The 286,671-nt window shown below is 41.8% G+C and overlaps 20 protein-coding genes across 35 annotated transcripts; 9 read left to right on the top strand and 11 right to left on the bottom strand.

Moving 5' to 3' along the window:
- Window positions 1-8,740: 8,740 nt before the first annotated feature.
- Window positions 8,741-50,667, bottom strand: rai14 (retinoic acid induced 14). 2 transcript variants are annotated; one of them, XM_079289675.1, is made up of 22 exons: window positions 50,461-50,667; window positions 48,932-49,005; window positions 25,915-26,045; window positions 24,428-24,516; window positions 24,174-24,238; window positions 23,616-23,673; window positions 23,075-23,145; window positions 22,938-22,958; window positions 19,249-19,355; window positions 18,514-18,698; window positions 18,062-18,087; window positions 17,557-17,643; window positions 16,632-16,721; window positions 15,441-15,578; window positions 14,814-14,915; window positions 13,351-14,046; window positions 12,558-13,027; window positions 11,822-11,990; window positions 11,557-11,724; window positions 11,181-11,351; window positions 10,982-11,047; window positions 8,741-10,587 (listed from the first exon to the last, which is right to left on the bottom strand). In XM_079289675.1, exons 2-22 carry the CDS (start codon window positions 48,965-48,967, stop codon window positions 10,501-10,503), a joined length of 3,033 nt encoding a protein of 1,010 aa, XP_079145801.1. In that variant the 5' UTR covers window positions 48,968-49,005; window positions 50,461-50,667; the 3' UTR covers window positions 8,741-10,500. The 2 variants fall into 2 exon arrangements, with proteins under 2 accessions (XP_079145801.1, XP_079145802.1); XM_079289676.1 differs by lacking the exon at window positions 22,938-22,958.
- Window positions 50,668-52,079: 1,412 nt separating this feature from the next.
- Window positions 52,080-60,849, top strand: scarb2c (scavenger receptor class B, member 2c). Of its 2 annotated transcripts, XM_079289756.1 has the most exons (13): window positions 52,080-52,336; window positions 53,061-53,218; window positions 54,401-54,545; window positions 55,211-55,402; window positions 55,535-55,626; window positions 56,285-56,404; window positions 56,825-57,003; window positions 57,173-57,291; window positions 58,086-58,159; window positions 58,629-58,680; window positions 58,814-58,966; window positions 59,508-59,559; window positions 59,714-60,849. In XM_079289756.1, the coding sequence occupies exons 1-12, from the start codon at window positions 52,214-52,216 to the stop codon at window positions 59,544-59,546; spliced, it is 1,446 nt and encodes a 481-aa protein (XP_079145882.1). In that variant the 5' UTR covers window positions 52,080-52,213; the 3' UTR covers window positions 59,547-59,559; window positions 59,714-60,849. The 2 variants fall into 2 exon arrangements, with proteins under 2 accessions (XP_079145882.1, XP_079145881.1); XM_079289755.1 differs by having other exon boundaries at window positions 59,508-60,849.
- A 7,352-nt stretch (window positions 60,850-68,201) lies between these two features.
- On the top strand, window positions 68,202-74,658 carry LOC306791961 (AP-4 complex accessory subunit RUSC2; the record flags this gene model as incomplete). The annotated part of the gene is made up of 9 exons (XM_079288893.1): window positions 68,202-69,545; window positions 69,856-70,135; window positions 70,243-71,256; window positions 72,346-72,422; window positions 72,571-72,745; window positions 72,877-72,982; window positions 73,090-73,136; window positions 73,741-74,404; window positions 74,550-74,658. 9 exons carry the CDS (start codon window positions 68,202-68,204, stop codon window positions 74,656-74,658), a joined length of 3,816 nt encoding a protein of 1,271 aa, XP_079145019.1.
- A 2,175-nt stretch (window positions 74,659-76,833) lies between these two features.
- Window positions 76,834-79,836, bottom strand: cimip2b (ciliary microtubule inner protein 2B; the record flags this gene model as incomplete). The annotated part of the gene is given in 6 exon segments (XM_079289402.1): window positions 76,834-76,923; window positions 77,038-77,255; window positions 77,959-78,085; window positions 78,344-78,498; window positions 79,095-79,300; window positions 79,772-79,836. Coding segments are annotated over 6 exon segments (861 nt in total).
- A 2,174-nt stretch (window positions 79,837-82,010) lies between these two features.
- On the top strand, window positions 82,011-86,145 carry LOC306792630 (uncharacterized protein). Of its 2 annotated transcripts, none has more exons than XM_079289882.1 (6): window positions 82,011-82,692; window positions 84,145-84,297; window positions 84,470-84,647; window positions 84,814-84,899; window positions 85,069-85,163; window positions 85,451-86,145. In XM_079289882.1, exons 1-6 carry the CDS (start codon window positions 82,042-82,044, stop codon window positions 85,533-85,535), a joined length of 1,248 nt encoding a protein of 415 aa, XP_079146008.1. In that variant the 5' UTR covers window positions 82,011-82,041; the 3' UTR covers window positions 85,536-86,145. The 2 variants fall into 2 exon arrangements, with proteins under 2 accessions (XP_079146008.1, XP_079146007.1); XM_079289881.1 differs by having other exon boundaries at window positions 84,145-84,306.
- A 524-nt stretch (window positions 86,146-86,669) lies between these two features.
- On the bottom strand, window positions 86,670-94,325 carry rnf208 (ring finger protein 208). Its single transcript, XM_079289926.1, has 2 exons — window positions 93,770-94,325; window positions 86,670-88,655 (listed from the first exon to the last, which is right to left on the bottom strand). The coding sequence occupies exon 2, from the start codon at window positions 87,626-87,628 to the stop codon at window positions 86,852-86,854; it is 777 nt and encodes a 258-aa protein (XP_079146052.1). The 5' UTR covers window positions 87,629-88,655; window positions 93,770-94,325; the 3' UTR covers window positions 86,670-86,851.
- Window positions 94,326-99,264: 4,939 nt separating this feature from the next.
- Window positions 99,265-105,561, bottom strand: slc5a1 (solute carrier family 5 member 1; the record flags this gene model as incomplete). 2 transcript variants are annotated; one of them, XM_079290012.1, is made up of 15 exons in its annotated part: window positions 99,265-99,479; window positions 99,552-99,675; window positions 99,795-100,010; window positions 101,554-101,722; window positions 101,814-101,964; window positions 102,058-102,165; window positions 102,305-102,440; window positions 102,981-103,189; window positions 103,308-103,388; window positions 103,836-103,941; window positions 104,044-104,148; window positions 104,252-104,311; window positions 104,552-104,656; window positions 104,850-104,921; window positions 105,424-105,561. In XM_079290012.1, 15 exons carry the CDS (start codon window positions 105,559-105,561, stop codon window positions 99,265-99,267), a joined length of 1,995 nt encoding a protein of 664 aa, XP_079146138.1. The 2 variants fall into 2 exon arrangements, with proteins under 2 accessions (XP_079146138.1, XP_079146139.1); XM_079290013.1 differs by having other exon boundaries at window positions 99,570-99,675.
- Window positions 105,562-118,608: 13,047 nt separating this feature from the next.
- On the bottom strand, window positions 118,609-143,392 carry gnaz (guanine nucleotide binding protein (G protein), alpha z polypeptide). Its single transcript, XM_079289814.1, has 3 exons — window positions 143,181-143,392; window positions 128,031-129,371; window positions 118,609-120,059 (listed from the first exon to the last, which is right to left on the bottom strand). Exons 2-3 carry the CDS (start codon window positions 128,751-128,753, stop codon window positions 119,715-119,717), a joined length of 1,068 nt encoding a protein of 355 aa, XP_079145940.1. The 5' UTR covers window positions 128,754-129,371; window positions 143,181-143,392; the 3' UTR covers window positions 118,609-119,714.
- A 7,756-nt stretch (window positions 143,393-151,148) lies between these two features.
- sppl3 (signal peptide peptidase 3) lies at window positions 151,149-172,574 on the top strand. Of its 5 annotated transcripts, none has more exons than XM_079289249.1 (12): window positions 151,149-151,614; window positions 162,013-162,090; window positions 162,861-162,943; window positions 163,045-163,164; window positions 163,391-163,469; window positions 163,629-163,741; window positions 165,370-165,476; window positions 166,761-166,924; window positions 167,120-167,298; window positions 167,442-167,551; window positions 168,043-168,108; window positions 172,535-172,574. In XM_079289249.1, exons 1-12 carry the CDS (start codon window positions 151,589-151,591, stop codon window positions 172,550-172,552), a joined length of 1,143 nt encoding a protein of 380 aa, XP_079145375.1. In that variant the 5' UTR covers window positions 151,149-151,588; the 3' UTR covers window positions 172,553-172,574. The 5 variants fall into 5 exon arrangements, with proteins under 5 accessions (XP_079145375.1, XP_079145374.1, XP_079145378.1 ...); XM_079289248.1 differs by having other exon boundaries at window positions 162,861-162,949; XM_079289252.1 differs by lacking the exon at window positions 163,045-163,164.
- A 12,147-nt stretch (window positions 172,575-184,721) lies between these two features.
- On the bottom strand, window positions 184,722-190,299 carry nt5c2l1 (5'-nucleotidase, cytosolic II, like 1). The gene is made up of 18 exons (XM_079288839.1): window positions 190,136-190,299; window positions 189,227-189,300; window positions 188,923-189,040; window positions 188,295-188,390; window positions 187,897-187,988; window positions 187,625-187,682; window positions 187,401-187,494; window positions 187,247-187,300; window positions 187,081-187,164; window positions 186,945-186,980; window positions 186,755-186,862; window positions 186,600-186,666; window positions 186,282-186,452; window positions 186,149-186,200; window positions 185,619-185,679; window positions 185,176-185,352; window positions 184,975-185,068; window positions 184,722-184,891 (listed from the first exon to the last, which is right to left on the bottom strand). The coding sequence occupies exons 1-17, from the start codon at window positions 190,195-190,197 to the stop codon at window positions 184,976-184,978; spliced, it is 1,497 nt and encodes a 498-aa protein (XP_079144965.1). The 5' UTR covers window positions 190,198-190,299; the 3' UTR covers window positions 184,722-184,891; window position 184,975.
- A 1,368-nt stretch (window positions 190,300-191,667) lies between these two features.
- Window positions 191,668-196,855, bottom strand: slc2a11l (solute carrier family 2 member 11, like; the record flags this gene model as incomplete). Its single annotated transcript, XM_079289401.1, has 12 exons — window positions 191,668-191,847; window positions 191,979-192,106; window positions 192,216-192,291; window positions 192,420-192,521; window positions 192,759-192,869; window positions 192,962-192,969; window positions 193,562-193,683; window positions 194,334-194,463; window positions 194,558-194,678; window positions 194,781-194,962; window positions 195,070-195,172; window positions 196,802-196,855. The coding sequence occupies 12 exons, from the start codon at window positions 196,853-196,855 to the stop codon at window positions 191,668-191,670; spliced, it is 1,317 nt and encodes a 438-aa protein (XP_079145527.1).
- Window positions 196,856-203,870: 7,015 nt separating this feature from the next.
- kcnn2 (potassium calcium-activated channel subfamily N member 2) lies at window positions 203,871-223,019 on the top strand (the record flags this gene model as incomplete). 2 transcript variants are annotated; one of them, XM_079289730.1, is made up of 8 exons in its annotated part: window positions 203,871-204,656; window positions 204,954-205,049; window positions 213,666-214,084; window positions 214,382-214,523; window positions 214,707-214,817; window positions 214,925-215,052; window positions 219,968-220,037; window positions 222,744-223,019. In XM_079289730.1, 8 exons carry the CDS (start codon window positions 203,886-203,888, stop codon window positions 223,017-223,019), a joined length of 2,013 nt encoding a protein of 670 aa, XP_079145856.1. The 2 variants fall into 2 exon arrangements, with proteins under 2 accessions (XP_079145856.1, XP_079145855.1); XM_079289729.1 differs by having other exon boundaries at window positions 204,270-204,656; window positions 204,957-205,049.
- A 2,575-nt stretch (window positions 223,020-225,594) lies between these two features.
- drg1 (developmentally regulated GTP binding protein 1) lies at window positions 225,595-231,566 on the top strand. The gene is made up of 9 exons (XM_079289916.1): window positions 225,595-225,768; window positions 226,799-226,922; window positions 227,591-227,766; window positions 227,853-227,922; window positions 228,345-228,514; window positions 228,833-228,963; window positions 229,809-229,976; window positions 230,135-230,257; window positions 231,234-231,566. The coding sequence occupies exons 1-9, from the start codon at window positions 225,730-225,732 to the stop codon at window positions 231,331-231,333; spliced, it is 1,101 nt and encodes a 366-aa protein (XP_079146042.1). The 5' UTR covers window positions 225,595-225,729; the 3' UTR covers window positions 231,334-231,566.
- Window positions 231,567-236,434: 4,868 nt separating this feature from the next.
- Window positions 236,435-241,647, bottom strand: stard7 (StAR related lipid transfer domain containing 7). Its single transcript, XM_079288798.1, has 8 exons — window positions 240,746-241,647; window positions 240,343-240,506; window positions 240,194-240,243; window positions 239,794-239,904; window positions 239,110-239,192; window positions 238,926-239,025; window positions 238,749-238,833; window positions 236,435-238,508 (listed from the first exon to the last, which is right to left on the bottom strand). Exons 1-8 carry the CDS (start codon window positions 241,201-241,203, stop codon window positions 238,330-238,332), a joined length of 1,230 nt encoding a protein of 409 aa, XP_079144924.1. The 5' UTR covers window positions 241,204-241,647; the 3' UTR covers window positions 236,435-238,329.
- A 3,315-nt stretch (window positions 241,648-244,962) lies between these two features.
- Window positions 244,963-256,557, top strand: slc20a1b (solute carrier family 20 member 1b). Its single transcript, XM_079289081.1, has 11 exons — window positions 244,963-245,215; window positions 246,354-247,021; window positions 247,132-247,272; window positions 248,110-248,195; window positions 248,445-248,541; window positions 251,858-251,977; window positions 253,191-253,472; window positions 253,599-254,208; window positions 254,342-254,527; window positions 254,659-254,743; window positions 254,963-256,557. The coding sequence occupies exons 2-11, from the start codon at window positions 246,670-246,672 to the stop codon at window positions 255,116-255,118; spliced, it is 2,115 nt and encodes a 704-aa protein (XP_079145207.1). The 5' UTR covers window positions 244,963-245,215; window positions 246,354-246,669; the 3' UTR covers window positions 255,119-256,557.
- A 149-nt stretch (window positions 256,558-256,706) lies between these two features.
- On the bottom strand, window positions 256,707-259,718 carry LOC306792082 (uncharacterized protein). Of its 7 annotated transcripts, none has more exons than XM_079289083.1 (13): window positions 259,642-259,718; window positions 259,349-259,402; window positions 259,236-259,262; window positions 258,913-258,963; window positions 258,754-258,789; window positions 258,647-258,667; window positions 258,532-258,567; window positions 258,401-258,439; window positions 258,232-258,264; window positions 258,101-258,115; window positions 257,894-257,932; window positions 257,762-257,797; window positions 256,707-256,813 (listed from the first exon to the last, which is right to left on the bottom strand). In XM_079289083.1, exons 1-13 carry the CDS (start codon window positions 259,694-259,696, stop codon window positions 256,800-256,802), a joined length of 456 nt encoding a protein of 151 aa, XP_079145209.1. In that variant the 5' UTR covers window positions 259,697-259,718; the 3' UTR covers window positions 256,707-256,799. The 7 variants fall into 7 exon arrangements, with proteins under 7 accessions (XP_079145209.1, XP_079145212.1, XP_079145213.1 ...); XM_079289086.1 differs by having other exon boundaries at window positions 258,401-258,436; XM_079289087.1 differs by having other exon boundaries at window positions 258,647-258,664.
- A 662-nt stretch (window positions 259,719-260,380) lies between these two features.
- pcyox1 (prenylcysteine oxidase 1) lies at window positions 260,381-264,278 on the bottom strand. Its single transcript, XM_079289453.1, has 7 exons — window positions 264,123-264,278; window positions 263,753-263,900; window positions 263,157-263,363; window positions 262,901-263,075; window positions 262,572-262,783; window positions 262,316-262,468; window positions 260,381-262,201 (listed from the first exon to the last, which is right to left on the bottom strand). Exons 2-7 carry the CDS (start codon window positions 263,862-263,864, stop codon window positions 261,531-261,533), a joined length of 1,530 nt encoding a protein of 509 aa, XP_079145579.1. The 5' UTR covers window positions 263,865-263,900; window positions 264,123-264,278; the 3' UTR covers window positions 260,381-261,530.
- Window positions 264,279-264,926: 648 nt separating this feature from the next.
- On the top strand, window positions 264,927-267,026 carry fam136a (family with sequence similarity 136 member A). The gene is made up of 3 exons (XM_079288989.1): window positions 264,927-265,171; window positions 265,298-265,438; window positions 266,188-267,026. Exons 1-3 carry the CDS (start codon window positions 265,085-265,087, stop codon window positions 266,374-266,376), a joined length of 417 nt encoding a protein of 138 aa, XP_079145115.1. The 5' UTR covers window positions 264,927-265,084; the 3' UTR covers window positions 266,377-267,026.
- Window positions 267,027-272,337: 5,311 nt separating this feature from the next.
- gmcl1 (germ cell-less, spermatogenesis associated) lies at window positions 272,338-277,744 on the bottom strand. Its single transcript, XM_079289904.1, has 15 exons — window positions 277,462-277,744; window positions 276,859-277,058; window positions 276,613-276,732; window positions 276,407-276,503; window positions 276,226-276,323; window positions 275,997-276,109; window positions 275,824-275,889; window positions 275,484-275,568; window positions 275,302-275,392; window positions 275,051-275,191; window positions 274,688-274,757; window positions 274,489-274,564; window positions 274,259-274,404; window positions 273,978-274,065; window positions 272,338-273,892 (listed from the first exon to the last, which is right to left on the bottom strand). The coding sequence occupies exons 2-15, from the start codon at window positions 277,036-277,038 to the stop codon at window positions 273,752-273,754; spliced, it is 1,512 nt and encodes a 503-aa protein (XP_079146030.1). The 5' UTR covers window positions 277,039-277,058; window positions 277,462-277,744; the 3' UTR covers window positions 272,338-273,751.
- Window positions 277,745-278,977: 1,233 nt separating this feature from the next.
- On the top strand, window positions 278,978-284,313 carry ggcx (gamma-glutamyl carboxylase). Its single transcript, XM_079289310.1, has 15 exons — window positions 278,978-279,113; window positions 279,376-279,558; window positions 279,695-279,853; window positions 280,742-280,907; window positions 281,011-281,089; window positions 281,206-281,312; window positions 281,394-281,557; window positions 281,662-281,963; window positions 282,376-282,507; window positions 282,792-282,943; window positions 283,058-283,227; window positions 283,337-283,467; window positions 283,552-283,699; window positions 283,842-284,046; window positions 284,152-284,313. The coding sequence occupies exons 1-15, from the start codon at window positions 279,089-279,091 to the stop codon at window positions 284,309-284,311; spliced, it is 2,283 nt and encodes a 760-aa protein (XP_079145436.1). The 5' UTR covers window positions 278,978-279,088; the 3' UTR covers window positions 284,312-284,313.
- The last annotated feature ends 2,358 nt before the right edge of the window (window positions 284,314-286,671 follow it).

Raw genomic sequence — 286,671 nt, 5'->3', positions numbered from 1 at the left:
TCATTAATAATATGATATTGTCCCATCTGTCGGGGGAGCCAGCGTGGACCACGTGTTTCCAGTTAGGCTCATCAGAACCTGATGTGGGGAGGCCGGAGTGAACGCGAGGGACGGAGACTGGGAAACCTGGCCTAGAGTGGGAACAGCGGCACAGGGCGGGGTAATTAAATCACAGGGTCTCCACTATTTCAATTGCTCAGGTACACTTCAGTGATATATGAAAACTCGGAAAGTCTGCTTGCAATAAGAGGGACTCTTGGGAAAGATAGTGTGTGCTGCAAACTGCTATTATCCAGCTTGAATAACAAATAGTCTCATCATTGTTCCTGAAACTCTTTCACATGATCAAACATTGACACACTTGACAAACCCGTTTCCCTCCCAGATGCTTTATTTCATGGCTGCCTGTCAAATGTTTACGTGCACGTGTTTTTTTCACAACATACAAGTGATCATATCATAAAATTATCTCATATGATTTGTTTACAAAGTAAAGTGTGGGTGCCCTGGGACACAAGTACGTTGACATCCCTATTAACATATTTGTAAGATGCCATAATGTAAAACACAAACAAGAAAATAGCGTGATCAAAGAGCTTGTTCTGCCCACTGCTATTACCCCACCTCCAGACAATATTGCTGCAATCATGCTGTGCTAAACCAGATGCAGAAATAAATATCTCTGGGGTTTTGGAGCTGTAGCCAAAACTCTCTCAGATCAGGGATCGCATCCAACTATCCCACATCTAGACAGAGGGAAAGAGCACTTCTGATCTGGGATGCAGCACATGCATGTATGTATAATGTCATGAATACACATGCAACCGTTGGAGGTTTGTAGACTCTGAGGAAAGAAGACAGCGGGTTGTAAAAACTGTTGTCCTGAATCATGTTTAAAAAACGAGAAGAACAGTGTAAAGACTTTAGTGATCATAACCATGGCTCTTCCTGCTATTCACAATGCTCCACTTGCGGTGTTTGTGGGCTTTCCCGGTGAACCTCTCTGTGGTTCGCTGTGTTGTGGTCTTCCACAGTTGTGAGTGTAACTGTATCTCAGTGACCTGGGTTACTGCTGCCAGCAGATCTGCAGTCAGCTCGGTGATGTCAGGGAATGCACCAGCATGCCCGGAGATGGTGCAGTGGTCGTATAGGGAATACCACTCAATTTAGGAAATCAGCCGGCATCTGCCGTCATCACGTTGTAGCGCCGGCAAATCAATTTTGTTTTAGGGGAACCCAATGGCGAGAAACCGGAGAGCCGAGGCTTTAATCTGTGATGTCATCCTGGTGTGCCGCCCGGAGCAAGAATCAAGATGAGATCGAATTAGTTTTGCGAACTTTCGCCGATGTTAGATTTGAGTCATAAAATGTAAGTTTTCCCAGGAAATGTCCCAGCGTACTGTTACAGTCACCTTTGCCAACTTTTCCAATTGATTCTCTCTGAACCTGTGCACTGGTCACAGATTCTTTTGGTTTCTGACTGCATTAACTGTTCCCACAGTATATGGATCCAGCCATCTTAGAAATATTATATTGTAATGGCGTAATTCAGAGGAGCTCCCTTTGTGGCTTCAGCTCCTCATGTATGAGATCATATCAGGCCAGAGCTTCTTTCCTGTCGCTCCACTTTCTGACACCTCTCATCATTCCTATTCAGTAATGCTTCATGGATTCTACAAAGAGCCAAATATAGATTACTCAGAAAAGCATCTTTGCATTAATATCATCTTTTATCCATTAGACTTTGGTTCAAAGACCGTCTTCAAATGCCTGAAGGAAACCCGTAGATTCTCAATCATTTCGATTTGGTTTGATTCCATTTGGTTTGCTTCAGAAAGAAATACTTTTGATTGTTCTCCGTCAGAGGATACTCTCGTACTTGTTTTTCACCAGCGAACAAAAAAAAGTGTGTCTGAGAAGTTTGGGCCCGTGACGCGAAGAAACAAATCCAACCACGTTGTAATTTAGTCAAACACTTCAAGCTATTTGTGTTTTCTTTACTGCATATACTATGTGTACACATGTTTGATGGTGGTGCGAGCTTTTTTGTGTTTGTATGCGCATAATGTGTGCGAGTGTGTTTGTAGGCCGCAGTAGGCTGCAGGCGAGGTTACATCTTGCAGCAATTAAGCTGCATGCGTCTCTTACGCCCCTCCATTCGTCTACTGCAGGGTCTTGTTTCAAGGCCAGTCTGCATTCGACAAACTGAGAGCATTTGACGGCTTGGTGGCTGGTGGCTTCATGGTTGAACACAGCAACAGCATGTTGCACACATCAGTTAATTACTTGACAATAAAATGTGCTCGTATTAGATGGAATGGAAGCATGTTGACAAACCATAGAGATGTGCAGCCGAAGGACGAGATGAAAAGAAATAAGAAGAGGAGGAGGAGGAAGAAGGAAGGCCAAAGAACCAGTGAAGGAGATTAAAAAAAAAGAAGTGAGATATTATGTGATGGCTGTAATGTGTCGACAGTTGCCGTAAAAATAGTTACCAGGAATGAAAATGGGAATTTGGAAATGTGTCAAACCTGTTTTATTTCTCGGATTCAATACCGTCAGACCTCCCATAACAAATACATATGTAAACACACAATGTTCTGCCAAGGAGAGAGCCGTGGATCAGTGATACTTAAAAGTTCCCCGATGACAACATGACTGCAACCACGCAAGTACTTATCATGGCAGGGATTACTGACATACCGAAACCTCCCCATGTTTAGAGCCTGGATGCCAAAAGCCAATTGTCCCCAGCGTGGCTAAGAGGCACTTAGCACAGCTAAATGTCACAGTATAATTATTTTGCACCGTAGTTCAACAGATTGTCTACAAACAAATAATCTCTTGTAAGATGTAGACGCACATAAATGTCGTTTATGTCAACAATTAGTTTACGGAAAAGGCCTGTGCCACCTCTATGTGGCTTTGTAGTTAGATCCACACTGCCCCATGAAGGCAGTTGCAAGAGATTATATTTGAATATATTCATTATACATTTTATGTTTGACGTTCTTTGATGCGAGTGGTTATTGATTAGCAGATTCTTTACACTCATTGATGCATCATGAACTTCATTACATGGCCAAAACTATTCTGACACCTGAAGATTACGCACTGATGTGATTGTTACGATTAGGCCCACTAATTGTTTCAGCAAGAACAAAATCTCTGGCGCCTATGGAGCATGTCCTCATTGCCCAACATCAGTGCCTAACCTCACAATCTTGTGGAAAGCCTTCCCAGAAAAGCAGAAAAGTGGAGCGTGTTTAGCAGCACATTGTTTTCACCAACACCCAAATGCCACTACAACACTTAAACATGACAAACAAATATCCAGCATTCGGATCGGAGATGGGACTCAGGTGGTGACAGAGAGCAGAATAATGCACAAACAGACAACAGCCAACTTTGGAAAGTTAATGAACAGTTTACTCTTTAAATACATCTTTGCATGCCGTATTGTGAGCAACATGAACTCTCCCAGCTGATCCGACTGCAGGTTATTAGAGCAATTGGGAGGCGCGATTGCAATTTTAGAATTCCCGCCAAAGGTGTTTGATGTTGTTGAGGTCTAGGCTGCTTATAGTCCAGTCCAGTTCTTCAGAAAACCAGCGCCAGACCAAAAGCACATAAAATACAGAAAGGGGTGTCCGTATACTTTTGGCCATACAGGTCCGGTCTTGTTTAAATGCCTGAGCATGCTAATCTTTGTGAATCTGAATACATTACACATTACCAGTCGGTCTGTTGACATCGTCCATGATGTGTACAATGATATGCTGTGCACACTTAATCATAATGTCAGATTCATTCACTGGAAAATCTTTTGAGTCCTGTAAAATCACAAAACAGTTTAGCAGTGTGACACGTGTTGGTGTGTGCACATCTATGTATGCACAGATGACTATTAGTATATTTACCTCGGTGGGTGGAAAATGTAAACCACAGTGGCGCGATGCTCTTTAGCAATCTGTTTGATACTTTTGTTTTTTACAAACCAACCACAGTTTGATCAGAGATGTGTAGCAGAGCGAGATCAGATATGCTGCAGCCCAGATATGTCGACGGTTGTCACCAGGCAGAGGAACCTCTTGGCTTTGAAGGCTTCACATGTTGTTACAGCAGCTGGTTATTCATCAACTCTGTCTCACAAATTGTAACAGACTCATTAAAAATGTGCGTTAATAACAATTTCTGCGTCATAGTTAGCTGAACGAGTCTTGGTTCAGATGTCTTTAATAGCAGCCAAATAATGTGGAAACACTTCATTAAAGAAACGGCAGAAGCAACACATAGTGGCAGATACAAGTACCAGCACTTCAGCAGATAAGGCAGACCTGCTTACTGAGACCAAGCATACGGCCTATGACGCACATTGGTGAGAAGCCATTCAACAGTATTTACTAAGCCCACAACCCTTGATTAATAGGAAACACGCTGTGTAAACAAATTGTTAGCGAAGACACGGATATAAATTAAAAAAATGGCAACTTGGCAGCTGAAACCGCGCTACTTTATTGCCGCCGTGCTTAATCACTAGTGAGTCATGGTTGTCGAAGTAGAAAACTTACCTCTTCATCAGCAGCTTCCTCTTCCCCTCAAGTTTTTTGGCATCTTTATACAGGTTTGTACGCCACTTCAGAGGAGTCTCTTAGTGGCCGATTAGTCATCCTTCCAGTGATTCAATATATACACTTGTCCCTCTCTCCTGATCTGCTGCTCTTGCCTCTCCATGTTTTTCCCCTGGATGGGCTCCTTCTTCCTCCCCAAGGCTTTGACCTTCCTGACATTATCTGAACTCTCAACTCTTCATTTCTCAACACACAATTACCCCAAATCAATGAACTTACTTTTTTTTGCATTAACATATCGTAAATTGTCTTTTTTAAATCCTTTTTGGAAAGTGTGTCCGTCACAAAATACTGTATCTGTGCTCTGGGGTTCCTCAGGGTTCATCTCTGGGTACCCTAAGCATTTGCTGTCATTTGGCATTCTCGCTGTCTTTTGACGGTCTGTGTGTTAAATCTATCGTCTCCTTGAACTTCACTGCCTCATCATTACAAAGGCTCTATTTTAAATTGTAGTCCAGGTCAGTTCAAACAACATGCTGGATTACAGGGAAATGTCAAATTACATGCAACATTTTTACAATTCAACAATTGTGCATTCATACTAATCACAACATCTGACTTGATTATTTAAATCAAATATTGCTTCACAGATTCATCTGCAAGATCTCATGTAGACAGAAGTTTTATGACATTTTCCCAGAGCCAACAATAACTTATATTGCTTGTTTTGTCTGACCAACTGTCCAAAACACAAATATATTAAATTTACAATTGTAGTTTCAACCAATAATGGCCAATCAATAATTGGTTGATTGGCTAATTGTTTTAGCTTTACTTTAGAACAAGAACAAATGTGCGATATAAAAAGAAAAACTTTAGCTTTATCTAACTTCAAATTTAATATTTTTAGTTTGGCCAAGCAAAGTTCATCCTGCCACTCGGAGACTGGGACGCTTGACAAATATGGGTCCTACAGCTGAATTATGATCACAGCACTAGATCTCCCTCCACTAACCCCCGAGGCCTGAGGGCAGAATGTGTGGGGAAGCAGGATTGACAGGAAGTTGTTGTGTAAAGGCGGAGGTGTGTGTGTTTGTATGAATGTGTGTAGTTTATTGCGTGTATATATGCGTATGTGTGTGTTTGCCTAGCGGGCAGAACACAGGGCCAGGGCCGGAAACAAAGTGGTTGTGCCACCGGTTAGAGGAAGCAGAACGACAGATAAATTACCCGGAGTCAGGCTGGCAGGACTTCTGAGGGCAAAAGCTGAGTGGACATTTAGGGAGGACAGAGTGTTGACATGGAGGATGGTGTGCCAAACCCAACAGGAAGATTTGTCAAATTTGTTTTTAATTTACCCAGTATTTTAAACTCAGTCTATATTTGTTACTCTGATTCTGGAGGAGGTTAGAGTAAATGCATGCGCTGAGAGAACAAGAACAGGATATGCACATTAGGTACCATTTGTCTGTAGGTAAAGTATGTAGGCTATATGGGAATGGATTAAAGTAAACAATTAAAACACGACTTAGTAAGGCATTGGACCACCACGAGCCACTAGAACAGCTTCAAATGCTTCCTTTGCATTAATCCACATGTCTCTGTAACTCTACTTGATGGATAAAACACCATTAGAATAAAAGATATTTCCTCATTTGGCATTTGATGATGGTGGTGGTGGTGAGTCTGTCTAATGTGTCCGTCTTAAATATCTCATACTTCAGGTGAGATCTGGTGAATATGAAGGCCCCATTCACATCATTTTCATACTCAAATCATTTAATTTCATGTCGTTTATTCAGCTTTTTCCTACAATTTGTCACCCACTGAAGTGTGTGAGGCTATCTAGTTTATGTGTGTGTGTGTGTGTGTGTGTGTGTGTGTATATGTATATGTATATATATGTATATATGTATATATATGTATATATATATATGTGTATATATGTATATATATGTATATATATGTATATATATGTATATATATGTATATATATATATGTATATGTATATATATATGTATATATACATATATGTATATATATATGTGTGTATATATACATATATATATATACGTGTGTATATATACATGTGTATATATATATATGTGTGTATATATACATGTGTGTATGTATATATGTGTGTATATATATGTGTATATGTATATATATGTATATATATGTGTGTGTATGTGTGTATATATATGTATATGTATGTATGTATATATATATATATATGTATATATATGTGTATATATAAATATATACATATTGTATTCACACTTGTGTGATTTAATTTTTATATACAATGAGCATTGTTGAAGGGAGCCTGTTATCTCAGATTTCCAGTGGCAACACCTTCTCTGATATTGTGACAATAAATAAGAGATAAGCGATCCAAGTTTGGCAAAGGCTGCCATCTAGTGGTCATATACCACCTGTTCAGTGTCCTTGCACTTCACCAAACACTTGTCACATATAAGTTTCTGATTTGACTCTATGATGAACAAGGAAACATTGTGGCTCATTTCGGGCTAATTGAGTAACAGCTTCTGTCTTTGTTGGCAAAGGTTTAGTGAAACCGAACATGTAATGGGCCCAACATCTCCATCTGAAGCACTGAATCATTTGTTGTATCTCTTTATCTAGAAGCCAAAGGTCTTTATAGTTGCCGAGCTGAGAACTGATGTTGGGCCTGTGGTCATTGAGTGTGGCATATTAAAACATATTCAGGAAGAAATAGGTTGTGTGAGCTGTGTGATTTGGGAGAAGTGTGTCCCATTTTATTTTGTGTTAGACGCACATACATTTATGATATAAGAGTAACCGCTGCTTAGTTTGGATCTGTTTCAATTGGCTGACTTTGTGTCAGAAGCTTGGAAAAGAAGGCATTGTGCGTTGTTTGAAAATGTATCCAAAAGTCTTTGTCCCCTTCCTGATTTCTTCTATTTTTGCATATGTGACACACTGAACTGTTTCAGATTTTTCCACAGAATTGATTATCATACAAAGACAACCTGAGTAAACACAAAATACAGTTTCTAAAAGTAATCCAACACCTCCTGTAAGAAAGTAATTGTCCTCTTCGTTACTCATTCAACCAACGGATTAAATTAAATTGAAAACACGCTTATACTGCCGACCTTGTTGCATCTAAACATCACCAATGTAGAACCTATCCAGCAGTGGGAAGCTAGCTAAAAGATCCAAGCGTGCAGCACACTATGACACGATCAAAAGAAATATATCGGTCTGGAAAGGGTTACAAAGCAATTTCCAAGGCTGCGGGACTCCAGTGAACCACAATGAGTCATTATCTAGAAATGGAGAAAAATTAGAACAGTGGTGAATCTTCCCAGGAGTGGCCGGCCCACAAAACAAAATTCTCTCGGAGTACAATTGACGACAGGAAGTCACAAAAGAATCCAGGCAAAACAATTTAGGAGCTGCAGGCCTTGGTGTGGGGATGCTTTGCTGCCTCAGGACCTGGTCAACCTGCCATAATTGACGGAAACACAAGCGCAAGTCCACCTCCATGGCTCAAAAGAAACAAAGTGAAGGTTGGAGTGGCCTTATCAAAACTTGAAACCAGCTGAGATGCTGTGGCAGGACCTTAAACGGGCGCTTCATGCATGAAAACCCTCTAATGGGGCTGAATTAAAGCAATTTGGCAAAGAAACGTTTGCCAAAATTCCTCCACAGCCATGTGAAAGACGGATCTCTGGTTAATGGAAGAGTTTGGTTGCAGTTGTTGCTGCTTAAGGTGGTACAAGTTATTAAGTTTAGGGGGGCAATTACTTTTTCACATGGGTGAGATAGGTGCTGGGTTACTTTTCTTCCTTTTAAGAATTGAAATCTTTTAAAAACAATATTTTGTGTTTATTCAGGTTGTCTGTCTTATATTCAATCTTTGAAGATCTAAAACAGTTTATGCAAAGAGAAGGAATCAGGAAGGCGTGTGTGGCATTCTGAATCGGATTTGTTAATCTGTGGTGGCTCGTTAACGCATGTGTGCTGGACGGACTGTAGTTGTATGCATGACAATGACGGAAAGTTTTCATTTCAACCAGGGTATGATAAAATGCTATAAATGTTTTAAATTAGTTATTTCTCACACGTCTTGATATATAAGCGATGGGAAACAAAACAGACACACACACACACACACTGGTACAGGTTCTTGCAAATGTATTAAAGTGGACAACAAAGCAATTTGTCAATGTCAATTCAAAAACAACCAACAAAGAAGTTTATTTCTTTTCCCTTTTAAGGCCGAGAGAGTTACGTTGTTTATATTCTACAACCTACGAAATGAAGCAAAAGCTCTACTTGGATGTAAATCACCTCCAGTAAAAAACAAAAAAAGTTCCTGAGTGAGAAACGAGGCTGGGAGTTTCAGTCAAACACAACACAAAAGAATTGAATGTGACTAAAGTTTACCAGCGTTAGTGTCGAGTGTGTTCTCAATCGTCTTAAACACTGTTCAGAAGAAGGATGATCTCTAAGTGCGTATGGCTCTAAGTGCAGTACTGAGTGATGTGAAAACAGCTCAGAAGCCCCCAAAGAAATGCATTCCGTACAGTGCAAATCCGTACCTACAAAGAAACACTGAAAGAGATGGGAGTCTCACAAATAGAAAGACTGAGAACACATTCCTGGTAAATGTTAATAAATTAATAAGGAAGCCTGGTGAAATTGGCATCTAGCACAATTGAGAATTACTGATATTTAAGGTAATTGTCAGTTGAAATTACTGCAGAGCCAGAAAAATGCTTGTCTGATTTCAGGCACGTGACAGCTGACTCAACCATTTTGCACGCTTTCCAAGAAAGGAATTGCTGAACAAAAGGCCAAAGTGTAAGATTAGACAAGAGAGGAACTCTCTCTTTCAGTCAAAAAGACAAAAATATGTTGCCCCTACTGTTGGGCATTTGTTACTAAATGTTTTCTGATTACAGTTGACAATCATGTTCAACCCGTTATATGTAAAATATGAATGAAAACTGGAAAATAGACTAATTCAGGTGTCACGAGACAAAATAGTGCGCTGTTATACTCAGGGAAAATTTAAAACAAAGGCCATCAAAAATACAGCTGTCGAACCTCAATACAGTACAGTATTTTAGAAAACATGGCATGTAATACAATTCAGTAAAGTACATTTTTATAAATTTTCTGCTAATACGAAAATAGCAATACAAACGGTATCATGCTTTTTCTTCATCGAAGTGCGGCCAAAAAAATAACATTTCTTTGTGGTTTTTGGGCTGGCGTTGAGCAAAGTCACATGCATTAAGAGGGCACAAATAATTTACACTGAATCAGGAAAATGTTGACAACCATGAAACCTTTTAGACAACAAGTCAAATAATACGAACACTGTTGTATCATAAAACGGATACTACCAACAGCAGTGCCAAGTGAGTCTTTTATTCCTCGAAGCGCACATTGTAACAAAAACAAACCACATGAAACTTACTGATTAGTACGCACATACACGGTATATGTATGTTTATGTCAGAGTACACACATGTTTGCATTATCGCGCTTATCCAACTGCATGTGACTCAAGGTTACTGCACATGGACAGTGTAGTGTTAACATGCACATACTGAGATTAAACGTTTGTCTGGAACCACTTGGTTCTCTCATTCATTTGAATGGTGAATAGGCTGATGTACAGTATCTTTATGCTGGGCTGGGGTTTCCCCATCATAAGATTGATGATATTAGTCGGTCAAAAAAGACATTTGCGAAGGCAATGAACATGGTTGTAAACCTGTTCCCCAGTAACAAATACTCAAGGTTTATCCAGAGGCACCATGTGTTGGCCTGGCTTGCATTCGGACGGGAGGACATGTGGTGACGGTATAGCAGTTCACTTCGCTTTCGTCCACAACGTTTCTTTCGGGAAGCCAGGCCCAGCGTGTCTTAGCAGGCCTCCTTGGCTTGGCTTGGCATCTTGCACATCATCAGGATCTGCTTCAAGGCTTTCTGGACATCCTCGTCCATCTGACCCTGAAAGCACACAGCACCGGTTCAGTTAGCCAACTAATGAACTCAAATTACGCAGGGATTTAGTACAAAAAAATATGTTTCAGTGGAACTACTTTCTATCACATGTGCTGTAAAATGTTATAAAACTAATTTCTCTCTCTTGTGAGTGTAGTCATCGTATTGGGATGGAGGCAGACGTTTTATTTCAAAACCATGGTTAATTAAACCAAAACTATGTCCATGGCTAGATACAACTGGTAAGTGAGAAATAATATATATATATTCATACTCCACATAACCATGTGGTGATCTCCAATGTGACACAAGAGGATGGAAATGACGTGTTGCATATGAGCTTATAGAAAGGTGAACAATTCCTTCAAAATTTGAGTTAAAAACTGACTGATGGATATACCTGGACAGCATAGAGGAGGTGCATCCTGTAGACTGACACGATATCATTGTGCTGCTTCTTTGACTCCTGCAAAGAAAAACATCAGGTAAATACACACATTTGTCACCAGTACATTGAAGAATTCAAACGTACAGTGCGCTCTTTCAAAAATGGTGATTACTGTGTGTTCTGTCTAGACTATATGTTGACCAAATCTTACAGCTAGCTGGTACTGTAGTTGTTTGATCTGTTGCTGCGTCGTCTCCAGCTGCTGGCTTAGCTGCTGGTTTTGCTGCTGTCTCTTGGAGGGAGAACAGGCGCTGTAGGAGAGCTGCGATAGGCTGTTTAAGGCGTCCTTCAGCTTCCCCACCTCCCGTGACAAGTCATCTATCTGATAGGGAAAAACACAAGACATGCGGTTAACGAAACAATGAACTTTGTAGAATGTTTGTGGTCACGGGGGAAAAAAAACAAGGTTCTGAGAAGACTGTCTCAAGTTTAGGTCGACTCACCTGTTTCTATAGTACAGTGCTGGACAGACGCTACTGAAATGTCAAGTGGTGCAATAGTGATGGTACCTCTGCAGCAGCACCTACCCTCTTGTTTTTTTCTCTCTCTGAAGCAACGTGGTTCTCCACCAGCTGTTTGAGCTGACACACGGCATCCTGGGACTCAGCCAGCCTGGTGGTCAGCGACTGGTTCTCCTTCTCCCTCGACATCACCAGCTCCTGCAGAGCCTCCCACTCTGCACGATTATCCCGCGCCTGATGGGTACGAGTGTGGATAGATATGTTTTAAGAAATACATAGTATGGAAAGATAATAATCCATCCACGGTTTTTTTTTTTTTTTTACTTCTCACCTTCTGCCATGCATCAGCAGCCTCCAGAGCCATCTCGTCCTGCTTTCTGAGGGCCCCCTGGAGGAGCTGCGTCAGGTGGTTCACCTTGCCCTCCAGCTGCTCTTGAGTGTTCTCGTGCTCAGCGCGGGAGACCGAATCATCGGGGGTAACATCTTTCTCTGCTGTCAGCCTTTTGTGAAACAGACACGAGTAAGTCATGGTGACCCTGATCACTCCAGTAGGAGAGACAATCTTCAAATAAATCACCTTTTAGCCCCCACACACTGGATTGTGAACTAGTTACGGAGTATAAAGTACAATATTTTCCTCTGAAATGTAGTGGAGAGGTATAATGTAGCATAAAGTAAACCCATGTCCTAGACCTGCTCTTAAAATATGTTTTACATTTTTATTTTATTTTTTATTATTTTTACTTTTCTCTGTGTATATAATTTATTGACCCTAGGGTCACATTATGTTTTTTATGCTTTTAAATGTCTGCTTGCTCGGTTAAGCACTTTGTGATATTATTGTCTGTGAAAAGCGCTATATAAATAAATTGAATTCATTCATAAAATGCAAATACTGAAGTACCTCAAAATTGTAGTGTTAAAGTAAATGTACTTAGTTACATCCCTCCACTTCTTTTTTGATTGCTCATATACCATTTCATAAGCCCCACCTCCACTTTAAGCTGTCGTCTCAAGTATAAGCGTAAAAAGATCTATCAACATGTGACGTAAGTTTTCTTCCTCACCTGTTCTGAAGAGCCTCCACCTGCAAGGTTTTCTGATGTAGCTGCTCTTTCAGAGTCTCCGACTGGCTTTCCAACTCTTTGATGGCGTTTCCCAGCGATGACATCACCTGCGTGTGGTCGGCGAGGGCCACGGAGCTCTGTGCCTGAGCTTCTGCTTCCTGCTTCAGCAGTGAAATCTCCTCCTGAGCGGCCGAGTGCTTCTTCCCCGTCTCAGCGAGCAACGTGTGCAGCTCCTCCACCTTGCTGCTCAGCACCTGGACCTGCTGTTGTTCCGAGGAGGGAGGTGAGGCTGCGCTGCTCTCAGCCAGCTGTTTCTGTGCAGCACTTAGCTGACTTTTGGTTTCGCTGAAGGAGTGCGAGAGTTCCAGCAAGCGGCGCTGCAGCCCAGCGATGACCTCATTTAGCTCGGCCTTCAGTTCTTCAAAGTCTTTGGCTGCTGCTTCAACTGGCACTGTGCCCCTCAGAGCCTCCTACGGAACAAAAGGAAACATGTTATTGATTTCAAAAAGTAAGTGATGCACAGCAAGTAGAATACAAGAAATAATCGAAAGATAATGAATAGAGATAAATCAATGTTTCAGCAATATCATCTGGGCTTTTTTATACATTCAAAGGGTACTCTAGTAATTTAGTGTTGCACTCACAATGGACAGTATGGACTTTGTAAAACTTTATTGCTACTTTTTCAGTAGTATTCCCCGAGATCCGTAAACAGACTTTGAGGTATAAAAGCAATGGAGTTCCCCTTTTCAGTAAGACAGAAGTTCAGAGAGAAAAAGAGGTCCATATTCACCTGGAGCATCCTAATCTCCTCTTGTGCCTCCTCGTACAGCTCCTCAATCTGAGCAGCCCTATGTTCTTTCTCCTTTGCACTCCATCTTTCCTCCTCCACCCTCCTCAGGGCCTCCTCCAGCTGTCGGATGCGTTGAGCTGCGTCCTCCTGCTCAGATCCCGATTGGACGAGCAGGGCCCTCAGCTGTTTTACTTCATGGTCAAGTGTGGATGATCGACGTCTCTGGACCTCCTGGTTCTCCACTGGCTCACCTCCTCCCCTTCCCATCTGCACCCTCAAATCCTCCACCTCCTCCACAGCTTGGTGGTATCTCTCTTGAGCGTCAGTCAGCTTTGCCTGAAGCTCCGCGAGACTCTCCATCAACCCTTTCTCCGTCACGCTTTCATCCTCTTCTCTTTCTCTGCCTCGCTCAGGCTTCAGCTGGGCATGAAGCGAGCGGTTCTCCTTCCTGGTTTCTAGTAGTTTCACTTGAATGCTCTCGAGCGCCAGTCTCAACAGTCTGATCTCCTCTTTGCTCCCTCCTCTCTCTTCTTCCTCCTCTCGTCTGACAGAAACACCGCCTGAGCCGTCTTCCCGTTCCACTTGTGGCAGTAGATCAAACTCATCCTGAGTGGAGTGGAAGGAGGAGTTGGAAGCCATGCTGTTTGGACGACTGTCGTCCTTCAGGTCTTCGCTTACTTGGACGGACGGATGTTTCTGTGAGGTGAGGGATTGAAAACATTTAAATCTCACAAATAAAGCGCAGTATGAGTTACAGTTGTATGCCTGTCATTACATGGAGGGGAACCGAGACCAAGAAAAGCAGCAAATGCTCACAATCAGTTCGGCATTTCTGCCCAAATGAATGATTTGAATCATTAATCGATAATCAAAATAGGACTATTAAAAAGTAATTTCCTGTATTTAAAATATAAATGAGAAAAGGATATGATATAAAACAAGCAATCTGAATAGATCCCTTTGGGTTGTGGGAAATATTTAACTTTTTCCACTATTTTCTGACGTTTTATAGGTGATTAATCAAGAAAATAAAGAGTACGTTTTGTACCCCATCAATGTGGCTAACTCATACTACTGAAGCCTCATTAACTTCAGTTTATATTTTAAACTTTACTTATGATTTTCTCCCTCATCACTTACATTGGAATAGCATTAGAAAAAGATCTCCTCAAAGCCAGTGTGGACATGAGGGATAACCAATAAGTCTGTAAATGTACATATGAACATGCGAGTATTGTTCTAAGTGAGAGAGACTTGAAAATATGCGTACCTAATTTGTTTTGCTTGTATTTTTTTTTTTTTTACATTGCCCTGTTATATTCCAGATAAAACAGAACTGTTTGAGTTGTGTGAACGGTTTGCTATAGTTTAGGTTCTTATATACAGCGTACTGCCTTTACCTCGAGTGTGTTCATTCGTTGGTTTATGGTCAAGTCATGAGCGTGACTGAAGAAGTTACATACCTTAAGTTTGCCTGCAAGTTGCTGATTCTCCACAGTTAGAGCAGTAATCTTGGCTTGCAGAGCACAAACCAGAGCTGCAGATGCTGTAAAACCCTGCTCGACCTGTCAACACGTACACACATACATTCACATGTAGAGGCACACAGAGACGGAAAAGCAACGTGAAGGACCACGAGCTACCTACTGAAAAACAAAAACGAGTTTTGACACGTCTAAAGCTTAGGTTAGACCTCCTCCAAGAATGCCCAAAGTGAAAAGGTTCAGCAGTACACAGCTGTCTGTTGTCAGAGTATAGTATTACACTCACAAAAGCAATGTTGATTCAAGGTTTAACTATCAGAAAGACTTTTAGTGGACAAAAAGCTAAGAATGTATCAAAATAGCCACTAAGAAAAATATCTATATCTAGCCCAAAAGTTTTTTCAATTCTCTTAATCAAAATAAGACATTTTAGTTGGTTCAGGTAAAAGATTCATCTACAAAATGTTTATTCACCAATAATTATACTCAACGCATGTGCTCTACTTTTCAAACTAAAAGTCTGACATCATTTACTTGTAGACTGTTCAAGTCACAAGATCCGTTTTTTTTTTTAAATCTGCTCATCTGTAATATAAATATAGTCACCTTTGTTTCCAGTGCGGGACCCGTCACCGTCTGCTCCACGGACTGCTTCAGGTCTTCGATTGTCTCCAGCAACATGTTTCTCTCCTCATGGAGCTTTTTGACCTCCTCTCTCATTGTCGCTCCTTTAACCTCATCTTCCTTTTGAAATGAGGAAAAAGGAGGAGTGGCGGGAAAGAGGAGTGGGAGGAGACAAAAGGAAAAAGTAAAAGGTGAGAGGAGGAGGGAAAAGGGGATGAAGGTTGAAGGCAAGTATTTAACTCATTGGCACATGAGCTTCAACTGTAATATAAATCACAAGATAATTATCAACTAAATGTCACCCTCTGGAGTTGATATTTAAGAATGTTGCATATTTGTCATCTTTGCATGTTTTCAATCAACATTTACACCTGAGGACATATTGCACAAACCTATTTTTATTTACCTAAAATATATAGATTTTTATATAAATTGTATTTTTATGTAAATTATATTTTTATATAAATTATAAATTATATTTTAGGGTTAACCTATTCATTTGTCAGATTATTTTGTCTAACTATATTGAGATTCAACCAACTTATAAATGTATCATACCCTATATTGTATTCAAGCCTTTCGAATATATATATTTTTCTTTTGATATAAATTTAAGTTACTAGAGAATATGCTGTATTTTTCCGATGGATACTGCGAGTCTCCTTGTTCCTACTACACACACACACACACACACGCACGCACGCACGCACGCACACACACACACACACATATACACATACATATATATATACGTATATATATACGTATATATATACACATACATATATATATATATATATATATACGTATATACGTATATATATATATATATACGTATATATATACACATACATATATATATATATATATATATATATATACGTATATACGTATATATATATACATACATATATATATATATATATATATATATATATATACGTATATACGTATATATATATATATATATATATATATATATATATATATACGTATATATATATATATATATACGTATATATATATACGTATATATATATATACGTATATACGTATATATATATACGGTGGTAAAGTACTATTTGTGAGTCTTTTATGTTAAGTATTTTTTTTCTTCTAATTTATATATATATATATATATATATATATATACACATATACACTTTGTTTTACCTTGTAGTTGAATCTTTTTGGAGTGTCACTTTTGTTGGATCCAGGGGTCCCAGCGGAGGTAAGGACTGATGGAGAAGAGGGTCCAGAGCTCTGAAGAGGAGTGAGGTTGATTAGTTTTTGGAAAATTTTGTTCTTGAGCAGCATTGAAAACAAATGAGCGCAATGTGTTTGTAATCCGTTAGTCCAGAAACCCAAGGGATACGATTCAAATGTTAGTGTCCCATTAAAACAATTAGGTGCCCTAGATGTTTGTATGAAGAACAGTTTTAAATCCAAAAATTTGATTAGTACATAAATGAAATTAACATCATGTTGTAAAAACTGTGTTATCCTTTGGCAAACCATAAACTAATGAGAGACTGACTGAACAGTAACATAACAGATACTATGATAGACGAGTAGGCCGGTCACTGGAACTCTTTTTGGATATATTGTCCCAGAAATAATTGCAGTAAAATATATTTTTGTAATTTTAAGATAATTGTATGCTATTAATATAATAAATATATAGCATAATAATGCATGTACAAATTAAAAAATGTCCTAAATAAATAAAACATTAAAAATAAAACCACACAACCAAAACCAAAAATAATTTGGACTCTCGGGCTCTGTCCACAAAAAATGTGCAATGTCTGCGTTATGCCCAAATCTTATAATGGAAGGGGAAAACCCTGCAGAATATTCTGGCATCACGTTTGCTAAAATGTTTGTGACATTCTTTTGTAAAAAAACAACATTCATGCAAAAACAACCTGCAATAATATCGTACAATAAGCCAGTGAGCTAATAATTGTGACGGGTCTACAGACCAGACACATACAGGTCTGACTACTCATTCTGTGAATATACTGCAGACATGCATAAATATAAAGAGTGGCATACCGGTACAAGCAGACAGATACAAAGAGAGACATGCTTTTACCTGCAGTGGGCTAATAGGAGGTGGAGGTGCTTTTCGTTTTTTGGGAGTTGTGATCCGTTCGTCACTTAGTTTAGCTACTTGATCATGCTGAGGAGCCAACAAAGAGAAAAGAGAAGAAAGGAAAGAGAAAGGTGAGGGATTCAGTGCTGGTTAGTAAGAGGAGGGTCAATCGACGAGAGCTACAGTAAAACTTCAGTTTTGTTTTCTCGAAATAGCAAGTAAGAGATTTTCTACAAGCTGAGAAATAAGTAATATCGACACATAAGAAAAGCTGATACTAAGAAAAGCTGATACTAAACTACAATCTATGAGTTGTAGCTACACAACAGAAATTAGATACAATTTGGCTTCAGCTCTTTTTCATTATGAATCACATAATAGCACTAAAACCTCATTTAGACGATTGCTAGTTGATGGATGTTTTAAATTCAGATGTTTTAGTAACTGCGATTGCCTGTTTGTGAGAAGCTCTAAAGAAAAGTATTTTTAATAAAGTGTGCGTTACCTGAGGACTTCTAGGAGACTTTGTATCTGTTAAACAAATGACAAGAACATAAAAAAAGCGGAATCAAATAGAAGTGATAATCATAGCTTTTTCTTTGGATACATTTTCTAATACAAAAAAAAAGTGCATTACTGAGAGATCTCCTCCAGATGGCAGTGTTGGCTTTGAAACCAGAGCAGCACAAATCTCTACAACCCAGACCTGATGCATGTTTTGGTCCTCACAAGATCAACCATTAAATGTCTGATAAGAGAAGTCCCTCCCTGATTTCACCAGACACCTTCATTTACTGTTTCATAACCACATGGTACGGCTGTTACCTGGTGTTCTTTTCCTCAACCTGAAGACAATAACTCCAAAAGTGTGTGTGTGTGTGTGTGTATAAGGCAAAAGATTGTCACAATAATGTAAATACGCATCAATATTTGCTTCTGCTGCCTCCACGCTCTTACCAGAGGCCGGTTGTCTGTTTACGGCAGCATTGAGGGCGGTTTTGACCTCAGAGTTGCTCAGCAGCTTGGTGTAGTGTTCGACATCATGGCCTTGTGAATCTACAGCTGACAGATCTGCCCCTCGCTGAACCAAGACTTCAACAACAGAAACGGCGTTTGACTCGCTAGCCAGCATCAAGGCTGTCCTGCAACACAGAATACATCCAAAACGTGTCTTTAAAGTGCTAAATTCAAAATTCAGAGCATATCTATGATCGAGGGATCGCTTCCACACGGCTCTCAATTTTAAGCTGAGCCGGCGGCTAGCAGCTAACAGTGCGAACAGCACGGACAGTGCAAACAAAGAAAACAGTGCCGACAGAGTAAACCAGAGGAAGAACCCGAGGGTGGGTGATATGCTTCCGGGACAATGGCGTGGGTCGTGGTTATCAGCGGTAACCACCGTATAAGCTCAGTGCAGAGCAGCTGCAATTAGCTAGCCAGTGGTTCACACACGCTGGGGCTCAAAATGCACGAGTGGCTGGACCGGCTACTTTAACAATGCACAGAAGCTCTGATTACAACACACAAAGGAAGAGTGACTTCATTCTCTGATTAGGTGGACATTACTCCACCGTATCTTTACTTTGCAAGTAGCTATTTGCTGCTATATTAATGCTCTGAATGTCAACTTGAATTAGTCATCACTACTGTCACACATCATTTCTGAATTCTCCGTGTGTCTTGACTTTGTACCTGCCACTGTTGTCAGAAGTGTTGATTTCAGCACCGCTGTCCAGCAAAGCGCTGCACACCTCAGCATGAGCGTGTTTGGCTGACAACAGCAAAGGGGTGAGTCCGTCCTTTGGAACAAACAGACAGTATACATATTAGATAAGACTGAAATCATCCTGTGGCGGGACCACAAACCACCATAACACACACACACACACACACACCTACATAACTTATCTCTTGTGACATCAGGTCGTGGGCCTGGACATGAAGTATGGCAAGTGTCTCTGTGGGGTGAGATAAATCTCAGATCCACGTGAAAAGGGAGTGGATGTTTCCCAAAGGAATTTCCCAGCAGATAAACAAAGCCAAAGTTGTTCCAGTTTCTGGAGAAGGCGTCGATTTATTTTTGGGAAAATCCCGAAGATTATATATTTACAGTTCTAACTGAAGGGGCTGACTCAGCAGAGTTTATTACCTTGCGGCGGGAAACTGAGGCAGTATTTTATGCAACGTAATCCCATATTTGTCACCAGGATTGACGGGTCCTAAACCCCCAAGCATGACATTTAAGCCAACCTTAACCATCTATGACCTAAATCTAACCGAAACATTTGATTGGCTGGGTTTGTGGAGGGCAGAGTACAGCCTGGAAGGAGCTGCTGCCACATCATCTTCACTAAGATGACATTAGAACTCAATGTTTAACTGTATGAACAGAAATTCCCACAGTCTATTTATATTAAACGAAGGGGAAAAAATCCGAAGTCGTGTCCAACTGGAAAAAAGCAGAAGACTTTTGAACAAATGGTAAAGTGTGTCAGCCTAGCTTTGTGTTTTATATTACAAGGCTGCTGCTTCGACACACCACAGAGAACAAAACTATGTTGTGGGTTCCTCTGAGCTCTGCTAAAGACTTTAACAGCCCCGCGTCTGCTCTGCTCAGTCGGTTTCTTTTTTTTGGAATCGAAAACACAGAAATATGTTTTTCGCCGCAGGGTAATAGATTCAGGGTCTGTGTGGATGAATGTGAGAACACAGGTGTGTGAATGTTTGTCTACACTTCAGTTATGTTTACAACTTGTTGCCATCTTGTCAGTGTAAAGCCAGGATACCAAATATGGGCAACAAGGTAAAGACTTGGTGGAGCTGACGTAGAGCTGCAGCCGTGGCTAAGTGTGATAATTTGAGAGGCCTGTCAACCAAAGAAAAAGGTACACAGACATGCCCCTGTTTAAAGCTTAATACACGCCTTCATAATAAACAACTCTCTGTGGTGAATGCCACTTAATGTGGACAGAGATACTGCACATACACTAGCACATGTCTGTGTTTTAACAGCCTTGTGAATTAATATTTCATAAGTGCAACATGTGACAGACTACTTTAGAAAGGGCATTTCTTTTCATACCACCTCATGAAAAAGGACGCAAGAGTGGAAATGAAAGTGGTCGTTGTGCTCGCCCCGTCACTTCGTGTGCTGCCGAATGAGGGGTACTATGAACCCAACCTTTTTAGCATGCAACCCTGCAAATAGAAGCAATGTCTATTTGTGACCCCTCCTCATGTTGCTCATGTCCGTGAGCTGTGGAAACAAAAAGTGATCAGATTCATTTCGATAATTACAGAGGCCTGAAGCGACAATACTATCCATAAAAAACGAAAGATTGGGAAAAAAAAAAACATAATTTTGCGTATAATTTCCTATCCTGTCTCGCAACGCTGTACAAGGTCCTCGCTCCTAGGTTGGGAATCATTGCTAAAAGTTCTATCCGAATAAACTTGTATTTCAGTACTGGGGGAAAGTAATGAATCACTCACCAAACTACTTCCTGGTATGTGGATGTCCACATACAACCTAGAATATACAAGCAGACTGTCATTTTGTCTTAAGGCTATGATTCACAATCTGACTACAGAACACTGCAAACTGTTATTAACATAAACAATGAAAGAAACTCCCACTGAGCTTTACTTTTACTACGATGTTCTGTCTGATGCTACATGACATGAACTGCTGCGCTAACATGATCGCTAACATTTTGATTCGTGCTTTCACTGTACACTAAAATATGATGACTGTATATCAGATGGTTTCATATTCGGACTTCTTCAATTCGGTCATATCTATTCAACACTCTTTAGTCGAGCTACACGGATATTATCCCGGCCAATATTAGTTTATTGCAGATATGAACATGCTTATGTTGTTTATACATTTAACAGACATTACTATTGGGAGACATCTTTATGGGATTTTGTAAACTCCCAAATATCGATATCAGTATCAGCCTCAAACATCAAGTATTGTGATGACTATACATTCTGCTGTAGCGAAAATCTTTTCATGGTCTTCCAAGATTCTTTGACCCACTCAAACCAAACGCATCGATGCCAAACAATTACCAGGCCACGTCTGTGACTTGTGTCAAGGCCGACTTTCTTTAAAAGTAAGAGAGAAATATATTTCTTTCCAACTGAAAACATGAGGAAGCATTTACACTACATCGTACCACTGTCTCAGAACAGAATTTAAGTTTACATTTCCTTGATTTTCTATAAACATTCTATGTCCGACATATGCGAGACCTGGCAGATGTTGCTCCGTTTCTTTCCATATCTTGCTTGTTTATTTAAATCAAATATAGATCAGGTAAAGGCGTTCGTTACAGCCATGACGTATGCCCGAAGCTAGCTGGCATGTTCTGCTCAGAACAGAAACAGCAATATGTTCCAGACGACTTTGTGGTTCCGTCTTCATGTCCTAACGGCAAACAGAGCCGCTCACATCTCAGATGTTGATGGCTGGAGAAGTAAATGATCACATTTTGTCTCCTCGTCATCGGAAAACCGCTCTAAAGCACCGTCTTACAAAACGTGGTTTGTCGTCTGCGTAAGAACACGTAAATGTACGCTTTGATGACACATTTTGAGTGAAATGCGTCATTTGATCATGCAGGTTAGGGTTTCCTAATGGTACACGCAATGCAGCATTTTGCTTAACAAGTAATATTTAAAGCGCTCTAATTGTAACAGGATTTCATAAACACTACACTTTAAAACCGTTACAGCCAGGGGTACAAAGTGGGAGCATGAACAATGTTTAAAAGTCACAACATACAACTTGAGGAAATACATGGGAAATGAATTAATGAGAAATAAACATAAGGTCTTTTAGTCAGCTCAGAGACCACTCTGTGCGTGTTTATGTCCAACAGGCCAGCTGTGGCATGATAATAAAAAAAGGGAAATAAATGGGCAACACATTCTGTTCTCTATTTATTTTCCCTCTTTTTCTATAACACACACACGCAAAATATTACACAACAGTTGGGTAAAAACCACAGGCATGGAGCGTCACTGCAATGGAGACCACATGTCTGCGGCTTGAGAGCAGAGTTCCCACAGTAAACTGACCCCCTACCTCACACACAGCCAGACATGCGCACGCAATGTGCATCAATCAATCATTAAACGGAGACGGACAAACGAGAGGAAATGTCAGTCAATGAGGATCCTTCATATTAGAGATGAACAGCTGTGAGAGACGGCTGAAGCCAATTCAAAACAATATTGTTTTACCTCTGCTCTCTTGACACACATTAATAAGCACATAAAGGGATGTTTGGACAGAAAATAAAAAGCATCCTATTGCAAACACAGGACCAATAGACGGGTAAATATTTACGAAAATCCAAACAGTGATCAACCTTCCGAGAGCAAATTCCTCTCTGGAAATTACACAGAAGAAAATGATATGAATGAGACTGAATGGCCCCTTACTACCCTGCCAGGAACACAAATTGTGAGAAAGAAAGAAAGTGGAAGTAATAATCAAAGTACATACGGCATCTTTCAGGTTGATGGGACTTTTGAGTTCACACAGCAGTTGGACGGTCTGGATGTTCCCACTGGCAGCTGAAGATTAAATTAAAAGAGTCAGAAATTAAGAAGCACTTTCTTTTAAGTTTACATTTTTATATATCTTTTAATGTTATTTATTTACAAATTAAAAAAAAAAAGTTGATCACAAAAAAATGACAAAGGTGTTCAGAGATAGCAGTGTGGTCTGGATTAGTTAGGTCTAGGATTTAGTTTAGGGAGAAATGTATCTCATCTGCTCCCCTCTCTGATTTCCAAAAGAACAAACATGATTGGTTCATGGTCGTTGTACTGTTGCAACACATGACACTCGTACGCCATTTGAAAGTGCAACATTGACAAACCAATCCAATTATTTATTTTAACAACTATCTGTAAACTGAACTGAAAAGAAGCTCAAAAGAGCTTAATCTCACAAGACATTTTCCCACGTCCTTGTCTAAGCAGACTAATCTTCAATAAAAGCTCTTCTGTTTGATTAACCCTTGGGGCACTGAGACACTTACCAGCGTGATGCAGAGCAGCCTTTCCTGAACCGTCTACAGCATCGATAGGACATTTACTCTGGAGGGCAAACAGAAAGATGTTATTGGACGTGCAAATGCACATGACATATGAATGACTGTGAAAGAAAAGTTTGATTATTAAATGCATATTGGACTACAGATGAAAAATAGCCTTTTGGCTAACTCTGGCACATTTGCAGAAATGTTTTTATTCATGTGCACTGTCCCATTCAAATAAACCAACAAAATAAATACAGTTTCCCTGAATGACTTTCTAAAACATGAAATCTGTCCAAGTAATTCCCAACACTCAAAATGTCACGTGGCTGCATTTCATACTGTATTTACATGTTTTTGTTCTTTCTTTCTCCATTGTAAAGAAATAGCATTATTTATTGTAAGTGGTAAATATATTAAATAAAAAAAAACCATAGTATCGCATCACTGTGGAAGCATTTTGTGTGTAAAATATAATGGCTTGATAGATGGCAGCAAATTGTCGCATTATTTTCAGGGCACTCATTATGACATTGCAATTGGAAGCCTCCTTCACCTTACCTGAATGAGCTTTTTGCAGCACTCGGTGTGATTGTTTTTGGCAGCCAGGTGTAACGGATTGAAACCTGACCAGAAATCAAGAAAGACCAAAGTTAAAGAACTTCTTTAGGCCAAAGACTTTTGTGACAAATTGGATGAAATTAAAAAGAAGACTGCCTCAAGAAAGAATCTTAGGAGTGACGCTAAAAAGTATGTGGACACAACTTTTCTATTCACAGGATTTATTGAACACTGAATAAAACTACAGGACATACCTGCAGCGTCAGTGATTGACAGGTCAGCTCCATGGGCCAGGATGACAGACAGGCAGTCTGTCTGTCCTCGTCCAGCTGCCACATGAAGACTGGAGACAAACCCCAAACAGAGAACAACTTGGAATCGCAGTAACTACCAGTCATAACATTTACGACAGCAGAGATTTTTATACACGACAGCCATTTTACAGATTTGCAAGCTTTCAGAGTCACATTAAATATCTCATGACGTGGGAACTTTAACTTGAAAATTGCTCCCTTGCAAAATGGTCACATGCTCATACAGCAGACTGTAAAACCACAACTCTTAATTCTTACACCTTATTGTCTGTACGTTTGTGCTTTTGTGTGCAGTAGGCAATCAATACAAGCCCTTTCCAGCTCAGCGAGCAGAATGAAAAAAACACCACACAAGCCCAGCTTTCCTTTTGGTGTTTGTGTGTATACTTGATACACACTCACAACTACACCCACATGCCTTTCTATCAGATGTTATCACTGTTGAGATACTGTAGACTCCTCCTTTGTGCGTCCTGATAAGATCGGAGCGTTGAGATCCCAAACTACCGCATTCATCGTGATTTGCAAAGGCTGTGAGGATGCATCTGTATGTGTGTTTCTGCGTTCTCGTCTCACACACACACAAACAGAGAAAAGGTCAAGGATGTGAACTCCTGAGTGTGTTTCAGCGTGTAAGAATCTGCACATTCGGTTCTCCTTGCATTTGTTCTCGTGTGGTGGTGTTCCTGGCTCCGCATGAGTAACTCAACACATTGAGGTCAGCGGGTGTTGTGTTTCAGAAAAAGAAAAGAGGTAAAATATTAACGCTGAGCCACTGTGGTTATCAACAATCTCGACTGGTGAGGCAACGAGCTTCACGGCCTCGGCAGAAATGAACTGGCTCGCAGAAACACTGAATTAATGTTTGAAAATGTCAACCTTTCAGGAAGTAAGAAAAAACGCTGTATTTTTCGATTGGCCATTCATTTTTAACATAGTGCTGTGAAACGGAAAAGTAGTTACATAAGCCCAAGACTTGAGATTTTCAGCATCGGCTGGAGCCATATGAAATCCGAAAACTTAAAAGGAAAACACAGAAATCACCAAGACTGGTAGTGTTTGCCTAAAATTGAATACGCCCATTTTTATTTGACCACAATCACACTATTTCTTATCCCACATTTGTTATTAAAGCGAGAGCTAAGTCCCAGATTGCACCTGGAAACCTGCACTTGTCAGATATTACTAAACCAGGCTGTAGGCTGGAGAGACTGGACATTTCATTCTACACTGATTTTTGTGTCAGATCTGAATCAAATTGCCTTTCAATTTTGATTGAAGCTGCTTTCCCCATGCTCGTACAGACCGCGTCCTATAAAAGCCACAGCACACTGTGGTCTCTGTGCTAACAAAGTTCATTTCCTTGATTGCTACATCTGTACCACAGTTTCCTTTGTTCTTTTGTCGATAATAGGAAGAATGCTTACGCTGCTTTGCCCTCGCCGTCCAGTTTCACAGCGCTGGCACCTTTCTTGGCAAGAAGCGATGCCACCTTCTCCACCTCGCCGTGCTCCACCGCAGCAAGCAGGCGCTCGTCGTTTTTGTTCCACTCATTGACCTAAAAAGGGACGATTTGTAAAAAAGGGAGAGAGAGACAAAAAAATCATCATCATCACGATATTCGATATTGGTGTTATGCATGTATCCGTGGTTTTAATTCTAAGAAAGAATGTTAGTCATTTCATTTATAACAAATAATAATAATGTATACCTTCCCAACAATGATCACTGCCAGACATGAACACATTTTACTCTGCAGCCAAAATGCCCACGATGACCTTAATATGAGTAATGATTCTCAGAGGGAGAGAATGTTTTTTTGCCTCTGCTATAGCCCACACAAAAGAAAGCATTTGTCTCCATATGTGAGAACACACACACACACACACACAATCCAGTGTAGACAGGCTCACTGACACACACATGACACAAACCAAATGGTCCCACATTTGTATCACTGACAGGCTGTTCCGATCGAGAGATATCAGCTATTGGAAAGCTTCAATTGTTATCCTCAGACAGAGAGAGATTCCACAAAACAGTCTCATGGCACCAAACACCAACAGTAAGCGTTGAGAGCTGTCCACAACAGCATTTACCGCAGAGAGAAAAAAAAAACGTACATTATTAAAACACATTTACAATAACCATGTAAAAAGGACAGTGGACGCGAATTATATTAAACCACAATCAGGAATATCAAATTAGGAAAGAAGTAGCTACTCATTTGAAGGAAAATGTGTTGAATAAATGATTGTTAAGAGCATGTTGTAAATGAATTTCCTTAACTTGGTAACGGAGTAAGGGGGCAGAACAAAACCTGTGCATCCCCCAAACAGTTTGGCAGCACAATCATTCAGTCAGCTCTCCCTGCAACCATCTGTGCATATTAGGATGCAGCACAGTATTAGATTTGACCCGATAGCCTACTGACCCAACCGTGACAAGAGCGGTGAACTCTCTGACTCCAGAAAGACTTGTGGTGGCAAACTGTACTCTATTTTCAGAGAGAGCAATACGCCGACATCGCGATACATGGTGTAAATAGCCTCTGTGGCAAACACCCAAATGCAATCACTGCAATACATTTTGCACAGCTGGTGGAAAGTTGCTGGGCTATAAAAATCCCTTCTGTCATTGAAACAGCTAGGATGACCACTGAGCTCTGCCGCCTGAGCCACAGATGCCAAACTGTGGACCAGTGAGTCAATTAATAAGACTAAATTGTTGGTGGTTTTTTTAACATAACATTTTATAAAAAATGTTGACTGAGAGCAGAGAAATATTATTGCTTTTTTGGCAAGGAGCACAGGAAAATTGTTGTAAACCTACACACACACTCTTTGTGATCCAACGCTTCAAAGCACTAAAGCGGGAGGTGATACTATTTAGGAGGTCGTGTAAGACGAGAAAGTTCTCCGACAGACTGGAAATAACAGATTGGATATAAAAAAAACACCCAGAACACTGACACAGACATGTGAAAAAGATATATGAATCGGCCAGGTGCCTCTCCGTGTCTGTGATGAGCATACTTCACCAAGTATTTCCAAAAATATCCAATACCAGTTTAGAGTTACTACAAAATAAATGCAAGATCATGGAAAACGTTGCTGTGGAGCAAATGCACAGTGGTAAGAATGTTAGCAACACACTGGGAGATTTGAGTTAATGTGTGAATTTTAACAGTCTGATTGCATAATTCCTGTTTTATTGAAGATACTGGAAATACACCTAGCAGTAGCCCTTCACTTTTTACTTGCATGCGCGACAGTACACCCCAGAAACTGTTGGCTTACAGCATTTGCTCAGGTTTTGTCGATTTGCTGATGTTTCGTTAGGAAGCAGGCCTATACCCTGTGGAGTTTTTGACCACAAGCAGCGCTGTGGAACAAGGTGTTCCCTAGTGAGTCTCAGTTTTGTTTGTATCATGCACACGCACAAAGGAGGCATGCACATGTGCAGCAGGCAATGTAATACACACTCATGCAGCCGGCGTAGCAATGCGCCAACAAAGGCAACTAAGAAGAAGCCAGCACGCAAACATATAAATATTTAAAAAAATTGGCTTTGCAAAAGTTGTATGGAGGAAAAATATGCATTTAACACGTTTAAGGTTCAAGGATACACAAACGTTTTGGTGAGAAACACTAAATGTTTGTTTACAAGGAAACTCCACAGCGCACCTTTCAGACAATGTACATTTATTCTTAAATAAAATAAACACAAAAAATGTGCATACAGGCATGTCTCTCCGCCTCTGCTGAACTATTATTAATGGGAAAACCTTGTGGTGCGGAGCAAATCCTGTAATAAAAAGGTACTATGGGAGTAAGTCAAAGTGGAACAGAGAAGTCAGAGAACACGGCTCTTTCTGTAGCTATGATTGATGTGAGGTGGAACATGACACAGCGGGAGATAACTAAAGCCATAAAGAGGACATATCCCACATGGTGTAGTGTTTAGGATTCCTCGTTTTCACAGAGGTGAGCTGCTTTTCCTCCCAGCATGCTGGTTTCAAAAGTCTCATGATTTTCACACAGCCAAATACTAAAATAAAAATAGGTATACTTTAGAGATGGAGAAAGATGCAAATACAAAACTGAGGCATAACTGAAGAAAATGGAAAGAAATATGTATCTACATATGAATGTACTCCTTTTTCTGCTGTCCGAGTTTGAACAAAATCCTCCAAGAAAATGTAAAAGGACCTTGAGGAGTTGTTTGTTAATATAATCCAACAAGTTACTGTGTAGTTCTCTTCTTATCATGTTGTGTGGACATGAGGAAGGGCGGAACCTGCTGCTGTAATTGAGTGCCTTTATGATCCGGAAACAGCAGCCAAACAAACCCACTCCCACACAGGACAGATTGAATAACGGGAGGCGTTACTTACGTCTGATCAAACCAGGCTCTGTACCTTTTCTTAAAAATCTATTTGTACATTTGAATGTATTGCAACCTCCAGGCTGTATTGTGCGGTCTGTAGGAAGAACTGATCATGCTGATCTCTGGGAGGTTTTTAACACAAGAATTAGTACTGCTTTCTGCAGTCATTAAAAACACTGCCAGTAACACTAGACAGCCAGTTCTCTGTATATTCGCCTCAGTAAAGATTTGTTCATGCTGTTCTTGGTTGTCAGTTGCTTTGAATCAAGAAACTGCAGCCCACTACTCTTTGTCTTCCAACGACTACCTTATAGGAAAAAGTTTCTCAGCTATTAGAAAGCTTCAAGCATAATCTCACACACAAACGGTCTTCACAAAACCTAATCTGAACCTCCACTCGAGTCAACACACAGAAATACCATTTATTATTTCCCGAAAGGGTTTATGTGACAGAGGAACCAGTTTTACGACATCGTTTACTTTAAATGCTTCACACATCTGTGTCTCAGAAGTGCACGGTCTCCTGTGTTCATGATTAAGTTCAGTTGTTTCATATTGAGCAGGGCTTCCTCTTTGTACCCTGAAGCATACCGCTGGTCACGCTCAAATACATTTTCTGTGATCGACTTAAAATATTCATTCTGTAATTCAGCTGTAAATGGTTTGTGGGTCGCTCTTATTTTCATTCTTAATCACTAGATTACTGTAAAAGAAACACCTCTATCCAAAAACTGACATGTATACTGCTGATATTTGCTGTGAATGCTCCCATCGTGGTTTCTTTAAGAAGAACTGCATGTGTGAGGAACAACTGGAATGGTCTTTGACCCCCTACCAACCAGCACTAATTTAAAGAATGACAGGGGAAACACTGATGTACTGCATCACATGATCCTTGCCTAATGGCTTCTGTGATTTTAAAAGCCTGAACAAAAAAGTGAAGGGCTGCCACCACGACAGAGCAGCATGACATCGATAGCATTCGACTACAGGACATCGTAATGGACAGGTTTAAGTGGAGCGGAATGCACTGCTCCAGTTCGGTCCCATACACACAAGTAGCGTCATCGCAGGGAGGCTGATGAAATAATCATGTGCTGGCAGAGAGGGTGCAAAATCAGCACGGGCCTCGGCTCCAACAAAAAGTGACTGAACAAAGTGCATTCAAGGGTTTTCTTAACCGAAAAGCTGCTTAATGCAGTGTGGCAGCCGGAGGGGCAACCTCAGAGGAGAAGTGGTAGAGGGACGATATTGCCTGACATGGAGGCGGAGCCCCCATGTCAGGGAGTGGAAAAGAGCGCCAAACCACCATCAGCCCAACAAGCAACACCTGAGGAGGAGAGACGAGGGAGCGACCACACCCTATCAGAGGAGGAGGAGGGGACTATAAAAGGGCCCCGGACACAGGAAACTAAGAGAGAGTAGGAGTGGAAGGAGACGGAGAAAAAGCAAACCCATTGGAGACAACTGCCTTACCCCTTGATCACCCTGGAACGTCTGACTACCCGCCCGGCTCCCGACCCCTGCCTGTACGACTACCCTGCTCCTGCCCGCGCCCTGGACCGTATGAGGAATACCCGTTGTGCACCGAACCGTGGAAGTGAACACCGACCATCCCTCTGGAAAGCGGACAGTGTATTGTTGAGTGTCTATCCTACCTCTATCCACTCTCTATATTCAGTAAAAACCTCACTTGCACCATTTATCTACCGACTGGTTGTGTTTATTGGTCCGTGTTGTCGTGAAACCCCCTTGCCACCCCGGGGGCTGTCACAATTTGGTGGAGAATGTGGGAACAGTCCGGTTCTGGCAACACTGACCGATAGACCGACCGACCCAGTAAGCATGGCCACCCCGGTGCCATTTCAAGAGCTGCTAGCGGGGCTAATCGCTAGCAACCAGGAAACCCAAAAACGCCACGAACAAGCCATGCAAGTACAAATGCAAATCCTCCAAGCACAGCAGCAACAACAATACCAACAGCAAGTACACATGGAGAAGTATATGGAGGTACAAACCGAACGCGCGGAGGCGATGCAAAGCGAAATCAAGGGCATGTTACAGACACAACAGGAGCAACGTACCGTGGAGAAAGCCAACCCAGCGCGCTTCCTTCTCAAGCAGACGGCAGCTGACGATGTTGAAGTGTTTTTTCAGATATTCCAGACAACGGCACTCCGGGAAAAATGGCCAGAAGAGCACTGGGCTGAGTTGATAGCCCCCTTTTTGATCAACGAAACGCAAGTAACGTATCAGGACTTAGAGCGCGCTGGAAAAGTTGACTTCCGGGTGTTGAAAGCGGAAGCGTTACAGCGATGCGGGGTCACGCTGTTAATAAAGGCACAACGATTTCATGAATGGACATATGACACCTCCCTTTCTCCGCGAGCCCAGATGCATGAGATCAAGAGGATTACGACGGCCTGGCTGCACGCAGAGCCAACCGAGGTGTCGCCCACCGATCGTGTCGTCATGGACAAATTCCTTAGATCCCTCCCGTATGAGGCAAAAAAATTGGCCGGCCAGAGAAACCCCCGCAACCTCGAGGAACTGGTAGAGATCATGGAGGGTTACCACGCAGCACAAGCGTTAGTGCGTGGGGGAAGAAACCCGAAAGTGGAGGGGTCCACCCGCAAAGAAAAGATGAGAACGGAGGAAACTACCTATGTGTCTCCCTCCTTTCCCCCAGGCTTTCCCCGACGTCGGCCGGCGTTTGGACCGGAAGAGAGGAGGTGCTACCACTGCGGCGAGATCGGGCACATCGCCTGGGAATGTCCTCACCGCCAGGACGCACCCATGCCCACGGCCAGTGAGGGGAGTCGCCCATGCGGACTGATTACCGGATGCTGGGCCACTCACGAGGACCACATGCCCCTCACCCCGGTCAAAGTAAACGGCCGCGACGCCTCCGCGATGGTGGACTCCGGGAGCGCTATTACCTTGGTGAGACCTACGTTTGCTCAGTACCCGCTCCTAACCGGCACCCGAGCGGTCACGTGCATCCATGGGGAGACCCGCGAATACCCCACCACCGCCCTCGAGATATACACGACGAGGGGTAGATACGTCGGCACTGCAGGAGTAGTGGAAGGACTCCCCGTAGAGGTGCTGGTCGGCCGAGACCTGCCCGTGTTCCAGGAGCTGTGGCGCAGCCTGGTGGTGAAACCAGGTACGACCCCTCACCGAAAGTACAAGAAGAAAGCCATCTGTGGGCTGGGGGAGGAGATCTCCACCGATCCCCTATCGGAAGGAGTCGCCAGTGCCGTGGCCCGGGCGTTGGTGGAGGCCACCCAACCCAACCCCGAGGACGTATATGCCACAGCCGTCGAGAACGACGGACCCTCCAGCCCCAGTGAGCCCGAAGGAGAGGCGCCGCCCATCCCCGAGGAGGCAGATACCCCCTCCCTCGAAGAAGAGGAGCTGGCCGGGCTGTTTCCCCAGGACCCGGAGGAGCCCATCTTACCCGGGCCCCTCACAGGGAGGTTTGGGACGGCCCAGTTGGAGGACCCCAACCTAGCCCACGCCCTTCGGCAGGTGGCCGCCGTAGACGGACGACCACTGGACGGGGTAAGAGACCTCCCTCCCACACATTTCTCCATTTATAACGGGCTCCTCTACCAGGTAGTAATAAGGGACGGGGCCCCCCTCAGGTTGTTACTGGTACCCCGTCCTTTCATACCCTCTGTCCTCCAGTTAGCCCACTCCCATATCCTAGGTGCCCATCTAGGAGTGGAGAAAACCCTGGAAAGGGTGAGGGCCAGGTTCCACTGGCCCGGAATAAAAAAGGCCGTGGAGGATTACTGCCGGAGCTGCCCCGAATGTCAACAAGTGGCCCCACAACCCCATCACAGAAACCCGCTGGTGCCCCTGCCGATCATCACCGTCCCCTTCAGCAGGATCGGGATGGACCTAGTGGGGCCACTACCCAAGACCAACCGGGGACACAGGTACATCCTGGTGATAGTGGATTACGCCACCCGGTATCCCGAAGCCATTCCCCTACGCTCTATGGCCACCAAGGGCATTGCAAGGGAGCTGGTGATGTTGTTTTCCAGGGTCGGAATACCGGAGGAGATTCTCACCGACCAAGGAACCCCGTTCATGTCTAGGATCATGAAGGATCTGTGTGGCATGCTGAAGGTGACCCAACTGAGGACGTCGGTGTATCACCCCCAAACGGACGGACTAGTAGAACGATTCAACCAGACACTGAAAAAAATGTTGAAAAAAACCATGGACCAGGACGGGAAGAATTGGGACCAACTGCTACCCTTCCTGATGTTCTCCATCAGAGAGGTGCCCCAGGCATCTACCGGATTCTCGCCCTTCGAGCTCCTGTACGGTCGACGACCCCGGGGGCTACTCGACCTGGCCAAAGAAGCCTGGGAACACCAACCCTCCCCCTACCGCACCATGGTGGACCACGTCGAGGAGATGAGGGTGAGGATGGCATCCCTCTGGCCCATCGTCCGAGAACACATGGCCGAGGCACAGGCGGCCCAAGCCCGCGTGTACAACCGGGGAACCCAACCCCGAGTGTTTAACCCAGGGGATCGGGTGTTGGTCCTGGTACCCACGGCGGAATGTAAGTTTCTAGCCCGATGGAGGGGGCCGTATGAAGTGATGGAGAAATTGGGGCCGGTAAACTACCGAGTCCGGCAACCAGGTCGGAGGCACCCGACGAAGGTTTATCATGTGAACCTGCTCAAGAAATGGGTGCGTAGGGATGCCATGCTCTGTTTCTCTCTCTCTACCCTCCCAGGAAAAACGGAGCCAGTCGAGGTACCCGTGGGAGAAGAGTTGACCCCCCGGCAGAAGCAGGACGTCCGGGAAATGGTGGATCGGTTCCGGGACGTGTTCTCCCCGGACCCCGGATACACCACACTGGTGCAACACCGGATAATCACCGAGCCCGGGAAGAAGGTGAAGCTAAGGCCGTACCGCATCCCCGAAGCCCGCCGGGGGGCGATAGAGAGGGAGGTACAGAGTATGCTGGAGGCCGACATCATCGAACCCTCGACGAGCGAGTGGTGCAGCCCTATAGTGTTGGTTCCGAAACCCGATGGCTCAGTCAGGTTCTGCAATGACTTTAGGCAGCTCAACGCCATCTCAAAATTCGATGCCTACCCGATGCCCCGGGTGGACGAGATGATAGAGCGCATCGGGAGGGCCAGATACATAACCACCCTCGACTTGACTAAAGGCTACTGGCAAGTGGCAGTAGCCCCCGAAGACAGGGAAAAAACGGCCTTCACTACTCCCATGGGACTGTACCACTATAAGAGGCTGCCGTTCGGTCTCCACGGAGCCCCCCCACGTACCAGAGACTGATGGACCAGGTACTACGTCCCCATCGAGAATACGCGGCAGCCTATCTGGACGACATCGTCGTGCACGGGGAGGAATGGGGGGCTCACCTCCAAAGACTGGAAGCCGTCCTGAAAGCTCTGCGAGGGGCGGGGCTGACAGCCAACCCCAAGAAATGTCGCCTCGGCCTCCGGGAAGCTGACTACCTGGGGTACACCATCGGCCGCGGCTGCGTCAAGCCCCAGGTAGGGAAAGTCGAGGCGATCCGGGAATGGCCCCGCCCCCGCACAAAGAAACAGGTACGAGCATTCATTGGGCTAGCTAGCTACTATCGACGGTTTGTTCCCCAGTTCTCTGCTCTTGCAGCACCCCTGACGGACCTAACAAAAAACCGGCTGCCAGATCGGATCGTATGGACGGCAGAGACCGAGGACGCCTTCGAGAAGCTGAAGGAAGTACTCTGTTCTGAACCAGTGCTGGTGACCCCGGACTTTACGCAACCGTTGGTGGTACAGACGGATGCCTCCGAGACCGGGGTGGGTGCCGTCCTGTCCCAGCTGAGGGATGGAGAGGAGCACCCGATCACATACGTAAGCAGAAAATTATTACCGAGAGAAACGAGATACGCCACGGTCGAGAAGGAATGTTTGGCCATCAAATGGGCTCTGGGGGAGTTGAGATATTATCTGCTGGGACGACACTTTACCCTGGTCACGGACCACGCCCCCCTGGTATGGATGTCCCGTTCAAAAGACAATAACGCCCGGGTCACCCGCTGGTTTTTATCCCTTCAACCGTATGCTTTCTCTGTTGTCCACAGATCCGGGGCCGCTCATGGAAACGCGGACGCCCTGTCAAGACGGGACGCCCTAGGTTCCTGGAGCAGTCCTCCCCCCAGGTCGGATTTAAGGGGGGGGGTATGTGGCAGCCGGAGGGGCAACCTCAGAGGAGAAGTGGTAGAGGGACGATATTGCCTGACATGGAGGCGGAGCCCCCATGTCAGGGAGTGGAAAAGAGCGCCAAACCACCATCAGCCCAACAAGCAACACCTGAGGAGGAGAGACGAGGGAGCGACCACACCCTATCAGAGGAGGAGGAGGGGACTATAAAAGGGCCCCGGACACAGGAAACTAAGAGAGAGTAGGAGTGGAAGGAGACGGAGAAAAAGCAAACCCATTGGAGACAACTGCCTTACCCCTTGATCACCCTGGAACGTCTGACTACCCGCCCGGCTCCCGACCCCTGCCTGTACGACTACCCTGCTCCTGCCCGCGCCCTGGACCGTATGAGGAATACCCGTTGTGCACCGAACCGTGGAAGTGAACACCGACCATCCCTCTGGAAAGCGGACAGTGTATTGTTGAGTGTCTATCCTACCTCTATCCACTCTCTATATTCAGTAAAAACCTCACTTGCACCATTTATCTACCGACTGGTTGTGTTTATTGGTCCGTGTTGTCGTGAAACCCCCTTGCCACCCCGGGGGCTGTCACAGCAGGAATACTTGCCCGTTTTTAGAGAGTCTTCATGTAAGTTTGCTGCAACAATTTTAACAATCAATTATTCATTCATTTTTCAAGCAAAAGAAAAAAGTCAAACGCGACTTCCAGCTTCTCCGTTGTGAGACTATGCTGCCTTTCTTTGTCTTTGATTGTTCGTTGAATATCTGAGGGTTTTTGATTGTTAGCAACATTCATCTGGAGTCGTGTTTCTGATCACCAGATGTTCGTCCAATATTCACTCTCTTTCAACTCTGTTGTTGGTCTCTACTAACTCCTGAGGGAAATATCTTTCTCCTTCACTGCTGAATGCGCCACTGTGTTTACTGGCCACTATCTAACTGTGTCGGCCTGCTACTCAGCAGGTCGTGTACTGTGGGAACAGCTAAATAATGAGCCGAGACTCACTATAAAGCAGAGAGCGGGTCAGATGCAGATGATAAGTTCATCACGGAGCACACACAGTGTTATTATAAAATATTGATTTCAGCCACTTTCGTGAAAACAATGGTTAGATGCAGTCCTACCCCTCATGATGTTAAATCTGGACACAACACAGCAAAGAGTATGTGAAATACTGTACAACACCACACGTTCAAAAACATCGAAACCAGTGTTCAACGCATTCACTCTGCATTACTTTGTTTGGACATGATCTGCTTGTATTGAGTACTGTTGGCTTAGCCTACATTGCCTCGCACTGGACAGCATGGGCTTAGCCCACATTGGTTTGCACCAGCAATAAGTCATGGGTCACTAATCCTGTGATTATGCACCAGTAAGACCACCGTTGTTCTGTGTACCACCAGGAAGTGAAAAAGGATCTCACTTCCTCCCTCGCTTTCAGTTCTGTTTCCCCGACTGCCCTCCTCTCTTTCAGGTTCTCCCTCTCTTTCGGTTTCTTGGCGCTGTGATAAGTGTGTTTACAGTGGGATCAGGGTGCGGACGGTAGTGTGTGTTGTCTCTCTGTCTTTAGCCCGACAGTCATTAAAACACACAAAGAGCCCGCTGATAACACTAAGTGCTTCCTGTTTGTCCAGGCGTGAGGCTGTCTGCACAAGGACAAGGGAACAAGCAGCAAGAAAGCTGAAGAGGTGAGGAAAAGAGAAAGCAATTAATGAATTGGCTGAGAGGCTAAAAGAAACAGAAACATTGAATTGGTATAAATCATCATTACGGTTTATGTTCCGTGTGTTGCTTTGCAGCTTTATTGTAATGAGTCATTGTCCTTTTGTCCCCTCATATGTCTCACATGTGTTCACTTCTCTCCATTTGAAAAGTCTTGGAAAAAAGAACGATGGAACCAGAACTTCAAACATCCCGTCGTTACTTGAGTTTTAGAATGAATTGCAAAGAAAACAGATGCCCATCAAGTCTGTGTTTGTGAACCTAATGGTTTTTGCCTAAACATGCTCAGAGTGGGTTTTTTCTGCTTCTCTGAACTTCCTCGGTTCTCTGGAGGAAAAACTAACTAAGATGGGGAAACAGTAACCGTTATCCCTACATCACATGCTGTATGTTTGTACAGTTCAGCTGCGAGGAGCAAGTGGAGTTTAACTGAAAGAAAACATTTACTTTAGCAAAGCTTTTGTATTTCCTTCCAAAACAGACAAAAGAACATGTTTATTGATCGACAGATAAAAATGTGTTTAGTCCTCTTTGATTTTCTGGGTATAGTCCCGTTTGCCTTCACTACGTTGAGCATCCAGGTCATTTCAATGCAGCTGCTTCACATCCACATATAACGTGGTACAAACTCATTTTAAACTAAGTTAAGCTAGACATGATAAGCAAAGGGCACATGAGACCCTTTATTAGTATTTGCCAATAAACTGCATCTGAACTCAGGTGACACTGAAAAATGAAAGAATCCTTTCCCAGGAAATCTAAAGATTTGAAAAATGTGTGAAAGGCAAAACCAGGACTGGTGATGTCGTTTAAGGGTAATTTGATCCGACGGTGGCACCGACATCACTGGTACTGAGGAGATGAAAAATAACCGTGACAATTTTCATGGGGATCTGGGCAGTAATTGTAAGGAAACGTCAGTGCTCTGGACTGAAGTGTGGGACGGACAGACTAACCAACTAGGCTTGGTTGGGCAATAAAAACCAAACAACTTTGATATAAAGAAAGAAGACACGAGAAGCAGATGGGGAAATAAAGCAGAAGTGACCCAGTGAGGAAGTATTATCTCTAAAGAAAATACACAGACTGATTTACTAAAATGCTTAAACATGGAGAGGAACTACGGGAAGGAAATGGAAAGTGGAAAAGGAAAAACTAAAAAAAGCAGCACAAGATTATGAGGATAAAAATACAGAGAAACTGTATTGACGTCCTTTCTTCTGATGAGGTGATTGAACATGACCACACAACACCATCCGCTGTTCCAGTTCACACACTAAACAAGATTTGTCTCTTGTGTAAATGAGAAGTAAGTTGTCTGTGGCATTACATGAAGAGATGATAGATAAAGCTAAACAAATGCAAAGAGAAAGTAGGTTAGCTGGGAGGCAACAAGCAACATACAGACTCAACTCCGGAGGGGGATAACATGTGGTCAAGTTACAAGAATATTCTTTGTTTGAGAGACAGTTAAGGGCAGTACAGACAGGAAGTAGAGGAGAGGGAACAATGTACAGAACGAAACAGTGAAGGACAGATTGACACATATACAATATCTCTGCCCTTTGATCAGCAGTGGCTGTTAACTTCAAACCCCTTATCGGCAACAAAGCAGATGCTCAAATGTCCTCAAACAATACATCCTTTCTCTCGGGCCACAGCTGAAACCGCTTACTGCCCTCTGTAGCGCACACACACACACACTCTCTCACACACACACACACACACACACCACAATAGTTTACTAGACATTGAAACTTAAACCCAGAATAAGCGAGTTAGTCGACAGAACTGTTAAACAAAGACCAGATGGTTGCTCTCATGATGAAAGTGTATTCCCCAATACTGCCCGACCTGGATCACACGTAATGAAATAAATTTACATTATGAGATTGTTTTTTTTCTTATTTGGCAACCTCGTTTTGAATTAACTGCCAATTTACTGGAGCCCCCACCTCACCACAAAATGTCTTTTACGCTCAAAACGGGTGAACGTTGGTACAGTTACCAACCTACATTACCAACAATGCAACTCAACAATCAACAGTCGGAGAAATAGACAGCGTTTCCCTCTAGAAACACTATTGGCAGCCAGGTTGAACAGCACCCCTGTTAACACTCACAGTCCGCCAAGAGTGCTTCTTTGCACCAATTTTGCCAACATCCGAGACTGCCAAGGAGAAGAAATGTGCCAATTAGTTTGCAAATGACATGGAAAAAAAGGAAATGTTATACGATTATACGTAATTTAGGTCCTTAATTCAGTTATTTTTTTACTTTCCTCCATTAAGTAAATGCAAGACTGTCAGATGTACAATGACTGTGTTTATGCTTCACACTCAAGAATAAGACTGCTCTGTCCTAAACTTGTGTATATATCTTTTAACTGACAAACTAAAGATACTTGTTATTGTTTTAAAAGTCTCTCTCTTTCCGTCTCTCAGTCGTACCACTGATGACTTGGCATCAACACTAAGACTTGACAGAAAGGAAAACAAAACTGTCAGCATGTCATCCATCAATGGCCCCCCTGACCCTCTTCAATTCACTTCAGTGGCACAGCTTGAAAAACTCCCATTAGTGCACATTTCCCTTTGACCTTTTCTTATGACCTCTTATTTGACTGCTTTTACTTGTGCCCCTCTCATAAACAACTGGTGTAGTTACAGGAATACCATGAGGCCACCATGACTCTAGGAACTGGGTTGGGACGATAAAAGCACATTCGCTGAGTGCAAACAAGCCCTACATGAACACTATCTTCCTGCTAGAACTCTTTACATACACATTTTCACACAGCTCTTTTCATTGAATCAAATTGATGCGGGTGTCCGGCTTAAGACATTAAGCAGACCTCCAGTTAAAAAAAAATAAATAAATAAAAATAAAAAATAGCTCTCATGCAACACTTCCTCCTGACACAAATAGCCTTTCCTGCCCTATAAATAAACACTGCTGGACTTGGAAAGCAACCAGCCTCATTACGCTGGAGGACTGCTCATAAAGTCAGTGGAGTCGGGCAAAAATATACTGTAACCCTCACTTCAGTCAGGAACCAGGGTAGGGGTAGGTCATGCACACGTCAGTGCACAAAGAGTCAAATAAAACATAGGTATTATTTTCACTGACCAGTCTGTTGAGCGCCAAGGACTAACATTTGTGAAACAGGAAGACAGTGTCTTCACTCTACTTTAAAGTTGTATTCAGTTCATTCACTCTTCCATGACTTAAATCATCAGACAGAACTAAAAAACACACAGACGTTTGCGAGGAGAGACAGCTCTTGGAAGTACACTACAAATCAAGAAGTGCAACGGTCTCTCGTGAGGGAGAGTTCTCATGGATTTTTATTTTTTTTTTCCAGGTGAACTGGGTCTAACCCTCCCTCCATCCATCTCCGAGCATGAATATTGTTCCAGTTGTTCGTCGCAGGCCAAACTAAACAACCCGCCTGAACCCGACTGTGGGCGGGGAGCCGGACTGACCTTCACGCTCATATAGGGTTTCTCTCCAGCTCACTTTGTTCCCAACTCTCTGCTTATTTATCTGGTTCTGGTTCCTCATTATTCCTTTATCTCCGTCTCTCTTTTGTTATTATTCTTTACAACACCTCCCTCCAACCTTTACAACCTTTCAACTGAACTCCCCTCATCCACCTTATCTGCTTTAGTCTCTCTCTGGTGCCGTCAGCGTTATCAGTGATTTAGTTATGTCTCACACCATTACTTCATCTACGTGTAATTCTGAGCCATGTCAACGGACAGTCTTGTGAGTCACGGTACACCGCCGGGTGTACAGACGCAGTTTTTCTTAAGAACTTTAAACTCACGCTGATAAATAGATCTTCACAAACATATCATCGTTAACATATACATAAAGCAGCAGACGAGCACCGTGCATCATGTCCTCACGCCCACACCAGTAAACAAACAAGTCCATGCACAAACACACACCCCCACACACAAACGAACATACGAACACAAGCACAGACAGCAGCAGGATCTCACCCGTCTGCTGTCACCAGGCTCGGTGCTTCATGCATTTGCTGACGAGCAGGTTTCCTGACTGTTTCTGTAGTTCATGTACACAGATGATAGGGAATAAAGACATCCCATGCTTTAATTAGATCAGTGTTTAAACAGGCTCTAAGCCATTTTCTAGGGTTAATTTAAACTACTGGAATCATGTAACAGCACATAGTGCTGAGATGATTAAATAAGGTCTTTGGTTAACACAAGCTTAAGAGAATTTAACGTTTTGTTCTACAACATAAAATATGTCAGTAGATACCCCTCTGGAAGTTCTGAAGCTTTAATGTGTCTTAGAAAGGCAGTTGTTTACGAGTGGTTAAATGAGACTACAAAACGTCATCACTTCGACTTGATCGCTTTCACAGTTTTGTATTTGTACTTGAGATTTTAATATTGAATCAATTTTAATCCCAGTTTTTTTAAATTGTTTTTTAATCAAGTCCTTTGGTCTCCAACCAACCGTCAAGAGAAATTTAGTCTGTTTTGCTTAAAACTTGACTTTAACAGCAATCATCAAAACAGTTGCCGATAATTTCTTTGTTGATCGACTTTCCGATTCATCGGCAAATAGTTTCAGCTCTACACTTGAGTCACGGCGTAACATGTGTGTGTTTTGGCTGGTTGGTCGCCAGCCTGCCAAATCGTGGATAAAGCCATTATGAAATATGTGTGAACATATTATCCCTTGGACTTCGACACAGGCACACACCCTTCCTCCCCTCCCCTCCCTCCTTAATGCTGGGCTGTCCCTGAGGCTTTTCTGTCACTACCAGCGCTAATACCGTTTCACGACACCCAACCATTCCATCCCAAACCAAGTCAGACCGGGCCAAGTCAAACAAAGCCAAGTAGCTGGGCTTCAGTTAAAAACACACCATCTACCCTTCTTGTCCTGAAATGTTTTAATCTTGGTTCAGTCATGTAAAGCACTTTGTGACCGTTTTGAAAAGTGCTTCATAAATAAAGTGTATTATCATCAATGTATAACTGAAAGGCTGCGGCGTTATTGTGCTTCTATGGAATTATGTTTATTTTGTGACACTATGGTTTCAACTTTCATGGAAAAACTGGGGTGTAACATTTTGTCCTCAATGTCCTAAGAATGAGGGGAACTATGGTTTAATGTTTTCAACCACACAAGTGAAGGTTTTTTTGAAATGCCTTCAGATGATCAGCATGTGATCTCGCTCGAGTTACCACAGCAGGCACATTTCATAACTCGTCATTATAAGGACTTCATTCCCCCAGTATTTACCTTGCTACATTTAGATTCTATTCATTTTAATAAGTGCCAACAATGTAAACAATGAGGAAATGAGCAGTTTAGTCTCCGGTGTCGGGTCGCTCAGATGAATTGAAGCCATGAAACAGCTGTGTTGACTGAGAGGAGACAGCATAATCCACACTTCAATTAGACAGAGAGGCTGGATGTGAAGGGAAGGGTGTGTGTGTCTGCGCATATGCTGTGGATACCGGTCTATGCACATGGATGTGAAAGAGTGTGTGTGTGTGTGTGTGTGTGTGCCTTGAGTAATCCTGCTTAGTCTGGCGGCTGGGGGAGCAGGTTTAAGTAGTTTGACAGTATGATGGGCTGGGTGAAGGTTTAATACCAGAACCCCTGTGAACAATAAAATGCACACGTACCCACAAACCCAAATTGTGTCGGTGTGTGTGTGCATGTGTGGCACAACAGCACAGCCAGTAAGCAATGTGCTTGGGGGGGGATGGTCGTAAGGGGCTGAGAGTAAGATAACAGTGTAAACAAATGAACTAATTTAGAGCAGCTCTGCTCGAACAGCAGGGACACTGTCGTTAATGTGCTCTCAAAGGGTCGACGCACATTACAAGATTTAATTAAGATCTCTCAAACTAATTACACATGACTGTTTTTTACTGGGAGAGTGATTTTCTATGTTATAAAATGGGCTTTCCGTTGTTTGACAGTATTTTATGTGAAGTATTACAGAGAGTACTATTTAGGGCTGCTTATCGAACCACAATAACTTTCTGTTCTTCTTTGGTTCTCAACCAAAAAGTATTGAAAAGTAACAAAAGCTAGAACTGGATGTTCAGATTTGTAGTCTTATCAGGTTCTTCTTTGATTGGAGAGTTCCTGATTTAAATCAAAATGTTGACTTTAGACTGGCAAGATTATTGTACAGCTGAGCATATGAGAACTTGATATTTAAAGTAAATATCACAAAGTAAGCATTTTGACTTCAGTCTTAAAACTCACTACCAACCAAACCACAGTCAACGCGCTAAATCGTTGTCTTCTTGTATTCCAACCGAACATTAAATAAATGAGGCCGAGTTTGAACACAACAGAGAGAAACATTCTTATTAACATTATTGTTGCCGGTCATAGCAAAATCATCTCTGACAGCTGAATGTTCAAACATGGCTGAAGCAAAATGCCTCTGTGGCTGATCGCCAACCCCATTCCAAGAAACCAGATTACAGCGTCTGCTTGTCTTAAACACTACACGCGCACACACACACACACACACACACACACACACACACACACAAAAGAATTTCTCTGATTCACTTTACCTTGCATAACTACAAACCCGCTGATAAAGCACCGCTGGTGTTACTTTAGGTACTGGCATGCACAGAATTTTGAACAAATTGAATGTGGAAAAAGTCACACCACATCACAGCCATGATGATCCCAGTGCAGATACTATTGCTGTATAATCTGTGGGAAAATCATCCATTCAGTTCTCAGTTAATCTGTTTTGTGCAGCAATAAAGCCGTTTAATATTGAAGTTTGAAATGCATGCGCACCTTAAGCGTAGGCGGTGTTTTCACACTACTTAGCCTTACAGTGCAGAGCTTGAGAAAGCCGATCTACTCAACCTGGCGACACATTCTGCTGAGTCTGCACAGTTGTACAGTTGTAAGATAGTTTCCATGCATTTTGGTTATTTTGAATATGTGGCTCTGAATTCCACTCAAGCTTTATTCCTAAACATTTACAGACCGCCTAAATACTGTGCAACCTTCTTTGATGAGTTTACTGTAATCTGTGTTGATTTTGACTGTGTTGTTATTGTTGGTGATTTTAATATCCATGTTGATAATCCCCAGGACAGAGAGTCTATAGAACTATGTGGTGTCCTTGATAACTATGATCTGACTCAGCATGTGACAGGATCCACCCACAACAGGGGGCACACTCTGGACCTAATCATCACCAAAGGTGTAAACATTTCCAAGGTCGCTGTGACTGACTTTGCACTCTCTGATCATTTCTGTGTTTTCTTTGAGAGTGCAATCTCCTTGCACACAAATGTCCAAACCAAGGTTGTGACAAAGCATTCCATCTCTGAAAGCACCAGTGAACTATTTATTCAGAAGTTCTCCTCCACACCAGCCCTCTCTTGTCTCTCAGTCAATGAGCTTGTAGATGGCTTCAATTTTAAAGTTAAAAATATTATTGATGCCATTGCACCCACTAAAGTGAAGGTTGTCTCGGGTAAGCAAAGATCTCCTTGGAGAAATGCTATGCTGGTCAAAATAGAGAAACGAGAGTGTCGGAAAGCTGAGCGCAGATGGCGAAAAACTAATCTCCAGGTTCACTGTGACATCTATAAAGAGAGACTTCGCAATTATAATTTGGAATTTAGAAATGCAAGGCAGTCATTCTTCTCTGACATCATAACCAAAAACAAGAACAATACACGCGCCTTATTTGCTACCGTCGATAGGCTAACAAACCCTCCAGTGTCGGTAGCTGCTGAACTCCAATCCACCTGGGCATGCAATCAATTTGCCTCCTTTTTTACTGACAAAATTCAGAAAATTAGACAAGCAGTCAGTGCCTCCACACCAACCACAGGATATGTGTTGTCCCGATCTCTGAATAACATCCATTCAAATATCATGACACAATTTCATTCAATCGACCGTAGAAGCCTAGAAGACATTATACAACATCTGAAGTCATCCTCCTGCTGCTTGGATATTCTACAAACACACTTTTTCAAAAATATTTCAAACTGCATGACCACTGATCTCTTACAAATTGTAAACACATCCCTTCTCTCAGGTGTCTTCCCACAAGCCCTAAAAACTGCAGTTATTAAACCGCTCCTAAAGAAGGCTAGTTTAGACTCCGCAACGATGAAAAATGATAGGCCAATATCAAACCTCCCATTTCTACGTAAAATAATTGAAAAGCGGTTTTCCAACAGCTGACCAACTTCTTGGCCGTAAATAACTGCTTTGATGTTTTCCAGTCAGGCTTTCGACAGCACCACAGTACTGAAACTGCTGTTAAGGTTTTCAACGACATCCACTTAAACATAGACAATGGCAGAAGTTCAGTCTTAGTGTTACTGGATCTCAGTGCTGCATTCGACACGGTCGACCATGCCATACTCCTAGAAAGACTAAAAATCTGGGTGGGACTCTCTGGCACAACACTTAACTGGTTTGAATCCTACTTGAAGGACCGAGAATACTTTGTGTCTGCAGCTGATTACACATCAGAGCTGACTAAAATGACATGTGGTGTTCCCCAAGGTTCAATACTGGGGCCTCTTCTGTTCAGCATCTACATGCTTCCACTAGCTCAGATTATGCAAAACAACAAAGTGTGTTATCATAATTATGCAGACGACACACAAATCTACATAACTATGTCACCAGGGGACTATCATCCCATACAAGGGCTGGGTGCATTGAACAAACCAACAACTGGATGTGCCAGAATTTTCTTCAACTAAACAAAGACAAAACAGAAGTAATTGTTTTTGGTACCAATGACGAACAATTGAAAATCAGCGCTCAACTTCAATCACTGATGTTAAAACCCACAAACCAAGCCAGAAATCTAGGTGTAGTTATGGATTCAGACCTCAACCTGAACAGCCATATCAAGACAATTACAAAATCAGCCTACTATCACCTGAAGAATATATCAAGGATTAGAGGACTTATGTCTCAACAGGATTTGGAAAAACTTGTCCACGCATTTATCTTCAGCAGACTGGACTACTGTAACGGTGCGTTTACAGGTCTCTGTAAAAAGTCCGTTAGAACGCTGCAGCTCGAGTCCTCACTAAGACCAGGAGGGTGGATCATATCGCCCCAGTTCTGATGTCTTTGCACTGGCTTCCTGTCCAACAAAGAATTGACTTTAAAATCCTGCTGTTGGTTTACAAAGCACTGAATGGTTTAGGGCCAAAATACATCTCTGATCTGCTGCTACCTTATGAACCATCCCGACCCCTCAGGTCGTCTGGGACCGGTCTACTTTCTGTTCCCAGAGTCAGAACTAAACATGGAGAAGCAGCGTTCAGTTTTTCTGCTCCACATATCTGGAACAAAGTCCCAGAAAGGGACTGCTGAGACCCTCAGCTCATTTAAATCAAGATTGAAGACTTTTCTGTTTGCTGCTGCCTTTAATTGAACCACATTCAATTAATATATTAATCAATTTCCTGCATTTCTGCATTTTACTGCTGTATTTTATTTCTTACACTGTTCTTAATTGCTTTTAAATCTCCTTTTCTTTTGCCTTATGTTTTGATGCTTTTAATGGTTTTATGTGAAGACAAGTAAAATAACTGCAAAAAAAAACTTCCATCTGAATGGAAAAAAATAGGGATTACGTGACCACACATGATGAAAAGTGACAAATAAAATAGTGTTTATAACAGGTTGCATCATGGTATTAAGGACAATCTGGTGTTGTATACATATGCTGATGCATCTCTCTCTTAGTAACTATCAGCCCGACTGTATATCGAGTTTAATATTCAAACCCTAAGATATCATTTATGGCTCTACCACTGCATCAAATTGAAACTTCTAGATGTGTTTTGCATGAATCAGCTACATATTTTCAGCTCAGTGTTCAAATTCAGAAGCTTTTTAAATCGTGAACCATCGATGAATTTGAAACTTACATAATAAAGGTTTTATTATCAGGCCATATAATCCAGCTCAACAGTTAGTTGGCTGCCTGATGCATTCAGTCCACTGGGTTGGAGGTGGATCCCCAAAGTGAAGCATTTCGTAAAGATTTGACATTCAAGCACAGTCTCCATTACACATTATCTGGAAATGTCTTTACCTCATAGTCAAGCTATTTACCAAGGTATTAAGTTTCTGTTGTTTTGTTGTTAAAATGTTTTGGGTTTTTGGGGGCGAACATTCCTGAGAAATCGGTCACTGAAACACAGCCTGAAATAGAACCACAGACATATTTGCTTTCTATTATGGTTGTTCAGGGTTTCTATAAAAAGCAATGGAATGACTATTGGCTCAGAGGATAAACTTGCTGGCCTGTGAAACATGTTTCTGCATATCTTAATCATGACCATTCATTTTAATTATTGTGTGTGCACCACAGCACCGACACGGTTTTACCCAGGTTTCCTCTTTATCAAAAATGAATGTGTACTTCACTGATAGTTTTTAAAAGTATATATCGATGGATCTTTTTTTTTGCAAGAGAGCTGGTACGTCAATCAAAACAGTTATTAGTGTTTGTACATGACTGGTACAGTTCAACAGCTCAAAATGTTTACTTTCCTCAATCGTATCAATGCACAAATACAAAAACAGGGATTTATTAAAATTCATAAATGAACCGAAAAATATTTAGACGTCAAAGTGCGACAATGTGTGTGGGTGTGAGGTCTGCAAAGACATGCATGACTGCAAAATGGCTTCGGTCGTGTTTCTAAGCAACGCGCACATCCACTGCTCTTCCCTTTCTTCTCTCATGCCGCCTACGACGGGGCTATTTCAGTGACGACGAGCATTCCACTCCAACAGCATCTATCTCACACCGTTTACAACCCTTACTGGAACAACACTGGTTTCGACTGCTAAACACCCGGTAAAGGTGAGGCATGTTACGCACTGAGGGGGGGGGGGGGACGACTACTGTGACCTTGCTGCCCAATTCTGGACTCAACATTTTCTAGAACAATGGACGCTATTGTACTCCCCCACATAGCTGACTGAATTTGCAATAACTTACTAATATAGCAGATCCATGTAAAATGGCAGGCTGTTAAATATTAAATCAGACACTTGCATCTGTATTCCTTATAAAGAGTTTTAAATCTACATTTGAATGTTCCTCTTCAAATGCAGAGGTATTGCTCTCCACACATCCATGCACTAGTTATGCATTGCAGTATATTGTGGCTATAATTCAGTAAAAGCAGGGATGTACTCCACCTAATTCTTCCTCTGTTGGACGGCATCTCTCTCAACAGAGCTCACCCTCCTGCCCTGCCACACACTCCTAATCGCATGGAAGCTGCCCACATAAACCAACTATCTCATTCAGTTGGCATTCTTCTCTCCGTTCGACAACTTCTCTACTTCTGACACTCCCTCATCCCATAAAACGCATCCCATTCATCCCCAACCCTCCAGCTTTTTTCCTGTCTGGCGTTTGGCTCTGTGTCATTACGGTCACTGTGACAACAGATGAGTCAGACGCTGTGGAGACGCCTCACTTCCTGTGAGCGTAGAGTATCTCAGACTGTGAGCGAATGAATGACTGCACCAACACTGAGAAAGTCCTCCCTAAAGACTGATTCATAGTCCGCAGGATCAACTCCTCATCTGGAGCATTGCAGAGTCAAAGTATCTCGGGATATTTGTGGTCTTTGTAGGAAAGATTGCATCACATGTGGATCACCGAATGACTCAACGCGTCTGTATAACGGTCTGTGTTGTATCGCAGACACCATTGATCATGGTTTCTCATGGTCTCGTTTTTAGGTCCTAAAATTGTCATGACACCTGCAATCAGAGCTGACAAGTTGTCGTGTTTAATTGAGCAAGGCATACTTTTTTTCTGTTTACAAGAGCCCGGAGGAAGCTCTAAATTGATTACACAAACGTTGTGATTAAAATCGATTTCTTTTATTTTTTCCAGCTGATTTATTCTTTCATAACAAAATATCAGCAAGCAGTAAAGGGTGCTGCTGACCCAAGGTTGAGGAAATCTGCCATAAATCATCTGCAACTGCTCAAGGCATAAATACACAGACACTGACTCAGCCATGCAGACATACACATGTGTTGCATGAACAAGTGTTACAGTACTTACATCGGTTTTTCTAAACTTTGCTTTGAGGCTCTTCATGTTCAGTCCGGTCCATGCAGTCACACGCTCAATCAAGGCTGTGAAAAAGAAAAGAAAAAAAAAGGCAGATGTTTAAACTCAACCTCAATGATGCTTACCTCCATTTTACACGGGATTTTTGTGTTTCTGGAAGACTAAACTACATGATTTATGTGACACTATATCCACACAAGTTACACTCAATACGAGGTGCAAATGTGCAGCGCAGCAGCAGAGATTTACCGTGGCAGTCGTCTCCAGCCTTAATAAATCACAACAGTTTGACACTGACAAAAGCAAATGTGTACAAAGTTTTCATAATGAATGTGATGGTCACAGCCCTCTGTATTCGATCCGTAACGAATCTGAAGCACTTTTACATTCAACGATTCCTTTGCCATCAATGGGTAGTTTCAGGGAATAGACTTTGCGTAACACATGCAATTCTAATTTAAACCTGTTGTTGGAAATTATATGCGGCTCTGTATTGTTTCCTATAAGGATGTTTTACATCACCACAAACCCCTTGGGGATGTCTGGTTTTTGCGCCTTAACTGCCTCTAGTAATTTCCAATTTTTCATGCCTGAAATGAACTTGGCAGTGATTTACTCCCAAAATATCAAAATAGCATTCCAGGCAAGATTAGTCTACTCACTCACTTCATTTATATTATTATTATTTCCAGGTCCCTCTGTGTCTGCTTGCATTTCAACTAAAGAGAACCATGCAAACAACTTCAGCCTCTTTGCAATGAAAGCTGGCAGGTAGGTCCTGAAGGAATAATATTCAAAAAAAGGTCTGCATTTATAAAATGTCTTTGGCAGACAAAAAGCAGACGTTAGAAAGAGTTATTCCGATTTCAAAGAGGCTTTAGATGGGCAGACACTGATGTGTTCTTTGGTTTTGTTGTAGGTGGGTGCATCGAGGACAGCCACGTCTCGGTGGCAGCGTTCAAGCCAACGAGATTAACATGCCTTTGCCTACCGCATGCAAATCTTCATGTTGTGTAAAATACCAGCAGCCCACTCATGGCTAATGGGCTGAAAACAGCAATTAAGAAGTGGTGGTGGATTGCGAACGTATTATATGTCAAACGAGTCAAGATGTCAAACAAATGTGTTGTCTCACGGTTAGAATACAAACTCAAGTTAACTACTGAATCAATTGTTAAACTTTCTACTGGACCACGAATTAAGTCAACTTCATCAGCACATTTTATCAAGTAGCTTCTTGCGCATATTTGCATACTGCGCCTCAAACAATGGAAGTTATGTGATTGCATGCAGAAACATGGGTATGACGCTGCAACTCGTTTAGCACAAAAAGTATCAAATGCGCGCGACGTGCATCATTGTGCACAAACAATCGGATTGGGCACTTTGTAACAGGAGCTTTCCGCGTTTCATTTACTACGTTTAAATCACTTAGTTGCGAGGCTTTTAAAAAAACGATCATCAGTTCGACCAACAAGTAAATGTTACTTACATGATATGAAATCACTGGACACACTTACCCAGTTATGAGTCGCAGGAGGGCTGGACACATACAACAAAAAAACTGTTTTGTGCCCAAAACAGAGTAGCTACGGAACCGGTGAGAGATTAACGAGCCGTTGTTGTCGAGCAGGAGGATGCATAAAGGAGTAGAAAGCAGTGCGCTCCGACACACTGGCCCGGATCGGCCCGCATACATTAACAGTTGTTCACTTACTCCTGCCTGTCTCGCGCTCGCTCGGGACTCTACTCAAAAAGCTGTTGCCCGGTTTAGGAAAGTGACGTCACCCAGTGCTCTCGTGACCGCGGCGAACGAGCACCCTTCTTTTCTCCATTGTGCCCCATTCACGTTCTGGTTAAGGGGGGAAGGTATTTCCCACACAGCTCACACAGCTAGAATACAGTGAAGGTGAATGCAATAAAACACGTCTTGTTCTTTTGCTGACATAACTTTTTGTTTATTCACCACAGTGCATATGTTTCAGATTGTTAACCAGACCCCTGAACTCCCATGACCAACTAACATCAAACTTATTAAGCTCCCAAACGTTGGATCATATATGTCCCATAATGCAGCTCTCCTGTGGATCCATAGAGGATTCAGCTTTTGTTTTTACCGGCTATGTAGCCTACACACAGTGTGTGAACTCGTCTTTACGTGTAAGATCTGTGTGCATCATCTCTAAGGTTGAGAAACAAGTCGATTTGATGATATGTCGCAACAGCAGTGCAATGCAACTTATTAAAGCAGGTAAGGACGTGTCTGGGCTGTATGGTTGTGCTGTTGATGTTCGGGATAATGCTACCTGGTCTATCCCTTCTGTCTGTGTGTCTGGTATAATCAACAAAAAATATTCAAAGCAAGTGTACAAATGTTTTGATTTACAGCCAATGTCTATTTCAGTATATATCATTTATTCACGGTCTGTGGTGGTCTTTTCGGGCTGTCCTATCTGGATATATTTCCTAAATAAGTATGAACAGTAATTTGAAATGATGTAATTTTGATATTTATGTCTAAATAATCAGAGAAAGGAAAACAAAATTAGCTCTAAGGTTAGTCTGCTAAACCAAGGTGTGGCCCCCTTTATTCACAATTTTGACTCAACAGGTATGACTCCAGTTTATAGACCAACAAAGAATGTTTGCAGTGGCATGAAGTTTTAGTAGACATGTCAGGACAGTGGCATCTAGTGGAGAATCTATTTACTACATTGTTGTTCTGTATTATGAATAATACTAAAGTGAACGTTAAAAGTGTCACACAAGCCCCACACACAATGGCTATTTTCACAGGCATTTATATATCCATGTTTACATGTATCAAAATGACCGAGAAAATACTGAGATTTATTGAAAGACGTCATTGTCATGCGATTAAAAACAAAGAGTATTTATCTGCAAGATAGATATTTTCCCCACAGTTGGCCTTCGACAACCCGCTAATGTGGGAGGGGGAACAATTGAGTCTATCATCTTATGGATGTTAATGCACGGTCTCATTTTACCATTTTCAAAGACAATTTGCGTTAAATTGGCATTTCTAAAAAAAATCACCAAGTGCATTGGTCACGGCTGCGTGCTCCAGGAAGCCGTCGACTGTCGAAGAAAGCGGAAGTGGTGATAGGGAAGGATTTCATTGCGGAGGTGGTGTCCTTTGCTCCACCGAGAAGGCTGCTGGGCCATCAAAACAAGAAACAGGAGTCCCACACACAGGCAGTTTCTGAAGTCACTGAGAGCTACTGCCAGTGGATATCAGTCTGCTGTGTCACCATGCTACTGAAATCTTGTTGCATCTACAGCGTCGGAGGTGTGTCTGTTCTTCTTCTCATCTCGGGGATTTCTTTGGTATTGTCTAACGTGTTTCCACGTCTCCTACAGTTGGTGGTTGAAAAGGTAAACAACTGATTCTGGATCACTGTTTATAACGTTAGATAATCGCCAAGCATCAAACACAGGCTGCTTAGTTTCGATTTCGCCTCTGAGTTTCATAACGGGAGTAGTGGTCGGAAAGCTTTAACTCGTGGTCTTTAGCTGACTTATGAAGTTGAATGTTGTACTTATGACTTACATTTAGGAATGCGATTTCAAAAGACATGTTGTAGCTTCTGCCAACACTGTAATAGACGAATATTAAGCCATGAACTAGGCTGACCCTTTGTCTGTAGCTGTTTGGGGTGTGGTGGTGGGGGGGTAGCCTGTATTATCATAACAGTATGGTTTAAACTTAAAAATGTATCTGATCTGATTATTTTGTATTTTCACTAGCATTCACATCATTAATATAATGTTTTACATATTCAAATCTGACGTTAACCCATGTGTGTGTATGTATGTATGTGTATATATATATATATATATATATATATATATATATATATATATATATATATATATATATATATATATATATGGCAAGTTGTTAGTCTATTCCTGCTTTGTGGTATCATCACCTCTTTGGCATTAAATGTGAATTAAATGCTCTATCGCCCAAATGGTGATGTCATCACTGCTGCGTTTGTCATATGATGTGAGGACAGCTTAGTCAGCAGGAAACTATTTGTCTGAAGTTGCACATCTTTCTCGCAGTAAAAGTAACTCACTGCTTTGTCCTCCGTAGGAAGTCGTTTTGAAGAATGGCACGGAGGCGTTTGAGGCCTGGGAGAATCCACCGGCACCTATTTACATGCAGTTTTACTTCTTTAATCTGACCAACCCCCTGGAGGTGCTGGATGGGGATAGGCCTGCTGTGGTGGAGATTGGTCCATACACTTACAGGTGAGTGAGGGAAAAGATAAAGGCCTACTGAAGGACGGGGATGCAAACACCGTTGCAATCAAGATCCCTCCTTCTAAACGATCATACATGACTATAGTTAAACTGCAGAAGCCAAGTCAATTCAGTAAAACATTTCAAAACCGACTCACCAGATGATTATAGATCATACAATGGAAACAAAGTCTGTCATCTTTCAAGGGACAAAGGGGCCAAATAGCTGATGATGAGATTAACTGGAACACAGAAGAAAGGAGCCAAAGATACACGGCAGTGTTGAACATGACGGCAAAACATACATTAGCAACACATTATATACTACAATACAAAGTGTAAGTATATACAGTAAGTCTACAAAGCAAAGCAAACATTTCCTGAATACCATTCAACATCAAACTATTTGAACAATTCTTGACTTGAATGAATGATGGCCACACCCTGAAGGTGTCGAATGAATTACACCACGATTTTTTTTACGATGGTAAATTTTAGATTTGCATAAATGGTGTGACTGACTACGGTGCATCGTTTGGGAAATCCTCCCTTTCACTCCGACAGTTTGTGCTTTCAGTGAGACAAAGTCCGTACTGTAAATACGCGACAAAATATAACTTCTGCCATTGTCGTCAGAAATGGTGGCGACAGAAGCAGAAAGATATTTGTGCAGCCTCGTCTGTGGCTAGCTTGAGGCAGCTCGTTCGCCTCTCGTCACGGACAGACACAGTAGCACAGTACAGATGTCAAGTTGTCCAGCTGAGAAATAAGAGTTGCATCACCGAGATATATATAATTTCCTTTCCTTCTTTTCTGCCAAAAACCATCTTACTGTGCCAAAAGGCAATTCTTTAACATCATTTAACTATTATTTGCCCGTCCATTACCCAAAATAACCCTGTGATCGTTTTACACACCTTTAGAATTAAGTCAAGAAAGGAAATGACTTCAAATGAAACCCCGTCTTTCTGCATTATGCTACATTTAAGTAACATTTAAATATGATTTTCAATGCTGACCTTTATAATTATTTAACAATAGTCATTTCTCTGCAGTCTGAGATGCAGATTCTGCATGTTTAGTAAATGTGAGATTCTTGGCCAACTATGTAAGGTTTTTATTTCTATTTCTGAATATATTTGGCTGCAGCGCTGTAAAGCATTAACCCAGTTGTTATATTTCCCTGCACAGAGAGTACCGGCCCATGGAGCAAGTGGACTTCCAGGATAACGGCACTAAAGTCGCCGCTGTCAACATGAAGACCTACATATTTCAGCGTAACATGTCCCGAGGTCCGGAGAGTGAACTCATCAGGACGGTCAACATCCCCGCAGTGGTGAGCCACAGGAATCGATGAACTACTGGAGTTGTTTGATAATATTTTATTATTGTGTCACAGTAGTATTGTTTTCTAGTTTTATTTATTTTATTGGCAGCAACACACAAACAAGGAAGTTGTGTTTTATTCATATTTCGTGAGTATTTAGTATTTCATAATATTTTAAGGTCAGATACGAAAGATCAATAGATAAATATGTCTTCCATGTTACTAAAAGGAGTAACATTACTTTTGAAACAAATAATAAATACTCTACGCAGTGGAGTAACAACACAGTCACAGTTTAAAGCTATTTATTGCATAATATACAATAAATCACTGACTAAGGCCCAACATCTTACGGGATTATTTTGGCAGCCACAAAAAAAATAAAATTATTGTTCAAAACTGTTATTATGTTTATGATGTTTATAATTCATAAGATTTATAATAAGAACTTATTCTGTTCCTTCCAGCTTTAACATTTATTTTTGCTTTATTAGATGTGATTTTCCTTTTACGGTTACAAAAATATCGTGAATGATTCATTGTGAACTCTCGTAAAGATTAAAAACATTTTATTTCAGTAAATGATTTATTCCATTACATAGTCGTCTTCATGGGACTTATGCAATTTAGCTTTTTACACAACAAGGTTGTCTTCCCTGTCTTTTTCCTGGTAGACTGTGATGGAGAAATACAAGGACCATACGATCATCGCCAATATTATATCCTCCTACATGTCGGGCACCGGTGTAGGCCTGTTCACCACCCACACAGTGGGAGAGCTACTGTGGGGATATGAAGACGACCTGCTCAGAACTCTCAAAACTCTACAACCTGACCTGGATGATGTTTTCGGACTCTTCTATAAGGTTTTATTTAAGCATATGTATACATCATTGACTGGAGTGTTTGACGATCAAGACTTAGAATAAAACTTCACGTTCCCTGCATGTGAGTTTGTTGAACAGCTGTTCATTCCCCCCCCCCCCCCCCCCGTACAGAGCAATGCTTCCAACGATGGTGAATACGTCTTCTTCACCGGTCAGCAAAACTACAAGGACTTTGCCAGAGTGGATACGTGGAACGGTGAAAGGTAATTGTCTCTCCACTCACAAAACAGCAACATAAATGACAGAGTGAATGAATGAGAATTATCTCTGGCTCTGTAAAGCCAATCAGTGCGAAACATTGACTCCGCGTTTCAATGGATGAGCGATTGTATCAGCACCACAAAGGCATGTGATCAATGCTTGTTTGATATCATTAAGGGGTTTTTCCTGCCATTGTCATATCACAGTCCATGTGTGTCTTTCATCAGAGTTAATGAGTTCAAAAAGCTCCACCAATGTTAATCCTCTCTTTTACGCTTTTGTCTTTCTTTTAAAACTTAATTGTTTCAGCCTCTTCTGTTGTGTCTATCAGTGAGGTACAACAATGATCCTCCATACTGGACTTGCTCGCTTTAATAGTCGTAATGACACTTATTTGCTCTCTTGCAAAGATTTGGATGACATGATCAATGCCACTCTCTTATCTGTCAGTTTAAGACAAAGCGTTTATCATCTGTTTAAAATATTTGAAAAACTTTTCTAACAATTTGGTTCGTAGTCCTTCAATCAAGCGGACAAAGGACACACAGTGAAATGGTTGAGTGCTGGGCGTTATTAATGCCTGAAACTCCTGGGTTTTAAATCTATTTTTTCACAAAATGATACAAAGCGTAATATTGTTTTTTGTGTGTATGCGTGCAGCACGATGAGTTGGTGGACATCTGATGAGTGCAATATGATCAATGGAACCAATGGAGCCTCTTTCCATCCAGTCATCACCAAGAATGAGACGCTCTACATGTTCGCCTCTGACCTGTGCAGGTGAGTCGACTGGCTGCTAGATGATCATATCCCGAAACTCCCCAAAGTTAGCATGCACATCAGGATTGGTGATAAATTTGATATTTTATGGGTCCTGGTGGAATATTTGCAGTACGAAATTTCCCAGCGTCACACTCCACGCAGTCCGATGGTCACAGAAATTCTCTCCGACGAGGGCCCGTTCATTGCTGCTTGCAGCTTTCATTTAGTTTGGTTACCTATGACCACAGCTGACTTACTCAGCTTTCGGTACGATATAAAAGATTTAAATTACCGGTAGATGTGATTTTCTGCTTATTCTTTTTCTGGTCTTATCGGCCTGGCTTGAGTTGGCTTGTGTAATGCCTTTGTTGCACTTCCAGCCTTACAGAAGTTATTTGTGCCTGCAAAGATTAACCAGCATCTGTCTCTGTCTGCAAGGTCTATGTACACTCTGTATGAGGAGGACGTGACGGTAAAGGGGATCCCCGGGTATCGCTTCAGTCCCCCGAGCGAGGTTTTCGCCAATAAGACCGTGAACCCGGCCAACGCAGGCTTCTGTGTCCCCGCTGACAATTGCCTGGGCACTGGCGTGCTGAATGTCAGCCCATGTAAACAAGGTAGGAAGTGCATGAAGCAGCTGTTCTGTATGGAAAGCCAGAAGAACCTTTCGTTGTGTCACTCAGGGACCTGTTCTTTGGAACGCTGTATCATCACGTCGTTTTGCTGAATGGGCTCTGCTCAGCATCCTTCACAATGGTGTTCTAACTGAATCTTTTGTGTGTTCAGGAGCTCCCATCATAATGTCTTCACCGCACTTCTACCAGGCAGATGAGATGTATATTCAGGGTGTATTCGGCATGAGGCCTCAGAAGGAGGAGCATCAGACTGCGATTGATATCAATCCGGTAGGACTTTCAACAGATGTTCAATGTTTCACGACGTATAAAACTATTTTTATGTGATGTAATTTGTGGACACCTTGTTTTGAGCCTTTCTTTACTTTACGCCGTCACGTTCCATGGAGAATCTGATATGAAAACGTGCAGCTCAAACTTTCAAAGACAGTGACATTCATGTTTCCCACTAGATGGGGAACTAGCTCAGCTTTGTGCCTGCGAGCCCACGGTGACCTTAAGAAGCAGCGTAAACAGTAGTTAAAGATTAAAGCAGACATGGAACGGAGCTGTCACCAGAGATAAGCTCCAACAGCTCTTATCATGCGTAATACTGTAATAATTTGATTGAGCCTGCGATAAATACACGATATAGAGAAGCAGACTGAATCCTTTGAATCTATGGAAGTGAGGTTACTCGTTGAAGAGCAACCCTGCAGATATATAAACTGCCATCATGATGTAGTATGTTTGAGTTAAGAAATACAGAGCCGTATAATGTGATGCGTCACATACCGTAGTGCAACATTTATATGTTGTCTTACAGTGTTTTTGAAATACAATCCAAGATGAAAACAATGAAAGATGAGTATACTGTCAAACAATGGGTTTTTTATGGTTAATAAATTGGTCATAGTGATTAACTCTTGCTGTAACAATAACACACTGTCTTGGGAACATGTGGTATTGGTGCAAAATGTGCTCTAATGAGGCATAAATGTTCATACGTCACAGTGTCTAGATCTGCACACAGATCAGTGCTGTTTAGTTTTTCCCTCAAACAAAGTTTCATTCTGTTTTTGCAGCTTACAGGAATCATCTTACAGGCAGCAAAGCGGCTCCAGATCAACGTGTTTGTCGAGAAGATCCCCACCTTCAGGTACTGGGCTCATTCCTTTCATTCCCTTCCCGTCTCTTGTTACTGCACCTGTTGGCATCAAGCCCACTGTCGGCATGTTGGCTTAAATGAAACTGTTTTAGTCTAGGAAGGGTTGCCAACGAGGTGACTGTAAAGCAATCAAGCCACCATCACCCATACGAGTGGACTTTTGGACAGTCGTGGCCCACTTGTTGTTCGTATACTTGGCATCCGAAGGAGCAAACAATCTCGATATAATCTTGAGATCTGACGTAACCGATGAACATGTTGTCAAACTGTATGCAGACAAGTTAAAACGTAAGCTTCACGTGAACAGCATGGCCAGAAATGTAGTTGTTGGAGGACGTTAACAGTTGTCTGAATGTCTCTTTGCCATTTATACATTTAATCATTTTTCTGATTATTAATGCATGCAAAATGATGATAGTGGGTAAAACATTGTGATACAATCCTTTTCTTTTTCTTTCAGGCAAACAGGAAATGTGGGGACAGTGACTTTTCCTGTGGTTTATCTCAATGAGGTACAAACACACCAGTTTGTCATTCAGTCATAAATGATATCCATGAAATGGCAGAATATCAAAGTACAGTATGTGTATCTACCACTGGCCCTCGTGCTGAACCTCTACTCTCACCCTCCGATGATCTTCTTAGAGCGTCGTCATCGACGACGCGTCGGCCCTGAAGCTGCAGAAGATTCTTGTGGAGCAGAACGTCGTGGTGAACATTCCCTTCATGTTCATCGGTCTCGGCATCGTTCTGGGAGGAGTCTTCATGTTCCTGATGTGTCGTCAGAAGGTCCCCGTGGTGAGTGTTTCAGATCGACATGGATGGGTTTGTGAGGTCGTTAGAGCTGCAAACTAACAGTTACTTTCATTATCGATCAATCTGTTGGTTATGTGTCTGTTGGACAGATTCATTCTTTAGTCCATGGAATGTCAAAACAAATTGCTTTGTCTTGACTAACAGTACAAAACCCAAAGATATTGAAGTTTAAATATATAAAACATAGGAAAACGATTTGCTTCTGCTCGATTAGAGTACCGTAAAGATAAGCCCGTTTTCAGAATTGTTGTTAATTAACTATTGATATTCTGATGATTGATCGATTCAGTTAAATAATCATTTTAACTCTAGTGGGCATGTAGAAAAAAAAAAGCATGAAAAATGTAAAACATTTCTTTAAATTATAATTAGATCATGTTATAGTGCAAATGGTCAATGTTACATATGTATTATTGTACATTAAATATGTTAGATATCTGTGTATGTACAGTATGTTAATTAATATATATGTTTTTCCACAATCTCCTAAATGAACATGTTTGTGTCTGGTTTCATTTTTCAGAGCACTGCAGCAGAGCGACAGCCCCTGCTCTCGTCATAGTAGTCAGCAGTATGTAAGAAGAAGGAGGGTTGCCATATTTGCAGTAGAATTTCACATTTCATGGGTTCAGTGGATCGGCCATTTTTGCCATTAACCCCCACGTCCACGTAATAGCTCCCATTATAATTCACAATTCCACATTTTTAATCTGTTTTTTTTTAATCCAGCGGTTTTAGGAAACAAAGTGAAGGTTTGTTACAGCGATGGGGTTCATGTTTTCCTTACAATCCAGTTGTAATGATCGTGAAAATACCCCCTTTTTAAAATGAAATCTTAAATATATTTATTTTATAATTTCTTGGATTTTGGATTGAAATGTGAATTGAGTAGATTAAATCTGCGTGTGTGTGTGGGTGTGTGTGTGTGTGTGTGTGTGTGAGACACGATGAATGGCTATAGAACTGAAATAGTGACGAAGGAATATTTTCAGCGTGTTTTTTTTAAATGGGCCAGTAATCAGTTTTTAGGATGGTCTGGTGAGATTGTTGATGCATCAATAAGGAGAAAGTGTATACATCTGTTTAATGCAAGGGAAATATCCTTTCCTTTTTCACGTCAACATTTCACATTTTTGTATTGTTTGCAAAACACAAGCAAAGTGTAAGCTGTGCAAAACAACTGCATAATGATTTATTGCTGATGTCATTAATCTATACTGCACTCACGTACACTCTTGTTATCTTCAGTGGAAATCCAGTAATCCACAACATATAAATGGCATAATATGGAATCACATCCAAAAGTATTAAACAATATCAGTATAAAGAGAATGGTTTTATTTGGTGCACTGTACGATATCTTCTTTTCCCTAATTCCAATACTTTGCCATAAGTGTGTGAGTTTTTCTATTAATATTATCCTGAAATCCACATATGAACAGTCTCATGTTAGTGACACTATACTGACAAATGTGTTGACAAACAGAAAATGTTGTTTTTCCTTTTAACCACGAGGAATTGTCCGTGATTTGTATGGTTAAATGCTGCACTGCTTAACAGCCTCGTATCAGATTATTGTATTAATAATACAATAATTCCCATCATTGCTGATGATTGCTAGATTAAAATGAAATAGAGTGTGCTGTCCAGAACTACATAGAGTGTGACTACAAACCACTATTTCACACACATCACTGACAGGTCGCCTTGTGTTGTCTTTGTTAATGTGCAACAGAGATTATTGTTTACAATACTACTCCTACATAGTAAAATCAATATGTAACTACTGTTTACGTACTCTCAATAGGTCACATATAACAATGTGCACATTGTCTTGCCACTTGCTACAACTTTAATAAACTTGGTGTGCTTCACATTCTCTGAGGGTGTGTTTTGTATTTCCTCCTTCGCAAATTGCAAAATGTTTTGATAAAGGGTTGAATAGTTTGTATAAAGTCCACCAGTAAAGCATGAATCCCCTTATGAGTAACTTCAGGGGCTGGTCTGACAAAACTGACACACACACATAGGTGTGTGTCAACAGATGAATCATTATAACTAACAGTTGTACAGTCATACATCTATTAGCCTGCTGTAAATAATGACTTTTTGTTCACACTTTTTAAGGGAGGTAGTGTTTTAAACTCAATTACCATAAAATGTCCCTCTGTGAAATTATTAGAGCCTACTCCAACAATTTAGCGTTGCACACACTCATTTTACTTTTTCATTCCATGAATTCTCCTTCCATGTCACCACCTGGCGCGTACATTACCCACAATGCAAGTCTACCGCCGACTGGTTGGTCATCATTCTTTATAATGTATGATTTGTGTTATGCTGAGGAGCGGGCTCAACTCTTACTCACTCCACGCCAAGACATATTTCCAGCAGTAACTCCACATAAAATAACAATTTGTGTTTTCATAGAAATATCACGTTAATTAGCGAGCTTTAGACATTGGGGTCGGTGTATTTTTTCACTTTGGACAGAGGAAGTCTTTAGGCTGAGCTCAGCTACCTGTCTGGTATCAGTCTTGGCAAGATAGCAAATAAGCATATTTGCTTTCAGGATGTTCGCTCTTTTACAGCATCGCATTCAAAACATTTAACTTATTTTGGCAAACTTTGCTCACTTTCATCTCCCAAAATATCTCAGCCATTCTCAGGTTCCAAACCAACTGAGGACTGTCAGCCCACAAGAGGTTGCATCTCTAAGATTAGTGGTAAGCAGTCACATTATGTGGAATCCTCATGTTCTCTCTGTGTTCACAAAGATTTCCTTCACTTTTCTCCCATAATCCAAAACCATGCAGCTCGGATGAATTGGAGACTGCGGGGGTGATGTAAATTGGTGGATGGATCCATTTCTACAGTCCATGATACATGTTAAGGTTTCAGTTATACCTCCGACGTGGAATCAATTACAGGGTTAAAGTGTACTTTAACCCCCTGCAGATAAACTCTGACTTCGGCTGCCATCATAAAACTGATAAGTACCAGTGTGCAATGTTGGTTCTGACTTAAGATCAGCTTCTCTGCCAAACCTCAGCCTCAGTCATTAAAGCAGCAAATTGGAGAATTAATCTTTCATATCTGTGAAACGCTAACTCCTCCCCAACCCAATTAAAGCCTTTAATACAAGTGGCGATGGGACAACGCAGCAGCTCCACTACAGAACAGCTTCTCTCTTGAACTCGATCTGCAAACATGAAGACTCTTCAGGAAAAAATCATCGTTCTATCAGTTTTTCTGACTCTGATCTGTGTCATTCAGGTGAGTTAATCAGCCTTCCGTCCCTGTAAATGTCCTGAGAGTTAGCTTTGTCTTGTTTGTGCTGACAGAGAACATAACATCATTTGATTTTTGTTGGAATTTGTTTTTTTTATCACCATACATCTTGAGCGTGATCACCGTTCTTAAGGGAATCTTGTATTTGCCTCAACAGGTCGATTCCTTGCCAGTTCCTGCAGAATGGAGTGGTTTGATCCAGCGGACCAAGCGATCACTGCTGTGGCGCTGGAACAGCATGAAGCCTGTGGGGGCCAGCTGCAGGGATCAGCTAGAGTGTGCCACAAACTACTGCAGGTAACAGCTGAGCTTCTCAGACATGTTGAAACCTACGTAAGCTGACATTTCACACATTTAGGAAACATTTCCAGCCTACATTCAAAGATAAAAGAATTTTAATTGATTACTGCAGGGGCTTTTTATATTCATTTCTGTATTTTTACAAATGTTTCATCATTAGTGTAAAACAAGATATGTTGCTTTTTGAATGGCACCCCATGATATTAAATAGACATAAATTTCCTCTGCGTGGTTTTCAAAGACTCTGTGCAATAATATCTCTGTACTGTGTTTGTGTAGTGTGTGACGTTTTGTCCACGTGTATTTTGCATGGCGTGGACAAAGTCAGAAAGTAATGACACGGCAATAAAGTTTCTCCTTATCTTTACAGGAGACATGTGTGCTCCTTCTGGAACTCCACCTGAACAGGATACACAAACAAAATGCCATCAGGATGACAAAACATTAATCTACAGTATGGATCAAAGTGACCTGTCTCAAATTGAATTCAACACTTGTCAGCACTTAAATGGACTGAATTGTGCATTCAGTTAAAGTAATCTGTTCTTGTTCTGCAGCAAAACAAATCTGTAAATGCTGCATTTAGATAAATAGATTTTTATAATTTGAATGTAAAACACTTTCAGGACACCAGACTGTATTTAGTGTTTTAATATGAAAATATAAATATTCATGCAAAGTTTGTGAGATGCTCTGAGTTTATTGGTTCATGTTATTATCATATATTTATTTGTACATATTGTAAACAATGTAGATATTCAAATATACTTTGTGTTGCCCACATTTCTTTTGTCAACAAGCTCAGAAAAAATTAAAATATTCCTCACACTTCCTTCTACTCTGTTAATGCAATGGAAGAAGATGAAAACTTTGATGTTGGTTGGTAAAAAAAAAGAAAAAAAAAAAGACCGGGATTTTTCTTTTATTGAAATAAAAAACATTCTTGTATTTTTTCATCCATGGCCATGTGCCACAAGGTGGTGATGCCTGGATTCAGTTCCAATTTGCAGTAATAGTGCCCTGATATCTGTCCTACTCCTCAAAGCAACATGAATATCAAAAGTTGTCATTGGCGGAAATTTCAGACATCTATTTGAAAGAAAGTTACTTTTACTCGGTAATATATAATGTTATGTTGGTACAGTTCAGCCCATCACATTGACGAGAAACTCTTCGGAAAAAACATAAAGGTGCAATAAAGCAAAATATAGAAAGGGAAGAGTAAATGTATTTTGTATGTAAACAAATTATTTTTATGGCTTTTATACTTTTGGAGACAAATCAAAAATACAAAGTTAATTTCAGTTCCATACTCTAATTCTACAACTTATCAGATAAGAAGTATGATAACTAAATATACATTTCAATAAGATACAAAACACATTCCAAATGTTATCACGTTATTTACATTTCAACTGGGATATCAGAATATGTACGCGACAGTGATGTCACTTCAATGTGTTATATCAACAAAAATACAACAGAAAAACAAAAATGGGAATTGAATGTCAGATATTTATCCAAATTACACATAACACAACAGGGAAGAAGACTTCTGGCTTTTGAAATATTTCTTCTCGGCATATTTATTACACTCACGATATTCATTATTCCGGTTGCTGCTCAAACAGCACAGATCAACATGACACTAGGATGGGGTGTATGTTACATTGTTGCATTGTGATTGGCCTCTGAACTCAGCACTGATATGCGCACATGCCCAGTCAGCCTGTGATTGGTTGACAGACTTGACCAAATTCATCATGGTATACATCTTCCCCTCAGTAGGTTTCAGCTAATGGCTAACCACAACAACAGTCATCACGTGCAAATACACATAGTTACATGTCTGTGGTTACAGCAAAATGATGCCTTTGTAAAACAACATTTTTTGTCACGGAATAATCACTCTGGACAATAATCACAATTGTCCAGAGCCACAGCTCAGCTAACGTTAGCAGCTGCAACATCTGTCAAGATACAGATGTTGCAGCTGTTGGAGCTGTTTCCGCGTGGTCCTAGTGCAAGCAATTTCTTCTTCTTCTTTTTTTAAAAACGTTAGTTTTCAGACTGTTAGAAGTGAAGGGTTCCAACATGGCCTCCTTAAAAAGTGGTTGAGCGGGATGTCCCTACTGTAACCTATGCATCTGACACATATTGCACAACCGTCCTTAAACAGTTGCATCAATATCTTAACTCTGACTACTCATGTTCGCCACTAGAGGGCAGGCTAAGGCAGGTTGGTTTAGCAAGATGCATGCCACCTTTGCACCTTTGTGATTTCACCTATCGATTCGACCATCAAACTGTAGTATTATATAAAAATAAACCACAACACTCATTGTTTAAAATTCTGTAATTGCTTTGTTAGGGGTCACGCTGTGACTTCCCGCCTTATGGCTCTATTGGTAAGACATTCACACAAGAATAGTTCTACAAGCATGCTCAAATGATATGTTACTGAGATGAATTATTCTTGCTACATTATTCGATGTAGATGGTTATCTAATTTTAGATAACAAAACGGTGAAAAGGTAAGAATGAGATATGTAATACAATGGACATGATGTTAATTTGCTATGATTAAATGTAATGTGTTTCTGTCCTATGTGTCAAAAGCATTATTCAACAGCTCATAGTGACTCGTCATTATAAACTAAAACATTTTTCCAGGCACTGTACTATCACTAGTTTGAAACAATATAAATTACAGTCGTTATTCATGAACTCTTGTCTTGGATACTTTGAGTGGCAGACGCTTCTCCCTCCTCATTGGTTAAGGCCTCCGTGACGGCATGTCTCCGATGAGCTGAGCGGTGCTGAAGCGGCGACGTGGGGTCTGCTGTCTCCGTGCGGACCTCAATGTCGGACCGGTTTCATATTACGCTGTAATATAGTTATACGTTCCCGGTGTAAGCCACGGATTTTTTTTTTTTATCACGGATATCAGGTAATAGAGCGGATTATACGGTATTAGCTTTCTTATGCATCTTTGACGTCAGAGGAGCGTCGAGCACTCGCGAGATTAAAAAAAGAAGAATATTTGTTTGGTTGCATAATTTTGGATCGAACGTATTCTAAACACATGGAGGAAGAGGATGGAGATCGCTTTTGATTGAATGCTGTTATCAAGTAGGTGACAATATTAAAAGATATTTGGAGATCTGCTGGTGATGGCACAAATGCACGAGCGCTTGTCTTCATGCATACTTTGCCTTGAAGTCAATTTCTGTCTTGTCCTGATTTTAATATTTTGTCGACTTTATTTAGGAGTTAAGTCTGTCTTTGTGTGATAGCGTGTGTGGAGGAGAGAAAGATGGGTTGTTCTTTCGGCATTCGTCTCTTGTTGTCTAACATGTTGTCCTTCAGTCACTTTGAATATGTCCTTCTCATCATAAAACAACAACACATACATAAACACAGGTACATTGCCGTGGTGCATTCCCCATCTGTGAACTTCCTCTTCTCTCTGTCCATACGCTGTATGTTTTTACTCTGTAGATGTAGGTCGAACATCACATCTGATCATGTTTAACTGCATGTAATTGAGTTCATACTGAAACTTTCCCTCACATCAATACAGACTAATATGAGCTGTGTATATATATATATGATGTCCTATTATCAGAGAGACATTACTGATAATAATCAACCTCACGATCCGATTCTATTTCCAAGCACAACAACGGTGGACCTCAGACTCTTTGCTTCCGTAGAACCACACAGTCCCATCCCACATGTGAGATGGCTGACTTGACCTGACAGACATTTCCAGTGAAATACTTCAGTTAATCGCAGCCATCTCAGCGTGCTCCAGTGCCCAGAGGACAGAGCTGCTGGTTAGGGGACCTCCAGCCCTGTGATGGCCTGGATGAAAGTAAAAATCAGCGTGTGTTTTAAAAAAAAATGACTTAATGGATAACCACATTTAAATATAAAATAATGCAATGTAATTAGATCATATCTAGACTAGATAGACTAGAAATAGTATATATGAAATATATGTGTTTGCCAAAATAGAAGCCTGGCTCTGGTGTTGTAAGACAGTTACAGTGTACATGCAGGATATACAATTATCATATTCCTTCTTACTTTTTTGCTGAAGAAAGGTTCACCAAGTCCCACAGCAAAACCACGTCCACTTTTTATATAGATCAGACTGATATTTCTGCCTATGAGCATATTTTGATGTGTTTACTATTTGTTGCCATGGTATGGATGTTGTTCATAAAGCCCCTAACAATGTCATAAGACAGTGGATGTTGCAGCTAATATATTGAATTTCTGAACATGTTTAAATTCACAACATAGCACCAAGACTAAGTAACACTGCTGACGGCAGATATCAGCAAATGGTGTGTGGGTGTATCCTAGCAACATCAATTATTACTGATAACTTAAAAGGATTGTTTCAAGAACGAATGTCATCAGTGTTTAAATGTTTCATGTGCTTTGTAATTATATTTTTTTCTACTTAACAATAGTCCTTATAATGTGTGTTATATGAAGGGATGATGATCATTATGCTGCGTATGTGTAGGTCTGAAAAATCCGGAGCAATGTGTATGAAGTGGAGCACATTGAATTAACTAAACTGACGTGAAAGTGTATTTAATCTTAGCAGCGCCAGACGAGCATCTCTGCAGTGCAGCTGCCCTAGTTACAGAGCAGCTGAGTAACTGTGAGAGACTGTGGTTGGCCCAGGCAGCGGGAGGAGGGGTTTGTTAATGGTTGACTGAATTATGGAGGGTAGGCTGCAGGGCTGAGGGCCAAAGGCAGACAACACGGTAGGACTTTGACTGTAGGACCAGTGGTATAAAGTGAGGGAGCAGACTCTTAACAGCACCAGCCTGCCGTTTTACTTCATGTTTTCTATCTTTTTCTATTCTTTTGGGTTGCTTTTACTCCAGAATTAAATGAGGTCAGGTCTGTCACATCATTACAGCTAGGAGGGTCATTGAGTCCAAGAATCAAGAACCAGACCCAGAGGGAGATAAACATAAACGCTTTATATGTAGACACCACTAATAAACATACCAATGTATCCTGATTACATTCACATGCAACATTAAACCGTGTCTCCATGGTCCAACTGTGCGAAACTGAAAACATTTCCTCTAAAATTCAGATGATCCATAATGGTGTCTCTGCTCTTATGGCCAGACCTTAGAGAAGTCTTAACTGTCTTTCCATACAGAATTGCTAATAATTATGATTAATATTTAATGTATAGATGCAACAGACATGCTCAACATAAAGTCTAATACTTCTCTGTTGAACTGTATGATTCCATGAAGAGCTCATGTTGTCTAAAAAGGAAACGTGTTGCGGAGCCAAATACTTATTTCATGCATTTTTTAATTCTCATTCGGATAATCTCGTGTTCAATGCATTTTTCAATTACTACTGTGTTACAGTGGTAGTAATTGATTGTTTCATGTATTTTGTGTGTTCACACATTGTAGTCTTGTACGCTTCCCCTTGCATAGTTATGAATATGTTTCTGTACCACTGATAACACATTAAAAGCCAATTATTCTTATAAGAGCTGCTATTCTATTTTATTTCTTTCAGGATTTAATTTTAGGATGGAGACAGTTTCCATGGTTCAGCCTGATCCAGCAGTATGATTGCAGCATCCAGTCTCTCAGGAGACACCCTGATAGCGTGCCACTTCCCTGTGGTTCAGCTTCCCACTTGGCAACTTAATGTCCAAGCCCTGTGCAGTTCGGCCAAGAGACCCGGCCGGCTGTGCTCAGTAGGCCTGACCCGAGCCGTGTCCCTCCCGGAGCGAGACTCGCACAACCAAGAGCATTCCTTCGCCGGTGGCCGAAGACATTTTTCCAGCAGCTACGGTAGTCTCAATGAGGACCGAGCGGAGGAGGAGGGCGGCAGTGACAGCAGCGGGAAGTACGACTCCAACTCATCGCCGGAAGAGTCGAGTTCCCATCTGAAGAAGGAAATCTCTGGAGCTAGGGACAGTCTGCGGTCGCACAACTCATTCCTCGCCAATGCAGAGCTAGATGAGGATGAGGAAGATGAAGATAGTGATGGAGATAACCTACACAGGTATCACGAGGACTCATCTTTTGTCTTGCATGGGAATTCCAACTGGCCTCGAAGTAATGGTGCCAGAAATCATACAATGTCCCATGGAAACATGGACAGTGAATGGGGCAATGAAGGGACCGTGTTGGGTCTGGAGAGTGACCAAGATTGGCTCTCTAACCAGCCTCGCGTGCCGGACTCTCTGCAGACTGAACGCCAGTGCTTTCATGTGAGCAGACCTGGCATCACATCGATGGCTTATGGAGAGCAGGACTCAGACAGACTGAAGGATAACATGTCCTGCGGCATCCACAGCCAACACAAATGTTCCCCAGAGTTTTCCAATAGTCACACGGAGTATGTCAGCGACTCTTCCTGCAACAGCTCTGATGGCGTCTTGGTTAACTTCTGCACTATTTATAACAGGAGCAACAACCCTGCCACGCCTAATGACCTTAGCAGTCCTGCAGTTCACCCCAATCAGTCATCGGAGGGATCTGTGTTCCTCAACCTCCAACCCGTTCCTCAGACTCCTGTTGAGAACCTCCAACATGATGACATGGCAGTTAACTCTTCCTCTAAAGAGGAGGTTGACATGACGCCCCCTGCTTCCTGCTGGTCTCCACAGGGCCTCGACTCTAACTGCAATCTTTATTCCCTGGAGCCGCTGCCCCCGGGTCTCTCCTCGCTGGAGGTGTCCGACCTGGCCGCTTGTCTCCAAAGCCAGGCCACACTGGCCATGGAGACCAACCAGAAGTACTACAAGCTTGTGACTTGTGACCTCTCCTCCCAGTCGCCCAGTCCAGCCTGGTCGAGCCTCACCAGCTGCCCCGATGGTCAGAGCAGAAGTAGCCCCTTCCCTCCCTCTGAGCACCTCTTTGTTGATCATCAGAAAAAAGGACAAGACAAAGAAGTCAAGAAGGTAATGTCACAATAAAACAGCCCAGATGATATGGGTATGCTTACTATTTCAAGAATAAAGTTGCCACTGTTCAATGGCAACCATGTATCTCCAAATGTGGTGATATTTCATTTTTTATTAAAAACTTTAAATCTGTAAATAGGCAGTGTTTTGTAGATACAGGGGTTTAACTGAAAAAAAGAACACGATTGAATCAAATATTCTATAATGATTCTTATTTTATCTTTTCTTATATTACCTTGTGTAAAAATAAATGTGTGATTTGGCTGTTTATATACAAGCAGTTCTTTCTCTTCTGTACCACCATCAGGAGAAGGACAAGAGGTTCTCCTCCGCCCAATGCAGCGCCGGGTTTGACTGCTCTCAGTATCAGACCTGTGATTATCAAGTTGCCACCACCTCCACTGAGAAAACCCTCTGCAAGAAGAAACATACAGACAGCATCCAAAACCGCTCCCCCACACCCTGTTCACTGTGTCCCAGCAAGTGTAGCCCACATAGCAGTAAAGGCCAAGGCACAAGCGCTGCGTCCGCACAGCCATCTGTGAATCAGCACCAGGAGCACTGTGATACAGATGCTAGTGAGAAGGGTAAGTCAAAGAGTGTTTTGTTTCAAAACAATCATAATTTTGGTTAGGTATTAAGTGAATCTAACATCTGGTCTCACTATTTTTCTTATCCTCTACCTCCATCTCAGGAGCATGTTCACTGGAAAATGCAGTGGTGCGCTACAGTAAGGCCCAGAGACCGACCTCGCTGCCCATCCAGCCCTTTGTTCTAGTCCCCGCAGGCAAACCCCAGACCCAGCACTTGGGCTGTCTTCTGGAGCAGTACATAAATCAGAAGAGCAGCAAGTCTGGTAGCTCCCAACCAGGCTTCAAGTCCCAGGTCAAAAGAAGTCAATGCTTTTCTAACCTTCAGTCATCCCTAATGGCCAACCACTGCCCCATCTTCCTGGAGGCTCCTTCGAGCTCTGACACCTGCTCCACTTGCACGCCGAGTCCAGAGTGTTCAGCCAGCCACCGACGCACATGGAGCCAGTCCAGCAGAGGCCAAGGATGCCCAAGTCCATGTGCATCAAAAAACTGCCTGGATCTAACTCACAGCAGCCCAAAGCCAAGAATGGTTCAAGATAAAACAAGCCCATACTCAGGAAAAACTCAAAATACTTTTTATAATCTGTTTTCAACCCCAAATCAGACAAACCTAGTTCAAATCCCCACCTACCAGACCCTTATTGACCTTACTCCTGAGGAGAGCCATGCCAAAACGGAGCCCAGAAGTCCCTATCAGTCCCAGACCCACACCTCCAATGATCCAATACTCTCTCATAGTTATACACCACCTACTTTACTCCTAACCACTGATGCCCATCACCCAAACCTGCAGGGATCCATGTGTCCTCCCAACACCGTACAACCAGAAAAGAAGTTCCCTCAGTACCGGGCTGCACCTGCACCTAACTCTGGCTTTTTTCATGGTAGCTTTACCTCTGCCCTTTCCTCGGTAGCTCCTCTCTCCTCTTTGAGTTGCCTGCTTTCCTTGGCTGCTTCTGGACTGCAAATCCAGGACTCTGCCGGGCTCAAAGGGAAGCAGAGTCAGAGTCAATGCAGTGAATCTCTGATCATGAGTGACAGGCCGCCCACAGAGTTCTGCCTCTCACCCGATACATCTTATGAGTCCATGTCAATCAGCCATCTTCAGAGGAGAGGTGAGGCCAATGGATGACTCACATCAGTTTGTGCAAAACATGTTCAATACACTGTATACCATACATTGAAATCTGAATGGAGTAAAATAGTGACCTAGTAACAGCAATGACTGGATTTCTCCTTGATTGGATTGTCGATCCAGTCATGAGCTGTAAAGAGCAGCAATAAAAACTGGCTGTGCTGTAGCAGTGCCTTCAATACCCTGGAGGGGATTCCTCTCAAACATGACCTATTTTTAACTCTCCCTGCACAGGATTGGCTGAGCCTTCAGCTCTGTAGCCTATGTGTGTGCGACTGCAAGCTCCAAGAGAGGATGAGAGAGAGGAGAATGATGCAGTTGCTAAAGATTTATGAACACACCTAACCATTTTGTTGTGCCACATGAGTCACTTGGTGCTACTTTGATTCTATAGATGTGGGCCTTTTTTGCGATGGGTAATCAATGATGCAGACATTGTGGTGAACAATCAGTGTGGTGCAGCATCAATGCATGGAGAAGTTACCATGGCATTTGCAGAGGCTAGCCAGTATGAGATGAAGAAAGGCAGGCAGGGGAAAGCAAGTCAATGAGGACTGCTGCTGAAATCGACTCTTTCATCTTCAGTTCACATTAACATTTGCATTCCCGCAATATGATAATGAACCCTGAAATGAATCTCTCGTATTTCGATGCACTGACCCAGTTAGGAAGGTGAAAATCTTGTTGAGGAAGTTCATTTTTGAGTGTTATTTTTCTTTGAAGAAGTAAAACGTCTGACAGTGCAGAACAATTATTTCAGCCTGCCTACAATACAAATCACCATGTTTAAAGAATTTTCTTGAGATTACAAGATAGACAGAACAAGGGAAATTGCTGCACGAGAGTTAAAAATTCAAGAAACAATTTAATTTGTACTAGAAACAGGTTAGTTAGATTCCCTTATTTGATGAAAATAACACACTGAAATGTAATAAGGTGGGTATTTCCAATGTAACGTTTTGTAATTTATAAAGTAATATATCAATGTTTTGTTTCTGGCCAAACAATGTATGAAGCATTCATCACTACTTCAGCTTGTCTAACCTCTCACCTCGTCCAATGTCTCTAGGTTTGCTGAGGTCTGTGAGCAGGGCGGTGGATTTGATCATGGCTCATTTTGGAAGCAGCAGAAACCCTGAAGAAAAGGTGTGAATTTGGCACAGCTAAAGCAGCTTCAAAGATCTATCACAATGGAAAAGCACCTTACTGATCTTACTTACATTATAGGACAGGAGTCAAATCACTTGTGTCAGCAGGAAATATACTGTATCATATTTCTTTCCTCCTGCCACAGATGCATCTGGGTAACAGCTCTCGCAGTCCCACGATAGCCGGTCTAGTTCTGGAACATTTGTGTCCGGCGATCCAGAATATTTTAGAGGACGGTCTCAGGGATCACAAACTGGATCTCGTTATCGGGCAGCGACGCAACAACTCCTGGAGCGTGGTGGAGGTCTCTACTCGGATCGGTAAATGTAACTGGAGTGAACGTGTTTCAAAGGAAGTGTCATGAATATCCTGGCTTAATGTACCGGTGGAGCAGCTTTGTGATACACTGTCTGTTGTGTGCTCAAGTATTTTTGGTCACTGTCTGCAACAGGTCCATCCACCAAGGTCCTTCACAGCCTGGTCTGCAAAATCAGACAATATCCCCAGCTCACCACCCCCTGCATGAGACTGAGAGCCTTCATTATGGGCCTGCTTAAGTGAGTACTGAAATTACCATTGAGCACACTAAAAACGCTAAAGAATGTTGATGAAATTACTGCACATACAAGCATTAATCTTCTGTTGTTTATGTTCTGTCTTTCAGCTTGAGAACTTTGGAATTCTGGCTCAGTCACCTCCAGAGTCTAAAAGGTGAGCGCACAGTAATTATACTAGCAGCATGGCAACATGTCAAATGGTCCAAATATCTCATCAGCTATTGAAAGGACTGTCGTGATTTTGTTTTACTAATATTTATGTTCCCCATAGAATTAATTGATATAACTTTGGTGATCTCCTGACTTTTCAGTAAGCTCCTGTATCAGGTCGAATTCACATTTGTGCAATACGTTCGTTGATGAACTTTGTGTTTGGTGCTAATTGGCAAATGTTAGCAGGCGAACATGCTAAACTGAGATGATGAACACAATAAACAAAAACTGCTTAACACCAGCCTGTTCATTTGACAAAGAAAATCTTATCTCAGTGGTCAACAATTGCAGGTCAGGTGTTCTGCTGAGGAACACTGTGAGATGTGGTTAAAAAGGTCTGGAAAATGAGGACTTTGAGATACGATCCTTGTTGTTGCCAGACATCTTAACCCATTGTCATTGCGACCGTGTTAGCATGCCGATGTTAGTATTAAGCTCAGTAACAGATTATTATTGCAGGCCAATGTTAGTATTAAGCTCAAAAACAGATTATTGTTGCATATTATTGCATCTTTGTGTGTTCACATTTGTTACTGTCTCCACAGAAGTGGTGACAACATACTACCATTCTTGGGGGTTCCTGTCCATGTCACTGGGTCAATGTCAGCCCTTGTTTCAGGAGCTGCTACTTCTGCTGCAGCCGCTCTCTGTGATGCCCTTTGACCTCAACTTGCTCCTAGAGCCCCGACTGTTACATAACAGACAGCTGTGTTCTGAGGAGCAGGGAGTTTCTCCGCCTCCGCCGTGCTCAGCCCTCCTAGTGACCGGCTGGCCACTACTGCAAGCTGACAAAAAGGTAGACAGCAGCGACAGCAGTCAGCAAACTAAGATTTCACACCAGACCAGTCGGAATCATCAAGAGTCTCTCCATTCTCAGAATTGCGTCAGCCCGGCTTGTGGAGGGACCAACAGGAGTCCATTGTTAGCTCCTATTCCAGAGTGGTGGTCGAAGGAGTCTTACCTTATGGATGGTGTGGTTGAAGGGGAGGACTGTAGCCAGAATTATGCAGATACTTGGTCTCAAATAAGTATGGACAGCAGGCAAGAGGAGAGGACGGGAGAGAAAGACAATGAGACACCGATTGCATCCACTTGTTTCCAGGCTGAGAGTCTGTGTCAGGGTGGGCTGCGCTGGGCCAGACTGTTTGGAGCAGCTGGTACTTCCACCAGGACAGAGACGGTTTCTCAGAGTGTAGCACAAACCAGAAGGTAAGAACCGGCAGTGAGCAATGACAGCAAGTAGCCTTCTGATTTGGAGGTTTGATTTTCTTACAACTTTAATCTGTTCTTTGGTTGATTTACGATCTTGGCTGTTACTGGCATAACCAATACCTCTATATCATTGCCTTCATAGGTACAGGCGGCCATCACAGTGGCTGAATTTCGACAGATCACAGCTTGGACTGTTGGCTCAATCCATCAGGTCAATGACGCTAGGAGCTCAGACGAACAAGGACTGCTGAAAACCAAACCCTCTGTGGGTGGAGGACAGAGTGGAGCCTATTTACTGCAGTAACAAAAGGTTTTACTGTAACTGCATGATAACACATACACAGTGCTGAACTGATCAGAAAGCACATCGCATAACAAGCTTTGGCAATGGCCCTTATTCATCAAGCTTTTTGTCGCACCACTTATTCAAGTATGTGTGTCCTTTCTAAGCTCTTAGTAGCAGCTAGTTACCAGCTGAAACAGTATGTGGCTGGTATTGTTTTCACCATGTACGTGTGTGTGTGTGTGTCATCAAGGCAACAAGTGGTCCAAGAGATACTTACTGTAGCTAACTACCACAGAGGAGGTTTTCAGTACTTTGACAGGTGTTTATATTTCTGTCTGTTTGTGGACTGATTTTGTATCACAGTATCACAGTCACGAAACTTTACAGCTGTGTAGTTGAGATCACAATGAAGGTGAAGTTTGAAGATGGCTGTGGTCTGAGCAAGGGGGGGGGGGGGGCGAAGGGGTCAATGGCACCCCCACTTTACGCCCCTGGCCAGATTTGGCATTGTGGCTGGTTTGATCCCATCACAAGATGGTCTCTAGTTACAAAATAATTCAGGTTGCAGCACCAGTTAAACTAAAGGAATGTCTTCATTTGTATACACTTTTACAATGTGTAAGGACACATCTATAACGCTGTCCAAACAACTATTTATACAAGTCGCTGTAGCAAACACTGTAGCAAACTGAGCATAACTGCCAAAAATAACAATTTAAAGTCTATATATCTAATTTGTAATCCTTTACACGTGTTGGTATTACTTTGTTTTATTATTTGTATGGAGACATATGTGTTTAGAGTTAGTTGTAATCATGTAGTTTATAGGCTTTTTAGCTCGTCATTTTGTTTGACTCGGATACCTTTTTGTAAATTTTAGGTTTTCTGTTATGTTTATGAAAGGTAGTTTACAATCTTTCAAGTTTACGTCACTATTAAACAGCATTCAGATATGTCGACCCTATTTCATAATATCTCTTATTTTTCAATCTAAACGGGTCATATATCAGCAAGCTACAGTTAGTTTGTTCAGTTACAACTGGAAGTTACTGACTTGTTGCATTCAATCTAGTGACACATAAATCTCCATTGAGTAAATGGAGATTATAGCTAGATTATAACTGGGTTTAACTTTGGAACGGCTGCTGGGACTGGCTCCTAATCTTAAAAGGTCCCTTGGTTGTTGTTTTATCTGTGTTCTTTCATCATTTGCGCTCAAATTAGTTGCGAGATAAATCTCTATGATTGTGGTCAGAAGAGGCTGGATCATTTCCTCAGTAGATTCTGAGCTGTTTTCCACAAAACTGCTTGATGAATGAGGGCCAACTCCACCATTATGCAATTGCACTCTGGAGTAAATCTCCTTCATGTTTTCTGTAGGCAGAAATCAATCATTAAATGTGAATATTGACCTGCTTTAGACTGTTTGACATTCTTGTGGTCCTTCTCTCCATAGCTGTACCTTTCATTTACAGATGAAAAAAAAAGAAAGAAAGCAATGCATTCTTACTCGTGCCAAATATGCTCGACACCAGCCTTGTGGATGTTCGGTGATGTTTTGTTTCCAGTAACTTGCTTTCTTGAGCAAATCCCTGCATAGATTTACTTTAGCTGCATGAGTTGACAAACATAAATTAGGTGCTTTAATACTTCCTACATCTCTTCACTTCCTGTTCATGTTTTTTTAAATGTGTGGAATTGTTTGGTGTATACAGTAGAATGTCTTCCAGTGAAGTCCATTGAGTTGCACAGTTACAAGCCATCTTGTGGCAGCTTCAGGTATTTAAGTGTGAGTCAGGTATATTTAGATAGACTGGTGGTTAGATAAGAGGATGGAAAAAAAACTGAAAATGTGTTCATTCTGAATTTTTAATGTACTGGAATAATGTGAAGTATGTGAAATTATTTCCCCCCAACATCATTTTTTTCTCAACGCCTGAATGCTTCTTCTAATGCCCAGTGACAATCAAAGTCTGTCAATAAAGACTTCTTCTTGTATGCCATGACAACAGTGAGCAGTAACAGTGAACAGTAAACATCTTTATTTATGGGTTTCATGTTAATGTGAGGACTTATTGATACGTTCTCAGATTTGAATCATGTGGTAATGGTCATTTTTATTGAAGTATATGATTGTTATTTACTGTGCCTGAATCACCCTCTTGATGCCGCTCTTTTCCAGTGCATTCTTGGAAAGTTGGCCAAAGGTTTGTCCATACATAAACTGGTATCCTGCAGGATGGTGTAGAGTAAGACACGCTTGATCTGAATGTTAACTGATTATTTTCACTTCAGTAACCTTTATAAAATGGTTCGCAAGGCAAATGTGTTGCTAACACAGACACCGCCCTGGGATGTGTCCGGTGAATGACGGCACCACACCCCTGTTTGGTGGATGGATAGTGGGCACGGGAGTTATTGTACTGTCCTTCCTCCCTGGGATGCCTTGAGACGTGGGGTCAGTCCGCTGCTGCTTCCCGAACTGGATCAGTGCCTGGTTGGTGGTGATTGGGTAACCTTTGCCAATTAGGAAGCAAGATTTTGGCACATGCCCTGTAAAACCTGTAAAAAGACATCCCTCAGTGAGCTGCTGCAGTATTGTAGGAATGCATGCTGTACCGGGTCATGATATGCAAGTGAAAAAAAACTATAAAAGCCAGTACAGCTATTGTATATGTTTACAGTCCGCATGGTTGCATTTCCAGCCAAAGCAAGCAGCAGTTTTCAACAAAAATGCTCAAAAACCTACACTGACTGCTCAGCACCAAATAGACAACAGAAAAGCTTCACAATACCTGGAGAGTAAAGTCCAATATGTAGTTGCTAAAGACCCAATATTTCTTCTCAGGAGGCATGTGAATATACTGTATTTGCCAGGTGTCCAGAAAAGCTCTAAAAACCAACTGTACACTATCTGATCAGCATCAACGGCAGAATATAAAATCATTAACAAGCTGAACAGTGGAGCATTCACAGCTGAAGAGTCAGATATTTCTCCCAGGAGTAGGTGGAGACCAAACAAGAGCTGAAAGCAGAGTGAAACATGATTCTGACTGAATTATCATTTTAGTGTTTTACATAATTATGCTGGATGTGTAAATAGAAATCTGTTCGCTAACAAGTTTGCCTTGTCAACATATAGAAGTTGATATGTTGTGTTCACAGCTCATTTACATTGCCTCCAAGTAGCCACAAATAGTTTGTCATTGCAGGTTTAAGACCGAATTCTTTTTAATGGTACACTTGTTAAAATTCTCTGTAGTACCTGAGATAAAGTACTTGTGCGGGTTATCATCATCCATGAGGTATGGTTTTCCAGTGAGGGTGAAGGACTTCAAGGGCCTGTTGGTAATCATTTTGTTGGAGATTGCTGTCAAGTGGGGACTTGGTCTCTGAGCCAAACGATGACAGAGAACCAGTAGAACATGATTTAGAGATCATTTGATATTTAAATATATACATTCTTGCCACAAGAAATTGATTAGAATAATTATTTATGTGAATCTCAGAGACATAATTGATGAATCTGTGGTCGGAGGTTCCACTATAGATAATTAAACAAGAGTGAACCTATTCAGAGGTGCCATCAATATGTTTGTGTGTGTGTGTGTGTGTGTGCAATAGAGTGTGAGAAAGAGAGAGAGAGTTACTTCAAACTGTTGGTTGTTGTAGTTTACGACAGCTGGCAGGTCTGTTGATTGCCGTTGGATCTTCCCACGCCTGTGCTGGTAAAACTCAGACAGCGCTCTACGACATGTTTCAGAGTAGCTGCAGGCAAAGTAGTTCTGACTTTTTGGAATGAAGCCTAAAAGAGCAAGAAATTATGTTCTGCTAAATCTATTGTGTTGTGTCGTCATGAAGAAACCTTCGGTTGTATTGACTCAGGTTTTGAGATTGATTGGCTGAGCAAATACAACTAAAGCTGTCTGACTGGCCACGTTTTTTGTTTTTGTAATTTAGATGAACTGACCCTTTAAAATGATCTACAAGAATGTGTGTACGTGTGTGCACAAGCAATGTAAACACAAGAAAAAAGGGACTTTAACTTTGAAATCACCCCTTCAAACATTGCTACAAAAATGTCCGTGTGGTGTATGTTGTCTTGATTTTCAACACTGTTCCACTTAACTGGTCGTTTAATAATTTAGCAGTTGGACACAGATTATTCTCATGTTCTCGAGGTCTCGTGTTGTTGTGCTGTGAAAACTATTTCAAAGCACATTGCTAGATTTGACTTGTACCGGACACATGCTGCTGATCGCCAGTGTATTTTACATCATTACGAGGTCGTTACAAGCGTGTCCATTTAAATTTTAGTGAATTTTGTCCCCAACATGAAATCATTTTCCACGAGGTGTTCGGTTACTTTGTTGACCCGGTGTGTTAGTGTGTGATACCAACCTGTGTATCCTGGTATCCTCTTCAAGTTACATTCAGGGATGCTTCTCAGTGTCAGACCAACGTCCGACTCTGTGGAGGGGAGGTGACCCGTGTGGAGGACCAGACAATTGGAGTGTTGCACGTGAGGACCGGTGAGCAGCTCGGCTGTGAGCCGGCCATAAGACTTCCCCACATTGTACTTGAGCTGCGGGCAATACCCCGTGTACCTGAGCACAAGAGGGAGTCTGAGGTCAACACAAACTCCAGCATACATACAGTCTCGGTAGCAGCTTTTCACTTGGAAACAATAAGATAGAATTTAGATACATTGATAGTATCAATGAAACAGATTTAACACAAATTCTGAGAAAAACAGTAGGATGTATGGCGTGGACAAATTAACAGGAACACCGTACTCAAATATACAATATTATACAAACATACAATAACACCAGCAAATAAGGCTGCATAGATTTAACTCTACTCTGACACAATTTTAATGAAATGGATAAATTAGACAACTTCATTATAATTTCTTGTTGTACCCCGTTATATTTGACATGTTCTCCTCCTATGAATTATAACAGTTTAACTGAAATAAGAAGCCCACACAGACAGTATAACCCTGCGCAGTATCTTCAGTATACAAAGGTTTATTTATTTATTTCCGAATCCTGTGACAGGAGACATGTACTTACCCGGGTACATAATGTGGGTCAGGTGTCAGCAGAGCTTTGCTGAACGTATGGGCGTATATCTCCATGTTGGTCCCGTTTAAGGCTGAAGCAGGTCGCCCTCCTGAGCGCAGTGTTTGCTGGTTGCTAGAGAATCAAACCCAAACACACTGATGGAGCTCAATGTCATTAAACTGACACGTGCACCGACACTCTTTCTGCAAGGACAAACATGCTGTCGTGTTCTAGTAGGCCTACATTATTATTGGAACATATCAGTAACAGTCCTGCTGTCGTCTCTTCCGCTAATTGTTAGTCCATCTTGATGTCCTCTGTGTCAGTTATTGCAGGTGGCTACTATTACCACTCGGACTTACAGCTTTATTGATGTGTTTCCTGCAGTTCATGCTTGACGACGCCCAGCAACTTCCTGCGGGATGTTTTCTAACAGTATGAGGAGGAGGAATGTACATATGGGGATTTAAAATAAGTAGTTTAGAAACAAATTATTTCAGAATATTGGGAAACAAAAACAAATTAGTTAAAAGAAGAATGAATTAATTCATTAATATATGGGTCCCCTTACCCCTTTGATCAGTGATTGAGTAATATTGTGTGTGTGTCTTAACCAGGGGCATGATGTTACCAGCTTAGATACGGGGCTGAATGGGGATGCGATCAGTGGACCATTCAGTGGTTAATCATTTAATAAGCAATGAATGGTCACTCTTGTCCAGATGTCCTAGTGATGACTCCTCCTTCCCCACCATGTGCTCAAGGCCTTTATAAGTCGTACACAACCAACACTCTGGGCTCCTTCCTCCTTCAGACCACATTGCATTCTGTATGACGACTGAACCTTCTCTGTATCATAGGACTCACTCAGTACTATTAAATCGTTTTTCCACCACAATACACTGAAAGTACACTGTTTCACAGTCGTCTCCACCCAACAAGGAATACAAATCTGTGTGGAAATACTTATTTATCTATTTTTGGCTTAAGAGTAAGATTCAGTCTAAAAAGTCCATAAATGATCAACTATATTTATTTTAACTGTAGAACACGAACAGTGACCTACATTTCATACATTTTAGCATTGATATGAGCATGTGTGTAACAGACTTAAAAACATCTGAACCCATCCGATCTGTTTATCTAACATAGATGTTGATAAAGATCACAGCAAACATGAGGATTCGTCATTGAGTGGGCGGAGGAGTCGAGTCTTTAAAAAAAAGACAATACCTGGGGATAAGATATTGTGTGCACACACTCTTGTGAACATAATGACATACATGATATAATAAAGTATGTATCACAAGTAGAAGAAAAGTGTATGTATCATGGCTGACAAATAATTTGATATGGGTACGAATATGTTTATGTTTGAGCATGGATGAGTAGATCTGTTTATGAAAAATTACAGAAAAAAGTAAGTTAGTCAATAAATAAAATGGAGGAACAGCTCAACCACGGTTAACTGTCATCAGGACAACAATACGTGTAACTGTGAGCACATGACTGAAAATAACAGTTTGGTATTTCCAGGATTGTTGGATCAGATGCTGCCACTGTTAACGTGGGGAATGTAGATCATATCTGCAGACAGGAGTGTCCACTCTACACATTCCTGCACTCGCAGATAAATCTGTGTTTGTTGAAATGACAAAACAGCGTTTCCTGTTTCAGCTTCACGCACATACCATCATGCTATTTATCCAGGAAGGAATTTTAACATATTATGTTACGTTTCTCATATACTCACCCTTATGAATAAATGGGTCAGGTATGTTAAAGGCGTGTAGGTTGTAGAAGTGAGTTTTGTTTCCATCTCAGGCTGTTGGAATCATTTTAATGGCACTTGTGATCAGTATTCCTTTATTTCTACTCCCTTTCCCTTTGCAGCATCTCTGTTTCTGAAAAGCAAGATAAAACTGAAGTGTATATCTTAATTCATGTCTGTAAATACACAGGTTAACATCATCATTGTCATGACTTGTTCTTATTATGTCTTGGATGTCTTACAGTTGTGGGGACAATTCAAATAACAGATGAGTCACTTTTTTTTCCAGAATTTAGTGACAGGAAGAAACGGGTATGAACATGCAGCCCAGCGCTGAAACATGACAGGTGATGGGGAGAGGTGTGGTGAAGGAGCAGAGGCGGATCAGAGGGAATGTTTTGAATTTGACTTCACCAGTTCACCTCAGTTAACGACTGCATGGGCTGTGTGACCTGGTGTCTCGTTCATTCTTCAGTTCGGAAGCATAGGTGTGAGGGATGGAGGGAAGATGAATCTATACAGGAGCTTTGGAAACCTTATGGAGGCTTGGGTAGCTGAAGCAGGCCAGATTTCGGACACAGCAGTGCTTGGAAATAATGATGAAGTCCTTCCTTCACCTTCCTCTGACGTCGGGACAAATCTGCGCTCAGAATCAGTGGACTCTGGAGTGGAGACAGCCAGCTCTGTCATGTCCTCCCCTGCTACACCCTCCTCTGTCTCAACAGGTATCGCAGAAATAGACATATTTCCACCAGAAAGAGAAGGCGACGGACTCACTCCTGCCTCAACATCACAGTCTCCCGTCCTCTCTTCTCCCGAGCCTTCGTCTTCTTCCTCTCCGCACCTCCTTCCCAGCAAAGCTCAGGTGGGCTCCGCAGCCTTGCACTTAAAAGTGGAGCGAGCATTACAGAAGACTGACTCGAAGCGTCCAAAGAACAACCGAGAGCCCCTTACGGTGGATGAGATGCTCAGGCGACGTCCTCCATCATCGTTTGAACCCAAACAGCACGCATCACAGTTAGTGAGAGGTCAAAGGTCACATAGTTTCGCCTTAAAGAGGACAGTCGGGCCATCGGTGCTCTCGAGGCAGATGTCGGTAATGTGGAGCCGGCCAATGTCTACGAGTTGTGACAAGCAGCCAGCTCAGACAAAAGCAGAGGTGAGATAATGTTCATGTCGCAAACGAAACTGTGTTCCAAAGAGTAGTTTCAGGATTACACAAGTTTCACAGTAACATGTATCGTCTTGAACTGCACAGGTATGTAAATATGAAAGAAAAACCCGAAAGGAAGTCGCAGAAGTGTAACACTGTGTCTAATTTAAATTCACCCAGCGGCTCTCAAATTGAAAGTAGGACAGGCATGTCATTACTCACACAGACTCTCTTTCATGCTCGCAACCTGTCACATGTCCGTCTGCGGTGTGAGGATCACAAACCTGTCTGCCCAGGTGTCTTTACGGCCGCAGGCATGGGAGGAATGGACGGAGTCGTGCAGAGGAAGCTCAGCAGTCTGTGGGTTTTTATGTTGAACATGGCAGACACGTTGATAACCGGACAATGGAAGAAATTCAAAGAACATTGGATATGTTCCTATTTACTTTTGCTGTGAGTTAGTGAGCTCAGTGCTTGAATCCACCGTTTGTATCTAATTCGGTCCTCAATGTTGTTTTAGTATCTGGGTCTGTGTGTATGTTTCCTTGCCTGAGGGCCAGCGGTAAAAAGCTTTGATGGCACTGAGAAGTTGTATTGTGCGGACATAATTACCCAGCTACTTTTTTCATTAAATATAATTACACTTTCATTGTTCTGTTGAAATAGTTCATGCTTATAGAAAATGAGAAGCAATCAGTGAGTCAGACGAAGATGGATGTTCTGACTGAAGAGGCCGAAGATTTCCAATGTCTTAAGTTCATATCCTGATATCAAATACTAAATTATCATACAATTTAATTATATAAATTATATTACATTATAAAATGATCTAGAAATATGTCTTATCTCCGTTCCTGTTCTATATTTTCTGCTCTACTCTAGATAGTGCTAATATTAATTGGTTGTATTTATAAATGTAGTACTTTTGACAGTACATTCAATTTAAAAACTTGGGCAGTGATGGATATGTTTTTGTAATTTTCTGACATTTGTAGAAAGAACAATGAATCAAAACAACAATGAACTCTAATGAATTCTATTCATTAAGACAAAGAGTCAACTGTATATCGGTGCTTTTAGCTAAATGCTGTCTTCAGCATGCTGACACGATCGCAGTGTTTACCATGTTGATCATCACCATGCTAACATTTGCACAAAGCACAATCACCCAAATTATTGCAATTCATCCTTGGGGGAGGGATGAATGTTTGTATCACATTTCACGTCAAACCAGCCAATCCGCAAATATTGACCTGCTGATGACGCTGGAGTAAAAGTCAGGGGATCAGCAAAGTCAAAGGAATTCATTGTCTGGGCACCATGAATATATGTACAAAAGTTCATGTCAATCCATCTGGTAGTATGGCAGTCTGGAAAACTTTTATGCCGACTAAACTTGTATTGTAATGCCATTGTATCCTACAAGGTAAAGCTTTTCTTGCTTCATGATCTGTGCAGGACCTTGGAGAGCAGGAGGGGACACGACTGAGTCCTGGGCTCTACTACTTGGAGCAGGTGTGCCAAATGTTAGAAGAAATTGCCAGACAACAGATGCACAGCCGAGCGCTGCAGATGGAGACGGACGCCCTGCGGGAACATCAAAGCATAGAGGTGAACCAGGTGAAGACAATCATCGAGTACATCTTCGCACCGCAATTAAGAAGTTGTCACAAACCTTGACAGCTTGTCAAGCTGGTTATGACAAGATGTCCTGCAGCCTTAGGGTCCAATATGAATTAAACCATGATAACAATGTGTGCCACATCACTTGACTCTCTTTCAGACTCTCAACACTTGTCAGAGTGACTCGAAAGCTGCTGAGGAGGATGTCTCTTTTTGCCAGAGTCTTGAAAATACAGAAAGTGCAGAGCCCAGTGAACCCCAACCGCGGAGAGATTATCCTTACACACACTTTCGGCAGAGATCTGCTTCTGCCACAAATATTTCAACACTGCACATACGTGAGTCACAGTTCACCGACTGCTTTCCATTTTCACCTTCTGTGATTTTGTACATTCAATGTATTCTAATAAGGAGATATTTTGCGAGTCCTGTGTGTATCGCAGCTATGTTATTGTGTGTGTGTGTGTGTGTGTGTGTGTGTGTGTGTGTGTCTCATTGGTGCAGAACAATTAAATGCAGACTACAGAGGGCAGCATCTGAGTACACATGACCTCTTGCTGGAGAAGGATGAGGAAGACCATGAAAATCAGGTAAAATACAGTTAAATACAACAAGTAATTTGTACGTAAGTAAACACAACTAAAGAGTGAATACATCATGTCATTTGCATTGTGTTATGGTGAGTTTTTTAAGAAATATGTTTTTTCCCCAATAATATTCTCTTATTTCTGTCCACAAATATCTTTTGTGTATTTTCAGGGTTCTGATAAAGAAGAGACGAATAACAAAAGGAACTGGAGAATGAAATTTGGGTCTTGGACAAAAGGGGATTATGCAGTGAACGATAGAAATGGGTGAGCAATTGCATTTACAACTGTAACCTGTATAAGGGGGCAGTATCATTCATCTCATATGATGCATGATGCTTTGAGGAAATGTTTGTGCTGCTCCAACATGGCAGCAGGCAACACTGACGCAGTGGTCCAGAGCTAATGCACAGTCGATGCAGAGGCTTTTGGTTGGAGTTCATTTTCAGTCTGTGCTTCTGTTCCTCCTGAACATTTTGTCCCTTTTTCATGAAACTTAGCCTACATGCTGGCTTGCTTTAGCTCTGTTTAATGAATTGTTTTTATCTGCACAGCCAAAAGACGCATTCATCTGGGAGAAACTCGGCCCGACAACGGCTGAGCCAGATGTTCAGGAGGAAGAAAACTCCGCTTAAGTAAATGGACCACAGTGTCTCTGTCATGATTTTTGGACATTTTGGTTTCAGTTCTGAAGAGGAGGAAGCTTCTCTTTAAAGGACTGAGCACTGTAACTGCTTTCAAACTGACTTCCTATGCAGCCCATGAGATGAAGCAATCTGCCATGTTTATTTATTGTCTGCTGTATACTTGCCTTTATTTTTTATACTGAAATAATATGTTTTCATGTTAAACTGAGAGTGGGAATGAATTTTGTCAAAGCTTCTTTTTTTGCAAACATCAAACTTGTGTCTGTAATCAGCTGCAAATTGGTGAAGAATATTGGTATGCACTGTACAGTATAACATCATTAATGTGAATATTTCTCTTTGAAGCTGTTATGCATTCATTTTTACTTCTGCAACATAAAAGAAACATGCTTCATATCCATCAAATGCTGTGTCTACATACAGGACAGTATGAAAGAACAAGCACCACATAGGCTTGAACAGCTTATTAATTATCTGGTCTGGGAAATTTCAAAGAAATGCTTCCAGAGGCCATGGTGAAGTCTGCAATTAGCTTGTTTTGTCTGACCAACAGTTCAAAACCCAAATATAATCACTTTAGTGATATACTTGTAAATCTACCTGAGGAACCCTTACAAAAAGGGATTTTGTGTTGGGGTAAAATACCAAATACCATTAAAAAATCCCTGACTTTGTGGAAAATAACCTTCATTTTTGAAATAACAAAACCATTTCTGAATTTTCATATTAATTGCAAAACATAGGATGTAAATTAAGGGTTGGCCTTCATGTTTTTTAGGACATTTTAAGGAGTTTTTAAAAAACGATTTAAACCATGCAGAAAACCTATTAGAATACCACAATCCATTAACTATTCCCTGATTTAAGTCAAAAAAAGGAAAGGAAAGCCACAATTCTGCATTCAAATCCTTTCTGTAGCTTGACAGATCACAAGTGCAGGCCACACAGACTTACTTTTATCATTTATTATATCTTTATTCACCTAGGTTGGGGGGGATAGACCTCCCCTGGCATTCCCATGTAAAGAGATGTCAATGACAAACACGTCCACCCAAACGAGAGAGGGTGAATAGGATTCCAGTCCATACATAAAATACATTTATTTACTATTTATTGAACCATCGGCATCCATTAGTCCCACATAGCATCCATCTGTGCTCGTAAATATATAGAGATAACATCTGTGGAGGGATTTACTGTATGTGTGTGTGAGAGAGGGGGTTGGCAGAAAGGGTAGAGCTTATAGACGAAAAGAGTGGTGGTGAGGGGGGCGGGGGTGCAGTCGTGGCCTGCATTGTCCCCCCTTGTCTACATGATGCCACAGGAGGACAAGGGGTTGGCGATCTGGCAGGTGCAGGCCGACTGGCAGTATTGGCGCACAGTCTGGTAGCAGCTGCGGTCGGCGTCCCCGGCCCACTGCACGGGCCCGTTGGGGTCAGAGGGCAAGCGGCTCAGGATGCTGGTGTTGATGGCCAGAGCAGCCAGGCCATAGTCAGTGAACAGCACTGTCTCGCGCCTGCACGTGGGACACGAGATGAACTTGTACTTGGGACAGGACTCGTAGAGGATCTGCAGGCACTCCTCACACACCGAGTGCAGGCAGGAGAGGATGCGCGGCCGCTTGCCTGCAAAGTTGTAGGTGTGACCGCAGGTGGGGCAGTCCAGGGGCTCGCAGGGCATGACGGGCCCCGAGGAGGAGGTGGAGGAGGTGGAGGAGGTGGTGGAGGAGGAGCGCAGCACGTACTGGTTGACTATGACGTCTTCCATCTTGTAGTGGAACTGGTGGTAGCAGATTTCGTTGGCACTGGTTTTGCGCTGCGCCAGGAAGCTCTGCTCCCGGCGCGTCACGGGGGCCGAGGGGGACACCATCTGCCGGGGAGACCCTGTAATGTCCAGGGTCAGGTCGCTGCAGGCCTGGTTGACGATGATTTCGCCTTCACCTCCGCCGTCCCACGCCACTCTGGGGGGCGGGGCATAGTGAGGCTGGGTGACGGGAACAGGGCACTCTCGGGGGAACTTCTCCGACTGGATGATCTTGACGGTGTCCATGGGGATGGTGACAGGCTGGCGCCTGAGGCAGGACATTCGCACGTTTCTGGAGGTGGAAGCGAGAGGGGCTGTGGCTCTAATCAGCGCTGGACACCCCTGCCTGGTTCTGGGCAAGGGGAAAAAGATTCGGCTCTTTCTCTGGAGTCAGCCATTCGAGGGGACATGGGGACGGATGGTTGCCTCCATGTTTCCCTCAGAGATCCCCCCCCCCCCCTGGCGGGCCCTACTGTCAGCCTGTATCTTTGTGAAGAGAAGACAGATGGAAGAGCTCAGCCAGAGCACCGCAATCTGCAGCTCTTATTCTGTTGATATGTATGGATGATATAACAGTCCAGCTTACAGTGTCTGACCAGTGTTGACTACTTAAAGGTAGTTTTTTGTTGTTGTTGCTGATGTTCCTGTGCTGTCTCTGATGGCTATTTGCAGAAACGTATATTCACATACAAGGACAGTTAGTACTTTAGCACAAAGATATGTTCTCACTCAGGGATGACGCCGATAAATAATCTCATATGCACACAGATGGTCACATATATACATACAGTACAGGTTGGTGGATTTCTGCATTCACACTATGAGGGGGGGCATTGAGTTCAGGCAGTTCAGAAAGGTCCAAAAGGTATTGTCTTAAACTGTATCCTGTGGCCTGCCAAGGAAACTCTTGTCTTCTCAAACTAGCCTTTACACATGGTTCTCGCTTAGCTTAACTTCCTGTTTTTTTTGGCTGCGGAGGTGTTACACATCGACTCGAGTGCGTGAGAAAGAAAGAACAACCTCCAGTCTTTCTCTCTGCTCTTGGTCCTGTTTGGTCAGGTGACCCTGTGTGACCCTCTCAGTGGCTTATTGATAACAAACAGGGTTGTCCCATAATGCTCTGGAAAGCTGATGGAATGACTCCTTCAAGCTCCAAGGCTCCTGAATTCCTCAGAGGTGGGAGTGAAGGGTTTCGCTTTCAGACAGTCCTCCCAGCTGAGCAGAAGAGGTGATAACAGTCTGAGGGATGCCTCTGTGCTTGGCTCCCCTTTTTGTCAGTGACTCATAACGTTTCCTTTGGTCCATCTACCTGTGAAAACAGAAGAGATTAATAAAATGCATGCTCTGCTCTGATAAAAACATTGCAAGATTTAGTGAATTTGAATGACATGTAACATGGAATATTCATGAGATATGTAGGGGGATGGGTCAGCTTTTCAGAAATATATAAAACAAGTTTGATTATTCTGAGAAAGGTGTGTACGCTATTTTCATTGTTTGTAAGAAAGATCAAAGCTGTGAGATCTTTCCGTGTTGGGGATTTTTTTTTAACTTGGAAAGAATCCACTGTAGCCGCATCGAGATCAGTTTCTTTGTGACGGAGGCTGTCAACTTTGCATGTTGGCCTCGGCCCAGGTGTATTGCTTAAGAGACAATTATCATGTAGCCAAATGTACCAGTACGTACGCCTCTGTTTTGACTGAACACAATGTGCTACAAAGTCGGAAGATTATGTCGATGTTGTATGAGTGCCAATAGGCTTTAGAACGACACGCACAGCACAGCTACTGTGCATTTCAAAAGGGTCATGTAGGGTCATTTACTATTTTTCAACCTCAACCTTTTTCACCCCACGTTTTTGTGTCCAAGCGACTGATCGGGACAACAATTTTCTTTGAAATTCTGCACCATCAATTTACGTCCTCGAAACGTTTTTGCTACTGACCGGCTCAGATTGTTATTATAAGTGTCTGGCAACATTGTAGAAAGGACATGTTGAACACTGAAGTCTGTGCATCAAGCAGGGTTTTAGAAATGCTGAGCCCATTAGTACAAGTGCCCCTCCTCCATCCCCACAAAGAAGTCACATTTAAAACATATACAAACGTCTTTACAGCAGTAATCGCAGGTAAACAATGCTGCGGACACAAACAGTAAATGCAACTGACAGGTAATTTAAAGCCAAAGCCCGCCACACTGTCCGGTCAGAGCAGGCGCTTGTGACACATGTTGCGGCCGTGCTCTTGTCATGCTTCCTGCTTCCTGTCAGCACTGTCACATCTCGTGAGTTGCGTCAGTTGGACCTCGTGGGAACAGGTTGTACTCTGCACGGAGGGGTTTTTGTGTCATACTGTGTGTGGGTTTAAGAAAAACAACAAGTGTATGCATGAAGCTTTTCAGCTTGACCAAAACAATAGCTGCCAGTCAGGAGAGGCGGGAGGATGACACATTCATTCTTTTCACTGGCTGATGATTCATTAGAGAGAATAAAAAAGCTTTGCAGAGGAGGTGACCTACATGGCGAAGAAGAAAAAAGAGAGAGAAAGAAAAGGGAGGAGAGGGAGCTCAGTGCTGGTCCAGGTTTCTATTTATGGTTTGTTTATCTATGCACTTCTCAGTGGTTTCCTGCCCCCAACCTGCTGAAGATTCACACTGAAGGAGAGAGATGTACCGAACAGGCGGAAGTGCTTGAGCCCATTACCTCCACGCGATGCAGCGAGCCATACTGGGCAAGCAGGCAGACATTTGATCCTCCCCTTTGTCCGCTCTCAATGAATCTGTTGACATATTTGTACAGCTCACACTCAAACACACAGAGCTGTTAGACTGAAACACCGACAGTCTCACCAAATGTGCTTCAACACTTCTCCCAAAATAGCCTCTGTTTCTTTCTCATCCTCTTTCACACAAAGTATGCAGTCACACACAGAGACAGTGCAATGTTTGGCAATTTGTATAAGATAGAAACAATTCCTGATCAGATTCTTCATCATGTTTACCTATTCTATGATCGGATGCAGACTGGTTTGAATAATTATTTTGCCTCCTTTGGATTGTTTAATTTGGGCAAAGTTCTGCTTGACAACTTGACAAAACGTTTTATGTAGAAAATCATTTTATTTCGTTAGTAACATCAAAAATGTAACATTTTGGTATTAGTACCTAAACAAACATAATATCGGCATCAAACTATTTTAAATTATACTACATGATACTATACTGTTTCACATGGATGTTCCGCAGCTTTATGCATTATATACACGTTATATAACTGCAATAGTGGGAATTACGGCCTGGATTGAATTTGGCTATATCACCTGATGGTTTAAATTACAGCTATACCTATAAATCTGCCCATATGAGTGCAGAAATGCCAAAAAATAACTTAGATATTTGTAATGTATGTAGTTTAGATATATTTTTGCCCTTGCATCTACTGCAGACTACTGAAAAAGGTCTGTTCATTCTATGCTTAGAAACCCACAATCAGCCAATATTGGCCTCTAAAATCCGTTCGGCTATTCTTTGGAATTCAACTCATCATCTCCACTTCTGACAACATATTATACGTCTAGACACACTGTGTGGCTATAAACAGCTCGTGAGAGTATATGTCTGCCTCGCGGTGGGCAGGGGTCGAGTTGGTAAAGCATCCAGGCTGCATCCAGAGCATCCAGAGCCTTTGAGCCTGGGGGAGATGAAGCAGCTAAAATTACCCTCTAATTTGGTGACAGTGCTATGAAAAGGGCCGATAACTGATCCGCCGGCCCGCTGATGGCCCAGCTTTGGCGCAGCCTCTTCCTAATCGACGGAGCCCTCTCTCCGGTTATGTAAGGAGCTCATCTCCTACCCAGTCACCATACTAACAGAGTGCTTCAGCTCTCCCACAGTCTTGACATGCGTTTGCGTGCGTGTGTGTGTGTATGTGTGTGTGTGTGTGTATGTGTGTATACATAGCTCTGGATCCTCTCCCTGCAGAGGAATTATTACACTAATGAAATCATGGCAGGCATTTGACCTCGTCATCACAAGCAAGAGGAGGAAGAGAAGAGCTGACCACAGAGATGTCAGAGGAGTTCGTCTCGCAGCAAATTCCTCACAGCACACACACAGAGCAGCATAGACAGTTATAGAGTCACACACACACACACACATTGAAAGTCTCACCCTTGGACGACTCCCCATCATCGTACTCGGCACCACCCTTATACATTCCACTGGACACACAAACTGACAGATAACAAACCGATAAAAGCCTCTAAAAGGCATATTTCTAGATGTGCCCACTATCAGTCATGCTGCTGATTAAGCTGACACAGACACCTGAAGAGGGAGAAAAACACACATGGCGCCACACGCCAAGAAAATTCCTATCCTCTCCCACTCCCGCTGTGCTGCTTGGTCTCCTTCACACACACACACACACACACACACACACACACACACACACACACACACACACACACACACACACACACACACACGCTCAGGTCCTCATGATCACACTGGATAAATTCTTCCTGTGCAGATCGGAGAATGCCAGAAGGGCACCATGTTCTGAATGAGTCATACAGACCCTGCCCATCAGCATGTCTCTCTCTCTCTCTCTCTCTCTCTCTCTCGCTCTCTCTCTCTCTTTTCTCTCAATGAAAATCTGTCTCTACCCACCCATCTCTATAATACAGCCTATGCTCCATCTCTCCCATCCATCCACCCCTCTGCCTTATCATGTGAGCAGTGTGTTGGCCTGGACAGAACAGAACAGACGGTGTGGGTCTTTGTACCCGTACACCACATACCGGCAGTACGTCAGGTATGCCAGCTATGCTGAGATGTGCATCCACGTTCATGCCTCGGCTGGTAAAAAAAGCATCGCTGCGCATCTCTACTCTGACCTGCGTGGGATGGGATATTATGCTTGTATTTTGATTACATAATGTGTTATGACCTGAATGTGATGTGAGGACAAATCCCCAGATTTACTGTATGTTTATGTGGCTGCAGATTCTCTCAGGAAACCGTAGCGCCGACAGGGATTCAGTGACATACTGGGACCGATTCAAGTGCAGGAAGATTTGCTTCTGTGGCATGTTTTACAATTTTAAAAGCACATTGTCTGCATGAGTATTTAAGAGTTGTACTGCAGATGACAGATGCATCTCAGTGTCTCGCTTGCTTTTCTCAATAGGCTTTTGCTTACAATCGTTTTCTGAATCAAGCAATCGATTCCTTTCACATATAACATACAGTAGGTTGATGTCAATTATAATTCAAATGCCAATATTTAAAAACAGATCAGGACATGTTTGGCTCTATTCATAATATTTACGGTCAATCCATGGAGCTGTGATTACATGTGATTATTCCATAGGCTGCTGTATGATGGCAGTGTGGCAGAAAGTGCTTAGTGAGTGTGTGGGGAGGTGCTGTTTTTAACAACTCAGCTCGCTGTCATTCATGGCAGACATCGGCCATTTTGCCTCGCAATTCATTACAGTCAAGTGCTCTTTGTTCTCGTCTATGTTTCTCCCACAGCAACATGGCAGAGCTGCACACAGGCAGAAAACTAGAAGGCAATAACACTCATCGCTCTGCCTGACACAGACTTCATAGAGGATTTATGGGGGGGGGGGGGGAAGGTTCAGCCAATGTCCAGCTCTTCAATAACAACAGTGGCTTGATTGATTAAGGCGATTGATGTTTCTCTTAAGGAGGCTGTCTCAGCACCGGTTTAAGGTGGACGGCGCTGTTGGTGCCGCGTGAGCTCAGGCTCAGGAAGGGACTGTGTGACAGAGGCGAGGTGGACAAAACGTTTGGACCGTGTGAGATGTGAGAGCGGCTTTAGCATGCGGGAGGGGTGCGTTCGGGAGCAGCAGTTATGCAATCGCAGCATGGTGTACCCAGCACTCTCACTGCAGCGCCAATGTATTGCCAATATGGAGACACCTTAGTGCTGCTGACAGCTACAGAACAGGCAGTTCCTGCCCCGTCCCTTCCACCCCCACCCACCCCTTCCTCCGGCCCCTGCTGTCTGTCTGTGCAGAGGTCTGTCAAATGTCATAACCAGCTGGAGACGTGACCCCTGAAGACAACCATCTACACCCAAACTCACACATCTAACCACCGTTTGTGATCCATGCAGATAAGTCGGTGAGCAGGTTCCTCTCCGTTCATGCAGCCATGTGTGTGTCTGCAAAAGTGATGCAACCACCATGCAAAGCACAGCTTAACGTAACAAACGGCACAGAGCACCTCTGTCATGCACAAAAGACAGCCGGAAAGAAAAAGGACATCAGTGTGAAAGCCACACAGAGGAGCCACACCTCACCGATGTGAAACAGATGCGGAGCATGAAGATGAACACGGAGGAAAACCTCTGTATCCTCTCTGTGAAACAGATGCAGAGCCATCTCTCATCCTCACCTGTCTGCCTACGCACTTGTCTTGTTCCAGTCCTTTCCTTGCCTCCTCGATTCCTGTTCCAGTTCTTGCTGTCGACGTTGTTGATGTTGTATTGAGAAGATAAACCGCTCAGTCTCTATGTTCAGTGGGATGTCTCACCAGAGGGAAGGATGCTCTCTCGCTCCTGTCCATACGATTCTAGAAGGATGAACAACGAGCGGCAGCAGTGGAGGGAGGCAAACATGGAGGGGATGTAAGATGGAGGGCCGTTACAAGGTGGATGCGTCATGCCCAGGCTTGGTGTCGTTGAGCTCCGCATCCCTCGTTCCCCTTGTCCTCTCCTCCGTGGTACCTTTGTCCTTCACTCTCCCACCCGTGATTCTTTTCCGCCGAGCTGTGGCTGAGCGTCTCCCTCCGGTCTCTCTTTCTCCATCCCTCTCCCCCAAGCCCAAATGTATTCAGCTTATTCTGGGCAGCGACCTGAGCTTCTGCGCTGCTCTTTCTCTGCATGCACTTCCCTCTTCTCTTCTCTTCCTTCCTGTCTCTCTGCCCGTCTCTTTCTTCTGGTCTTCAGGTAAACCTCTCGTCTCGCTCCTTCCCTCTCCTCCGCTGTTATCTCTCCTCTCGGCTCAGCTGCCGTTCATTACTCCTTTTCCTTCTCCTCCTCCAGTCAGTGCGCCTCACAGTCACACATGCGCAGTGTTTTCACACATACATGCACACTCACACACACACACACACTCCCTCTCTGTGCCTCTGGCTCCCTCCTTATGCATGTGGCTTGTTTTGCCTGCCCACCCCCCACCTCTCTCTCTCTCTCTCTCTCTCTCTCTCTCTCTCTCGCTCTCTCTCTCTCTCTCTCTCTCTCTCTCTCTCTCGCTCTCGCTCTCGCTCTCTCTCTCTCTCTCTCTCTCTCTCTCTCTCTCTCTCTCGCTCTCTCTCTCTCTCCTCACACACACACTCCCTCTCTTTCTCTCTCGTTTGCTCTCCCGCGCTGCAGCACACACTGCAGTGCCTCTGCAGCCAGGATCACGTTTTTCTAGTTGCCAGAGAAAATATTTCAGCCAATGAGAAACGTTAGAGACGCTAACCCCCTCCCCCACCCCCCACATCAAAACACACATATGCATACACACACACACACACACATAAAACACACATGCTCATTTATACACAAGCATGCACACGGCCATCTGAGATAAGAGCATGTTTGTGTGCAGTGTATAAACCCTGCACGTTGGTGATGAATCATACCTAATGTACAACATTAAAACACACTCACATATGGTTTAGTCGACAGCCAGGCAAACAGGAAGTACAGGATGCTGGTGCAAATAGATCTCATCGAAAGGAGTGCAGCAAATCTGACAAAAAAGAGCATTAATTCACTCACAAATGAATTCTCTTCAGGCTGCTGACTGGATGCTTTTTGGAAAAACAGATCCATCATATTCAACACTGAGCTCATGCAGCTCACTCATGTTTACAGAAACCCACAAACACGGCCTCAAAGCATAAATGTTAACAACCAAACAGAGGGGTGTCATGCGTACTCATTCTTCCTTGACACTTTGAATCCAAAAAAAAAGATTTGACTGCTAAATGTGACACGGCTGAGTTTCTATAAATTCAAAAATAATTCTGAAAAGCCCCCAACACAGATCTGCTCAGTCAGTGATGTTGAATAATGAGGATTTTGTATTATAAATGTTGTATCTGCTCGAGTCTTCATGCTGACCAATAAATAATCCTCAGATCAAAGTGGGGGAAAAAAACATGACGTGCTTTTCCAATCAATGTAAGAGGGTTGTGCTTATATAACATGGGAAGCATAATGGCAACGAGAGATCATCTGAACAGCAAATAGCTTGTGTTTGAAGGGCTTTTAGCAGCGCTGTGTAAACCTGCTCTTCTGTTTGAAGTTTCAGGAAGATTCCGAGTATTTGCTCAACACATCATTGATGCAATACAAGTTCCTCAAACATTTGGTGTGCAGTTTTCTCAGACTCTATCTCTCTCTTTTTATTTCATCCCGCAGCCTTTTAGGCAACTGGTTGTGTGTGTTCATAATCCTGTTGTTAAAGTTCATGAAAACAAATATTTCTCATTTAAATAAAATATTCATGACCAGTGTTGGGCAGTGATTAATTATAATGTGTTATAGCCATTTTCAGTAAGGATTAGGACAACACTTTTGTGTCCCCCTTAAACTTCTAAAAAACAGTTTATTACACACTATTATATAGTTGTAAGTAGATATAAGAGTTCATTCATTCATTGATGTATTTGTCAGTAACTACTGTAGCTATACAAAATCTGTATCGTCAAACACAGTTGTGAAAATAGTAACAATATAACATGTCTTCATATAGGATGTTATAAATATTGACAAACATGTACACCAATAAGTACTTTAAAATGACCTTAAATCTGCGACATGCTGGTGTTATATTCAGCTGTGCAGTCCAACCAGTCCAACCAGGACTATGAGGACTCTGGACTGGTCAGGTAGCTTTGAGCTGACTTAAGTCTGAAGTTTTCTTAATTACGTGGCTAAAACACCTGGTTTTACCCAGAGTTGGAGGGTGTGTGAACCGGTGTGGCTTCATGGTGAGGAAGCTAAAGTAAGCTAGCCGTTGCTGGTCAGTTTACACCTCCAATGAGGCTTGCTGCTTGTTGTAACGAGTAATACCACTGTGCAGTTGAGTGATTGGTAAAGTATTAATTAGGGTCTGCTTTTTCAGTTTTAAGATGTCTAATTAGTGGTGTAATGAATGAATAAAGCATCAAGGTGAAGCGAGCATTCATTGCAATTATAAAGGCAGCTAATCTGCTTCCTCAAAACAAACAACTCCACAGCTGTGAGCTTGCTTGGTGCTCTGAACTACATAATATGTGACATCATGGGTTCATCATGGGTTCTGTAACATGAAGACATAGCTGCAGGGACAATGAGACACTGAGCCCAGGATGTGTTCATATCAACAAGGCCTTAATTCTACTGCACTTGTGAGCCAGTTGTCAGCGGAGGGACGAGCTGAAGAGGAAAATAAATCACTTTCTGTCATCAAAGGAAACTGGTTACTTTTAGGTATGTCTGGTATTTAGTTAGGGTGGAATCGTTTTTTGGCTGCATTCATTTGTACTGTACATCTTCTATGTTGCTGTTGGTATAGAGTATACACGACTATCACATGTTCAAATACCTGCCTGTCACTCTGTATATGTTTTGTTTTTTGCAAATATAACTACATGCACATTTACTTCTGTATTTACTGTGTGCGGTGAGACGTTTTAATGTAATCTTAATTGTGCTCATTCATTTCCAAATGCATAAATTAGATACTGTATTTGCAAAACACTACTGCATATGAGTTTTGGGAGCATCGCGTTATTAATACAGATATAGAGCTAGAATATTATTTCTGGACATTTGGACCTGAGAATTGATTGCTGATAAGTTACTTTAAAGCTCGACTAGGCGCAGCTTTAACAGCTTCTACAGTGGAAGGGTTTAACTCGGTGTCCGGCATGGAGGTATGCAGTAAACAGTCCTTTGTAATGAGGCTCTTGTGCCACAAGGAGGCCACTTTGTTCCAGCCAGTTTATCTTGCTCTGTGTACTGTGTCCTCATGTTTTACTTTTTTTAGAGATTCAAATGTTGCATGTGTTATAACCACGATTGTGATTATTTCTTTAAAGTGTTTGTATTCAGATCGAACAATTATTATTTCACTATTTCACGCTCATTAACTCACTGTTCACGGTTAACACAATATCATACATTGTTTGACATGGTTTCATGAAATCGAACGCACTAATCCCTAAATATCACCTTTGCGAAGCTCATTGTTTTTGCACGTGTGATACAGACCCTGTTTGGTAATAGTTTGGATCACATGTAGTTTGTGGAGTCATCTTTATAATTATTTGGATATAAACGTGGCACTGTGATGAGATAGACTCAACTCAGGGCAGGACTGAACAACAAATATCAAGGATATCAATGCTTGACAACACCACAGGAGGACATTCTGAAATGCTTTGGGGGCCATATTTTGAACGATGTTACATTTTGAGAATTGTCACCTCAAATGGCAACTTAGGCCCCTCTGGAGAGAGACAGCTTAACCTCTTTCTCTGACTGGGTCAAGTGGAACCCATAAAAAGGCATAAAAAATATGTATTTTTTCATCGAAAAATGTATAAGATGACTTAATTATTATTTAAAAATGTCAATAGGTTCATCTTATTTAGGCCCTTCTGCTAGCTATTATAATCGACTCAATCTTTGTTTGAAGTTTTACAATAATTCAAAACATGTCTTGCCTCTTCATTTCTCATCACTGTGAATAGCGCCGGCCAGCAGATGGGGTTTGGGTACTGGCACAAACACTCCTGCCAGAGAAGTCTCCATGTTGACCTTTGACTGGCTCGTTGCACTTAGTCACCACACAGGCCAGTAGAATCACTGACAGACGTGTGATTCAAACACATATAAAGTCATATGTGGCTTCTGGAGAATTAGGCAGGGGTAAAAGCTAATCCAAGGCATAAATCATAAATCATTCAACAGTGGTGCACATATTCAAGGCCTACATTAGTGCTCATTAACCACAGAGTTGGTGATAAGAGCAAGATAACCAGTGTGTCACAATGATGACTTACAGTACATTCAAAAGTGGTCATGTCTGGTTCCGGCATTTCTTTACCAAGTACGTAAAAGACTAAATTGACCTCGGTAAGAGCAGATTTCACCAGAAATTGAACGTGCAATAAAATATACAGAAAGCCAGTGTCTTACAAGTTCAGCAGTGAAACACCAGAGGGAAGCAAAGAGAGTCAAACACTATTCTGTCTAATTCACAAACCTACTTCCCTGAGATGTTTTTCTTCATGAACACCTAAAAACAACACACAGTAAGATTCTTAGTATTGAAGAAGGGGACTTTGAGCACTTGTGGACTTTGAGCACATATAATGAGGGGGAAAGGGTTGCGTAGACTGAGGTAGCAAAAACAGTCATTTCCGGGAACCTTTACATCCTCAATCTTGTCCAAACTCGCATCTGTTATGTATTACAGGTTAAAGAGGCATTTTTGTTGAGCATGTAATCTCAAAAACACATACAAATTAACTTAGGTCAATTCACTTTCTTGTCAATTGCATGTAAACTACAAAATCCAAGAGACGATAAAGGAGCATTTCTTTTTCCAGTTTTGAGTAAGAGTAAATACTCGTTGAGTTGACACTATGGCCATTATTATCACATTTTAAACACATTGCGACAGCTAATAGCAGTCTGATTATTGTATCAATTAAGTTCATGTGAACAAGGGCTGTTATCAGACATCAAATCATAAATGTATACTGCTACAAGCCGTGTGAGTGGACTGATAGCCACCCTTGCCCTCTGTCATCATGTTTATTATCACAAAAAGCAAAACTAAAGACGAGGAAAAAAGTCACAGTTAAATATAAATTATCCGAGAGCATTTGGAACCAGCCGAGTTTCTTCAACCGAAAAAACCATGAACGAAAACAGCCACACACAGGAGGATGAGGGCGTTTGCGTTGACTATGTTCCTCCATAGCGGCACCTCTGTGGTGTCTGTGAGCTTCCTCTGCAGCTCCGCCTGCTCCTCTGCACTCAACTGGGGGCCTTTTTGCTGCTCCAGGCCACAGAAGCCCATCACCGCCTTCTTGCAGAAGCCTGGTTCCTCCTGGGGCTCTGTGATGGAAGAATGGAAGAGACAACGGCGATGAAGAAAATCTACTTGGGTGTGTGTTCATATGTTAATACTATATGTCTGCTGATTACCGTCTATGTCCATACTGTTGGACTCTTGGTTGTCAATCCAATCATCCTGTTCGAGGTCCACCCTCTCTTCTGTACGGTTCCTCAGGCTCCAGCACAGTCGATACAACTAGACAGGCAACACAACACATTGAAATGCATTATTCATAAAGTTGGCTATTTCTGTGTCTTCCAGTGATGTTCGGGGATTCATTTTGTATCCAGCCTTATCTCACAGCGGGCACGTACATGCTTGTCGTCAATGGGTTTGGTCATGAGAGAGACTCCCAGGATGATGACACAGGAGACAACAAACAGGATGATGGCGAAGTAGAGGTAGTGGACTCCACATATGATGGTGGGACAGTTACTGGGGTTATTGCAGCTGCCTGTCCCAAAAGCAAACTCAGAAATCATCCTGGACAGGCCGACAAGCAGGCCAATCGCCAGGCCATAAAATGCGCCCTGAGGAAAGAAGAAAGTAGGAAAAACTCTCAGTATATGTATTAGGATAATGTCTCCAGCTATGCTAGCGGCTGCATGATGCTACATGCTGACCCTAGCATGCCAACATAGCTATGACAAAGCTAACCTGTGTAGATTTTAAACAACTGTAATGTTAACTTTGTTCATCACTTAATTTAGGTGTGATACCTAACATTTGCTAATTAGAACCAAACACAAAGTCCAGCTGAGGCTGTTGGGAATATCAAAATAGTATTACAGGTATTGGACAAAATTAATATCATATGATTTGATAATGAGACCTGATAAATTGTGCTGGATGAAAATTTAAAGGATCATCAAAATGATTACAATTCATCCAGAGAGGGACGTGATTATGTATACAAAATTGCATGACAATGCATCCCTTAGCTGTCGAGATACAGTATTTTGCTAGCTGTCGAGAACAACCTGCTGATGGCGCTAGAGGAAAAAGTCACAGGGCTTCTCCCTCTGGGGGACAATGAATGTCTCTGTCAAATTTCATTGCAAACCAACAAATTAGTTGTTGAGATATTTCAGTCTGGAATTAAGACCAACCAACACAACTAAATCAATCCTAATAGCATGTAATACATTTCTGTTGGGCCACAGAACCACCACAGGGCATACATGGAGCAGCATCCAGAAGGCACATATCACTGCATATATGCATAATGGCAATTATGAACAAGAAACCAGGGCAGGAGGAGTGAGCCGGGACAGTAATGGCAGCATCATGAGTGAGAGTGAGTTGGTCAGATTATAAAATCCTCCTCACTGGCTTCTGTGGCCGGTGATTGTGTGAGTATGTGTTGATCTAATGGCATCAGCTGATGGCATGCATGACAGCAGTATTTTGCGTAAGGTAATATGACGATCGTGAGAGTAAAAACCATATCAACAGCGGGTCCATCTTCACGCCACGCCCCAGTCCAACTGTTTCAGGACACATAATGCATGTCCAGTGCTTCAACTGCTTTATGGTCAGAAGACCCCATATTACACAAGAAGTCAGTTCAAATAAAGATGTTGCCAAAGACCTTTGGCCAGTAATTACTTAATATCTTTATAATGGACTGAACTTCACCACACACAAAAGCCTTTTTATCCACGTTAGAGGCATGGCTCTCTAACAGGCTGTCGGCCTGTTAGTCAGTCCATCACTTTGGTCCAGACTGAAACATCTCATTTACTACTGGATGGAGTGCCATGACCTTTGGTACAGAAACCCGTGGTGCCCAGAGCATGAAGCCAAATTACTTTTTTCCCCCCAATACTGGTTGCCATCATTCTCAGCTGTACTTTGTGTTTTGTGCTAATCAGCATGCTATCACGCCAAACTAAGATGGTTAACAAAGCAAACATTGTACCTGCTTTACATCAGCATGTTAGCATTGTCACGGATCAAAGCACCTCAGAGATGCCAGCATGGTTGTAGACTCTTGCTCTTGTTTGTATGAAACAGACAATATATTGCTCTGTAGGGAGTTAAATAAAGAGATGACTGAAGTGGAAAACTCACAGACTCATTGACACGCTTGCAGAAGATGGCAAGTATGAAGACAGCTGCTACAGGTGGTGATAGGTAGCTGGTGATGGACTGGATGTAGTCAAAGAGCTGACCACTCTGGGCTGATTGCACCACAGGGATCCATGCTATGCTCACACCAATCAGGGCCAAGATAAACAATCTATACACAGACAGAGATAGTGGCAGTAAGGCATGCATGAACGCTCTCGTTTGTCAGAAAACATAATGAACTGAACCCCAATGTGTTTTACCTGCCGGCTATCATGAGTTCCCTTTCACTGGCAGTGCGGCGAATCTTAGTGTAGATGTCCATTGTGAAGAGAGTACTGGCACTGTTGAAGATGGAGGTAAGTGAGCTCATCAGAGAGGCCATCATCACCGACAGCATGAGACCGCGCAGACCTAAAACAGATAAAATAACAGATTCAAATGGTAGGAAAAAAACCCAGCTGTATGTATTGTCAGCGCACAAGACGAAGGTCTTTAGCCACACACCATTGGGCATGAGATCCAACACCAGTTTGGGATAAGCGATGTTGGTGCAACCCACACTGGCACCGCAGTGTTTTTCACATTCAACCGGGTCCACACATGCCACCACATCTTGAATGAAATGAATAAGATCAGCAGGATGTTAAGGAAGATGGAAATCCCTCATCGTTGTGAGACGTGCATGAGCTACATTGCCTTCAGCCGGTGAGCTTGCTTCAGCCAACACCTGTCCCATTATAAACTCACTCACCTGGATAGAGGATCCTGCTTATCATCCCCGGGAAAACCATGAGGAACATAGGCAGCAGCTTCAGGTAGCCACACAAGATACAGCCTGCCTTAACGTGAGATAAATTCTTAGCTGAGAGGCAGCGCTGGACAATCACCTACGGGAAATGTCACAGGCGGGAAAAGTTCAGTATAGCGCCATGATGAAATGGATGTTAAAAAAGGTCATGATGAACTCTAAACTATTCTCTCTATTTTAGGTTTAAAAATATTTGCAGAGTGAATACATCCCTTAAGCCAAAGAAGTCAATAGGATATGCTTGCTGATAGGGATTCTCCTCTGAGCAGTGATAAAGGCCGACGATAATGAGTTTATCTGTGTGCTGGATGTCAACATTTCAATTTGCATCTACTTCTTTGCCGAGATCCAGCAATCGTCTGCCTGTTAATCTTATCTCGGTCTCTGGGAGTGCATTACGGCCGAACTAAAAGCACGTCACTCCTCATACTGAAGGCCACCGCAGACCGCTTGAATGAGTCTGGCAAAAACAGGCAAGATTAGGGCACATCGTGTCCGTACAATTGTGTGGGAATCAATTGAACGAGTCTGCTTGTGTGTGTGTGTGTGGGTGAGTGTTTATGACCATGGATTGTGGTCGTGCAAATGCCCAACAACACTGCACATATCCTGGACTGACCTGATCAGTGCACCAGTACCAGGTGGCCTGAATGGTGAGTCCAAAGACAAGGCCAGGCCATGGCAGGTCTCCTGTGATCGCGTTCCTAAAAATGTGGAAGGAGTCGGCCCGAGGCTCGTAGCAGCTCGCACTGACGTTAGCTGTTTTAGAGGGGACGGCCTCCATGTAGCGCTGCTGGAAGCTTTCATAGCCTCCCACCTCATTGAAAGCTGCAGACGTGTGCAAGTTAGACTGACTTAACAATCATTTTTACAAACAGGATTTGTCTCGTCACAATAAATAATACAAATGAGTATAGTGATAAAAAAAAGGAAAATACCATATTACCAAAGCCCATAAGGATGAATGATCCAACAACCATGATGATGGTCTGTAAGGTGTCTGTGTAGATCACTGCAGCCAATCCACCTGAGATACAGTATGTGAGGTCATCAGTCGATGCATTTCGATTCCAAATCAACCCATTTTATCACCACTAATGTACATGACTGAACTTACCAGAGAGAACTTTGTACAAGATTCAATTCATCGCGGCAAATTGGTTCATTCAGTGTTAAGATTGTTTTGTGTAAGTGAACGTTCTTTGTAAAGTTAAAGTTCAGGTGTGTATGCGTTATTACAAAACAGCAACAGAAGGCCATTTCCTGCTTATCGCAGTCCATGGGTAATTAACCACATTGACACACTAGACAGGAGGAGACAGTGTGTATATGTGTGTGTGCCTACATCTCTATATATGGCCTTCAGAAGACTTTACCCCTAGTCGTAGTGCCATTCTGTAAGTTAGATAAGACTTCTGGCTTTAATTTATGGGTTTGGTGGAAAAGGAAGAGGATGCACCCTACAGGGACAGACCTGTGACAGTGTAGATTGCAGTAATCGATAGTAGGATGATGACAGCGAGGTAGATATTCAATCCAAGCGCCTGGTTGATAAAAATGGCACCCGAAAACATATCTGCCTGAGTGGAGAGGAGAGGGGAAAACACACCATTTCAGTCAACAATGTGAAATACAATGTTGACATAGAGGACATCACTGAGGGTTACGACGTGGTGACTTACTGAGATCTTGGTGAAAACATACAGGAAGAGGGACAGCACAGAGAGATAGATGCGAATACGCTGTCCTCCAAACCTCTTCTTGAGGTACTCGGGCATGGTGACCACCTAAAGTCATAAATAATAAATTAGATTTTCATTCATGCTTGTCTGACTTACTTTTGTCCTCTAATGTTGTTGTTTTATATGTCCAACAGTGTGTTCTGGTTACCCCGGCTTTAATGTAGATGGGCACAAAGAGCCATCCCAGAACGACGACCACTATAAGAGCCTGAAACAATCAAACATACAAGGACACAAGAAATTAATAAAGAATGCCGATCAAAATGCGAAAAGAAAACGTTGACTTCTGTTGCTGTTCTGTTTCCTCTGCAGGGTGAAACTCTCACGATAATCCACTCTTATCAGCTCACCTGACACAGATAACGGATAATATCTGTCACAGGTTAGAAATACATTTGTTTTAAGAAGTGATAATGGTGTAATTGGCACCTCAGACACGATCACTCACATTCCATTCAAATCCACCAATGGCGATTCCCCCAGCTGCAGCAGTCCCAGCAATGCCTACGAAGTGGCCACTGCCAATGTTGCTGGCAAACAGTGAGGCTCCAATCTGCGGAGTGCATAGTTATTATTATTATGAATAATTAACCTTGAATAATATGCATCATTTCTAAGATTCACAGCTGACTATGCTTCTGTGGTATGTCACGTAGTCAGTATAATGTGTAATGTACCATAATATGGTATCCTAGCAATTAGCACAAACTATAAAAACCTGTTATCAGTCAATGTGAGATACCTACCGGCCACCACACCATACTCCTCCCCGCAAGGAAGAAGCCACCGACTGTGGATCGGTTGGTGCGGATCATAGCCTGCAACAGGATGAGGGCACATTTTAGAAAATACATAAATGCATTTGTGCAAAACAGCAACAGACTCTCTATTTCAAAAGTCACTACACATTTGCTAACGATCACATCATACTGTGTAGCAGCTGTGATAAAAGAAATAAATAACAATCCCAGTAACGGTATGTATCTAAATATGTGCATTCCATAAATGTTAAGTAATCTGATCTGCAATAAAATATCGTGAGCCAGGTTGTTGAGTAAGATGCTGTGATTGAACAATATGAGTCCACTCCACTGCATGTCATTTATTCCAAAGTGCAGCTGTAGACGTGCTAAAAAACAAGGCTATTGTAGTATCCAACCTATAATAAATCATAATATATTTCTCTCATGGCTCAATACAGACTTCTTCTTCTTATATTGACGTAAAGCAAACTACAAATCTCACAACTGTGAAACTGGTGAGGAGTTAATTATTCACAGAGAAGAAGGATTTTGAAGAACGTTCAACTGAAAGACTCACCCATACTCCAACAGCCAAGACAACCAAAAAGTAGATCACAATAACGGAGATATCTGCTGCGTTGTTAACAGACACAGTGGCCGTGCCGTTTCTTGCATCGTTCCTTATTAAGGAGAATCCAAAATAATCCTGAGACATTTTTGCTGAGAGGGTGACCAGAGAACAGGAGTGTTGCTGGAGTCGCTCCTCTTTGACCGAAGCACCTGCACAGACACTTATGTACCTTTGCTGGAGGTGTGTTTGAGTGTGGGAAAGATGGGGGGGGGGGGGGGAGTTCATCTAATAAATAGCCAGCTATTGTCTTCGGTTGAAAGTGTGTTTGAATCTGTAAATAAACCTTGCTGTTACACTACAGTGTTTGTGTAAATCGATGTGTTAAAATGTGTAACCTGTTTCAGCAAATAAATAAAAGAATGCTGTTAATGATCAACCCACGAGGAATTACCACAAGTAAAGGAATAGGTGGATCTACGGGCTTCATCAGCACTGCTGCCAAACTCAACTGAATCCAGGTCAATTTAAACAAACACATGTATGTATAAACACTTTTTCTCCATGTGAAAGGGTTTTTTGGGGGAGTTTTTCCTGTACTGATGTGAGGGTTCCGGGACAGAGGATGTTGTATGTGTAAAGCCCTCTGAGGCAAATTTGTGATTTTGGGGCAATACAAACCATATTGAATTGAAATCGAATTGAATTGTATAGGCTTATAAATTTGCCATTGATGTTCACACAATGGCGGAGTAATCTGGGGCGAGGCACCAAAGACCAACTGCAATTGCTGTTATCAATCTTGTAAAATCTTTAAATCTAAGCGAGGCCTTCATTTCCGATCTCTAAACAGGTTTACCAAATAGGAAATATTCACTCATTTACTGTAAGTCTTGTACAAATGAAAGGCACTTAACATTGACTGCACTCCACCCACAGTGAACACTCCTTTATCCTTAAAAAAAAGTCTTTGTGTGTTAATTATTAGACTAGAGAAATGAAAAAACAATGTCAATGTGCAAACATTTAAAGAAGGTATAAGCAGCCACTAGGTGTCTCTGCAGGACAGGGAAACTCATCTAAGTCAGGTGATTCTGAGTTCATACAGATATTTAGCGTATACTGTACTATTCACCTTGTTTACTTGTACTTTACATTGTATGCTACTTTATACTCCAACTCCCATTTCGGACTGATATATTGTACTTTTTACTCAACTACATTTATTTGATCATGTTTGTTACTCTGCTGATTCAAACATAATGACGAACATATCAACAATTTCATTCAGATGAATTATTATAAATGAATAAATAATACAATTCATATTCTGAAATGTGCCAGTCTGCATAATTACTTTTACTTCTGATACTCAGAATATTCGAATTGATGACGCTAATTTTGTATTTTTTTCTGAAAATAATATTTGTATGCATAACCTTTACTCGTAACAGTCTTTGCACACTGACATATTGCTACTTTTACTTGAATTAGAAAGCTAAGCCCTTTTCACATTTTGACAAGTCATTGCAGGTTAAACATAATATTAATTATGGCCTTGTTTCATTACGGTGGACCATGGGGCCCTGGTATTGTAAATTTAAAATACAAAGGGAAAGGTTTTGTTCTTGTAACCCAGAAGAACATAATAGCTGCCTTGACATTTACATTTTCACGAGTTTAACAAAGTCAACAACCATTTGTATGACATGACAGTTATAGTCAGTATTTTACTTTTTATTTAAATTTGTACATGTGGTTTTATAAGTTATGTAACAAAAATGGGGGAAACATTTATTGAGCTGGGCCAAGTGAGACACACATCGCCTGTAACAGGTTCAACGGCCAGAAGACACACATTTAGGTTTTTACCCAGCTATGTATAAGCTAAGCAACATCCTTATCGTAAGTACATTGTACCTGAATTATAAACTAATTTAATTCAGAGAGCCATTATGGAATTAGATCCTGTAATTAAATGGCCGAACGCAACTATCGCCTAAAAAAACATCTAATTTGCACTCAATGAGCAGTGATTGGTTTGTTGAATCCGGCATACCTAAATGTTTCGCAACTCAGTGTACAGGGAGCCAAAGCATGAGCATGTGATTTGATTTGTTTCGTTTTGTTCATGTTCCACATCAAAATGGCTGAATAAAGATGAAACAATCCCTTCTCCAAAAACGAGAGCGGCAAGGGAGTGAGATGGAGGAGTTATCAGACTGATACTGTTACAAATGGCTGCTTGAAATCTCTAAATGGGGACAATCAATATTCACTTGAATGAGAATCAATTATTGGAATGAGGCCAGTGGTCTGTGGGGATTAAGGCTCAGCCATACTCACGGATTTCAGTCCTGAGAGGAGCCGTTGAATTTATAACCACCCCAGACAGGTCAAGACTTTGTCAGACTTTTTTGATTTTGTGTTGTCCAGTTTATTTGTATGTTCACTGAGACTGAAATCTGCTCATAACCTTGGCAAGTACTATAGTTGGTGCTTAAAACACGAACACGTCACAGAGCCGATCACACCCCAGTGCAAGACTGCAAGACCACAAACTCTGCTGATTAGTGCAAGAAATTGATCGCTTACAGGAGTGATTCTCCATGCATAGTAGTCTGTATAGTGGGGGAAACTAGTGTTGTTGGCAAACAGAGAAGTGATTGAGTGTCCTGACCTGCAGTCAACATACAATTGTGTCTTATAAACTCCTCCCTGTGTCTACAGATCTATTATTCAGGAAACTCTGTCAGAAGGGCCCATGGACTGAAACGGGGAAAGGAACTCGCTGGCCTGGCCTCAGAAAACAGACGTATGCAGTAATTATCTTGTGATTTCAACACCACCGGCGAGTACTCCACACTGCGCTTTGTCCAGGTTTCTGTATCAGGTAAATTGTTAAAAATCAGGGCACAAATCTACCATATTTCCATGATCATTTTCACATCAGCCAAGTTTGCTTGTTTGTCTGTTTCCGCCACCACCCCATGAACAATTTCACCCAATTTCTAAACAATTCATAATTCTAAACCCATTAACAACAATCAAAATGTCAGATGGAATAGATTACCTTTTGATATTGATAGAAACCATTGACTGCCGTAAAGAAATGACACAAAGTAACGAAAACGCAATGTGATGCTTTGTTTAACTTTATTTCAAAGGCCTTGGTATTGTACATGCTAGTTCACTGTCACACTGTCACGGCTTACTTGGACAACTGAAGAGAGTCATGGATGAGTGCTTCTCCTTCTATGACAAGTCAAAATGTCCTCTGTGAAAAAGGTGTGTCATGAGAATATGATGTTTCAGCTTCTCAGAAAGTTCAGTCAAAGAAACTCTTGATTCAAAGATATTTTGTGGAATATAAACTCATGGAACAGAGCAGATATACAGTCTGGAGTAAATGGTACAGAGCATGAAAAAAAGAAAAAAAGACAAAACACATGTGCAGCATTAGAGTAAATGAAGATGGAACACAGCATTAATTAAAGACTTGAGTCCCGCTTGGGAAAACTGTACACCTTTTAGAGTGAATGCATCTTTGCAGTTGCCGCCCAAAACCTCTAGCAAACAAATATCAAAACATCTGGACCGTTCCTGTGCACAGACGGATGCTAATAAAGTGACGCAAAGCAAAGTGGGAAAGGTTTTAGTAGCGGTATGTTAAAAGGTTGACTCTTCAAATTGGCTATTTGGGTACATTTGGGTACCGTCTGTGCCACTTGAAATGAATGTCACTTACATGTCACCATCTGTATTTATTCCATCTAAATGCAAATGTTTTGGGCTTTGTTTTGAAAAAAATCAATCAGACCTTTATACGTTCAAAGAGAACCATAACCTATTGGTCCATTTGACCAGCTCCATCCTGTAGCAAAGGCCAATGCCATTAAGGAGCTGTTGATGTCATACAGTAGCAGAGTGAAAAGAGTGCTTCAAGGTGATCAGCTGTTACATGGACACGGACCCTGCAGCAGTCATTGTAGGTGAGGCACAGAACCACAATGCCCCCTCGTTCTGACTGCGCTGGGGGTTCATGTGAGCAGAATTGTGGGAGCTGGGAAGTCTGGGACGAGGCATCTAAGGCTCTTCTTCATCTCTCAGTGGCTTGTGCTGAGCCTCCATTTTCATTTACAGCCACTCACCTCCGACAGTAAGAGTAACACCTCCGTTTCACAGTGGACATTTTGACTTGGCAAACACAGGTGTAACTGGTAACATCGTTAATTGCTGCAACAGAGCATCGTTAACGTTATTTCCTATGAAAAGCCGAGACGTCTGCTGTGAAGAAGAATCTCAACTGTTAACGGTGCTCTGATATTAGCAAGGGTTAATAAGACTTATTCAGTACAAAAGAAACTGTACAGGCTGCAGTGTTTTTTTAGTTGTCAGGCAAATCCAAACTATGAAGACACCTGTCTTGCTTTAAGTTAACTGTCAACATAGCAGGATAACATTGTATGTGTTGTCTAAAAATCAAGGTTTGACTTGCAAAATGTCATATGCACAACAGAAACTACTGAGACACAAACCTTTTAGGAAATGTTAGCCACAAGGTGGCAAAGTAGTCCAAAACTGCTGAAATGCGTCACTCTGTTATGTTAGGGAGAAGAAACTGAAAGGGCGCTCTCGCAGCTCAAAAATGAGATTACGTAATAAACAATACTCATAGATTGGAGTATAATCTTAGATATTGTTTCATTCTACGAACTATACTGCCTTATCAGATTGTGTATCAGAGCCTGTCAACAACTCTGCATCAGATTAAGTATGTAGGCTGTATCACTTCCCACTGACTGATATCAACTCTACAAATCGCCATGAATGACCTTTAGTAAGGGAGAATGATTCTTTGAGCTCAGGATGCAAATTGATCATATTAGGATGGAGAACAATTATGATTGCAACAATAGGATAATATAGAGAAAACTCTGGTGCTTGAAGCGCACTTTTGTTTTTAAATTTGAATTGCCACTTGATTCAATCTTTAGAGGAAAACAAAAGACCTGACAGACAACCGTTTCTGGCTGCATGAGACTCCAATTGCAAGCACTTGGGTGTGTCAGAGAGCAGAGAGCTCACTTGTATAGGGAACTGATCTTGCCAGTAAATTAAGGTTCTGGTTTTGACTGCCAAATATTAACGTTGAACACTGGAAGGGATAAACCACCCAATTTCTTGGACTTTATGTCTTGGACATGGGTTTTATATTCCCAAATGAAGGGCAATATTATTAAATCAAGTAACCCATAAATTATTAACTCAATTCAATTTGTAAAGCATGAATGCATGGTGTTTTTGCATTACAATCGTTGATATTTTTTACATGCGAAGACAAAGTAGCCATTGCCAGAACTGCAGGACCACACTAATGGGGCCCAGCTGCAAACCTGACCCCCCCCCCTACCCTCTTTGGATTGCTGTACCCTGTAAGAAACAGTAGAACAGACTTCACATGGCAGCTTGATTATAATTTATTTCGAAATCAAGAAGCTAATCAGTTCTTATCATCAGTCTGAACGCAAGTTTTCCTTGTTTCAATTAGTCTGTGGCAATTGATTTGAACACAAATTTGTCTCAAAACATGCACCATGTGAGCACAAAGTGACACAAACTAAAACAATAAGATGAGGTCATGATGCAGCAGGCATTTTAATGCCCTTGTCATTTCAGTGAATGTTGTGCTTTAGTGATTTAGTGTATTTATTTCCGGACAAATACGACTTTTTTGTTTTACAGCAGATGTTTTATTTGTCACAGCAGGAAAAGCACAGGTGGAACCAATACTGTCAACGGCTAATTAACGATGATGTCCCCGTAAACCCAGACATTGATTGAGCGTGCACAAAACCTGAACTTAATTAAATGAAATGCAGCCAATGTTATTAGTTCTACGTGTGCATTTCCTGCAGAACAATTTGCTCACAGTGAACCTGGGGCTATTAGTGCCTCCTTAATTACCTCAAATGATAGAAAAAAATGATAATGAATACAAAATAATACAAATTAATTATTTATTAAGCTCTTGATTAATTTATCGATTAATCAGTTGATTAATTAAAGTCCTTGTTTTGTCTGTCAAACAGTCAAATGTAATTATTTCATCATCACATAACTCAAATAAATGCATCAAATCCTCACAATTGAGAAGCTGAAACCAAATGAATTTTTGGCATTTTTGCTTGAAACATTTGTCCAATTTACTTGATCTTTACAAATGACTGAATGTTATTTCAAAGGAGCACTTCAATAAGGAGATACTCAAAATTGAATTAAAATATATTTTGTACATCAACTGATCTGTGACCCGGGTGGGGTCCGAGTGATGGGAAATTGGGGGATAATTGGACTCTGACGGGAAGACGACAATTGTAAAAAATACTGAATGTGGAGATGACGCAGGGCTCGACATGGAGTTGCCATTGGCATCCATTTTGAGAAGTTGGCAACCAATTCTTGGCCAGTGGCAACCGCGTTTTAACATATAACATATAGGGACAGCAAAGAAAAAAGAATGTAACCTTTGTTGCATTGAGTATCGCTGTTACAGTCTGGACCAGAACCAGACAACGCTGCATGTGACAATACATGTGCGTTAGCTGTGTTTACTCCCGTGCACACAAGCATCTCTCTGAGAGACCAAGGCAAAGAAAATTAAGTTGTTTGACTGTCAGGTGAAAGATTTAACTCACCCCTCATCATCACAAACGGATGTGCAAACTGATTCAACTAAACAAAGAACCAGATGAACTGGCACAAAAAAACAAAAAGGAAATTTGTGAAGTCTTGGGAGGCGAAGTATCATCTCGTTCTCATTCCCAGTGTCACAGTTTGGCTCCGTGTTTTATCTTTTGAAGATCTGTTTCTAGAGGATTTGGGGATTTTGTGTTTTTGGTCTTCTGTTTGTTTTTGTTACATGTTATTCATTAAGTTTTAAGTGTTTCCTGCTTTTAATTTTGCAAACTCCCCTTGTGTCCTGTCTGGTTTTACTTCTTTGCCGGTTGGGTGTGTTTTCCCGCCTTTGTTGATTGTGTCCCCTCGCCCTGATTAGTTTCACCTGTCTCATCAGCCCTGCAGTCACCAGCCCTTCTGCTCACTTCCCCATTAGCCAGTTTCTACACATACCACACCAGTTCCTTTGTTCATTGTCGGTTTGTCTTCAATTCTGTAAACCATTCTGCTAATGATATATTAACAATTGATGAATCAAAAGCTGGAAGAAAACGTTCAAGGATTTTGGGCACATATAAACCACATATCTTATTATGAAATTGAAAGTTATGTCTTAAAAAATGATCTGTCATTTGTTAGCTCTGCCATGTACATTTGTGAAAATCAGAAAGTAAACAATGTTTTGCGTGTGAATCTGTAATAAACGCATTTTTGTTATTATAAGAAGAGGATAATTCAATGCTAAAATGATCAAAAAGGTCACGTTAGATCCTGTTAGGGATAAAAGCATAAGACATTTTTAAACTGTCTGGCAGGAGGGCAGATTGCCCAGAATTTTGGAAGCCAGTAAGCCTATTAATTATAGGTGGATTGCTTCTCTGAAATCATATCTTTTTGAAGTAATGGGACATATGACAATGCAAGGACTTACAGTGGCTGGAAATGAATCATCCCTTTAAGTGGGATCATGAAATGGAGGGTCCCTATGGACATGGAGATAAATAGAAGATAAATTGGAAAATGGTTGCAGCTAAATTCTTGATATAGCTTCTACCTCTATTGTTGTACAAACATGTTTTAATCCACGACTGAAAATAGTCCCAACAAATGCACTATTTACTGTTCTTTGAGCATTTGAAAATGAGTTTTTTACAGCCTTTATTTAACAATAGAAATGACTGGACTAAAATATGCGGCAGAGTGATGCTGATGAGACTTATTTGTATAAAGCCTACAGGTTAGATGCACGCTGTCCTAAAGCAATGATTGGCAGACGACTTGACAGATAATCACAGAAACTACAATGTACAATAACTCTGTAACCATTATCTTATCTGTATTGCGGAACAGTGACTTTGCATTATGTGCAGGAACCTTACCAGGATGCTGTCTAGTTCATTTTCTGTAACTTCATTTCATCGGTTTATTCTCTTTGAGATCAAGATCTCTTTTTCAACGGTTCAATGTGTTTCCTTAAGTTGCTCCCAAAATGGTGTGACTCTATTCACTAAGTGTTGGTCTGGTATACCGTTGCAACATTAAGTGAATTGGCACAAGTTTACAAAATTGAAGAAAGTTGGACCCTGATCATGTGGATGCCACTGAAATGAATGGATTTCTGTCTGAAATTGATAAAGCCTGGTGCGACTGAGCCCAAACCCTCTGCCTTATTTGTATGATTCTGGCTACATTTGCCTGCCATGTGCTATCACGTTCAACCTCTGTTAAATATCAGTCCCATTTATACGCCTGGTTCAGCGCAGGAATGTTGGCCCAAAAGCGCTGTGAGATGGAGTTGATCAATGCTAGGCCTCTCCAAAAGCCGGGTAAGGGAGCCCCATGTTTGTATTACATTCAGGCTGCAGCAGAGAGTGCTGTTTTTGCTCCTCATAGCAGCACACCAGTTACCTTACAAGGCCGGCTGTTTATCATGTGAAACGACAGGGTTCAATCTTGAGCTTCTTGACCATGGAACCATCAGCAATCAAGAGGTTGGTACGAGGACTCGATGGAGAAGTGCTGAAGAAAAAGAGGTTATGTTCACTGTATACAGTATACCCGTGGAGGAAGGCTGTGGGCTCACATGCCAGTCCGTCTGCAGGGTCCACAGTCTCCTGGCACACGCTGCTGGCACAAGAGGAAGGCTAACAAGATGACAACAGAGCCTCAACTTCGCTGTGGATGAAAGAAATTATATCGGCATGTATTTCTGGGATTGTAACATTTATGTACATTTAAACTGGCAGGGAACAGTAATATTAGATCATTGTGGCCACTGATGTTAGCTGTTAAAACATTAGCATAACATGCTTTTCTGTGGATCGTTAGATATCTTTTTTTATCCATAATGTCTGTTGGTCTGTGTGTTGGTTAGTCAAATAAGCAGTCCACTACCTTTGTCCAGACTGAAATATCTTGACCACTATAACTGGATTGCCATGACATTTTGTGCAGACATTGATGGTTTTCAACCAGCTCGCTGGCGATGTTTTATTGCATTTTTAGCACAGACTTTCATTTTAGAAAGCCACTAATCTGGACTCTCACATAACTTGCTTTAAAATCATTAGAATTTTAAAATAATTTAAAAAACTTGGAACAATAGCAGGAGTGCCAAAGAAAGGCTTGACAGCAGTCGATGTCCGATGGGTCAGTAAGGTTTTGTGAGGAGAACAGTGGCTCTAAAAGACAGATGGTTTTCAGCCAGATGTCAGGGAGGGGTTGATAATATCAATCAAAAAGTAGAGCACATCAGCAGTGATGGCCTGTGAGGGGAGGAGTGGGTTCAAGCAGGCAGGAGTTAAGTCTGATCATGGGATTTTGTTAAGACTTCAATTTGAATTTGTTGAGGGAAATGCAGTGACCACCGCTTCGCACGGCTTTATTTTAAAAAAGGGGCTGGAAGTATATGAAAAAGCTCTAAACTGCACATCTGTGCAGAGATGACTTTACTTTTAGCTTCGGTCTAAAGGACCTTCATCAGAGCATACATGGTTCAAGCACATGTTAGAGGGGTCGGAGGAGGAGAGGGTGACCAGAAGATGTCCCGGAGGATGAACCTCAGCTCAGCTGTCTTCACTCTTTTTGTCAAGACAAAAGAGGAGGAAGTAGTGCTGACACGAGAGGAGAGGATGGAGACAAACTTCTGTGGGTCAGAAGCAGGAGACTGGAAGTAACACATGGCAGGTTTGCCAGCAGAGAGAGAGAAAGAGAGGAGATGAGATTATAAAACTCAAGAAAGCCAGACTTGTGACATTTTGACCCAGCTGCCTGGAGGCTTGACCATTTGATTGAACCAGGTGGTTTACAAGGAGCAGGCGGGGGCAGATAGACCAGCTTAGATGAAAGGGGAGAATGTCCAGAGGGGATAAGAGGGCAGGTATAAATGTAGAGGTCACCGAGGACAGGAAGGAGTCAGCAGGAAGGAAGGAGTAATAAGAGGGGAGGGACAGGTGGGAGGCGATAAAGCACTTGCTACACTTAGTGGTGTGAGGAAAACCAGTTTAGGAGAGATCTTATGGAGGTAAGTGAAGAGGGAAATAAGTGCTGCTCAACAAGACAGCAAGGGTCAAGAGAGGCGAGTGGCAAGGGCCTTGTTCTTTCCTCCTTTTCTTTCTCAGAAATGTCTGAATGATTCAAGAGGTCTAGAAATAGTAAGCGCCATGGAATAAGCCAGGGATTATATGTATTTATTGTTTCAGAACTGTCATCGTAGGGCCAATAATTTATATTTGTGCTTGTGGTTGTTTGTGAACTACTTACATTTTTAGACATGGACAAAGCTCCTTTGACGTTTCCAAAGTCTAAAAGTAAAGATAGAAGTATTTCTGCTCAGGGTTACTAAAGATTATAGCAACCTATCAGGGAAATTCTGTTAGTAAATTTGGATAAACATCGAAAATAGTCCCGTCCATAGATCTGCTCGTGATTTGTCTCATGTCTCTTATCCCCATTTCATCCAAGTCCTCGAAACCTCTGATCACATCTGGCTGTCTGTTCAATCTATTTGAACAATTGATTGGCTGATTTCCTCACTTTCTCATGCAGCATTATGACGTGTTGCAGATGTTAAACATCACGTTATACTGTCTATCACAAAACGTTGACAGCATGGACCATTTCTGCACCAGAAAACATATATTTTGATTTTGATTTATCTCTCATTGTCATATTTTTTTCGGCGCAAAGTGGAAGAAATAAACATCTTCATTCTCAGTCTAGCTCCTCCCTTTAACTGTATCTGTCACTATGGTTGAGATGTGTGCAAATCTTCTCGTGAAACTATACATTTGTCTGTTGATCTGTGTCAGTTATACAAACTTCTTTGCATTGATTGCACTTAGATTCCAGCCGTATACATGGAAGATGTAGTGTGCGTTTGATCTCCATGATGTACTCTCTCCTGCATTTGAACAACTTTTCTCCATCACATGTAAAATGTTTTGTCATTACATTTTTAGAATATGTCTGCTGCAGTAAATAGACTCTGAGATATTTTAGTAAAATATGGTATTATTCCTCCAGATGATGTTTATTTAGTTCCCTTTCTTGTAGCTGTTTAATGTTGTCAAGCTAAAATGAAATAGGACTTTAAGCCCTCCCTATGGGATGCAGTATTGGCCAGATAATCGAGAGTATTTGCACTTCTGCATTCACTTAGAGTCACTAGACTGTCAATAAATGTGACCCAGGTGAAATTTTCCCACGCAGTGATTTCCAGTCAATTACTCGAACATCAGCTGCTTAGCAGCACCCTGTGACAACAGTCATGAGAAAACCTCAGGCCCCACCCACGTCACACTCATTGGAATGAGCAAATAAGGAACAGTTCTATACCTCCTTTGATTCTTTTCTTAGCAGCTTTTCTGCCATTGAGTAGCTTGTTTTGTATTGTTGCCACAGACTCCTTCCACATGACAGTCACAAGGCATGATTTCATCTGCCTCCCCAATAGTGGATTTTATTTATGGTCATCTCGAAAACAGATTCCCAGTGTTGCGCAAATCAATCCTTCAATGAATACCCTCGTAATTTACAGTCAACAGGAGGAATAAAAATAATCAGCCACACAGTACTTACATGTTTTATGCATGGTCCCCGAAGTCTGACTGAAAACACCATCAACACTAAAGCGGTGATTAATAATCTGTATACCACATGTTGAGCTGCCTACTTGGTAGAAACATCATCCTGTTGCAGGTTTGTATCATTGTATTGTTATGCAGTGGTTGAGGTTTGCAAAAACTTCTCTGTATGAATGTTGCATTAAACGGAATCTAAATTGATAAGTGGGATATTTAATTCTTTAAAGATTAGAAATGGAAAAAAACGAACTTTTATTTGGGGATAGACACATCAGCAGACATGTTGGGTCAGCCGGGGTTTATACACTAATTAGAGTGGAATCCGTCAGCTGTCACCTCATCACACATAGGCCAAGTTCATTCAGGAGTAATTTAATTGCATACTTGATGTCAGAATTATTCTTGCCCCAGCGGCTTCATTGTATGGCGAGGACAAACACTTTCTATGTCATGAATTTCGTACACTGAGGATGAAAGCCAGGACTTTGGACGGTATGTTCTCTTCTAGGTTGCAAATCATTTGATGCAGCACAATTATGAAAGAATAAGAAAGATGAAGAGTCCCATCCCAAACACATTTAAAGCACTTTTGACACCACCCAAAAACACATTTACTACACTGTGAAAATTTGCATAAGTTGTTTTATTCATAGTTATTGTCCTCTTTATACTTCTTTTTTTAGTTGTTTTGTCTTTTGTTGAAGTGGACATCCCGTCAAGTCAAGCCTGAAGCCCTTAGCTTAGTTGTTTGCACTCTGAACTGAAAAGAAAGGGTAAGAGGAGGAGTGGAGTGGGGTTTTCCTCCTTCTCTTTCTCTCGCTCTCTCTTTCTCTCATTTACAGTACGCCAACTCAACCTATATTTTCATTTGTTTGAACAAAGAGTGTACCTTACAGTATATTTACACATCATACTGACTGGCTGTCAAACTATTTCCACTTAGACAATGCAAGGAAGGTTGAACTTTCACGATTTGCTTCTTCGATTTCATGTTTTTCTATGTTTTTGTCTTGTTGTCCTTTGATCCAGTTTTTCCTCTCATGTCAACTTTGCAGTGAGATTTTCCTTGACATTGTTGTAATCATCATCACCCCTACCATCATCATCATCAATCATCTTTTTCATCATCATAAATTCATATTCACCATTATTATATTGATATAACTCTTTTCAATAGATTCCTCTCTGACAACTGTACAATCGTACACAGTGTTTGACTTATATGTATATATGTATATGTACATATATATGTGTGTGTATATATATATATATGTATATATATATATATATATATACATATATACACACACATATATATATGTGTATATATATATATATATATATATACATATATATACATATATATATATATATGTATATATATATATATATATGTACATATATATATACACATATATATTTGGGAATATATTATTTAAACCTAGGAAAAGAGGAGCATAATCCCAAAGAAAATATATTAGTATCCCAAAGTAACAAAATCATGCATGTTTAAATGTATTTGTCCATAAAAAATAAAGAAAAATGAACATAATGGATGGGATCTGGTTTTATTTACAAATTGATCTTGGCACTGTTTTTTGTTGTCTCTTTGCTGGAAACTGGAATGATCATAAAGAATACTTTTGACTATCGAGCATAACACTCTTGGTATTATAATAGGTCAGTGACCTGCGATAAAAAGCAGGTTTGAGAGACATAATCTTTCTTTAAAACACAATAAAAGATAAACAATAAGAGGGAAAAGAACAACATTAGAGAGTTGACCAGGAGGGAAAAACAGAAATAGTGTGTAGAAAATGTATTTCACTTCAGATTTACACCGTGGCAGTTTCCTCTTTTAGGTAGAAACCCTGTGACATCATGTCGACTGACATTTTTTTCCCCCCCTCAGCTATACAGGCTCTCCCCACGTCTCATCAGGTGCACTCACTGGTTATTGTTAAGGTGACAACCCAATAGAGAACATTGATTCTTTCAAAATTCTTCTTGTAAAGCAGCATTAATTGACTGTGGCAAATAAAATGAAGGAGACAAAAGTAACTGAAAACCACCAGTACAGACCTACTACCTCGAGTTTGGCAGGCAGGTAGGGGCAGCTGTCTAACATTTATACCTTTTCAAACAAGTGCTTGACTGTTGATCCAAAGATCTTTTGTGTGAGCAAACATAAGGATATGTGTTGGTGCGTGTGTGTGTGTGTGTGTGTGTGTGTGTGTGTGTGTGTGTGTGTGTGTGCGTGCGTGCGTGTGTGTTTGGGTGTCTCTGCATACACATATTCAGTGCAAACACATCTTGACCATGGCCCATCAGCTCTTTTGTGTCAACTGAAACACATAAATCTACAGTATCGTCCGTCCCTGACCATCTTACTACCTCATTTCTTTTGCAGGTCTCTGTTGCACCTCTTCAAAGAGATAAACTGTCAGGCAGACGGACTTGCCTTTTGTTTATCCAGCCTGGTGGCGGGCCGACTGCTGCCAAGCGGCCCCCACCCCCCCACCCTGCCAGAATCAGGTCCTAGCACAGCCCAATGTACTTGAGATTGTTCTGGATGATCACGTCCGTGACAGCGTCGAACACAAACTGGATGTTGCTGGTGTCAGTGGCACAGGTGAAGTGCGAATAGATCTCCTTGGTCTCCTTATTACGGTTGAGGTCCTCAAACTGCCGCTGCACATATACAGCTGCCTCCTCATAGGTGTTCTGACCCTTGTAGTCAGGGAAGCACACTGTCAGTGGAATGCGTTTGATCTTCTCAGCCAACAGGTCCTTCTTGTTGAGGAAGAGGATGAGCGACGTGTTGGTGAACCAGTTGTTGTTGCAAATGGAGTCGAACAGGCGCAAGCTCTCGGCCATGCGGCTCTGTGTGGATGTGGAGAGAGAGAGAAAGGAAATATAAAGAAGATCACACCGTGAAGACATTATTTCAGAAAAATGTAATATTTACTTTGAAGCAACAACCCAAACCAGCCCGATCCATCACACAATCAGACCGCATTCTCACAAGAAGGGTCATGTAACCCAAGAGAGGAAATTAGACCATGTACGGCGTGAGTTGAGGGGGGAAATGAAGACAGGAAAACGGACTGACTGGCGAGCCAATGATACGGCTTCTCTGTTATGTCAACAGAGACTTGAGACGCAGACACGTGAAGTCCTGCGTTTGAACTCTCTGCACATTCTCCTCTGAAACTGCTGATTACTTGCTTTTACCACTATACCGTGAAATGATTGGTGACAGAAGGTGACTTTACTCATTACAGATACATTTCGCTGCTGCGAATAATTGAAAATGTGACAATAACTGTCACATCTGAATGGATCACACGGAGGCGGAGACTTCTGTGTGTTTACACTGAGGACAGACTGCTACAACGTTCTCTTCCAAGCCTCTTCTGCACCGTAACTGCTCTGGCTGTATGATATTGTTTTATTCGTCAGCCTCAACTTCATAAATGAATCTTAACAAAGGTCTTCCAAACCATTAGCATTAAGGACAGGGACAGGACATAACAAAAACAAAAAAAGTATTGTGTTTGCATTGGGGCAATCTGTTGGTTTTGGTACAGAAGAAAAAGATCAAATGTGTGTGTGTGTCTGTTGATTTGCATGTTTGCACCATGTGCTTCGGTACAGTTTGCGCTCGTGTGACGGTGAATGTATACGAGAAAAGGCAGCTGCTGGCATGTGGCGACTGGCCAGTAGCTTGTGACTGGGAGGTTGTCAGATGGAAGACTGCTGTTTGAAAGGTTACAGAAACAACATGGTGCTCTGAGCAAATCACAAGATCTGCACAGCATGAAAACAGATACCGAGGGGAGTATCGCGAAGGATTAGACAATCATAGTGTGGATTCAAAGTTAGCCTTGATTATTCCGTGTTGTAAGTGCACTATTTTTGGAAAATGATGAAAAGCCTAAAGTTATGAGAAAACAAAGTTGCGTGTAACCTTTATATGCAGTCCAAGTTTTTACATCGGCTCATTTAAGTGAAAAACTCTACATTATTGGATTATTTATGTCCATTAAAACTTCCTTGTTGTAATAGATCATATAGAAAAGCAGAGTGTGTTTGTTCAAATTTGACAAAGTAGCCCCTAATAATAAATACATCCCTGAAGGAAAACTGTTGAAGGGACAAAGATTTCCAAGAACACACTTAAAATATTGAACCACAAGTGCTGCAACCTAAGATAATGTAAACCTATTAAACAAATAAAATGACATAACACATGAGGAACAAACTAAGGCTTTGTTCACTACAAATTGCATAAGAATGTGTCTGGAGATCCCCGTTGCCCTGATCTTCATTCATTCATTCATTCATGTGTCTTCCTTTCTGCTCCCGTTCTCTCACATGTTGTTACCCTCACAATGAAACATAAGCTATCCTTTCTGTATAAGTATGTTTCCCCCGGGGACTAAGACTGGCCCTTAAACAATGAACACTAGACACACAGTCATGTCTGGCTGCTTGACCTCACTCCTCCTCGCACGGTGTGAAAACGAGAGCTCAGCTAGTACGGCAGGAGACAGCAAGCTGAGCCCGCGAGTCTCACCTGGCCACTACGGCGCTCCTACAGCCAGACTTTCTTAATGGCGAGGAGGAGGAGGGGGATGAGGGGGATGAGGGGGAGGAGGGGGAGGAGGGGGATGAGGGGGATGGTACCACCTCAGAGCACTGAAGCATGCAGACTACCTTCCTTCGCTTCAAACACACACAACCAACCACTTCTCTCCCCCTCTCCTCTTCCTGTCAGAGTAGACCAGAGGCGCAGCCTTTAATTAAGTTTAAGTATTAATGAAGAAGTCATTGCTTAGTTTACCATAAATACAAATCACTTGAGTGTATAGCCACCCCTTCTTGTAAGAAGGAGTGCTTTGCGCTTATCTCCCGAGATGATTTTCTCTGTCGCCATGTTTTTTTCTGCTGTATCTGAAAATCAAAATGTTCTCCCTTTGTGTTTTCCCTCTCTGTTTGATTGCTAATATCTATGTGGCAGCAACACCGCTGGGTTTAGATTTCAAAGCAAACATTAAACGCATTTGTACACAATTGACCATAATGTTATTCTTGCTCTAGAATCTCACCAAAATCACATTTTTGATTATCAGCTATACGCACACATTTGAATTACAATTTTGTATAATTGCCTGTTCATGTTGCAGATGATGTCCAGCTGAAGGTAGACGTGTTCACTTACATGTCTCACTAAATCTTCAGACTCCAGGTCATCTTAGAGCGTTTTAGTAACATTTAAAGTCAATTGAATCTGGACAAACAAACAACAAATAAATACAATAAATAATATTTTGCTAATGTGTAAAATATTGGTAAATGTCCTTGAATTCCGTTTCCTGGAAAACTCTTTTTTTAAAACACCATTGTGTCAAATAAAGCAATTCAATTGGATGCTACCTTTAATAACCCATTAGGCGGTTAAGATGCTGTAGCTAAGGGAGGGAGAGTATTCCTGAATACCTTTCGAGACAGCAGTCTGACACCTTCCTGTTTTGGAGACCTGATGTGATTTAAAGTTAGCGATCAGGTCATTTCACGTTCACATCAGTTCATTAGTTGTCTCTGCTGAGGCTTTAAAGGATAAAGCTCACATGACAAACTTTAACATAAAATCATGAGACACCCGTGATTCCTGTCCACTCGTCTTTCATGTGACGGGAAATAAATTCCTGTTTTTAGAGATTAATACAAAAATAATTGAGCCAATAGAAATAGAGCTGACGCTGCAGTCAGTGTCTGCCTTGATGTTTGGCTAACACAAGCTTAAACAAGCGCTATAACCTCATATCTAGGCTTTTCATTTTCACCTCACATACACAGGATCCGCAGCAGTTGCTCAGCCTCAGCCATTGCATATAAACCTGCATCACACATTCATGATGTTGCACCCACAGACAGTCACCCAGGCACACAATAGGACGCACACATACACCTCACATCTATTCTCTCCAGCGCCGCTGTTTGTTGCACAATCCCCCCACCCAACAACCCACCCCACCCCTCTCTTCTTCCCTGCTCTCCCCTTCTCATCCTCCCTTCCCTAGTCACAGCTCACTGTCAACAGCGCAGGATTAGGAGCGTTTGACTGGCCTGTTGCTAAGCAACAGTAGCCAAGGCAACCGATTCATTATGAAGACAGGGATGGGACAGGGAAAATGCATCAGGGGATGGGTTGATGGGTAAATGTTATACTGTAATTATTATGGTGTATTTTCTCTCTTGCGTGAGCCGGTGCATTGAAACTGAACCGGCGTCGATCTCGTCAGACGAAGTTTGTTTTTCTGCTCGTGTGACATTTGTCAAAAAGCTTTGAAGATTTAGACCACGGAGCTAATTATTGGACACGACAAGCCATCCTTAAAAAAACGACACTTTTTCCTTCAAAGCAGCTGGATGTGTAAATTTCTGGATGTGTGACTGTTTTCGGGAGCCGTTAATTAGTGATCACCGTACATATGCTTGCACAAAAAGAACTGATGAACCCTCAAAACTTCCAATGAATTTCGCAACAAACGCTGTGCTTTGCCTCCTCCCGGCGTGCCATTCAACTCCTATAATCCCTGTTGTGCTTCATTCTAACACGCTTGTTAACCAAGCATTCTGCTACTGCGGTTCTTCACCAAGATACGGAAGAGTCAGACTAAAATTGATGAGTCACCTTTGGTCCAGAAAGTTGAATCAGTGACTTTTTTTTATCTCACACAGGTTTGTGCCATTGGACATTATTGACTCAGTTGTGTGAGGAGAGGTGAAGGAAAGGAAAGGTTCGTGTTGTGCTCAGGGCCATTAATTAACAATCAATGTATATGCTGTACAACAGCTTTACTGTGAATGTATTCAACATTTCTGAGATGTTTCTTCATGGAAGGCTTAACCGATAAATGTGTCAAGGTCATACCTCGACGGTACTTTCTGATATGGTCTCGGTTCTAAAATCTAGTTTGTTTATTGTTCAACCTAATAAATACGAGTTGCAGTTATTCTTTAAAAGGTTTGCTGTCCTGCGAAAGGATAAGGCAAGGATATGGTTTTTGTTCTTTTTTGAAACATCTGTTGTGTCAGGATCCAGAATCCCTGTCTGACCCGTTGTGTGTTTCCCCTGATCTCCTCTCCTCATGTGTTCTGTCATTCCCCTGTTTGTTATTGTGTGCCATGTGCTCTGTGTTTGTCCTCTGCCTCCAGACACCTCCCATGGCCACACCCTTGATTGTGCACAGCTGAGGACACTCCAGCCGATCACCTCCTGCAGCCTGACACACCAGACTCAGGGCCCACTAATGAGTCCCTTGTCTCTATATAAACTCTGGTCCTGCAGTCTGGGGTTGTGAGGTCGTACCGTCTTTCACCCGCTTCAACCCCGTGGCATCCTCTGCCCTCCTTGTGTTCTACGGATTACACTCCGCTGCTCTGCCCTCCTTGTGTTACACGGACTACCCACGGTGTCGAGCTGCCAGCCCTCCGGTGTCGAGCCACGGGCCTCACACCGTCGATCTGCCACTCGGGTGTCGGACCACGGGCTCCACACCTTCCTGTCTTAGTCAGGCTAAATAAAACCTGTTTCCATTAACTTCTGTCTCCTGTGGTCTTGCGTTTGGGTCCTACCTGTGAACTCCCGTGACATGTTGAGCTCTGCACAGTTATCTCCTTTTCGTAAGATCCGACCAAACGGAAAGAAAACATTTTCTTAGAAATATGTACACATTTCCCCTGAGAGCCGCCTGCCTACGATCCTGCTATTCATTATCATTCTTGCTCTACTTAATAGTCAGTATCTGTTTTCTGGTCCATTGAGATACGTTGCCTTGTCTGTGTTTGGAGCATTGAGGCTGACATGTGTTTTGCTCTTCAGATAACTGTGTTAGAAGCATGTTTTATGCCTAACATACTGAGGGCTTCAGGATATATTTGATATATTGTATTTTGTAGGTATTGCATATTAGTTTGTTTCAAAACATTATTGTTCCAAAAGAATAATATTTTCTCCGTATATTTACTAATCTGCTTAATTTTATTTCTGCCGTTTTCTACACCACTGTAGCTTGTTAGTATTCTTCTCTCTCTGCACCAGAATCAGGGTCAGTCCTTTGCCCTCACATTGTAAAGCCCTTCATTCTTTTAATATGAACTGATGCTTAACCTCATTTAACAGAAACCAAATCGTGTTTCACTGCTGTTATTTTCTCATGTTGTGTCATGTAAACCTTGTAACCAGACTCACGTACAGTACACAGATACAAACACTCTTCTTTTCCTCGCATTGCAGATTTATTTAGCATGTAGAGGCTCGACGATGTGTTAGGTAACAGCTGTTCGGCAGCGTGGCGTCAGCTGACTGTGGTTATAGAAGCGGACGGCTCCAATATGCAGGAATTCACGAAGGAGCCTTGTGTAGATGCTGAAGGAACCAAAGCAACATTAAGATTAGGACTACACTTAAATTTAAAATTGCTGCTGCATTATGCCGTCTGCCTGATGGTCCTGTTCATTTATTAAGGCGTGGCCCGATGTCCATAATGGCCACCATCATGTGGTGCTGGTACAGCCTCTCTTTCACAAATCTGCGGGCACAGTATAAATGTTCAGCCTACGTTATACTAATGACTGTACCACCTCAGCCACGACATGAATGTGTTTTTATGTTACTGTATGAGTGCTTTGTCACTGACGTGTTCGAATGTACATATTTATTCAGCATTACTGTGGTGTGACTGCACTAGACTAAATACACACCTCATGCACGGTGTGCTGTTCAATTTTAAATGTGAGTAGATCGTCTCTCCAGGTCATACTTTAATAAGCTGTGCGTCCTGATACACTTCTGCACATTTCTTCCATTTGCATGTTCTATCCTAATGAAGAATAACACTCTGTGTGCTCATCACTCACTTTAAAACACATCTGACTCTGAAATGTACAAGACTTATTTGGGCTCGTTCAGCTGATGTCTGGCGTGTCTTTGTACAAATGCAGTTCACGGGAACACAAAGGGCTTTTTTTGTGAGCAGGTTTCACTTGAAACAGATCAGGCAACATGTTACAGTCTGGCCTCAGAAGTAATCATGTTACTTTGTCACAAGTTTGCCATTGTCCAACTGAAGAAACCCCCGGTGTGTTCAAAGAGAACTTCGGCTTCACGTGTTCAAACACATAAACTTGTAAAGGAAGTCATTAATTCAACCACAAACCAACCATGAAAATGTCAGTTTTAGCAGGAATTGTGTTGGTTCTTTAAGGATGTCTTTCTTTCTGGTACTTTTGATCCATTGCTGGATTTTCTTCCTCTCCTGTCTTCGAATAATACAAGTTTTGTTTTTTTTCTAGCACCTGTGAACTCCCATTGCTAGTGCCTTCACAATCTGTTAATTCTCACAGGTACAGCCTCACACTTTATTCTGTGAACTCAATTAACACCATACTGCATTTTTCTCCTCAGACTTTATTTTTAACCTGTAAAACTATTTGATTTCATGCTATAACCCAGCACGGTGTACTCATGTTTTATCCAGGGGAACCAATGAATTATCAGGCCAGTTCAGTCACAGGAATGACAAAGTTCCCTCCTCAAGTTATTTCTTGTGTATAAAGAGGTGTAAATAGACACTGGAATCTCTGTAGGAAAGAAATGTGATCATGCCTGTGAAGAAATAGAAAATAGCTGGCCCCTCATAGCTGGTCAGGCCTAAAAAAGTAAAACAGAATCTATTGTTGACCTTCCATTGTCAAAAAGGCCGATAAACAAGCAATAACGACCCAACTATTCCAAAACACTCAGATAACAAAACAGATATGCTAATCGTTCAAATTCCACAACCATGAAGGGGAGATAAGGAACGCTGGCCACTCTCATCCAGACAGGTTTGAAAGAGTTCCACTACCACATTAAGGCAGTGTGAATGCGCTTCACCCATTTTTACGAAATCAGTCCATTCATGCCCCCAGACAAATAACTTTGGATTAGGACCATTACATTTGAATAAGACTTTCCCAATTGTTCATTAAACACAACTGAATGAACTGTAGAGGAATAACATCAGCTAGTAATGCTTTTTAGGATGAGAATAACGATGCATAAAGTGGTCCACCTTTGATCCGCAACTTTAGGTATACATTTCATTTTTGTACAGATTGAAAGTTTTGCAGTTGCTGTCTGTAGCTGTAGACCTACACTTAGTAGAATGCATTTTAATACTCTTGTTTGTTTAGGTCTGTTAACCTTCTTTGAATGATAAGCTGCTTTAGGAATCTTTCAGTCAGCTAAAGATCGTGCATTTGGAAATGCAATGTACTTTATCTACTTAATGAAATGCTGGGAAACAATCATATTTTTAATTCATAATTGCTGCATTTCAAATTATTAAAGCTCTTTCCTTTATTAAAATATGATTGTTTAAATTTGAAGTAATCCTCAAACAGCCCAGTTTCCAAAAATGATTTTGGATATAGCCATTATTTCTTTCAAATTAAATTTGAAATAAAAATGTGTATGACGCAATCATTATCTTAATTGCTTTGACAGAAATCTAGATACCAAGGTTACTGGCATCTAAGATCATGAGTCAAATAAATGTTATCTGTCTCACATAAGAGATATTTTCTCCCACTTGAATTATCTCACATTGTGAGAAATAATGGTCACACTTCGTAAAAACTTAATTATAAGTATTTGTAGAATGTGTGCTGATTGGGTTGATATCTGACCTCTGTGCTAGGGAGAGTGGCTGCTGTGTGCAAGCATGTGTTGGTGCACACACGTGTGCATGTGCATACATTTACTGTGAAAATGTGGGCCCTTTAAAAAGAGATCTCTCTTACCGTCTGGTTGTCCTCGTAGAGCTTGAGGTCATAGCCACTTAGCTCGACACAGAAAATGATTGCAGTCACGCCCTCAAAGCAGTGGATCCACTTCTTCCTCTCCGAACGCTGTCCGCCCACATCCACCATCTTGAAGGTCAGCTCCTTGAAGGTGAACTTGTTCTCCACAATGCCGGTGGTCATGTCGCGGGACCGCAGGATGTCCTCTACAGTTGGGATGAACTCAAGCGCAGAGATGCGGTCCAGGTCATTCAAGTAGTAGGCAGTGTTATCCTCTAAGTGGTACTCATTGGATCGTTGAAAGCACTCCTGGACCCCTGAGTCGGCCCACAGACGCTTCATGACCCCCTGCAACTCTAGAGTGATCTCCCCTTTGCTCTCTGCTGGCCCTGTGAGGGCAAAGACCTGCACAGCATCGTAGGCGCGATCGGGATTGTGAAAGTCGATCTTGAGGGTGGTGAGCGCGCGGATGATGCGGGTGAGCGAGTCGATGGCATTGTACAGGATGAGGGGCTTGTACTCCTTGCAGGCCTCCAGGTTGAAGCCACCGCTGTGGATGATCTTCATCTGCTTGACGATGGTGCTCTTGCCCGAGTTGCTGGTGCCCAGCAACAGTAGCTTGATCTCACGCCGCTGCCGCTGACTCTCTGAGCGCAAGTGGCGGTCGATTCGCCGCGAGCGCCGCGCCGCTTCCTTCTCCTCCGAGCTCTGACGGCATCCCATGGTCCTCCACCACGTGGTGAGCGCAAAGGAACTCGTGCTGCTGCTTGACGGGAAAGCAAATTACAACGAAGTGGTGACCTAAAAGGAGCTAGTGGAAGAGTTGGAGAGGGTTTTCACTGAAAGGTAGGAACGTGCCGGTGAAGAGGCAGACAGAACTTCACAACAGACCGATTTAACACTAGACAGGAGAGCCACCACACTGAGGAGTGGCTCAGGACTATTTCATTATTTTTGTTCAGGGGCAGTCGGTGAGTCCTGTGTGGGCAGAACCCAGACTTGTGGGATGCCCACACAGTGCCTGGCACTGAGGGTTGGACTGCCTGCTGAAGCCAATGGAGCCGTGGTGCATAGCAGGGGCTCCCCCTGATGAAAGGCTCTGGACAATAGCTGGGGAACGTTGCGTATATCAGCAAACAAATTGTTCGGGCTTGATGCGTGAGAATAGCAAAGCCCCCTCACTCTCCTCCCACATGGCTCTTGTGGTACGTTGCACTCGTTTGGCTTCTACAACCGTCCACCTCACTTCGATATTGGCCTGTTTTGTTTGATGTTCCTGATCAAATCTTTTCCGCGTCTTCTGTGGTGTGATATCTCCCCAGCAACTGAAGGGCTGCGAGTCTGCCAACACATAAGACAAAAAGAGAAGAGACATGAATTGCATGTTCAAGACAAGTAAGAGCAGTTTCATCACTCTCCGTTACATCAATAACATATTAAAAGAATAGTTCAACATTTTGTAAAATATGCTTCTTCTCTTGGAGATAGAAGGATTGATCCCACTCTTATGTCTTTGCGTTTGATTAATAGCTGGAGCCAAGAGGTAGTTAGCCTAGCTTAGCATCGAAGCAGGGGGAAAATAGATTTAGAAATATCTTTATACTAAAACCAAAGAGTCCAGCAACCAGCACTCTGCATAGAAGTGCTTGCTGGATGGATACACTACAAATTATTGTTTTTGCAATTGTGCCATTCAAACAAACAAGTGAGCTTTGGCGGTACTGGGAATCATATTTTCCAACTTTGGAGAAAGGCAGACTTTGTTGTGTGCCAACCTCCAGTCTTAATTGCCTCCTGGCTCTAGCTCTGCATTATCACACATGACAGTAACACCGATCTGCTCATTTCAATTTACTGACTAACAAAAATAACGCATATGACATGTAATTCTTTATCCATAAAATGTAAATTGACTGATTAGCAATGAAAGCCCATACAGTCACATGCATACTGACCTGCACACTTCCCATTCAACCATTGTTACCCTTGTTCTGTGTACGCTGCCTCTTGAGATAGCTGCTCCTAATAGTTACACAGCCCAACTCTCTCCCTCGGCAGTCCTGTGTTACCATAGACCCTGAGCCAATGTAGATCTCAGCTCACCACGCCCAGACATTTAACACCACCGCACACACGGACGCTCATTATATACACAATCAAGGTCAAACAAACGCATAGCAACAGGCCGAGAAAAACAAACTCTACTATTTGAAAGGGGAACGGGTGCAGGATTAACATGACGCATGTGTTTCCATGTAGCCAATGGCAGCATCTTCCCCCATTCACACTACAATGCAACACCTCTGACTGTCGTACTCTCAGAGATGCTCAGCTTAATGCATCAGGTGAAATGCTTATTTACTATCGCAGTGGAAAATAACAGGCTTGAGCCAGCAGGTACCTCTCATGCTTTCATTCCCCATAAAGCCCCCTTTCCTTGCCCAGATATATGTGCTGTATCCTTACGATTGTACGTAGTGATGATCACAAAAATTAAAAAGATTCTGGTTTCACTCAGCTCCTACTTTCATATATTAGCTGTTCAGGAGGCAGATCATTTACTTTAATAGAACAAGTACTGAATTATAATACGTTTGGGGACATTCAAATAAAATAATGTCTTATGGGATATGATGAAAAAACAAATTTGGAGCAGTGAATGCCTGTGTGAATCTGTAATAAATAGATGCACATTGAAAGGAGCTGTATGCTATTGGCTGAGTAACACATGTGAAATCATACTGTGGCCTAGTTTGGTTGGTGGAACTATATTCTGCAGACCTATCACATAGAGAGAGAGAGAGAGAGAGAGAGAGAGAGAGAGAGAGAGAGAGAGAGAGAGAGAGAGAGAGAGAGAGAGAAAGCATTTCTCAGAGCTCAGTGAGTGAGGTCCACTCTTCAGATGACGGAGAGGACAAACAGAGCAGAACAAAGCCATAACAAAGCATCACAACACAAACAGAGTGCAGAGCATTGTTTCCTGGCTTCAGGCACCTGACTTCCCTCTCAAAATGGCATAGCCAGCCAGACCGGTTAATGCACATCACTGATTTTGAGAGCCTACGAAACACATTAAAGCTGCGTGTGAAGTCAATTTGCTATTTCTGGAAATATGCAACACTTCCGCACTTTTTGAAGTCACACCACTTTAAATAATTGCTGAGGAAGTAGTGTACCGGAAGTGCAAAATCAGTGTATGTTATTATCAAATGTTATTTGTATTATTAATATTCCCCATGCTGACACCCTAATAACTGGAGCATAACGCAGAACGACAAAACAAAAGAAAGCCTTGAAACTTAAGTTTTTAATAATAATAAAAAACAGTAAAAATTAATTAAGAAAGTGCCTACAGGATAAAAACATGCTTGCTGTTTGTTGAAATAGCTCTGAATGACAGCAACAACAAATAATATATCTTCTCTATTCCACATGATGCCTACAGTGTCATCATCTGTACTCATTAAGGATACGTTTCCAGGCTTACCTCCTCTGGCAAGTCCTATCTATCCTCATATATGTCAAACCGTCCTCCAGAGAAAAGGGTGTTACGAGGACACCTGTGCTACCTTGGCTCCGGTACGAAGAAGAGGCGTGTCACTTTAAGAGTAAGTGAGTGGCGGTAGAGCCATGGGGGCCCCAGAGGCCAGCATCTCAATGTGTCATGAGGTGCTGAGGTAATGTGACAGCCGAGATTAGACCGAGCTTGGTCACTCTCCTTCACAGCTCCTGCTGCACACGGCCCATCAGCTCTCTCTCCAACACTCTCAGGTGCTTACCTCCTACTATTAATTTACCATGCTGCAAATAATTACAATCCCGCTCTTTATCAGAGATGAGTACATGTAGTCTCAGTGTGTTTCTGTTGCACAACAGTCTCTTCCTACCTGCTGCAGTTGTTGAGTCCACAAAAATGCTATTAAAATGAAGGGTCAATCAGATTAGGTTGAGTGGTGGTTTTAATCCATCAGGGGCTCAATGTAATTGCTCACACAACATTTGTTGGAAGAAAAATGCATTGTATGGTATCTACAGATGCCATGCCAGTTTTGGACAGAATACATTCTCAAAGTAGAAGTCTCACATTGATGATCAAACACACACAGGAGGTACCAGTGTTTTTAAATGCTGTGGATATTTGTAGCCGCTTGACACTTGAGAGGATGAGAAAACCAGGCGGTCAATTCGATTCAAACACACCGAAAGCACAACTTTCAAAAAGAGGAAAGAGTCGGCAGGTACACCCTCATCTGTGTGCAGGCTCAGTGAGCACATCACCAGGTAAATAGTGACAATGAACTCAGTGTTCCAGGTCAGTACACATTGTTAAACTTATGTAGAGCATTCAATTGTATCAGATGCTGTTTTAAAGGGCCACACAAGCGCGCTAAATCCATTATGTGTTGCTGTGAAATCAATCTCACCGTGTGCCACTGAAGACACATCATTTAAATCAAATCACAGAGGAGGAAGGAGGAATTAAAAGTGATGCTGTGGTGCAGCGGTATCATGCGCCACGAGTCCCACTTGTGCTCAGGTGTGTCAACGATGAGGAAGAGCAAATGCAGAAAATGTATTTATTTCAGCGAATGAAAAGCAAAAGTCTGAGAAAAGAAAGGGGGAAAGTCACGTGTCTCTTTCAGTCATCTTGTAATGCTTTATGAATGAGGCGGGCAGGTGTGTGGTCAGCAGTCTTGCATTTTAAGAGGGATCGGATGAGGTGTTCCAGTGGGAGTAAGCCTGCAGTCGACAGGCAGTAGAATACTGCACTTCACGAACATCTGCCGTCATAAATAACTATTGTCTTCAGCGGGGGACCAGCAAGCAATCATGTTTCTCATTTATTAACCAATTAACCATTTACATCAAGACCAACTTAAGCAAGGAAATTGCAGATTTATCACGGCTAAGCAGGCCAAGGGCTTGGCACTTGGGAAAGTGACTGAACATAACTCGGTTGAAACCTATATGGCCGTGAATGTGTTACATTTTGGGCAAATTGTTATCCCGATGGTTAGTGGTAGCGTCTATATTGTGAATTCCTGAATCTTTAATGTTCATCTGTAGTGGTCCCAGTGATATGTGTTCACACAAGCACATAACTGATCGCAGACGAAGGCCACTGCAAAGCCTCATGACTCAACTCATACACTGCCATGGATGTAAAAACAAAAAGGGACATTACACATCAGGGGGAAAATGCTTTGAAGATAGTACGCATGGCAGCATATTCTTTCAATTTGTGTACGGCTTCTGGTGAATCGTATGCTCACACTGCGAGCCCTGTTTTTTTTTCCGACGAGATAGTCAGAGGTGAGTAATACTGAGCTATCACAAGTCATGCTACTGACTTACGGACTCCTAAACAAATAAACTCAAATTGTGCTGTGGGCACACAGACTACTAGACCATAATTCGTGTCTGCTCTGGCTGCAGTCTATGTTCACTTTAAAGGTACAAAGTGTAAGATATGACCAGAGCTTTTGTTTTAAAGCAGTACAAAAACACTCCCTCATCTCTGCCTCCCAAACTCCCAGAGCGTACTGTACACCAGAGCGTACTGTACAGCCCCCGGTTCGTGCCTCAATAAGCACACTGATGGCTCACGTAAACTAGAGGCCGATGCCAAATGTGAAAATGATAAGATAGCCGTGTTATCTCGAAGAGCTCTCAGTGTTTTGGTTGAATTTTGCAGGTTCCTGCCTTGCTGTTAGTAGTTGTTTTTATAACTGATCACTAAATTTAGATTTTATGGACCCAGTGGTAGAGGTGAAATGTTAGGCATTACACAGTGCACCTTAACGGCTGCAACTTGTCATGATGTATTGGGGAGCTGCGACTCCCGTTAACTCCTTGTTCTATAAAGAATTTAAAAGCAGATACGGGTTTTTTTCTCTCTATGATGCGAGGTAACTTTGCATCTGTTTTTACAGAACGCTTTATCAGTGACCAACAACCCTCTCTTCTTCAACATCAAAATGCGGCCACGTTCATAAAAGCGAAGGGGCAATTCGCATTGCGCAATACCTTGAGCGTCTTTCTCCTCACAGCGTTTCTTGGCATCTACTGGCAATTTGTCTGTGCTTTTTTTTTGAAAGTGCAACAGCCAATGGTGTAACATTACTCACTCACCTGGTAAGTATGGACAGACTTTCACATTTATAGTCCTGACCCCGCTTTGCTGCGGTCCAGCCAGAAATGATGCTGGCGCTCATTCAGCATTGTCATCATCGGGATTATACAGGAAGGCATATGTATGGACAATTGAACCTGGGCTATTCAGACCAGTATGGACCTCTGGAAATGTGACTCTTTGATGACTGAATGGTAATTCATATCCATACGCCCCATGGGTTAGCAGACCTACTGAACCTTATGTGTTGCCATCATCGCATTTTCCCAACAGCCATGCATGCTGTCCATACATGGTGTCCATATACAGTGCTAGAGTTTTACTGGGATATAAGAGTGATTCTTACAATAATATCCGCAACCCCAGGAGTGAAACAGTAGCTCATCCCCACATCTGCTATAAATCCTGCTATTAGGCAGTTCGAGTAAAACGGCGATCAAAGCTTTTGGCCGTGTCGGATATTTATGAGCTCTGTGGCAACTGTCACGACCAACTCTATATGCGATCTTTCAGCTCTGTTTCATAGTCTTTGTTTTCAACATTGTATAAAAAGACAGATATGATTGTTGGTATAATTTCCACACAGGGCAGTGATTTGAAATGTACCAGGGAAGAGGCTGCTGACAAAAGAAATCACAAAATAATGTCTGTGCAAAGGTAAGATATTGAATATTGATATATATATATATATATATATATAAACATTGCTTGGTTGGTCATTGACAAAGCGATCGTGTTGAGGCTGTAATCATTGGAGGTTTTTAAACATGTATACAGGGGCAATGTTCCGACATGTTCTCTTGCCTTTTTAATAAAGCACTGTAACTTTAAATATTCCAATTTGCATATTTTAAAAGACATAACACCCCAAAGTATTTTTTTATTGTGATTATTGAAATAACAAATGGAACCAAAATGAGATCCACCTTGAAACAATACATTTTACAGCTTGCTTGAACTTAATCCAATCAACGAAATAAATAAAAAAAGAACAATGAGCCTTTCATAAAAAAAGGACACGGGTGGGGTCAGTAACATCAAGCAGAAGCAAGCGATTGCAACACGACATGAATTCATCTCAAACAAGCCTTTCATGAGAAAGAAATGTTGGAATTTAATCAAGACATGAGGTTTCAATCTTTGCATCGCTGAGCCAAATACTGGACCACAACATGTTTTTGGATACTGTTTTTGGATACTTGTGTTTGGATACTGTTGTCTTTGTATACGCGTTGTTTTTGGCACCTCTGTTCTAGACTACTATCAGCTGTAAAGTCCCATGAACAGTTGCTGTGGACTTTGATGACGCCATGGTCTGTGTTTCATCTTTTACCGACTGATACGCTGGCATCGCAAATGAGACACTCACACCTTTGTCATTTCTCATGAAAATAGTTCATTTTTGCCTTTTATTGGTCTGGCTATTTCCTGAGGTCATTGCCAAATCTGGTGTGCGCTTGCTAGTCTGCTCACGTGGTCTAATGTTGGAGCGTCACAACCACTCATTTCATTTAATTGTCAACAAACAAAGGACAAAGGAAGGATGTGTCGCAGGGTTACTTGATAAACTGATGACTCATTATTTGATTGGTTGTCAGTGTCATTCATGACCAGTTTGATAAAGTGTAGTCTCAATGATGAACGATAGAAATAGATCTTAAGTTAAAGAAGATAAAAAAAAAAACACCTTAAGGGGCAAAAATTATAAATGATCAACAAAGTTGGCATTCTGTTTCTGTGATAATCTCACCAGTTTTCTGTCTGTTTGTGTTCAATCTAGATGAGTGTAATTTATTATTTTTCTCAATTATATGGTGGGGAGGGAGGGAGGAAGGGAGTGGAAGGTTTTACCATGTAAACATATTCAATATGTGATTTTTATTTATTTTATGATTGGAAATAAGACACAGATTTTAAAGGGCTGCAGCTGTGATCCAGAATGACAAGAACATTTCCCATCAAAACAATTATGCCATAACTGATATGTTGTTAAATACATTTACTTCTCACATAACTCAAGACTTAAGGTGGAATCTTTGAATCTGAAATGGAAAAAAAAGATATTGAAATATACCTTGTACAAAGCAACATTGACAAATGACCTAAACCCAATTCAAGCAGTTATATCACCCAATCTTCTTCTTTTTTTGTATGAGTATCCCATTTAATCACACTCTCTTGTTTTATCCTGACTTTAATCTATTCAGGCCTGCTGCCTCAGAGTAGAGCCAAGAGTCTTAAATCAGTTGCACTACTGGAAAGAGTAGTAGTGATGTGACCAGTCTGGCAAGGTTTCCAGGAATTCCTACATCTAGCAACTTATACTGTACACCATGGGAGCTTTTGATAAGATGGCGCTGGCTACTTTGGCGATTATAATCTTAATCTGTCAAAATCTTTTTGCCACAATAAACGTGGGAACCATGAATGGTTAAAGAAGGGCGGTTGTCCTTTAATTCCTTCCAATACGCCTGATCATCTGTGTGAATAGATGCTAACTGAGTGCAAGTGGGTAACTTTCCAAGCGGACAGAAATAAGATGTAAGTCACAGGTGGGTGATCTGCAGGGAACTGCAGGGTTTTTGTTTCCCTAAACTGGACATACTGAAACTACAACGATGTGGAATCTGGGATAAAAGTCAGACAGTCAATTTCATGCTGCTAACAGCAGAATGATAGATCAGTATCAGCCAAATGCCAGTTGCTAACACAGATCCCGTTGATAACATTATAGCATGTGATGCTTCTGAAAAATGTGGTGTGTGCCTAGAAGCCTAATAACTGAAATACATGAGGGGTTTTTTTTGTGCATCTCTCAGTGGAATGTAATAAATGAAGTCTTCCAACCAAGAAGGCCTGCGTCTGTGTGATGAGTCAGAGCTTTGTGGTCTCTACATCCTATGTCAGAATCATATGAGATATAGGTCGCAGGCAGAGTGATCCTCAGCACCATTCAACAGTCTGCACCATTTTATGCAAGGTTGCCTTTGAGCCTGAAAGAACTGCGTCCGGACTCTGGCCTACTTTCCAGACAATAATCCGGTCCATTTTCCAACACTAAATTCGGTCTGCTTGTATGTCATCTGTTCTTGAGAGTCAGCTGGTGAAAAATGAACAAGCAAGGGACCATGTCATTCAGGCTGAACAAGAAAACCTAGTTAACCACATTTACACAGTGAAGACACATTTCAATTGGCTGTCAAAGAGCCTCAAGAATGAGCCTGTCAGCAAAAGTGTGTCTAGGATTTCTCTACCAGAAGACTCCTGGGGGAATTGTGTAAGCCTCTAATGTCATATAGCACCTTCGCTTCACATGTCAGGAGACTTTGTGTCGAATGGATTTCGAAATTGATGTTGTCATTATAGTAAGGGGCCGTCAGACGTTTCTTTTGTTCTTGTCGTAAAGCTTTTCGGTAAACTCAAAAGCTCGGGAGATCAGTTCTGTGTCGCTTAATGAAAACTATATAAACTTGTACTAATCAGTACTTTTAAGATGGATCAAATGACTATGTGATGTAAAATTGGTTGAAATCATGGAGAATTATTACCCTTTTCTGCAGCTCTACAGGGCTTTATAGCTTATAGCCTCCTTTAGCAAATTGGTATGGTTCTGTGTCCTGCAGGCTTTTTTGCACACAAATAAAAGAGAGGAAAGCCTTGCATCAAAATGATAGACAGAAAATCTGTTTTCACACCACAACTAGCTGGTGAAGAGAGTCAAACAGCTTGCGGAAATATGTTGGTGGGGATCAAAACGGAGAAAAAAAGTGCAGTGGATACTGGATTTATGGCCTGTAAATATGACTCCAAATGAATGCTAATGTTGCTCCGTGTCTGCTGGATGTGGGAGTAGAAAACTGTACGCCAGCGATATGGTGGTCGCTGGCTAAGGACACTTTCTTTGTGCACCCATAGTGGCAAAAAAATGGAATAATGCAGCCTTAAGAGAAACACTGTTCTTAGCTCAGGAAATCTATAACATGCATGAAAGTGTGTCACGTTTTATTTTTCCAGCGATGTGAATCTACCTGTTCATTGTGGATGGACCAAATCATCTGGGAGTTGAAGCTAAATCCAATATAAGCTAGTACGGTAAATTGAACTGTCTGTCATTGGCTTTTTCAAAAGAAATCCGATGGAAATATAATCATCAAACCCAGTTGTTGTAAACCCTTAATTTAAGCCTCACAATTGTTTGTTCACAATTTCGTGCTATCGCTTCATGTTATCGTCATTGACATGCATGTCCTGCATGCCAACTTCATAGAAAGTTGCCTGTATACTGTACACATGTGAGGACACTACTCATTCATTATGAGAAACAATGATGGGCTGTGTTCTCCTCTCTACTCCGCCAAAACAGTGGGCTGTTTGGAGACGGGGTGTGGGTCAGGCCTCTGTATGCTAGATACTTTTCATGATAATGCTCCATTTAACGTTCCTGATCTCACTGGATGTGTTCCACCCTTCTCCAATCCAGCGGGTCGCACTGAGTCACAAGGCCGGCCGGCGATGACAATGGCATGTTTGTGCACAGGGCTGAGCTATGGGTAGGCTGTCTGATGCGAAGGGATAAGATGGCACAAGGTGGACACTAGAGTCTTGTGTTGTCACTGATGTGCACACAGATGTGAGCAGACGTGTGAGTCTTTGGATATCTGCCTGAACAGATCTTTTGCTGCTGGTGCTTACAGATGTTTTTCTGCCTTCATACTCACTATATCACTTCGATCAAAGTACTATAAGCAGTCTAATCTTCATTCAAACACTCCAAGGTAAGATTCATTTGGGTCATGACAGATAAGATAAATGCTTTCTGCAACAGAAATAAATTGTGGGAAACGGACACTTTCAGGCTTTGTGGAACCCACAGACGTTATCTGCAGTTGGGGATTTAACAACTGGAACAGGAAAAGGAGAAATAACTACTACAGCACACGCAACAGCCATTGAGCCACATTATCAGCACTGTAAAATAAATGCTGTAAGGGACAATGATGAGATGCTAAAAGGAATAAGAGTAAAGTATCTTACATATTGCAGTAGGGCTGGTTGCCCCTGCAGAGCCTTTGCAAGATTTAAACCAAATGATGAAATCACCATCGGAAAAGGCCACACCTATATTTTAATCAAATGATGTATAATCTTGCTCTATTGCCAAGCCCCAAACTGATGCCAGCCAAGAACTGAACAGTTATATGTTTTATGGGATGAATGTGTGGGTAGGGGAGAGATATGACAAAATGGCACCTGTACAAACAGGGAAAGGCAATTATACTGCATGTTAAACACAGGAAATCAGAATTGATTTATCTACAGCAGTGGACTGCAGAGGTCACTGACATGCTCCACCAGCTTTAATCCACTTTCGGGTATTTTCTCGGAAAAGCAGACGTGCACGCCCTAATCAAAACAACCTAATTGTTGTGCTGTAAATGTTACGTTGTATCTAAGAAAGCCTGCAGTATTCACAGATTCATGCAGGCACATACGTGCGTCCATGCATGCACACACACACTCCCTTCGTTTCTTTCGGTATAGACCAACATCCCTCACCAGTAGGCCATACACTCCCTCATCATACCCCCCCCCCCCACCCCCTCCCCATCCCTCCCTCCCTCTCTTCCACCTCCTTGTTGTCATATGACCGCTGTTATGTGTGTGCAATGGAACACAACGTTGCTCTGTTAGTCCCCTCTGCTCTGCCCTCTCAGATTTGAGTGCTGGAAGTAAGGCCCTCTCACTCGCCGGCCTCAGGAAAACAGACAGGGCCCTGTATGTGACGAACAGCAAAGATTAGAAAGGAGGGCGAAGAGAAAGAGAGGGATGAATTGAGCCCCCCCCCCCCCCCCAAAAAAAAAGTACTCATTAACAGAGCCCCGCCCTGAGATTATGTTTGATTCAGCTGACAGCTTTCCTCACTGATGCTTTACTGTCAAGTCCTTTATTAGTCCTCTCTGCACCTGTGTATGTCGAAAAGACTCGTCTGCCAAACAGTGTCTCCTTGTCGTTTGTGTGGAGATGACACTTTGTCCCTGTACCTGGCAAGGATTAAAGACCCAAAACAAACACAAATGCTGAGCCAGCTGAAACAAAGCACTGCCCTGCCTGAATATACAGAGTGACAAAGCAACTGAGAGATCTGAACTCTATGGACCGCCATGGTGCTAAAGGGTATTTCATCGCCTCTGCAAGATCACTTTCAATGTTAATTCCCACTACCACTAAAGCAAATGTACAGGAAGTGGTTCATTCTGGTGCTCCCTCTCCAGGAAAAAAGGGACATCTTACATTAATCATTTTATTAAGTAGGCTGCCGAGGGAGCTATGTTTGGCCCCCTTGGTACTTAAGTGTAATAGAGCTGAGTTTAATTGTTCAAGTCGACGGTGTGCTCACCTAAAAGGTGTAAGATGGCTGAAAGTGCACCGGACGGGGACATTGGCCTCCTCAGCGCTCGAGCTGCCACCTCAACAGCCACTGTCACTTTAAAACCAAGTCTGTCCCCGCTGTCCCCTGCCATTATGTCACCCAGTGGAGTGGATGTAGCGAGTAACAAAGGAGGTGGAAGGAGGTCAACTCAGCATAGGCTCTGTGACACTATTGCTCTCATTTTTACATGCATAAAGGCAGCTTGAGTGGCAGCATGTACCGGTACACTGCATATTACCGTTGAAACAAAGGAGAATAAATACGTCAGCTGTTGGATGCTGTTGGAAGAGGCTCCATGCTTCATTTATGTGACGTGTATTCCACTGGTTTAAGAATTCATGTTGAGGTTTGTGTATTTGGCTTAAAAAAAAAATCAGACAAATTGTATTTCTTCCAATATTATGTTCAATATTATGTTCAAACAGTCTGAATGAGGGTATGATGACATTTTTCAGTATGTACGTGTGTGTGTGTGTGTGTGTGTGTGTGTGTGTGTGTGTGTGTGTGTGTGTGTGTGTGTGTGTGTAAGCATGTGATTAACCTTCATATTCCCCACTGGACCTCGTCATCCATCATTTTAAAGCCAAGGGCATTCGTGATCTCTGACACTTTTTGACAGCTTGCAGAAGGAAACTGTAAATCCAACAGAAATAACGATTGTTGATTGGAGCTTTTGTCCCAGTGGATGTGACCTTGCTTTGTCTTCTAGTGGTCAACAAGTTGCTGAGACTGCAGAGGAGAACACGGTCAAAACTGGACAAAATCAACAACGTCACTCTGAATTGTGGGTGAAAAACACAGACGGCGACACACACACTGTCTTACAACATGTTGTTTGCATGCAGCACATTTATTGTTGAGCACGCAGTTCTGATTGTGGCTGTGATATTATAGGCCACTGTTAAGTAGTTGACATGGAAGCAACATGACGTGCATCTTCTCTTGAAATGGCATCGTGAAGAATTAAGTTTCTGCACATTTTGGTAACCGCCCTTAAAGCACAACTCAGACCCTTTGAAGTTTTAATGAAACCAATACTGCACTGATTGCACTGACAACAATGCATCACTTCAAGCAACCCACAAAGGCTTATTCCAATCTGTCAGCATTACACGATGACAGCGATCAATATTCCGATCCAGTTTAATTGCGTTTTATCTCAAAATTGAATCAGGCAACATTACACACGTTCAGCAAAAGTGTCAATCTACTCCTGATCCATTTTGGTATCAGTAGTGCTCAAGAGATAAGGGCATGGTGGAATTTATCCACCATCTTTGCCTTGATTCACAGATGTCTCTGGTACTCGATGTGAGCTGCTGCCGCCGGAACAATCACAAGCACATCCAGCGTTTTGGTTTTTTTTTTGCTCAGAAAAGCGCTGTCTTTCTACACCGACATGAAATGATCACGGTCTTTCCCCCTCTCTTTCATCCAATCTGTTCCAAATATTCTCTTTCCTTCAATCTCTCTCTTGCTCTCTGCTGCATCAACCTCCGCCCCTCTGCCCCATCTGCCTCCCTACTGTTAACCCCCCCCCCCCCAGCCCCCTCGACCCCTCCCTGCACTGGTTCTCCCTCTCTCTATCTCTCCGTCTCTCATGTAACACAAACACACATACAGTACGCACAAATACACATGCTCTCCTGATGCTGCACAACCAATCCCAACCCCACCCCCCCCCGCATTGACAGAAATACAGCAACACTCTGTTACAGATGTGAAAGATTATTGAAACAGAAAATGTCACAATCGTAATGAACACGCTCTGCTCCCCCCCCCCCCCCCCCCCCTTTGCCCCCTCTCACCGTTAAGATTTTACATTCACAAACAAACATAACTTGATATAAATCCCAGCTGGAGATTGTTAATGAATGCTGAGGTAAATTTCCCCCAAAGAACAGCAGACAGAAAGCTCCACTCAAATCCTACAACGTTCCTGTGCTGCTGTCAAGCCACAATTTGCTCGCTTATCCCCGTGCCTGTAAGCTTGGTGGGATATGTGCACTTCCCACTGCAAATTCACAATCAGTATCTCGTGAAGCCAGTTGTACTGAACACCTGATAGTGTGCTTTTACTCTCTCATTTCCCCTTTTTCCATTTCTTAGCTTATGGCCTGGACAGACAGACCGACAGACAGACAGACACACACACACACACACACACACACACACACACACTCACACACACTCACACACACACACACACATCTTTGACGGATCCTTCACTTGTCCTACATACAGTAATTACATTAAGCATTCAGATAAAAACATTCTCTACGGATCGAGGATGCTCCGGGGGGGATGATGAGTCAGATTGCAAGCATAAGATATAGCAGCGTCCGTTGGCACAGAGCTAGCAGGGTGGAGGAGGGGACTGGACAGGCTGCCTGCCTGCCTGCCTGCCTTGGTGCCATCTCTGAACATCACCTTCCCCATTTTATCAGGAAAACATACTTGCCCTCGACAGAATGACTGCAATGGAATGGCATCTTGCTCCACCACTGTGTCCAAACCAGACCAGCCTTGCGGTGATCACAAAAAAAAAAAAGAAGCTTTGTGTCTGTTTGAGAGTAGTCAGGCTTACCGTGTTCACAAGCCAGCATCCATTTACAAAGGATACTGCAGACAAGCCCTTACAGGGAGAGAATGGCTCTGTGCAATCCACCTTTAGTCCTGCTGCTTCATCTTCAAATCTTCCTCATATTCACAGGGTCACACACACTCAAGTACATCTCTCTCTCTCTCGCTTTCAGCACTCCACTTTCTCTGTCTTATTAACGTCTGCGTTCTATATCCTCTCTTGTTTGCTCCAAGGCAGTTGAGACACTGCAGCGATGGGGGTGGAGGGCGTGTATATATGTGTGCGTGTGTTTGAGTGTGTCAGAGACAGAGAGGCAGAGAGAGGGAGTGCAGGACAGAAACGGAGGGAGGAGTCAGCAGGGATAGAGAGAGAGAAGGGGAAATGGTCAGGATTAAATCATGAGAGTAACAGACAGAGAGAGAAAAACAGGCTTTGATGGGCTACAGCAGCGTATCTTCATTTCATGCTATAATGATAAAATATACATTTGCCTTTCAGAAATCTCAGCCCCTCCGGCTGGAATGGAGATGATACAGTGAGTAGATCTGTTTCTTGAGCTATTATATTTGCTGACAGAGCAGCAGGATTGGCTGTGTTTCATTGATGACTGAAAAAACATACAAGATAGGAAGAGAGGGAGGAGGAGGCGGAGGAAGGGACTGGAGAGGAGAGGAAGAGAGGGGAGGGGAGCAATGACGACAAAGGAATGGGAGGGGGATTGGACGATGGTGTAATGTGCTGTTTCCGTGCCAACTGTTTCTGTGACAGTGGGACCACTTCCTTTATTGCTATTGGCTGTAACCAAGAATTGATAGAGGCTTGGGCAAATGAGGCAGCATGCCATGGGGTGTGAATGGGTGGTGTCTTTTTCTGTTTCTTTTATTTATTATTTATTCTTGTTCATCTCTGGTTTTGCTTGACTGCAGCCACAGAGGAACACATGCACGCATGAACACATGGAAACATAATGATCGCAGCGCTGGAGCATGATGTGAGTTATTGCTTTGTCATTATGGATGCCACCAGTGTGTAAAAAGACTCCTCCCTTCCTCCTCACGCCACACACACAAACACACTGTACAACAGTGGGAAAAATCCCCAGATCGGGTTGCTGAGGGTGTGTAGTGTGATGAAATTTCCTGGACATCAACCCTGGTGTCATGAACTGTGAGATAATTAATGGGCAGATTGCCAAAGCAAGCGCACATCTGGTGGGGGTGAGCAACTTTGCCTCTCCCTGACCTTTCATCTGGCCCTTGTAATCCGGTCTGGGAGGCAGGTGGTGTAATTGGTCTCATTCTTTCTCCCCGTCACTTTCTCCCTCACTGTAATCATCAATTACCGTAAACAGACGCTCAATCTCAACGTACAGCCGCTTCCTCTTTAGTGGCCATTTAATATTTGCAGAAATGTATCGGCTCTCGGTTTCGGCTCGGGAAGTGAACTCTCTGTACTTCTCAAAAATGAGTTGCAGAAACCTGCAGACAATAGTGTATAATGTAAGTCAGGTGCATGAAACTGCCATCTGCCACAAAGCCACACTGGGAAGTCCCTACGTATCCATTTCAGTCACATTAAAACACATCTGACAGGTGCCTGTTCCGAGTAGATGTCGCGTACTCAACAGCCTTGATTGTAAGGTTGTTTTCACTTGGGCTCAGCGGCTGTTGTTTTACCTTCGAAATATCAAACCTGTGACGATCCACCTGAGCACATCACACGGGAGTGTGATGTGCTGAATGAGAAGATCTATTAGGCTGATAGAAATACAAAGTAAGAATCGGTCAAGTTCCTGATGGTCACAGGCAATGATAATCTGTCATTTTGCCATTTAACAACCACTTTGCCTCCTAAAAGGTTCTTCACACTTCTTGGCTTTTTAGTAGCTATAGCTCACCGGCTTATTGTGGTCTCCTATCATTTTAAAGCTGCTATTGTCCACTGAAAAACACTTTTATAACAATCACAGGCCTCTTTGCTGTAGAATGACTCAATGTAAGTGCATCATTTTTAACAACTAGCCTCACAAGTAAGACTCTAGTGGCAACCTGTCAAGCAACAGTTACCCTATATACCCTTGCATGTGATTGGTTCTGATATTTGAGGCAATAACAAATGTGCTCAGTCTTTGCTTCCTTCATCTAAAAGCTATTTATAAAACAACATGTTTTTTTTGTCAGTTGGAGACCTTAAAACATTAATCATGCCTTTGTATTTTTTTACATTTAGATTACTGTTATGATTCTTATTCCTCTTTGCAAAACCGCAGCAGCTGTTCGCCAAACGAAGAACAAAAGATCTTATCCCCCCCCCCCCCCCCCCCCACCCTGTTAAGCAGTTCTATGGTTGCCTGTTAGCTTCAGAAATGATTTCAACATTTCACTATTAAAGCACAGCAGGCTTTGTCAGACTTAACACTTCAGCTGCAGCACAGCTCGGCCCTCTGGGAGAGAGCTTGGTTCGTAACAGAAGGTGACTGAGCTCGCACAATGTCCAGCGTGAAAAACTAAAGCTGCGTTGTCTTTTACATCACTTCAAAAGACGTGAAACAGTTTTATTGCATTTGTTTGACTGCATTTCTTGTTCCTCTCATTAGTGGACTGATTTATTTCTTCACTGACTTGTTCTTTAGTTTCTCAAGGTGTTCTCTGCCAGCGCCGAATGACCCCTTCAACATTTTTCCATCCCTTTCACGCCCCATAAACCTCACTATCCCTTTTTTGTCTCTCCCAGATTGTCTCTGTGCCTCTCCCAGCTTCCTGTCTCCCTAATCCTTAATCCTGTGGAAATCGGTCAGGCAGAATGAGCCAGCTTTGATCAGGCTCTCATATCAGGCGTGATAACAGTGTCAGCACACCCGGATCCCACAGAACCCTGGAGCCCAGGGGGAGAGCTTCAAACAGGCGTTCGCCCCTTGACTCTGCTTGAGAGGAAGGGGAGGCTGCAGAGTTCCTGACTCAACTGCAAGATACAGATTCTGTCATCAGTCTCTCTTTCTTTTAATTTAGCAAACCTCATGATTGAACGCCATTTATCTGTGATGGCACCTTTGCTTTCAGATAGACTTATTCTGCACGACTTCAACCTGCTGTGGGAAAAGAGCCAGAGTAACACCATTTGAGGCTCAGAACCGTGTACAGCACAGGGATGTGAAAGTCACTTCTGCTTTTGTCAGCGGTGTCCTTGACAGTAATCACGCGATCTGTCACTGGTGTTTCGGTATTGTGAGCCACAGCAAGGGATCATACCTGCCTGAGTGGGAGGCATGTCACAAAAACACATGGCGAACTTGTGGCACAAATGCATCACGCAGGAAAATTAGCTTTTCCTTAAACGTCAGCATTGCACACAGCGTCTGACAACGTCCGACCAAAATACACAAACTGATTTGTGCCAAACGCGATTTGTGCTTGATCCCACATTTGAATCCAAACATCCTACCCTGAAGACATGTTCGTAATGATCACTGCGATACAATAACTCAAAAAAACCTGCTGCTTTCCCTTCAGGGAACTGTTTGAAGGTGGAACCATTTGTAAAAAGAGGTATTTACTGACTCGGAATTGATGCTAGTGTAAGAGTACGTAACAATGCAAATATCACTGCATTCTCTGAGTAATTCATCGTCTCTAAACTTTGCATAGGTGGTGCAGATATTCTTAGTGGAAAGGTTATCCTACACTGTTAGAGTTGGATCTTCACAAAGAGTAATTCACTATACGTACTTGCAGAACCAACAGAAACTGTACATAGAGGTTTTTGCTATACTCACAATCACATGACCTGGAAGTTGGAACTCTCTGCAGATCTACAACAATACTGACATCGCACTCAGTCTCCCCATTAAATCAGTTCAGATGTGTTGGCTAATCAGGTAGACAACTGAAGCATCCAGCACGGCCAGTCTGTATAAAGTGCAACATGTAATATGTTGAATGAGCTCCATTCCTCAACTGAAGACGAAAGAGGGCAAACTCTGGAAATATCTGTGTTCATAACTCTGTTCTATAAAATGTAAATTGTGCAAACAAGACATCGTGTACAAAGTACATCAAAGTAACGGATGTGCTACCTGCATCACTTACAGCCCCAAATAGTGGTTCATAAAGAGGGAAATGGGAACATGGCAAGGAGAGTACAGTTCTGTAAGTGTTTTTCTGTACAACTCTACCTTTGCATGACTTGTTGTGGTCTGCCCCTCTGTGTCGCTTGTCCACCTTCCTCAAAGTAAAGGCTGACATCTACCGGACAAACTGATGTACTACACTGGTAAGATGGAAGATTTTGTATTTGGATCCATTTTTGGGGGTATTGAGCACAAAACATTGTTAAGAAAAATGTGATTTATATAAATTAGAAATTATTGAATTGGATTGAATGTTTAAGACGAATCACGATCAATTCAACCTCACATTAAGAGATAACTAACCTGAATTTGAAAGTGAAAGACAGTTTGTGGCAGATATTCAAATTGTTTAAGTACATGAGCTACTTAAACAATTTGACTTCACTTAATAACAGCTACACCTCTGGGCTAATCTTGAGTACTCACACAGCAGTGACCCAGCAAATGTACTCATATCTACGGCGTTTTATTTACACTTACGTGCACCTTTCTGTAGCCATCATGCAGCTGACATCCATACAAAGAAAAATGTAGTCACATGAAGCCTGTAATTGAAACATCCTGTCAGAAATCAAGAATGAATTAACAATATTTACACGAGCCCTTATTTGTCTTTGTGCAGTTGGAGCAAACCTCTGCTCTTCAGTATTTGCTTTAGACTATCAGTGATTTGTGGCTGCCTGTAATCGAATAAATACACACCCCTGGCATCTTTGATATTCTTCTCTTTGTCGAGTTGAAACTTCTAAGAAGGTAAATCAGGACTTTTTATGATAGATATTATCAACAGAGAACCGTGTTCTTCTCATATGATCTACTTCCTAAATAAATGACATCATTTAGGTGTCCTGTCATATCTTAAGTTATATTAACTACATAGTTGTTATGAACGCCCCTCTTCAAAACCCCAGAACATAGCTGTTGTTTGGCTTTAGGCTCAGCGAGATGGACACTAAATATAACTAATTGAGTTTTGTGTCCCAGGCTAGCTGAGTGCAGCTCGTGGATGCTGCAGAAAGAAAAACCTTCCTTGCCATTGAATGAATAAACATTTTGGTCCATACTGCTGCTCTGTCTTGTGAATATAAGGTGAGAACAGAATGCACATAATCTGTAAGAAAATCAGCTCTTTGCAGGCTTTGGTAATCCCCACACTCTTTGGCTAGAGGGAATCCCGTTGACCCCATTCTAAACCCTAATGCCATCTTTATCTACAGGAAAGACACTGTCTGGTCTGCATCAGCTAAGCTCTTACAGGAAAGTTTCCTATTGTCAAGCATGATGATTAAATCCACTGTGCTGGAATCAGTGTGTAAATACACATATTTAACAGTGGAGATGATGGAAAGGAAAAAGAACAAGGATTGTCTGCACTTTGTCTTTGTGATCTTAACTTAATCAGGACAGGAAATGAAAAGGTTTGCAATGTTATGGCCTGCAGCCGTGTAATGGTCGACTTTCAATGAGGCGAAAATGATTGCACGTGATTGATAGCATGCTCATGGGTTCACATGGATGGTTCATTTCACAGAACAGTTATAATAGACATTGACAGTAAGCTGTGTCTACACCACACATGGCTGTAGAAATTAGGTTCTTTATTTGTCTGTTGTAAAAACAGTAATTTTGACCAATACCATTGCCAACACTACAGGATCGTGCTCCAGTACGGCCAAGCACACATCACTGTGAATTTATGCTTCTTTTTTTAATAATACAACATTGTTTTTGTTTAACAAAATAAAGTAAGTGAATGTTGTTTGATTGTAGAAACAGAACCAGTGTGAACTCTCGGGCCAGCATGTTGCTAATGTGCACTTATCTTGTTCCATCAATCCATGCGTGCATCTGATAATTAGTTTGTGTATTCATTCATAAAGCAAGATATTTCAATCGCTACGACCCCCATGACCTTTTGGCCAATGCCACTTTTACATCAACAATTGCCCCCTGACCAACCATGGCAACGTATCCCCAGAACTGATGAATTCCATGAGATTTGCTGTAGATCCCAGTCGAGCCTACTCTCCCCAGAGAATGAATTCTTATCTTGATTGGTCCCCCAAAAAAATGTAATCCTGATTTGAATGACCTGATAGTCTTCCAGTGGTGTTGCGTACTGATGAGGCTCCTTGAACAGAAGACAAAGAATCCAGAGCCATGCGGCTCAGTTAGGTCATAATGCTGATTATGAAGACAAAACAAACTGTTGGAGAGAACCAACTAATTATTGCACAATTTGGAAATTTGGAAACAAGGATTGCATGAGATGAAAGGGGATCAGGGGATCACCAAGCTCAGAAAGACCATGAATATCTGCACCAAATGCATGCCAATCCATCCTAGTTCACTAAAAATCCACAATGACAATGTCATGCTGGCACTAGAGGAATATATCTGTAAATGTCCCCGCTGCAGGACTAATGAAGTATTTTATCAGGGCCAAAGTCTGGAGACTTCCCTGAAGATCATGGATGCCTGCACAAACTTGAATGGCAATCCATCCTGGGGTTGTTGAGATATATCAGTTTGGACCAAAGTCGAAGCTGACTGATGACTGACATTTCCATCCCTTGAGCCTCCAGCATGGCTAATACAAATTGTATGTTGTTTGTTCCAACCAACAGTTTTATATCGAGGGTTGTATATTGCAGCCTCTTGGGGTGCCCGTGGGGCTTTACAACTGGCCCAAGTGGGGAATCATCATGTTTGTTCACACAGAAAATCTCCCACAGTGCTGATGAACGTTTCATGAAGGGCAATGATAATCTATCTTGTACAAGATGGTAACAAATAAGGACCTGACCTTTTGTTGAGGATCTTTAGGTGTAATGTAAATGCAATCATATTTAAACCAGCACAGATTGAGTGCAGTGATGCCTACGAGCTCTCACTGAAAAGCTCAACCACCCTGCAAGAGTTTTATAAGTAAGGGCAACTGGGGAAATTGGGATATCTAGAGAGCATACATCTGCAGGGTCCCTATTACAGGTTTGCCAACATTGATCCGAGGACCCATAGGGTCTGTATCCAGTAGAAAAATGTGTCTTCTCCAATAATTGTTTCTATTAATCATCTGCTAAATCCTGAATGATACAGTATTTAATTATTTGTTATGGCTACCATTGAATCCAGAATTTTTTGTAATTACATTGTAAATACATGCATTTGCTCATGAAAATATGATAAAGTAATAGATGTAGTAAGGCCTAACGTATTGTCAGGACATTCAGATGTATTGAAATGTTTGTAACACAACATAATGTTTTATATGTAGCTTTTGTTTTCGTCTTACTGTGTTTTCTTATGTATTATAGCCTAATTTATATCTGATATATGTCTTTGGACCAGGGGCCTTAGACCCTGGAGCAAAACTGATTCAAAATAAACTGTTACAGATAATTATTTAAACCATTTATGTGACAGAAGCCAATGGGCGAGTCTTTCTTTGCAAAAAATAATATAAAAAGGCCAAAAGCAGGCTAATCTGTACCAGTTCTCCTTTGTATAAACCTTACACAAACACTTGTAAAACGTGTGTTTGTGTAACCATTTTCTCTAGTTATTTAAATGAATCTATCACAGAGGAGCTGTCTGTTTATCCGTATTTTGTCAGTAATCCAAAATCACGTTTATCAGTATCATCCAATTATTCGGCAATAATTTAAATATGTGTAACCATGAATTCTATTTTATAATCGACATAATGTGGTAGGTGTGTATGATAGGCTGCAAAGCTGCCAGCTGAAGGGAAACCATTGCCAGTACAAAAGCGTCTCAGTGCACGTCCTACTTGTGTCGCTCTACAGCAGGGCGATTTTGCGCGTTCCCGTGACTCACCATAGAAAACAAAGCTTGAACGTCTCCCACAACAGCGAGGGGTGCAGACTTGAGGACTATCAGAATTTATTCTGGATACATCATGCTGGATGTGGATCTACAGTGAGTGTAGCGTCGTTGGAGACCGAGCCTTCACGGCCGGGGTTGACGGCAGGACATTTGCGAAAACGGACGAAAATAACATCAGTGGGGTTTTTTTTCACGGGGTGCTTTGTCTTGTCCACCTAACGATAGCAAACCATCATTCCCATTTCAATTGCAAGATATCCAGCTAGTGACTACTAGCTGCCGCCGGGATCTATCGTCATGTTGTCACCTTAAAGTAGCTGCTAGGACTGTTGGATTGTGAAGGATACGCAGAAAACCAATCCGAGGTCCCATCGGGTTGTCACCGGGACCTGAATCTGTGTTGGCCACAGTCGCGGAACCCACTGTTTTCGGCGATATGGCGGAGCAGGGCTACACATCTTGGTGAGTGCGCACAGGCATCGCGCTACCGATTAGTAGTACCGCTAGCTACCGTACGCTAGCTGCTGCTACTGCCTGGTGATATAACGTTAGGTCACTAAACCAATGCACTATATTCATGACAAGTCACGGAAATACTCTCCACACAGACTCCTTCTGATGCATGTATCACCGTGGACCGTGTAAAATGCCACTAATCCCATTTTCCCCCTGCAGCTCTGATATTGCTAACAGGCTGGTTAGCTAGCCGCGGCTAATCAGCTGCACCAGCTGACGCTATGCTAGCGCTACCTAGCTTCGGTTCCAATGGTGCTATTGTGAGCGAGTGCTACGGAGCTAGCTGCCTAGCTAACGTGTTAAGCTCACTGAGGTTAGCCAGCTGGTGAATGACTCGTTCGCTAACATCATCAGCGCTTGTTGTCTCAAAGTTGTAATGACACTGCACGACAGTGTCAAATCGAGTATTGAACATTAGCTGTGCCAGCAAATTTGCGTTAGCTGATTAGATGGCTAGCATTCGTCGTCGATCCGCTGCACACAATAACAAAGGTTCTGCTGTTGAGCTAAAGCTAGCTAACTGGCATCGCAGTCATGTCCCCCAAAAATACTATTTCAGGGTGAGGTTGGCATTGTGACACACGACTAGGTTGTCCAAAAATAAACATGTGGAAACGTGAGGTATACAGACCATAACCAAGGTGAACGTTATAACTGAATTTAAGTGCTTGGTGAGGAATAGATGAAGACAGACATGATGTGATCACTGAAATGCGTTGCCCCATGAATGAATAGGTCCTGACTTTGGTGAGGCCTAGTTTATAAAATAAGATAAATGATGCTTGTTTGATCCCAGTAACACGGGTTAAATGTTAGCACAATGCTTAGAGCAGCAGCTTCTTATGTATGCCTGGTCCTCTCCAACAGCAGACCAGGTTCATTGAATGGTAGAGGTGCACATAAATGCTTGTTTACCGAAATATCATTTAATGTCACATTGTGATTATTTCCTGGAAATGTCTTTTAAGACTTTTATATTTTGACAAATTTATACTGGCTTTTTGTCATTGTAGTTTTCATAAAAAAAATCCTGTTTGCACTTTTGGGGAAATTGCTTACAGGAGAAAAAGCCCAACCACTGCTGAATTTTCACTATGATGTAATAGTAGTCCGGCACTTTCTCGCTAACAGACTACATTTATTATAAGCGTGAATGCAAAGTGGTAGCAGTTGTTTTGGAAAATACCATCTTTTGGGTTTACAGCTCCCCCTTTCTGCGTTAATGTTAAGTTAGTAATAACTAATTTAATTAGTTTATTTGCCAATAACGTGATGAAAATCCTATTTTACATGTTTGCCCAAGACAGCGTTAATTTAATATAGATTTGATGTTGTAGATTTTCATTGGAAAAGTTCGCATGGAGTCCTTGTTTACAGTTATGAATTGTAACAGATATTTTTTTGATGATGATGATCAGAGAACAAAGACACAAACACTGACAATATATTGTGTGAGAAATGGCATAAATGTCACTGAAGCACTGTGGAGATCGGGGTGTATTTGTGTGGTCATACACACCTAAATGTCATAGAATTTAAAATTTCCAGGTCTGGGGAAGTTTTGGAAAAATAAATTAACCCAGAATTTTTGGAAAAGTCATGGAAATTGACTTTGCAAAAACCTGTATACTGTGGTTCAGATCTGGTCAACTGAGAACAATCTATGCTGGTTGAACTGGTACTTAAATGTTTAAATTAGATGTTGCGTTCTCTGTGTGGGCTAACGTCAGACTCTGACATGTTATCCTCGTGTTTCATGTATGAACAGACAATTCAGAGAATGTATGGTCATTCAAATTAGCCTCCAAGGCATGAAAAGGTCTTCGTAAAATGTATTTGTAAAAATGTGTATGAACCCTGAGAGATGAGTAAAGGTGGCGAAACCGCTAAAGCTAAATGCTTGGAATTAGTTTTTTGCAGTGTAACCAAACTGATAAGTCACACTTGCTTTCAGCAAACAACTATAGCTATGTGAAGATACAGTGGAGTAATGTCTACCTGAGCGGAGGATGAAGTCACTCTTGCGTGTCTTCTTATCCCAGCTTCTCCTTGCTTTGTTGACATAGGCGGGCCGGCCGCATGTTCGTTTCAGTGCTTGTTCATGCATGTGAGCGTGCCCCCACTAGCTAGCTTTTCACTGCTCTCATTCGGCGATTACACCCAATGGCGCCACCCCGGCCGCCATGGTCGTTGTAAAAGTGGAGTACCCACCCTGAGGTTCCCCCTCAGGTAAACACTGTTTGCTCTGTCGGCACTTTTGTCATAGTTTGTCCATGTTGGGAGCCATGATGTACCGTCAAGACTGCCAAAGCTGCACAGTTTCAAATCGTATCCTTCTCATATCTTATCGTTATGCAGGAGAGTAAAAGTGTATTTGCCGTGGTCGTATTTGCGGTTAAAAAATGTTAATGCCGTTGCACTTGTTTATTTAACCGTGCCATAACATCTAACTTCATCACGTCTGTGTTACATTACCTGTTCAGCAGGTGTTCTTTTACTTCAGACCAGTGAGGGGAAATAACTTTAAGTTACACGATCCTCTGCTTTGTTTTCCTGTTTTTAAATCAACAGATGGCAGCTTCATATCGAGCTCACCTAGTTGCACAAATCAAGCTGTCCTCAGCAAACATAAATTGTCCGGAAATGTTACCTCTGCCAGTTGTGTCTGTTGTTGTTGTTGTTGTTGTGACACATCTTTGAGCCTTTGAACGCAACCCCGTGCTCCCATCGCCTTGGAAGCAGACAACGTACAAATGCCCAATAATGCATTTTCGAAACCATTATATTAAGATAATGGACATAAATAATATAATTTGTTGTACTGGTGATGCTTGACTAAAGCAGGTTTTTTAGAAGATACAGACCTCTCTGACATTGCTTGTGCAGACATTTGAATTGGATGCTGTGCTTTGCTGAATTTGCACAATTATTTATATATATTCATCAATCACTGCTGATAAGTAAACCGATGCATCCCCTTTTTTTGAGAGCTTGCAAGTTGTAGTTTGATGACATGTTCGTCAGCCTTCGTGGCTGCGCGTGGCCTTCTTGAAGCTTGCTTCAATCCAAATCATCAGTAGGAGGCTTTATGCAGCAATCGCGCTACTACATCTATTCAGTAATGGAATTTTCTCCTTGTTTCGCTTCCTCATTTTGCAGTGTGCCAAGTACCTCATGTAAGTAAGAGCAGACCTACGCAGTTCTCTTATAGTGTTTGGTTTTTACTTGTCCATCAAGGCGAATGCAGTGTGCCACTCTTCTTTGTGTTTTGTATCTGGGAAACATTGATCAGTCGCTGCACTTGTTGGTGCCATCACATGAAACAGGAGGCAGAAGAAATTTTCTTATATAAACCATTATGTTTTGCCTGAACATTTCATTAACAGCTTTGTTGTGAATATGATGCGATGCTGTGTTCAATGTCGGGTGTCTGAAAAACGTGGACATGTTCGCTCATGTTTGTTGTTAAAGTAGCAGGCAACACTTCTTTGTAACACAACGGTAAACAAAGGCACCCAGCTTGCCTTATGACCGAGCTCACGCTCTTTATTCAGTGAATGAGACAAAAGGGGGAAAAACCCATCATACAGTGAAACCACTCTGCCCACACTATCAGGTGTAATATCCAGTATGAACAACTACATCAATCAAACTGAAAGTTTCAAATCCTACCTGGAAATATCTGCAGTGTTTCCCACAAATCAAGTTGGTTGATCTTGGCTGAATGTAGGTATAATGTTGGTCATGAGCATGTCTAAAACATATTGATGAATACCCACAAGAAGAAGCTGTAATTGTACTTGATGAATGACTTGCAATGGTTGATTGTTTATCAGCTGATTGGTTTAGCACTTGCGGAACACAGTTAATTCTGTGGGTTGTATGGACGAGTGATTTGTAAGCGTTGCTGTCCATGTGTGGAGAAAATCCTTTGACGTTCAGTAACCACGTTACCCGCCAACCTCCTCACTGCAGCTTGTTTTACTGCCTCGCACAATGTTTTAAAAGCTTCTTGCAAGGTTATTAGCGAATGTGTCGATATATTTGCAATCAACAACGATGGTTTCATCTGCAATCCCACACACAGCCCTGTATCAGCGAGGGGGGAGTTTTAGAGGGGGATGCGTGAGTGTTTCCTGCCTGACATTAGTCATCGCTGTTATTTACCTCTGACTACATACAAACCGATAACATGGCGTCGTCCCCGTCCGTGTAGCCGCTTCGTTAGTGTGAAACCAACAGTTTCTCAGGGTTGGTCAGAAATGTAATTTTGTTTTATATTGATATCAAATAATATAAACATGCTATCATAAACATGTTAACTGAGACTATATTGCCTTTTTTATGAATGAATTTAAGAAAAATACTTCCTCAAGAAACATGGTTATTAAGATCTTATCCTGAAATCCTATTATCAAGACTATCCACGGTACAATCTAGTCCAAGCTCTGCCTTTCTAGACAAAGGAGGTGATGTTGAACTTAAAAATATTGACTTCAGCACATTTCAACTTTAACAAACATCTAGTGTAAATGAGTGCCTGCTGTTCTTCTCTACAGTATATTTTAACTATATAGACACAACTAATGCTGCTGTGTTCTGCTGAGAGCACACATCGCTCTGTTTGAATCTTGGCAGATTACTGAACACCTGTTGCCTGCGTCTTGGAACAGAAGCTCCGCTTAAGATTATCCATCAGAATTTCAAAGCCTAAATAGTTTTGATTCGGACATACAGCGGGTCTAATGCATCTTGAATTCCGAGGCTCAGACTTCGCCTCATCGTGTCCACGTGGTCTGAAAAACAATTAACATAATGATTCAATCTGGACGTCAGTCTTGACATTTTCACCAGCAGCTAATATGAATATATGCATATGCCCTGCATCGTTCTGCAGGACATACTTGTGATGTCCAACCCTCACATGCCTCATTCAAACAAAGAAAAATGCCACAAAAGGGTGTAAACACACACACACACACACACACCAGAGCAGCAATGCGGGGGAGGAGTACTTGTATTCATAGCGACAAAAAGGTCATCTGTGGTCACAAATTACATTCTTGTACCTGAAGGATGTAACCCATTACATCTGTAATTGGATGAGAAAGTGGAGGCAGATTAATGTTAATCCCATATGCACACATACTTACCTGTTTTTCATTTTTTTTATTTATTTTTTTTTGGTTTGGTTTTTTTTTTTAATTATTATTATTATTATTATTATTATTATTATTATTATTATTATAATATAGATATATTTATTTTTTCCTCCACCTCGAAAGGCTCAAGGACATTCTCACACACACATACACACACACTGACTATATGATATTTGCTGGCTTTTATCCCACTGTTCTTGTCATCCTCTTGTTGTTATGTCTATGTATTGTCTTAATATTGTCTCGTCTTTCAATAAAAAAAAATTAAAAAAAGATTAATGTTAATCCCCAATAGGAGGTCCAGCGGCAACTCCAACCAGCGGCAACCTTAAACTGGAGTGAAGAGTGCATGTTAAGTCAATGTATATTCAGTTTGTATCATCGTGTGTATGATCTGGTGAGGACTGAGTAAGATATTATTTTATATATATATATATATATATCCACGCCTCACAGGGCAGCGTTTTGTAAAAGTCTTCATTGCAGCCTGCTGACCCGGCCCTTTAATGGTCAAGTCATGCATGCGGCTGGCTTGTCGGAGGACGGTATTGGAATTGTGTTATTGAAAACCAAGTCCGTTGGCGAACAAGGACGTCTTATGGCGCTTTGGGCCGCCATCCAGCCCCTCAACAGTCCGGGATTGTATTTAGTTTTTAAATGTTCCATTCATCTATCGCACCCATGTTCTACAGGCTGCTTGTGCGCAGAATTCAGACCAACCGGTGCGATGGTAGAATATGAATGAGGCGCGAGGTAGATTAAACTAGCTGTCTGTCCGCTCGCTGTGTCGATAGTGAGGCAGTGACATCATTAGTGTCTGTGTGTGGAAGAACAAGGCCACTTTCTTAATCGCTGTCTTAGCGCTCGAGGCCAAACATTTAACCTGCTTAGTTTAGTACTTCCAAAAAAACTAAAAAAGAACCGCACGCGTGATGCAGTAGTGTCCCTTTTCCACATGTTACCCCTCCTCCTAAACACCCCATAGTCATTCCTGTACTACTGAATGAATGAAAGGAGACGGGAGATTCGTGTCTGTGAATTCCTGCATCACATACGCACCAGAATGAAAAGTGATTTAGAGCACACAGTGTCTTTTTGTTATGCGAGGGCTGTTGTCTCCGTCAGTACTTGAAAGACAACTAGTGATGCGGCCCAGCGATGCTCGTAACTGAAATAGTGTTCACTGTATGCTGAGTTAAGTTGCAGGTCCTGGTATTTCTACACACGAGAAATAGTGCCTCAGCAGATACTATCCAATGAAGGAACACTGACCAAACCAAAGTGCATTTACCCCGTTCAGACCATGATGGTGTTCACCCTCCACGTTCATGCTCCGTAACCAGGGTTTCATATTCGGTTGTAAGTATTTTGTGCATTTCTTTCTTACCTGCACTGATGATTAGGTTCAGATCTGTTAACATTGTAATTTAAACACTTCATCATGTTACCTTGCATGGTATCATATGTTGCAGACAAATTTATAGTCTCTGTGTGGAGTCGTAGTAGAGTGGGAGATATTGTTGCCTTTTAAAAATATGACTCGGAGCTCACTGAATCAAACTTTAATAAAAAAAAGAAATGCCAGTCGTGGGAATAAATAGCACAAACTGTTACAGATGTTAAATCGACTCGATGTGTGTTTTTTATTTTTAGAACTTTATCGTGTTCAGATGTTCAGCTCCTTCAGAGACGGCTCAACTTGTGACTGCTGTTTCTTTTTGTTAATGTGGTTTTCCTGTGTGGCGCGTCCGTCATCATGATGTGAAAGACTTTCCCTCGGCCACTTTGCACCCTTTGTAGCTCCGGCTCTCTTTTGTCTCATTTATTATTCTCAGTATAATAAATACTCAATTATTTATTACATAGTGAGCAGGAAATTCTGCAATCAAACATCCACTGATACAGCCCGAAGTATTTTGAATGTCTAAGCTGGGATACAGACGTGAGAGCTTCTAAATCTTCTGCGAGTCTGACGTTTAACAATTGAAAAATATTCAGGACTAACGATGTAATAGTCACTATTCAGTAACGACTTCAAACATACGTTTGGCAATAATGTGCTTCAATTACTTGTCGGCCAACATTCATCAATACAATATATCTGCAAGCTGATCTTGCGGTCTAGTGTTGTACAAGTGCATTTTATATAAAATGTGGTGCATTGCATTCTGGGATTGTTAAAAACCTGTAGTCACGATTTTCGGGGCTTCACTTGAAGCAGCATCGGCCGACACCAAACACCGATCATTGGCGCTTATCTTTTAAGACACGATTGTGATTGTTTACGACCAAAAATAGACCGGTATCAGTGGATCTGCCGATAGCTAATAAATGTCAGAGTTGGATGCAGACCCTGATGAAATTTGGGGGGGGGAGCTAAACTGGTGATGACATTATTAGGGGTCACTGGTTGTTGTTTTTAAAAAAATCCAGACAGACGGGTCAGGATTGGGGTCAAATCTGCACCTCTCACATGAAGGCAGCCGCCTCACAATGGCAGCCTTGTCTTTGCCCCAGAAAAGGTCTGAATTATAATGTTGCATGTGAAGTCTACGCTACGTCAAGGCCCTCAGATCGTTGACACACGGGACACAGTTTGGTGCTTAAATGCAGCATCCGTCTGCAAAACTAAAAGCCTGATTACGCATGAAAAACAAATGCATTTCAGGATGAGTTACATATGTTTACAACCTCTTTGTTTGTGAGAGTACGGAAATCTGTTTGTTTGAAAATAAGCTGTAGGAAGCATTAAAGCCACGTTCATCCTTCATCTCTAGAACGTACACTTTGTCTCTCCTGGACCAGAACCGAGATGCCGCCATCTTTATTCTGAAGTCGTACTCTTTAACAGCATCTCTTGGCCAAGGACTTGCATTATGATGTCCTTCATCAGCTCCTGTTTGTTTTGTCTAGTCTTTCTCACGACACACAAAAGAAACGGATTGCAAGGAGTAGGATGTAGGTCAAGAGCAATTTATATTATTTTTGGCAGGATGGCAGCAAGGCGAGGCCAGTCAAACGCAGAAGTCTGTCACTGACTGACTGAGTCACTAAGTGAGTGAACACATTTTCTTGTGTGGTAATTTCATGACCAGGCTCGCTTGGTGCACCTGGGATCAGTAGGCCCGCATTATAGGCGGGTCCATTAGAGACTGTTGTAATCATGGCCGATCACATTCTTTACTTTTACGCCTTCAGTGTAGCTCCACTAACGTTCACATCTCAATGATATATATATATATCACAACATAGCAGGTTTTCTGTAAATTCAATAGTCTATATGAAATAACCACTTCGCAAAGCCTATTTTTATTTACTGTTTTGTGAATTAATACTTGACAAATGTAAAGTGCTTTCATTTAATTAAGAACGTGAACAGTTTCAAGTAAAGTGAAGTGTTTTGAGCTGTACATTGACTCTGTTTACATGCCCACAGTTATTAGATTAAGACAATAGTTTGACAAACTGTTTAATTTCACCACGCTGGACGATATCCGTCAGCAGAGTTCTTGGGTGCAGGAGTTGAACAACGAAGCTGAATGAACGAAGAGAGTCCTGCACACTGCTGTTGGAAAACACTACTAAACATTTGGGGTTCCCAGTGGACCGATGCACATTAATCTCCACCATTATTATGCAGAGAGAACCGTGTCCTGAGCTGGATGTGCTGTTGTATTCTGAGGTAATTGAGCTCAATTAAAGGGACAGTTCACCCCAAAATAGAACATTTCGGTTGTGAGTTGACTCGTTTATGAACCGGTAGCTGTCGGAACCCGGTCAGAGCTGACCGATGCTGCACAATGATTGGCCAGTCTGCGTTTAAGGGGCGGGACTTTGCGATGGGTTTAAATTGGCCTATGCTTTTCAGCCCGTTCAGGCATTTTCTTTTGTTATGTTACTTTATATCTGTGTGATGTTAGTTTTTCTTTAAATATCATACAACGCATACATTCTGCTTTATATTATTTAGCACTGATTAAAATTTAACTGTGAATAAGTAGCTACCCTTTATAAAGCACCTTTTTCACGTTTTTCTCAAAAATTCCACACAATGACTAATGCATAAGTTCAGCACAAAAATGGGTAATATCACTATTTGAGGTGCTACAAAAATATTTTTTCTCAATAATGCCATACAATGACTGATATGTAAAACATTTAATAATAACAATAAATACCCACAAAGAAATAAGAATACAATTTAATGTGATTGTCTGATTTGTTCGTTTTTTGTTCAATAAATCTAAGAAAACACTGAATCTGTAGGCTACTGCCTAATCGTATTATTATTGCCATTTGATGACAATTGCTCATATATTGTAAGCCTAAATAAGTATATGTATTATTTTGAACAAAGGTTAAATGTTATTTCACAAGTTTCAAAAAATGCCCCCAATTTTTTTGAAAAAGGCAAAAATTGCCCCCAAAACAATATGTGAATTTCCTACCCTGTGTGAAATGCATACCGTACTTCTTCATCTTGATTCCTGATACAACATTCTTCACTCGCATCAGTGTTGGTTGTTGGAAGCAGCTGGCTGCTGTTTCTGGCTGCTTTGAAGGGGTTAACGTGACTCGTGTACCTGCAGAGATTCACAGTCGGGGTTGTAAAATCGCCAAAGCCGATGTGATATTATCAAAGTGCAGCATCTGGAATGATTGACCAAAGTTACAGTTGGCATGCTAGTTTCCATCTTTCTCTCAAACAACATGTGTGTTTTCACTCACCTGAGCTTGCAATCAATCATCGATCTGGTCTAAAATGAAAAATGCCAAAACTTGCATCACTATAATCATCAATATCACGCTGCAGTCGGCTAACTGGCTTCGATGCAACTCTCCGCGTGTAAAGGATTGCAGTCAGGACAAACAAAAGGAGGAAGCGGCAGATTAAAAAGGACTTAAAGTCTTTTCACAACACCGTTTGTGTATTTAAGGATTATTTACTTTTCTTTTCTATTTTGCTGTTCGTGTGATGTTTAAGGAAGTGACAACTTCTGTTCAGTAGAAAAGTAATCGATATTTCAGTCAATCAATGTAATGTCAATAAATATACATGTTTTATTTAGGAAGCGCTGAACAATACAACGAACACTGTACTTTTGTCTCCAGTGTTGCACTAAAGGTGATTGGGGATGTTTCATTAAATACACTTTTGTCTTCTTCTCTGTGTCCTCTTTAGGGCCTACTCCCTAGTTGACTCCAGCCAGGTGTCCACCTTCCTCATCTCCATCCTTCTCATCGTCTATGGCAGCTTCAGGTGAGTGTCACTAAATAAACACTTCAGCTGTTAGAGGGGGGTCAACAAGGACTTACCGAGCACGTCTAGCAACGACCTACAGTCTCAAATGTCATCACTTTCACTTCATCGCTTCATCCTATTCGACGTTTGTGTGATAATAAGTCATAGCGATTATTAAGTTATGGGCAAATACATGTTTTGTGAGGTCACTTAGCCTTTGACCACCAAGTTCTAATCAGTTCAATCTTGACTGGACGTCTGTGTTTAAGTATTCTACTCTGCACCGTGAGATGTTTCCAGTATTAGACGCAGCAGATATTCATACTTGTCAAAGCAGAGCAGCAAAGGTGTCACTAAAACCATTAATGCTCAAGTGTCTCTGTAAGCCTCGACTGTGTGACAGTGAGCCAGCATGCACGATACCAGGACCCTGAAACTGAAGCAGCTAAATGCAAATTCAGCCGTCATTCATTTCATTAATGACTCTTGTGTTTTACGTTTTGTAAAGATGTCGAAATGTCAACTATCGGTACTGTGTTCTGGACTGTTGATGTCAATAGGAAAGAAAAGCAAGGAAATGGAGATATTTTGTGGGGTTGACGTGAGACACGTTCAGCTTAAGTTTCCGGGTCTTTTCAACACCCTTACTTCCACTAATTAATTCACCGTCGAATAAGTATTTTTGAGTCTCCTACACAGCCTCATATGAACAGTTTACATGCTTCTGAGATTCTGATCACTGCTGTCCGAGTCCTACTCACTCCCTGTGTGTGCCTCCCCTCCTGCAGATCATTAAACATGGATTGTGAGAACCAGGAGAAGGATAAAGACGGTAACCCCATGCCGGGGTCATTCAATAACGGCTCAAACAGTGAGTGTCTGTATCCTTCAGACCTTGCAAAACCTAACACACAAAACCAATTTGTTTTTTTTGAGCGTGCAAGTATTCACTTCTCATGTTCTGTGTTGCAGGTATTCAGACTATAGACTCCACACAGGCTCTGTTCCTGCCCATAGGGGCCTCGGTGTCTCTGCTAGTCATGTTCTTCTTCTTCGACTCCGTACAGGTGGTCTTCACCATCTGCACGGCAGGTGAGTGCCGCTCTCGAACGTAACACAAAACGGCAGAAGCACTTTAACAAGGCTTTCCCGTTCGCGTTCAGTAGTCGGACACCGGGGCAGGCCTCTTTAAACTGTGGTTATTGAAACTGTAAAGGCCGCTAGCCGCCCCATTAAACTCAACGAAAACGACCGGGACGGGCAGTCCTGTTGCGTCAGGCCTTCGGTTTAACTGCGACCCGTTTGTTCTTCTCCTCAGTTCTTGCAACAATCGCATTTGCATTCCTCTTGTTGCCAATGTGCCAGTATCTGACCAGACCCTGCTCCCCGCAGAACAAGTAAGCAAATCATGTGGATTCTGTGTGTGTGTGTGTGTGTGTGTGTGTGTTGTCGCCCAAGGGTTTAGTCTCGCGTGTCTTTTTGAAAATATTTATAAAGCTCCGTGCTTCATGATTTGGACTCTACTTGATTGAGGGTGTCTCTTTGTCTTGTTGCAGGATTTCTTTTGGCTGCTGTGGGCGTTTCACTCTGGCTGAGCTCCTGGCCTTCTCCCTCTCCGTCTTGTTGGTGCTCATCTGGGTGCTGACTGGACACTGGCTGCTCATGGACGGTGCGTCTCTCTCGGTCCTGACTTTTGTGCCAGTGTTCCCATCCACCAGAGTTCAGTTCATTTATTTGTATTCAATATTCCTGTGATCTACGAGGATCCACAGATTTCGTGACATTAATCTGAACCGCAGGGTGGTTCGTGGTTCACATTAGTAACATTTCCAATTATTAGACGATGATTTGAAGTGTGTGAGGAGAAGTTCTGTTAGCATAGCTGCTAACGTTGATGCTGCGGAGTAGTGGAAATACATTCGGCCATCTCGATCTTTAACAAAGGCTAGAGTCTGGACAAAATGTTTCATCTGCTGTTGGAGAAGGAACTTGACATCATGACTCATACAATATGAAGTTTTTAGCAACACTATTTTAAGGCTCTTGCTGCAGTGTGATGCACTCTAACAGGGAGAATACACTGATGTTAGGCAGCTGCTAACTGGCATGTAAGCTATCTGGCCTTTCAAAGTTGGCATCTTAGTGACACACTGACAAAGTGTGTGTGTGTGTGTGTGTGTGTGTGTGTGTGTGTGTGTGTGTGTGTGTGTGTGTGTGTGTGTGTGTGTGTGTGTGTGTGTGTGTGTGTGTGTGTGTGTGTGTGTGTGTGTGTGTGTGTGTGTGTGTGTGTGTCATTTATTTAACCCAGTTGACTTCTGTAATTTGAAACATTACTGGCAGTCTCCTTCAGTAATCGCTGCCTTGACACAAATGGCAGCATTTCGGCATCAAAAATAAAAGTACTTTCAAAGATCAAACTGTTTGAATTGGGGAAAACGATCTGAAGAGTCAAAATCTGATTACAAAATTTAAAAAAATGTTTTCACATCTGTTAATTGAGTTTTAACCCGGTGGTTCTGCTTAATTGCAGATAAAGATCAGGCTTCACTAATATTAGTTTCATACTATTTGCATCGTGTGATCCAAACATTCCCAATGACTACAGTGTCGTCAGGTCCAAAAGTCAACATTTATCGAAAAAATTATGTAATCATGTCCAAAATTCACGTTTTTATCGAACAAAAAATTCTGCTTCAATTCACGCGCGTGAGCGTTTAACGAAATAACATTTTAACTGAGATCAATAAGTGGTTTGTTCTCCTACATTAGGGGGGGCACTCGCCTCTATAAATGGGGCTGTCTAGTCCTTTTTGAGGGTGATGACGTCTCAATAGAAGCTTTGAATGTAAAGAAAACAACACAAAATGACATTGGGTCCAGTCCGACAACTACAAGCACGACAAACTGTGTGTCTCTGCATTGGAACCTGTTAAATAATGTTACAGTGCCCCCTGGGCTCCTATCACCATTACACCTGCTGTAGTAGATGAACACCACAGTAGACGCACTGACCTTTAACATGTGAAATGCAGCCATTGTAACAAACATTTACTTTAAATGACTCCGATCGTCTCCCATGTTTAAAAACACCATCTAGTGTCTCATCAGTGCACCCAAAAGTGAATTAAGACATTTCATCAGAATAAGCTGACTAATTAATTCGGCCTGTGTGCACAGTAATGAATGTTTCTTAAATAAACTTGCTAAAGTCGGTGCCCACGTTGCTATTTCGGCTCATTTCCGCTCAGACTTGGAACTGTGTTATTAACATATCTTGTGTGTGTTTCCTCCCTGCAGCGTTAGCCATGGGCTTGTGTGTCGCCATGATCGCCTTCGTGCGGCTTCCCAGTCTGAAGGTGTCCTGCCTGCTGCTGTCAGGACTGCTCATTTATGATGTATTTTGGGTAAGACACGCTCCCATCCAAAGCTCCACAGCTGACATACAAGCCACAATCATTAAGAAATGGCTTTGTATCAAACTTAAAACAAAATGGTAATGATTCAGCTCATGAAAGCCTTTGCATGTGTTTTTTTTTTTTTAAACATACACGAGCTACTTGCTGCTTGGGAAGTGACTCATTTTACATTTTCCAGCCACAATGTGTGTGTGAAAGACCCGGGTAGTGAGCATTGATGGAGTATCAATGCTCACTTAGTATCTGCAAAAGTCATCCTTCATAAATGTAAATGAAGAAAGGTGAACGATGAAGAGGAAGGCGAGCGTGCTACAAGCCATTATTAGGATGATCATCGAAAATTTCTCTCGAGGAATGATAAAACATTGATGTCTATCTTTGTCTTTTTCTGGCATTGGTAGATTCAGGTTTGATTTATTAGTCTTATCTGGCATCGTCCCTGTTCTGGAGCCGCGCCTGCACACAAAAGCAACGGCCGCGTAGCAGCTAAAGTGGCACCAGCATCGAGGGGAACCGGTACCATGAACGCTGGTTTTATTATGAGGCTGTGCATCAGTGGGTTAGAGAGTGACGGAGGCGGGGGACTCATGTTCTTTTGAGTTTGTTTGATGAATGTAATTTGTTTCCCATCATTTTATTTAACCGCTGAACAAAGTAATCTGTTGAGATCTTATGAGCACCTTGCTGCTTTAGATGTGTTATCTGTTTCATTCAGATGGTTATGCGTTTGTTTAAATAGTTGCTTGTTAGAAAGGATAAAAAAAAAAGATTAACGTCGTCATTTGACTGCAGAAAACTGCTTCTCTCGGGTTTTGTCAGACTACGTTCTGCACACAAATACAACCTGAACTTAAATCATAACTGACTGCACAGCACACCACTTCACTGATGTTCTACCAGTGAACACGTCGACTACGATATCGCTCATCTTCACCGTGGCCGTCACTGTTTATTTCCCCGCTGACCGTTAATGTTCACAACGTTATGTGAGACAAACATTAGATGAATCTGATAAATGATCTCCACCTGCTTTGAGGAGCTGAAGCAGCGCTGGAGTCTGATTAAAGATATGAATCGGGCATTCAGACGATACATTCGGAGATTTATAATCTAGAGCTGAAACCATATTGATTATCATTGTGATGATCAATTAATAAAGTTATTCTAAATGCCAAGAGGGCTGCATCTTCTCAAAAATGGGTGTTTACTTGCTCGTCTGTATACGATTACGAATTGCGGCTAAATTCCCCCCCCCCCCCCCCCCCCACACAGGTGTTCTTCTCAGCCTACATCTTTAATAGTAATGTGATGGTCAAAGTTGCAACCCAACCTGCTGAAAATCCCATAGATGTTCTGTCCCGGAAGCTCCACTTGGGACCGGGGCTGGGCCGCGACGTCCCCCGTCTCTCATTACCTGGAAAACTGGTCTTTCCCAGGTAAGAACCATGCGGAGAAAACAATCCAACACTTTAATGTGCTGCTGTAATTAGCATTATAACCTCACTAAGCCTAAAACGACAAATGAAATACAAGCAGTACACGTTTATTGCACATGACTCTGTGTCATGTACTTACTTTCTGTATTTTGCCCTCCTAAATGTATTTCTACTTCTTTTTTCCGACGCGTGCAGCTCCACAGGAAGTCACTTCTCGATGCTGGGAATAGGAGACATCGTGATGCCGGGGCTGCTGCTGTGCTTCGTCCTGCGCTACGACAACTACAAGAAGCAAGCAAATGGGGAAGTCCCTTTGTCCGGACGCATGCAGCGCGTCTCCTATTTCCACTGCACTCTCATCGGATACTTTGTGGGTAAGAAGAGCAATCGATGGACGGATGGATGTGAGAGCTCGAGGGTTTTATTGTGGCGGTGTTTGGTATGTTTCGGGGTGATCGTTTTAGGTGTTGGGGAGCCAGTATAATTGTGATTGCCGATGATGTGAATCTGTCTTCAGGTCTGCTGACGGCCACCGTGGCCTCCAGGATCCATCGCGCGGCTCAGCCCGCTCTGCTCTACCTGGTGCCCTTCACCCTGCTGCCTCTGCTCACTATGGCCTACCTGAAGGTACGGGTTAGACAGAGGACGAGAAAAACTAAAGTTAGGCGCTGGCAGTTTTGCAGAATTTAGCAACTTTACTCTTCCTCGCCACAACGGAGAGCGCAATAAAATAGTTTTTTTTGCGAAGTTGTTCAGCAGTGCAGCACATACAGTCTGTTCTATTAATGGCTGCACATCCTGTTCAAGTGCATATGATTTTATTCTAAACTTGTGAAAACGTTTCATGTAGTAAAGTGGTTGTAATCTTGCCTGTAAAATTAAAAACAACAGATGAGCTATCGTGTTAACAGACCGCCTCTGCTTATGATATTCTTCTGATTTTGGTGGTCTCACAATTCAGCCATTTCATCACAGAGGAGCATAAATGAGAGAGAGCTTATTTTTAATTCGATCAAAAAGTTATACAGAAGTTTCCTCGGCTGACTTGGTCAGCGAGGATGCATGAAGGACACATTTGATTCATCTCTCATGTCCAAACTTGTGTTTGCGGTCCACAGGGGGATTTGCGGCGCATGTGGTCCGAGCCCTTCCACACCAAGACCAGCAGCTCCCGCTTCCTGGAGGTATGATGCACCCTGGGATAAAAAAAAAACGACCAGTGCGGGGAGGACTGCTGATCTTTTACCTTAATTAGAGGGAAGGAGAGAGGGCGCACTCACAGTGAGGCCATGTTGTCATCACTTGTTCATGCTTTCCACCAATCTTCTGTGAAAACCCTCAGAAGGACACCAGTGTGTGGATCACAACGCCCCAACACGATTCATTGTTGGTCCCTACATCCTCCCCGTTTCATCGCCGCTTCCTCTTTTCTGTTTATTTCCTCTTCATTTTTAGCACATCCTGCCTACGCTGCGTTTGTCCCTGTCCCCCCTCCCTCCCTCCCTCCCTCTCCTTTTTCCCTTTTCTCTGCTCTATAGTTAGTCTCATTTGCCACTTCTCTCCCGAAGCTCCTTCCATTCGTCAGGCCTCTTCTCGCTGCGATTTCCTTCTTTCCCTGCGTCTTTAAATTTCTCTGCATCTCTGTTTTTCCCCGACTCGGATAAACTCGAGGGCCAGGCCTCCCCCCTTTTTGTGGACTTAGGGTTGTGAGACATGGCTGGGGTTTCTATATTTTTTTTTTCAGCATTCTCGTCGTCATTATTATTAGTATTATTATTATTATTATTATTATTATTGTTATTATTATAGAACAATTTAAACAAACTGAGAAGAGGCGGAGTGTTGCAGTGGCACAGGACAGTGCTCGGGAGCAGCGACACAGTAAAGGAGAAGAGTCTACCCCCTCCATCCGTCTCCCCCCCCCCCTGCTTTCTTCATCTGACCCTTCATCCCACCACAATGGCTTTTTCCCCCAGCGCTCCCGCCCTCTGACACTCCCCGCGAGCCCCACCCGCATCCTCTCTGTTCATCTGCTGTCCCCATTCCCCGCCCTCACAGATAACTGTATTTTATTCAGAAAAAGTTTTATTCTTGGCATATACAGAAATGCATTATAAATTGTTAAGCTGCCCCCAGCATTTTAGGGGCAGCTTCTATTTGTATATATGTGTATTTGCGGTATCTTGAGTTTGTATTTGTGTTCGGGAGCATGTTGAATAGGGTGGGAAACCGACGCCAGCCAACAGCTGAATTTTGGTGAATTTTGGCTGCCGGTTTTGTCGAACCGACTGGTGAGCATCCATCACTTACAGGTTGTTTTCTAAAGTTTGTTGGCTTGTGTGATAGAAATGTAGCTGATGGATCTTTGGGATACAAAAAAACAAAAACATCTGCATCGGTGGCTGGTTTCCTGCTCTAGTGTCCAGTGTGTTGGATCAAACGGTTTCATAAACACATGACATGTCTAATGGAAACAGTTTGTGTCCTAACTTGTTTAAAAAAAAGTTACAGAAAACTCAACAGGGGGCAATTTTGTTTTTAGCAGTCTTTCTTCGGACAGTTGGAAATGTAAACAGTGTTTGTTTTTTTTTGTTTTGTTTTGTTTTCAAATAAATGAATGTAGAATTCATTTTAAGGTATGCTATGTTACTTTTCATCATGAAGCCACATCATACATCATGCTGGGTAATTTCTCTTGTGCACATCCTAAATGTACATGTATTTATGGCCATGGAGACACTTAAAGCATCAAATTTTAGACATGATAAATGTCTGAGCGTGGTGATATCTGATCAGTTTGTGTACGTTTTGACGTAAGAGAAGTCGGTGGAACAGCACACGTCATCTGAACTTCACCTCTGTCGATGAAGACCATCGTGAAAGTTTGGACTCAAAGCATTATAGATAAGGGAAGATGTACCGAGGTGGTTTTCATATGTAGTTACAGATGAAGGGTACTCTGTGTGGACGGTTATGTGTGTGTGTTTGTGTGCGTGTGTGTGTCATTGCATAATAAAGTCTGTTTGGAACTAAAGAGGGGATAAATTCAGTTATGAAATTAGAAATAAAAGTTCACCCATAGGCTGTTTTTACTGTCACCACATGGTCCCCGACAGTCTCTCTTTTTCTTCTTTTTTATGGTCCTTGCACTTTTTGGTGGTGCTTGTCAGTTAATAGCTAATGTGTACTGGAAAAAGTGTGAGCGATTGCACAGCAGGAAGTCGGAGAGACGTACGGACGATGCAGTTGGCTAGCTTTTTGTTTTTTGTTTTTTACTTTTCTATGCTATCTGGCCGTGCATGTTAAGTGTACAGTGTATCATTTCTCAGACTGCATCGACGGGGCGACTGCAGTTTTGGTGTCTCTGCTGGCCGACAGCGAGGCACTGGACCTAAGGAGCTCGCCTACAAAGAGCAGCGCGAGTGGGTGGGACAAAGGCTGCGGGGTCAGAAAGACTGCGATTGGTCAGCGCTGACCTCCTGTGACTGATTCACAGAGGCTGAATATTAATAAGACCTGAATGCCGTCGGGTTGGGACACCCGGCCTGCCGCTCGGTGCGGTTGCCTAAACTCGGACATCATGGGAACCACAAGGCCCCTTCACCTCTTCATGGACATGGAAAGAAAATATATAGATCTATATACATATATATGTGTGTATATTTGTATACACTCATATATGTGTGTATATATGTACATTCATAAATAACTGATGACGATCATGGTGAAAACAAATGTTTTGTTTTTTATAGAAAATGAATTCCTTTTTACCCGGTTGTCAGTATTTTTATTTCTTTCCTTTAGTTCTTTATTTTATTTTTATTTCCACCTCTTCTCCCCTCCAGCAGAGGACTCCAGCTCTGTTGGTGCATTGATATTACGACTGAATGGATTCTGTATAGAACAATGGTGAATAAATAAATTAAGAACTGTGTAGTGAAACATGAATCCTGAAGCGCTTGATCTAAAACACGTTGTCTCCTTTTAACCCCTTCCCTCTGCCCTCTCCCCTTCTCTCCCCCCTCGTTCAGGATTCTGCTGTAAATAAACATGACTCTAACTGTAACACCGGTGTGTCTTTTTCTTCGGCTCACCGGTTCATGAAAGACTCATTTGCTTATTTACATCCACTTCATGTATTTGACAACTGTTACTTTTCAGATTCAAATTTGACATAAAAACATGTGATCAGCTTGTAAAACACAACTCATTGTTAAAGGTTAAACCAGTGGGTCCCAACTTCGCAAAAACATTTTACCCAATTTAGTAGGACAGTTTTTTTTTCTTATAAAAGCATTAGAAGTACAGTATACTGTGTGTACCATGAGCAATGACAAAAAATGAAACCCAGACTGTCCTTGAAGTACTGCGAACTACATCTAGTACACAGAATACACAAGACTCACTCAAATCAATAAACTGCTGCCTAGATGAAGGATTTGTACACAAAGTGTAACAATTGTGCCAAATAATGTCTACAATGCACATAATATGCAGGATGCCGTTTCTGGCGCACGTCTGGTTTGGCTTCAATGGCATTTAGTATTTCTACTGAGATGAAAAACCAGCCTTCCTTACAATGACTGTAGCTGAAAAGAGTTTTGGAATCTTTGTTCTAGTTTTCCAATAAAATGTGAGCGTCATCACATCCCAGGTAGGCCAGCCAGGAGGAGACCGTGTCCATTTGAAAGAGGTTCCAGTTTCCGATGCAGCTTTTTAGGAGTTTGCAGAAGCCGTACAGCATCAGCATCTTCCCACCTTGGCTGAAAGCATCGCTATCAACAGGCAGTCTGCATAAATCTGTGTTAATTCAACTTTGTCCAGCAGATGGCAACACAGTACAAACAAAATCTGAAAACACTGCCGGAGTAGTCGGAATTATGAAAGGCCGGTTGTAGTTTATGTACTCAAACACACAACGCTCACCATATTTGTATGCACAGAGATCTCAACCAGGATCATAAGCTCATTTTACAGAATACCGATCTTTGAGCAGTGGCGTCTTTCAAGCTAAATGTACAAACCGCAGCAGTGTAACATTCATGCTTCTACAGCAAGCCTTAGTTAACTGAAATGAAAGGCATGCGGTCATCCAAGAAAGGTGATAATTGGTTCCTGCAGTGCACTGTGGAGAGATCTTGTGAGCCTTGGTGGGAAAATGGCTGCCTCAATGACAGACCAAAGACGCTGAGTCAAGAGTTTGTAGAAAGGCTGCTGCAGAATGGGAAAATCCTCCAGAAATGCTGAGTTCTCCCTTAGTTCATATCAGTAGCGGAAATGAAGCCCTTTTGTCTGTTTGATTCACTTTAGCTGCTCAGTGATGACAGGTCTGTGGACAATCAAACGTAGAGGAGAGGACACAAACGCTTGTGTTTGAGCAGAGCTGTGAATGTAGAACAGCATGAGGAATGGAGCTTTTCTGGAAAATGTGATTGCACTCATTGAGCAAATCCATTTAGCCTCCTGTGAACTTACAGTTTAATGAAAAGATAGCGCGAGGACTTATTTTAGATGTCTGCTTCCCCTTGTGAAGTTCAACCGAGCTGCAATCTGTTGTTTCATTCTCAAAGGAGCTGAATTTCAATATCTAGTGTTCTTTGTTGCCGACAGACGGACGGGACAGCCTGAACTGGCTGACTGGCTGCTTCCCTGGATGGATGGATGGATGGATGAAGTGGACAATGGGGGGGGTGGGGTGGTGATGAGGAGCAGGACACTGGGTGGGGGGGTGAGGGGGAGGGGGTCGGGCCAGGTCGGTGAGGTCAAGGCAGGCAGGGTCCACCCCTCTTCACCTATTGGCCAGACCGACCGACGAGTCCTGTGCCGCTTTGAAGCCCTGAAGTGGACAGAATTCCACCACGGCCATGGGGATTGTAGCATGTCATTTGTAGGACATTTTGGCGAGATGGTCCTAAAAACAGAGAGGTTGGCCCACGCTTGTAATGCAGGGTTTCGTAGGCTTCTCTCCCATTGATCCTGAAATTATAGATGGGCAGGTAATACCAACCAAGTACCAACTGCTGCATGAACCAGTGTTGAATTTAGAGGGAGAGGAAGTCCTTCTTTTGATTTGCAAGTTGTTGGCATGAATTTAAAGAATATTTTTCTAATATCAAGTGATTAAAACTGCACAATAAATAAAACAACAGTAAAAGTATTAATCCGATGTGCAGTTTCTTTTTTTTCCTGTCAGTCATTTCAATACCATTGAACATTGTTCAAACCCCCCAAAAAAACTGTGGTTTTAAAGTCCTCAAGTTGCTATGAATCTATCAAAAGTGTGGCCGGAATTTGGGGAAACGTGTATGAAATGGTGCAACTATTTCAATCTGATAAAACAGTGTAGCCATGAAGAACAGGCCAATACAGACGATGTGTGATTCTGTCAGACGGAGTGGAATCAGATCATTTGTAATCCCTCAAAGCCACATATGGGAAAAATAAGAAATGTATATTTTTTAAGCGGTTTGCCTGCACTTCCATCATCCCGTACCTGTACAACACATTCAGTGATTTTCACCTCTCATCACAGACATCTGTCCCCAGTTTAACTGAGTTTTCAGAGTCAGTGGCACATGAAGTCAGCCAGCGCAGGTAATTTCAAAAGTGCTGGTATTTATTGCTCATGTTAATGGCAGAGAGGTTCCTTCCCCTTCTTCCTCTTCTTCCTCCTCTTCTTCTTCTTCTTCTCTTCTCTCCCGACCAGGCATTCCAGGCTTGTTTAAATAAGGCCTGCCTGCCTGGGCGCGGGTGGATTCCCCTCTGGCCCTTTGCCCTTTGACCTAAAGTGCATTCCGTTTGTAAAGTGAGGAATTCCTCTGAAGTTCAGTTAATGGGGTTGAGTTTTTTCATCCTTTGGACTCTGCTCATGCACTCGCCCGGTCGGAAAAGGGGGGAAAACTAGCTCGATGTGCACTCGCCAGGCAGCTGTGACTTACGGATGAGGTCGGTTGTTTATCGGTTAAGAATCGATGTCTCAGATTTGGAGCTTCAATAAAACTGTGTGATAATCCTCTGGGATCATGACGAATTGATTTAATGGAGGATATTGTGGAGCGGACATGGAGCGTGTTGTGTGCTGTACGGGTTGTTCAGCACCTTGAGGCAAACGTTAAATTGGGGCTCTATAAAAGAAATTGGGTGTGAAATCACGAGGTATTATGTGCAGAAGGTTTCCTACATATCAGTTCAAAGATGAAACGAATGTTTTTTTACTTTTGGGATTTACTTTGTGGGACCAGGTGTTCATTTTTTGCTGTCTGTTGCTAAACGTGCACCTGGAAAAGTTATTTTGTAACCCACTTATGGATGGAGCTGTTATTCTTTCAACGTGTTTAATAATCTTGCAAAACACTTGAATAAGAGTAAAGGGGTTCAATTTAGAACAATTTCCAGAACTTGGTTTTGTAAAAAGACTGTTTTTTTTAACATTTGTGTTTTGTTGAAATCAACTTAACTTTTTTTAAATACTGAAGAAGTACGAACTGTAAATTCAACCTTTTCTTCTGACCTCATCAGAAGCAAACATGTAGAAAAGTATTAAAGCGGTAACACTTACCCACAAATGAGAAGTATTGCTATTACACCGAATAACCAAATATTTCATGTTCATGTTACTTATGCGTGAACATTTATATTTCCTTTTATTTGCCAAAAAGTCATTCACACACAAAGAAATCTGCAGCATGTTACTGATGAGAGGTTTAACCGCTTATTAGACCTCTTATGAACAAACTGTTGTAAAACTCCAACAACAGAAATCCAATTATTTTGAAGGGGTTGTGCGGCGTATGTGCTTTTACCACCAATCACACATACAGAGCATATGAAAATATGTTGTGTTTCACTTTAGAAGTACTGTGACTATACAGCTTAACATCATCAGTTCAAAAAACATGTTTATTGTCTGGAAAAGTCATGAAGCATCATGCTGATAAAATAAGTTTTTTGAGCTGTTAACGATCACCTGGGGGGGGGGGGTTATTAAAGGCAAAGAAGGAAAGAAATGTCACGTTTATTGACTTATTGTTTTACATATCCTGCTCAATGAATTTCTGAGCCTTTGGACGTCAAAATATCGACACGTCTCATCACCTTTCCCAGGTTAAACACATGGGTAATGGAGAGCTCACCAGAGCTCCTGGGTGGAGAAGTGTATCTGAAGATGGACCCTGGGTGGAGGTTCTTCTGCTCTCGTGCTTTAGGAGCCCTGTGGACTGTTGGAGACGCTGTAAAAGGCTGTGCCACCCACACAGCTGGAATGTCATGCATGCAGTCCATAGAGTCTGTTTCAAGAGGGAGGCAGTGGGGGGAGGAGGGGAGCCCTCTTTGGAAGAGCCAGGGTGCACGGGGGGTGGGCTCTGCGCTCAAGGTGGGGTCTACTACTATTACTACTTCATGAAAAAGATGAAGCAGAAAACTCTCTGCCCACCCCCCCTCTCAAAAAAAAACTTCTCCATTAACCTTTTTTTTTTTCTTGTGGTGGTGGGAAATTATCAATGACGATCCATCACGGTTGTTTGGTCTTTGGCCGATGAGAGGAAGGAGGGGAAATGTGGAGAGAGACGTGAGATGGAGGGATGGGGGTTGGGAGAGGTTAAAGGCCAGAGGAAGAAAGGAGGTACATTTTCGGAGGATGGGAGGTTGGAAAAAAACAGAGGGAACAATAACTCCCATGTTTAAAAGGGTTTTTTTTTCTCAGCCCCCATGACACCTCACACAGGCAGCAGTTTAAAGTCAGGCCGTTCAGCAGGGAGTGGTGCTTTGTGGCTCTTTCCCCCTCAGGCTCACTTTCAGAAGAAAGGCTCTCCAAAACATTTATTTTTTTGTCTCTTTTCATTGTTTATCTGAGCTGCTTTCAACAAGGTATACTTCCAAATACTTTTTCATCAATATATCTTCTACATGTTCCTGTAGATCAAACCTGATTGACCACATCCCAGCTGCTGCTGTCTTTGTTCTGTAAATACAAAATGTTTTTCCAAAAACCTTGAATGAAAATGCCACCAAACAGGAAGAAAAAGTCAAACAAAACATAATTGTTCAACTTGAAAACACATGATTACAATCCTTTAAAATACATGTGATGAAATGAGCCGATTTAGTTGGTTAACATTAGTTATTTATATTTCAGGAGTATATTTAAAGTATGCTAAGAAAGTACTTATTCCAACTATACTACTGGTATTGAGATTGTAGGCCTTGTTCACTAAAAGTTGTGTTTTCAACAGCAGTGAAATACATTTACTTGCATTACTGTCAATGTACTTTATGCATTATAAATGTATTGTTTGATTTTAAAATATGACAGTTGTGATTATTGAATTTGGCAAACTCCATGAAAATAAGCCAAATCTGGCATTTCAATCAGGAAATAGTTTAAGTGGATCTCTGTGAGAACAGGCACATTTCAGAATCAATCATGAGTATTTTTAAATGTTTTGCCAACAATTCATTTCTAGTTATTTAATGGCTGTTTGATTTTCCTTTTTTAAAGAATGAAAAACATTCAATTTGAATTCAATACATTTGAACGTCAAGGTTTAACTGAAAAGCAATGCAAAAGGATTTGAATGCATTTGTGAATTAGAAAAAGGAAAAATGTTTCATTATCTGATTTATCTCTTTTAATTGGATAATGTTTTATTTAAAAGTGTAAATGTATAATTGCTTTGACATTTGAATCACACAAATCTGATGCAAAATCTGAGTGTATCTCTAGCTACTTTTTAGTAGATAAACAAACATTTGTGATGAACTTTTATTGAGTTTATTCTATTTTAAAGCCCAAAAAAAACATATTAACAACCAGTCATTTCAACAAATCAACTACTCATATTTTACATTAGTTATCGTGCATGTGTTACTTCTTCCATTGTGGAATGATTTCAACAAACATGTGTTGTTGAAAGGAAAAGCAACTAAAATCATTGAACTTCTGTAATCCTTTTAAAATACTTTTTATTAACTTCTTAAACATTTTGAAGGTTTTAAAGGAAATCTGGAAGTATGTTCTAGTAGCTAGGATTCCTTTTTATTCTCTATGAAAGCAGATATTAAATAAGCTAATGCTAAATACTTTCACCCATTTAATAAACACTTTATGAAATTGTTTTAGCTCCGAAATTATTCTCATATAATGTGCAAATTATCGACAGTTATTTAATTTTCACATAATGGATTCTTATTTCCACAGTATGAACACCTCATCCTGCTTTTTTGCTTCTCTGTGAAGATAAATACTGATAATCAGTGATTTTAAATGTTCATGAGGTGTATTTCAGATGCATTCAATAACCTTATTATTCAGGCACTTAAGCAGGAATCAACATTTCTGTCTGTTTTTTCATTAGTTTATTTTTTATTATTTATGAGCAAAGGAAAAAGAGTTCCAGCTGCGGTTATGAAAACAGAAGATATAATAAAACTAAATGTCCGTTTCAGAAGTCTTAACTTCACTTTGGTGTCAAACACTTTGACACTTTGAGTCGAGTTTGATGAGAGTATTTTTGTAGGATGCAGAGGGGGCTGCTCCAAACCTTCACTGGATCCATCACGCCCCGCCTTGCATCAAACTTTTCTTTTTCTTTTTTTGCCGACTGGCTACACAATCAGATCCCTTCTGAGTGGGCTGCAGTCGGGTGGGTTATGAGGGGAGTAAAAAGTGGGCCCTCTCCCACTGGATAATGCCATTATTTCAGCTCCTCTGGCCAAGAATGCCAAATTTCACAGCCCGCTACTCCTCTCTGTGCGTCAATCAAAGCTTCGCAAGGGGCCGAGGCGCCCTTTGGGTCCGCCTCCAGCACCGTGTGATCTGATCCGACCATTGATCCCTCACAACCCTTATCATACGGGCTCACTCTGCGTGCTCAAATCGGGATCTTTGTCTAACTTCAACAACCATTTCGTCTTTTCCGTAGTTGACTTTAATTATCATTGTATAAAGTTCGCTTATAATGCGCAATTAGAGACATATAGATCGGAATCAAGCGCCAACTACGCCTCCATTTCTATATTTCTATTAAAATAGAAATATAGAAAAATCCTTTAAATCGATCCCTATCAAGGCCTGATCCGCGCCTGCGTGAGAAGATAAACCGGGTTTAGTCCATATTTGAACTAATGAACAGTGTAACCGTCCCTCCGGAGGCCAATTAAAGGCTAATTATAATCTCCATTGTAAATGCACAAAAGGTTTTTGCGCTAAAAAGTAAATACAATAATTAGTGGTCAAGTATCTAGATACAGTCGGTGGAGGGGGGGGGGGGGGGGGGGAGCGAAATTTGTGAATGGGACACAGTTAATCAGGTATTCGTTGAACGGTGTGACGCTTCCCCGCGCGCAGCCAATCCCGCGCGCGCTGGAAATGTTGAACACGCCGAAACCAAACCAATGGCTCATCATATAGCAAAGACTAGCGCAAGAAGAGGCCAATCAGCGGGAGGCATGCAAACGAGGAATTTGCTCCGACAGGCTCTGAATGTCAACTAGTCAAAGATGGAGTCCGGATCCGAGAGGCCGTGTGCTTGTGCATGAAGACTTGCGATTTTTTTTTTTCTGACTCTTCGAGCTCCGCACATTTGATCTCCAGTCGCTCGCATCCGTTCAGGAACGAAGACGCGAATCCACGAAGCCGCGGGCCGCGAAGAGTGGTTTGTGGAGAGGGTCGCTTTTCTTTGTTTTATGGACAACTTTTTCCCTTCTCTTTTTTTGTTGTTGCCTATAACGGATTGTCCCTCCCTTGGCTAGATACTATTCATGCTTTGGAAGGAGGAGGTGGTTGTGCAGAGGGAGGAAGGGAAGGGGGAGGGTGTCCACTGTGAGGAGTAGCCTATTTTGCGTAAATTGTCAGGAGCACAGTGCAAACTTGGAAGTTGCACAGGTCGAGATGCGAAGATTGTGTGTTTATTCATGCGACCGAAGGGAAGGGAACAGCGGTAAGAGTTAAGAGTCGATCCCGCGCGCTGCGCATCTGGAAGCTCGCTTCAAAACTTGATCAGGACACGATTTAACGTCTGGAGGGATAAACAGGTCCTGCGCCTTTTTTTGGGGGGGGGGGGCTGTTATCGTAATGTAACGTGTCTCTGAGGGGGACATTTCCACGATGCTGGCGTGTGTGCACACGCGTGTGTTTGCAGCCTGTAGACTGTTGTGCAATCTAACAAGTCGTCAGTATTGTACGATGGGCTCGTGAGCTGGCAGGAATGGCTTGCAGAGCAGTTCCAGTGCTTCTAACGTGAAGAAGGCGTAGAGGCCGCTCACGGTGATATATGGTGGAGAAAAGCGTTCAAGAACAGGTAAAAAAAAAACTGAAAAAACGGAACACCTTGGTGTGTTTTATAAGAATAATGGGCGAGATCAGACACGCGGAAGCTGCATGGTGTTCTATAGGGTCACAGCGTCCCTTTTTTTCCTTTCATGGTATAGATTGTGTATGTTGTGTAACAACGCGTTGATTGTGCAAACTTGCAGGACATCCTCTGCTCTTGTTTTCCGCGTTGTTGGAGCCAGTTGTTTAGTGATTTTACTGTAAAACAAAAATGGAACTTTTTCTGAAGTTCTTTTTTTGTTGTTTCTCTGTTTATTGAAGTAATCAATGAATGTATTTCGTCGGAGCCTGCTTGTGTTTGTTTTCTGCGGTCATTCCAAAGGGAGAATTATAATACTTTAATTATTTAAAAAAACAAAACATGTATTTGATATTTTAGGTAGGGAGGGGGCAACGTGAGTTATCTGAAAGCTTTGGGAGTGTGTCTCTCCCCCCTCCTTGTCTCCAACCTCCCATTTCTCCCCCCAAATTAAAATGCATGTCATTCAGAGAATAGTATGGGCCCACATGCTGGGAAATACCCATTCTCCCAGGGTGAGAGTAACCAATGCTGCTTAATTTAGGAAGTTTAACTCCACCTCTGAAAAGTTACATTGTTAAACTGTAGTATCCCGTCCGGCTCTTAATGGGCTGATTTTGTTCAGTAACATTTCCAAAAAAACGAAAGTTTGCAAACTTAAAAATCCTGTTTGACTATATAGTGTTTATTTCAAAATAAAAGACCACAAGAGTTTATAATTGGTGTAAAAAAAAGTTTGAGTAAATAGTGGCTTTTTGAGTCAGAATGAGCAGTGGAGTCTGATGGTGCATGTTGTTGTCCACTGCCCTTTTTCTGTTGCACTACTGGACATTGAGAAGAGCAGTGCAATATTAAAAGGGCATTGGCTGATGAAACAGTGACACACACCTTCCTTAACTGCCTTAACACTTAACCTGGTGCTGTGTGTGTGTGTGTGCGTGTGTGTGTGTGTGCGTGTGTGTGTGTGTGTGTGTGAACAACAATGTCTTTACTAACTCTTAAAGTGGAAAACGATCTCAACTTTGTCATTGTGCTTTATTTTGTAGCAGTTGAGATAAAAAAATGTATTTAATATAAGTTAAATTTAAAGTCGAACTCTTTCTTTCTGTTTTTTAAACACCATCTAACATTCCAATCAGACAAACAGCATTGTTGCTTATTTAAATGTAATTGGATTTTGGCAGTAAAGAATGGCTGACACATGCTGAGGTCAGCTGCTTTGACAATGTTGCACTACTGTACCATCCATTCTAGCAGTGCAATAGTATTGTCATAGCATTTGGCCTCAGCTCACACTAAACTGGTGCTAAAGAGCTCGTTTCAAACGAGTCTGTGTAGAAGTGGAGCCGATGACTGATAGCAGGTGATGGCGCAGCGCAACCCCCCCCCCCCTAAACTGTTTACCCACTTCTGTATTTACAGAAGAGTTTACACACATTTGAAGGCTGACCAGCGCCTCATGACCTAAATTTAAAGGATAGAAGTGCATTGAACAGATGTGCACTTTAAAGGAAGAAAACTAATTACATAATGCTTTTTCCAAAATAGATTTTTGTCCCATCTTTTGTGGTGGTGCATTGATTGGGAGCCATCATTTACCCACCTTTTTTATTTTACGCCACAGCTCATGAACAATGGGGCTAATTACGTGAAGTGACCACCAGAAGGGCAATAGGTCAGGACGCAACTGAAACTTTTCCATTATCTGAACTGGATTTTCAAGGATGAATTCACTGGTAAAATCCGTGTTTTGTTTGTTTGTTTTTTGATGGAAGTCAGTTTGCTGGGTTTATTTTCCTGTGTGTTGTTTTGTCGTCACACCAAACACTGTGACGATGTGTATCAGTGTGCTGATGTAAAATAAGCAGATGGAGAAAAAAGAAAGAAGTGGGCGGGTGAGGTCGATGTGTGTTTTTGAGCATCCTCAGTGGTAGCAGGTCGATGGGGGGAGGGGAGGAATGTAGGGAGCAAGGCCCTCTCTTCCCCCTCGCGTTTTGCCTTCTCTTCTGTCTCTCTTTCTTTCCGTGTTGAGATTAGGTGTTACTGCTCCCGTGTGTGTGTGTGTGTGTGTGTGTGTGTGCGCCCCCCCCCCCCCCCCCCCCCCCCCCCCACACACACACACACACACACACAGTGTTTGAACCGTAAAGTAAGCGAGTAAAGAGCTCTGTTTGTTTTGATGACTGTCAGCAGGCCCCTCCGGGTGGAAATGTTTAACCACACAGTCCAGTTTGCTGTTGCAAACTGCAAAAGGACACAAGTAATAAAAACAGAAAGATCTTCTAGGCACTGTTGCAAATTAGTGTTTCAGGTGAAAGAGTGGCTGTGGTGTATTAAACCCAGTTTGTCTGTCTGGGTGTAAAAAAAAAAGAAAAAAGTAGTTTTTAATTTTAGAAGATGTAAAAGTGCATTTATGTGATTGCACACCGAAGGGAAGGCAAAAAGGAGACCTCAGTCACTTGGCTGTGTGAAATTCTCCCTGAGTAAAGAACGTGACTTGTTTAGGCTTGCTTGCAATGCTTGCTGGGAAATCCTGGAATGTGTGGATGGGGGACGGTGGTGCTTCTGCAGTTATCTGACTGCATAGAGCAGCAAGTATCCTGCAATGAAACCCAACATGTCAGCGGCGCTTTCCTGAGCAGCTTTTTCATGTGCAGATAAAACTACAGAGAATACAAGCTAGTGAGATAATGGCATCTGCATTTCATTAAACACATAAAATAAACCGCTACGCATGACATGTTTTTGTTTCTTTCCTTTTGTGACGTGTCATTGACCCTGCTGTTCGTGACTGGGTGTGTTTTCATTAAGCTTTTTTTTTTTTAAAGCACGTTTGAATTCACTGTTAGACAATTTGTTGGAAAGAAAAGCTGAACTGTCATTCAAAACATATGATTTTAATATGGAATAAAAAAGTTAAGTGTGTGTATATATGTTTCGAATTACTTTTGTGGTTTATGTAACGTGTCATGAAAGAATGTTGCTGGTCATTTTCTCTGCAACTTCTATCTGAATAAAGATGAATAATTAAAGTTTTCAATTTCTCACTGTTTTCTGGAAAAAACGAGTTAAATTCAATGTTTAAAATAAATAAATTGACGATCAGATGTAAAAAAGAATCTTCTATCTATCTATATATATATATATATATATATATATATATATATATATATATATTCACAATCTGAGACCTTTATGCCAAATGGAATATTGCATTAAAGAATTGGAAAACTGAAAAAAAACAAGAACGGTATTCCTCCATAAAAATGTGCGTATATCTTATATTGTTAAAACATTGAAATTCCAGGCCTAGTAACGGCCTGCTCGCTTCAGAAAAAGCAGTGCAAATATATCATCACAGTGTGAAAGAGTGAATCTTTACTGTTCTAAGATCAGTTTTGATTAAATACACTCAATAACTGTCTGATTTTAAACCTCAATATATGTATTAATTCCTGTAAGTACAGCCAAACTTTGTTCAAACACACACGACTTTATTTTGACATCTGAGGGAATTTACAAATAATCCAGAACATAATTTTGGGAAAATATTAAAAAAAGAATGATGTTACGTTCATCTACAATATGCCTGTTTGATATAATGGCTCAGAAAATAACAAGTTGAAAAGGTTTACAAAGCTGAGTGTTTGGTGTCTTCCGTGAACACGAATAGCATAAATCGTTTGCATTGTTAATAAAAAAGCCACAACATAAAATGCTTTTTTGAATATTTTAGAAGAATATGAAGCCATAACTGACTCAGTTTCTTCTTGAACTTTAATATTTACACTGAGACGATCACTATGACGTCCTTTACCAAAATGTTTCCTCGTGTTTTCTGATACATTCATTTGAAGTTGTGTTCAGGGATGGACATCAACACCTCCTCTTCCTCCTCCGTGTTAATATCATGATCAGAAGTGTGATCATACTGTGTTATTAAAGTAAGCAGATATGTCAGCAGAGTGACATGTAGGTGAAACTCTAAACAACAGCACAGAGAACCTGATACTTGTCACACTCGTCTGGTGTCAGGCTGATCATTCAGCTTGGCAGTGGAGGCTTAATGCCGTCCAAAGGACACGACATGTAGCACAGAATCAAAGGTCTGACTGCATGTTCAGCACAATTAAAAAACGAAAGTTGAAGTCATTAACTGCACCAAAAAAAAAAGATGGGGACTTGTATTACAATGTTACATCAAACATCTGAGGAAGCTGAGGATTCTAACTGGGTGGCTCCTTATTTAGACTTGCCTGGAATGTTCGATTTGAAAGAACAATAGATTCTCACACATTTATATGAATCGTGTCAAGATGTCCAGAGAAATGCTCGAACAGTCCGCACTTGAAAATGATTTCTCAATTTGTTCAAATCTTTCTCATTTTAGTAAACACAATAAGTAGATTCAGCACGGCACCTGACTGTTAGTATTGTGTTCTCTTCTGTTTTCCCTCCCATGAGTTTAAGCCAAAGTTGAAGGTCTTTCCTGACATCAATGGATCATATCAAATGTCAAATGTGAGACTGATGCTATGTTTGTGTTGGTGTTTGTGCAGAGTGAAATGTGGGGCAGATGTGTCTCTCCACAGGAGCACAGCAGGAAAACAGCGATCCTGCGCACACACACTTCAGCCCTGCAAGAACACCAACACTTTTTCTCACGCATGATCAGGACTGATACACAGCAATGAACAGAGAGAGACACATATTCCTCTCAGCTGTCTCTTCATTAAGGTTCGGCTCTGGTGGGAGCAGCACTCTCAGAGCCGAAGAGAGAACAAGAGGGAGGTGCAGAGTGTGTGTACAGTTAGTACTTCACAGGTGTGTGTGTGTGTGCGTGTGTGTGTGTGATGAGCTGCTGTATTTGCTGTTTTTGGAGCACGTATTTTAATGGACTTTATTGTAAACACAGTGATTCCTGTCATCGTGTTTCAAGAGACAAATCTTTGTTGAGTCAGATAAAACAGTTTTCACTTCTTTATGGTTTTCAGCCAGTTCTCACACATACACACACGCACACACACACGCGTATAGAGACGGATCTGACCTGAGTCTGTTGAAGAGGGGATTCTCTGCCATCCAGTGGACAACAGATGTAGTACAAAAGAACAACTTCGAAGGGTCTGTTCACACAAACACAATTCAAGTATATTTCTGAACTTGCTTTTAGAACCTCTTATTTGATCAGGTTGTGCGTCACGTGTGTTCTTGAGATTTCCAGTTTGAAAAACTCAACAGCAACGTGTCTTTCCCGAAACAGTGTCCTGGTTACTCTGAATAATCCACAGACCTCTGCGTGACCAATTTGCATTGGAACTACTTTCTGCAAAATAAATGGCCCTCATGAAAATGTCCATTGTGCCACTAACACAGTGGTAAAATGATTGTGTGAGGAGGTCAATCCCCAAATCTCGTTGCATGGCATAGCACTTCACATCCACACGATGGAGCAATAGGTTAGTTTATTTTCTTTAGTCAAGGAGGCACGTCATGGCTGCAACAAAACTTTTATACAAGCGCAGGTGCAAACAGTCACCTTCATCAGTTAAAAGATGAATTTGAGCATTCCTCTTCACGTGTTCTTCTTCTGAAACATGTCGGCCAGCTGTGTCCAGCACTGCGAGAGAGAAACGACAATAAACCACCAACAACATTCAGTCCAGAACAAGAGCAATTTTGCTCCAACATAATGATAAAAACCTTAGTTTCTGCTCATCTTGACAATGTTGTTGGTGCGAGCGAGCTCTGATGAGGCAAAGTCAGCTGCGTGTTTGGCCGCTGATTCGTGGGGCATCTGAAAGAGTTCATGAGTGAGATGAAGAATGAGCTTCATGATAAATTATGAAAGAACGCAGACTTGTTTTCTGTGCAGGCATGTGTATGGACGGGGGGGGGGCTGACCAGGACTGGGGGCGCCATGAAGAGGTAATTAAAGGGGTAGTGCAGCAGGTTGATGCAGGTGGAGGAGTATAGATCAGCATAACGCAGCAGCTGGCTGGCGAACAGCGTCTGTCTGGCGCCGCTGCGCAGTAGGCTGCCCATCTGGCCGTAAGACATGTCCATTCTGTAGGTCAGCACCTGCAGACGCAGACAACAAACCACATCAGCAGAAACACCTGGACTGAGTGTTTAACTGTTTTGTTTTTGTATTGCAATTGCCAAGAGACAAAAACTATCACTAACTGTTCTCGCCTCATCTGTTGACCAAGTATGCTAAACCTTTGTCCATGTGAAGTTTAGACGTGCTGGAATATTTTGAATGACCGAAGCTGTGTGTTGAACCCCTGTGTATAACTTCCTGGAAAAAAAAACAAAAAACTTGGGTTTTGATATGCAGAGCTCACCTTCATTCTGGTCTGAATGGCCCGGATGTCGGGACACTCCTGACTGCCGCTGTCCAGGTGCCTTGAGACGACCAACACAAAAACAGTTCAGTCGTTGCTTCATGTGAATGTGATGTCATAGGTCTTGTAGAAAGTGAACAATTAAATCCTGATGTCATGGCAATAACGTCAGTAAAACATTGCAAGCGTTAAGTGTCACATGTTGCAACTTAAAAACCAACAACTAATATTTTAGAATCAATCAATTATTTGTTATCACTAATACATGATGATTTGTTTGTTTTCCTGAACATTTTTACATTCCCTACAGCAGATGATGATATAGAAATTATGAATTACTGAAAGTATACTTCAGTAATGACTTTACAAATGATATAATAATGTTTTATACTGTTAGACAATTCATTTTCAGGGTATAATTGACAAATCATAGATGATAGTGAATTCATCAATTTCACTTTTCATGAGTAATTCATGAGTTCAGGTGCAGTTTCTAAACTTGTTCATATAACAAGACCAGAAGAACTCACTTGTAAAGTTCGGCTAAGAAGACGTCGAGACATTTGAGCTCCTCGAACAGATCTGCAAAAACCAAGAAAGTCATCAAGAGTTTGAAGTGATCCAAATGAACAGAGAGCAACAATGTTGTCTCCTCGTTCTTACTTTTCTTCTCGTCCCACACTTGCAGCTCCTTGGTGAGCTCCCGTACGACAAGGAAAGTCTTCCAGCCCTGACGCTTCTTCGATTTGAGGATGTCGCCAAAGATGTGGTCGCCGACGTAGAGGATGTCTTTACCTCTGACATCCAGCAGATCACAGATGACGTCCGACGATCCTGCAAAAACAGACGTTTAGGCAAGGAGAGGTTTGATCTGTGTCAGTGCATGTTATGTGTATGTTATGAACACTGCAGGGATGATGCTTTTGCCTAGTCAGGGTAAAATAAAAACAATGAATATATTGAAACTCAGTTGAATCTCACCTCCGGAGTAAACGGCTCCATGTTGAATGTTGCCTGTGTACGTCCCGATCCGAAGCTTTCCTGTGGTCTGCGTCCCAAAATGCAACGTTATTGAAACCTGCCGCGGTGTAAACATTGACATGCACATGAATCTAGAGTACGAGTCTTTTTCATACCGTGTCCACTTGTCTCAGCACTGTCCCCTCTGCAAAGAACAGAGGCTTTTTGCTGTCCACCACGATGAGGTCAAAGAAGGAGTGCCAGGACCTTTTCTCACTTCCAGACTGGAGATGAAGAGAAATGTTCAATTGACGTGATTCAATGACATTTTCTGATTATTCAAAGAAAAAGATGAAATTGTCTTACCGTGGCATTGTTTTCAAGCAGGTAATTCATAATGGCCTTGATGAGGGAGGAGGAAAAACATTTTTGAATGCCTCCACTTTGTTTACATGTAATATGTGGGAAAGAGTGTTTAGTCACTGTATGTTTAGAGGCTCACGTCAGTGTAGCCGTAGTCACTGTTGGTGGCGAGGAAGACCTTGGCCACCACTTTAATGCGGGTCAAGAGTACAGGGAGATTTGGCTGTGAAAAAAACACATTCATTTGTTGATTATTTCAACTTTTCTTTTGTCATTTTGGTGCAATATCTTGTCCGTTTACTCACATCTTTGATGAGGTATTTCTCCAAATTCTTGACAGTTTGTTCCTTCAGGATTCCCTATGCAGCACGCAGATACAGTATAACAGTGAGAGACAAAGTCTGATTATGAACAAGGGGGGAAAAAAACGTTCAAAAGAGATTTGTTCATTTAATTCACCGTGTCGTGAATAAAGTCCATTGTGTCTCGAACATTCTGGGACATGCTTCTGTAGGACATGAACAAGTCGCCGTGCTGGAAACCTTTCAGGAGGCTGGGAGAAATTCAACAGCAGATAAAGAGCGGTGAAGTTTAATGACTGATTCAACGGTTCATTTATAATTCATTTACAAAAAAACGAAAAGGAACAGTCAAGCTTTTATGAGGTGAACACGTCAACTCACTTTGTGTATCTGGGGCATCTGGTGTAGAAGTCCACGAGGCATGTGTAGAAGTAAGTCTCTGCAGGGTGCACGAAAACACAGGTTCGTTACACTTTTAAGTTGCTGATATCATAAACAAACGTATACACTTTCCTTTTTTACGTAGGTTTAAACTGCAGACAAATAAGTATTTTATTTATTTGCAATTATCAAGAGTTTGGGGTAGCAAAAAGTACAGACACGAAATATTAATATTGTGTCAAATTCAACATTCCTTCAGGTGCATTGTGTACCTGAAAGATTGAAGAGAGTGTTAAGAATGTAGAAGCGGTCGGTGTCGTCTCTTTGAATGAAGTTGTTGGGGTAGTAGCTGTGAATGTCTTCTCTGTGGAACACAACACGGATCAATACTGCAAACACACGCTAACTGACCGCCTGGAAACAAATGTGCTCATTTTGGGTTCCAGGGTTGTGAAAATTGTATGATAATCTATTAAAAACAAACTAAATTAGACAAAGTCATGTTTATTTCTTTTTCACACCTTGTTGAGATGGCTTTTATCGATTGAACATGTTGTGTTGTTATCTCTATATGTGTCTGATCTCACCTGAGTTTACAGGTGGAGATGTCCACTTAAACCACGGTTCAACAACACTTCTGTCATGTATTCTCTAAGGAGTTTGACTTTACCCATTGAGGAAGTGGAAGCCATGACTGCAGACTAAAATATTCCCATTTGAATCCACCTTCAGGAGTTTCCCGAATGTGGTGTCGATCACTAAACCGCTGAGGGGGGAGAAAAAAGAAATAAAAGGGGTTATCATGACACGACATGAACTGTCAGATGAAGCAGTTATTAAGGAGGCAACTATGTTTATTTCAGTGCTGCAGCGAGTGATTATTTTATTTATCAACCAACCTGATGATTAGTTTTTGGGAGAATTGATTGAAACATGATATAGTGAAAATTGCCCGGCATTTTGTCAGCCTTTTTTTCGAGTTTTATTTTGATTTAATTGTTTGTTCATGAATTTGCCTACAGACCCCCGTTGAAAACAAGAAGTTGAATTAAAGGGGTGTATCCTTAAACTTACAAATGTAACAAATAGTTATCTTTGCGAAAAAACAATTATTTAAAAAATATGTTACATCATTCGTACAATATATCAACTTGTGTCTTTCTCAAATTGTGTTTCCCGGACAAGAGACAAAGAAAGAAAAATTGCTTTAATTTCATCTTCTATTTCCAGTACCTCAGATGCATTCACTACTTCACTGTTGCATGCTCCTCAGTTAGCGAGGCAGATTTAAAACCAACCGTGTGGGGAAGCTGGGGTCGTATGTGTAGCGTAGAAGCTCATGAGGGTATCCAACAGACACCATTCTGTCTCTTATCAGCTCAAAGCCGAGGCTCTCGTAGTCAGGGGACTTATACACTGTAACACACACACACACACACACACACACACAAGCATCATCAGCATAAAGTCAGTGAATCTTGCCCAGCCAATTAAAGAGAAACTCCTGAAGGAGTAAAGAATCAGATACGACAGAGTTCTAATCTATAACCTCCTCATTGTGTCACAGAACTTCACACACACAAAGGTCTTCCTGTTGCATACCTGCCATCGTGTAGTCCATGTCAAATCCATAGCACTGGATGTTTTCCAGGGTCACACTTCTGTTGGCGAACACCCTGTGACGAAACACAACACACAAGCTGAAGTCTACAGACACTTGACCAAACATCTTTGAGCAATAGACCTAATGGGTTCATTGCACAAGACTGATGAGGTTTATTCAGGATTGGTATGCTGTGTAGTACTTGTTTGCGTCCGTTTTTACTCAGAGGTTGACAGCAGGGGTGGAGCTGGGTGGACGGTAGAGATGTTATCATGACCTCAACTATCTCCACCACTGTTTCAAATAAATTACAAGTAAAAGGATCCAGGCTGTGTTTTCTAACAGACTGTTGTGTTGACTGGTGTAACTGTACATGGTTTCCATTGGCACTTGCTCCCAGATGCTGCTCTTTATCAGTGACACCCTGACAGAGAGAGGGAAGCTTATCTGTAGCACCTCCAGTCTGCACGGCCCCAGTGCCATCCTTCCCTAACAGCTCATAGATATAAGGTTACTGTAAATAATTAACCGGCAAGCTCTTGTTTTTTTAAGCTGTGTTGAGCGATTGAGGATGTGTCTGTGTGTTTCTGATGCAGGAGCGCTCATTGTAGAGTGGCTGCTGATTAAAGTATCTTGCGATGGGGTGCAAACCGTCAGAGGATGAAGTTGAGGATGTACAGAAAGCACTTGTGACAAACACCAATTCTTCTAAATAGTAGGCGAGCCTTAGTATGATGACTTGTTAATAAAGTAGCTCCTGACCTGATTTTGTGACCAATTAGATACAGAAATTACAACAACAACAAATGACAAAACTTGTGAAAGTGTTATGTTCGTGAAAGCAGTAGTGCTGTTGTTAACTTTAGAGCACAACAATGTCTTCCATTGATATAATCGAATGGACTCACGTTTGGTCAAAGCTTGTCTTCGCTTTGGGCTCATCAGAGGAGATGCTGCGATCTGAGTCCATTTCGCCCTTCAAATGTTCAGCAAACCTCCTGTGAGTTGTATTCACATGCAGCTGCTGTCTGCGTCTCGGCACTTTTTGCAGCCTAATTTCACCCACATTTTGAAGGCGTGGACGTGCGTGTTTTTCTCTATTTCATACGCAGTCTGAAACTCCTCCCTGTGGCTATTTGCTGGTTGCTGACGTAAACAGAGACGCATCCAAACCTCTCGCCTTTAGCATTTGTCACGCACTCGTCCTGCAAGACATTTGGCTTTGAAGATGTAGATTGTGTTATCGGACGCGCACACATGTGCCGGCGCTGCACGCCTGCGTAATCTAGAAGTGTCCCGATGAAAGTCAGTCCCGCTTTGACCCGAGCAGCAAAACATGTCAGATAATTGAATCGTTTGTCTTTTAGTTTCACATAAAGCTGTACTGCACAAGTACAGAAGTGTTGTCAGCAACATGTACGCTAGTATAAAATACTATAAAACATATTGTGTCATTAAAACTATCTACAGGTATGTGGAGCAGAACCAAACCAAAAGTAAAGATGTGTATGCACCTTCAAAGGCCTGTCTTCATGATATCACGAGAAAAGGCTTTGCTGATTTAGGGGAGATTGAAGACTATCTTGTGTTTTATTGTTCACCGTGTGATGATTTAAAGGCTTCACTTTGTACATCTTAATGTCTGATAAGTTATTCTTTATTTTTACTTGTTTATTTCTTTAAGTTTTGGAGACAACGTTCTTTCTTTACAGTGTACTATTTTATGTAAGAAGTTATCGCATTTTCTGACAGCTGTTGTTTCACCACTGTTTGTGTCTGTGAGCCCTTGTGGACAGGGACCGATATGTGCATGATTTTAAAAATGACGTTATTAACCAACTGCACTTTACAGTATTCGGCATGTACTGTTGTTGTAAGATTACTACATATTATAATAAAGGATTATAATAACAAATGCAAAGGTGTTTAAACTGATAGTGTTGCGAATCTATAACATGTATTTTATGATGACAGTTATTAAAATAGGCTATTGATCTTCAGGGTAAAGCAGTACAGCCAGCTGTAAACACAAACTACTAGCCAGAGCATATACCATGGAGACCCCACTGATAACCAAAGATAAAGATGAACACGCGTTGTTTGCCTGAGTTTAAAAATAAGAGTTTACACTGAAACACAAAGGAACACACGCAAAATAATGTCACAATGAAAGCAGTCAGAAAGAAAGACCAGACATAAAAGACAGTGAAGCCACCTTTATTAATGTGGTGCTGCATTGTTCACATAGCTGACTTTATCAAATTGACTGTAATTATATGATTAAACTATATGAGCTTTATCTTGTATTTGAATTTAAATCATCTCTTTGTGATATAACATGACCTCTTCAAGCTAAATGTTTGCCCTTTGAAACTTCATGACCAGGCAAAAAAATGATCACAGTTTAGTGTCGTCTGTTCGGTTTCCGTCGAGTTTCTGTTCAGCGGATATTTTTGCTCTGCGATCTCTCTCCTCCAGATTTACAGCGCATCCTCTGAAACTCCACAGCAATCTCCAGCGCTGTCAGATTCCTGGTCTCAGGGACGTTAAACTTCACGTACGGCGCACAGGTGGAGCAGAAAAACAGGAATATGAGAAAACAAAAGTATAGCAGTTTCTCCTGGAAAGAAAGCATGTTTGGGGACATTTATGAATCAGATTGAGTGAAGCATTTCATTCTGAGTTCACCTGAATGATCATGAATAATTGTGTCTACTGGCCTCTCGTTCATGTAGATAATAATGTGCTTACCACTAAGAAAGGGAAAAGTATCCCCATCAAAAACACGAGTGTCCAGATAATAATGCAGGCCAAGGTGTTTCCAGCCGATTTGAACGACTGAGTTAACATTTCAGATGGAAGAGGAGCTGATACTCCAGCTGAGGGTCAAGAACACAGGAGAGATGTATACACTACAGTAAGATGCAGCCATTGTTGAATACTGACATGGAAATCCTTGATAAATAAGATATTGAGTGACAAACATACCTGGTCCCCCGGCAAAAAAGAAAACAAACAAGAAAATAAGGACCATGCTGCAGTACGGCATCCAGGAAAACTGACTCTGAAGAAAATGAACAGTTGGCTTGCTTGAGTTTATGGGTTATTTGAGTCCATCACTCGTCATCTGTTAACCATCAAAATATGCAGAAATCCATGCTGCTAACAGTGTCTTGTTTTGTGGTGACTCGCTTGCAGGTTCAGAGTGACGGTGAGAAGGATCAGTGTTGCAGACGTTCTCATGAATCCTCTTAACAGCAGGACTTTCTTGCCTGTATTCTCGACAATCGTGAACTGCAATATCAAAGCACATTTACAGCATTCAACCACAGAGGGGAGCTCTAACTATACATTGGGACAGGTATCACAGATGGAGACATCTTTGAGAGAAGAGGAAAGGTTTTTGTTTCATAATTGTTTTCCTAAATCACAAAAGTAAATAGAAAAGCAGGACATCTATAGTCAACATGTCGAAGGGATATTATACTCAAAATTCACCGATGGTCATAGATGTAAATAAATTAAACTTACACAGACTGCAGAGGTGGCCAGCTCACACAGCCCTGTTCCCATGTTGGCGTAACGTAAATGGTGTTCTAGGATTCCTGCCTCACGAAACACATCAAAGGAATAAAGGTACACCTGGAGAGATGTATTTGAATAAGAACCAAATCACATGTTCATTTGAAAGCCCCTTAAATATTGAAATGTATACGTTCACATTCCTAGTTTACCTTTTTATCTAAACATGTACAACAGGTTTCAGTGCAGGGTGCAGTGAGAGGCGGGTAGTGGGGTGTTGTCATGTTTATATTATTTAAAGTAAATACCCTCATTTAAAAGTCTGGTCTGCTTGGAATGGGAAAGTGGGGCTTTTGTGGAAAATGAAGCATTAATTCCAATTTGAGCTTGGTCCCCATATTTTGCGGTTTGACTGTTCAAATCATTCAAAACTCATCAAATAGACATCCGCAATGTAAGAATAAGAGGCATGTGTGTACATCGAAATAAGAGTCATTTAGATTCATCAGGGTTCAGGGTGTCCTGATGAAAACTGAAAGTCTTTTTTTGTTTGACGTTTTTTTAAGTGAGACGATTGATCCCACTCTCGTATCTGCACAGTAAATATGTAGCTACAACGACAGCCGGCAGGAGGTTAGCTTAGCACAAAGACCAGAAACAGGAGGAAACAGCTGGAAGTGTACCATCCTACTAAGGTAATTCATTGTTTGGTATTTAGTTTACTTCATTTGCACAAACGACAAAAAAGGCAGATTCGGTGTTGTTGTAAATTGCAAATTGTCCTTTTGACATTTCACTTTTGGTTGAGTGACCTTTTAGCAGCAGAAAGCTGGGAGACTGTGGCAGGAAGGGCAGGGTGGTGAGCTGGAGTAACGCTGCAATACCATTAAATGCAAGCAGCCAGGGCCACCTCTCCCGTGTACCAAGCAACTCACAGCAAGGGCAATGTCATTATGCAACAATTGAGCTATTACAGTGCAATACAATGACGTGCACACAAACCCTCACTGGTTAAGCGTTTTGTCTCTTTTAAAAGAGACCCATGTTGAAGGGGTAGTACATCCTTGGTCGTATTTTAGCAGTTTTCAGTCCATCGTTCCGATCAATAATATTAACATTATACGGCCTAGTCACTAATCACAGAAGTTATTCATCCAGCCTGGATCAAAGTGGTGGACGGTCTGTGGCTAAAATGCAAAATCTATGTTGAATGTTTGGTCAATATGGTTGACAATCAACTCTGGTCAGACATTTCGTCACACTGTTTTATGGGGTGACTTCAACAGGCCATGCCAAGTAATGTTGCAGTGGGTGAGCAGGCAAGCTTTATGGCAATCAACAATATCCCTACAACTTATATTATAAATATCAACAAGGAATACTGTTATTTTCCCAAAACAGACATTCTTAAGTGTTTTCTTAAGAGTTTGCAGAAAATGTGCTGTGCAGCATACAAGATTTCCTCCCTGTCGCCCCCCTACAGAGAACACACAATGGGTCTTCATGAGACATGTGAGCTGTCATTTGAACCTACCACCCAACCCCTTACTTGACTTACAGTATCCATGACGCTGGCCACCTCACCTGGTCCCCAGCAGATGACCACTGAACTTGCCCAAGGAGAGGAAGGTAGCGGGGGTCACGCCCACCATCCCTCGCAGGTTCTTGGGGGCGCATTCAATAACGTACATGGTGTGAGCTGCAAGATTGACTCCTAGAGGCATACAACAGGGAATCATACATTTTGAGTAAGTAATGTAAAAATACTGTGACAAAGAAATCAAAGGATGAAAAAAATATAGGTTCACCTGAATTGATGCCGTAGAGAACTCGTCCCACAATGATCATCTCAAACGACATGGCTCTTTGGCTCAAGAGCATCAACACAGCTCCATAGCCACACAATTGCAAAACGAAAGGGTTTGCTTGCTGTGGGACAGGAAGACGGAGACTCTGTTAAACCCTGAGGCCAAAACAAAAAGGAAACAAAAGCTAAAACGTAGGTTTGTTGACTTTTCTGTTCATTCCCACTGACCTGCCAAAATTTGAGAGAAGCTGACCGGACACCAGCGACCCCGCTAACCCCCCGATGCAGAACATGGACACGGTGAAGGACCAGATGAGAGAGAGCTGCCACTGGTCCAAGGAGACACTGTATCTCTGTAGACATGTTTGGTTCACCAGCTCCTTTATAAACTGCAATAATCGCATTCGTGGTTTCATTTTAGTTATGCAAACGTAATGTTGCGTATCGAGTGTTTTGAGTCGTCTTTACAGGTGTGTTAAGACAGTTCACCATGATTTATTTTTTGTATTTTACTTGCAGCAGAGGGGGAGGTCATCACAGATGCACAGAATCCATATTGAAATGTCCCACCAATGCCAGTGACAAAAATGGCAGCAATTAAAATGGGGCTGTCTACCTGCAGAAATTAAACATGTGAACAGTTATAATGATAAATGTTATCTTCAATCTTACCTACCAGGAGTGATAAGTATTGTGTTTTAGGTCTGGTTGTTGTCATGTCTGGAGTCTTTTCAAATCAAGTCCACAATAAACTGGTGCAGAGGATGTTTAACTCGCACTGAAATGATTAACTATATACAATCTATGGTGTGTGTGTGTGTGTGTGTGTGTGTGTGCGTGCGTGCAAGTAGAATTGCTGTGTGGATTTGTTTGCTTCAGGATTTTGTTTGATAAAAGACCTGACGCAGACCGTACTAAATAGATTAGAGGATCACTAAAGTCTCTCGGGTTTGTCCTCAAGGGATCATGAATATGTGTACAAAATTGAATGGTAATCCATTCAACACATGGCTAAAACATGCAAAAAACTAATATAACGTTTTCTTTGTGCAGGTAGGAGGATAATAAATCCTTCCACTTTAATGCTATATCTATGAGTTGACTTTCACTTTCATAATGATTTGTCTTGAGTAGTCAACATCATTGAGAATCGCAGGAACAATCATTGCATATTGTCTTTTCCTTTTGGAAATATGTTTTCAGTCTCCACACTGGCTCGTTCTCACGGTGTAAACGGTGCTAGAAGTGCTGGGTTGATTGAATCCCCGTAAGCGTCTGATAAGGCACATGAAGACATCCTGGTGAACAGGCTAAAAAGTGCCACCCTGCTTCTTCAGTGAGGGAGTGAGGGAAACAACAGAGAACAAAGAGAATAATTAGGGCACCGAGATGAGAGTGAGAAATATCGGGATGTGCTTCATTGTGTTTGGGGAGGGTAAAGTGAGACCAGACGCTGATTATAAATGGGAACTGGAGTAAATGCTGCACCTGCCAAAGGCAGGGGAGAAGGATGACTGGTTTTATAGCCACTGAAAACCAAAAGGAAATGGAAAAGCCTGGAATTGCATCACAAAAGAGCCAAGCGAAATCCTCAGTTGTGAAACTGATACATCATATCAAGATCCAACCCTCCACAAGTTACGCCATCCTATTTCTAAAAGACAAAACAGCCCCTCGATGAGGTTGAGGATTTTGTTTTTGATGTTTTTTAGCCTGCTGCTAATGTCAGACAAAGTTACATCACTTGTATAAAACTCCTTACACTGCACATTTGACAAAGATCTGGATCAGTAACAACAATGTACACAAAGACCAGCTGTTCAACTGCAAGTCAGCTGAACATCGTCAACTTCATTGTTGGATTGAAGTTCTTTTGAGCAGCTGGGAGTCTTTGTCAGGCCTCACACTGAGCAAAACACAGATGTGTGTGCTCTTCTTTTTAAAGCTTCCCATCGACCACGCAGTGACTGAAACTGTATCACAATATCTGAACATTACCTGTGCACAGATGGATGCTAATAAAGTGAGGCATAGCAAAGTTGGTAAGGTTTTACTTGTTAAGGCGGAATCTTAAAATTGGCCGTTTGGATACATTGACATTTTCTCGGGTAACTGTAAAACTCTTAATTTCAGTTACATGTCACCATAGGTTATTAATCCCATCTAAATGAAACAGTTTTTGGCTTTGTTTTGAAAATGAGTTAATCAGACCTCCTAGACATGTTCCCATTTCAAGACAACCAACCTTTAGGATGAGTGCAGTACACCGGATCATCCACCTGATGGAGGCACAAACCATTTTGTCACATGGGTGGCTGAGGATAGGCTGTTCAATGTTGCAGGAGGAAGAATGCAAACAGTTACATTTGGCTGGAATTGACTCTGAAATTATCCGGAGACATTTTGTGGCCAGTAGAAGCTCTGATATGCCCTCGGACACCACTTTTGATCACAAAACGTCAAAGTCAAGACATAATTGCTTCACTTCACCATGGAAGTTTGTTTTCTTCCTCGCTCAGTGAGTTTTGGTCATACAGTGATACAGTGTTAAGATATATACTGGTAAAATATGAGTCTTGCTTTCATGAAGACATGACATGTTGTGTGTGTGCAAGTAGCAAGAAGCAGCAAAATTGTTAGCACCACTATGCTCACATGCACCGCTCATTTAGTTGCTTTGTGTTGAGAATGTGTTTCTTGTTGGTAAAAATTCATCATTAGGTTGAACTGAGCTTCTCCCTGTTATGTGGGTATGTAGGATGAATATGTTACTACCTGTTTAACATGTCCTCATGTGGTGTTGTGGTAATTGGTGAGCTGATTGACCATGGTAAATAGTATACCTGCTGAATATCAGCGTGTTGACATTATCATTGTGAGCATGTTAGTATGTTGATGTTTCCATTTCAATTTTGCTCGAAGCACCACACTAATACATTTGATTTGTTATTTGTAAGACTGCTGTGCCTATGTACAGCCTTACAGAGCAGCCAGCACAGCTGTAGTGACCGTCGATATATTTCTGTTGTATTCTATCTGTTGCGAGCCCCCCCGCTTCATGAAAAATGCAACATTACTCACTGGAGTACGTCTTTATTGAAGTCAGCCTGCTACACTCTTTCATAACCTTCCTGGAGACAGACGAGACAAATGTCGCTTCAGCATTGTCATGGGAGCTGTTATTCATTTTTCCATTACAATTGTCAAAATGGCATTTGATGTGATCTTAGCATTCATAGTCTTGCCTTAAACACAGTGTACCTTTTTGTAATATGGTATAGCTAATGGTTAAAGCTCCATCAAGCCATCTTTGACATTTCAAAATTTGATGAGTACTTTTTTCAGGAGAAATCCAGCTGTGACACAGTTCTGCATGAACGAATGAATGCTTGCTGTGAAAAATCTCAGTGAAGCACATTATCAAAGTTTGCCAAAAACATCATCCCTCTTGTATTGACTTTAAATGTGCTATGAGATAGCAGTTGGACCGATGTTCTCTGCATGGCTTCTGAGTCCGACGTCTTTTTTTTCTTTCTTCAGGCCATCACACAAACACTTGGCAGCCGAAACAGACACTTAGAAGGAGTCGTGCCAAACTCCTACGGTCCTCCCAAGTAGACAGAGAGTCATGGCAACGCTTGCTTGATGATGAATAATGAATGGCTGACAGGTTCACTTTACAAGGAGCTGTTCAGGTTCAGACACACACTCAATATATTCTCATTATCTGAGTGTGAACTGCAGTCCAGGCAGGGGGACTTATACGAACTGATGCTTAGACAACTCCTTTAACTCTTTAACGTAGCAAGAGCTAATTACCCTAGCTTAGCATAATGCATAGAGGCCCCGGGGAAAGCTACCCTGTAGCTATACCCTGTATGTGCTCATATACATAGCTAGCCTTGCTTTGTCCAAAGGTTTTAAAAAATCAACCTACAAGCGCTTCAAAAGTTATGTCTGGAGTTACGTGTACGATGCAATATCTTCCACTGCAACACAAACCCCCCGTTTAACCACAACTTGACGTTTTTACATTTGGTGTGATATAAGTGTCGATACAAAAAAAATGTGAGGCGTTTTCACCTGTTTCCAGTCTTCATGCTAAGCTAAGCTAACTTCCTGCTGGCTATGGACAGAAGTCTAGTTGTCTGACTCAAAATTCAACAATTTACAAGACTTGTCTGGAAAAGCTTAATTTCACGTCGATGGTTTTATGTGAGTTTTGACAGATGTGCATACATACTCCTTTGTTTTCTCCAAACATCATCCAGCTGCCAGAGTCTGCTGAAGTGTTGTTTTCTCATCTGGGTGGATGATGGGACGGACTAATAATAGGTTGTAGACCAGAAAAGTAAAGTAAGTAAAGCAGTAAAGATAAAAAAGATCGATGTCAGACGTGGGGATGAACCCTGATCAGTGCACCTGTGCTCAAAGCATTTAGCTTGAACCTGAGCAATGCCATTGGTAACTCTAATTTGCAAATTTCGGTTATCTTTGTCAAACACAAAATCCAATGATAATACAAGCAGAGCTTTTCAAATCTGTCCTCAAAGTCATGTTAGATACATTTTCTAATCTCCAGTGGCAGGACGACTGATACTGCTGAAGACAAAGCAGGTTTACTAAAAGGATTTAGTAGGTATTGATGTTATTAATAATAATAATAACATTCATTTCATCATTCAAGTTGTTTTTAGCACCCAGACTTGTCAGTTTGTCAGCAATCAGTAAACACACTTCCTCGCTTCATGCGATACATTCATCCCCAGTTGGCCATCAGACACACTTGTGTTTAATAAGTAACAAGACAGACGGACCAATTAAGCTGTGAATATCTGCCCATGCATGCAGGCTTGTTGCCCATTCTTCATATTACAAATAATACATGAATACACAATCAACCAACACAACAGCAATTTATCACTCTGCTCATCAAAATAGATTGGAAACCTGAGAGTCAAAATCCCATGTCGTATTCCTGACCATCGTGGCCTTGAGTGTGGCACTTAAACCAGATTGCCAGTAAATCTCCAGCTCAGCACAAACGGCTCTTCTGTCAGGTGTGTCGCACCTTGAAGCCCTCTGGATTCAGGTGTCAGGGACATTAGAGGAGTAATCGGAGTGAAAACAGGTGCAGAATGCTGGTGGATAGTTTCTCACTCAAGTCAGGTATCAAGTGTCCATATGACTCAAAGCTAAATAAATCATGTTCAATTAATTTCCAGCACACTGGAGGCGGGTGACATTGGATTGTTGGTAAAAGATTGGGGGAACGGAAGGATCAAAGTACAAGTTCACAAATACACTCAGAAGTCCAGAAGGACTTGAAAGTATTTTTCTTTTTTTATCAGTTTATTTCAAATTTGTTATGTGTCTTGTTTGCTTTTCATTGCCGCCTTGTTTGTTATTTATTTCTTCAAATGCTTTCTAATATTTTTTTCAATTCATTTTTTTTTGCTGTGCTGTGATCGTTGGAGATCGTGTTAGGCAAGTAGATATCAAGGAATATGCGGAGGCAGCAGTCGTGGAATGCATTGACTTTGTTTTGCTTCATCAGGTCGAGATGGACGTCAGCCCATCCAAGTCCGAGGCCATGTTCTCTGCCAGAAAATGTTGGATTGCTCCTTCCAGGTTGGAGATGTGTTTCTGCCCCAAGTGAAGGAAAACAGTTTCTTGGGGTTTTGTTCATGAGTGAAGGCCAAATGGAACGTGCCATCGACTGATGGATTGTCTCGGTGTCAGCAATGAGAGAGGCGTTGTACCAAACCATTGAGGTCAAGACGGAGCTGACATGACAGTTCTGCATTATTTCACTTTATTTTCATGAAGCAAAAGATTAACATTTCTGGTGCTTTTTCTGTCTTTGAATCATTTATTTTGCAAGTGCATGGTGTGAATATTTGTCCATATAACTTTCAAACTGTCAAACAGCTATGTGACCATTACATTTTTTATCAGATTGAAGTTACTAAATTGAAACAAGACCTGCAAGCAGGAAGTTTTGTCACAGACACAGACGGCCTCAGTTATGCTGCAAAGGGATTGCGCGCATTGGACTCTTGAAAACACATCCAATTGATGTGTACATTCAAACAATATGGCGGAGAGTTTAGATACAGCTTGGCAAGAAACAGAGGCCGGTGACCGATTGTGACTGAGAAAATTGCACTGAATGAGACTTTATTAAATAATTGAAACAAATGAATTATAAAATACGTTCGATTCCATACATTTATATATTATATCGTGTGAAGCGTTATGTCCTCTCTAGTGCTAGAGTATGGGATTCATATACATGAATGTGAGACACTGAAAATACAAGTGGTAACGTTGTTATGTACTGAAGTGAACCTCTGTCTGTGTGTTTTATTTTATATGGAAGAGACTTGCAGTAAAAAGGTTGGTAAAAAAACGCCTTAACCCTCAGGAAGAAGCTATTGAGGTCAAGGATGTTCGTGATGTTCTTGACTGCTGAACGCCTGAGAGGCTGTTTGTGTCAACCTATGAGGAACTTTGCTACCTGCCTCACGTCACATTATTCTACCTGTCAGACTGATCAAAACACAGTCCTGTAGGTCCACGTGGAGGTGGGGAGTAAAGATGCTGTAATTGTGTGAGGCAGCATTATGTTTCCCTTTCAAGGTACGCCAGAAAGGTGGCAGAGAGAGCTGCACAAAGCGAGAGAGGGCTGTAGGCTCACAACTCTGAAACAAACTTTTTATTCATGAGCCTAACAATCGTTTTATTATCTGCAGGATTAAAACCGCACTTGATCTGAATGACATTTATAGTCAAATGGGAATGAGATGACATTTCTAATCAAGAAACGCATCTAACATCTACGGCTACATGTCTACAATAAATATCCAATAGGATTCAGCCAACAGAGTAAAAATGAATAAATGTGAATCTATATCTCAAAATGTTTTTTTTTTCATTTTAATCTTAGTGATTCTCATACCATGTGATTTACATTCATGCATTGCACGTGGGATTTGACCTGTCTCTTCTATACATGTCATCGAGATGGTTTTATCCTAAAAAGGGTAACATTTGTAGATGAATGAATCCCCTTTGTGAGCCAGCGCCTCAATACAATGGTTCTACACACCTTTACAGTAATGAGACATGTCAGTCTCCACAGTCGCTTCCACCACTAGGGGAGCAACAAAGCAGCTCCACACACACCAGCACAGAACATAACGGAATGATATGTGTCGGACTTTTATGAATGCACTTCAACTAATTATAGTGCATTGATCATCAATCTCTCTGAGTGATGAATAACTGGCCTTGAGGAGACTCCTGGGACCTTAACGATGAAGGTTCATCTTAGATCGATATCTCTTGTTTATCTATCTATATATGAGTTATTTTGCCATGCAGTTTTACAATAATGTATGCTCATGTTGGAAAGGCGAGGTTTTGTGCTGTAAGACACATAGATAGATAAATAGATAGATAGATAGATAGATAGATAGATAGATAGATAGATAGATAGATAGATAGATAGATAGATAGATAGATAGATAGATAGATAGATAGATAGATAGATAGATAGATAGATAGATAGATAGATAGATAGATAGATAGATAGATAGATAGATAGATAGATAGATAGATAGATAGATAGATAGATAGATAGATGGATATTATCTCCATGAAAGTTCTATTAACTTTCAGATTCCTTAAAACTAATTTCATAACTGCCGGTGAGCCTCGATGGTGATTATGAAGCTTCTGATTAGATTACTGGGAAGAAACTCATGACATAAATGAGGGAAAATACAGACTATTTTGTGTGCAATGTTAAAGATAACTGGAAAACATGCATCCCCGTATCGTAACACCGTGTAGAAATATCCCATTCTGCTTAAATGAACAACTCTCCGGCGCTCTTTCCTCTCTCTCTCTCTCTCTGTCCCCGCCCACAATAATAACGTGTACGTCCGGAGAGGATACCGTGTCCATCCTGTTGAAGATACGTGGCTTGAATTTATGCAGACTGAGTTCATTCACTGGATGCACAGAGAGAAGAAAAAAAAGCTGTGAAAGTAAGGGTGTCACGTGGTGTGTGGACCCAGCCAATCAGGAGTAAGTGCGCATTGCGATCCTGTGCAGAGGGCTTGTTTTATTAAAGGGTTGGTAGTGATCAATGAGCGAGTGGAGCTGTCCACGGTGCTGAAGTTAGTTCCAGCTCCGCGAACAGCAACACATTCATAAGTCCTATTCAAAAACAATACATATGACAATATGGTCACAATATGACACGACATGTATACATTGTAAACTCGTCCCCTGCAACTTTGCAGTTGTTTCGATTCTTTATTGTTGTTTGCTGGTCTCGTGGGTGATGCAGAGAGAGACAACTTAACGACTCCAATGCAACTGAAGCGAGGAAAGCGAGGAAAGCCGTGTGAGCAGACTGCGCAGCTCTAACCATAATCCCCTTACAAATAGACAAAAACATAACTCCAATATAACAGTCCAAGACTTAATGTGTTGCTGCTGCATACGCCAGGACGTGTGGATGATTGGGTTGCATCCTTTGGTTTATGCCTCCACAGCTGCTCAATCTCGGGTAGTTGGCTGTATTTCTTCGGGGTGATATAACTCTTCTACTCCATTAATAACGAAGCCACCAGCGGTCACATCAGTCTGTTGCTGCAGACACGAGCCCTGTCCAGGTGCTACAGGCCTGCACGATCACATGGTCAGCGGCCCACGAGCTGAATGGAGTCGGCACCGTGTAAATCAGCGGTGATAGCGAGCTACGTGTGTTTCCTATGAAGGCAATAAATGGGAAATCAGTCAGGAATTTATGATTAGCCTTGGCCTGGCTGATACCTATTGTGTGCGAAAGATAAATCACACCTGTGGCACCTATCTCACAATGCAGAGTTGTGTACTTAAGTTGTTATTTAATAGCAGTACAAATTAGACACACACCTTTTATATGTTTTCAATTTACACTTTTAATACTCTCTTCTTTCACTCTCCTTTTGGCTGCAGTTTCAGAAAAGTTAAAAACAAAAATACAAGTTCAGATCTCTCTAAAGGTGTAAGGTATGATCTTAAAAATCACAAAGCAGTAATACTGTCGATCCTGATTAAATAAGGCTGGGCTTCACATCTCATGGTTGCAACCTTTTCATGACGTTGAGGCAGTTGTTTTGGTCCCCCCCTGCCCAATCGGAGGCTCCGCTCACATTCTACCGGAGCCGAAATGGGTCTATTCATGCAGCGGTCCTGTCCTCCCGTAAGTACCGTAACGCCCTTCGTCGGGTGCTCTGTGGTACCCGGCTGCTGCTTTAAACGGCAGCACTGACATGGAAACCCCATTGCAGCTGCAGAACGATTTCTTTCTAGAGCAGCAGTTCAAGCACTGTAAGTACCAGCACTACTGCGGGCGGGAGGATCGGATCGGCAAGCAGCACGACCAAAGCTGCACCTGCAATAGCTGCACCTGTGATGCGAGAAAAAGCCTCATCTTTCGCGGGACGTCGCCGACCACTGTGGGAACTTTAAGGACACCTTCAGAAACGTCTTCGAGGCAAGGTTGCCAGTACAGCGTCTGTGAGTTCACACCCTCTAGTCATGGTAGTTCATCCAGGCATCATCATCCTCACCATCAGCAGCAGCATTGCCGAGATCGGCAGCGGGGCAGCCTGGGCAGCAGCCACAAAGACAGTAACTCCTACAATGAAATAGCCATGAGCAGCTGCAGATACAACGGCGGCGTAATGCGGCCGCTGAGCAACTTGAGCTCGTCCCGCAGAAACATACACGAGTTCGATTCCGAGTCACAGCCTTTGCAGCCCATCTCAGCCGCAGATGCGTCGGACACTTTAGTATCCAAGCCGGAGAATAATTCCACCACACTGATGCCTTACGCATCGGGAGACGGAGCGGGAGGCTGCGGCCACAGCGGCGGCAAATCGGGGAAAAAGAAGAACCAGAACATTGGGGAAAAGCTCGGGCAGAGGAGGGCCTTGTTTGAGAAAAGAAAGCGGCTCAGCGACTATGCTTTAATCTTTGGGATGTTTGGGATCGTTGTTATGGTTATAGAGACTGAACTCTCATGGGGAGCTTATGGAAAGGTACGTATTTACAGAAAGCCCACGCCGTTCACAGTTCATTTAGTTGCATGTGACTGACAGGGCAGGTCATTCAAAAAACTTGTGCTCAAGGTGTTGTAGAATATCAGTCACTTTAAATAAGTAGGCTCACTGCAAAGTGTCCCACATGCAGGCCAAAAGGCCCACTGCTGTCCAACCACCCAATAGTGCAAAAATATATGTCAGAATTTGTTGCAAATAACTAGGGTTGGTTCACCAGAATGTGATGTAATGTCATGATGTTTGTTGTTTTGCAATAGTGTTGTTGCTCTTTTCCAGGAGTCCCTCTATTCTTTAGCTCTAAAATGCCTGATAAGCCTTTCTACAATCATTCTCCTGGGGCTGATTATCATACACCATGCAAGAGAGATCCAGGTAATGTTGGAACACTTTTCTTATTCTTTAACTGTTGGTGTTGAAGGGTCAGCAGCAGTCTGCTTTAACAGTGGCTGTCTCATCGCATTTTGCTCAATTTAACATTCAATTAACGCCTTTACAACTTTATAGGATGCCACAAATTGGTGTATTACTCATTACTGAACATGTTTAGCAGAATATTTGTATTTTCAGATTAGAAAAGATCAATTGTATTGACTTAAATCTACCAAATCAAATAACTTATTGTGAAAGTAACTGAAGTATTACGTTTGAGTTTCTATGCAGTGTGGGACAGTGTAATTACTCAATGAAGTCATATTTACTCTTCATCATATATTCTTCATTCCCCAGCAAAAATGTATAATGTTTGTTCCATGACTGCAGTCTTTAAACGACAGAACATGTATTCAGTCCTGTGATTGCATTAATGACAGACTGTATACTGATCATCATCTTTTGAAGCCACATTGAAAGTTCATTCCACATTTTGATAAGATTTACGGACTCCTCACATCAGGGCTCAGTGGATGAGTGTAGATCGTAAGCCTCTCCTGAGATGTTCCAACACGTTGAGCGTTTTATGACCTTGCCTCGGATTGTTACATTACTCACAGTTCTCCCTTCTCTTCAGCACTTGTGTCTTTGTTGTACAGCCACAAAATGAATGTTTTTTTTATTCATTAAATCAGCTTAAAAGAGAAGACTTCACTTGAAAAGAAGCATAACTCAAAGCATTTTCTCAAATCTTAAATGACATGTTTAATCTTAATGAATGAAATATTGCAATGTTTTGTTTTTTTAATGCCTTGAGCTGATCCAGCTGTTTTCATCTGCTCTTATTCAAGATGTATATGTTTTAGTAGAACCAAAACACATTATTTGGAGTAAACACGAGGTTGCTTTTGCATTCATAGTGTTGGCTACAGTATATTCATCAGCCTTGTTGGTATATTTAGTGTTTACAAGTCCCCGGGGAGTGTCAGTCATTGAAATAGCCCAACAGTAAAATGTTTCGCCCCCTTCAGATGCCTCATTGTAAACCTTTCTTTATGAGGGATGATAGAAATGCACAGACATCATTATCATATTTCAATGCATAACAAAAGTGTTTTCATTTCCCTGGCGGACAGTTGTTGCTCTTTATAAATTAGAAAGCATGTAAGTTAACATGAGTATCATGTTCATTCTTCCACACCTTTTACTTAATCCTGTGTAAATTATTCAATTCCTAAACGGATCTTTTTAACCTCTTGATTGTCTCGATGTTAAATTATATATTGATTTAGTTGTGATCTTTCAAACGGGACTTTTTCATCACAGCAGGTTTCCATTAGAGTGAGTTGCATAAGCAACTGCTGTGCATGTATTTTGACTGTTGTGATGCAGCAGCACATCTGGATTGGTAAATATGCTGACGATGGCAGTTTTTAAAAGATTGAAGCCTCGGTTTTGCACATTCAAAATGGCTGTGAAGCAATATTCTTTCTTTCACTACAGGCAATTTTCTTAATTTTAGCTCAAAACAAGCTTTTCTTCCCATTGTGTTAATTGTCAGTAGCAGCACATTTAGCCCACACGAAGGCTGTTTCAAACTTCTTTGGTCCAGACTTCTCTGACAGTCGCGTCGATATCTAAAACATTTTGCACCGATAGATAACCTTCTCTCTTCCCGATAAAGATGTTTCCCGTCTTGCTGACCTAGAACACTTTATTAAAGCAATTGTTTGCCCCAGGGTGGATTACTGCAATGCACTTTTCATCACATAGCCCCTCTCCACAATGATTTACATACAATTTATTCAAATGTAAAAGCCTGAACACCTAATTCATCAAGTCCCTTTTGGAACAAACCATCAGCCAGTTCCTGGAACTTGACTCTGTCTTTTATTTGAAACCAGTTCCTAGTGTTTGCTTTAACTTCCACCACAGCAGCTGCTCCTTTGCTACCTTGCCTGAGGGGATTTTGTGCCCATTGTTGCTTGTATGCCTATTTCATTACTTGGCATACACAAACACACATTTATTAAAAATCTGTCTGGCTAATGACACAGACACACACACACAGTTGCTCTGGATGGGTGTGTTTGCCCTGGATTTTCTCTGCGCTTTTTCATTTGCATCTGATAAAAACGAATTGTTTCACCCTCTCTTTCTTACTTCATTTTCAAACGCTGACTCAAGTCACCTTTACTTTTGTTGCTTTTGTTTATTTACCCTCGATGAGCAGAATGTGTTTTGGGATATTAGTAGAGTGCTATTTCTAAAGTGCACTTTTCCATGAAATAAATGTTGCTCCTGCAGTGAAGTAGATTAAACATGCACATCCGTGTGTACGCGCAGGTGCCTGTCAGATGTAGTTAGAAGCGTAAGTCAGGATGATGAAATATTTCCTCACCACTTCTAACCCCTTAAAAGTCATTCGCTCGTCAGACTCAGTAAAGACTGTGCCCTCTCATTTTTATCGGGTACAAAAACAAGAAGTTTTTCCTCCTCAGAGTGACTGAAAACTCAAAAGGTCAGGTCAGGCGGTGTAGATGTTTGACTCCAACTGTCATTTGAATTGTTTCTGGATAAATCTGCTGCGCTGCAACGGCAGTGATGGTGACCTACTGAGCCAAGTGTGTCAACAGAGAGAAACAGTGTGTCCATGTCCAGCTAAATGTCCTTAGACTTGTACCCCCATCTACAGTTCGGATACGTAGCATTGATGTTTAATCCTCTTTTCAACACATTGATGTTGTTCAGCTGTATCGTGTACTTCTCCTTCAGATGTTATCAGCCTGATTCAACCCCAATGATGTCTTTTGTTAACCGCTGGCGATCCGCCGGAGGACTTGTAAGACTTTTTAGTTGAGTTCATGACTGCTTCATGACTTTGATTTGTCTTTGTCAAAGTCTGATATGCGCTACGAGCCGCGAGTATATTCCTGCTCTCGCTGCTAAGATGGTTGATGAGTTCACCTAATTCCCAAACAGACAGAAACTGACATTTTGAAAGTTTTCTCTTCTTCTCTCATCAAAGGCTCGCTTGCCGAGAGGCATTTGTGTCGAGGCCATTGCTGTGTTGCTGTACCTTGCGATGACAGTTCTGCTGAGTTTTCTTAAACGAATGCAAGATGCTTTTGCGTCTGTTCTGTCTTTGATGTGTATTTTTGTTGCGATAAAAGTCAGCGCTGATGTTTCACAATTGCACAGTATTGCATTTTACAATCTGCAGAAAAGATAAAACAGCAAAACTCTGCCAGTGAAGTCAAACTCGGCCATGCTTGTAAGACTGCCCCTGGGTGGTGTGTCTGTGTCAGAGATATGGTCTAACAGCAGGAGACGCTTTGCATGTCTCACAGTGAAATCTGTCCTCGACCTGAGACTCCAGACTGGAGTCAGATAACCACCACTGGGCTGGTGACCTCAATGTTTTCACTGACCGTACCGGCTTTCAAGGGCAGAGACGCTCAGCCTCCCAATGAGTTGAGAATCCTGAAAATGATTTGTTGATGGCGTTTCAATTTTGTTCTGCAGTTGACTGCATGTAACATGTAGATGTTTTTAGGTTATCAATGCGTTTGGCTCCAGCAGCTATAAGAAAGAAAGATGTATACGAGCTTTTACTTTGGCTCAGAGTGGCTTTACTTTGCTTGAAGAGAAGAACGTGAATGCAAATGTGAGACTTCATTTCAGAAACAAAAGCAAACTGAATCAGCAACAGCTTCGGATTTACTCAGCAAAGTGGCCTTTTAGTGGCTCACTTTGATATCATAAATAAAGCATTGCATTAATGTCTAATCGGGCAGAAACTCGCAACCTAATTCACTAATGAGATTGAGCGATTTCATCCTCAGTGACAAGATATATGTTCCCATCTCTACATTACACAGATTAAATATTGAGCCGGACTCCATTAGTTATATTGAGCGTCGTGAAACCAGTAACCAACCCAGCTTAGCATCGCAGGTGAACTCCTCTGAGACTACGCCGTGTAGACGCAGGACAGCGGCAGGCGGAGAATGATCCCAGGACATATTCAGCTGTATTGTCTCTCGACCCGACATGAATGAAACTTCCCCATGATGAGCGAGGGGCCTGCACTCTGAGTGATTAGACTGTATTTGGTATCCATCAGAAAACAAGCTGAGAGTTTATTGTCACTGTGAGGATGCCATTTTTGGAAAAGAGATGGTATTCTGGCCAGGGTTACGGTTAGAAGGTTTAGATAACAAACATACATTGTTTCCAAATTCCTTGATGAAGGTATCTGGCTGTAGATAGCTTTGATTTGCCCAGGTTGAGATTCATTCTTCTCTCTCTCAGTTTGGTGTGAGGGACATTGTTTCTGGAAAGAAATGTTGCATTCGATTTTTCTTTCAGCCATGATAGTCGGGCTGTCGTTAGGTCAGTCCTCCACTTTGGTCCAGATGGACATTTCCATGAAACTTTGTGCAGATATTGTGATTCTCCAGAGGGTGAAGCCTATCGACTTTGGTGACCCCCTGACTTTTACTGTAGGGTCCTGATGAGGTTGACATTTATGGTTTTGAGTAAAATGTTGAAACTATTGGATGGATTGCAATGCCCTTTGGTACAGACATTCATGTCTCAAATCAGGATGAAGTATAATAAACTTCGGTGATCCCTTCAGTTTTAATCTGATGCCATTGTCAACACAACATTTTAATTTGTCCAATACTTACGATACAAATACAAAACAAATGGCATCCCCATCAGGCTCTGCTGTAGTTCATTTTTTTGTGCTAACTAGCAAATGTTAGCATGCTTACACACTAAACTAGGATGTTGAACATGGTAAACGTTATACCTGCCACACACCAGTGGTGGCCTAAAGGTGAGAGAAGCGTGCATGTGACCGGAGGGTTGTCGGTCCAACCTCCCAGTCCGGTGGGGAAAGTGAAGAACAGACATGCCGCTCCCTTATAACCACCACTGAGGTTCCCTTGAGCAAGGCCCTTAACTGTAAACTGACTCACCGGATGTAGACTGTGAGTACAAGCCAGCCGCCTATTTCAGCCGGCATCCTCCTCCCCTCATGTCCTCTGTTTAACGCTACCCAACGTGATTGTGATTGGTTTGAAATAAATATAAACGAGCCAGAGCATTTCTTTTCATAGCCGATTGAAAACGTGTGGACCCAGACCTTTCTGTAGCGCTGACACAGCGCTTTTGGAGATGGGTCTGGCTATGCGAGACTCTCTTAACCCCAACTGCTCAGTGGAGCTGCTTCGTGGCCAGCAGACTGGTTGTACTGGACATCTTCCAGGTGAGACTGTGTAACTGTTTGAATGTGATCAGGGCGTTCCTGAGAAAGAGAGCATTGCTTTCAGTGAAACTGAGATAGTGAACTGGAAAAACCATCAGCATGTTCGCTCTTTCCTTGTGAGCATGTTAGCATATTGATGAAGAGCTATTCCAAAATATGGGCAAATTCTGAGACCATTCCCCTTTTGAAGAACAATCTTTTCTTCTCTATTTTCCCCCTCCTTGTTGTATTCTCGGTACACGTGATTGCTTGATTTATATTGTATGTACAGAAAATATTTTCAAAAACAGAGAACTACTTGACCAACACAAATTAGATTCATTTGGACTCTTTGTGCCTCTAACAGTGTTGGGGTTGTGATGCTTTAAAACGCATGTGCCATCGTGCTGATTGCCAGACTGCAGTCTTCTTTGCTTTCATTATTTAAAGACACGTCTTGACTGTAATTAAGTGAGTTCACATTTAAAATCCATTTACTTGCTGTGTTTAAATTATTTGTCAGCGTCCTGTAACTAATTTAGTGTCCTGTTTCATCAACTGTCTGGTTTTAGACTCTCACAGTCTTCCTCCGTATTTTGACATGATTTAAAACACCCATAGTTTCCTCCACCTCTCTGTCATAACTGTTGGTTCTGCTGCTTGCATGGAATATCTGATGCTCTGAGGTAAAGGGCCCTTGAGTATTGTATTTCAGGTCACTCATTACCATAATTGCTTTTACCCACCCAGTAGGCTTTCCTGATGCAACCTGCGTGTAAATGTTTCATTGCGTTGTTTTGAGGTAACACACTTTGTAACTGCCTTTGACAGGGTCGGGTTTGTTGTTTAAAATGTAAAATAAAACGCTGCTTGTGCTGTGTGCAAACAATAGATGTGGCTTCTTTCAGAGCTCTGACTCTGTAAGTAAGACACCGCAGCAGAGTGGCGTCACAGCTTGTGTTTCCATGTCTACATTACACTCACTTGGAAAGCGAACAAGACGAGCTGCGGTTAGAGTTACACACTTCTCGGACAGATGTCAGTTTGTTAAAAGAGCTTGGTGTTGCTCATTTGATATGAACAACTGCCACTGAAAATTTAATTTGTCTGTTTTCTGTGTTTGGGGGAAACTTTGATTGTCGCCTTTGAATAACGATAAATGAGCAGCAGAGGCTTTGTGGGTCAGTTGTACCGTTTGTTCGGGGACTTGTATTAGCTGCAGCTTGTTCTCTTTTTCGTTGTAATGTGCCGGCTTGTTGACAGTTGATATTTCTTGCACAGTGCCTGTTGGACATATAATTGGATCCGAAGCTGTAATAACGTGCTGTGTTTGCTGCTGTGGGTTCAGTGAAGGTTTTTGTGTTCAAGCAAAGCAGGCGGCTGAGCTGCAGCGTCAGAGCGCCTTTGAAGCTGTCAAGCTGGAGTATGTGGAGCGTTCATGTATGTCTGTGAGAAAAGTGTCAGTGTTATGTGCCTTTTATGTGCTTTCTTTGTCCTTGAACATGTTGTATAGCGCCTTTTATTTCAATGTGAAAAATATGACTTTGTCAGCACTTCAATTATACGTTACATATCACTGATAAATGTACAATCTAGGTGTGTGTGTGTGTGTGTGTGTGTGTGTGTGTGTGTGTGTGTGTGTGTGTGTGTGTGTGTGTGTGTGTCCATATCTACTGTGTTTGAAAACCGACATGTTGATGCCACTAGAAACTAGGGGCCCTGACACAGAGGCATGATTGTTGTCCTCTGCATGTGGCAAAACGTACCATGAAGTGTCTGACAAAATGTAATCATGTGCAGTTTTTCTTTTCTCCCCTTTAGAGAGGCTCCTGCTCTCATGGCAAAAACAGCCGCCAGGAAACCTCGCTTGTATTTGCTGACGGCAGCATTTTGTGAAATATTTATTGCCAGTCGTGACGGCCTGTACACAAGCAGAGGACCTTGAGGTGATTGAGTAGAAAGAGCAGGAATATCAGTGAATCAGGGAATATCAGTACGTCGTGTCAAAAAGAGGAATTATTGGAGGAATGTAGGGGGAGCTAATACAATCTGATTGCATTTTATCTGCAACCCAAACCTGCAAATACTTGAGAGAGTGTATCTACGTCTGTAAGCATGACCGGGGATGGCTGTGAGTGAGCTGGCGATGGCGGTCATATGGGCTCAGCCGTTGGTTCAGGGTGAATACACCGAGCAGTGAATATTCTGGCCGAAGATAACTGTAGATTGGATTTAAAGCATTGAGGAGGAGGGAGGGGAGGAGCAAGAGGAGGGAGCAGCAGCAGCAGAGGTGACCAAGTGAGGAAGCGATGACGGAGGACAGGGTGGAGAAGAGTGATGAGGGCTGTTGAAATCCACCCACACTGAACTCCCCAGTGGAACAGCCTACCTTCTGGTCGGGGTGGCCAGGCGATCAGAAGCTAACGCTAATGTGGAAGCGGCAGATGTTCTCATCAGTATAACGCTTTCAAGTTGAGAATGCAAGCTGTTAATGTAACGCTTATTCTTAAAATCCTTTTATAGTCAAAGGAGTCTGAAAGCAGAAAGAGAAACCGCATCATTTTTGGACTATTTGGCCTATCTTACTGTAAATCACATATTGCATTCATTCTTTCCATTTGCTGTCGAGTTTTAGATGCCTGAGCCCAATGTGAGGTCTTCAAATGTCCCATATACCCAAAGATATTTACTTTACAGCGAAAGAAAAACTGCAAATCGTCTCTTTTGAGAAGCTGGGACCAAAGGATATTTGGCATGTTTTCACTATTTTTGCTTGAAAAATTAGAATTGACTAATTGTGCTCTAACTTTCTACCCTTCAGACAGACGTTGCATTCCATCCATTTCACATTCATTTGGAAATCATCCTTGAAAATGCTTGAACCTTGAGATAGGTTAACGCAGGGGTTTTGTATTAAAGATAAATGAATAGAGTCAAATGGCTAGCCGTGAAAACATATAAAACACCATGTTTTTCTTTGTATTGTGTACTTATATTCAGAAAATCTAAGGCATGATATTTCAGTGTTGCAACCTTCATCACATATCTCAGTGCCTATCTGAATGCCATTTTTGCCCTTGAAAGAGTAGCGTCATCCCTTTATCATATCACTTATTTATTATTTTCTTTCTTCCTCCAATTAAAGCACATTGAATTTTATACAAAATAATGTTTTGTATGTCATTTGTCTTAAATAGGCAACAACATGGGGAAAGAAACTGCAATGGTCTTCAGAAAAAGTGACAAAAGAATATGATTTAATGACTCAAGGCTATTTGTGACTTATTGTTTAATGAGGTTTAATGATTTCCTGTAGCTTCTCCTGTACCCTCCATTGGCCTCACTGTGCCCTTTCCTTGCAGTTATTCATGGTGGACAACGCGGCTGATGACTGGAGGATAGCCATGACATATGAGCGCATATTCTTCATCTGCCTGGAGATCCTGGTGTGCGCCATCCACCCCATCCCAGGGAACTACACCTTTACCTGGACAGCACGCCTGGCCTACTCTTACGTGCCATCCAAGACGGATGCAGATGTGGACATCATCCTGTCCATCCCCATGTTCCTGCGGCTGTACCTCATCGCTCGTGTCATGCTGCTGCACAGCAAGCTCTTCACGGACGCCTCGTCACGCAGCATCGGTGCGCTCAACAAGATTAACTTTAACACACGATTTGTGATGAAGACCCTCATGACCATCTGTCCCGGCACCGTGCTGCTGGTCTTCACCATCTCGCTGTGGATCATCGCAGCGTGGACTGTGAGAGCTTGCGAGAGGTGCCCGGATTCGTTTCTCACGCTATGCAGCACTGCTCAGCTTGAAACATAGATAAGACGTAAAAAATTGAAAACATACACACACTTCATAGCTCACTCGGGGTCTGAACTTGAAGATTAGATGATTTACAAGAAAAGTAAAGCTCTGCAGTATTCAGACACATTTGTTTTCATATGTACAGCACTACATTGATTTGTTTTGGAATTTTTTTAAATGAGAAAACGTCATAAGGTGAAGCTGGACTGCATCGGGTGCATGAAGGTCAGTCAACCTATTGCATTTATCATTTAATACAGGTACCATGACGACCAGGACATAACCAGCAACTTTCTAGGAGCCATGTGGTTGATCTCAATCACATTTCTTACCATTGGATATGGGGATATGGTTCCGAACACATACTGTGGGAAAGGAGTCTGCCTCCTGACTGGCATTATGGTGAGAAAGGCAGACTGAGTGCTCCAGTGTAGTTTTTCTTCTTTTTGCCAGTCAATATTTTCTGATATTGACAGAAAGCCTTGATATTTTTTCTGAAAATAACTAACATGCTGCTACTGTTTCATGACTGGAAATAAATTGTAAGTTACATTTCTGTGCTTGTTGTTTCTTGTTGTGTCACAGGGCGCTGGCTGCACTGCCTTGGTGGTGGCTGTGGTGGCAAAGAAACTGGAGTTAACCAAAGCTGAAAAACATGTCCACAATTTTATGATGGACACCCAGCTAACAAAAAGAGTAAGTGAAAGCTCCCAAATTCGGTTATTTTTTTACATCAAAGGTATTTCCCCTTTCTGCATTCTTGACTCAAGTGCTACCTTTTTTTTTTTTTTTTTGCACGTCAGGTGAAAAACACAGCTGCGAATGTTCTCAGGGAGACGTGGCTCATCTATAAGAACACCAAACTGGTGAGGAAGATGGACCACGCCAGAGTCAGGAAGCACCAGAGGAAATTTCTCCAAGCCATTCACCAGTAGGTACCCCGCTGACCCCTGACCTCGCCACTCATGTCCGTCTAATGCCTTTTATCCCGCAGTGTGTTCACTTGGTTTACCGATGCAACGCCAACCTGAGATCTGACTTGTTTGACACCTGTAGCAAAAATATGTGCTTGTATTGTTGAAGAATCTTGTCCTTGTTTCACCTGACTTGACTAACTTTAAATTTGCAGATGTGATAATGAGTTGGCCTGTTGATTCTGCAGCATAAAGAGTGGCAAAATATGCGAGAAAACTACATTTATGTAAATAGTATTCACTGATACACGAGAGGCTCTTTTAAGCCATTTCTATCAGAATAATTGTGAACTGGCATTTTCCTCTGAATGACATTTGGGGAAACTTCCCAGAAGCTTGTTGGTATATTATGTAAATAGTCGGTTCTCAGTTTTACATAATTATTCCAGAAACTAATTTTACCTTGAAATATTCTGAAGTTACAGAATTGCCAGCAGAATGACGTTGATCTCTCGCTCACCTTTTGCTGTCAGATTGACTCTCGTGTTTGTTTCGCTGTAAATCAGATGTCGGGCTTCTGTGGGTTTCTGCTTTTCTTACCTGTCAGCTAGTCTTTTAGTGGGTCCCCGAGGACCCCCGAACTGCTATCTCAGTATTGATTTTAGCCTCACCTCGCTCTTGGTTTTTCTTCAACCTACAGTGCTTAGAAGCACATCCAGGTTGTGGCTTCTTGCAATTACTGCTTTATTAGAATAAGTCACGAGATGAGCAGGGATTTTGTTAAAATGTAGCGTTATGCTCAAGTCAAATGTCCCCTGTTTGTATGTTTGTTTGCTTTCTGTGGTTTTATGTACATATATGAGTTTTTGTGGTGTGCAACTTTGATTTGCTCATTAATCTTACATTTATGTTTCAAAGACATCAGGGTTTTTAATTACAAAGGCATAGAGGTAGAGAAATACACAAACTCTCTGTTGCTGCTGCTGCTGCTGCAACCCACATCCAGATTTTTGTGTCATGGTTGCTTTGTCGAGTCATTATGTCCTTGCTGTGTTATTCATCCAATTTGCAGCGGTGATGACAGCGTCTCATGTCCACCTCCTGTTCTCTAGCACAGCCTAATAATGGAAATCCCTCTGAGCTAAAGCTAAATCTATAGAGAACCAGATTCAGTGGGAAAAAAGTCACGTCCAGCACTGTGTGCAAGGACAACTACTCAGCATGGTGTCAACATCCTACCGTCACACCTTTATCCTCTATCTGTTTACTTCATGAGGTAGTGTGTTCACAGGCCTTATCTTTGAGAGTTTAAAGGATCGCTTGTATATAGGACAGGAAGCGGCCTGACAGACCGCTCAAGTGGAGAGTTGGAAAGGTCCTACAGCCATCATTGACCCGTGTTGAGGCGATAGCAAACATCAAATCAGATATCATTGTTCCCGTTCCCTCTGGTCAAAGCTGTGAAAGACTTTCTCAGAAGTCTTCAATCACTGTAAAGGATGTGTGGTGTAAACAGTTGTGGCCATAGACGCTTGGAGGCACTGTCTGCGTTGGTGAAATGTTTACAGGAAAGTTTGTTTTGATTGACTTTATTGCTGATAACCAGGACTTGTGTGGAAAAAAAGGGATTCGACTAGGAGAGCAAGCAAAGCTGCAGCTAGCGTAAACAGTCCAAACACTGATAACCGATAACCCTTCCAGGTTGCAGGAATAAATAAGTCAAGAAAGAATTGTTGCTGCTGTTCAGAGGTGAGGTGACAGCGTAGAGATGAGGGTTTCCAGCAGCAAGATTTGAGCAAACTGATTTTGCCGTCTGAATATGTTTATCTGATGTTGTAATAATTCATTTGTCTACTTCATGTTTCCTTTTTTTCCTGTTTGTGTCGACACAATGCAATAGAGCTCGAAAGTAAGTCTTCGCCTCACATGTAGATACAGACCTGTTGTGTGCATGCTAAAGAGAGCTTGTCCTTGAACCCAACAATGTGACTAAAAAATTACACTCCTTCATTTGATAAGTGAAATTCATGCCATGAAAAAATGTGGTAGTTTGCAATGATTGAATGGTTTCACATGACACAATCATAATGTTGCCAGATTATTTCATTGAAACTGCTACAAAGCTTTTTATTAGATGTCTGTTCAACTGAATAGCATGACAATTTGATAAAATACACATTAGTCTCACATTTTTCCTTCAATCTTCAGCATTTTGCAAACAAACAGCTTTAAATAACCAGCAAAAACACCTTTTCAAGTCTTGTTAGTTAGTAGACCCATGCTGCACTTTCTAAACGCACCCACAGATGAATATTAAGTGAATTTCAATTATCGGTGATGGAGGGTGTTTTTCTTTCCATTTCTGCATGGATGTGATGAGAATTTGATCTTTAATCAGAAAGCCACTGATTAAACTCCAATCAACTGTGCTTTCACGTACCGAAGGATGACGACTCGAGCTCCACAGGAGACAGACCTGCAGAAACACAAGTATATGATTTACCGTAGCCCTCAAGTCATGTTAAACAACGCAGCAGTCACGCTCATGCAGATCAGGGCTCAGGGTCATCTTTCGGCGTGTGGAACCATTGTTTACGCCTGTTGCTACTTTTGCAGCCACATTTTCCCCCTTTTCTCTGTTGGATGACACAGTAGCAAAGACGCTGAAATGGTGTTTATCATGGCTGGTAAACAGCATAATAACACAGACATACGGCTGTCATGCATTTCTGCACTAAGAAGAAATAGCAGAGTAAGCTGTAGACACATTTTTATCACCCCCGAGTTTATTTGGATGTTGCGGGCTATCACACTACAGGCATGATGTTGCACGCATGCAACCAAATGTCTTACTGGATGTAATGTTTTAGGCCATTACAGCTGTGCAGTCAGACCATCCCTTTTGGGAGCTGTCTCTTTCCATCTACAAGGTTGAAGTGGGAATCGTAGCAAGAGGCAGGGCAGTGAGTGCCGGTTAGCTCAGAGAGGAGAGGATTGGAGACACGGGAACTTGACCCGAGAGGAAGGTCAGGGTAAAGTCTCCGAGCAATCCCGTTTGAGCCCGAGTGGCTGCGACTGTGACCGACGGCATGAAGCCGTCAGCGGGGACAGGAGAAAGAATGACGAGCTGCAGAATGGTCTCCCTCTCCATTGCACTGAAGAGAAAGTAGCATTTCGTTCCACAATGAGGTGAAGGGAGGTCATGACAAAGAAAGCAAGTTGAGAGGGTAAAAAATATGGCGCAGCACTAACTGAGATTGCCTTAACTGATTTAGTGGGGTATTAAAAAGCTTAGCGTAGCCGTTTTCCGTTGATGAATAGCAAGCAGTTTGAGAGTGGTCATTGAAAAGGAGAAATGCCCGTGAGGAGTGATTGACTGAGGGAAGGAGACACATAGAATATAAAAGACAGGGCACGTGAGCTTCCTTGTCCTGACCTCAAGCTGCCCTGTGCTTTGACCCCATCTCAAAGCGGTCATCCAACTGTGAAATGTGTAATTTTTTAGGTCTTACATCAACTGCAAAGTCATTTAACATGAAATACCTATTAACGTCCATCATTGTAGATGCCCCCGTTTTTCTTTCATTTGAATACCAAATGAATAATAAAAGTGCAATCGTTTTCTATTCTGTTCTTGTCTTTTGAGTCTGCTTTGAATGAAGCATTTCAGTCCTCGGTTGTCAGGACACCGTCCCTTGCCAGTAGTTTCCTTTAGTGACTCCCGTGGCACCCTCTGTTGGTCTAACCTGCCATCTTCACTCCACATCAGGAAACAGAGAAATGATCCGGCATTGCATGAGAATGGGTGCATCTCAGCTAATTAGCAGACTACCCCCCCCCCCCCCCCCCCCCCCAGGGCCCCTTAAATCCCTTCTCGATATTCATGACTGTTTGCCTTCGATTCACACACAACCTTGTAATCACCTCAAACTGCATTCATGTCTCAGTCAGTTAAAGGTGGTTTTTATTCATTTTTTTCTATCCGGAACGTTTGCAGACTTGCCAACAAGATGCTATTCTGTTTATTGTGCCAAGTTTAATTTAGCATGCGTCGGCGATTCTGGAAAAAGATACCTCTTGAATATCTTGACACCACGTATGGTTGATACTCCACAATACTGCATAGTTGCTGTTTATGAGCCCCCTGAGACGATGAGCAGAACAGGCTTTAGAAGCCGAATTAAACAGGAGATGTGAATTATTTAAGCATGTTGTATGAAGGAGGCAAGTTCATTTTTGCAGACTTTACAAGTAAGATTTTGGGCCATAAGTTTACTGTCCCTGGAAAAAAATGATGACTTGATTAAAACAAGTCATGTTTAATTTTCTAGTCGTGATTCAAGATGAACAGGATTCCTTTAAGTGGCAAATTGTGAAGGCATACTTTTTCTCAATTCTGATGCAACGATTATTTTTTTGTTTGTATTGGAAGTCGCAAAAGGAAAACGGTCCGCATATGTGCAGATTGCTGCTTTCAAAAGATGAAACTTTAGTCTCTATGTTCACATAAAACAATGTTTGATATATGTGGCTTTTTGAGTGACTAAATCATTCATATACTCAAACAGAGAAAAGTTGGTTGAACCAAAAGGAGAACTTGTAGCCGTTTGTGGTGTTTTATAATCTGACACATCAAGAAGCTAAAGGACGTGCGTGGCATGAGTCCGCCTCGTTCCTTTGTTATGGTTGATGTGTTGGTTGTGTTGGTTGGTTGCTGGTATCATTCTCCTCAGTGGCAGCTCTCCCACCCGCTGTGGGCTCTTCTCCACGTGCATGCAACTCAACCAAACAGACTGACCCCTGCATTCTCTACACACACCCTGTGCATGTCCTAGGAGTGTTCTCCGTGTCTATGCCTTTGTGTGTGCACCAATTTAATGACAAAATTCTGATAGCGTTAACTTATTGGGTTCTGAATGGTCTTGTGTTCAGATTGAGAAGTGTTAAAATGGAGCAACGCAAGCTGAATGACCAAGCAAACTCACTAGTGGACCTTGCTAAGGTAAGCTAGACTTACAGTCTACTGCTGCATTGTACATTAGGACACACAGCTACCCTGATACGTTTCTTTCCTTTGTGTGATTGAATTCAATGCATGCTATAGTTCACTCGCTGAATTAGCTGTGTTTTCTGATATGATCAAAGTCTACAGGTGTCAAATAAACAGACAGGCTGTTCACAGGGTGGTTAAAGATACATCTGTGTGATGCTTCTGGTTGTCTGCACTCACCTGAGATTCTGATTTGGGTTTGAAATAATAACTTCATTTTATTTCACAGCGTTAATTGCTATCCCCAGGACACTTTCTCTGCGAAATTACTGAACGAGAGGGACAAGACCCCTTTGTGTCTGTGGCGTTTTGCATTCTCTGATGTTTACCTCCAGATGCACGAAACAGAAGCTGACAAACCTCAGGGAAAGACCAGGCAGCTCGCCAGCCTGACACAGCAGAATCAGTAACCTGGGAAGGGAGACACACTGTGATCTGATGATTCAGCCAGAATTAAAGGCAGAGAGGATAGAAAGGCAGAGAGCTTTGACATTCAAACGTACAGCACAGTCAAACTGGATTCAGGCCCGTGTGTCATGAAAGGTATTAGCCTAGTTAATATTGCCAAAGCACTTGTGCTGTAAAAACAGCAGCGAGAGTCGGGATGTGACATTGTGACATGGTGGCTGAAAGCCAGTGCCACTCAGCTGGATCTGTAATCGTTGCTGTAAGAGTCTGTTGCGATAAGAGGGCAGAGTAGCTTCAGTCTCCTCGTGCTCTCAGTGGAAAAAACGAAATAGAGCTGAACATATCATTGGCAGCTGCATCGCCACTTCAGTGCAATGTGAAATCCTGAACTCATTATCTCTTCTATCTAATATAGGAAGTGGCTTTTCATTTTATGTGACTCAAGTGGTGCACTGTTTGGGTGAATGACTTTGTCTTTCGGGCTGAATTAAATGTCCTCATTGTCCTCAAATTATTAAATTGCTTACTCAAGCTGTTTGAAACAATCTCTGCCACTTTCCTCTCTCTCTCTGTCTCTCATTCCTTTGTCCAGAAATGGGTTGATGGTGTCAATTTTGTGGTTTCACTATGCAGTTAAAGTGGATCCATAATAATGGCATATATTCTTGTGCCATCAGTTTCAGCCTCTATTGATTATATTTGTTCCCTAATGGTTTACTGGGCCTCTTTTCTTGGTCGATAGCATTTCACAACATCACTTTTTAATTAGTTCTTGTTACACTTCATGATTTACAGATGAGGCCCAGACTTGGGTCAGATCAGCTCCACATGCAATCAACGTCTTAATCAAAGGAATGATTACATGTGGAAAAGATAATACATCAGAATATTTCAGTGTTTGGTTAGGATTACACCCCCCTCAAATCAGAAGAGGACAAGGTAAGTGATAGATGGCAACGCCTCCAGGCTGCCAGGGATTGTTAGTCCTCTGCTGAATAATACCTCAGTAACCGCCCTCCAGCAGCATCACCCCCAAACCACATCTGAAATGTGACATGGATTTATTTAGTGTGCTGTTGACTATTCTTGAAAACTGATCCTTGGAAATTAAAAAGCAGCAGCTAAAGGTACATTTAGAGGTCCGTGAGCCAATGGTTGATGGATCATAAGAGCAGGAAAGCATCACGCAAACTCCGCAAACACCTTTCCTGTCTCCTCAAGGTCTCAGGCTAATGTAATCATGGTCTGCATGGAAACATGAACTCTTGTAAACTGGTCATATAAAATCTACCCGTCTCAGCCAGCTTTTAAGGGAAAGTTGTAACATAACATGACGTTCGGCTGACCTTTTTTAATGTGGAATTTACTCTCCTCTCGCTGGGATTATTGCAGCCAATAAAATGGACAACTCTGTGATAGCATCAAAATAAAAGCACTTAACTTGTAGAATTGGATTTGTCAGTTTGACTTGATTTTCATGCCAATATTTCCATAACCATTCCATTTGGCATTTCATGTTAGATGCTGAGATTGTAGGATAGGTTCACATTTCTTTCAACTTTGCCGTAAAACAATACAAAATGCACCGTCCTTGTTCTGCGCAAAAATGCATTATGAGGCTTCAGCAATCTGAGTCAGTCACATCAAGCAGGTGTCTTCCAAAGTTACTCTGTTCTCAGTACAAAATTCCCTCTTTGTTCCTCGCTTTCCACCGTAGCTCAGTAAGAAAATACTGTCCATTGAAGCACTAAAAAGGAAACTAAAAAGACCGTAACTTTAGAGGATACCCCCTTGACTTGTCGACTTCAAACTGTTGAAGCGTCGACCGAACTTCAAAATGACTGTTGAATCAAGGAAGTCAATGAACGCTTTCAATGTACATATGAGCAGGTGAATATTGTATTTCCAGACAAACTGTAAAAACCGTGAATCTATCCTTTAATTGTTTTTATGTAAGACAAGAACAGTTGTTTCATTCATGTTTTTTTAATTTAAAGTCTGAACTGAATGTGTTGAAAGTGAATCTCTCAATATGAAGCTCACAGTCTTCCACTTGATCTCTTTTTCAGAATGAACTCTTGCAACTGTATAGTTATTGACGTATTAAAGAAGCCTGTGTTTCTTTTCTATATATTATCCTGCTTGTTAATAATGGATACATATAGTATTTCTAGGTTGTCCATCACAACAACAAAAAACACCAATTTGGAAAAGGATCATGTTAAGTGTGTTCCCTCTCCCCTCTTCCAGACTCAGAACATCATGTATGACATGATATCGGACTTAAATGAGAGAGGAGAGGACATGGAGAAGAGGATTGCCCTGCTGGAGACAAAGCTGGAGACTCTACTGAGTAACTTGCAGGCTCTGCCGGGACTCATCAGCCAGGTCATCAGTCAGCAGCACAGGGACTTCCTGGAGGTGCAGCTCCAGCCTCATGACAAACACAGCCCCGAGCGCTCACAGTCAGTGTCCCGACGAAGGTCGTCTTCCACAGCACCGCCCACCTCCTCCGAGAGCAGCTAGAGTCCAAGGGGAATGCCTCCACTGAGGACTTTTGCCATCATATGGCCAAGTTGCATTTATCGTAAAGCCTTATGGTTTCAATGAGTATTATCCAAATTCTGATGACAGAATCCAAGATACTGGGGACAATGCATTTTAATGGATAACTTCATGCTGTTGTTTGTTTTTTATTACCTCAAAAGATGATGTTATCCTTGCTCTGGTGACATGACCACAAATAATGGCTCTTCCCTCAGTAGGCGGCCTATCGATGGGGGTACGATATGAACTCTACTCCATCTCTATGCAGAGATAGCCAGTTTTAGGTGGCAAGGTTACCATGTGTGAAACTATTGCACTAAAATAGTGCTTCTCACAGACTTTGTGCTTCCGCTGGCTTGATTCAGTTGCCGTTTTCCTCAATGCAAACTGAGAAACCACTGAGAAATCAGGAAGCATGACAGTGATTTTGGGGAAAAGTGCTGTGTTTGATGGACTGGAGTGAGCTGAGAGCAGACAGCCGATGAAAATCGCTCCTGCACACTGTCACTCAGAGATAACTTAAGAAAGCTTGAAATGAGGGGGGGGGGGGGGAAGCATATATCTTTTAGGTTAGAAACAGCATCAACTATAGCGGTTTTCTTTTGCAGAGTGCCCCTGTAGAATGACTATTTTTGGGGCGACATTGCAAACAATTTAATCCTCTAGTCAAAATGAATGCATCAAAATCTGTACTTGCACTTACTTTTTAATCAATGCACTTCAATGCTGACTGATGTATGATATAAAGATGCGTTGCTCATTAAAAAGAAGAACATTTGAGATGTTCGGGCATGGGTTTATTATTGTCAATTCTCAAGTTGTGGCTCGTGTTGAATCAAGTCAAAGCCCTTTTTCGTTTTCCACAAAGAAGACATTAACTTAGACCTGTAGCGGTCTACAGAAATGTATTGAGTGATCACAAACTCAGTAATTATCCAATTACCCCTTGTCTTGCTGTCTCACCTCCTGTCCTTTCTTCCTGTGCTATTTATGCTTGCTGACACCCCAGCAAAGCAACAACAGATGCTGAACAACAACTCGCTGAAACCGTATCTACCTTTTAAAAAGAAAATGCCTATTTTTATATATTTTGATGAGGACAAGCACACCTCGTACAACTAAACAAACACTCATGTATGAAGTGGCAGATTCAGCATATCTAGCACAAGGTTTAATATGTCTTGGACTGGAGTTAAGATACATAAAGTTGTTTATTAGGTTCTTTCCTGAATTTGATTATAGACTATTTAGAAATGGCATTATTCTTTAGATTGCATTTATTTTTTACAGCAAAGGCTTTGGATGACAATGTTGGCTGAGCTGGAAGAGCAATGTTCAAGAGCTGGTGGATCTCCCTACAGTGGGTGGCATTTATTAGGTTTGGAAGTTTCAACATTAATGAAATTTAGATACTTAGATTTGATTGAAATATCGTCATTGGCCTTTCATACAGTATATCTGCGTATATCAACTGTGTGAAACGCCCTGATGTGGCCAATACACCCTCTCGACAATAATATTCACAGTATGAGCATAGTTGGTAACAGAGCATGGGTCATAGGAGATCATCAAATCAGCAGCCCTGATCTTGTTCAACCAGCACAGCCACTAACCAATAAGTCAGTCAGATGGTCAACAGAATGACAGATGTTCAGTCCACAAACTTCAGCAACATAGAAACCAATAAGAGATTATACTGTATGCGACTTAAACAATAAACAATTAAACATAAAAAATGTACAATTTGACTGGACTGCATCCTTTTTTATTGTGTGACAATTTGTATTAAATTGTTTTAAGTCATGTGTGTGTTTGTGTCGACAAATAATTGTATAAGTTGTGGTCAAAATCACTTTCATATTTTATTTTTATTTTATTTGGTGTGACAACCTTTCTTGATTTCTCACTGATCAGTAAGTGGAGACAAATGTAGACATGCATTTAAATTGAGGGCAAAATATGCCCCAGTTAACTTACATGCTTTGTAATGTAAACTGTAACAGTACTCTTTTGCTTAAGTAAAGTTACCAATACCACAATGTAAAAAAATATTCCTATGGGCCATTTTCAGGCTCACAAAATAAGTCTGTGGGAGTGAGATCTTTAATGTGGTAGAAAAGCAGAAAGTGTAAAGTACTTGGCCCTCTGACATTGACTTGGAAATGGAACCAAAAGTTAAGATGGAATGCTTCTCTTTCGTGGAACATCTAACAACTCACAAATATCTAAAACCTGTGATGAGGAGCTTCAAGTAGACACTGCTCTTTTATAAAGGGACACGAGCCCAAAAGGCTGGGAGCCACTGGTTTAATCTTTAACAACACATTTTCTTTTGTAAGACTATCATGTGTTATTTCATTGAAATTGTAACAAGTGATTGCATCTGTATAATTAATGTAGTGGTGTAAAATGTATAATATTTGTACCCACATTATGCGAATCTTTGGCAGACTATTTCTCTCCATCTTCAGAATGTTTGCGCTGTTAGTCAACGCAGCGGGCAGAGTGCGCCACGTTACATTCTCGCGAGATTTCCCGCGAGGCAGCGCACAGCTGCTCTGGCGTGATGTGGACCCGTGTGCATGCTAAGCTGATGCTAACCAACATCTAACTTTGCTGAGTTTACATTACAAATATTTTTCCAACTATTTTCTGCTAACGTTGGCTGTACAGAGGAATCTCCGTCACAATGAGTATACTCGTCAAAATATCAGAGATCGAAAGTGAGGTAAGATAGACAGCCGGCTGTCTAACCCAGTGAATCAGTCACGTTGTAGTTAGCTGCATGCTAACTGCTAGCTAGCGACTAGCGTTAGCAGTCAGCGTTATTAGCCTAACTCCTACAGCTGGGACACGTATTACAGCTAATATTTCGCGCCCACAGTTTATTGACAGGTTACAATGTTTATTGAAAAGTTGCCTTTCGGGCTCATTCGACTTAAATGTTATTAAACAGACGTTAGAGGAGTTCCTATACCATCAAGTTAGGCCAGTTAAGTTAGTTAGCCTATGCTAACCATTTATTGTAGCCCACGAAACGACCAAACTGAATCCTAAATTATCTTAACATGAAAGAAAACAGGTTTATTTTCGAGGTGTCGGTGTTTTTCCTCCTATTAAAAGGGGCTTTAAAGATTTCGAGTAACGTTATCTAACTTGAAAACAAACTTATGGAGGTTATTTTCGGCATTTTAATGCTTAAACGGTTTGAAAATAGCCCTGGACACGAAATTTAGTCAGGTGCTGTCTTCAAATGGCGCAAGGCTTTGACACAGGCCAGGTTAAAGAAAACAGCCCGTTAAAACAGATTCCCATCGTTTGTAGTTATCATCTTATATCCTACAAGTGAGTTACTTTAACTTTTAAGTAACTAACTAGCTGGTAGGATATACAGTTCAACATGTTAACGGTATGGGTTCACTCTTGTGTTTGTTTTATAACAAAGGTTAGGTTTCCATATGAACACTGGAACTATTCTGTCCATATTGTATTGAATCCTCCATGTGGCCATTAAAAGGTCTCTTCCTAATGCACTGACAATGTAAGTGAGGGGGGCCACATCTACAGCCTCCTTTCTGGAAAAACATATATATTACAACGTTTCTCTATAGCCTATCACAAGCTGATGATTTTCTCTAATTGTGTCGTGTTTCGTGCTAGCTTACCTGACTGCATACAGTAAACACTCTCTTAAAATGCTGCTGCTCAAGAAGTCATGTAAAGAATAAGACCTCAAACTGTGTTTCTGTTAATCGTAGATGGCCAGGACGCAGAGGAACAAGGCCACAGCTCACCACTTGGGTCTGCTCAAAGCTCGTCTTGCCAAACTCAGGAGGGAACTCATCACACCGAAAGGAGGCGGTGGTGGTGCAGCAGGAGACGGTATGATCCCAATTTGTAAAAGCGTTTAGTCTCTTCTTTTTTTTTAGGTATGATTACAAAAAAATATTTTTCTATCATCTAAAGTAGAGGTCTTCAACAGGGGGTCTGCGGAGGTACTGCAAGGGGTCCGCGAAATTTTTGGTTGATTAGAAAATAAAAATTCTCTAAACATGAATGTGTCCATTATTTTAATATTTCAGTATTGTATGAAAGATAACTGGTATTTTTATGCATGGCAGTGGTACTAATGGGCCATCACTCATTTTTCGTTTCCACGTTTAAAATGAAAACATAAATTTGAATAGCTTGTATGTATGATTATCATGCAATTGACAGACAATGTTGATATTGGCATTGGTATCAGTTGACAAGTGATGTTTATAAATGGCAGTGGCACGGCCACCCTACTCGCTGTACCCGTTTAAAATGAAAACATGAATATATGAACCTGTGTATTATTTGAATAGCTTAGTACTGAATGCACAATAAAGAGGTAGATTTGTACATGGCACTAGGCCCATTTAATATAAAACACAATTTTATACAATATATATAGTCGGGGGTCCCTGCTCCATCTCTCTGTCAGTTTGGGGGTCCTTGGCCTGAAACACGTTGAAGACCCCTGATCTAAAGCATCATTGTGGATATATTTTTTTTGTATCTTTTAGGTTTTGATGTTGCAAAAACTGGTGATGCTCGTATTGGCTTCGTCGGTTTTCCTTCAGTGGGAAAGTCCACCCTGCTAAGTAACCTTGCAGGCGTGTACTCTGAGGTTGCCGCCTACGAGTTCACCACTCTTACAACGGTACCGGGAGTCATTCGCTACAAAGGGGCCAAAATTCAGGTACAAGAACGTCTTGCTTGTCCCAGTACCTGCAGCAGTGTTTCCAGTGGGTTGCTTGTTTTAATCTCTTGCGTCTTCCCTCTAAGCTTCTGGATCTCCCTGGAATCATTGAGGGTGCCAAGGATGGCAAAGGCAGAGGCAGACAGGTCATCGCAGGTAAAGATGTGATCTGTGTGGTTTCTGCTTAGACAGGTTTTCATTGACTAAATAGAAGAGAAACAGGATGATACCACTACATCGATATTGTGCATTCATGTGCCACTTGATGAGACACTTTTCACTTTTTTCATGACTGTGTGCAAGAGGTAAAATAAAACTTCATCAAGAGTGGAACGTGATGTTTAGAGGCCAATTTAAACATTTATTTCCACCCAACGTTGTTGTTTTTTCCACAATAGGGCACACACTTGCCTTAACAAAGTTTTAAATATAATTGTACACTGACACAATTGTACACTGTGACAAATGCAATGCGTTTTCTGTATCTGTAAGTTGTTGCAAGTACATACAGAAACTGATTTCCTTCATCCACTTTGCTCTAACCACTGTCTGCTTCTCCCTCCTCCCTTCTGTTTTAGTGGCTCGAACTTGCAACCTAATCCTGATAGTGCTCGATGTGTTGAAGCCTCTTGGTGATAAGAAGCTAATAGAACGTGAGCTGGAGGGCTTCGGCATCCGACTTAACAAGGAGCCACCCAACATTGGCTTCAAGAGGAAGGACAAAGGAGGCATCAACTTCACCGCGACTGTATGTCTCACACAGAAATATGAAAACAGAAATGCAGACATTCTCCTAAGGAGACACTGAAATCACAAACACAAACACTTTTCAATGCTGCCCTCTGGTGGCCATGTATGAGATTACACGTCACTAAGTAGCTCCTACACGTTTACTCTCCCGACATTATGCATATATATCAGTATTTATTCTGTATTTGGTGAACACTATGATTACCTTTGGCTCATCATTTTACTGATGGATTTTCATTACACTGCACTCGAAGCATTAGTCAACTGTCGCGGTGCCTTCTGTTGATTCCCATCATGCCTTTCATCCCCTCTTTAGTGTGCACAAACCGAGCTAGATGGCGATACTGTTAAGAGTATCCTGGCAGAGTACAAGATCCACAACGCCGACATCACTCTGCGCAGTGACTCCACAGCTGATGACCTCATTGATGTGGTGGAGGGGAATCGGTAAGCTGCTGAAGTGCCCGAATGGCCCCCTCCTTAGTCATTCTCAGTGGGTGTGGCCAGTTGGAATCTTAAATCTCAATTTCCACGACACGACAATGCTATTCATGGGTTAAAACCACACTTTCAATTTCAGACCGCGTACTATTTTTTCATACATGTGTGTGTAATGTATAAAGTTTAGTTTATCAATGTCTTCTCTTACTTAAATTATGGGATAACCGTTCCTCAATGGTAATTAGATATAAAAATGTGTTAAAATCAAGTATATGGACAATGTGGGGCGGGGCATGTGTAGTGGGTCGACGTCTGTGCTGCATTGTATGTTGGAAAAGGACTTCACTTCCCTGGACTGTCTTGTCTGCATTTAATTGCGAGGCACCAGGCACGGCAACAGCGTATATAACCTCCCTGCAATTGTAATGAGAGCATTCACAGGGTCCCTTCTGCATAAATGCTCTCTGTGCATCCCCAGGGAAAAGGGAGGGCATATTCACTCTGATTCTAAAAGAAACGAATAACCAACATATATTCTTTCAGTAAAATATTACAACATAAATTAGCCATGCAATAACCCACACACCTGCAGTGCAACAGTAACAAATCATTCGCAGGGTGTCTTTTGCATTAACGCTCTCTGTGCCTGTGTAACACCATGAACGGAGTCGTGAAACGCTCAGAAGGGTCTCAGCAGTACAAGCTACACAGCACTCCTGCCGCACACGTTCTCTTCTAATTATCAGTTTCACATCGTTAAAGCAGACATTGTGAAGCTGTGAATTCACTTCAGGCTAAATAGTTTGCAGACATTTCATGGACAGCAACCACTTACAGTCTCTTGTCCACAGGGTCTACCTCCCGTGCATTTATGTGCTCAACAAAATCGACCAGATCTCCATCGAGGAGCTCGACATCATCTACAAGGTGCCCCACTGTGTGCCCATCTCAGCCCACCACCGCTGGAACTTCGATGACCTGCTGGAGAGGATGTGGGACTACCTGCAGCTTGTGCGCATGTAAGCGTTCTGTACACAGTCCCCACTAGGGAGTGTGACTGCAGGGGGAAAGGGTTGGGCGTTTAAATGGTGCAGTGCGAGGAATCTACTGTATGTGAAATTTGATTTAGCTGGTTTTAGACTGTATGATTTGACGGGGATCATGTGTTCATTTGCAGCTACACCAAACCCAAAGGCCAGCTTCCTGATTACACTTCTCCTGTTGTTCTCCCTGACGGACATACTGCAGTCGAGGATTTCTGCTTAAAGATTCACAAGAACCTGATGAAAGAACTCAAGTAGTGAGTATTTGCTTAATTCTTTCCCTTCTTTCAAGTTTCTTTTCTTTTAGCGCACAGATTTGATCATGTGTGCAAACTTGAACACTCGTCCCTACAGGATGATGTTTTTCCTTCATCCTTTTATTATTTAATTTTCATGTTTTAATTTAACAGGTGGTGTTATTCAGTACATCAGAATAAAGTGTATATATATATTATCTGCTTAATGACGAGCGTTCCTTACGACGTGCTAAAACAACTCGGTAGCTTTAATCAGCCATTGCCCTCTTTACAATGAGATGCAGCAGATAAGCATTCATTTGAGTCTGGATCTGAGATGTGTCGCACCACCCTCTCTCAATGGGAGAGCTTAGATCGTCAATCTCATCGATATGTTAGTGCTGCTGAGCATTACCCGTCCTCGAGGGAATTAATGGGTCAAACGGTGACACACGCGATTAGAAAGCCTTTGTAACTAAAGGATGTCATTGTCCCCTGTAGGTTACTTTATCGTGCAGAAGCATTGTTGCTGTAGCAAAGGAGGAATAATGGGGAGGTCATTCATCTCAATGGGGCCTTCCAGACTAAATACAGGATGAATGTGTGTGTGTATATGTATGTATGTATGTGTGTATATAAAAATAAATAAATGAATTAATAATGTGGCGAGTGTGTCTGCCCCCCGGACTGAAACGGGAAGCTGGTTCCACAGCAGAGGAGCTTGATAACTGAAGGCTCTGGCTCCCATCCTACTTTTTAAGACTCTAGGGACCACAAGTAACCCTGAATTAATGGATCGCAGCTCTCTAGTAGGGCAGTACGGCCTTTTTAAATCAAGATGATCTATATATAATATATATATATGTGTATACATTATTTTCTGGTGTAGTTAATGTGCGGATCACCACACGATGTCATCCTTTTTTACGGTTCTATAAGGTGGTGTAAAATTACGAAAATCATTTATGAACATTCATTTCAATATTTTGTCTTTCAGCGCACTCGTGTGGGGAGCATCTGTGAAACACAACCCTCAAAAGGTTGGCAAGGACCACGTGATGGAGGATGAAGACGTTATCCAGCTGGTGAAAAAGTAGCGTCGTCGTCGACCGCATGGCCCGTGTTCAGTGCAGTTGCTCAGTAAGAATCACCAAACGTGTCCACGAGAGCATCTGTGTCACGCCATTCCCAGTTCTGTGCTGTAATTTCAGAACAAGATGACATGAATGCAAGTGTCTCATTTAAAAGAACACAGTTCTTAACACCATGAATAGTTCATATTGAATATTGGTTACGGCTTACATTGAAATAAAACAATAAAAACATGAAATCACGGAATTATGCGTTTTTCATTCTTGTGCAACAGTTACCTTATTTTTATCCAGCTTTTAAAATGACAACACGTCACACAAACCTCCAGTTTTATTTAACTTTTTTTGTCTGTCTTTCCTTCATCGGGGTGGATTCAACGTTAACATGTATGTGTCAAGTGTAGCCGGGCACAGGTTTTCTCTCTTTTTAAATCAAGATGATCTAATGCGGTACATCTGGTCTTTCTGAAGAGCGTCGCAGAAATGTTGCCTCGTTACATCCTGTAACACGCCACACAGTCTCCTTCAGAAACACACCAGCACTAAGCAACAACGTTACTGCGACCATTTCAGTCTGGCTCAGAGAAGTCATTTGAAAGCCCTGTCCAGCTAAACGATTTATGTGACATTGATGATGAAGGCAGTTATTCAGGCTGGTGGGCCACCTCCCCCTCTCTGGAAGGCGACCGCCACTCCGGTTAATCAGTTCATTCACTCAGACGCAGTCTGGGGACATCACACGGCAGCTGTTCACAACTAACGAGACTCCACAGAACCGAATAAAGAGCATTTCATCAGAGCTGGGAGCACTTCTGGTAGTTTGCAGTATGTTGATGTGGGCAACCGGCATGAGGTGTGGCGGCCATTTTGTGTCCGAGCGCCCCTCATACTCGCCAGTGACTCAATGGATTGCACCAGTGCATACGTGAGATTGTGGTATAATATAGAAAGATTAAAATTTGAACAATTAAGACTACACTTCATTGAACTCTACAACAAAAATGCGTTCAATTCAGCTGAGCTGTATGAGCTTGTTTCATTGTGCTGCAAAGACGTGGTTCTGGCTTTTATTTTAGCTTTTTTAAATAAGCTGGCCTTTACATTTCATCTAATATTTCATAAAATGTATAAAACGGTAAAGGATAGGTGTGTAAAGATGTTTAAAAAAATAACTTTAGAGATGTACAAAATATTCAAAATACAAAACTAACTTTAATCTTTGTGTATCTACCAAAATATATTATAGCTCGGCCCACAATGTGCAATAGCAAATAAAAAAGATATCTCAATAGTTGATCCCTAATGAATTGAATCCACTCTGCGGTCGAGGAGAAAAACTGCTTTGCAAGACCACAAAAATAATAGTTCTACGCTCTCATACAAGAAGCCATTTAATTGTCAGAAGGGCTATTGTCTATTAATTACTGGTTACACCAGTTGACACTGTCTGATTCTGAACAATGTTAATCTTGAGAGGTTCTCAAAAATGTAGATATGCAACAGGACGCTGGTTCATCGACATGTAAGAAGCCATACGGTCAATGAGGATGCTGTCGAGCGTTTTTTACGTTATAGTCTCCAGTTCTTCCTGAGAAAATAGCTACTTTTTGTAGGAAAAGCTGCAGTGGTTGAGGTTATTGCATGCCTGTCCTGCAGCAGCAGGATCAACCCTCCTCAGACACCACCACCCCCCCTTTTTTTTACCCTGTAAATTATAGCAGCACTTTAGCTAATGAAAGAGTTGAAGACCGGGCACTAATAAAAGCCATTAAGTGAATAAAGCACTTCCCCTCTAACAAAATTAAAGAATCCACCCATTTGGAGAGGGAGGACTTTGTATTAATATTTATGAAATGCGGAACTGGGGGCCCCCCCAAACTCCCCAACCGACGTCCAATCCCAGCCTGACCAAGTCCTCCTTGCCCATGCACCTATCCCAAGAGAACATCACCAACCCCTCCTAGCCTGAAGGAGGGGCAGGAGATGAGGACTTGAAGGGTGCTGAGGACGCAGTCAGGACAGTCTGTCTCCAGTTGAGCAAGCTGGAGGACCCCAAGACACAGCTCAGAGCTCCCAGTCGACTTCGTCACCACTCAGCCGGCTGCAACTACCTCCGACTTTGGGACCAGAGGATGGAAAGGTGGGTTTCTTGGAAAGACCAGATGTACAGAAGTGAGTTTCCAAAGACAGGATCTAGAGGTTGTTCGTTAAATACAGAGTAGGTTATGACTACGTTTCATTTTTGTCGTGTTGCATTGATAGTTTGTTGGGTTTTCACCCTTTGTCTGAAGAATATTTTACTTAATTTCTTTGCTTAGAACAAGATATTTTAATGATAAATTGTTAAGAACATAAAGAACAGTCTTTAGTCAAATTTGCACGCATGAGTTTGAAATCCATCTCCTGAAAGATAGTAATTGTGGTGTTCCATGTAAGTGTTTGAAAAAAGAAAAAACACCAAAAACAAGGTAAGGACGCATAATTGTGTATCACAATCATCCATGCATAAAAACCATCACGCCATCCCATCAGCCACACTGCATCCTTTGAAACATCCTCATTGTTCTGAAAAACAGAGGTCCGTTTCACCGCCGCCGCCCACCGTTTTCACCCAAAGTACTCCCATTTCCATGCCATTCGGTCAAATACAAATGCAGAGTTTCTCTTTGGTGCATCAATATATGCATTGTGGTGTAATTTCATCACACAAAGTGGTTCAGTTGCCAGAGCTCTAAGTTGATTATCGCACCATGCCTTCTCATTTTAGTAAGATGTCCCATGGGAGCTGAAAGAGACGCAAGAGAAGGTAACAAGATTGTCAAACCTTTTGGCGAAACAGCTGCCTTAGCTTGATGGTATCATGACTCTTGACATTGCACTCAGTGACCGTTAACTTAGTTAGAACTAAATTGCCAGACAGGGTTGTGTCTTTACTCTAAGAAGACGGCAAATGTCCCGAAGATGGACAACGGCAATATAGCAACAACTATCGTTCTTGCGTCCATTGGTGTCTCTTGACTTATTTTTCAGTCAATTACATGTAAAATTTCAGAGACTGGACTCTATGAAATGCTGCAGTTCCTAACAAGATCGCCCGAACTTTGTTTCCATTGATCAGTTGAAGAACAGCCAACAGACTGATGGAAAACCTATTTGATTAAGCCACCATTCTTCAGGCCTGCTTGTACATCTTTTGTTGGAAAATGTTTAATGTTTTAATGTTTGTTTCATGAAACAGTGATAGAGGTTTGAGACTTTTTTTTCAGTCGTGGCTGGTAGAGTTGGGCGCGAAGGGCGGGAGGGCGGGGTTTGACGCAGTTTGTGCGCAGGAAGGGTGTAGCCCTTTTTACCGCAGTGAGTGTGACCTATGACTAATCGCTTTTTAAAATTATTATTCTTGGTCTTAACTGCAAAAGTGTACAATTGTTTTCCAATCGTTGTGTGAACCAATGGTGAGATTTGTCTTTTTTTTCAATTTTTAAATCCATCCATGAGCTTGGATCTCCTCCCTCACACCTTTGGACTTTTCTCGACTCTTGGACTGCAGATACAAACCAACCCGTGGGATTGTCCTTCAACTGCAAGAAAATACTTTGATGACAATGTGTTTCTTTTAGGAGTTTTAATACTTGATGAGTTGGTTGACGAAAGCAAAAAGATGTGTTGTTTCATTGATTTTCTCCCTTTACTTCCATTTAGATTTAAACCAAATGAAAAAATGTTCATGTTCCTTGACTGCAGTGTTTTGAGCTGGATCCACGGTTGTCTGTGTTGTTTCTCTGTATTTGCCCAGGACCCCATTGTGCTTGATCTAACCATGCAGTGCATCTTCTGTCCATGGTTTTGCCAAGCGCCTTGGAGGCTTGTGAGCACGATCAGCCTTCTGTTGTCAATTCCTCAGCAATTTTTTTAAAAAGTCAGTAATGTACAGTTTGTGCGATTTTTGAATTTAGACATAAGCATGAAATGAAATCCCAAAGAGGGCAATAAACTGAAAATTGATTTTGTTTTTATTGTTATTCCGGTTGATATATCTCATGATGTACTCTAAGATGTAGCTCCATGACCAATACATATTATCTAAACATACAGTGTGTTTGATTGGCATTCATTAAAATGTTGAATGAAGGGCAAAACTGGATTTTAAAGAGAGTGGGGGAGAGATCGGGGCTCAGGGTTTACAGCATTCATATCGATAAAACATTTTTCTAAAAAGCTGGTTGGTGTCATAAAAGCAGATTTATGGAAACTATCAATTACTGTAAGTGCTCCTTGGCTTTTAACTGTGGCTAAGAATTTCAGACAGTGCTGGTCATCCATTAAAACAATGTGCACTCTGTTAAGACATCACTGATCTGTAAATCAAACCCTGAGACAACTCCATGTGCTTTACACACACACACTGCACTAATATATATATTAGTTGTGTTTCTCCAGTGTGCTGAGCGTCATATTTTTGTATGTTGTACCATAAGTCAAATCACAACCAGTGTATTTAACCAATACATTTTAATTTATTAAACCAGACTTGTCATCAAGCATCAAACTGGATGGATATGTCGAGATTAAAAAATTATAATAAAAATGTTGTCTTTTAACACAGCAAAAATATTAGCTTGACAATCTCCCTAACTACGCACACACCCAATATCTCAAAGCCACACTACATACTGATCATAAGCAGGGTTTGAGTGTGTAGTGTGATGGATGCTATTCTCCCATAATGCAATGCTCACAACTAGCTGTACTAACTGCTGAAACAATATACAATGATGATTAATATGAAGTACTTGCTGTATGTAATTAGTTTGTAGTGTGGATTTGTGACACAGCTGCAGTTGTTTGCCATTAGAGTTAATCTGGTTCCAAGCTGATCAGTTGAGCAGACAGTGCTTTAGGTAAACGGTGGAGCCTCTCTGCAGTCTGTCGCTGACCTTACGCCCAGACGGGGAGTGTAGGGTTTACAGATTATCCCATTACACTGGACTACGCTGGCTGCTTGGCACTAAAACAAAGCCTTTCACCCTTTACTCTTACAAGACAAGCTCAAAACCAAGAAAGCTCTGCAAGGAACAGCTGAACACAGACAGATATTTGATTTGTTATATATATTTATTTGTTTATTTGATCTGATTAGACGCTCCTTCAGTATTTATCATGTGGTAGCTCCCGTAATCACAAATGTTTTACTGCCTGCAGAAAGACAAAACAAAAACAGTATGCAACAACTCTTTTAGACGACTGCAGGTGTCCACAAATGACAGAGCATTAACAGTTACAATACAGTCGCAAGCTGAACATTAGCAAACGTTGCATTATGTGTAATTGGGTTATTGTGATCTATTAAGTCTGTTTTGTGTGACCATACAAGAGGTACATAAAATATTTAATTTCCTCCCTCACACTTTCAAAATAATTGTATTGCAAAACTTACTCTGCCATTGTTATTTTAAATCAAATAGCTTGAAATACTCCAGTACAGAGTAGAATTATACACATTTTTGACACAGTGGGGATATGATAATATTCAATAGTCATACATGTTGGACCTGATTCACTCCGATGTACCACCATCACATAACATTTTAGTACAAGATGAGACATTTTTTTAAATACAAATGAAATTTTTAAATATCTGTGGCAGATTGTTTGGCTGTAAACAGTGTACTTTATTAGGCCATATTTTACTCCACAGAATTGGGAAGCTCTTTGTACATTCATAACACCCCCTGCAACATGAATTACAAAAGCAACAAGGATGATTTGGATGGATGAGTTGCAGATTCAGTAGGACCCACATTAATACCAAAGATGCAGGATAAATGGGACCGAGCTTGTTGCGAACGGGGATTTCCAGTATTCAGGCGACAGTTTTATGAATGTACAAGACCCACAATATTAAAGAAAACACCAACACACACAACTCACACAGTACAAACGCCTGTAATGTCTGTAGCGGACACCAGGATAACAAAACAAAAAAATCTGAGCTGAATGTGACAAATTCATATATTTACACACATGCGAAACGCAAATGAGTTGTGATGTGGCAGAATAGCTTCAAGTTCCTCTAAAGAGGGATATTGATTTGTTAAAATGCATCGCTGTAGGGTTGCCTTGTTTGTAGAACTAAACTGAAGTGCTTTTGAGGATTTATGTGGTTGTTATAAGACACTATGCCCCAAATGTTAAAGGACTGGTTTATCTTCAGCAGGCTGTTTTTGTCAACGCTGGCAGCCTTGAACAGCATGAAACAGCATGAAACCTACACCTGTGCTGACAGCAAAACAATGCCATCCCCAAAACACAAAGGTTTCATTTTAAATTCTGTGGACAAATTTTCAAAATAATGGCATCATTATTTATTTTTTTAATCCACCCCATCCTGTCACATAAAAATCATTTATGCTGTTGAATCCATGAAATGAAGAAGCGTGGTAGAAAGTATTCCCCGCAGAAGGCCGCGATTCTTCATCGGTCAGTGGCCGTAGTTTAAATACAGTGACAATGTTCATCAGTTACCATTCTATGTCCAATACTGCACAACATCTCGCTGTGATCTCACCGCAGACCCCGTTTAATGTGGCAAGACGCAGAACGATAGAACGAGAGAAACAGTGTTTTGGAAAAAGCATCTCTACCATTAGGAATTTTGACGCGATCACACCAACAGACACATTGTTACCAAAAAAATAATAGAAAATGCTACGCCGCGTTGCCTGGCTAAGCAAAAACAGTGCCATTGCCAGCAATCTGGATGAAAAATGATATGGCAACAGGCCCATTCCCAGGCAGTCCATTGTTCTTGTGACATCTCATCTACAACCAATGTAACCATGTCTACGGATGGGCATACTGTACATGTGTCCTAAATGTAGGTTGCAACTTCCATTTGCAGCTCATGCGATCTACCCATGAAGTTGGGGCTGGAGGGTTCGATTGCGGTTCGTATGCATGTGAAAACAAACCAATATAACCCCCGGTCTATAAAATGTCTGTCTCTCAGGCGTAGATCTGTCCCGGGCCGCCCGTGTGCGGCTTTTCTCCACTGAGGCGGTCCTGGCTCGGCTGGCGGTTGGCGTCGCTGGATTTAATGGCGCCTACGTAGTCGTAGATCCCCACTTCCAAGTTCTTGGCCCTCAAGGCAGCAGTATGGAGCTTCTCCAGAAAGGCAGGCATACCTGCCAGGTGCAAAGAGAGAGTATACCCAAACATGAAATGTATGTGGAGGAAAGTTTAAAAAATGCACAGAAATCTGAATGCAACAGCCAACAAAATAGCAAAACATTTGCAGTGTGAGGCTCTTATGTGTGAGGATTTGCTGATTAATGTCATTGTAAATTAAATGGGGACAAAATAGTGAAATATGATTGTGAAAATAATCATTCCATGTAGCCCTAAGACGTTTTCAAACAGCTCACCACTTGACACCATCCAGTTCACACAGTAACGAGGAAAGACAGTCTGAGGATCGTCACTGTAGGTCAGCAGGTAATCGAATCCATTCTGTTAAGAACAAGACACAAACTCAGTGGCTACAAAACAGGATCCTGGATGCAAGTTCAAGTAATTTGTGTAGCAACACGTTCACCACAAACCTCATCAAAGGACTTGTGAGGGCGGATGACCATCTTTGACTGGTATGAATGGACTCTCACAAAGTCTTGAGTCTCCGGGACTCTTGGATGCTGCACGCCTCTATAACAGAAGTTATTTGTTAAGCAATGTATCAAAAACTAAACTATATTTGACCCCAGAGACACATTATTTTTGAAGTTCTACCTGGATACCAGGACCATCAGGTTGTTGTCTACGTCAACATCATAGCGGCGCACATACACGTAGTCCCTCGAGTACAGGGGATACTGTTAGGAGAGATTAAACCGGATTAAAGAACAGCTGAGGAGTTGATTTTAACCACATGATAAACCAATGTCAATCAGTTTGCTTGTACAACTAAATAAAGAAACAAAGGAAAAAGTTCTCTGTAAACACACATTATGTAGGACAAATAGCCTCCCCCATTAACTACCGCTTGTATCGCTTGTTTGTTACTATTTGCCGATCTAGAATGCTGCGGTTGTGTTAAGCATAGCGGTGGTGGATGAAAGACCAGATTTCTACAGGTTCACATGTTAATGCCGGCTGATTATCCGGTTTATCACCTGGTTAACTTTTGTCTCCACCGCGGCCTCGCTGCTCTGCTGTTGGCTGACTTCTCTGCGTATGCGTGCGTATGTGTGTGTGTGTAGTTGGGAGGAGCTACCCCCTGACACAAAGCAAGGGAGATGTGTGCTGCAGCGTGATATTACATTACACCAAAACATTAAATAGTACAGATGAAAAGAACCAAAAATGTCTGCGCTTATAAATACTCCAGTGTTTAATAATTTTGCCCCGGTGCCAGTTTGATACCGGAGTTCGGTGCCCACCCCTGCCCTTAACACACAGTCAGCAGAAACTCACAGGGAAGTGTGTCGCCCAGTGCACAACTTCAGAGCCTGTGCAGACATCTCTGTCCACCACTTCCAGCTTGATCACCAGCGCATCCCACTTCTTTCTGTACTCTGTATCCAACTGGGGGAAAGGAGAATGCATAAGTCACAGGTACGGTGCTTAATATAGCACAGAGCGACTGTCAGTGGCTTTTGTCCTGCACACAAGCATGTTGGTTGTGCAAGTGCAGCTGGCTAATGTGAATGACAAACAATGTATACCAGAAATACAATCCATGCACAAATTAACATGCAACAGGTCCCACACAAAATGACTACCATTGCCAGTTGGATCTGCTTGCATAATTGCCATTTCAGTAATACAAAGATTTCCCATAGTTGGCACATAAGGACATCAGAAAAGTCTGTACCTGTACGTTGAAGAACTGCCGTGGGGTGACATCGTTGTAGGAGCCCAACACTGCAAGTAACACACAGAGAACAGGTCACACCAATACAACAAGCACCAAAGCACCAGATACAACTCAGAAGTAACTCGTGAGATTGCGAGTGGGCTGACCTCTGTATTCATAGAGGTGACAGTCGGGTATCGGTCGCTTCCACACTTCGAAGCCTTTCTTCTCCACCACGACTTCCCAGCCGGGTTCAAGCTGTCCTGCCTTCGTCCCCGAAGTTGTGTTGAGACATTTTATAGACTCCATCGCCTGTAGCTCAAGTCCACACCTTCAAATGGATGCAAACGACAGGACAGCTATTTAGCACACTGCACAGCTGACATTACATACCGGTATTATTCAAAAGGTGTTGAGCAGCTAAAACTGCATCAATGCTACAAGTTTCTTTAACTCTGCTAGAGGGATGGACAATATCATTTAAAGGATATTCCCATATGTGGGGTTCTGATACAATGGCTGTGTTGTTTATTTTTTGCATCCAGTGTGCTTTAAAGAAAGATATCAAACCTTTGAATTTCCTCATCTTGAATCTTCTCACTGTCCCACAGGAAGATTCCAGCCAGGGCCGCGACAAGTTTCCCAGTCGGGGCGTCCTTGCTCTTAAATCTCCGCCATATGTTGCCGACCAGGGTCATCCTGGTCCGCTCGGAGTACAGGTTGGAGTACAGCTCGCCGATCTGGCAAGCACGCCGCAGCCTCTGTCCGGTCACAAAGCTGCAGTGGTCCGCAAATATGGAGAGGAACCCCTTCCTCGTTTGGCCAGATCCTGCTGCGGCCTCGCTGGCACCGACACCTGCCCTCTGGAGCCAGGACAGCAGCAGGCCCATGCCCCTGCCCAGCCACGGGACCCTCTCAATAGTCTCTCTGCCCTCCTCGACGGTCCGCTTCAACGACCTGCTGCTCCGAAGCCTCATTGTATTCGCACCGATCTCGCAGATCGGACGACGGGACACAGAGTGAAACATGACGGCTGTGACCGTGACACACGGTTCCCAAAAACAAAATAAATGTCAAGTGGAGTAGCTTTACGTTGGCTAACGAACTTCGCAGCGACAGCTAATGATCTGTGGACATGCACCATGCATTACCGGATGCACAGCTGATAATACGGACGTTTGACTAGACAGTCATACTTATATTCTGGTTGTAAGGTCAATTATGGAGCCGTCGAGTGCATGCGAGCACGCGACATGTGAAGTTACAGTTAGCATTCGCTAACGTTATCGTTATCTGCCTATATTACTACGACACGAACACACCACGCCCGATACGGCAGCACGCACTTCTTAATCTAAACTCTTATAACGGTGCTGTAAACTATATCGTCTACTGTAACTCCAACACAATAGTCTACCTGTGAATATTTCCAGGAGATAGCCACACGTTTTTTTAAAACTCTAGCAGCGCATTTGACCTCCTCTTCCTAGTCTCACACACACCCGCTCGGAAGTCCCGCCTTACAAACTAGGAAGCGGGCGTTCATTGGACGTCTGTCGCTCTAGGCCCATTCTGATTGGCCCCAGCGGGAGCCAGTCTTAAATGTAGCTTCTCGGGTGCCAGCATGTACGCAATGTACAGCTTCTACCTAAAGCTCCCCCACTTTCCTGTTTCTTCGATGAGCTGGGATCAAATGTTGCGCCCCAGCTCCTCGGGTTTATCATAAAGTTCAGGAGGAGAGGGTTATTTTCCAACATAGTCCAGGATCAGTGTCAGAAAGATCAGACAGAAAGCTGAGCCCACACTGGAGAGAAGTATAGTGTAGCCACAGAGTTTAACCCTTCAGCAGTGCTGTTCAGACTCAAAGTCACAAGTGACACCATGTGTTTGAGCTGGAACAATTATTTACTGCACGCAGCAGTCATACTTTTGTGTTAAAACGAACTTATTTTATTGTCTGGAAATATAACAATTTGTGATATTGACTAAAAACACCACTTTCTAGTTAGTTCTTGCAGTGACCTTGCTAAAAAGCACTTTATAAACATACCCAGACTACTGTTCTGATAACACTTTGTGACAAACATTTTTTATGACATGCATTTGTTATTGCTGTAAAATGAGCATTGATTAATTGTTCCTTAAGTCTAACACTTCTTCAATGCGACCATTTGTTGATAATGTCTTGTTATCCCTTAGTTGTAGGTTTTTTTGGGGGGGTGGGGGTTTTAAACTACAATAAGAGAGCGATTTTGACATTTGAATCGTACAATGCTCATACAAAAAGATACACGCAGAGAGAGAAATCTTAGTTATAAAACTGTTATTACAGTATGACGCCAGATGGCACTGTTTAACCATGCAGAGAAGTGTTGACATAGACCTGCCTAGAATCCTGCACATAGATCCTGCATGTCTGATAGGAGCATACAAGCTAAGTAAAAGCTGCACAAATGAAACTTAAAATAGTGTATCAGAGAAGCGGCCTCAATGATTCTGATCAGCAGAGGTGTAGTATACACTGCACTCAACGACTCTGGTGTCATAGGTTCACCAGGAATCAATGAAAGCAACAGTAGAGTGTGTATTTATCCAACCATGTCATTCAATAAATTATCTTATGCAGTCTTAACACATCGGGAATTGTAAACAAACAGGCCAGAGGTAACGAAATACACTTCATATTAACACAATCTATAGCATTATTTTTGATCCGAAGATTACATTGACAAAGTGAGTGTATATGACAAATACTTCAGGCCCTGTGTTGGCTTGATTTATCTTATTTTATTATGAATCACGTGTGTCTTGCTCATAAAACAAGCTGTGAAGGATTTCAGTGTCAGTAGACCGTTGCTGGACTCAGGCTGTCTGAGGGGCAGTGATGGAAAAAACAAGGCACGAGCTGCATGCGGTGGGGCACCAGCGCTCAGAAAGTTTTCTAGCATATTGGGCAGCCTATGACACAGTTTTCTAGCATATTGGGCAGCCTATGACACTGCATCATGTTTTCATTTCACTTTTAGGGGCCACCCAGAGGGCCCTTCATCATGTTTTCTATACTGGTAGGGCACCCTAGAGGCCCTTCGTTATGTTTTATACAGGGCACCCTAAAGGGCCCTTCATCATGTTTTATATACTGGTAGGGCACCCTAGAGGCCCTTCATTATGTTTTATACAGGGCAACCTAGAGGGCACTTCTTGAGTCCACTGAGTACACCAGTGCATAAGACCATGAGACAAGATGTTTTTAAAGAACCTTGTGCAAACACAGCATGTGGCTTTGTCTCACTTTTCTTATCTGTTACACAAAACAAGTCGACGATTTTCTGACTGCTCTAATTCGTAATTTCGCCGATATATTGCATTAAGGAAAATTACTATATTCCATCAAGTGTCCTTTCTGTGAGTTTGGCATTTGACCATTGTTAAAAAAATAAGCAGGCTCTCTGCAATTTCAAGTATGTTTGAATTAGGTATTCTTGATTATTATTGGAGTAGAAGCTAGAAAAACAAACATCAGTAAACCTGAATTCCGAGTTATTTTATGACATTGACAATCTCACTATCTTATCCGTCATTATCTCGAGGTCACGTTTCTGTTCCCTGGCAAGGGAGTAAACAAGAAGGCGCATTACTGAGTAACAAGGTTTTTCTGAGAAGTTGAAGAAGACGCAAAATATATATTTTGAAATTGAAGTTCTATCAACTTCAAAATTGCTCAATGGATTGGGAACGGAGAAATTTTCCATGATCCTCAAAAGACGTCAAGTAGGGAGAGACACCGGAGGGAGTGAGGTCGTAATAATAATTATATGTGCTGTTATAACAGCACCAGCCGATGTATAAATAACCTATTGTGTTGTGTTTTGTGAATTCTAATCTCGTTGCTGTCATGCAAATACACGTTTTGGCCTAAACTATTGGTGAGTCAAATTGATATATGCTTATCTAGCAGTTCCTCCATTTAGCATATCACGTCTCTCTTGAACACAATAAAATAACAGTCACCAAAGGAAACGACTATTGTTAGAGAGTGAATGTTATTATCATGTTCGGTCGGATGCACTTCAATGAATGACACGTCTTCTGTAAAGCAGTCAACATCACCACCACCGGGTGTTTTTCCGCACTGTTTTGACGGGCCATTGTTTCCTTTGGCTGGGAAAGCAGTTGTTGCAGGGTTAATTGTATTTTTTTGTCTATTATGTGCATTCAAGGTTTTGTCTGAAAGTTGGTCGCATTACAAGGTATGACAGTTAGAATTACTGCATTCAAAATGTCAATTCAGGAAAAGCATAGTGTTACCAGTTATATAAAGTAGACCTAAAGTGCATAATGCAGAAAATAGTGTCAGTGTGATTTTATTTTAGTATTATATTCTTGGATTATTATTAGTTCTGCATTCATGTTTAAAAAGGTTGAGGTAAAGCTGATGCTGTTGGGTGGATTAATCCATAGCAATGAATTTTATTTTATAAACTCACTAGGTTTTGAGTCCTAATACTACATAAATACACATCATTTATTATCCTAGTGGCATGGATTCAAACCAGATTATTTGAATAGCGGTGGCAGCAAACTATAAAGTGAAGGAATATATAATAATATAAAGTTGTAAAAGAAGACTCGTGAAGTAAGATATTCTGACGTACATCCACCGAGCGCGTGATGAGTAAAAAAAGAAAAAGAAGTCTCGCCTACAGCTGGCCGGTGGGGGGCGGGGCTTGTGAAGGGTGTATCCAATAAAAAAGAAACCCCCTGTTCCGTTTACCGGTATAAGCGAGTTCTACATACGCACTGCGAAGCTGTAATTCAAACGGAAACGTTTCTGGATTTGAGTTATTTCACATCGAGTCGGATAATCGTTAGTAGCATTTGACGTAGTAACGTTATCTTATAAACGCAAGGGAGTTTGTTTCCGTATCAGTTTAATTTGTTCGTTATCCCGCGCGCGCTATCGTAACGACACTGTCTGTGCGCGCGCTATTTAGCTTTACCGGATAGAAATCTTCACAGGACCGACAACTGGAACGTGTGGTAAGTTTTATAATTTAGACTTTCTATCAGAAGAAATGGCTCTTGGTGTTTTGTGTGCTGGACGCCGTAACGCCTCGATGATAAACGTAAAGCTAATGCTAAAGCTAGCCGGAAAAATAAATCATTGTTCTGTGTATTCACCACTAACGCTAATTATCTGAGTGTTTGCAAGGTAACGTTGCTAACGTAACGTTAAGTGTACGCGAGAGTTGAGACCTAGCTAACATCATTGTAGCTGCTCAGTTAAACATCTTGTCTGACCTGGGAGAGATGATGGTTGTTACCGTTAACATTAACGCCACAACTATGTAACGTTTGTCTCGAACCAAGGTGAACGGGGGACACCACCGCAACCAAAGGAGTATTTTACGTTAATTTCCGACGTTTACGGTGCTCGCCATCTGTCCATCATACACTCTATTAAAAAGGGCACGACACACAACGGTGCCTGCCTCCCCAGTCAGTCGGCGCTTGTGTTTCCTCACTGAGTCACTTCCGGTTGCACCCCCTTTTAACAAAAAAACACGTCAAACATTCGAGGAAATGCGATTAAAAGCGCAATAGCAATTTAAACGGACATAGCCAAATCATTGAATGAAATACTGACGTTAGTCTGGTTTCTGTTTGAACCCGTGAAGCGGTGCGAACAGATGGCGCTCGTGCTCAGGGCTGTGTTCTATGAATGGATGACGACACGTGCACTCGTAGAAACGATGAACGATTGTAAAGTCTACTATGGATAAGGCACACCTTATCTCGTAACGGTAGTCATGGCCAGCAATAAATCATATATATATATATATATATATAATATATATAAAAGTCTGGTGTATTAGACGACGTTCGTGTAATATAACCCCCGGTTTCTTCCTGCGACATTTAACAAAAATGGCTTCCCGTTTGGTTTTCAGGAAAGACATTTACTAGAGACCCTTGTTCCAGTGCGAGTGTTTACTAACGTTACTGGTTTTCCACGGTCCCTGTTGTTGCGTTGTTCTTATTCGGTTTTCAACGATGCTGGTTTGACACCCTCCCTGATTAGCGTTGTTGTCAGTGTCTTTTCTGCACGTGACCCTTCACATGAAGGTTGAATGAGAATAAGCTGTTATTAAAGCAGGTCTTTTCTTTCTCTTTTCAGCATGTACCCCTGCTCATCTGCAGTTACAGTTGCACAATGGCAGTCTATTCAATCAGTTTGATGTCTCAGCACCAAAGAAATAGCAAAAAATCTAGTTTAATTACAGGATAGCAATAGGCCCACACTTTAACTCTAGTTTTCTGGTCAGTACCAGTTAAACGTATTAATTTGCACAAAGAACCCTGCTAAATACAGGCAGTTCTAAAGAAGTTAATTATTTATTTGACCATTTACCTCTTAATTTTACACTGTGCTATTTTGACAGGCATTCATTACCTTTTAAGATTGTGAAGCAATTTCTCTCTAGTCTATAATCATGGTATCAACTACTGCTTCTGCAATAATACTGGCCGCCACGGTGGGGCTAGCCAGTACCCACACTGCTCTGACAGAGTACACTTGGTTGCTGGTTGTCGGCTTCATCATCGCCTTCGTCCTAGCCTTCTCCGTGGGTGCCAATGATGTCGCCAACTCGTTTGGCACAGCCGTCGGCTCCGGAGTGGTCACCTTGCGACAGGCGTGCATTCTGGCCACCGTCTTCGAGACCGTGGGCTCTGTGCTCCTTGGGGCCAAAGTGAGTGAAACCATCCGGAAGGGCATCATCGATGTGAACATGTACAACGGCTCCGAGCATGTGTTGATGGCTGGATCTATCAGCGCCATGTTCGGTGAGTACCTGCAACACATCGTTACACCTACGGCCGTTGAACCTGGCGAATAGAAATTGTCAGACCCAAGATGCAATGTCTAATGTGATCACTTCATTTATTCTCTTTAGGTTCTGCTGTGTGGCAGCTGGCCGCCTCCTTCCTTAAGCTCCCCATCTCTGGAACACACTGCATTGTTGGTGCTACCATAGGCTTCTCGCTGGTTGCCAGAGGTCAGCAGGGAGTCAGGTGGTTTGAACTCCTCCGTATCGGTAAGTCACCCACTCTTAATCAGCTGACCTAGAAATGTCCTCCAGTGTTTTGCTCATATAGATCATAGACTATATTAACATAATGACAGGGTGTGATTGGTAATGCAGTCTTATGAGAATTCATCAGCCAGTTTTGCGTCTGTGTTGAGGAGCTTCAATGCTGGGGTCAACATTCAGGTGTTAGAATTTTATGAATAGCTGTTGCCGATTCAGAGCTAAATTCACAACACCTAAAATATGAACTGTGTTTCAAAACTTAAACTTTAATTGTGAGTATTTTGTACATCAATCAATAATGATTCCAGTAGTCTCTAATGGACTATCTACTATCCATGAGCTCAATGCACATCAGAGAATATGGGGCAATTTTCTCAATTTACTCAACGCTTTACAGGAAAATACAGTGACTGAACTAAATTCACACGCTGTTGCATTATATTGTAGATTTCAGGTCTATGTTGCGCCGTGGAAAGGCCCAACCTGATGTAAACCAGACTTCCCATTTTTTTTTTTTGAAAAGCAGAATCTGAAATAATACCATTTTAATGTTATTCAGTCATGGGAAGGGCTTGAAATGTTTATACTGAGGGCACAACAAGAACTCTTGGTGATTGACTGACAGAAGTATAAAACGACCCACCGTGCCGGTCCATGGGACAGGTAGCTGTGCTGCCAAAATGGCAAAAGAACGTCTCCTTTATCAGGGAAAGGATTATGGTTGCTCAATAGTTGAAAGTGGCATGACCTGACACACAAAAGCCGAGATGATATCTCCTGTGAAAGGATTGTCAGATATTACCTTTCTTTTATATTGCTCATATCTTTTATAATTTGCAGTTGCTTCCTGGTTCCTGAGTCCTCTTTTGTCGGGAATAATGTCTGCCGTTGTTTTCTACTTTGTGCGCATGTTCATCTTACGCAAGGTAAGCTGTCTTTTATCAGATTGTGATGGTATGCGTTTTTGTAAGTGAGACTCGAACCTTCCGGGGTGATACGTTTTAGGTCTGTTTAAACACTGCCCTAGTACGCTGCCAAAATGAAATGTTTGTTACATGGTGAGAATGAAGCTACTGTCCTCTGTTCCTTATCCACATCAAACATCTGGAATCAAATGACTGTAACCTGACAATAGAATCTCTGTTCATACCGCGTGCCTTGTTTTGTCCCTGCAGAAAGACCCGGTACCGAATGGATTGAGGGCGCTGCCTGTGTTCTACGCTGTGACCATGGGAATCAACCTGTTCTCCATCATGTACACTGGCGCTCCGAGTGAGTATCATTGGTTCAGTCGCTTTGCTTTGCATGCCTGTCCACAGCCGAAAATAAACTGCTCCCTCAGACAGCTGGATGCCCACACGTACTCCAGACTGAACCAGACTGTTTACCTTTTTTTTCTTCTTTTTTTTTCTTCTTTTTTTTTCTATTTTCTTTGTTTTTTTTTTACAGAAGCTGTGTTTATTTTAACATGTTTTTTTGGAGCCCTCGTGCTTGTGGTTCTATGTGGGTCATAGCTGGAATGAGGTTTTAGAGTGGTGCACATCAGGGAGATGGAAATAAAATTTCACTTAACGTCACTGTCTGCCCTTCAGGAAGAAAAGAGAAGTAAAGATGTTGTTGGAAACTGTCATAGTTGTCCACAGATTTAGTCTAGTAATGCTCTAAATACTTGTTGGCTTTTCATCTTCCAGAATCTCTTCATTAAATGAGCAACTTTTGCTCCTTTTGTTTTCTTCTCTCTGCAGGGCCTAAAAGTTCAAGATGTTAGCTGGCCTGGGCCGTTAAATGGCACTACAGGCCAGAGTTTGACCAGATATTGTGGGCTTGTGTGCGCGCAGCAGCGCACTCACAGAGAGGAGAGCACTTGCAGTTCCAGCATAGCCCTTAACCCGGCCTAGTCAGGCGCATTCTGTACAGCTGTGTGAAGTCCCTCACACTGTACACGAGGACCTGTACTTGGGTACCTCGCATTAAAAAAAAAAGGTGCGAGATTGCATTTCAGACACCTTAACAAACCCAGCCGTCCTCTTAAACTGGTCACCACTCGCACAGCTCGGTGTCAAAGCCCCCAGGAGACCACAATGGAGCCACTTTATTGTCCAACGCAAGATGTCCCATGTTTATTTCAGGCCACGTTATGGATGGTGTGCTACACTGGCACACAACACAACAACGGCTCATTATATTGCTGGTTTATGATATCTGCACCCAGCGGAGTACAGTACATTTGGTTCCCTAATCTAGATCTTATCACAGTGCTGCGATTGGACACCAGGCATCCCACAGCACATTCCTTTACTCAATAAATAAATAAATATATATATATATATATATATATATATATATATATATATATATATATATATATATATTTTATTTATTTATTTATACACACACCAGTGCCAGAGACCTCAAGTCAGCATGTGCATGCAATTTGGGCCAAAGAATCTGAGGGTCAGCTGTCGATCCTTTACAGATGAAGCTTCGTGTGACTTGTATATCTCATGTGCTGTCACTCCACTGCAATTGAAAAATGATAAATACCACACAAACAGACTTAGGATATGATTCTTATTCCCTTTTAAGGGAGTTTGTCACATGAATATGAAGACATGGTGCTTTCTGAGTTGGTATGAAATCACTGTAAACTCCTTTTAGAGAAACTAGTAACTGTTTATTGCTTTTACTAAATCAGCTCATTTTGATCCATGAATCCTGTCCATGTTGTTGGCCTTCAGACAAAAGCCTGCTTCATATGCTAGGTCTAAACAGTTTGTATTGCATACCAGTGTATGTCCCCCCCCTGCCACATCAGCCTCAATTGATGAGCTTCAATGCGTTTAGCTGGATACAAATTTTCTGCCTGGGTTACCCTCTGAAAAACAAACACCCAGTAGCGTCTGTTGCTCTGGGGACACAAAGCAAACAGCAACCTAAAACTGATGTACACATTTTAGTGTACGTGACTTATTTAAACCCCAGCCACAGTGCTTCAGGGGCTGCTATTATCATGGCTAGATACTTATTGTCAGGAGTGCACGTTGGGCTAACAGATCGTTTCAGTGCTTAGACTTAATGCAGCTGTCAGTTGATCATAATGCTCTTGCTAAGTGCTACACCTAGTTCGAGACAAAAGTGAGGACAAATGCCTGACGGTTCCTTGCCAGGTGAGTCATAAACTGCCACTTTAAGCCATTGCAATTTAGGCTGGTGGTGAGACGCACATACGGTAGTGGAAAAAAACAACAAACTATGTTATTGTGTAATGTAGGCCCTGGGATACAGAGGTTTAAGGGAGGGGTTTGGAACGCAGCTGTGGTTAAAGTCAATTTCCTGTGCAGTCCCATTCATGCCACTGCATGGCTGTGGTATAAGCTCACCCCTTTGTGTGGGAGTGTTTATCAGACCTAGGCTGGCTTTCTAAAGCCTTTCTTTTATATTTTGTAAGAAGTTTCCTACAAAGAGTATTCATGTGACTTTCATCAGGCCCCATTTGTCAGTTGTTGGGTTTTTTTTTTTTTTTTTTTTTTTGTGGCGTATTTTGTTGCATTCCTGGTGGTGCCACAGCCCGGTACTGTGGCGCTGGATCCCACCTGTTACTTGGTGTCCCACCACATGTGTGAGCCGATGCACCCTGGAGAAAGACGGGAGCCACAGCTGTTACAGAGCCTCCTCTCCTGTCCTGCCTGGAGTTGGCTTCCATTGTGTAACTAAATAAACATCAGTTCGGTGCTCTGCGGTCTCATGCTGCAGCGTGACTCAGTTGAAAGAGTGCGCCATAAACTCACATCAACACGCCGACTCTTATCACTTAGCATTGGCTCTTCTGTTTTTTTTAAATTTTTATTATGCATGGTCAAGGTCACCTCATCCAAAGTGCCGTTGTTGGAATTTTCCGCAGCTCTTGTTTTTGTTTTTCTCCTCACCACACTGCTGACTTGCATCCTCGTTGGTATGACAAAGACCACTGCTTCCCTGGGCGAATGTGAATAGTTTCTTCCTGCTGGCATGTGCTGCATTATCTGTAGCTCTGCTGCACCAGCTTTGCTGCAGTCTTGGCAAGAGCGTGTCCTTATTGCTACAGTGAAGGACCCCCCCCCCTCTTTCTTTTCTCCTTTAATTAACGGCGCCTTTTAAGGAACTCATTGCCGTGTGCCCGCAGGGCATTTTGGGGTCATGGTGACATCTTTTTGCTCTGTCACCCATTTCAGTGTTGTGGAACTGTTCACATCTAGGGGTGCACATGCTTTCCATGTTTAACTAGGATGTGGCAATGCAGTCATACTCTTAGCAATAGAGCTCAGATGTTATTGAAGTCTTTGCTATATCCCTGTAGTTGACTTTCATCTGTTGGTGCCATCTATGTTTTAATATAAGAACACAAGTTCCTCCAAACCTGACCTCATGTTGACTTACACAAATTGTCTTTTTTATATTTTTACATAGTTTTTAAGTTTGCTATTTCTGTCAACTTTTTCTGTTGTCCCCCAAGAAAGGTAGCACCGGCTGCCTTGTTTGTTAAACCTGCCTTTTCTCTATTCTCGTGTGTGTGTGTGTGGTTCTGTCCGGGCACCTGGCGGTCCTTCAGTGCTCGGATTTGACAACATCCCTTGGTGGGTCACCCTGCTCATCTCATTGGGCTTCTCTGTGCTGACCGCCCTGGTTGTCTGGTTTATTGTCTGCCCTCACCTCAAGAAGAAGATTGAACGTAAGTCACATTCATGTTTTTATTTTTTGGTCATAAGATGATTCAGTTTTCAAATCCCTGTCACCAGTTTCTGCTGGCCGCTGAAATTATAGTTTTCCTCACCGCCATTGACGCGGGGATTTCGCATCGCACTTGTAACCTCCAAACTATTCACACTGAGGTCTCATTTAATCCAGCAACTGGAGCTCAGGGATATTTTGTCATACTGGAGTCACTCTAATGAAAATCATTTGAAATTATTGTCACCAGTTTTTGTTCTATAATCCTGGATTAAAGTGAAACCCCATCCACATTAACGCGCCAATAGTGTGGTTTCTAGTGTGCCAGGGCAACGGCATTCATGTTAACCTTCATGAATGTTTAGTGGTTTCCTCAATTGTTAACAATACAATGCTTTGTATTCAGTTGTCCCTACAACAGGTCACGTCTTGCCTTCTTTGTTACGGCATTAACAATTACAGAATAGCAGTTTGTTCTCATTAATACCATTTACAAAGCGTACACATTCAAAGAAAGTTAGTTTTCTTTACTTGTAGTAATGTTGATAAAACTGTCACACGGACCGATCTTAAAATGTTTGCTATTGACCATACCTGTCAAGTAACCAAGAAGCAGCAGCTTTTTCTGGCCAAGCACAATTAGTCTGCATCGGCCTCCATTCTGTAGACTAGCAGCCTAATTGGGTCGTAGTGATCCACTAATTGGTCTTCAGCTCATTGACTGAAATAAGCCTAGCTTAACTTAAAGCGTTGACGTGGCGTTTGCGCTACATGTGTGGGTAGAGTGCTGAGGGTGACTGAATGCTTCATGTCTGGCCATGACCCGTTTGGATGATGTAATGTGGCCCACTGCTCATAATACTCCTAGGATTACGGCATAGAAAATATTGGCACCAAGTATCTGATTCACTTTAAATCCACAAACAAAAGTTACGTGAGCCTCCGGCTGTGCCGAGTCTCATCATCTTTCATAAGTTAAGCTGCTGGCGGTAGTGTAAATATGTTCCGTGTAAGGTCATAATCAGTTTATCGGATCTTGTGAACACGGGTAACGTTGCATTTATAGGACAAAGGTGTTCGTGGTTATGTCATTCTCGTGACTCCCTATAGCTCTGGTTGAGAGGGAACACATGTGCTGTGCTGGTATTTCTCTGCTTGTGCATGTTTGGACACGACCCAATCGACCTCTTCACTCCCAACTCCTCCCCTACCAGGAGATATCAAGTCTGCCAGCCCATCTGAGAGCCCCCTGATGGAGAAGAGGGAGCTGAGGGAGGCCCACTGTCCAATCCTGAAACAGGCCGCCAAGGAGACGTCGACGCCTCCCGCCCCAGCTGTCAATCAAAGCCCCTCTGACCAGTCACAGGATGCCCCGGAGGAGCGCAGAGTGGCATTTGGCATTGGAGATTGTGACGATGTTGACAATAATAAGGAACGTAGGGTGGCGTTTGACATTGGAGATTCTGATGACTCGGACTACAGCAATGCAAATGGTGGTAAGTGTACCAGCAACATTGACATGCTATTAAAATAATGCAGCCTAATGGTATGAGATGCATGAAGTTGATACAACATAAGACTTAAAGGTTTGTTTGTTTGTTTGTTTTGACCAATTCCTGCAGCTCCTAAACGGGTCCAATCAGACAGTCAGGTCAACAACCAGCAAAATTCGGCCAATCAGGTCCAGTTCAACAAAGAGGTCCAGTTCAACAACAGGCCGGCACAGATTCCCAGTAACGGTTACAGCCAGTACCACACGGTCCACAAGGACTCAGGCCTCTACAAGGACCTGCTGCACAAGCTCCACCTGGCCAAGGTTGGCGACTGCATGGGCGAGGGAGGGGACCGACCAATCCGGCGCAACAACAGCTACACCTCCTACACCATGGCCATCATCGGCATGCACGGAGACTTCAAGCATAAAGAAGGGGAGTACCGTGCCTACGAGGAAGGAGACAAGGGCACGGGGGCAGCGGGTCAGGAAAGGAAGCGCGTGCGTATGGACAGTTACACCAGCTACTGCAACGCTGTGGCAGAGCACACGACTCCCGAGGCTCTGGGAGAGGGAGACGTGACGCTAGAAATGGCGAAGGAGGACACAGGAAGCAGCCAAAGCTCTCTGGATGATGATAGGCATGACGCAGACAAGCCAGAAGTGTCCACTCTCTTCCAGTTCCTCCAAATTCTCACCGCCTGCTTTGGATCCTTTGCCCATGGAGGAAATGACGTGAGGTATGCAGAGTCCTTCATGAAGCCGGCGTCATGTTTGGGCATCAGGCTGATGGATGACATTTTTACTTGTCAAAGATTCTGACTTGTGAGTTGAACCTTGATATCTGTTAAAATGTAATCCTTTCCTCTGCAGTAATGCCATTGGCCCGTTGGTAGCTCTGTGGCTGATTTACACGACCAGCAGTGTGACTTCAAACGAACCCACTCCCATTTGGCTGCTGCTGTACGGTGGCGTGGGCATCTGTGCTGGACTCTGGGTTTGGGGTCGCAGAGTGATCCAGACTATGGGCAAGGACCTTACTCCCATCACCCCCTCAAGGTACAGACTACCTTATTTATATAAACCACATCCTCTTCAGACATTACCAGATTTAGAATTTTAGCAAAGCATGCTCAGACACAACTACAAGAGAGAGAGACATGACTGTTTTTTTTTTATTTCCCCTGCAGTGGTTTCAGCATCGAACTGGCCTCAGCCGTGACTGTCGTGGTAGCCTCTAACATTGGCCTGCCTGTCTCCACCACCCACTGCAAGGTAAGTGGGTCAAACCCTGTGGTTTGGGAGCTAGACTGAGACACGGGGGAAGAGGCTAGTTAGTGTGACGTAGGCTACGGTAAACAGGATCCCAGTCTGGGACACCATCCAAATGTGGAGCAACTTTCTCCTCCATAACGTTTTAGGTATGCAAACGGATGATTAGAAGTCATGCGTTTAAGTAAGAGGATGGGATTGATCGGCCATCTTTGTTTCTAGGTGGGCTCTGTGGTTGCAGTCGGATGGTTGCGCTCAAAGAAGGCGGTAGATTGGCGTCTCTTCAGGAACATCTTCCTGGCGTGGTTTGTGACTGTGCCCATCTCTGGTCTGATCAGTGCCGCCATCATGGCCATCTTCATCTACGGCATCCTTTGAGCCTTGGGCTGCACCCCCAACCAGGGGAGGAGAAAGAAACCGCTTCAGTGCGCACCAAAAGAAAAGGAAAAGAGTTGGAAGGCCAGAATATATCGCTTACCTCGAGCCAACAACTTTGGAAGAAAAAGGAGAAAAAAATAGAAATATTTGAACAGGACTTGTGATTATGGGCCTGTGGTTCTTTGCTGCATCATTTTCAACCTGGAATTTGCTGTTTGTTCCATTCTGGCCACATGATATCGAGCGGGAAGCTTGCATTTCCTTGTTCCGGCTTGCTTTTTCATATCGCAACATTCTATAACGAGTTATTCTGAAAGCGTCAACTCATTTATATTTTTGCATTTTCTTTTAAATTTCCTATTTTACTTTGCAATTATGTAAATACAACCATGTTCTGCTTTTAACTTTGTTTTACACGTTAGAAAGAAGTGAGCAACTCAAGATGCAGTGTAAGCCTTTTGCAGATTTAACGTAAGTCATAACACATGCTGAAAGTAACGTAGATGCAAAAGCAGTATTTTTAGGTTTGAATGTGTTATTTTCATTTCTAAGTAATTATTAATGAAATGTTTTCAATCTGGCTTGTATCTCCTAAACTGTGGTACATTAGCTATTCCCCTTCTCTTGGTATATAAGAAAAGTCACGAACTGTTGATTCAGAGAGGTGGCTGACTGTGTTTTCTAACATGCTTAAACATTCGATCACATTCCTGCAGTGTTTATGGCATAATTGTCAGTACCAGCTGTATGACCACCTGCAGAGTATGTGAAATACTGTAGCAATAGCATTGAAGTCGGCCCACTCTGGCAGGAAATGATAACTCCTGCAATCCAGTCCATCAGAATGTCCTGAGTCTCCACATTCTCGCTCTTCGTCTGGTATTATTGGTTACTTGAATTTTGAGAAATGTACCACCAGAATGTTGACTAACAGGAACACATGCTCTCAAACGAGTCTCCTGTTAAAACTTGATTGCATCATCTTTGATGGTTAAATGCTTAATGCCTCCTCCAGCGTTATGTTTCCAGGTCACATGTATTGGCTACTTCCCAGTATGTTTTCTGTGATATTTGCACCTGCCTAAACATTTGGTAGTTGTAGCTATCCGCTCTCTTTTTCTCATCCTGAAGGCGATTTTAAGGTTGTAAAAGATAGCAGGAACCCAAAAACTGGAAGTTCTGAGTGGTTTGGTGTTAAGCTGATCTGGTATCTTGTTTGACTAAGGGTGGACATACGTTGCATGTGTGGTCCTTTGGCTGCAGTACTAAATGCATATCAGATCTATAGCTGCTGTAGTTGCCTTAACTGTTTTACTTTTCCCTTTAGGTACCAAAGACATTTTTTTTAGTTTTTTTTTTTTTAATGCACATCAACATACTCTAGTCCACAGTTGTGGATGAAAAACAACAAATAAAAATGGGAAAATAATGGTGTTGAACTTGTTACTAATTTATGATACAAACATTTTCTTTATATAATAAAGTATTGCAACTTTTAACACAGGTTATTGAAGTAAATATCCCAAAAAGCAGTTCTGAAACTAAGTATTTTGGCACAACATGAAACAAAGGAGGACATGTTCAGATAGGTGGTATAGTTCCCGTCTTTATTGGCAGTAAGCGCAGTGCAGCTCAGGGACCGGGAGGAGAGAGCGTTGGATCCACGCGCTGCTGTGCCGTCTCACTCCAGTGCATCTGTGACGCAAGAACAGACGAGAGGATTCCTTTACGCTAGCTTTACATCGCCAACGCACCATAATGCAGTAGGTTTCCAGGGCTCTGAATAAGATGTATGAATCACAGTCAGATATGACTCACTCACTCCTGCATACTGATGAATGATGGCAGCACCAGTGTGTGATGTTACTGCTGTTAAAGCACAAAGGGGCCTATTCTATCCCTGGCGGATGAGGATTTACTGCTAAAACCTGCACATGTAGGTTTGTCTTCTCAGGAGTTTGGCTTTTCTCATCAAGGAGTATAAAATACAACCTTCTATCACCACCTCAGTAACCTTGAGGCAGAAGCATTTGATCAATTTGAAAACTATCCTTTTGGCATCTTTCAGGGCAGGGGCGGTGCATCCTTGGTCCAAAAATAACCAGAAGCAGACGATGCAGTATAAATATGCAGTATAAATCAAGCACAATAACTACCTGGGGACAGACTCCTCAGTGTCCTGGATTCTTGTCCTAGATTTACTCTCATACAAGGACTGTGCTCAAATAAACAACCCCCAGCATCTTATTTTTGTGGTCAAGCAGCCAGCCAATCTTTTTGGTGACTTTAATATCTCTCTAGAACATTTGTTTCTTAAACTAATCTTTTTAACAAGCTGCCGAGTTGTACATTTGTAATTGCTCTTGAGGCATTGTACTGCTTTTGATTCTGAACCCAACCTACAGTAGGTTTTCAACAGTATTTCAAACTAGCTGAGACCGGCTTTAACGGGCTCCGTTGCTCACAGTCTGTTCATTGTATAACCTACAATTTGACTTTCCCAGTGTTCCTCAAAACAGTTCACCACATCTTGCCTCAGCAGGTCCTACGAGTAACAGTAGTCTCTGGATAATATTAGTGAACAGATAACATGCACTCAGCTGTAAGGTAAATTATTAGTGTGTCGCATTTAAAAGTCTCCACCTTGTTCCCACTTGGTTGTATCATGACTGACTCCATCTGCAGAGGAGCAATGAGGAAATGGAGAGTTACAACCACAGAGTTATACTGAGGGATTCATCGGTGCAGTGAGTCAGCGGCGTTACTTGATCTTACCCAAACTGCTCACAGTCTCTGTCACTGCCTCGTGGTGCTCTAGGGAGACATTCAAATGTATCGTGTGTACAGTAAAAAGATTTAAAAATGGACTGAGGCCAAACTGCTGTGTGCTTTCTATTGTTTATCTCTAAATGTTCTTTAAAAAGATGTTTAACAACTAAACTTTCAAAAAATTGTGTAGTGGAGTAGATTTTCATCACTTACCCCGCCTCTGTCTCCCTTATAAAAATAATAAAGACACACATTGTCATTGATAGAATGACAGAAGCTGAAATTACATCTTTAATGTTCTGAAATAAACTGCATACAAAAAAACCTCAATGTCACAAACTCACCATCTGCTTCCTCAGAGGACTCGGACTGGGATTCTGTGGGGGAGAGAGAGATCAGTCACATGGTTGTGATATTTAACATGTAAGTGTACTTTAAAATCCTGCAGACCTTTTCCAGTCTGTCCTTTAACACCATCTACAGGCTGATACTTGGAACAGTAAAACCTCTCACCTTCACGAGCTGCTGCGTCAGAGTTACCGCCTCCCTCTGCTGAAGGAGGATTTCAGTTATGTGATGTTGAATCTCAACAAGATCAAATGTTGTCTTTTTTTTTTAAAGCCAGCAGGATGTGTTTTACACACCTGTGTCGTCATCCTCTGCTTCAACATGCTCCTCTACTGTTGGAGACATTTCAACAGGTGGCATGAACACACAATCAATATGTGTTCAGGTGTTATACATACAAGTATAACTTACCGGATCCTTCTTGGACAGCTTCTGTATGTAACATATTTTGAAAGATTGCATTATAAAGTGCAGCTGAATTCATTGTGAATGCGGTCAAAGCTCATAGTTCCTCTTACCAAGGTAGCGGGTTTCCTCATTCTGTTTCTCTGTAACTTCAGTGGAGGGTAAACAAAAACAGATTATTGACAGAACAGAATTGGATGAAAGACACATTTGTTTTTGAGGTCACCTCGTTTTGGGTTATGGTCATTGCTTTGGACTTTGGTCAAACTTACCATTCATCTGAGCGGTCTCGTTCTTTTGAGCGGCCTCAAACTCCATCTGATCTGAGGAGACAGAGCGACACAGTGATGCAAAACAAGAGCCAAATATATTAAAAATGAAGAAATGTAGTGTTACAGATTTAACATGAATTAAATCGAAAAAATAAAAAGTGTCTGGTAGGTGGCTTTAACAAACCGGATAGTCTACTTGTGTCATAACAACGCAGATGAAAAAGACTTCTGCTCTTGCTGCCAGGTGAACAAACACACAGACTTAATTAAGTACATAAAGCATCAGTTTCACACTCAGCTGGTTCTGGACCAATGCACCGTACCTATTTTCTGCAGTTCAGTTAGCCCATCTGCATGAAAAAACACATTTAGATACATTTTGAGGCATTACCTTACATAATTATTAATAACCAATTATTAATATATAATCCCTCACCGTGCCGAGCAACTACTTCCTCTTTCTCTGCAGATTCCAGAGATGCTGAGAGAGCTTTGAATAGTCACAAGTACATCAGTCAGGCTTCAAATAAACACATAACTGAACGTCTTCTGTCGTAAAAAAGCATGAATCAGTTTTCTCCAGAGGCTAAGTTGCACATATTATTATAACAAGCAATAATAAAAACAACTAAAAGACAAAAAAGTTGTCTCCCAGTCTCCATCAACCTGTTTAAAAATTGTAGTCATATTCTAAATCTTAAAAATAAAATAAGTATTTCTTCTTCTTACCAGAGTGAAGCGCTGCGACAGCGAGGAAAACACACAGTGGCACTGGAAATCTCATCTTGGCTGTTGGTCTGGGTACTGGAAGATTTTGGGTTGTTGTCAGTTTACAGCCTCTTATATCTTCAGACGCATCACATGTTTTGCATGGACAGGCGACTCTGGTACCATTGTCCCTCCCTACCTGAGAGGACAGCTGGGTGGCACATCACCACACAGACGTATCCTTATTCAGGCCGTCAATGCCACCCATTGTTGGCTTTTCAGTCACACGGGCCTTTATTTGGGGGGAGGGGGGAGGGGGGGGGGGCTGAAAACAATGTTAATTTCCTGTTGGGACTGGCAATGGTGATTTCACCACACATCCTTGGCTTGTGAATGACGGGTCACAAGCCAAGGATGCAAACAGATGCAGCTATTACGGTACATGTTTTCACCTCAGACCTCGATCTGTCATGAAAAGAAGTGCAGACTCCTCAAAACTGAGAATATGGTGAAATTAAGTGGATTTTAAAAGTGAAATGTGTACAAACTGAGTACGAGCTTCTAACATAAAGACAAGAATAAAATGGTCATCAATATCACCGATCTTAACTTTTTCTATGAAGCACGTTTGCTTCATAAAAAGTGATTTCTATTTGAGTGTCTTGAGAAGTGATTCAAGCGTAATTTAAACCGGCTTTTAATAAATACCCGATATGGCTTTGTAGTAAAATGTCAAGTAAGAGTACAAAGCAGACAAGGTTTCATAACTTTATTGTGATCGTAAACACTTGTAAAACTGGTTGGACTGGAAGGTTTCAGTGTTGTTTCAAATCTGAAATCAAACCTTTAGATTTGCCTCATTGTATTTGTGCAGAGGAAGACAGTTTTTCTGGCATTTGCCAAAAGCATTAAGTGTAAAAGTGAAACTTTTCTGTCAATTAAACAGCGCTATTCATTTTTTTTTTGCGACAGTGCGTCTTGACATATACTCACAAACAGGAAACTTCTGTCAAAAATCTAGAAAAATACACATTTCAAAGTGCTTAAGAAACAATTAGCAAACTACAATTTTCTTCCCAAAGTGGCTAAAAAAAACAACATGAAAGAGATTTAGATACTGTAGGTTTTGAAGCCACACGACAACTGATAAGCCACTTCACACGTTACAACAAAACACAGAGTCTGGTCCTCGTGGCCCGACTCTGATGGCAATTTTCACTTCATTAAAAACGACACATAAAAACCCGAAAGACAAATGATTTCTAAAATTATCGGGAGACTTAAGCCAATTAGTCTGCTATCTTTAAGGCACCTTTATAGTTTTAACAATTTGAATTCCTACAGTTCTTCAGTGTAATTAGACTGTCCAATTAAATAATTATAAATGATCAGTACAATTAATTAACGTAATCAATCTATAAAAGGTCATCTTTGTTAATGTGGCTAGATGTGAGCCCTACCTCGTTCATAACAACATCTGGGCACATTAAAAAACAAACGCATGTCGACAGAGGAACACCTAAAAGTATGTGTCCTGGAATGCAGCGGGGTTCACAGTGATGACAAAATTCAGCACAGTGCAATGTTGAACCATCTTTTAGTGTGATTTCTTCTATTGTTGCTGGTGAAGGATGACCTGTGGCTGCCGTTACGCCGATTAAAGGGTCATTCCAATTAGTTTCTTGGTTGTGGTCAACATTTCTATCTGGAAATAATGGCCACCACTATGACAATAAGAGAAAAGTTGTAATAAACCGTAATTGTGTGGAGTGTAAAGTGGTCAGAGCACTCCAGATACCTGAATAAGAGTTTGGATTTGCCCTGACAGGAGTGTTATCGTGCACCAGGCTTGTCCATGAGTATCAATACTGTGCTTGATTGATTGTGTTGCTTTTACTTTTCTTCTCTCTTCAGAGTTCCCCTCTTAGTCGGGTGTGCAGGTCCTCCTGGTCGATGTTGCCGACCTGTTTGTGCCAGCGGTGGTGTGCCAGCAGGGCCACGTTCCTGGCAGAGATAGAGCTCATCTCCATGGCACTGGCCGCCCACTCCACAGCGTTGAGGTAGTACAGCCGGTTGTGCAGGATGAAGGGAGGTGTATTGCGGTGCGGCGGGCTGTAAGAAGGATAAGCCAGCCACTGAGTCTCCGACACCGAATCCCAGGAGAGGAACATGTCCCGCAGCTGCTCCTGGGACAGCGGCTTTGGGGAGAACACCTTCCACACTTTGGTCTGGCTGGCAGGGGGTCGCTTGTAACCCTGAGGGATGTGCACAGGGTCAAGAGAGCTCAGGCTGTTGATGACGGAGTCCTTTGAGTCTTTGGTGAGGATGTCAGACACGGTAAACTCCGAGGCTGGCTGTGTGGTGCCCAAGTAGGACATGTCCAGCATGCCGTGGACCAGAGTGGAGACAGTCTGGTGGTAACGTCCGGGATAGTGGGACGGGATTGGGGGAGAGAAGCCTGAGAAGGCGATGTCAGACTTTCCCTGGTGAAGCGGTGTTGCTATCACCACTATGTCATACAGAGAGTGTGCTGAGCCCGCCTCTCCCACATAACTAACCTCATAGAAACTGGCTGTGTTGCCTAAAAAAAACGGGAGACGGAGAGTTGAGATGAAATATTTGACATTAAAAATGGACATGCGATAAATCCATCATTGGCCAGTTCTTTACCAAATGAAGGAATGTCAAAAGGTACCTGTCTTGGATGGTCGAACTTTGAACGAAATGGAGGTCACTCTGGCAGCGATGAGCTCACTTTTGCTGTTGTACAGTAGTCCTGAGCACACTCTCTTATTGCCTCCATCTACTGCCCACAAGCCCGGATCCGCTCCGGCTAATGACACCGCCCCTATAGGAGACGAGACAGACGGGAAATGTTGCCTCTGTTTTTACAGCGTTTTCAACAAAAACCTTTGTGTTCGTGAACCAATCCAAACTCTTGACACACATACCCACAAATCCATTGATGCGGACGCTTTGGCCGTAGTTGACACGAGCGATGGGTGCGACAATATCGTTGAGGAAGACTTGGGAGAATCCGTCGCCCATCATTGTTTCCTCCAGGGTCTGATTCAGCATGGTAAGAAAAGCATCGCCGCCCATGGCATGAAGGAGCTTATCCACACTGGAGAACGAGTAACGGTACTGCTGATACTGGTAGATCCTGTGTGTCAAACAAAAAAGAAGAGGTTTCACATGACCATCTATGTTGATAATACTGGATCTTATGCAACAAAAAGAGTGACATTTAGGAGCCACGACAAATGCTTTTCCTCCTCACCGCATGAATTTGTCCAAAACACTCTCCACCCACATATGCATTCTGATAAAGCTGAACCCAAATCTCCAGAGCATACGCAAGAAATTGACTATAAACCAGTCGCTCTCTTCAAACGTGAGCTCCTTTCCATCAAAGATTGCCATTTTAGAGGGGACATCTGTCCTCAGAGGAATACCTAAAAAAAAAAAAACATATAGTAAGAGGTTTTTTGTTGCTTTATACTTTTGTGATTCTGTTTTTTGTGACAACACGTTACCTAATTTTTCAATGAAGTGCTTCATGTGTAGGTTCAGAGGGTGGATCACTGCGCCTCCCGTCTCGTACTCGTGCTCTCCGATCTTCACTGTCGCGAGTCGTCCGCCAACATCGCCCGGTTCAAACACATCGATCTTCACCCCGGCTCCAAATTCCTGCCTCAGGTAAAACGCTGCAGACGTGCCTCCGATGCCCGCTCCGACCACGGCTTCAAAGCAGCAACGACAACACGGTTAAACACATTGGTGATATTAAAACTGGTTCGACTGAATAATAAAACTGGTTCTACTGCTGTCGTGCCACATGCACATTTGTAGGCGGAATGTCCTCCATTTTAATTTGATTATTATCAAGTTTTATTCCATGTGACGTACCTAAAATAAACACATCTTGCATTCAGTAGTCTCTTGAGATGGCTTTTTTAAATTCTGTACTACAGTTGCAACTAATATGATCATTGACTGGCATGTGTCTTTACAGCTGTATTCTGGGTAAGGTCACAGCGAGGTTTCTCCCACAGTAATATATTATTATGAGGAAGTATTGATAGAAAGGAGGATTGGTGTGTTTTTGTTTTGCACCTTAGGACAGACTCACCTATCTTTTTGGGCTGATCTTGCAGCTCTGGTGCTGAGGCTAGACTTCTTCTCCCAGCGTGCCAAAGCCCCAGAAACAGCAGGGCTCTCAGTGACAGAGTTCGTGGATTCATGGTGCGCGTCTAGTTCTCTGCTGCACCGCACAGCATCTGTACAGGAGGCACAAACACGGTCAGTGCCGCATAGACTTATTATATACAGTCTGAGTTCCGCTAATTACTCGAAGGGGACAGTCCTTATCAGTCTCGGTCAACGGTTACTCTCACAGGAGTTCACACTCACGCATATAATAACAAAGGCGGTAAGTTAGTAACGTATGTCAAATCCTTAGAAACTTTATAAAGAGAACGCGTTGAACGGTGAGGACTCACCATTTCAAAATACAGTTGTTCGAGAAGTTGCCTTCACAGCGTAATCTTCGATACACTCTAAAATAATAGTCAACGTTCGGTAAAACTTAAACGGAAAACTGAACTGGTGATATTCGCCACTAAGACGAGAAGTGTCAGCAACCAACTTATCTTAACTTGTTTAACGGGTGCAGCAGGTCGGAGCGCCGTGAACGTCTCTTAATATCGAGACTTCCGGGCATGCTTACGCGTGATTTTCACAATAAAGGCCGTAATATCTTCATTTGAGCTGTCAACTGAATACATGTGTAAAGTTTTTAACTCTGGCAATTGCCGATCATATTATAATTAACCTTTCAAAAGATATGATGTATACATCTATGAATATATATGTATGTATATGTATAGATATATATATGTATGTATATATATATATATATATATATATATATATATATATATATATATATATATATATATATATATACACATATATATATATATATATGTATGCTCATTTTAAATAAATGTAAATAGACTACAAACAGTAGAATTAAAGCACAATTAAAGTCGCGTTAGGAAGGATAATGTACTTTTCGCTGACCGATGAAAAAGGTCGTGGAGGCTTAAAGGAGCTGAGCGGAAGTTGTCATATTTCTTGTAATATCTCACGAAAAACATAAAGACCCGTAGTGCCGTACATTTCCGAGAACGCCAGTCTGCAACCCTGCCCATCCAAAATCAGGAATTTACTGGAACCCAATTTTGAAGAATAAACAAAACGGAAGAGGATTCTGTTGCGGAAGTAAAGCGGAAGTGGCGGAAGTCTACTCATCCTGAACCATGCTTGAATGGAGGTGACCTTAGTTCTCAAATTGTAAAGTAAATAAACTTGCTGTGGACATCACGGATACTTCGGGTCAGTCCAGTCTGGTTTAGATACTAAACTAAAAATAGTAGTGGTGTGAGCAGGACGAACTGAGATGGCAGAGGCACATCAGGCACGCGTGCATGTTGCGGTGGAAGAAATGGTCCAAAGCCTGGAGAGGGACCACATCCGTGTAATGCAGGCAGGTTTTTTTTTTATCCGTGGAAACATGATCTGTGCATGTGGTGCTTTGTTTTTCTACCACACCGATCTGTGCAGCACCTTTATCCATCATATATAACGTTATGTGTGTGTCTTCTCGCTGCAGGGTCGCATGTTCAGGTGCAGTGCAGACTGCTGTGATCGTTCCACGGACTCCATGTCTGTGGTGCATCGGTGCATCGAGAGGTGTCACACTCCGATGGCACAAGCTCAGGGCCAGGTCACTTCAGAGCTGGAGAAGTTTCAGGTGAGGGGACATTTGACTGAGTGGCCTTTTCAATTATGGACGTTTGTTAAAGTCCTCAGTCAGGCCACATGTAACAGCTGTTCCATGCTCTCGATGACAAGGTTATACATCAGTCTGATATTTCTAATGGAGTTGGTATAGTTCGGAAGATGAAGTGACTATATTATTCTTATTACCCCTCTTGAAAAAAAGGTGTCCTGGCACATATCCTGTATGAAAATCTTTCATATGCAGAGACTTCTATTAATACTGAAAATCATATCGCTATTGCAATATCAGTTCAAATAATTGCAATTCGATTTTTCTAATTTTTCCCTACATACGTAGATTTTTTTGTGACATTGTTCATGACTTTTTCTGACTTATACTTTTACTATAATATAAATCTGTTTTATGACATACTCTACTAAGATTTTTTTCATGATGAACTATACTACGATTTATTAAATTTTTCTTATTTTATTTTTTGTAAAATACTATAATATGACTTTATTTATGACCTCTTTTATGTATTTTTTTATTAAATACTATAACTTTTCATGATGCACTATAGTATATATATTTTTTTCTTTTCATGACAGATTTAGCATCGGTAGAATCTTAAGGCAACAGGACAATATTTTGACATTTGAAGTGTTCTTATTCAGCTTGATGCTAAATGCTTGCAAATCCTAAACATGTCTACTGGGACTTCTATCTTGTCTGTTTTTATATTAGGTCTAAACAGTCTCTCCTCTTTGCCCCATCAGGACCGTCTGACCAGATGCACGATGCACTGCAATGACAAGGCGAAGGATCTTTTTGACTCCGGCGCCAAAGAGCCAGCTGTTCGATCACTGATGGAAGGCTGTGTGGGAAGTTGTGTGGACGACCACATAAACCTCATCCCCAGCATGACCCGAAGAATCAAAGATAATTTGGACTCTATACAGCAGTAAGGAAGAGGGATGGATGACTTGTCGTCCTTCCTGGAGACTCAGTCTGAGGTCATTACACATACAGAAGCACAGGGTCGCTCAACTCGGCCAGTTTGAACAGTAATAACTGAAGAATAAAGGGCTGAAATGCCATGAAAGGATTGAGAGGGAAGTTTAACATGGATTGTGTGACACAAAAGAGTTGTGACAAGTTCTACTGGCTGTGACTCTGAATGCTGCTGTTGTGGAGATTTAAAACTCTTCACTGTGAGATTTGTTATCTGAATATGTGTAATCTACAACCTATAACCTTCCTGGATACTGGGAACTGAAAGTGTTGTTGTTTGGTGCTGTTTTGGTAAACCGAGTGATGCATCTGGTGGTGCATCATTGTTTATGATCAAGATGCCAACTCAAACTCACACACTACATATCCGGGTATCACAATTTAAAATACCAGTATAGAGTACACCACACAATGGTCCTCGTGTGTATCTATTCTTGCATTTTGAATGTACTTGATGTTCAACTCTTGTCAGTCATATTTGATTTCTGAAGGTTCTCTCCAGTATGAGCCTTCTCATCCCTTTCATTTTTTTGTCATTTCATTGTTGAGTTGTTCTGTGATTGTCTGACCTCATGATTTATGTATCTGTATTAAAAGCACTGTAGATGTACCTGTTTTTGGACTGCATTTTAATGACTGCAAAAAATCTTATGTTATTTACAGATAATGGTACAAGAAATTACTTTTTTTGACATGCGATTCTATGACTTTATTGTGACGTTATTCAACATGCTATACTATGACGTTATTCAACATGCTATACTATGACGTTATTCAACATGCTATACTATGATGTTATTCAACATGCTATACTATGACTTTTTTCAACATAAACGTCAAATATTGGTACAAAATTGTCCAAACTATAATAAAGACTAGGGCTGGGCAGTATACCGGTTTTAATTTCCCGTATGATATGAATTCTTCACACACCATTATACCGGTGCATAGCAGAAACAACTGCTGTCTGCTTTCAACAGGCAGCTAAATGTATTCTTATGTTTATGATTCATTAAATGATGTAACACTGCTGCCCTCTAGTGGTTAAATCATGTAATGTTTATGATTCATTACATTTTGTAACACTGCTGCCCTCTAGTGGTTAAATCGTGTAATGTTTCATGATTCATGAAATTATGTAACACTGCTGCCCTCTAGTGGTTAAATCATGTAATGTTTATGATTGATTAAATTATGTAACACTGCTGCCCTCTAGTGGTTAAATCGTGTAATGTTTCATGATTCATTAAATGATTTAACACTGATGCCCTCTAGTGGTTAAATCATGTAATGTTTCATGATTCATTAAATGATGTAACACTGCTGCCCTCTAGTGGTTAAATCTATGACTTTTTTCGACATGCTATACTATGACTTTTTTTGACATGCTAGACGATGACGTTATTCGACATGCTATACTATGACTTTTTTCGACATTCTATACTATGACGTTATTCAACATGCTATACTATGACTTTATTCGACATGCTATACTATGACTTCATTCAACATGCTATACTATGACTTTTTTCGACATGCTATATTCGACATGCTATACTGTGACTTTATTCAACATGCTATACTGTGACTTTATTCAACATGCTATACTATGACTTTTTTCGACATGCTATACTATGACTTTATTCGACATGCTATACTATGACTTTATTCAACATGCTATACGATAACTTTTTCCGACATGCTATACTATGACTTTATTCGACATGCTATACTGTGACTTTATTCAACATGCTATACTGTGACTTTATTCGACATGCTATACTATGACTTTATTCGACATGCTATACTGTGACTTTATTCGACATGCTATACTGTGACTTTATTCGACATGCTATACTATGACTTCATTCAACATGCTACACTATGACTTTTTTCGACATGCTATACTATGACTTTATTCGACATGCTATACTGTGACTTTATTCAACATGCTATACTATGACTTTTTTCGACATGCTATACTATGACTTTATTCGACATGCTATACTATGACTTTATTCAACATGCTATACGATAACTTTTTCCGACATGCTATACTGTGACTTTATTCAACATGCTGTTCTATGACTTTTTTCGACATGCTATACTATGACTTTATTCGACATGCTATACTATGACTTTTTTCGACATGCTATACTATGACTTTTTCCGACATGCTATACTATGACTTTTTTCAACATGCTATACTATGACTTTTTTCGACATGCTATACTATGACTTTTTTCGACATGCTATACTATGACTTTATTCGACATGCTATACTATGACTTCATTCGACATGCTATACTATGACTTTATTCAACATGCTACACTGACTTTTTTCGACATGCTATACTATGACTTTTTTTGACATGCTATACTATGACTTTATTCGACATGCTATACTATGACTTTTTTCGACATGCTATACTATGACTTTTTTCGACATGCTATACTATGACTTTTTTCGACATGCTATACTATGACTTTTTTCGACATGCTATACTATGACTTTATTCGACATGCTATACTATGACTTTTTTCGACATGCTGTTCTATGACTTTTTCGACATGCTATACTATGACTTTTTTCGACATGCTATACTATGACTTTTTTCGACATGCTATACTATGACTTTTTCGACATGCTGTTCTATGACTTTTTCGACATGCTATACTATGACTTTATTCGACATGCTATCCTATGACTTTTTTCGACATGCTATACTATGACTTTTTCCGACATGCTATACTATGACTTTTTTCGACATGCTATACTATGACTTTTTTCGACATGCTATACAATGACTTTATTCAACATGCTACACTTACTTTTTTCGACATGCTATACTATGACTTTTTTCGACATGCTATACTATGACTTTATTCGACATGCTACACTGACCTTTTTCGACATGCTATACTATGACTTTATTCGACATGCTACACTGACTTTTTTCGACATGCTATACGATGACTTTATTCGACATGCTATACTATGACTTTATTCGACATGCTACACTGACTTTTTTCGACATGCTATACTATGACTTTATTCGACATGCTATACTATGACTTCATTCGACATGCTATACTATGACTTTATTCGACATGCTACACTGACTTTTTTCGACATGCTATACTATGACTTTTTTCGACATGCTATACTATGACTTTTTTCGACATGCTATACTATGACTTTTTTCGACATGCTATACTATGACTTTTTTCGACATGCTATACTATGACTTTTTTCGACATGCTATACTATGACTTTTTTCGACATGCTATACTATGACTTTTTTCGACATGCTATACGATGACTTTATTCGACATGCTATTCTATGACTTTTTTCGACATGCTATACTATGACTTTTTTCGACATGCTATACTATGACTTTTTTCGACATGCTATACTATGACTTTTTTCGACATGCTATACTATGACTTTTTTCGACATGCTATACTATGACTTTTTTCGACATGCTATACGATGACTTTTTTCGACATGCTATACTATGACTTTTTTCGACATGCTATACTATGACTTTTTTCGACATGCTATTCTATGACTTTTTTCGACATGCTATACTATGACTTTTTTCGACATGCTATACGATGACTTTTTTCGACATGCTATACGATGACTTTTTTCGACATGCTATACTATGACTTTTTTCGACATGCTATACTATGACTTTTTTCGACATGCTATACTATGACTTTTTTCGACATGCTATACGATGACTTTATTCGACATGCTATTCTATGACTTTATTCGACATGCTATACTATGACTTTATTCGACATGCTTTTCTATGACTTTATTCGACATGCTATACTATGACTTTATTCGACATGCTATACTATGACTTTATTCAACATGCTACACTGACTTTTTCCGACATGCTATACTATGACTTTTTCCGACATGCTATACTATGACTTTTTTCGACATGCTATACTATGACTTTTTCGACATGCTATACTATGACTTTTTTCGACATGCTGTTCTATGACTTTTTTCGACATGCTATACTATGACTTTTTTCAACATGCTATACTATGACTTTTTTCGACATGCTATACTATGACTTTTTTCGACATGCTGTTCTATGACTTTTTCGACATGCTATACTATGACTTTATTCGACATGCTATACTATGACTTTTTTCGACATGCTATACTATGACTTTTTTCAACATGCTATACTATGACTTTTTTCAACATGCTATACTATGACTTTATTCGACATGCTGTACTATGACTTTTTTCGACATGCTATACTATGACTTTTTTCAACATGCTATACTATGACTTTATTCGACATGCTGTACTATGACTTTTTTCGACATGCTATACTATGACTTTATTCGACATGCTACACTGACTTTTTTCGACATGCTATACTATGACTTTATTCGACATGCTACACTGACTTTTTTCGACATGCTATACGATGACTTTATTCGACATGCTATACTATGACTTTATTCGACATGCTACACTGACTTTTTTCGACATGCTATACTATGACTTTATTCGACATGCTATACTATGACTTCATTCGACATGCTATACTATGACTTTATTCGACATGCTACACTGACTTTTTTCGACATGCTATACTATGACTTTTTTCGACATGCTATACTATGACTTTTTTCGACATGCTATACTATGACTTTTTTCGACATGCTATACTATGACTTTTTTCGACATGCTATACTATGACTTTTTTCGACATGCTATTCTATGACTTTTTTCGACATGCTATACTATGACTTTTTTCGACATGCTATACTATGACTTTTTTCGACATGCTATACTATGACTTTTTTCGACATGCTATACTATGACTTTTTTCGACATGCTATACTATGACTTTTTTCGACATGCTATTCTATGACTTTTTTCGACATGCTATACTATGACTTTTTTCGACATGCTATACGATGACTTTTTTCGACATGCTATACGATGACTTTTTTCGACATGCTATACTATGACTTTTTTCGACATGCTATACTATGACTTTTTTCGACATGCTATACTATGACTTTTTTCGACATGCTATACGATGACTTTATTCGACATGCTATTCTATGACTTTATTCGACATGCTATACTATGACTTTATTCGACATGCTTTTCTATGACTTTATTCGACATGCTATACTATGACTTTATTCGACATGCTATACTATGACTTTATTCAACATGCTACACTGACTTTTTCCGACATGCTATACTATGACTTTTTCCGACATGCTATACTATGACTTTTTTCGACATGCTATACTATGACTTTTTCGACATGCTATACTATGACTTTTTTCGACATGCTGTTCTATGACTTTTTTCGACATGCTATACTATGACGTTTTTCAACATGCTATACTATGACTTTTTTCGACATGCTATACTATGACTTTTTTCGACATGCTGTTCTATGACTTTTTCGACATGCTATACTATGACTTTATTCGACATGCTATACTATGACTTTTTTCGACATGCTATACTATGACTTTTTTCAACATGCTATACTATGACTTTTTTCAACATGCTATACTATGACTTTATTCGACATGCTGTACTATGACTTTTTTCGACATGCTATACTATGACTTTTTTCAACATGCTATACTATGACTTTATTCGACATGCTGTACTATGACTTTTTTCGACATGCTATACTATGACTTTTTTCGACATGCTATACTACACTTCAAGTGTTAATCACTTACATTAATAGTATAAAACTATTATGTTGCTGTAAGTATATCCTTGTGAAAGTCACCAAGTAATAAATCAGGCAACAAATTGTGTTCTATCTCCAGAAACATAAATACATTAATAACTGCAGCTGTAGAAAAGACGCATGTTGGAAAAAGAGACAGGATAACGTGATAGCACCACAGCCTACCTGAATGGGCAGTTTTATTGGCTGTTTAGAATTATATTTTCTTTTGCAAAAAATAAATCCATACAAACACAAATGAAGTAAAAATAATAAATAAAAAGCAAACAAAAACACCTTAAGACTTGGAACAGTTACAGATATACAGGTGAGTCTTACTGACTCGTTAGTTATCAGTATATGTCTACTTTACAGGTTTGAAAAACAGCATGAGGTTACAGATTTCCTAAATTGCCAAACAAATAGTGACCTTATCATTAATACGAAAGTGTAAAACAACAAAACTGCAAAGGTATCGCATGTGGCGATGTGTCAAACCGAACTGCAAAAGAGAGGGAGTGGACTCTGGTAACAGCAGTAAGTGGACATTCGACAGCGCAGCTGGTGAACAACACAGAAATTCTCAAAATCTGAAGTCTGTCAACATTCTGCTGTGAATATCAGAAAGCTGGTGTCCATGAACGGACAGCCAAGCGTAAACAGTTTAAATGAGGCCAACACACTCCTGAGAAATGGGAAAAAAAACTTAACCGGGATTTTTGATTTCACGCTGTAGGTTTACATAGAGGTATGTAACATCGGCGTGGTTACCTGGGCTGTGTGACATTACTTTAAGCACTTGAATGCAATGTGGTTTTACAACTTCAATATTGCAGTAAATGTTATTTATAAAGTACTTCACACTGGGTACAACAATGAAGTGGGGATGCTGTTTTCTCAATTTACAAAAGAGGTGGTGGACTTTCAAATCCTATAGCATTTACAGAAGCTTGTGTAAAATAGCACACATACATATCCAACTTAAGACTGCGTGAGATGGACTTCCGAGGGTTATTAAAGACTGATGGACACTAGCTGAAACTCCTGCCTTTACTGCATCTTTCAGTTTTTCACAATACCAAAGTGGATGTCTGTTGAATGTAGTCATCAGCTGCCCTCCATTTGACTGTGCACACCTCTGACTACACCTCAGTCAATGTACATATGCTCAGAATGAGCAGCAGACTTGAATCTTCCCATACAAGTCACTAAAGGTCCACTTTCACCCTACAGAGCAGTTCTCTGATGATGTTCCCATGAACATAATATAAGTGAGTTGGTTGTTTTTTTCCCCATCTTGAGAACTTGTCCAACATCCCAGTGCAGAGAGTTCACTGCAGAGGTCCAAAGTTTGAAACTGCTCTGAAGACAAAAGTGTCCTAATCCCTCCCGGCCACCGTCTCAGCTTACTCTCGATGTCCAAAACATTTCCCCTCAAACATCTCACTGTGTTACATAGCATGCAGATGGTATGTCCAATGTCAGAATGATGCCAACTGTGGCGATGGATCGCACGCTCAAGCTCGTGTCGGTGTCTCAGCATTACAAGAGTAACGGTAGCAGTTAATGGCTGCTGAACAGGCATCAAGACACGCAGCGAGCAGCGCTCTCTTGCTCTGAAGAATCTGGACGGTGGTCCGAGTGAGGTGATGTATACAGGAAGTTACAGCACACGTAGAGGGGGAATGTCAACAACCGGCTGTCCAGGTTCATCACCACATACTCCTGAGTCATTGACGGGAAGGGAAGAATATTAAGCAAGTGGAAAAACAGCATCTTATATCAGGTAATGAATGACAAGACAACTGACCTGGTCTTTCTCAAGGGTGAGGAGCTGGTAACCCGTTGAGCGACTGCAGACCAACTTTCCTCGGCTGTCAAAGGAGGCAAGACGTAACCTGAACACATAAAGATCGTCAAAGGAAGGTTAGAGACTTTCCAAGATTAAAGCTGCAGATACATATACAAACATGCATAACATTAAAAAGGAATGATGCAATTGTTATCTTAGTTTTCCTATTAACTCCAGGATACAGACACAGCTGGACGTATCATTTAGATAAACATTCAAAGGTTGGCTGCACTACACACCTGAATGCCAGATGCCGTCGAGGTTGCAGACTCACAGCGCCCCCACATGGCTGACTCAGAGTATTTCTTTTGAAGACGATGAAACGGTTTGTGTAGGTCACCAGCAGGTCAAAGCCAAAGTTAAAGCCTGTCCACCGCCAGCAGTACTGAGGAGAGGAAAACACATTATTTAAAAACAATACATTGTACAGCAGCACAAGTTGCTGTAGAAGTGAGACTGTCTGCCTTACGTCTCCATCTTTAGTCAGTTTTCTTCCGCACCTCATACTGCTCAGCTCAAACTCATCTTTGTTCGCTTCCTGGGGACTAATGACAGACATTCAAATCGTATTCTATGTGTACAGTCTTTGTACTTGTATAAAGATGCAGCAGGTGAAATACAGGTGAAATTAAACAGTCCACTGACGTTACAATTGTTCAGGTTCTCACCCATTGTCGTTGTCAAATTCTGTCCGGAGCATGGCGAACCACTGGTTCTTGTACACAGACGTTAACCAATCTGGAATAAGTTTTAATAGAAAATATTAAACACAAATAAACACAATTCCTAGAGATGTAAATGTGAGGATGAATGATGGTAACTCTGCTTTACAATTTGTCTCAACAATTTTGTTAAAATTTTGTAAAATTTAGGCCTGATTCTTCAAACCACGCACAACAACTTAAGCAACTGAATTAAGAGCAAAAGTGGAAATGGAGCACTGATGTACATAATTGGGCTTATTAAATGAAAGATCTATTTTTCCAGAGCAAAGAAAGACATTCATGATGAACTCTTGTCAGACTTCTTACCAGGGGGCAAAATATTGTCTCTCTCCAGGATGCGTGCAGATGCGAGATCGTTGATGATATACTGGAGACGAACGTATCCGAACACCGAACGGAAAAGTTCGCCCTCCTCCGTGTTCAAGAAGGGCTCTTTCTCACACAGGTCTGTGGAACAAAGCCAATCGGAAACAGAGTCAAACGTCTGCGTGAGGCTACTGATGAAAAAGGATTACATATGAAGATCCCTCTTTCATAACACGAGGCCTTTACCGTACCTGTCCTGCGTTTGCAAAGCCAGGCGTCAGCGTCAGCCAGAAGCTGTTTGATCGGGCCGTCCCATGAAGGATTGAGCTGCAGAAACATCCACTGCAGAGAGAGATTACAGAGAGAGCGGTTAGAAACAGGTCTGACAGAGCGAGAGGCTACAGACAAATAAAATACAGATATTTTTATGTACCTTTTTCAAAGCCGTGTATACATCCATCTCCACCTGCATGACAAACAGGTCCGAGGACTGGATGAGCTGCTCCATCACCTCTCCCCTGTAAAATGGTGAGTTTGATCACAGACAATAGTTTTACACCATGATTTGAAACATAAATGACTAAACACAGCCGTTTGATTTTCTTTATAAGTCACAGCACCAAAGCTGTTCGAGCTACACAGTTTAATCATGAGGTTCATGCCGATATGAAATTAGATGCGATACCTTCAGTATCAGAGCAGATACAATGCTCCCTAAAGAGAGGAAGATGATGTAAAAACGACAGAACCGTGAGCCGAGCGCACACACTCACCCAAGTTCTTTCATCAGGTCGACATTTTGATGGGTCATCAGGTTGTTCAGAAGCCACTCAAGACACCTGCAGAAAGAGATGCACAAACACATAGACAGTGTGATGCGAGTACAGTATAAGATACTGTTTTACCCTTTTATTACTGTGATTCCAAATAAATAAAAGATTCACACTTTTTCATGACTAAATCTAAGCCATAGATGCTGGCACAAGCGTAGTAGCCACACACGGTCTTCGCACTAATGTTTTCCTTCATGGTCTCTCCACACTGCTGGATCAAGCCATCCTGGAGACACCAAAGGAAAAGGGACTTGATTAGTGACTGAGTGCATTTGCAAAAATAGATGGTCATTTTATATTTGACACAATAGCTTTTTAATAGTGTTAATTCAATGTACTGACCAGCTGTAGCATACAAGCAGCTGCAAGAATACTGACAACTCTGCTGGGCTTGATCAGGACATCATCCCGGTACAGGGATCCAAATACGACCTGCAGAGCTACACACACACACACACACACACACACACATCAGTAAAACACGTAAACAAACAAACAAACACTCAACTGCTGCTTTCTTTACCTTCAGTGTCGATGTTCTGGTCGGGGATCTCCAAGTTGATCTCCATCATGTTGGACTCTTTCCAAGAGCCGCTGAACATGCTGGAGAAATACCCAGACTACAGAATGCAATTAGGTGGGAGAGAAACAAGAAAATAAACAATATTAAAAGGACAGGCAATGATAACATGAAAGGATATATCAGCGGTTGTCTTTGTGCTGTTTTACCTGGCACAGGTACACTTTGTGGAGGTTCCACTCCTGTCCCAGAGCACAGATACGAATGTCGCTGTTTTCTCCATTCAGGAACAGAGTCTGATAAATGTATCGTGACGTGCTTTTCAATTTCTTCCTGCTCAGGTGTGGAAAACAAACAACAGAGGAGAGACAAAAACAAATGTAAGACAAAATATTCATGTCTCAAAGATATTTGACACTGAATTAATTTCTTTATTTTTGTTTTTTAAACCAGACTTGCCTGCGAGGTGCATCTAGTATGGCATCATCCTCCTCTTTCTCACTGTCACAGTCACACTGGGCGTGTCGTTTCCTCTTCGTACACTCACATCCATGCTTGTGGCTGGTACTTGTGTCCTCTGCAGCCTCCTCTGGTCCCGGAGAGGGGGACTGGAACCTACTGCTCAGACTTCCCATCTCGACACCTCCAAAGAGACCTAACACAAACAAAACAATCTTTTTAACATTGCAACAGATCTGCATAGATCAACAGAATATCAAAATCATTTGAGCAGAGACTTCGCCCTTTCCAGTATTGGGATAAAGCTTGTGTTGGAGTTTTATGTCACTGTTCTTGAGGGTTTCAACTCACAATTAATTGAATTCCTGATTAATCTGTTGATTGATTGTTTGGTCTATAAAATGTCAGACAATAATTAAGCCTCATCAAGCAAATTGCATTCAAACATATTTTACCCACAAGGTAAAGATATTTACATGTACTTGTATTTTATCTAGTTTGATTGATACACTTGTACCTTTACCAAGGCTTCCTCCTGCAGCATATGGAAACCAGATGCACAGTATATTTAACAGAAACGACCACATGAGCTAACTTACCTGATGCTTGGCAGGGGACCGGCTGAGGGAGATGTTTAGGGTTAATTTGGACAGTAAACACCAATTCTCTCAGGTCAGACAGTCTGCCAGACGAGGAGCTAGCTAGTTGAAGAGGTGCTAACCTAAGAGCTAGCTTAGCTACGAATTCATACACGAAAACAATAACAGCGCTGCTTCTGCCAAGCTTCTGTTCCACACACGCCTCCAGACCGCAAAACCCTGTCGGGTTCCAGTTACATGTTTCTAGATTATCGCAAATATTGATACACAGGCAGGAGATGTTGTGCTGTTGACCTAATAGGTTGTGGCTGCTCTTTGATACTCTTCTTCTCTCACTGTAGCGTTCTACGACACAGGCAGCTGCTCCGCTCAACGGCGCCACCTGCCGTGAGACGGAGGGATTACATAAACCTGGAAATCTGTCAAATGTCTGTCTACGTGTTTGTTTATTTGTTTGTATATGTCTAAATGTTTTGAGAGGATAATTGTAATTTATTAATTTGTGTCCAGAAAAAAACATTTATTTGGGCTGTTAAATTACATTTTGTTTGTTTTTAGATGTATTTTATAAGCTAACTTTAAGAAATGTTTTAATATATACTGAAAGCAAGAAGGGTGGAACAGTCACCATGATCAATTTCAATTACAGATCCCTTACCCAACCCCTTACAGAAATAAAACAATTGTATCTGGTATTGCAGTATTGTAGTTATTGTTTCTTCTGTGAATTTAACATTCTTTAACATCAACAACTCTGACATTGAATAATGGGACTGGCCTCTTACTAAAATCCGGAGATTAAATCCCTCTTCTTTTCTCTGGGTCAACAAACATACAACACGTGACTGCCCTCCAGTGGTACTCTGTGGTATTGTAATCACGACAGGGGCTTGAATTACTGCGGGAAAAAGAGTCATCAGAACAGTCACAAGATGTAAATGTGTGATGTATTGTGATTTTGAAAAAACAGTGTGTATCAAAGAGCACAGAAGGCGACAGTGTGTCATGCTGACGAGGACTTTCAAGATACCTCCAGCTTTGTGCCTATGCAGTTGTAAGGTCATTTATCAATTTAAAGATATATATTCTTTTCTACATTTCTTTTCAGGCGAAAGGGATATTAAAAGGGAGGAAATGTGGCACAAAATATGTAAATGTGACCTGATTCCTGCATAAATTATACATAATATACAACAGATAAATATTTATTATTAACGCCCATTCAAATTTTTTCATTTAATGTACATATGTATATATATATATATTTTTTTCCTCATATTGTTTGAAGTCATTTGTTTGTTTTCATTTCATTTTAGTATGGAGGTGTGGTGAAGTGGGCGCCGGATATGACGTTACGTTGTGCGTCTTAGTGGGCGTGTTTATTGGAAGAATAAGCCAATCAACGACGAGCACCTCTTTCACAACATTCCAATCCCTCCCGAAACATCCACCTCCTCTCCCTCCCTCCCTGCCTGCCCTGTCTCCCCGTGTGTGTGTGTGGGACTGTGACACGTAACGTCCCTTTCATAGACGTGTGCATTAATCGTCCACCTGGGGCCAGGAGACAGGGCTATCTTAAAACCCATGTCCCCGATCAAAATCCGTTTTTTTCTGAACATTTTGTAGCATGGAGGCGAGAGACACAACTGCAGGTGAGGTTTAGTCAGCGGTGACAGTCAAGTGTGTCGGTGTGGTGTTGTTTAGCCAATGCAATAACCAGTTAGACCAATATTTAACCAAAGAGACGCTGTAATCTAAAACATAGTCGGGCTTGGTGTGTAAATAAGAGCTGAATGTTTTGTAAATCATGCACAATAATTTCGTTGACAAAGTGTTCTCTACACACTATCTTGATCTCAGTCATAAAACAATATATTACATTGTATCTCGTTCATGGGCCTGTTAAACCTCTAGGTGCTCTTGTGGGCAGTGATGGAGAGGAGCACACTGCAAAGAAGGATACACCACAGATCAAAAGCAAGATGGAGAAGATCTTTGGGTTCAGGAAGGAGGACCTGACCTCCTGGCACAGCCTGGTGACCCTCCTGAACCGCCCCACTGACCCTGCATCCCTTGGCATCTTCCGCTGCTTGTTTGGTAAGTTAAGATATCATTGACTCAGACCACACTGCCTGCTGGGTTTAAGGGATGTTTGTAACAGGGTTGGAATAGCTCCTAGGAGCTTTTAAAACACTTGTGTCCTTCCAACTTCACTGTGTGTCCTTTCATGCAGGTCTGCTCATGGTTATCGACATCACGCAGGAACGTGGCCTCAGTCACCTGGACTTTAAATACCTGGACGGTGCCCCTGTGTGCCGCTTTCCCCTCTTCAATGTCTTGCAGCCACTGCCGCTGGATTGGATGTATCTGGTGTATGTGGTGATGTTCTTCGGTGGGTCACACTCCTTATTTAATGTTAGAAACTTATGTCCAAAATGTTCCAGGTTAAAAATGCTCACACGCCAGTGTTCACTGCGGCTTGGGGAGGAAAGGGGACCCCGTCTGTTTTGAGTCTAAGCGGATGCAGGCGTTTTATTGGAGACAGGCTCTGTGGGGTGTCTGTCTACGACGGGTGAAGATGAAAGCACATGAAACCAGACCTGCAATTCTTCACTTTTATTCTCCCTTCAAGCCGACATGAAAGATTATGTTTGAGTCTCGCAAAGATTTTGACAACTAATGCAAATGTGGCATTCACTGTAGCAAGAATGCAATACAACAACAATCAAAGTGAATAAATACTGATACTGACTAATCCATGTTCTACTCTTAATCTCGACACTTCCAGTATTATGTAACATTAGTTTCACACCAGAGAGGAAACCACAACGCCACTTAATTCTTTATTGTAGGTACAGTAATACTGCTTGTTTTGTATGTGGTATTCCATTTGTATATGATATTTGTCACATACAACTTATAACTCATACACAACATATTTAAAAAGAGGCAAAAATGATCTGAGACAAAATAACCATCAAACAGATATTCCGCAATACGCTGATGATGGAGTCTCTAGTATGGGTCTCTGAATGCCTTTATTTCCCATAATGCAATACTGTGTAGCATCTTTTGGTTCGACCCACATCTGTCAAACTCCACACCTTCGTTTTGTAACGCAGCCTTTCTATTTTCAGTTCTACAGTTGTCCACAGAAGACATTAAACAGCTATTTTTTACTGGCTGAAAATAGATAAATAAATCGTAAAAATAGAATAATTAATAGTGACAACTGGTTTTTATTGTTAACTGACGTTGCCGTTCATGTTTCTCGCTGAAGGTGCTTTGGGCATCATGCTTGGCTGCTTCTACCGTCTCTCCTGCCTCATGTTCATCTCAACGTACTGGTACATCTTCTTTCTGGACAAAACGGCGTGGAACAATCACTCGTACTTGTACGGCCTCATCGGGTTTCAGCTCACATTTATGGATGCCAATAGATACTGGTGAGATCATGTTTCATTTAAGTCTGTGTGTTTGCTTGAGCGTTTCTGTCCCGTTTACGTGTGAGAGCAGAGGAAGACCTCAATGCCCGGGTCTTATTTGTAGGTCAATCGATGGATTGCGGAGGCCTTCTATAAGAAATGCTCACGCGCCTCTATGGAACTACACCTTGTTGAGGACACAGGTTTGTGCACCAGGGACTCCTAACAGCTAATACTGTCAATTCCTAAGTTCTTCATGAACATGGCTTTTTTTTTTACAGGTGGTCTAATGATGTCAATGTTTTTTTGTTCCTCAAAGATATTTATTGTGTACTTCCTCGCTGGAATCAAAAAGTTGGATGCAGACTGGGTGGAGGGATACTCGATGTCATACCTGGCTCATCATTGGCTGTTTGATCCTTTCAAGTAGGTTTTATTGCTCAAAGTATCACTGACTGTATCTCAGTACTCCCCCTCTGATCTTGCTGTTCCCACATTGTTTTTCAGAGTGATCCTCCCTGTGGAGTTAGTTAACCTGCTGGTGGTGCACGGAGGTGGTCTTTTTCTGGATCTGACAGCCGGCTACCTGCTGTTTTTTGATGCCACACGACCGTATGCAGTTTTCTTTGTCTCCTACTTCCACTGTATGAACTCTCAGCTCTTCAGCATCGGTGAGTCTGCATTAAAAAAACATCTCTCTTCTTTTAATTCTGCCTTTAATTTGTGTTGCATCCTTTTACCTCTTATCTTATTGAGAATGTTTATCCTCGAACAGGGATGTTTTCCTACACAATGCTGGCCACCAGTCCCCTCTTCTGCTACACCGACTGGCCAAGAAGATTCTTCGCCCGTTTCCCAGCATTCCTCAGGGCAATCCTGCCAATCACCTCACCGGACCCTCAGCCCAGCACTTCCTGTGTTTACAATTCGACCCAAAGCACCAGCACCGATCCCCAGGAGAGCCCGCCGGTCGCCAAAGCTCCCAAACTGAGACTAAAGCACAAGCTGGCAGCCATCTTTACTATTCTCTACATAACTGAACAGCTCTTCCTGCCTTACTCCCACTTCATCACACAGGTACACTCGTCCATCCACTCGTTTTCCTAAAATACTTTTACAGCTGACTTGATCCAAATAACCAATTAGTAAATGGTTGCATGCTGTTCTTCTGGCCCCTTCTCTACACACGGAGACATTCTGTTCGATAGGGTTGTACTTTGCTGTCAGCAATAGCCTTTTAAACCCTCTGAGTCACCAGGCCGATTATTGCTCAATCAGAGTCAACAGTCATTGATCCGCAGCAAACAACAGCTCAGACTGGTGTCAGCAGAAAGGTGAAAGCCCCAAAGAAGTAGATACTCGTCATATGTTCTTGGTTCTTTATGAATTTAACGTCTTGGGTTCTATACAGCTTAGATAAAAACTGGTGAAAGGGTGAGAAAAAAAAGATTTCTATAAGGAATTATCCTAATATTTAGTGTTTCTGCAGGGTTACAACAACTGGACCAACGGCTTGTACGGCTACTCATGGGACATGATGGTTCACTCCCGCAGCCATCAGCATGTTAAGATCACCTACAAAGATGGAAAAACTGGAGACACTGGATATCTGAACCCCGGGGTGAGTTACAAGGGAAAACAAACACTGTCAGGCACAGAGTATGTGAGCAGTACTATTTATCTGAACAGTATATTATGCAGCGTAGACCGTCATGATGATGAGGTATGCGCAAGAGCTGCAATGCAAAGCGTGTACGGTTAACTGTCATGATAAAACACTGTAAAGGTCAGATAACAAACATCTTGAAGAAAAAAACACGGTGTCACTAAATATACAGATTTTCTCTTAATTTCAGTTTAGCCGACTACTAATTAAGAAATAATTGCACTGTCTGTGTACTGAAGGTGTTCACACAAAGCCGTCGCTGGAAGGACCACGGAGACATGCTGAAGCAGTATGCCACGTGCCTCAATCACTTCCTGCCCCGCTATAATATCTCTGATCCGGAAATCTACTTCGACATCTGGGTGTCCATCAACGAACGCTTCCAGCAAAGGTACGAGAGATTCGTTTGCTTGAGAAAAAGATGCTGTCAGCGTCATGAATTCAGAAGTATCAAATGAATAATGCAAGAGTGTGTTTTTAAACTTGCTCTGGACTTTCCTCGAAGGATCTTTGATCCCCGCGTGGACGTCGTGAAGGCCGATTGGTCACCTTTCCGACCAAGCACATGGCTGATGCCTCTACTGGTGGACCTCTCACCGTGGAGGACCAAGTTTCAGGAGATTGAGGGCAGTTTGGACAATCAGACTGAGATTGTCTTCATCGCTGATTTCCCAGGTTACGAATCTCTTCTCGTCCTTTTAATTTATACGGAACGGTATCGTTATGTTCTGTAGTTTGCTACAAGGGCTGCCTTTGTGCTAACTGGCAGTATGTTACCTCTCAGGTCTCCACTTGGAAAACTTTGTAAGTGAAGATCTGGGCAACACCAGCATCAGTGTTTTGCAGGGCAAAGTGAATGTTGAGATCGTGGAGGAGATGAAGAACTACACTCTCCAGCCCGGTGAGCAGATCAAGGTACGGCACCACACTATCATCCCCATGAACATGAACCTGTTTAACCTGGACACATTCAAAGCATTTACCATAATGTGTGTGTAGGTACCGGCTGGAGCTTACCACAAGGTGTACACAGTGTCTGAAGACCCATCCTGCTATATGTACATCTACGTGAACACCACAGAGGCGGCGCTGCAGGAGAACTTCACCAAGCTGTATGAGCTTCAGGAGCGTGTTCGCAACGGGACAGGTAAATGTTGCGCAGTCAACACTATGATGGGGGAGCACTTAATAGAGGAATATATGACAAAATACAGTGCGTTGCTCCAATGCAAACATGAACAAATAAAAATCCCCGGATGCTGACCGGACTGTTCGGTCTCCTCCCATAGAAACCGAGCCTCTTCCTCCTGAGCTGCAGCCGCTTATCGCTGCAGACGGGGATGAAGGGTCGGAGGTCAATGCGACTGACCCGATTGTGCAGCTGTTCCTGAAGAGACAACGGCGCATGAAGGAGGTGAAGAAGCGCAGGGAGGCCGGTGCACTGGAGCGCCTGGAGCGCTTTGCAGTGAAGAAGTACTCCACGATACGGAGGGGGTGAGCACGCTGTCCAACAACACAGACACGTACCAGGTTTAGTTGCATTTACACAGAGAATGCCCGTGAATGTATCTCATTAACTCCCTCCCCCTTCTCTTTTAGATTCTTGATGACAGCCATCGCTATGAGAAACCTGGCGGTTGGTCTCCCGCCTCTCGAACAGCTGACAAGAGAAGTTGCCTTCGCCAACATGAAAGAACCTCAGGCAGACGCCAACCAGGACGAACGGCTGAAAGACGAAGTCGATCACGGAGAACTTTGAATCTGTCGTAGGGACCAAAGATGATGCGTTGACTTGCTGGATCACACGTTTCCAAACAGATGTGTGTGTGTGTGTGTGTGTTATTGTTACTACTGGACTGTTACTGGGACAGAAATCAAAGGATTTTTATTTTCTATGCCTCTGAAATATTCTGCCTCTCAGATTATTTCCAACTGTAAAGCCAGTGTTTTGTGATAGCATTTCTTTATGAACCTGAATTTATGCAGAGGACATGTTTCTGACAGATATGCTTTGCTGTTCAAGATAACATTTCCTTTTTGTTAAATTTTTGCATAAGAATTTTATAGTTACAATTATGGCAAAAATACATTGACAACATATTGAAAATGATATGATCGATGCATTATGTGATCTGCTGGAGGATGGTAATTGAAATACTCTAAACTATTAATTCGTCTTTGTTTTGAATGAAAACAAGCATGTTACTGTACGGTTTTGAGTTTTAAGGGGACAGGTCTTGGCGAACATACTGACAGGAACAGGAAGCGGTTGGTCGACAACTCCTGTTGGTTTATTGTCCAGCACGAATGTCAAAGATTCTGTCCCGACTCATAACAAGCACATTCAAAAATACAAAGAAGGATATGTTGAGGTTTACTGTTTTGAGGGAATATCCTTCTCTGATCTTTTATGCGAACCCCTTTAATGTGTTAAAAACTGACTGAAATACAGAACAATTGTTAGCATGTCAACTGACCGCCTTTTCTAGTGACTTTTCTAATAAACGCTTGTGTCAATTCAGTTGTTATTTGAATTAAAACTCTTGACAAAAGAAGTTAGTGGCAATAATGAATTTTATTGGTGTCAGTGTTTAACATTCCGCCCATCTTAAAGTGCTACAGTTGAATTCCAGTGTTCACTGTAGGTTGACGTTATGGCACATAAATGACACTTTTCACATGTTCAAGAGCACAAACAGTACAATGTTGAAAAATATAAATAAATATAAATCTATGAGATGGATCTCCTAGGAAATGATTGACTCTGTTAAAACATAAACTCATGAACTGTTGAGTTGAGGTTAATTGCTCAGGATTCATTTGATTCAGTATAAATATGTAGTTGTCACCACTGGAGGTTCAGTCACATAAGAAAACTCTGGCCGGACAAGTGTCATCAACTACTGCAAACGCTGCAAGTATCTTCAGGAGTACACATCGGGAGATGTTTATAAAGACATATTGCACAGTGTTTTACTGGTTGGTAGTCTTTTAAATCACCGTCTCATTTTAAAAATCCTAAAAGAAAACACACTTTGCTTCCCTTTTCATGATGGGCGACAAGACTTCTAATCACCACAAGTGGAAAAACTGGCCTTCTAGATTATGTGTAAATCCAACATTAAACTCAACAGGACTGGCATTAGTGTTAGATAGTGGCCTTTAAGTGTTATCAGAATACTTTTATTCCTATTGGACTGGTACTTACATTTTGCATGTGCTGTGGATCGTCAACAAACCAGCTGATTCTCCTGCTTTACGGTCAGCCATCAGTCCTCGTGCCTCATCGTTGCATCTTTCGTAAAAACAGTTTTTTGAAGTGCAAGTGAAAGAAGGAATGAGACATAAATAATAAATGGAGAAGTACCCTCGAGTTTGCCCTAATCCTCTCTTAAAGGGGAACGCCACTTATTTTACACACCAAAGTCTGTATACAGGTCTCGCAGAGTACTATCGTGCGTGTGAAAAATGTGTATTGAGCCTTTTGCTGCTCCAGAGGGAGCTGCGCCAAATCGGATAAAGTCTGAAAATTTAAAAAAAAAAGAATCTGGGGGTCTGTCTGCCGTGGCTCCAGATTGAAACATCGTATGCTCAACAAATGAGGTCCACAACTCAAATCATCTCCACCATTACATGTGGCACATAGCCGTCAACTCCACCAGAATGCACAAACACACTCTACATTGTTCCACGCTCCCCCCTCAGATGGCTCAATGTTCACAAACCACAGCACTGGCGCTACAAGGGGAGGGAACACATCCCTGTTTGCAGGCCACGACCCAGCTCCTCACTGCAGCCCTGCATGCGCTTCGTCTTTACAGGGCCCCTCTGTGTCTGGCAAACTAACCTTCAGTCCAGCTGGCATCAGCGTTTCCTTTCTGGTTCCCCTCAAGTTTCAACTTCTGGTATTCACTTACGAAAAGCTTTCAAACTTCTCTCTACTTTGAGCTTCCTCTTCTCTCTATTTCCAGCTGATCCTGTACATTTCACTCAATTCTTTCTTATGAAATAAGGAAGAAAAAAAAAGAAGTTTATTCGCTACTAAAAATATATTTTAGTCCCTACTTAATTACTTTGATTCTAATGTGTCAATCAAGTTAACTTGTCTCTGTTAATGTT

This window comes from Melanostigma gelatinosum (assembly GCF_949748355.1).
Source record: "Melanostigma gelatinosum genome assembly, chromosome: 18".
In the NCBI taxonomy this organism is placed as follows: Eukaryota; Metazoa; Chordata; class Actinopteri; order Perciformes; family Zoarcidae; genus Melanostigma; species Melanostigma gelatinosum.
The sequence above is the reverse complement of the archived record's forward strand: the minus strand, read 5'-3'. Positions and strand labels throughout refer to the sequence as shown.

Excerpts from the sequence above, each read along its gene's own strand:
- rai14 (XM_079289675.1), bottom strand. The coding sequence starts at position 48,967 with ATGAAGAGCCTCAAAGCAAAGTTTAGAAAAACCGAT. Across the intron at positions 13,028-13,350 it reads AGGAGATTAGGATGCTCCAG|GAGGCTCTGAGGGGCACAGT; the intron begins GTGAATATGGAC and ends TTTGTTCCGTAG. Across the intron at positions 11,352-11,556 it reads AGAGAGAAAAAAACAAGAGG|ATAGATGACTTGTCACGGGA; the intron begins GTAGGTGCTGCT and ends TTTCCCTATCAG.
- scarb2c (XM_079289756.1), top strand. The coding sequence starts at position 52,214 with ATGCTACTGAAATCTTGTTGCATCTACAGCGTCGGAGGTGTGTCTGTT. Across the intron at positions 52,337-53,060 it reads TACAGTTGGTGGTTGAAAAG|GAAGTCGTTTTGAAGAATGG; the intron begins GTAAACAACTGA and ends TGTCCTCCGTAG. Across the intron at positions 58,160-58,628 it reads GAGAAGATCCCCACCTTCAG|GCAAACAGGAAATGTGGGGA; the intron begins GTACTGGGCTCA and ends TTTTTCTTTCAG.
- LOC306792630 (XM_079289881.1), top strand. The coding sequence starts at position 82,042 with ATGAATCTATACAGGAGCTTTGGAAACCTTATGGAGGCTTGGGTAGCT. Across the intron at positions 84,648-84,813 it reads TATTTCAACACTGCACATAC|AACAATTAAATGCAGACTAC; the intron begins GTGAGTCACAGT and ends TCATTGGTGCAG. Across the intron at positions 84,900-85,068 it reads AGGAAGACCATGAAAATCAG|GGTTCTGATAAAGAAGAGAC; the intron begins GTAAAATACAGT and ends GTGTATTTTCAG.
- rnf208 (XM_079289926.1), bottom strand. The coding sequence starts at position 87,628 with ATGTCCTGCCTCAGGCGCCAGCCTGTCACCATCCCCATGGACACCGTC.
- gnaz (XM_079289814.1), bottom strand. The coding sequence starts at position 128,753 with ATGGGATGCCGTCAGAGCTCGGAGGAGAAGGAAGCGGCGCGGCGCTCG. Across the intron at positions 120,060-128,030 it reads TCTACGAGGACAACCAGACG|AGCCGCATGGCCGAGAGCTT; the intron begins GTAAGAGAGATC and ends ACATCCACACAG.
- sppl3 (XM_079289248.1), top strand. The coding sequence starts at position 151,589 with ATGGCGGAGCAGGGCTACACATCTTG. Across the intron at positions 163,470-163,628 it reads CCCTGCTCCCCGCAGAACAA|GATTTCTTTTGGCTGCTGTG; the intron begins GTAAGCAAATCA and ends GTCTTGTTGCAG. Across the intron at positions 167,552-168,042 it reads TCACTATGGCCTACCTGAAG|GGGGATTTGCGGCGCATGTG; the intron begins GTACGGGTTAGA and ends TGCGGTCCACAG.
- nt5c2l1 (XM_079288839.1), bottom strand. The coding sequence starts at position 190,197 with ATGGACTCAGATCGCAGCATCTCCTCTGATGAGCCCAAAGCGAAGACA. Across the intron at positions 187,989-188,294 it reads GGCTTCCACTTCCTCAATGG|AGAAGACATTCACAGCTACT; the intron begins GTAAAGTCAAAC and ends TGTGTTCCACAG. Across the intron at positions 186,453-186,599 it reads TGGAGCCGTTTACTCCGGAG|GATCGTCGGACGTCATCTGT; the intron begins GTGAGATTCAAC and ends CTGTTTTTGCAG.
- drg1 (XM_079289916.1), top strand. The coding sequence starts at position 225,730 with ATGAGTATACTCGTCAAAATATCAGAGATCGAAAGTGAG. Across the intron at positions 225,769-226,798 it reads TATCAGAGATCGAAAGTGAG|ATGGCCAGGACGCAGAGGAA; the intron begins GTAAGATAGACA and ends TGTTAATCGTAG. Across the intron at positions 228,515-228,832 it reads GCATCAACTTCACCGCGACT|TGTGCACAAACCGAGCTAGA; the intron begins GTATGTCTCACA and ends TCCCCTCTTTAG.
- stard7 (XM_079288798.1), bottom strand. The coding sequence starts at position 241,203 with ATGTTTCACTCTGTGTCCCGTCGTCCGATCTGCGAGATCGGTGCGAAT. Across the intron at positions 239,905-240,193 it reads GGCAGTTCTTCAACGTACAG|TTGGATACAGAGTACAGAAA; the intron begins GTACAGACTTTT and ends CCTTTCCCCCAG. Across the intron at positions 239,193-239,793 it reads ACTGGGCGACACACTTCCCT|TATCCCCTGTACTCGAGGGA; the intron begins GTGAGTTTCTGC and ends CTCTCCTAACAG.
- slc20a1b (XM_079289081.1), top strand. The coding sequence starts at position 246,670 with ATGGTATCAACTACTGCTTCTGCAATAATACTGGCCGCCACGGTGGGG. Across the intron at positions 248,542-251,857 it reads CATGTACACTGGCGCTCCGA|TGCTCGGATTTGACAACATC; the intron begins GTGAGTATCATT and ends GCGGTCCTTCAG. Across the intron at positions 253,473-253,598 it reads CTACAGCAATGCAAATGGTG|CTCCTAAACGGGTCCAATCA; the intron begins GTAAGTGTACCA and ends CAATTCCTGCAG.
- LOC306792082 (XM_079289082.1), bottom strand. The coding sequence starts at position 259,696 with ATGAGATTTCCAGTGCCACTGTGTGTTTTCCTCGCTGTCGCAGCGCTT. Across the intron at positions 259,263-259,348 it reads GGAAGTAGTTGCTCGGCACG|ATGGGCTAACTGAACTGCAG; the intron begins GTGAGGGATTAT and ends TTTTTCATGCAG. Across the intron at positions 258,440-258,531 it reads AGCAGAGGATGACGACACAG|CAGAGGGAGGCGGTAACTCT; the intron begins GTGTGTAAAACA and ends ATCCTCCTTCAG.
- pcyox1 (XM_079289453.1), bottom strand. The coding sequence starts at position 263,864 with ATGAATCCACGAACTCTGTCACTGAGAGCCCTGCTGTTTCTGGGGCTT. Across the intron at positions 263,364-263,752 it reads AGATCAGCCCAAAAAGATAG|CCGTGGTCGGAGCGGGCATC; the intron begins GTGAGTCTGTCC and ends GCTGCTTTGAAG. Across the intron at positions 263,076-263,156 it reads GCACTTCATTGAAAAATTAG|GTATTCCTCTGAGGACAGAT; the intron begins GTAACGTGTTGT and ends TTTTTTTTTTAG.
- fam136a (XM_079288989.1), top strand. The coding sequence starts at position 265,085 with ATGGCAGAGGCACATCAGGCACGCGTGCATGTTGCGGTGGAAGAAATG. Across the intron at positions 265,172-265,297 it reads ACCACATCCGTGTAATGCAG|GGTCGCATGTTCAGGTGCAG; the intron begins GCAGGTTTTTTT and ends TTCTCGCTGCAG. Across the intron at positions 265,439-266,187 it reads CAGAGCTGGAGAAGTTTCAG|GACCGTCTGACCAGATGCAC; the intron begins GTGAGGGGACAT and ends TTGCCCCATCAG.
- gmcl1 (XM_079289904.1), bottom strand. The coding sequence starts at position 277,038 with ATGGGAAGTCTGAGCAGTAGGTTCCAGTCCCCCTCTCCGGGACCAGAG. Across the intron at positions 276,733-276,858 it reads TAGATGCACCTCGCAGGCAA|AAATTGAAAAGCACGTCACG; the intron begins GTCTGGTTTAAA and ends CTGAGCAGGAAG. Across the intron at positions 273,893-273,977 it reads TCACCCTTGAGAAAGACCAG|GAGTATGTGGTGATGAACCT; the intron begins GTCAGTTGTCTT and ends TCAATGACTCAG.
- ggcx (XM_079289310.1), top strand. The coding sequence starts at position 279,089 with ATGGAGGCGAGAGACACAACTGCAG. Across the intron at positions 280,908-281,010 it reads ATGGATGCCAATAGATACTG|GTCAATCGATGGATTGCGGA; the intron begins GTGAGATCATGT and ends TCTTATTTGTAG. Across the intron at positions 281,090-281,205 it reads ACACCTTGTTGAGGACACAG|ATATTTATTGTGTACTTCCT; the intron begins GTTTGTGCACCA and ends TGTTCCTCAAAG.